Below are 276445 nucleotides of genomic sequence, written 5' to 3'. Positions count from 1 at the left end.
GAGTGAGGTGATACTGTCCACTTGCAGAGCCCTGCAGCCAGCAGCCAGGTGTACAGGGAAGGTGGAGTGTGACCAGCACAGCTGAGAGAGCTGGCCACAGCTGGCATCCTCAGCAAGGACACAGCAGCACCCCATTCCCCAGGAATTGAGGTGGAGAGGAGGAGTGCTAGCAAAACCTTAGTGACCGGGGTTTCTGTATCAAATACCTCCTTCATGACCCAGACTGCTGCAGCTAGGCCTGTTTGTGTGCATGTCTCTTCCTGGACTCTGCTAAAGGAGATGTCTTCCTGATCTCCTCCGAGGAGCTGAGTGACAGCAACCTGGCAGTGAGGGGACACATGCTCCGGGGATGGGATCTGTGGGGATTGCTGTAACACAGTAGTGACAGCTGAGACCCTAGAGCTCAAGCAGTGCTAATGAAGATGCCCCTCCTTGAGTATCAAGAAGAGCTGGCAAAAAGTGCCAGAATCCCTACAGGAAAGGAGGGACTGCTCAAGGGGCCAGTTCTGAGCCAAAAGCAGCAGGCATTGTGCTAACGCAGCTGTCTGAAACAACAAAGGCTGGAAGTATCTGACCACATCCTCCCCGGGTTCCTTTTGCTGTCCAAACACAGCCCCATGCTCCCAGCAGGGCTCACAAATAGAACGTTTCTGCTGCCCACAGCCTCTGCAACCCACTGTCTGGTACGACAGTAGCTCTGCTTATCCCCTCCTCCTTTTTTCAATATAGGGGACCTCGGCACTTGTCCTACACAAGAGAAGCTTTCTAAGCCTTCAGATCTTCCGACCTGTAACTACCTTTGCAGGCAGTTACCCAGTGTTGGTGAGCAACCCTGGATGAACAAGAAATTTTCCAACAAGTAAGGAAGGAAGCAGGGCCAGGGGAGAATGGAGGAAACAGTGGCTGCACTTGTGTCCTCAGCATTGCTTGTTAATTATAGCAGAGAGCTGCGCACAGGGGAGAGCTTCAGAGTTGCTCCTCTTTTCTCTGGCACCCCTTGGTCTGGGGTACTTTCAGTACCTCCCATTCAGTCCCACTGCAACTGGAGCTGAAGGCTGGGGAAGTTGGCACAAACATGGTAGCCTGAAATCTGGCAGTGCTGGTTCTCTGTCTGTTTTCTGTAGATTGAAGGGTGGAGAGAAAGGGAGGGGAGCCTGGCACAGCTCCTTCCCGAGCCTAGAGTGCCATCTGGCACTTGGATGCAACACAAGGGGCTGAGTGGGAGTCAGTAGAGGGACCTGAATCTTCTGGTCTGACGTTGGAGAGATCCTGGAGAGAGGGAAAGAGAGAAGACTCCAGCAGCAAGGAGACAGGGGTTTTTCAAACAGGAGCCAGGAGGTCCCTGGGCACAGATCCTTCCCAGAAGAAGGTTTTCTAGAATCAGTTAAGAAAACATATGATCTGGGGAAAAAAGAAATTAAAAACTAAGAGGAGGCAAATAAACTGCCTTGCCTAGGGAGGTTCAGCTTGGTAGGATGGGATAGTGCATCTGCCCTTTTGCTCTCACCCTGCTGCAAGCAGCAAGGATCAGTGACAGCAAGGGGTTCCTGTGGTGGAAGGTGTTACTAGCTATTAAGCTGAACCAAGCAGGGAAAAGGCCAAGTTTTGGGGAACAGCAAGGATTCATTAAGACATTGTGGCTGTTCAGGTGGACTGAGCAGGGTTAGTGAAGTGCAACCTTACTAAACATCTTGGGCAAACACTGGTGCAGAGGGTGTCCTGCCCCAGAGCCAGAGTCTGGGATGTTCACGAAAGATTTAACAGCCACCCACATTTTCCTCCATCTTCTTGGGATGTGATTCCTGGGAGGCATATTCTCAGTGGATGAAGAAAACCTCGTGCACTATTTTTGCAGTATTTTTGAAGTAAACTGACTGAACGAAACCTTCCTACTTCAGAGCTCAGGCCAGAGGTGCAGTGGCACAAGATCAAAAACATCCCTCCCTTGGGCAGGTCATATCCTGACTAACCCCATGGCATCTAGGCTGTGCCCTGTGGGAGATGGGGGCCAAATCCAGGTGTATTTTGCTGTTTTGCACCAGCAGTGGAGGAAGGATGCCCCATTTCACAGACCTTGGTGCAATTCATTATGATGGGGATGCCAACAATAACAACAGGTCAGATTCCCTGATTATTTCTTCCCCTGTTTTGTTTTTTAAATTAATCTCAAAGAGAGAGCACACCCACACCCTCAGGGTTAGATGGGATCATTTATCTGCCTCCCCACAGGGCTCCTGTGTGCCATTGGAAAGACCAGGCTGAGATGAGCTGCTGCAGCCTGTCATCTGGTAGGCTTTGCCTCTGCTCCTGTGCCCATCATCCATGGGCAAGGCCTGCAGGATGTCCTGGGGAGATAAGCCTCCACTCCTGCTGCCAAGCCCTGCTCCCCACAGAGCCAGTGCAGGCAGCAGATGAGCTGGTGTCTCCCTGCCACAGCAGGCAAGGGGGCTGGAAGGTAGGAGGTAGAACCAGTCTCATTAAGGGTAATTACCATTCATCCCAGAAAGCAGTAGGAAAAAGAGCCCACATTCTCCCCATCTATTAATAGCTGTCAGCAGCTGCATGGCTCCTGCTGGGACCTAGGGAGACCAGAAAGCTTTGGGAGAGTGACAGCACACAGAGCATCCTGCTCCCCATTCCTTGAGCACTGGCTGTGCAGGGGCCTTTTTCCTCCTTCCACGATGTCATTTGTTTTGCTGCTTCCCCCAGGACTCCAGGAGCTGCTGGCTGCTTGAAAGCAGTGTTTTCCAGCAAGAGCTGCAGGGAGCCAGCAGAGAAGGGCCTGGAGACAGGGCTTTGGAGCCAGTCCCTGCTCCTCAGTATCCTCAATTTGCTGAGTCCCTTCCAGTTTTGGCAATTTTCTGTGCTCTTCATTGAAAGAGTAGAAGCCATTCATGAAAGAGGACTCCACCAGTGCCAAGGACAAACCTTGCTGGCTCCTGCCCTAACAAATCCCTTTAGTGTCAGGCAGAAATCAAACACCAACAGCCTCCTCTCAAACCTGACCTTCAGCTGTTCCTGTGGTTCTTCCCCATGGAGAGATGAACCACATCTGACAGATGGGTGTAGCCTTGCTCTGGGCAGCAGCTAGAGAAGCTGCCCCACGTGGAGTAAAGGACTCAAATAAATGATATCATGGACTGGTATGGTGACTTCTGGCAACACAAGAGGACTTCTGTCTGTCATGGTGGGGTATGAGGACACAGGGTGCTGCAGAATATGTACCAGCAGAGCTGAATAGGAGGACACCTGCACAGAGGGGTTTTCTTTTCCTCTCCTGCTACCTCCAGCTGCCAGAGTAAACAAACAGCCTTCCACTTGCCATGGGCAGAAGCCTCACCAGATGTGTTCCTGCAGTCCCCGAGGAGACAGCTGGTCCTGGTACCAGAGGAGAGGAGAGGAGAGAGGAGAGAGAAGCGGAGGGGATGGGAGGGGAAAGGAGGGAAGCTGCTTGGCTGCAAGGTGTTTTGGTGGCTGAGCAAAGCCAGGGAGGATAACATGTTACTTTTCCATCATGCCTAGGACGCTAAAAAAGGTTGTCACCCTACAGCCATATCTCTGTTTCCAGAACAGCACCTGAATCTTCATATTAGCAGCAGAAGATGCCTTGTGGGATATGTTCCTCCCACACAAGGCACTGCAGGACCTGGCTCCTGTCCTATTTATTTGTTGTGATATGAGTTTTGACTACTGTTACGCTGTCCTCCAACTCCAGGTAAAGCTGGCAGATAATGCACAATGCCGACACAGGTGCTGTCTGGGAGAAATCTGAGACCTGGCAGCTGCAAGGATACAGAAGGCATCTGTGGTCTGCTGGTAGGACAGTGCTCTAGTCACTAAGGCCAGGAAGCAGCACCTTCCCTCATCCTCACCCTCACATGTGAACAGGGAGAATGGGAATGGATATGGGTATTTTACCCTCCACAGCACTTGAGAAAGAACTGCCACTGCTCACCCCACTGGGAACAGGTGCTGACGCCTACAGAGATGGAAATAAATGCTAAGGCAGATAAAGAGTTAACACAGCTATTTTTTTTTACTACCATTCCTTGTTTTCAGCATATGATTCAACACCAGATTGCATCCAGTTCAACTGACTGCAATACTTGGGCACCGTTTCTCTGCGAATCAATGACTGGACAGACACAGCTGGACTCCATGGGACCGTGAAGTCCAAAATATGACATTTGCATTATGCTAGCCATGAGGTGGGCTAAAAATGTCAGTTGATGGCTTGTTGAAGGCTCAGCTCAGAAATCAATCACTGTTGTGGAGGCAACTAAGGGAGGCTATTTCTTTGTTTCCCGTTTGGCTATCTCCTTTGCTATTCGGGAGTCTGACTGAATGCATGCATGGGAATCAGTGCAAGAGAAAATATTTCTGGTCTTATATTGCTCTCATTTCTCCTTTTCAAGGTCTCAAAAGCCCTGAAGATGTGTTCCCGGGAATAACATGGTCAGTGTGGGGTCAGTGTTTTTGAAGGGCTTTGCAAGGCTTATGACACCCCCACTGTGTTAAACACCAGCTTGACTCACAGGCAGTGTCACTGTCTTCTGCGGAGTTGAGTGACAGAATCAGGCCACACCTAGAAAAAGAAGTACATTGCTGCCAAAGCCTAACTTCCCATCTTTGAAACTCACAAAGGAGGCCTCAAAATCTTGATCCCTTTTTTAATCTATGCCTCTTTGCATTTATTGTTATGTTGCTGGGCCTTTTGGGTATTCTCAGATCATGCTTGTAACATCTTTTTCATGACCAGGAGGTATATTTTATACGAAAGTCAGCACAGCTTCCTAAAAATGCCAGCTATTATGGGACTTGCAGGACAATCATGAGAGCTGGCACCAGTGTTATTTATGCTCCCACAGGGCACAGGCTGGCTGTGCTCCTCATGTGCCCACTACTGAGTGTATCAGCATTCTGATGAAGAGAAAGAAAGACACATTTCAGTTTGAAAATCCCCTGGGAAATACTAAAATGCTTAGATCTGAGGAATGGAAAGAGGAAGTGAATGTTTTTATCCCTTTGTTTACTCTTTATATTCCACAGCATTACGTGTGTGTAGTCACTGCCTTGATGAGAATTCTGGTCTTTCCCCTCCTCTACAGAGGATGCTTAACAGCAGAATGAAAAAAGAGCAAATCAAGGAGGAGAGATGGGCACACAGCAGATGGACCAAGATCTTGCCTTCAGTGGAGTTCTCAAGTTTGCTTTTCCCCCCCTCGGACCTGCCTGTGATCTGCCGTTCAGGGGTAACAGCCCCAAAATATGAGACCTTGAAGCAAGCCTGTTTCACGCACTGACAGCATACTTTCAGCATTACAATAAAAAACAGCATTCGCCCTTTGTATATTGTTACTGAACCGTTCACACGCCTTGCTCCGTTCTTTCCATGATGCCGTGATGCCACAGCACCTGTCGCTGCAGGAGTGTCCGGGACCTCGGCCCCTCCCGCCCCACTCCAGCACCGCCGGAGCGTCCCCGTGAGGGACGTGGCGGTGAGTTCACACATTTCCTCCGCTCTCGCAGAGAAGCGCTCCCGTTCACCGCCACCTCCTCGGCCTGACGCGGGACCAGCCGCCCCTCGAGCCGCGCGTGCCCGGTCGGGTGTCGCTCCCGCCCCGCGGGGGCCCCGCCCGGCAACGGCCGCGTCCGCAGTGACGGCGGCGGCGGGAGAGGGCGGCGGGGCCGGGGCGACCGCCGGGTGGTTCCTGCCCCCCCGCCCCGCAGCAAGGGACGCAGCGGCAGCCGGAGCCCCCCGGGCCGAGGGGCCTTGAGGGACCCCGCGCGTTTCACGCCCGGGCGCGTCCACCTGGCGTGACCGGACACTTCCACCCTCCTGCGGTTTGCAGGTCTGATTCTTAACGAAGCGGCCGGGCTAATGACTTTTCTTCCCTCTCGGGGTCTCTGGAGAGGAGCTTGGCCGGGAGGGGGTAGCGCAAGGCCGTGCCGCCGGCACCTCATGGAGCTGTGCTGGCGGGGGCCGCGGAGCTGAGCAGCAGCCAGGCGTTGTCCTTGCCCGCGGGGAAGGGACCCCTCTCCGAGTGTCCGGGGGCTGGCACGGCAGAGCCAGCTGCGCGCAGGGGCCGGGCTGCGGTGTGCGATGCTCAGGTCCGAAAGGGCTTTCGTGTTTCTGACATCCCTTTGGGGCACAGGCCCTTTCCGCGTCATGCCGGCAGAGGTCCAGGACCATAGTGTTGGCCCTTCGCACCGCCTGGATTACAGTGTGACATTAACCATATTCCCAAAAGGCTGGCTGGCCTCGTTCTGCTCAATCTTCCATTACAGACAAATTTCATTATATCTGAAGCTAAATAGATTCCTCATTTGACACGCCTTTTTTGTTTTTTTTTTTTTTTTTTAACACTCATAAAGCCCATTGCAGACACTGAGCCTCTTGATTAGCCTGTCTTAATGCACACTTAGCATCAGCCTTTGGAAGTGCAAGGGAGTGTGGCAAGTCCTCGCATGTGGCAGCAGGATCAGCAGTGTTAGCCAGCACTTGGGATTGCTTGTCTGGACTACAGGTTACAGCACAAAGGCCAGGACATGTGCAGAATAACTGGTGTACTGCTGCAGTGGTGTAAGAGCTTCCTTGATTCATGGATAGACAGAGATTCAATGTGAATGTGATCCTGGCTGGGGCAAAACCAGAAAGAATTTCTCCCACACTTGCAAACTTTCCAGTAAATGCAGTGTTTACAATTGTTCCGTATCTTGGATCTTCATAATGCTGGTAAGAAGCATCAGCCAAAGGTCACCAGTTTCCAGACAGCTTTTCTTTTTTGTTCTCTATGGGCTTTGATGTGAAGCAGAAGAGCAAAAATTTTTATTTCCAGATCAAAACAGGCTCAACTGGAGAAGCTTTGTTAGGCACATTAGTAGCAGCATAAGTTGGCTGTGCGAGTGGACTTCTGTCAGCTTCCTCCTGGGAAGGGAAGTGTGATTTTTTTTTTTTTTTAAGAATTTTAGCATTATTTACCTTTCAGTCTAACCTGGGTGTTAAATGACACAGTGGGAGTTTACTACATGACCCCATTCATTATATATCATTTAATAAAGCCTTTTTAGCATAGGTGACTGCTGTGCATGTAGAGTGTGTCCTAAGGAGCGTGCATTAATGCTGTTGACTTGGTTTATTGATAGTGAATTACAATGCTTCTCCATTTTTAAATATACACTTAACAAAACCAGGTATGGAAACTGGCTTGGCGTGTCAGCTCTGGATGGGTGAGACTTCTGCAGCCGAGTCACAGGGGATGTGGGCTGAACAAGGTCCTTCCCCTGGTGGTAAGCACACCTGGCAGGGTATGCTCACTGTGTTGGCATGGTGGGAATGGGATTGGGAGTGGTGACTCAGCATGAGACCTGGCACTGGGGTTGATTCAGAGGCCTTGCAGCCTTGCTCTTGTTGGCTTCATAGTGAGTGACAAGTGGGGATGGCGGAGTCAACTGAGCTACTTGCTCTGGGACTCAAGGGAAAGCTTCTTAGCAGCCCAGACACAGACACCTCAAGCTGTCTGCCTCTCCTTTGTGGCCACCTGACATTGGGGCTGGCCCACAGCTGAGCACTGCACAATGAATGACCTCTCACTGCAGGCATGCTTCGCTCAGAGAGCTTCATCCAGTGCATGGAGGCAGCTGCACTGTTTCTAGAGATGGGTTTCAGCTCTGCCTGTGTCTCCTGCTTCCTCTCCAGCAGTCCTGCATGTGCCATGGTTTACCTACCCTTCAAAAAGCAATCTGCCATTGGTAAACTGGCAGTTGGATCATTTGCTGGAACACAGACAGGAAATAATCCTAGGCCACCAATGCTGCACTGGCTCTCCCCAACATCTGGCCTTTAATGATTGCTTCCAAAAGGTCAGGAAAGCCATCAGAAGCTCCAATTAGCTGTGACTGGCCTGGGGGACAGAGTGATACAGATGGTTTTTGAATAGGACAAAGGACTGAGCAGGGAGAAAACATTTTTCCCAGTCACTTCTCTTCTATTAATGCCCCCTCACTGCCTTCCAACTGTGCTTTGCCCTTCTGCTGAAGTCCATCAAGCACCAAGAGCTGAATTTCAGTGGGGTAAGTATGCTGTGGAGAACCAGGCCTCTTCTCTTCCCCTTGAAAGGTGGCCCACCATCAAAGCACCTTCTTTTGGGGGTGAGAAGCTTTGCAAGAAAGCAACTCCCAGTCCATCCTCACAGCTGCCTGTCGCTCATGCTTTCTTCCACATCCACCCTTCTTCAGACCAGGCTCCCTTTTTCTACAGCCTTTGTCTTTGCCATCTGTACACCAGTGCCTCCCAGGAAATACAGCTTCATCCTCCTGCTTTCTCGTTGAACCCAGAACTCAAGTGGAAGATTCTTTCCTGGTGTCTTCTCTGCCTCTTTCAGACTGGTAGTGCTGGTAAGAGAACCATTAAGACTTCCAGGCAATAACCATACATGTGGGATTCTGATGGCGTAAAGCACTGGCCCTGAGGTTGGGATAGGAAACAGCAAATGGAAAACTTTGGTCTGGGAGAGCTCTGCAGAGCTAATAGGATTGGGCATACTTCCTCCTGTTCCAGGCTGGGGTTTTAGTTCATATTTGCTTAGGCTCAGTGCAGTCTGAATAGGTCTCACCCATCTCATCTGTTAATGGATGTTTGGAAGGAGTTCAGCTGGACAGTAATTGAGAAATGCAGGAAAAAAACCCACTTATAATGTATTCATCTGTAAAGCATCTCTCCTTAAAGAGTCATAAGAACAGGCATACTGGATCAAATCGGGGGATAGCTGGCCCAACAACCCATCTCTGACAGTGGCTAGAAGCAGACACTTGGAGAAGAGTAGAAAAACAATGCAAGTATGTGTTGTTCTTTCCTCCAGCAGCCTCCCCACCTCCACCTGTGTTCAGCTCACACTGAGCCACATGATTTCTGTGCATTTAATCATTCTCAAGGGGTTTCTCTTCCATGGACTTGTCCTGGAACCTGCACAGTCTCTTAGCATCCACAACATCCCATGGCAAGGAATTCCCCAGTTCAACTGCAGACCATGTAAAGAACCATCATTTCCCTTTGCTTTAAACCCAGCTCCTGTCAGCTTCGCCTGTTCCTTTTATTGGAAAAGACAGTAAACAATCAATTCCCGTCCATCCTCTTCAACAGCACTCTGAATTAACACCACATTATTATCTGCTTATTACATGTAGTGCCTAGAGACCTCTTTGCACAGAGCAGGATATAAAGATAAGGCTGAGTAATAGTTGTTTGGCTGCAGTGCTTCCAGTCCAAAGCAGAGGAGGCAGGCAAAGGGCAGGGGCCACGTGCATTACGGGAGAGCAGTGTGAGCAGACCATTCTTATCACTGGCCTCTTTCTGAAGTTGCCTCTTTCTTTTGCAGGCAGTCCAGCTGGGAAATGTGGTGCTGACTCTTAAGCACTTCTCCTGAAGGCGAAGTGGGTCCTGAGCAGGATGCAGCAGCCAGCGACTGGTGATAGGAGCACAGCCATTCCCTCACCACGTCCATCTCAGGCCAGCTTTGATGCTGACTCATACTATGCACGCCGCTGCATCACTGAGGACCCCAACTGGTCCCTTGTCACTGTCCCTCACCTCACTGAGCTCTGCCTCCAGCACATTGTTCACAATTTTGAAAGTAAGTGGGAGTGCATTTACCCTGGGGCACAGGGAGAGAGAGCATCAGTCCCAGGGAGCAGAGGGTCAACAAGGCAGGCAGATGCATCTGAAAGGCAGAGTGTGGTACCCAGCCCTGCCAAAGGGACAGGTGGGGAGAAATATCCCTTTGGGCAGCCAGTTAAACAAACTGTTTAGTTGCTAAGTATGTACCTGTACACTCCAGGGATGGCTGTAGTCCTCTGGGCTGCTGTTCAGGATGTGACTCTGCCCTGACCTCGTTCAATCATATCTCCTTCCATCCGTGCTCTTCTGGACTCACCTCAACCATGGCTGGGGCTGTAGAGTTGCTGTTTCCTCCTCTTGATTAATATACGTGTTATGCTAGCGCTTGAGGATGGAGCCCTGTTATACTGAGTGCTGTACAAGGAGATGGAGAATTGCTCCCTGCCTGGAGGAGCTGCCATCTCAGAATACGTACTGTACTCACAGACTCAGCCCTCCTCCACGGCTTCCGGTGGTGATGTGACAAGGTATATCCTTGGGCAGAGAATGTGCTTTTGAAGCAGGTGGACTGAGGAAACAGCAAAACAGAAAAAGCATGTTTCATCTGAGAACTGACTGGCAGGGGGAAAAGAAAGGCCTACCTGTCTTCTTGGCTGACTCAGTGAAGTGGCAGCAAAGACTAAAGATAGCTCTAAGGCTGTCTCGACATTGGGACTGTAAGACAGTACAGAGGAGCTCAGTGCTGCCTTATGCCAGGAGCTGATGGTACTTGAGGGTCTGAGCTGGGACACCCTTGCAGTCCTACCAGCCAGTAGGATTTGATGCCAAATGAATTGGGCCTACATTGTGTGTGCATAAAAGCAGTGTGCTTGGTGTCATGGGGACCCTCATGCCATTACTTGAGCTGTGCAACTGCGCCTTGCCCACTGCTGTGGCCTGAGTGAACCCAAGTGAAACTATCCCAGTCCTGCCCATATTGTGTCCCACCTCTGCTGGTGTTGTGGGACTTAGCAGAGAAGGTCACTGCAGTGTCAGCTGTAGGACGCTGGAAAATAGACTCCGGGAAGAGACCATGGTAAAACTCTGGGTGTCCTTATGAAGGAAATGCCACAGCAACAGAGGAAATATAAAGCTAACCCCACTCAAAATCTGGTTTCCCATGTGCAGATAGGTCTCTCCACTGATGATTTCTGTTACTCAACACGACTCTACATGTCACCAAACAGTCACGATGTGGGTACACATGACTTTTCTCTGGCATTTCCTACCACAAAGAACTTTCACCAGACAAAAGCCAGCTCAGGCCTAGGGTGAGAACTGGGAAAGAGACTGAGGGGAGAGAGTTCCTGGAAAAAAACAAACTTTTATTTAAACAACGTGGACCTAAAAGCTAAGAGTGTGTCTCAGTGCAAAGGAAGAGGAATCAGTTTGGGGTAAGACAGAGACTTGACTTAAGATAAATAGGCACAAGGACCTGCATGTAGAGCACACACAAGACAGTGGTTCTCAAATACTGTTCTTCAATATGCTTAGAAACCAAAAGGGAGAAAGTTCAGCAAATGGCAAGCCAAGCTCTCCCATCGCTGTAAGGCTGAATTAGCTCTCTTGAGAGCAGAATTCCTGCTCTGAATATAAACTCCATTCAAACTAAATTTAAATGGGGATCTAAGTTTCTGATGCAGTACTCAAATATTATGAGAGTAAACCCAATTACACTGATATTTATTGTAAAAGTTAGAAATCCTACACAGAAATGTAGGAGGTGAATCCTTCATATTTTCTGCCAGCTTAGCTATGTGCACCAGCCTCTGGCAACTGAGAAGAGAGGCAGTATCAGTAGAAGGGAGGGCCTGGGCACACAGCTGTGGGGCTGGGCAGAACCATAGAGCTAGCCCTGGTTCTTACAGCCCAGACCAACCTCTCTTTCTTTTTATTCCTTCCAGAGAACCCTATTTTGAACTATCTTCTGCCTGAACACCAAAGGAAGGTACTGGACAGACTCTCCACTGGCCTTCCACTCGCTGTGACTGCCAACCTAGTAAGCGATGAGGAGTACTGGAAGAGGTGCTGTACTGAGCGGTGGCAACTGTGTGATGTCTCCAACTATGGAGACAGCTGGAAACGGATGTTCTTTGAACGTCACCTGGAGAACATCCTGAAATGTTTCATCCCTAACACCACAGACCCCAACCAGGTCCTAGAGCTCATCCCGCTCTGCAAAGGCTATGTGCGGAAACTGGAGATCGATCAGTTCCTGCCACCAGTGAAGGTGGATCAAAAAGAGGAGAGGGATGACCTCTCTGATACAGGGAGTGACTTTGAATCTGGTGAGGTCTCCGTGCAACATTACGACCTGAAAGATCTCATTACTGCTCTCCCTCACCTTGAAGAGCTTCATCTTACTTATGGCGTGAAGGACTGTGGCATGAACTTTGAGTGGAACCTCTTTAACTTCACCAACCAGGACTGCTCCAATTTGGCTGCTGCCGTGAAGATGTGCCACAACCTGAAAGTAATGTACCCCAAACTGAACCTTCCCCTTCCTCAGATAGATCTTCAAATCACCTGGGGATAGAAGTGCAGGGACCAGTTTTTGCTCGCTGGCAGCACCCTTCCTTTTGCAAGTTACAGAGTCTGGCAGAGTGCAGTGATGTAACTTGCTGGCCTAGTGCTGAGTATCTCATTCTGCAATGTCCTTGTTAGAATGGGTTGTCAGAGGATCAGTGAGAAAAATACTTGCTCCCACAAAACATGTTGCCTGTAGCATAAGGGACAGCAGCACTCTTGTTTCAACTCCTCACACGGTTCTGGGAGGGAAGGAGAAGTCCAGAGAGAGTTTTTCGTAAGGAGTTTTAGTAGTTATGCTGAGTAAATACATGTTAACCTGCCCCAGAGGAGCAAAGACATGGGGAAATACTCGCACTTCTCTTAGAATGATGAAAAGTTTTCCTCCTGGGCATTAGGAACATCTTCAGTTTTGGTAACTGCAGTGAAGATAGCCCCTCCAAAACATCAGTAGGCATTGCTATCTATAGCAGAGACAGGGCAAGCTGTCTGAACACTCTCCCCATAGATCAGCATGCTTTGGGAAATATTTGTCTACTTGGCTTCCAAAAGAGAAATGACCTCTCTTGTGGCTGTTAAGGTGCCTTGGCAGCACAGGACATTGCACTGTGGTTACCACTGGTGTGCATGTTCATTCAGACAATGTTGGACTGTGATCTGAGGTGGGCTCTGCTGTCACTTGCTGCAGACGTTTGGACAGCTTTATCTTGCTTTAATTCAGCCCCCAGTTAAAAATCTTGTGCAGTCAGAGGAGAGGAACAGGAAATTTTCAGAAGACAAACCATGTTTCCCTAGAATAGGCATGGGACACCAGTGGCATGCCCTGCCTGCTGGAAGTATCTACCCACTATGAAAGCAACTACTCAAACCTACTTGCTAAAGGTATTGGAAGTGAAGGGAGATGAAACCTGTCTGGAGGACCACAGGCTTAACTCCCTTGAGATCTTGTAAAAGTTCAGTCCAAAGCACTGGCTGTTTTAGTGACCTTGCTTTTTATCCCCACAGGTTTTCAAGCTGACACGAAGCAATGTGGATGATGAAAAAACCAAGCTGCTGGCCCGTAGCTTGGTGGATCACCCCTGCTTGGTGGAGCTGAATTTGTCCCATAATCTCATCAGGGACAAGGGGGCACAAGCTCTTGGCAAGCTGATCAGTCGCAGCAGATTAGAAATCCTTGATCTGTGTAACAACCAGATCCATCACCTGGGGGCTCAGGCTCTTGCTCAAGCCCTGGCTGAGAAGTCCACCCTGACCTCACTGAATCTGCGCCTCAACTGCGTGGAGGACAAAGGCGGGGAGGCGATTGGCCGTGCCCTGTTGACCAACACCACCCTGAAGTCCATCCATCTGGGAAGTAATAACCTGTCAGAGCCAACTGCTACACTTTTCTCCCAGGTCCTGGCTCAGAACACCACCCTGAGGAGCATCAACTTTTCATGCAACCACCTGGGGCTGGTAAGAAAACCCACTTCTCCCTGCAGTCTGTGAGCCTGTGTGGTGGATTTGAAAAGCAGATGCTGAGCCTGCCCTTCCTCAAAGCCACAGAGGCAAATGAATCCCTCATTTTGGAATCTCTCTGTGATAACAATCTGTTGCGAGCAGGAAAGAGCCTCTAGCAGAGGGCAGGAAGAAGAAGGACACGTTCTGTGCATGCACACATATTTATCTCACTTGTTACATCTAGCTCCATTCGCAGGGCTGAATCTGGCTTTGAGGGTTTGGGCTTTTGGGCAGGGAGGGATTCCCACTCTCAGGAAACTGAACACCAGGGAGTATGTCTGGGAAAAATCACAGCCACTTTGCACATGTGAGAATAGTTAATAATGATAGGTGACGTGAGATGAGGGCCTCATGCATATCTTCTATGCTTTGGATCTGCTGTGCCATCTGTCACTCAACAGCACACAGATAGTGTCACCCTTCCCAGAATTTCTCCCATCCATCACATGCTCAGAGGAGACTGTTAGAAAATTGGCTCAGTTGCTGAGCTTCTTTAACTCACTCTGCAGCCCTGGAGCAGTGCTCTGGGTCAGAAGTGTCACGTCTGGGTGCTTATAAGTGGCTCCTAAAACACAGGCTTACATTTTCTAGACAGAAGAGCATCCACAGATCTTACGACATCCCAAAGAGCTGCAGTATGCAACATGCCCACAAACCAGACCGCTTCTCCACTGCTGATTAAAAAGAGCTTTAGAAATTCGAAACTAGGCAGCCAAAAGCAATCATGCTGGCTTTTAAACTTTCTGCACTGCCTCAGTTATTCTCTCTGTCAAATAAAGAGACAGCAAGACCAGCTGTCCCTGCTGGCAAGAATATTGGCATCAATGTGTTTGACAACGGTTTTAAAAGGATTTGATGGCAGAAAACCTTTTGTGAGTTCTGAGTTTTATGGTCCCGGATGTGGAAAACCATTTGAGTTTAATGATACAAGCGGGCAAAGATTGGAAAGGATAGAAGGATTTTTGTTTAGTAAATAATAATCTCTATGCTTAGCATCTTCCTTCTGTTGAGCTCTCCTGTTACCCATTTGTGAAGCCTCAGAGCAGCCCAAAACTCAGCTGGTGATATTATCTTTGGGAAAATTGGGGGTTTTGCTACAGATGCACTAAATTCTGACCTCTGTACCTCATTAAAAAGAGACTTCTTCCCAGTCCTTTTTGCTCTGCCCTTTTTGGCAAAAGGGCTAAGAGAGAGGGTGGTGGGATGAGAGGACCAACTGGATGGAGGAGATGGGGCAGGAGGAGTATTTGGTACCCGAAAGAGAATAGCTAAGATGGTAAAAAGTTCAATTTGTCACATGCCTAAATACAGTGCTTTGGGTAACAAAGAGAAATGCCCCAGAGTGAGTTGCCTCCCTAAGGCTATCTACACCACATTTTCTGTACCAAGCAGGCTGGACTTCAGTTGTGTGAGATGTTCCCCTCAGGAAAGCCAACCCAGTCTGGGAAATGGCATCCAGGCAGGAAACTGCCAGTACTGGGGCTCACACCACTGATGAGAGGAGGAGCAGAATGAGGAGCAGTACACTAATCACACTGCCATTTGTCCCCAGCCAGCAGTGAGCTGGGGACTGAGGGACAGGGGGGAGCAGACTCCTCTCAGGTTATCACTGCCAGACAGACGTGTTATTAACCAGTCTGAGCTTGAGAACTCCTGACATGGTACCCAGAGGGAGTCATTAGCATGTGTCATATCACTGAGAGCTGCATAAGGTTACACTCCTTCCCTGCACTTCTCCTGTGAGCAACATTTCAGGCTTGGGGGAAGGCCTTCACCCCTTGTGGCACCATCTCACGGACTTTCCACTGCCAGCAGCAGAAGTTGCCCTGGGGAGGAGAGAAAAGGAGCAATACACCTCCCTTTTGGATCTCCTCCCTTAACCACTCTTTCTCATCCTTTTGCAGGATGGTGGGAAGCAGCTGCTTGCAGGGCTGGCAGACAACAAGACTTTGACTGAGCTTGACCTCCGCCGGGCAGAGGTGGACCAGGAGGCTGAGTACTTCATTCACCAAATTGTGTGGGCCAATAGGGAAGCAGTGAGGCTGCAGCACCCCATCGCCAAGCCCCCCTGAATAAAATGCTCCAGCACAAGGAGCTTGGGAGGTACAGTGTTGGAGATACTTTTCTTTAGAGTCTTGGTTTTATTTGTATTTCTGAGAAACACTTATCTTGTGGCTGTCATCGCAGCCTTTCCCAGACCCCCATCATCCAACCTGTGGCTTAATAGGAGACAGACGTTAGACCTGAAGGGACTGTAGTGGCACCACAGAGCAATCTGCCTCCTGAGCCCCTCTCTCATTGCACACCAGACTATATTCCACCTCCTGTGGTGCTTCTAAAGTGCCCCAGCAGTAAGCTGAGTTCAGGTAACTGTTCCACCTGTAAAGCAGCTAAGGTGAAGCCTCTGCCATCTAAATAGTTTAGTCCAGAGCTAACTTTCAGGGCAGGCAGCTTTTTTAAGCATTTTGCTGAGGAGGATGTGAGATGCATAGGGGATTGAGGGAATGTTGTTTCTAGTTCCTTGGCAGCTTTTTCTGGATACTGCTCTACTCAAGAATTTATTTGTATTTATAGCAAAAACTGTCTGGAGTCTGATATGGATGGTGAAAAGCACTAAGAAATAAATTCAATAAATCATAGGTCTCGCCATTGTGGTTTCCTGCTTTGGGTTGCTATGCCTTTGATCAGTGCTAGCCTGCTTTGCAAACAGGTGAATTCTTTATAACCAGATGCTTACCTTGCCTAATAGTGATCTTCTGTGCAAATCCGTAAAAAAAAAATTCTGTATTCAAGCTAGAGGGGTCCCTGCAGGACTGCTAGCCCACACATTCCACAATGTTGAAAATGGAGGAGTTTCTTTGGAGTTGGAGCAAAATGGAGCAGCTTCCTTTTGCTCAACAAGCTGTGGCCACCTGAGGAAAGGACAGGGCACATACTTGACTGCCTTGGTCCTTTGACCACCCTGCTCAGGAGATGTCATCAGGGAATTCAGCAAGTGGGCTGACTTCCATCCCCTCTTGCCCTCTGAGCAATGGTAAGGAGGCTTCACATTCCTCTAAACCTGTCCAGCACCAGTACTCACAGACCCACCGCTGGCAACCACCTCAGTGAATCATCTGAAACTTTTATTACACCGATTTGGTTTACAATCTTTGTACTTTGATATTTCCAACAAAAAAGGCAACATTGTGATATACTGTTTGTACATATATAGAGAGACAGACAGAGCTAGATCATATTGACAGAGTTGAAAAGTAAAAACTGTTTCCCAGTGTTCACAAAAGAATTTATCCACCATGTACCCGCTTCTGCCTTGCCCTGCCTGATGGATACAGACACCTGTGGTGCCGCCAGCCCCCGGCTGACGGGACCTTTACCTGCACCGTGTCACACCCGTACAGATCAGAAGGATGGAGTGTGAGGCTGTCCCCAGTGGCACTGGCCACACAAGGGGCGCTGACAAGGCTCAGCCCCGAGCCCTCACAAGTTTGCGTAGCTCCCTTCCCAACTATTGATGGAAGCTTCAGGGGCTACATCCACAAGAATTCCTAGCCAGAACCAGCAGCTGTGAAACCTCCCTATCTGGGCATCTCCCACTACTTGTTTCCCATCCTCGAGACCGAGGTATTGAATATACTTATTTATTTTTATTTGCATTTACAAAATATTTCCACTGGATGACCAAACCTCAATGAGATGAGAACTCATGTTCAGAAACAGCAGAAAAGACTCAGATCAGCATCAGGCTGATGAAGCAACAGCTCCAGCAGCGAGGGTGTTGGCTTAATGGGACTGGCCTGGTCCTGGGCAAGCTTGCCTCTAGCTCCAAGGACAGGGCTGCAGCTGGTCAGCCAGTTGTGCAATGAAAGCTCATGCTGGGAGGGCAGCGATGAGATCCTGCAGACATGCTCGCAGACACAAGAGGAGGAATTGACTGCCAGAGCCAGTGAGGACAAAGGAAGGAAAGAAAAGGCTTGGGAAAACATGTCATCACCAGAAAAACTGCTGACTTGGTTTCCAGGATATTCACTGCTCCTTTTCCTGCAAACAGTCCTGAGACTGTTAATACCACCTAAGTACCCCCCAAACCCACTCCTGGGCTGCCACAGGCAGGAATGCCTGGACAGTTAGCTGGTGCCTGGAGAACCCTTTGCCCTCCCTCCCATCAATCTCTTGGCCAAAGAGCAAAGTCCACACCAAGCTGCCTGCACCACTTGCCCACACCCAAGACTAACAATCAACTATCCGCCAGTCTGCAAGGGCTGTAACCGTGTCAAACACCACACATGTTGGCTAAAAAAAAGGTCTGCCAGCAACAGCAGATTGTATGAATGTAAACATTTCTGCTGTAGGTGAGTCACTTGTCAGCTCCAGGTCCAGTTACAGTACGGTGGGACTGCCTTCCAGAGTGGTAACTAGCTGGTCACTCTGTGCTGGGAAAGGAATGTGCCAGCACAGGGCCAGGACAGACCCCTTAGCTCTCCTTTGAGATCTATCCCCAAGGAGTACTGTCAGGCTTTGAGGAGGGGGGTCATCTGTGGGCCTCTGTCTGAAGGAGGGAATGACCTCCAGCACCGCCACCACCCACCAATGCTGCATGAGTGGCACTCAGCAGCAGAGGAACCCCAGCCAAGCTGGGAACATCCCCCCGCCCATGGATCTGTGCCAGAGAGATGGGGAGAGATGAGGGTGGCCGGAAAGTAAAAGAGGGGGAATGACACAAGGGCTTGCACTTGGGCTATGCTAGCGGGTGCCCCATCAGGCCGGAGCAGGGGTGCCCAGCTCACTCCCTCATGGAGCAGATGGTGAGCCCGGCTTCCACTGCTCTGAGCAGAGTGCACGCGGCAGCAGGAGAAGGTGGCCAGCTTCCCAAGCCTGGCGGCTTTTGCTCACAGCGACCCAGGCACTGATTTGCAAGGTGTCACACTGGCATATGTCGCAAACAGGATGGCAGGCTGATTTTGAGCACCGAGTGGGGGAGGAGAAGCAGACTGCCACGGCGATGGGCAGAGGCTGTGCACTGAAATGGTTGCTGTTCAGCCTCCCTTTGCTCCCATGGAGCTGGATTTGTCCACACTGAGCTTCTGTCCCTGCCTGCTTGGGTACCTGCCGGCCCTCTGCACAGTTAAGATGAAGTGCTGGTGGCTGGGGTTCAACAGCACGGGGGAAAATGGGTGTCCTGTGCATTGCCTCTGGGACAGCACAGTGAAGCCACCTCTGGATGGGGGGAGAACTTGGGCTGGGGCAGGCTCAGAGAATTTCCAGGTTGTCTCTTATAGAGGCAAACTACGAAACTGAACTGGGGAGGAAACAGCATGCTTGTAAAACATGGCACCAAGCACTACTGGCTTGAAATGCACAGCCCAGCCCATGCAACTCTACAACCCAGACAACTCACACAAGCTCTCCTGATTGCTGGGGACCCACCAATTTATGCCACCAGCCCCTACGTCACCCCTGTCCTCTGTGCAGCAGTCTCCCTCCAAACTCCTTTACCAGCTAGCCCCATGCACCACCCTGCTGACAGGGAACTTTTGGCTAACCTAGATCCTTTACTGCTTCTTCCTTCTATTGCAGTGAAAAGGGACAAAGCCTGAGCTCATGCGACTGGGAAGCTGAGGGGTGGCACAGAGCCAAACCCTGCACTGGTTTCCCTAGGTGGAGGGGATGGCTCAGAAAAGAAGCATTCCTCCTCCCCACAGGGTAGGCCTGAAATAGCCAAGCCTGTCAGATCCCTGTCTCTGGCCGTGATGGATTAGCCTCTCCAAGGCACAGGGCAATTTATTCATTAGTGACACTTACACCTTGTGGCTGCATTAGCCATCACGGTTGGTGACACGTGCTCAAGCTGTCAGTGCTGGGCTTAGAGGCAACACCACTGTTCCAGCAGTGCAGCGAGACATGGCCTGGGCACTTCAGCTTGGGAATACCTCCTGCCTGTCTTCTCAGCTGGAGCATGCACAGACTGCTTTGAAAGACCCCTCTGTTCCCAAGCTTCTCCATCAAACGCCCTGCTCCCTCTGTTCCCCCCCCTTGCCTTGCAGCACCGCTGCTCCAGCACCACAGCCTCCTGCCTCGTCTTGTCTTCTGTCTCCTGTAAAAACCACCGCACCTGTAAACCTTTTCACAGCTGTTCTCCTACCAACCCTCCTCTCCACATCTTGCTGACCATTCACATGCTATTCTGCCCTCCATCAGTGCACTTAGTGCAGCCCACAGCAAAGCTGCTCTCAGCCCCAGCAGAGAAGCACAGAGCACACGTTTGGAGACTCCAGCAGATATGCTGCTTTCACTACGATGCTGTTCCCTGCCCCCACACTGCCACAACAGCTGACCTACCTCTCCTCCCCAGGGGCAGCACCAAAGATTTGGGGACCAGGACCACCAAAATGCCAAGGCCTTCTGTTTTCTAACTTTGGTCTGTTGAACTTACCCTGATTACGGAGGCTCAGACAAGTGCTGTGAAATTCTCTGGAAAAGCACAAGATGATGCCAGGACGTGCGCGGTTGCTCTCCACCAAGCAAGGAGGAGGCATGGCAGGGCAGGGAGCACTGTTGGAATGCTGTGCACCAGCAGGGTATTGTGAGTTCTGCCCACAAGCATGCCTGCGGTCATCATGTGTCTGCTGGCATTTCATGGCTGGCCCACAACACACAGCAGGGACAGGACCCAAATGATGTGAACACACAGCCTCAGAGGAGTTCAGGGGAGAGGGGTCCTTTGGCTACCTCATAGGAATGACAGTTTTCCTATCAGGTTTGGAGAGGGTGGGAAGAGACGGAAAACATTGTCCAAGGAGCAGATCCAGCAGCTCTCCTGTTTCAGGCAGCCAGCAATGGATTAGCTTGTTCTTAAACACAGCTTGCTCCATGCTTTTATCCCTGCTCCTTGGCACTCACTGCAGCAAATGTGACACTTCACACCATCTTCTCACAGAAACCAGGTCAGGATTTTCCTCTCACAAGGAACAAGGCTGTCACCCTGAAAAGCCCTTGCCGCAAAGGTAGATGGGTGTCACCAGCCCAGAGCCACAAACACACCAACCCTCTGCAGGGCCACGGGTCCCAGCTGTGCACACAAGCATGCAGAAGCCCACCCTACCACGCGTGCATGTGTAGGTGGATGGCCAGGTCACACCTCAGAGGAAGACTTTAAACTCCAGCCTCTGTTCCAGCCTACCCCACTGGGAAGCCACAGGGACACCATCCCAATCCGCCTTGAGCACTTCTTCTCCACCACCACAACAAGGGCTGGAACGAGTGGAGAGTTTAAACCCACTTCATCACCAAAAATTATTTTTTTTTAAGCAAGGAACAGCAACATGAAACACTTCTCACAACTGTTAAGGCCTCCTAGTCTCATTTCAGTTCAAAAAAGATGTTGGCATTTCCAAAGTGAAATCCTGTTATTTTGGGGTCTAGTTGTCACTGCTGTTTCCCATTGGCTGAGCTGTGCTGTGCATCATGCTCCATCAGACATGTCACTACTCTCATTCTCCTCTGCTTGGCCCCTGGGAGCAGGCTCTTCCTGGGGGACAGGTGCAGCACAGAGTCCACCAGCTCCTGGCACAGCCGAGCCGGAGGTGATGCCTGCTTTCAGCTGCTCCTCCCACTGCATCTGCTTCTGGAGATGCACTAGACTCAGGCTTGTGTTTTTCCAAACTTTTACCCTGACTGGTTCATGGGCTGTCATCCAAAGTCCGAATTCATGGCACAGCAGCCGACAGCGCTGCTAATGGACATTGGGACTGTGGGACTGATACAAAGTACTACGTCATCTCACCACATTCTAGCTAGGCTTTTTCTTCCACTAATGTGAGTAGCTAAGATCGCAGAAGCAGCTTGTGCTGATGGAGAGTGAAAGAACCTCATGTGTCTGTGTGTGAAGTTATTTTGTTCTACAAAATCCGTTAAATTATAATCACAGTAGGTGATCCATCCATTCACGAAGTTCAAAAGACTGGGGAGGGTTCAGGATGGGCACCAATTTCTCACAAGCTTCATTTCCCCCAAATGAAGTTTACAAAAACGGAACAAACAAAATGGCCCAACAAAAACAGTTGTCCTTGGGAATGGGGGGAGGAATAAAACCCACTTAGCTTTCCAGCAGCCTCTGTGCTTATTCTCAGTGCCGGATGGCCATGCTGCACATTGTAATGAGCTCCTGAAAACCTGGCAGCTTCTGGAAGATTTGCATAGGTGGATGATATACTTGTGGTAGAGCCTGTGTATAAGCCTGTGTATGAGGAAGAGGAGCTTGCTGAACTCCACAGGGAAACTGTCCCTCCCCCAAGACAGACATATGAGGTAAGGAGGGAAGGAGGAAGGGCAGGCCATGAGGCCATGGGTCTTGCCAGTTCAGTTCTGTCCTTGGGACCTCTTTTCCCTCAGGTGCAGAAAGGCTATGGTCCTGTGGGAGAAGGCTCCTCTCCCAGTGCTGTGGAGGTCAGTTTGCTTGTTAGCTTGCTTTTGAGAGAGTTGACAGATCACATCCATGGGCACAACGTTCCCCTTGGTGGAGCAGCTGTGATGGAGGCAGTAGAGCAAAACAATTCAACCCACTGCTTGCAGAAACAGTAGATATTCAACATTCATTTATGTTGGTCAAATCCCAACGCAAATTCTATACATCAAAGCAACACTGTGACAAATCAATTTGTCTGGACTCAAAGACAGACCCCCTCTGAGGAGTTGCTAAGCCAAGCTCACATTAGTACGGTACCACTGGCTTCAATAAAATTACACTAGGAATGAGCATAGCCCATTAATTTCTACCTGAAAAGTGACTATGCTTGTTTCCACTTTTTCCAGAATGCCCACAGGGGAAACAGCCCTAGGTGGGCTCAGCCCCAATTCCTCACTGGGCTCCCAGGTCCTATGAACCAGCCTTTGGCCCCCATGCATATCTGGCTCGGTGGAGACTCTAGGCCCAAGTGCATCACTGGAGGCAGCAGCATCAAACAGAGCTACACTTAAACCATGTCTCATTTCTGAGATCACCTGGATACAGATCATATTCACACAGACCTTATTCTAATATGCACATGAATGAAACATGATCAGAAGCACATATCCCAACTTAAGACTTACAGCTCTTTGGTAACACAACATCTTGGTGGTGGTATAGTATTTCAGACTCAGACCCTACAGCTACGGTGGCAGAGTAGGAGCACATTGCAGCAAGGTTGTACCCTGCTCATGTAAGGCAGCATCCTGGTGATATAAGACAGCTGTACTGAAGCTGTGGTTGGAAAGGCTGGAAAAAGAGCTTAAAAGGTGTTATTTGTCCCACTGGCTAATCAGCAGGAACTGTTCCGCTGACATCGGATGCTACCTAACTCTCTCCAACTTCCACTAAATAAACATTTTCCTGCAGTCCTCTCCCCATGGGCATCCATCAGTTATTAAACATCTCTCCAGCCTTTTGAGTGAAAAGACAACAAAGAGGGCAGGGACTGGCTGGATCTCTAAGGTGCATTTTATGGGGAGCAGAAAGGGAGGGGGGATGCATAGCAACTTCCCCAGTCCTAATACTGCACATTTGCCTGGTGTGTGATTCTGGAAGGCCTGGGCTTCGCCATAAGCTGAGATTCCCTCTTCCCATCCTAACAAATGTCCCTACAGCTGCTCACTCTGACAGCCCTCTCTGAAACCTCCTTCCTTGGTGTAGAGTGAGACACGACATGCAGTGGGCTCAGGAAGTACCACCAGGCTGGCTGGTGTTGCCGACCAGTTCTGCGCAAGCAAAGTGCCAGGCGCTACCTGGGAAGCTTCCAGTGTGCTGAAAGACAGATAAATGGGTGGTCATGTGTCTGGAAGATCAGCTAATTCAGAGCTTCTTAAGTATCTGACAAGTATACTGACAGCAACAGCAAACATCAAATAACCCAAACTTATTGTCCAGCTTTGCAGCAGTAAGGACTAGCCCTCTTCTAGGATGCATTAGCACCATGAAGGGCCAGGAAGAGGAGCTGGTAGCATTCCTGTCTCAATCCTTCTAGTATGTGAGGAAAGCTTGCTGGTAAGTGCAATGCTGAGCCTGACTCTCAGCCCATGGAAAGCTGCAATGGGTGAACGATGTATGGAGAAAACCTAAGCCATCTGACTGTGGAGATCCTTTAGTTATTGCCCCCATCATACTGACAAGCACACAGCTTTCACCTTCCCAGAGGGTGATGTGCACTATCTGGCTTTCCTTGCGTAAGGGGCCAGCAGCTCTGTGTACTCCACTCGCTTTGAAGAGATCTGCTCTGGAAGTGAGGACAAAGCCTTCCTGACAGACCAAGGCATTGCTTGCACCTTTGGCCCTCTCCTCTTGCCCAGGCTGGGCTCAGAGCAGGAGTGACATACTCACTACACAGAGAAAACTTCTGCACCACCACTCAAACCAGGGTTTGGCAAGTGAGATCAAGACCCTAGGATTGGTAAAGGGAAGGCTATAGAGACTAGATAACGCCTGCTTGTGTCGGGAAGGCCATGGGGAAAAGGAGCAGAGCCAATTAGACTCACCAGTCAATGAAGGAGGAGTAATGGGATTAAGATACAGCAGGGAGAATTCAGGTTAGATATAAGGGAGAAGGCTATCACGAGAGGAGCAGACTGGGCCATCGAATGAGCTGCCAAAGGAATCGTCATCACCAACACAGACACGGCAGAGAGCAGACACAAGTCTGCAGGAGGAGCAGATGCCTGACTGCTGCTCAGCCCAGAGCTGTGGTAGGTGGGTGTCTGTGTGCCGGGGAGATAGGACGGCTCCACTATGGAGAGGCTGTGCTGCCACAGCAGGGACAGACCATCTCTGGGTATCTGTGCTAGTAACCTGTGTCATAAGAATTGCTTTTGCCCAGGGCACTACAGTTCCTCACCAACACTCAGGAGGAAACTTATACACAAACTTTGCTGGTGGTGTCCAATGCCAGGAAGGGAGAGCCCAGTTTTCTGCTCTGAACTTCCCTGCCTAGCTAGACATGCCAGGAAGAACCCCAATTTCAGACTGTCCTCTTCAGCTCTACCACCTCTCTGCCAAGCCAGCAGGCAGCTCCTGTTCCTCCTGCCCAGTCCTGCTCCTTTACCACGTCCATGTGTGTCATCCCCCTTTCCTGAGCCTGAGGCAGGGCACGAATATCTTTACCCATGCGAGAATGGAGTAGTTGGACCAGAGGGGCAGTTCCACCAGCAGTAGTGGGGTAGCAGGGCCAAGAATATGAGGAAGGGGATCTCCAAGAAATCCTAGCGTCCAGCAGGAAGCACCAGCTAGAGAGGTCCCACTTCTCAGGGTACTGAGGGTCTGGGACAGCCACAGACAGTGGCACTGGGACTATGCCTGGGACCTGGCTGCAGCTGGCACCAGGTACAACGGGGAAGGTGTTCAGTAACAGGAAGACTGTATGGATCCTGCTGGTCAGAGCAGCAGCCATGCCTTGAAGACCCATGTGTTCACCTGGACAGACCACCTCCGGAATAAGATTTCACAGGAGAAAATGGGGCAGAGGAACGAGGTGAGGCATTCTCATGGAAAGCCCCAGAAAGAGCCAAGGACACGGTGCCTGCAACTCTGCTGCACAGTGCTAAAGGATGGGGAGCCCAGAGACCCTGCTAATCTGTCCCTATTCTGAGGACTGTCTTTGCCCCAGGGAGCTAAAAGTCCTGCCAAATCTTAGATAAATCCATCTGTCCAAGGCACCTTGGATGCTGGAGATTGAAAGAGGAACCATCACAGCCTAATTTAAGCAATGTGTAGGAGATTTCAAAGAGAATATGTCAGCAAGGACAAGGTGACCACATTCCTCACTAATGACCCATTGCAGCTCCACTGTCTCAATTCACTGGGACATACAAGAACACACCATTATCTCCCCAGAGTCACGTGGACACTCATCATTGGCCTTGGCTTACATTAAGCCCTTGGAGAGAGAAGCACAAATGCACAGCAAGCCAAATGTCATTACTGAGCAAGGAAATCCCAGGGTTGCTTTCACCCAGTTTGAAACTGTGCCAAAAATGATGAGAACAAAACGCAGAGAGGGATGTGCCCACACCAGAGATCTTATGCTTCTCTGGCCTCCCAGGGACTCTCTTTTAGCCAACATCTAAGTCTAGGGCAAGAAAGGGCAGATGACAAGACAGAATCGTAACAAAGTGAGATTTTAAGGGACTTTCTGTTCAAACTGCTGTTCTCCAAACTCCTGTCTGGAGTCTAGCACTTGGGATCAAGGAGGACAAGCTGACTTGAAGGGCAAGAGACACTGACCAGGATACACAGGGCACACAAAGAGCAGAACAGACTGCTCTGGGGGAAAAGACAAACAGAGCCCTACAACACCCGCAGGTGCTGACCGCTCCAGGCTTGCCAGCAAGAGGACTGATGTGGTGCATGGGTGCATCTGCAGCCTCCTCAAGACCTGGGAGGCAAAGTAATAAAGCAGCGTGATGAGAGAAACAGAGCCCTCATTAATAGCTGGCAGGAGGAAGACAGGCTGGACTAAATACAATGCCTCACTGTTTGCTGTTACATCTCGCCTTTCTGCGATGGATGTGGAGGCAGACATCAAGTTCAAATGCCCAGGTGCTAAAGGACTTACCCTTGTCACCCAAGACCTGCTGCTTTTAGCTGTTTGCCCCAGCTGATGAGGGAAGTGTGGTGAGGCTGAAAAGCAGTGCTGTTTGGAGAAATCACTGGCTGATTTGGCATGTGCTCCCCCAAAGAGCTGACTGAAAAGGAGACAGCTTTTCTGAGAAAAAGCCGGGTGTCTGCATGCTGCAGCCACTGATGAAGCTTCAGTGACATGAATGCTCCTTGCCCAACGTCACCAAGATCCCTTCCGACAGGATAGAAGGGGTAGCACAAAGCTCAGAGCAACCTGCGCTGACAAGAGCAAGGCAGAAAAACCCAGGGGCTAATGGGCTACACAGAAGTCACCTCACTTCTCACAGCCTGACACCTCCCTGCAAAAACCTCTGTAGTGCAAACTGCTCAGTTTTAAGCAGGTTCCCCTCTAACACATCCCTTGCCTCTGTTCCAGAAAGCATCACTCATGGAAGATGCCTCCTGCATGGGTCCTGCACCCATAATGGGGTCCCACAGAAAGGGAATCCTTTTGCTCCTCATTTCCCCAGCCCAGGTTCTCAATGCTCCTGCACGCTTTTGCATTTCTCTCTCCTAGCCCCTCAGAGCTCTCTCCCAAAACCAGGCTGTCAGGATCCTGCAGCTCAGAGTCCAAAGCCAGAGCCCAGCTGGATCTCATGCAAAATTCACTCATGCAGAGATGCACCAACCTGCTGCTCCATTATCAATAGGTGAACTGCAGCTGAACCTACCAGAGCCTTCCTTGATGCTTGTCTGAACCAATTAGGACTCAATTCAAAGCCAGGAAGGGTCCCCAGCTACTTGACGTGCCACCTGATACCATGATGCCTGTCCCAGTGCCATCCTCTTCCCCTTCCTCAGCTCACCAGGGGCCTACTGTTTTCTCTTTCCAGCTGAGCCCTCCTCCAGCAAACACATCAGTAGCGCTGCAGATCTCTGCTCCATCTGGGTTTGCACATTCATCCCTTCCCCGGTGCTGCGTGCCCAAACAGAAAACCCTTTACCTAAGGGATGCTGACTCAGAGCTGATATGCCGAACCTTCCTGAGGAGCCTGGGATCCTCTGGAGGTGATGCCATTCCCAGCAGTGAGAACAGAGTAACAGTCGGAGCGTGGTCTAAAAAAAAAAATGGGGAGGGTGGGGAACAGTTGGGGGGAAGGGGAAGAGCTGGATTCATGGCTTTCAGCCTTTGCTTTAACCTGCGGCTCCATCCACGTGCCTGGATGCCCCAGACCTTCCGTTACAGGCAGTTACACCCTGCTCCCAAGGGGCCCATTCCCCTCCACACTGCAAGGGGTCTTGCTCCAGCATGGGAAGCAGAGTGGGCAGAGGTGCAGCAAGGTGCTTTCTGATGGCTGCTGGTTCCTCGGAGCATGAGCCAGCCTGGAGCCAGGGCCGGGAGCCAAAAACCACCCCCTCCCTGCATCAGGCCTATCTTTTTATTCTCCCCTTTGGATCTTGATGCCATGAATTACGGTTTTGGGGTTGGTTTGGTTGAATTATTTATTTTTTTTTTGCATGTGGTGGTTGGTCTAGAGTTCTGTGCCATGTCAGGGGAGCATCAGCACCCACCCCTCTGGGAGGTCAGAGCCACACTGTGGGGAGCTTTCGCTGGCTGATGGAGCAAGATGCCATGTCCACTCCATCCTGATGTCCTCTTAGGCTGTCCCCCCTGTGCTCCTCTCCCCAAATCCTGTGCTGGCTTGGGCCAGGCAACGGACAATGAGATCTCACCACCCTCTGCTTTCACAGTGAGGTCTCCACACAGGACCCGTTGCGATGGAGGTGACGGTGGTCGTGGTTCAGGCAGCCTTCGTTGCGGTGTACAATGAGAACGGGGAAGTAGAGGGCATCCTGGTAAGGAGGGGGGTCTTCCTCCTCCACAGTCACCTGGCTGGAGAGGCGTGTCTGCTCAGTGGGGCAGCTCTGCTCATTCAGGCTCCCACTCCGGCTCTGCCAGAGGCAGCTGCGTCGTGAGCCGTACAGGCGGCCCAGAGAAAAGCGGCTGCTGCTGAAGGGAATCCTGGGACTGCCATTGCAGATGCTCAGAGCACTGCGGGAGAAGATGGAGGAGCTGCTTATAGTCCTGTGGCATCGCTCGCAGTTCTGCCGGTAGCCCCCGTACCGGCAAGCAGAGTAGCTGGTGCAGCCAGAGAGCCCCACCAAGTCCATCAGGACCGCTTCCGAATAGCTGGGCACCAGCTGCTGGTTGGATCGTATGTGCCACTCCAGCTCAGTGCTGTCCACCGTGTTGACGCGGGGCATCCTCCGGCAGAAGGTGCGCTCCTCGGCCGGCGTCACTGCCACGTAGTCGAACCCAAAGAGTTTCTCCACGTGGTAATGGACATAGGAGGTGCGGTACTCATTTAGCACCCTCAGGGGCCAGGACAGGGTCAGCAGAGCTGCCACCCAGAAGACATAGTGAGATACATACCAAGGCAGGTTGTCTGGGTCGGAAAAGGCCACCATGTATTCCTTGAAGTCCACATTTTTGAGGTGCATCCCCTCCCTGGCCTCCATGTAGTCATCTAGGCCCTCATTCTCCGTGAAGAAGCGGGCCCGCTGGGTCAGATAGGAGTTCTCTGACTCCACATTGGCAAAGCTGAAACACTTGGTGAAGCGGAGCCGCGTGGCGGGGTAGCTCTCCAGGTCAATGAGGTCCTTGGAGATATCCTTAACTCCACAATTGGAATAATCAAATTCAGCCTCTGCCACGTGGGTGTTGACCCGCTCATGATACACTTGGGTGGTGGTGTAGGCATCCCCGTTGCGGTAGCGGGTAACCTGCCGGGTCCTGCGGACATAGTGGTAGCTGATGGCCTTCCACCAGATGCAGGGAGTCGCCTGCTGCATCCGCTGCACACGCTCGTGCACACTCTCCACGTCTACTTTGTATTGCAGCTCGTTGCGGGTGTAGCAGTGCCAGCACTCCACCAGGTACACCACGTAGAGCATCACCAGGAAAGCCAAGGGGATGTAGACGTAGCCGTTGGAACAGGGGCTGTCGTGGTACATCATGGACTTGCCTTTGTAAGCGCTGTCAAAGGTCAGTCGGGTCACCTTGGTGACATGGCACCATGTCATGGCTCCCATGCAGCCGTACATGAGGAGGGACAGCAGCAGGCATTTCCAGTGGGACTCTCGGCACAGAGACTTGCTGAGAGACTGCTTCACTGGCCGCTGCTGCTCCGGTGGACCGGGAAGAAGGGGAGAGAAAACAAGAGAGGAGTCAGTAGACTGCAGGAGCAGAGGGAAGGGGAGAAGGCAGAAGGGTGCTATGGTAGCACCTATAGCTCTGTGGAGACAAAACAGCAGATGCCTGGGGCTCCCAGCCTCAGCGGGCAGGCCAGAGGCCGGGATCTCTCCCAGGATGACAATCACACAGTGTGGGCAACTGTCACCCCCACTTCCCTTCACGGTGCTCTGCCCCTCCTTGGGAGACATCCCAGCTGGATGTGAAGAAGAGTGGCAGAGGACAACTCTGCCAGCCACACCCCGAGCATTCCCCTTCTTCAGGGGAGAGTAATCCCTACCACTGCCACATCCTGGGGAGGGGTAATGAAGCACAATAAGACAGAGGCTGGTGGATCTCCCCCACATACCTCAGCTTCTGCACCTATCCCACCAGTGCAGGCAGCTCTAACTGATGGGTCGCCCCACCTGAACCCCTCCCCACAGCTCATCCCAGTGCACCTCTCACTGCTCACACATCAGTCGCTCCCCTCTTCCAAGTAACGAGCACCAGCAATATTCCAATTTCTCCCACCAGGGCAGCACAAGCTGCTTGGGGTGCCTGTAAGGTGGAGAAACAGACCTTCTGCAGCTGGGAATGTCTCTGTTTGGTAATGGTAATGGCAATTCCCACCACAACACTTGGCAGCCTAAGGGGCTCTGAAATGCTTTTTAAGTATAAATCACAACAACGGGAAAGTACTTTTCCACAACTGAAATGTAGCCACCTCTGGCAGGAGAGAAAGCAAATATGGAATAACATCCTAAGAAGTGTTCAGGCTGGAAGAGCATCCCACCAATCTGCAGCAGCAGGGAGGGCAAGAGGCCACTCATAGCTGCTAGCAAATGTCCCTGCTTGCACTGGGATTCAGCTGTGACAGCCCACACTTCCAGAAAAAAACTGCTCTCAGGTCTTTCATGGTGAGGAAAGGGCAGAACTTCAAAAACAGGACTTTTTAAAGGGACTGCACTGGTGCTTTTACCAGAGGAACAGTGCAGGGTTTCACAGAGATCCATGAAAAAAACCCTGGTTAAGGAAACTTCTGTCACTCTGCAACACTCTGCAGTCTCAAGTATTGATTCACCTTGGTCTGTGAGACCTAACATTATCCCACCCAAAGAAAGATTATTTGCTTTCTTACACTTCATCCAGCAGTCTCCAAATGTGCAACCTGAGAGAGGGAGGCAAGAACCCCATCACTGTGCAGATGCCATGAAACTCGCTAAGAGGCTTCCAGCTTTGTTCTCCCTCCCCACCTGCACGGAGCACTGCTCTTGAGCTCACCTCTGCCATGGCAGGGTCTAATGCCAGCTGTAATGACACCACTCATGGCACTGAAGTCCAAGCCTGGTTCCATTTTTCTCCATTCCTGAGCACACTGGGCTGGACAGGTTTCTCACCCAGGGATCTCAAAGAGCTGAATGGGCTCACACTGCTAGAAAGCAGGAGGGGCACTTCCACTCTGGCATGAAAAGGAAAATTAAAGCAAGAACCAGAGATCACAAGGCCACTGGCAGGTCTAGGGACAGATTTGCACCTCTTCTTTCCTTTAAGAAATGTGTCGTGCTCTCCTGAAGAGTCCCTCAGTGCTGGCTTGGCCCCCTAGAGTCCCAGAGGCTTACCTTTCCTCCCTACACCTTGTCAAACCCTGGTCCACCCCATGCCAGTGGGTCTTCTGCCACCGCACACAGCAGGGCTGGATCCAGCCCAAATCTCCAACAGAAGTTTCTCTCCCAGAAGCAGGGAACTTCCCTGCCTGCCCACCACAGCAGCCAGCCTGCACATCCAGAGGGACCACTGGTGGCAAGGGGAATGGTGGTACATCCCACTGGCAGTCCCAAGCATCAGCAGCACTGAGCTCCCCTCTCTGGAGTCACCGGCTGACAGGAAGAGCTGGAGACAGACACCAAGCCCAGGGCTGGCAGGTGGGGCAGTGCCAGCCTTCAGCCAACACGGAGAGGTGCAGGGTGGCTCTGCTCGGCAGCGCCAGCATGGACACACGTGCAGCCAAGTCTTCACATTGCAACCCACCACTGCAGCAGCCTCATGGTCACGGGACAAGAAGGGAACCCTAGGTAAGAGAAAAGGGAGCGAGGAGAGGAAGGGGGAGCCATTCAGGAGGCTAAGCCTCCTGAGCTGTGCCCTCCCTCCTGAGGTCCACACTGCAGTTTTAAGAGCCTGCTCAGATCCCTCTTCTTTGCTCAGCTGCAGCATGACTCTCCCATGCTGGAATGCTGTACCACTACCCAGGCAGATGAAGGTTTCCTCTCCCACTGCTGCCTTCCACGTTGCAGATCTTCCCTGGCAGCAGCAGCACTGATTGTGAGGATCTAAGGGAGCTGCTCAGCCAAAGGAGGAGCATGGGGAGGGTCTGAACAGGAGCCCTGGGGAGATGCAAGGTACATACTAAACTCAGGGTGTCTGTGGGGTAAGAAGGCTGAGAAACAGCACCTTGTTCAGGAGGCAGATCTGCAAACAGAGCACAGGGAAAAAAGCAAAGCATCCAGCTCACTCATTTGCCAAGCTGGGGAATGGGCACAAACAAAAAAGTCTTCGGAGATGTCTGCCTCAGAAAAGCAAATTTCACCTCCCAGTCACTCCCCAGACCTTCATATTCCGCACTGCCTGTGTCGCAGGAGAAGGGAGATGCTGGCTGTCACCCTGAGGAGATGCAGGCAAGCCCCACTGCGGTTACCTATCCAGGGCAGGGAGCACGATGCAGCCCAGGCTTGGTTCCAGGAACTGTGTTAGCAGGGCTCTAGTCCATGCATTAGTCTCCTCCTAGGACTACGCAGCATTTAGATACTGCAGCGCTTTTACAGGGTCACAGTAACCCCTGCTGTAAACTGTTTACAATCCAGTTTTGTCTTAGGTTTTTGAGGTAAAACACATACACCTCAGCAGCACTGGTGGGGTTTCCGAAAGCTGATCAAGTGCCTATGACGGGATACAACCACAGCAGAGACGGAGGAGGAGCCAGCTGCAGAGTCTAATCCCAGTAGGAACTGCAGCATCCCTGCTCCTCTCCCAGGCTGCAAAGGGCTCACAGGAGCAAACAACTGGCTCCACGGCTTCCCCCCGCAGAAGTAGCTGAATAAGGTTGTCTCCTTGAGCTATTAACCAGCCTTGGATAAGTCCAGCATAGCAAACAAGCAGATGAAAAAGCTGGGGAAAGGGAAATCTGTCCCAGAACAGTGTCACTGGGAGGAGAGCAGTCTCTGATATAAATGCCATCGTCATCTGCCCGCTGCAGTCTGATGGAATGAGGCAAAATACTTGCCCTACTTCACTGCAAACAGGGTTTCCCTCCATCACCAGGAGCCTCCCTCATGGCTCAGGCTCAAGCGCTGGAGAACGGTAAGCAAATCCGTTATTGCAGGTGCACAGAAACATCTCTGCAGTGCTAGAGGGCAGAACTGGTCTGGCCAAGGCTTGGTTGACCCCTTTGGGGGATCCCAGTGCCTCAATTCACCACACAGAACAGACAAGGCGACTCTTACCAGGCACCTGGGTGCTGACTGTAACACACGTTGGAAAAGGCAAGAGGTGGGCTGCTGCTACAGCCTCCCCTGCCTCGTACATGGCATTTGTCTCTGAGGTGGCAATGTCTCCCTGACATTGCCCCTGAGATGAACAGAGATGGAGTCCCACAGCTGACGTTGCTGCTCTGGGATGCATGGGGAGGGATGGAGGGGATGACTTACAACCAGCCTTTTGTGAAACAAAAGGAGATTCCCACAACGTACAGGGCAGAGGCAATAGAAACTGGGGGGGGAGGGATCATCTTCTAAAAAAAGCCTTGAGGAGACAAACATGCCCAGCACCCCAGTGGCTAAGCAAATGGGCCAAAAAACCTTAATCACCCCTGCAACCTTGACCCTGCAACTTTGAACACTAAACAACTTCAGAAATCCTTCAAGCTCTTCAAGCTCCTCTCTGTAACAGTTCAGCCCTGGCCCCATCCACTGTCTCCCTGTTTAACAAGTGTTTTCATGTCATCACCTCCCATCCTCTTACCTGTCTCTCCCTGTAAAGACCTGCCTTAAATCTCTGATTCACCTCCAGAGCTAAACTGTCACTTTACAAGACCCCCTGGGGTTCAGAGGGTTAGGTGTTCTAGAGACAGCCCTCTACAGGACTCAAAAAAAACCAATCAAAAAAGCCCCAGAGCAGTAGCCTGAAGGCCCAGGTAGCTCCTGAGTGCCAGGCAGTGGCAGCAGCTTGCAGGTGGCTCCAGTGGGACTCTTGAGCATCAGTTTCCATGGCTCTTCCCCACCATTCACTTACGTCATGCAAGAAATTAATAAGATCCCTTTGACTTCAAATCCCCAGAATAAGAGAGGCAGGGGAAATCCAGTCATTTCTAGGAATTGCCACTGTCTTCCAAGGCCCTGGACAGACATTGGCAACTCCTGGCCAGGATGGTCCAAGCAAACACTCACATCACACGCCCTATGCCTACAGCCCAGATTCTGGAGCTACCTGAGGTGGCTCAAGACGAGGCTGGCAGCATTGCCAGCTGCAGAGGAAGGAGGAAGGTTGAGCATCTAGGAGCCAGGGAACTCTGCCAGCAGTCAGATCCTGCAGCGATACCAAGTCCTCCATTTTACACAGCAACTTGGAGGAGGACTGGTCCCTTCCATCAGATCCCACCTGAGCAGCAGGACGAGGACATTTTTTTGCTTGTTCCCAGGCTGAAGAACTTTTCCCTTGGTATTCCCTACCCTCCAAGTATGCATTGCTGATTGAAATTCAGCTAACCACCATTAAGTGTATGTGTAGGCATGTAATGCCAAGTGGAAACATGGGTTCAGTCAGCTCTGGCCAGTAGTTCTTGCTACTTGCCTTTCTGGGACAGAGAAGCACCCGAAGCCCTGCCTGGCTTCTAGACACAGCAACCTGAGATATGTTAACACGAGGTACCTTCAAAGAGGACAGAGCACATTTCCCATTTTCCAGTCCCCAGACATCTCCTCTGGTTCCCCACCTGCCCTGGTCAACAGATCCTGACATGTGGGATTCAGCTACATTGCTGGGATGCTCAGCGATATTGGCACCAACGGTTGGCTCTGATGGAAATGAGGACATCACTACAGCCTGTCCTTCTCCCCTCCCGATATTTCTGAAGACAAGACGATTGCCCTAGGTCAGTCCACGAATCCAGGCTCCCCTTCCCACTAAAGTGATTCATTGCATCACAAGACACCAGTAAGCACGGCACCATGAGGAGAGACTGCAGCTCTCCTGTCCTGCACCAGCTGCTTCATGCAAGTCTGTGACAGCTTCTGGCCACAGGAAGGATGCCCTTAGCCTAAAAAGTGCAGGTCATGGCCTGTACCCCTTCTGCCTACTCTCATGGTGTAAGATTACACTGACACCCTAGTTGGCAGCCACAGCAGAGCAATCAAAGCCAAGACAATCTTCTTGTAATCCCTGCGAACAAGGGGACACCACAGGTGAGGGAAACTCACCTGGATGCTACCCCTGCTACACTTCTTTCATCCAAAGTGGCTCTTGAACTGGCACCTCTGAAAAGCCACTGTGCTGTCTTGAAAGTAGCACCAGCACTGGCAGAGCACTGGCAGTAAGAGACCATGTCACAGCATGGCACAAGCATGTCCTCATGCTAAAAAAGGACCTCATAGTTTAGCTACCTTGGTCAGGATCTGTTTGGAGAGCTGGGCTGAGGGCATCAGGAGTTGTTTAATGGAAGCAGGAAGAGAGGAACAGACACAGAGCAGAGTACACAGTATTTGTACAGCTTCCTAGTCCTTGAACTTCAGCATTCCTCTCCTGCAATTATTTATATCTAAATATAAGCTGTATATATAGAATAACAGTGCATGAGCATGCATGTTCTGCCTAAGCCAAGGAGACAGAGAATACCAGGATTATGCAGCACTCACTAACTGCAGCTCCTCAGCAGCAGAGGACAAGTGATGCACCAGCTCCTGAGCACCCAACAAGCTGTCCTTTGAGCTGTGGTCTCACCAGAGAGGACAACCCACCACACCAGGAGAACCCTGTCCTTCCTACACTGCCCAGTGGACTTCCATGGGTCACCAGCCCCATGGCATAAGGTGCTTCTCACTAGTCGGTGCAGTTGCTTTCTCTCCTCTTGGGAAGCCCAAGCTGCAAGCAGGATCTGTGGAGGCAGACAAAGGGGCTGGCACACCTGCCTATTGGTACTGCTCCCTAGGCACAGGGCACCCTGCTCTTGAGCATTTCTGGCATCTGCTGCCTGGACTCCAGAAAAGTCTCTCCAAAAAGGGAAGACTGCAGTACACGTGGAGGCAAAGCTGTGCTGGTACCTGGCCTGCCCCAGTCTGCACCTTCCACTCTCCTCAGCCAACCTCCAGCTGGGAGCAGCGACCAGCAACAGTCTCTGGCGCTGGGTCCCCAATCCCTCTCCCGTGCTATCCACCGCGTCTTCCCTCGCAGTGACCTAGGCAGCTGTGCCATCTCCTGGATGCCCCCAGAAGCCAGAGCGCAGCAAGGCGGGGGTCTCCACTTCCATTCCTCCCAGGCATAACAACCTCTGCCCGTGGCAGTAAGACCAAGCGGCGCCCCGCGCCTCTCTTTTGTGATTTTCTCCCTTCCTCCTCCACCCTGGCCACTCCGGCTCCGGCCCCGCTGCGGACGGCGTTGGCTGCTGCGTCCCTTCCAGCCCCGGCGGCTCCGCGGCGATCCCCAGGTGACAGGCGAGCGATGGAGAAGCGAAGCGCCAGGGCAGTCCACGGGCGGCGGGGACCGACGGGTGGGTTTCCTGGCCTACCCACCGCCCCCCCCGCCGGCCCGCACCGCAGCCCCGAGGCCGGAGTGGGGCGAGGGGCTCCCGGAGAGGGGGTCCGTACCTGTGCGGGCAAAGCCCGGCCCGGCCCGCGGCGGAGCGGTCAATGAACGCGCCATGCAAAGCGGGCGGGGAGAGAGGGTGGTTGGGGTCAGCCCCGGGCGGGGGGCGGCCGCTCTCCTCACCTCCTCTCGGGCCCCCTCCGCCTCCTCCTCCGGAGGCACCGGCGTGCTGCTGCCTCCCTCGCTGGCGGCGGCCGCCGAGGCCGGGGGGGACATGGCGGCGGGGGCGCCCCGCTGGCGGTGCCTGCGGGCTGGGCAGCCGCATTATCCCGCCCGCCGCCGGGCGCTGCCTCGCCGGTCGCCGGGCGGGCGGCGGGGCGGCGCGGCGGGCGGGCGGCGCGGCGGCATCGCCCCCAGCCGCGGCTCGGCGGCAGCGCTGGCCGCCCGCCGGCCCCGGCCCCGCTGCAGCGCAGCGCCGCTACACGCGGCGGAGGGCGGGCAGAGCCGCGGTGGGAGGGCCGCGGCGGAGGCGGGGGGGCCGGGACGAGAATGGGATGGGATGGGATGGGATGGGATGGGATGGGATGGGATGGGATGGGATGGGATGGGATGGGATGGGATGGGATGGGATGGGATGGGATGGGATGGGGTCGGGGCGCGGCGGGACCCGCACCCGCCCGAGCGGGGCGGCGGATGACCTTGAGCCGCCGGCCGGCAGCAGAGAGGGAGGCAGGCAGGGAGGCAGGCAGGGAGGCAGGCAAGGAGCAGGCAGGTAGGGAGGGAGCCCAGCGCAGCCTCCCCTCCCGAGCGTCACCGAGAGTGGAGCCGCCGCCGGGCGCGGCCGGGGAGGGCTCCCGCTCCCGGCCCTGCCGAGGGGGCGTCAGGCGGTCCAGGCGGGCTTCGGTCCCAGTCGGGCTGCTGATGGGGAGGTGAGGGGTCCCGTGGGTTTTCCTCCCTTCGGGACGAAGCAGGAGAACCAAGAGCACTTTGCGTGAACTCCGTCTGTTTTTCTAATATATGGGCATCCCTACTGGTCGGGGGAGGGGGGTAGGGGTGACCATCAGTGCTAATGTTAGCACTCAGGGAAAACCTTAGGTTGGGCAGCATCTTCGCTGCTATGATCTCCATCGGGCCCAAGGATACTCAGCTAGCTATTGCAGAGCCAACTGCAGTGTATTTCACACACAGAGCTAACTCGCTTGGTTGCAGGGATGAGTGTGAAAGTCACTTTAGACCTTCAATCTAAACACACAGGGGACACACATACAGAGCTCGGGAAGGGTTCCGACTTGTTCAAGTCCAGATATTGCAAGTAGAGTCCAGCTTCCTTGACAGTCAGGAAATAGGTGTCTCTGCCAGTGCTTCCCCAGTTCCAAACTGGGGAGAAGCATAAGCTGCAGAATTTGCTGGAAACTGCTTCACTTTTTCTGAGCTCTGAGGCTCAGCCTTGGCAATGGGATGATTGGCATTCTCTTGCCCACTGTTGTCTGGGGTGAGGAAGGAACAGTCCATAGGCTTGATAGTCTCACTCAAGGAGATGCATCTGAGGGGAATTGCCAAACCCTGCTTCTTATGGGAATAGGTGCGATGGCCGGGGGTGCTGCTGAAGGAGCTCATCTTCAAAAGAGGCTGGGGATGCATTTCCTCTCGCCTTTCCCCTGTTTCCATGGGAACAGCAGCAAGCAGGAGCAGCTTGCTTGGAATTTCACTGCCTACCGCTCAGACACCCCCTGCCCAATCTTCCCAGCAGACTTTGGCTCTGGAGGGTTTCAGACCCATCCTCACGTGATGGATCCCATGCCTCCAAGGAGAGCTCACCGGTGCGTTTCTGTTGTGGCAGCGCAAAGCAAAGAGGCACGAGCCCAGAGCTGTCAGAGTTCCTGTAGCAGCACTGAATGCTATTCCACGCACACTAATAGACAGTTGTAAATAATATGCATTCCTATATGCATTTCTGCTTTTTATAGTGCTAGGGACTTCTGTAGCACGTGACCTCAGCTAGACCAAAAGGCGCCTGGGGGATGATCACTCTCCAGCAACAGCACAGATTTTCTCTCAAAAATGTGAATATTGCACAAAAAGAGCAAAGCAGGAGGTTGAGGGAGAGAAAAGGTAATACGAGTTTATGTCTTTGCTTTTAATAGTCCATGGTGTCTTTTTCTTCAGGGAATTCATCTATTCACTTTTGAATCTGTTTTGATTTTAGACTTGTAGATGCTCCATGCATTCTGTGGCAAGGAATATCACAGCACACCCACAGACTCAAGGAGCAGCTTCCTTTGGTGTGCTTGTTATCCACTAGGATTAACTCTTGGGAAGTGGGCTGCCGCCACCCTTATGGAGCCACACATACAGAGCCCTGCAATTTGTCCTCCACTGGTGGAGTCAGTGGCTACCAGTTATTCAGAGGTAGAGTTTTTTGTATCAGGCATCTTTGATACTGATCCAGGCAGCATGTCTTGGAGACAACACTGTCAAGCACATCACCAGCTATGCTATTTTTGAGCTGAGGTGTCACGAAGAGGTCGTGTGCCCTGCTCTATCTGAAGTTGTACAAGCCACTTCAGCCACTTTCTATGGGAAACAGGCAGGTTTCAACCCTCATATAGGAACCCAAAGGCATGGCTGATAATGTGTTACAAAGGGCACAAAACCCCCCAGGAATGGGAGAAATAAGGGTACATGATGCTTAGGCCTTTGGGAAACTGAAACAAGACAGCCAACATCCAAGTTTGTGTTCTGTGTTACCAGCACAGGGAGAACCCAGCAGTCCTAATTGCAACACACTGCCCTATCCATTCAACCCTCCTTCTCTTGGGGGCAAGAGAGAAAAATAAGGCAGATTTCTCTCCAGTTATTCTTGTAGGGTTCAGGATGCTCTACTGGAAAATCATGTTGGAGAGTGGGACATTTCTGGGAGGGAGGCATTTCTGATGTAACAAAATGGTTGAAAGAAGCATGGAGCCTTTTAAGAAGACACAGCAACTGAAGTAGAGGTGGTGCCCTTACCACAATATCAATAGGTTTGTTCTCCAGATACCCTGTAACTACCACCCTGCAGAGACATTCATATCTGTTCCAAGCAGACATGAAAGCATGATGTCATATTAGCAGTATTTGTTCACTTTCCATAATGCATCAAACCAGAAAAGGTCTCACTCTTCTGTCTCTGGTAGCTACAGAAAATAGCCTTTTAGTTTCCGCTTAAATATGTTATTAGTTTGTACCCATGCAGCAAATTTGCATGTAATTTCTAGAAAAATTTTGACAGAGGCTGCATTTTAAACCAGATGGCCACAGACACCTATTCTTATGCTGGTATTTGTAGCTTAAATATAAAAATGAATTTTGCAGCATCATATATATTGTATTTAGCTTTATTTTGTCCAATAGGCCAAGAGTGATCAAAACTCAGTCTTTTGTTCCAAAGCAATCAATCATTCCTAGTGGTGTGCTGCTTTTTGTCTCTTAGGAAGATACGTTGCAGAGAATCCCCTTGTGTTAGGATGCAGGATTTTCTAATGCCTGTTTGATTTAAAAATTTCATGGATACTTTGCACTGGCTGCCTGAGCCTTCCAGAATGTGTCACTCCAATTAAATTGCTTCTTATTAATGCAACAAGGTGAGTGTTGATGAATGAACATGCTTCTTGCTCCAGTTAACGTCCCTTTGCCACTTCTGGTCAGTGGTGTTGACTGTGTGGGTGCCATCCACCTCTGCAATCTTTGTCCTCAAGAAAATATGTACCATTAGTTATGTTTTCGTCTGCTACACTCAGACTTCATGTCTGCTGGGAGGAGATCCAGGTGTGCCTTTTTTGTTGTGGGAAGGAAACCCGCAAGGGTCATTAATTTGCGACTGGGGAGCTAGTTTCTGTTTATATCACTAACAGGGGTACACATCACGACTGCGGTCCACAAACACTCAAAGTCTTAAACCTCATGAAGTACGTGGGTTTATAGCTGCTGCTCTGAGGTGCATTTCACAGCATAGAATTGCTGTCATTGAAAACTCTTTGATCCCTGCTCTGATTCTTCCTGTTCCAACAGGCTGCCTGTGTGCAGTTTCCTTATTTTCCATCCAGCCCTATGAGAGTCTATTTTGTCATCATCACAATTATTTGTGAGGCTCTGCAGAGGTTTCTGGGTCAGGTTAAATCACTTTCCTCTCTGCAGTAGCCCAGCAGGATACCCAGGGCCCTCCCTCACATTCCCCCTAGAAATGAAAAGCGGATTCAGTGCTGCCCAGATGCTATTTGACAGTCCTCAGGACATTTTGTCCAATATAACTCCAGAGCAGTAGCAACCACCCCAAGTTCCTGAAAACTGAGCCAAATCCTCCCCTGGCAAATGTTTTGTTCTGACTTAGATTTTTGGCCCATTACCCCCAGAAAGGAGTGAACCACAGAAACTAGTGGCTCAGAGAATCTAGTCTATCCCTAGTTACGGGCTGGGAGTCACCTACCTAAAAGTAGAAAGCAGGTTTCTGTTGCAATTCACTTTCTCCACACTGAGCAGTTGGAGTTGACATACCCTGATCTGGAGAAGCATTTCTTCTCCATCCAGCTCTCCCCATGGACCTAGGCAGGCAGGGGAGATGAGGCTGTCCTAGGGAAGGGGCTAAAAGCCCTATGCATGACTGTCTGCACTGCTTAAGGGCCACTGCTTAGGCCAGGTCTGTTAGTGAGGCCCAGGTCCTGGGGAGTGGCTGCAATCCCATTTTCTGTGTGCCCATCACCTGGGCAACACAGATTTGTTCATCACTTATTCATGGTGTCAGAGCTTCTCTGTCCCATGGGATAGCCACCTGCTCCTGCTGAGCACCTGAATATTTCAAACAGCTTGCTCACCCCTCCCTCCCCTCTCTGCCACCCTGAGCCAGCCACCCTGCTCACTCCTCTCTCCTAGCTCCTGCCTGGGCTCCTCACTTGCTTTCAGTAGTGTGGCTCCACCAGGCCTGTTCCCAAATCACTCTGATGCAAGTGTGGAGAGACACAAGCTCTAATTCAGTCTGGCAGCCAGGAGATTTAACTCTCCCGAGAGCAGAGCCGAGCTTGCATGAGTAATACCTCTGGCAGCATCGTGCAGCTTGCTAGGGACCAGCAGAGCTGGAGCACTGTTAAGAGGCAAGGACTAGGCTAGTGGGGGTGCAGGGCTGTCATGAGGGACTGAGGTGAAGCAGAAAGCAACTCGAGCAGAATCAGTTCAAAAAATGAAAGTTAACCTATCCTCCCTTCTCACGGCCATCAGGTCCAGTGTGTCGATGCTGAAGGCCAGGATGCAGCATTGGCAGCATCTGTCCTATGCTCTCTGGCAAGGTGAGCTGAGGGATGGTTGGGTGAGTTGAGGTTTGTGTTTTGTCTTGGATAGTCTCTGCCAGATGAACTGTGCTTAGAGAGTCATGAATAAATGATAGCCCAGCAATGGAGCACTGCCTTCCACGGCTATTCCATGGGGAGGGAGGAGCATTCTTCGTTAAAGTGGTGTGGCCAGACAGAGGTTATCAGAGCTTCTGGAAGCGAGTCTGTCCCTTCGCTAGCTATAAAGAGAGCCCCAGGTGACAAGATTTCTCACCTAGGGCACAGTTTCACCATCTATTTAAGCGTGGTTTTATTATCAGTTCTCCAAGACCATCTGCCATCCCCTTCCCATTCACAACTACATCTGCCATGTCCTTTGGGAGAGCTCCAAGCACACACACACACATAAATACATAGTAAGGCCTTATCAGCCATGCATTTGCCCAGATGCAAGCACAGAGCATTGCTGCTGCAGCCGCCGAGCTGATAGGAGTTACACAAGAGGGATATAATTTAGAATGAAGTTTTGTTAAATATCTGGGGGGTTTGTAAGGTCAAGGATTTTTAGTGCATCTTTATATCAATCACATTCTGTTTGTGGAAGTGAATGCTGTGGCTGAGAGCAGAGTGAGTTGTGTGATCCCCATTCAAAGAATTAATTAATCTTCCTTGTCTATCCTCTTGACATCCTACACATCATACACACATATACACAAAACAGAAGGAGGTAGAAACTGCCCTGTCTGCTGTGGGACTCTGAGCAACAGTGGGAATCTTCCCAGGAAGGGCATTAGCTGGGCAACTTGCCAACCACCCACCATGTGCAGACAAACCTGATCTGCTCTGGGTTGTGTCACCATATTGGCATGATGGCTTCCATACCTTACAGGAGTGCACAGCGGAAGGACAAGAGGCATCCAACATGGACTGCAAGGAGAAAATAATCCCTTACTGAAGAAGCAACCAGGTGCCTGGAGCAACATCCCTGGAGAGATTCAAAGTGACCCTGTGACTTCAGCCAGACTTACCAGGAGAGAGCAGCCAGCTCTTTCTGGACTGACTACCCCAGCAAATGAGTATCTGAGGAGGACCTGCTTTGCACTGCTCTGTTGGAAAGCTTGGTCTCGCTTCTGGGCATTTAATCTATATAAGTCATGTTCCCCCATTGTTAGGCCAGAAAGTGAAGTGACCCAGTTTGGTGCACTACAGAGCTGATTTGCTGCCAGATGTATGGAACCACAGTCAGAGCAAAGAGTCTGTTGTCTTTTCTGCAGCTTCACTTGGGCTTCTCCTTCCATTGAAGAGCCCAGCTTTCAGGACTGAGCCCTCTCGGCTGGAGCCAGAGCCCGAGGCAGAGGTCCAGGTTGCTGCTTGGGGTGTCCTGTGACATCTCTGATGTGGAAGAGTGCAGTGGGAGCTTCCTCAGGTGGGGATCTAGCACACTTTTTATGGGCTCAGCATTTCTGATTCTGGGGACAAGGGAAAAGGGCTGCATCCTCAGAGAACACGGCAGCCCAGTGCTCACATGGGGCCAAAGCTGAGCAGTGGACAGCACCAGTAGCACCAGTTGTGTTACCTGGTGTAAATTATTGTGGCAAGAACTGCTAACAATTTCAGGTAACCTATGTTGCTTAAACGTGACAGAGGACCACAGCTGAAAACTAAGTATTATTTTCCCTCAGAGCAGACTGGGCATAACCTCCCTTTCTCCATCTCTTGCAGCTGCATTTCACATCACCCAGTTAACAGCTCAAAGAATAGAGAAGATGCTGGTGCCAGGCCAGGCTGCTACTGAGGTGGGTAGAGCTTGGGGTCATGAAGCCAAGTGCAGAGACCTGGGTTTCACTTCATAAATCAGAGGGCTGTGCTTGGGAACAGGACATTATTAGGGACAGTACCGGGTTGCCTGGTGATTCCTTCCCATATCCAGGCTCTGGCAGTGCAGTGTGATGGGAAAGCCTTTCTGAGCCGAGTTGCTTGCCAGAGAGGTTATTTTGAGTAGCGCTGGGTGCCTTGAGCAGTGTGTGTTGACACTGACCTCTAGTGGGAATAGATGCCCTTCTCTTTAGTTTTTCCCTGCAGTTTTAACCATTTTAAGTGACACATCTTAAGGGGGACTGGAGACAGCCCAGAATTAGAGCTCTGGCTTTAAAACCCTCAAAAGCAAATCAGAACATCAAGATTGGCCTCATATTTTATTTAAATATTTTTATCCCACTACTATTTCCTGCCAATACATTATATATAGATATTATATATATGCATGTGCATTTGTAGATGTATATCCTTCTGTATTTAAAGCCTCTGAAAATAATGAAAGTCCAAAACCCACATGGCCAGGCAGAAAAGCTTTTTTTTTAGGAAGACAGTATGAAAATGAGCCCAAGCCTTGCTGAATGAGAGACAGAAGGCAAATAATAGGGCAAAGTGGCCAAGTTCCTCTTTCAGGCTTTCCAGTCAAATTGTCTGAAGGGTTAATAGAAGCATGCCCAGCCAGAGGAGGGGTGTCAGGAGATGGTACCTGAGCTGGGTGTTAGTGGGCGTAGTCGAAAGAGTAGAGAGTGGCTGGCCATGGATGCCTGGGTGGCATAGCTGATGTAAATGGGGAGCGCCTGGTCTTCACAGCTCAGCTGCAGGAGACCATTGCAACATAGTCCCAGGAGAGCACTAGCCAGCTCAAGAAAGGTCAAGGCTCCCCTTAAGGAAGCTGCAAGATCACTACCTCCAGCTGAACTCACATCAGCAGCAGAGGAAGGCCACTTCCAAGGGCTGCTTGGTAGCCAGAGGTGAAGAAAGTTTGCAGTGGACTGGACTGTAGAGTCTGCAGTGGTGTATCTTGAATTGCCTCCCTGTAGAACTGGTCCAGGGTTTATTAGTTTGGGCTTTGTGCTTTGGCTTTGGCTGAATCACTTCTGGACATGTTCTAGTCCTGGAATCAGGATCCACACCTATGCCCCAACTGGAACACGACATCGCTAGATAAACAAGTGTGACTGCCACTTGATGCAAAGGTAAGCAGAAACTAGTTCACAGAGAAACGAGATCTTTGTGCATCACCACACAGGTCTGTGCTGATTTAACCAAAGTGGATTTCTCCTAATGCCTCATTTTACCCATACAAAAGTGTACAAGGAACCGTTCCATGATGGAGCTGCATCTCTAACAACATCTAGTATGTTATTAGAAAAAATGACAAAGGCATTTTAGAAGATAGTTGATGGGTAACCTAGGAGCAGTTGGGTATGGAAAGGTGGAAGAATAGAGATTCTGTGTGGGTGTCAGGAACGACAGCTACAGGTAGAGCTGGGATGCAGCCACCACCAGGGTGTGAGAGGCAGTGGCATGGATATATGGCCCAGAACCCCACCCTGCATTGGACAGATAGATGTGGGAGAAGCTCTTTTCCCTCAGTAATTGTAGTCTTGCAGCTAGGCAGTGCCAGGGACACAACTGGAGACACTGAAACAGAACCTGAGCGTGGGAGGAAAACTTATGACTGGAAGTTATTGATGCCAAAAGAGACATACCTGCCTCCTTCCTGCTGTCCTCACACCCCAAAACCTTTCTCCCTGCCTGGTCAGAGGCACTTTTCATGGACAGCTCTCCTGCAGCAGTCTGTGCTCACAGACCCAGCAGCCATGGGGCAATGATGCAAACCCAAAGCAGCAGCTGCAGTGTGGGAAAGGGAAATCATTGGTGCTTTGCATGTGGTTTGTGCGAGCCCAACCAGTACCCATCACCAAGTTCTTCCCAGGTGAGCTTTCCTGCAGGAGATTGTTCCCCTCCTGCTGGGATGAACTGGAAAGATGGGCACCCTGCAGAGACGGAAAGTCACCTCAAGCAATAAAAGCAAAAAGTGAAATTGATTTTTAAAGTATCAGCTGTGTTCAGAGCTATCTAGATTGTCCTTTGAGGAAAGCCCACTGCTTGAGACACGGGAAGGTAACTAGATGATGTCTATGCAGATCCATGATGAACACTACTGGATAGTTTTGGCTTTAGAAGGAGAGCACTGAAATGCAGGCAGGTCAACCATTCACAGGCAGTGAGCTGGGCCTTCATTTGACTTCTATTTTCAGCTTTTATTTCTGTGTCTTGGCTGCTCTTGCGTGAGCGCTGGCAGCCACTCTGGGCTTTGGGCTTTCTATTTGCAATACAGAAAGGTGGTGGGAAGGGGCTGGACCAAAAGGCTTGTATAGCCAACTGCAGTGACCTCCCTTTGCCTCTACAGGCAGGACAGATGAGAAAGTGTCTTGGTGGGTGAAACGGTTTAATCCGTGCACGTGGGAAAAGCAAACTTCTTATTCACACCTATCTCTGCTACCAGTAAGTGACATCCACCATAGTTTCCCACAGAGCCTGCGGCTTCAGTCAGCACCTGCACATGCAACAGCATCCTCACCCGCACACCGCCTGGTTTGACAAGGTCCCTCTTCCACCCCTGGCAAACCTGCCTGCTATTTAAAGAACCCAAGCCAACAGGGCAGGGGCAGGAGGCAGGCCCAGGACACACCGGCACGTACTGCCCGGCTTCGGGAAGTGCAGCGTGGCCGCCTCCCTCTCCCGCGCCCCGGCCCGCCCTTCCGTGCCCACGCGTTCCGTGCCCACGGGTGGGTTTCTCCCTCCTGCTGCCTCTGCGCCCTCCCTGGACAAAGCGGGCGGGGCGAGACAGCCTCTCGTTGTGCCGGGAGGTGACGGGGCGGCGCGGCGGGGCGGCGGCGAGGGGAATCCCGGGCAGGCGGGGCCGGGCGCGGCTGAGTCAGTGCGGGCAGGGGAAGGAGGAGGAGAAGGAGGAGGAGGAGGTGGAGCTACGGCGCCTTGGACTGTGCGCCGGCCGCCACTCGATGGTTTTCCGGCCATGAGCCCCCCGGCGCCAGGAGCGGGGCCGGGATCGGGACCCGGGCCGGGGCAGGCGGACGGCGGGCACTGAGCCATGTCGCGGGCGGCGGGCGGCGAGTGCCGCAAGGAAGCGGCGGCCTGGGAGGGAGAGGACGGGCAGTGCGACTCGGGCATCGAGTCGCTGCGCTCGCTGCCAGGCGGCAAGGAGACCCCCGCCGCCCCCGAGGCCGCCCCTGAGACCCTCACCGAGACCCTCGCCGAGACCGCCGCCGCCGCCGAGGAGCGGCTGGACTCCAGCTACGGCTCCGGCGCCCTTCCTGAGGCTCTGCCCGGGCTGCCGGGCGTTCCGGGGAGCCGTCCCGAGGAGCCGTCGCCGCCGGCCGAGGGGCTCAGCCGGCAGCAGCTGGACGCGCTCACCTACCTTTCGGAGGACGGAGACACGTGAGTGACCCCCGGGGGAGCTACGAGTGCCGGCTCCCCCCAGCCCCGCGGCCTGGCCCCTCGCAGCGGCTGGCGGCGGGGAGCCGGTGCCTAGAGATAAGCCAGGCAGAGTCTGCCGTGCTCCTCATCCCTCCCCCGAGGAGCATCCGTTCAGCCGGGCTGTGGGTGACTCCCCAAATCCCTGTCCTGAGAGCCTCCCGCCTTGCCTTGCTATGCATGGATGCTTGGCACCCCGCTGTAGGTTTGCGTTGGTGATCCCCTCACCCGCCTGAGGGGCATCTGAGCCGAGTCCTACAGAGTGAGCAGAGAAAGATGTACCCCAGGTTACATGGCACAGAATGGACCCACCTTAGGAAGCTAGCTTCCGCTTGCTGTGGGGCTGCTGGCAACTAGAAGAGCAGAGGGAGCAAATCAAGCCCCTCACTGGCTCTTACCCAGAGAATTCAATGTTTCCTCCCCAGTAAGGCTTGGCTGCATGAGATGGCATGTAAGCAAGATCTGAAACAAGGTTGGCTATGCAAGGCAAGACCTTGGGATGGCTGTGTTAGATACTGCTCAACCCAGCAACCCAAGAACAGTTTGTTCTCAGGTGGGAATTGCCTTGCTTTGCCAACCTGCTGCCAGAGCCGCAGCTTTTGGCACAGTTGAGATGCACATCCCAGTATGAGGCTGCCCTCGTGAGCCTCTGTGACGGAGACAAGTGTTTCTCTTAATGAGGGGGGGCTTCCCATATCCGTAATGCCCTCTCAAGTGCAAAGGCATCATGCCAGAGTTATTTGGTTTAGCTTCTGGTAATTGCCTTCACCTAAACACAGCGTTTTTTCCCGTTGTACATTCCCTCGACGGAAGGTTGTCATCATGAGTGTACACACAGAGTATGAGTGAAAGTTCTCACAGTTGAGGGCAAAGCTTTGCCCCAAACCCAGGCTGGAGTTTAATACTGAGTAATGGTGCAAGAGGAAGAGAAACTAAGAGGCACTGATAAGAGCAAGGAAATGTCTTCAGTAGTGGCAGCAAGAAGGCTCTGTCCTTGCCTGGCAGACCACATCTGGATTGAAGCTGAAGATGGACTGGGAGACAGCTTGTGTGTTTACTTCCCAGTTAGGAAGGAGTCTGTGCTTTTGCTAATTAGTTCATTTATGCTTACTGTGGGATCTGCTCTGAGGATTGGCTGGAAGTCTCATGGCACGCAAGGTTAGACTAAACCCAACCTCCCACATTCCCCAGCCAGACTTTCTAGTCCTGTCCTATCTATGGGCTCGTTCTGGGGCTCCTCAGCATAGAGCAGCTGCACTAGTTTTCCCAGCTCTGACGCTAGAGCCAAGGTGCCCACTGAGAGAGCCACGGGTCTTTTCATCAGAGCTGTGGAAGTAAGGCTTCAGAAAGCCCCCCGGGCTTGTCTGTCATGGTGTGCCCAGGGCTCCTCACTCACTGTTTTTTTAGTGAGCCCCGTAGATGCAGCTGCAATGCACATGGAGATGCTTTTACTGCTTGGGGCTATCTTGTTTGGGAGCTGAGCCCTTTGCCTGTCAGACTTGCTTGGAGAGACCTAATGCAAATATCTTATTAGCTAGGGAAACATTAATCAGTGGTGTCTTGGTTTCTGTAGGCAGGAGAGGCTCTCGGAGAGGTCCCCAAACGGTTGCCGTTACTCTTCTGTTTTCTCTCACTCACAGAGCAGTTCAGAACAGGAAATCTGTAAAAAGTGAGGGTGGGAGTAAAACATCTGCTGGTGGTACAGCTCCTACAGCTCCGGACTGGCCGTGTCCACACAGGGGATTGCTTTCCTGGGATCTGCTTCCATTGCTGGGGAAAAAAACAAACCTATTCTTGTGGTTAGAATGGTGAGGCTGTGGTGAGGCTCTGCTATTCTTGTCTCTCCTTCTGACCCTGTGGTAGTGGTAGGTGGCATTTATATTTAGAAGTGCTGAACATCCTCAACTCAGGTCGATGCAACTGGGAACTGTGAGCACCCAGCAACTCATTGAACTGCCACTGTTATTGTATGTGAAAACAGTCAGGGCTGATAGTAAAGTCTATGGAGCAATTGCTCATCCAGTGACAGAAGGTCCCCAGAGGGAAGGGATCGGATGGGCACAGGTTACATCCCTTTCATCTGGCCAGACAAACCCATCGACTTATTTTCTTCTTTTCATCTCTGTCAGCAGCACATTTCCTTGTGTGCTTTTTTTTGTCTGCCACAAAACAGCTCCAGGCAGAGAATTAAAATCACGCTGTCATTATATTTCAGAAGACTTAGGCAACAACACTTTAGTGTAATTGTAATTCTGAAAATACAAAAACTTCAGGGGTTTTGGCTAAGTAGTTCCTGTTTCCCCAGATGCCCTGGCTTGTACCAAGGGGAGAGGAGCACTGGGGTTGCACAAAGGGAGCTGGCAGAAGTCTTGGCTCTCCATCTGACAGAAATCTTCACTATCCATAGCTCACTCAGGCTCACCCATCTGTGCCATCCTGAGGTGTACCTGTGTTTGTCTGTCTGGCCCTTGTGGGGGAAGTACAGGAGGTGGAAGCAGAGGCGAGGAACGTGTGCTTGGGTGGTTGGAGCATCAGCAGGATCCTCCCTGGCTGCCTCCCTGCCCGCCTTCACGGGAGAGGAGCGTCAACCCAGATGGGATGAAGCAATGAGCCTAAAACTGGCTCTTTCTGTGCTCAGAATTAGGAGTCTAGCTTTGGCAAGAAGGAAGTGGCCAAGAGGGAAGGAGGGGGTGTGATGGCCAGTGAAATATGTGGGTGCTGTCTTCCAAGAATTATTTGCCCAGATGTTGTCCCCCCCATGACTCCTCAGTACCACTGGCAGCCCCTCCACCTCCGGGAAGTCAGAGCTGCAGTAATCGGTCACAGGGACATCAGTCCTCGAGAGAGAGTGGCTGAGCTGACAGGGCAGCAGAGGTCAAGGATGAGGAATGGGGCAGAAGATGGTAGGAGCACTTAGGGCAGTGATATGTATCTTGCTTATTCCGTGGCCAGATAGAGAACAAACCCTGTGCACTCAAGCTCAAATGGTCTCCTCCAAGCATCCGTCTTTTCCTTGTGACCCAATACTCCTCCAGGTATCCATCTCTTCCATGTAAACAAGCTCTTTTTCTGCTGAATTGGGTCCCAATGGGACTGCTCTACATGGAAGTGAAGAGAGGGGCTTTCCAGCTGTAGACATGGCTAGCTCTGAGCAGGCTTCAGGCAGCTCCAACCTCTGAACCACCTCAACCTTTTTTAGGATTCACTAAGGAAACGCCCTCTTTCCCAGCCTCAGCAGGCAGATGCACAAGTCCAGCATCCTGGAAAAGGGCTGCCTGTTGGACCAGCACCTTCAAGGTGAAATGGGGTGTGATGGGATCACCTGTTGTGTTCCAGCACAAGGGAAAACCTCCCTGGTTGGGCTTATGTCAGCCTCTGCCAGCTCTGGAGTGGCAGAGTTGATTCATCGGTGTGTGAAATTAAGCGGAGTTTCCTCTCTCTAGGACTATCTTAAACTTAAAAATGTGTTTTCCTTGGTGCCCATGCTGGTCCTTGGGCCACACGCCAATTTATGCCATTGGTACCTGATGCCGCGGTGATGGAAAGGCTGGGGGCTGCGCCCCCGCAGGAGGGTGACTCTCTTCTGCACGGGGCTCTGTATGCAAAGCAGCGCAGTACCTCTGTGGGGGTGAAGGTCAGGGGACCCCAGCTCAATCACAGGAGAGAGACCAGAGCCTCCTTCAGATGGAAAATGGGACCGAGTGGTTTTGGTCGGGCACATGTTTCTTGGAGGGAGGGGAGCAGAGGAAGCTTGACTTCCTCCTTCCACCAGAGACAAGTGCTGCTCTGTCTGCTGATAAGAAATCACGTGCCAGTGACTCGTGGGCTCAGATGCCTTAACAAGGGCTTGGGGACGGTTAATTAAGTAAAATTGGGTCCCCATGGGAGGTTCTGAGCTCTTCTCCACATGATGGTAGCGAAGGGGCCTTCTCTGCTGAGCCCTTGCCTGCTTGGGTAGCCATTGAGCACGAAGGCTCATCTTGAGGGGCCCCTTCTAACCATACACCAGCGTGTGCCAGTCTTAACCCTCCCAACTCTTGGAGCCCTGTGCCAGAGATCTTCCCTGAGCAGGGGAATAGAGGTTGTCCCCATTCAGGCTGTCTGCTCCAGTGTGGCTGCTTGCTCGGTGCTTCCCCTGCCGAGCAGGGTTGTTGCTGAACCCCTGTAGCCCTGGATCCCAGTGTGTGTAAGTGGGGGAATGCTCAGTGTGTGACAACAAGGGGTAATTACTGTAAAAGATGGAAAAAGAAGCAGAGGACTGGAGAGACTCAGGATTAAAGAAGTCCAATGCAGAGAGCGCACCTGGTTGCTGGTCAGGCTGGGAGTCCCCCTGTTTGTCTGGGCTGGGCTGTTGCTGGCTGCCCAGCAGTGAGGTGGCCATAGTTAATGGGAAGTGGGGATGCTCTTGGTTTTACCAGAGGGGCTTTGGAAAGAAACCTCCTTCCTTGATCGTCAGGATTCAAGTCCATTCAAGTCCATCCCTAGTTGCTTCCTAGCATGCTACCATTGTGGAGCAGAAAAGAGAGTGAGTCCTAACATGGGTCTGGCAGGAGGGACAAGAGAACTTCCTGTGTCCAGCTCCCTGTCCCTGGATTCTTGGCTCTTCCTCTGTGTGTGCTCAGGAGTTTGGTAGACAGGGGAGGGCTTGATGTTCCTCCAAGCAAGGGCAGAAAGCTCTGGAGCATCCCACAGGATGCCCCAGAAGTTGCTGGCTGCTGCAGGGGTCACACACATACAGCCTTGGCGTAAAGTGGGTAAGTCCTGGCAGCCTTCTGAGACTGTGCATGCAAGAAGAGGTTTTTTCTCTGTTTGGATGACTTCAGCCTGGCCTGGAGGAAGTTTCTTCAGACTTTCCACCTGCCTAGGTTTGCCTTGGAGCTAAGGGGAGACACAGCACAGGGGAAGGGAAAGAATGGCTGGAAATTTCCATGTCCCGGGATGCAGAAGCCTGATGCCTGGCTGTAACAGATCAGCCGAGGTGGGAAGGACTTCAAGTCCTTGCACTTTGGAGGCAGCTTGGCCGCTGTTGGGAAAGGGTTGAGCTCAGCTAAATTAACAAAGAAATTTTCATTTTTTTGTTGGTTTGGGTTTGGGTGTTTTTTTAGTATAATGTGGATAAACGAGGAGTCAGATGTGACTGTGTAGGAGGAGAGGCTGTGGGGTCCGAGCTCTGAGAGTGGTTACAGGGTGTCTCTCAGTGAGCTGCGTGGGATGCTCTCTGTGTCACAGAGTTGGGAAGCCCCTCTGACTGGGGCAGATACAGGGCTGAAGGGGGGCTCTGGGGTATCCTAGACTCCTGGCTCATGCCTCATTAAGAGAAAATCCTGAGGCAATAAGGATACGTGCAGGGCTGTAAATGATTGCTAGGGTGTGTTGTGCAGGCTCTGGCAAAGTCCAGGCACTGTCCTCTTGTAAGAGGCTGTTCTGACCTCGAGATATCTCTGTGTATACAGTAACTGTAGAACGTATTTGCCTCCTAATGAGTGAGAGTGGGAGTTTGTTCCATTTGAAATGGTCAATGGACCTTTTGGGATGTTTGCTGCTTTCATTACAATTGTTGATCTTGCTTCTTGGACCTTGACTGGCCCCTGCTAGTATGAGCTGACCTGCTTCCTGGCTTGGCCCATCCATGCACTGATGGTAGTGCGGGACAGACCCCTTGTTTTGAAGGGAACAATCCACATGCATCTGATGTTTAGTGCTTCTGGAATACCAGACCCACCATCTGCTCAGAAATGGAGCAAAATTCTCAAATGTGTTGGTGCAGTCTAGAGGGTGTGAGGCCAGGGGTGCTGTCGGAGCACCTTCATCTCCCCATCTTCCTCCCTTTCCTCCCCCCCTCACTGAAAAAAATGAGGTGCTCACAGCCCTCTCACAATGCCTCTCCTGCCAGTCAGCCTCCAGCACCCTTCATCTGCAAGCACCCAGACCAAACCCTCTGCAGAGCACCCCAGGGAAGGTGAGGCTATCTCCTCTGCTCACCTCTCCCTCTGGCCCCAGGAGCAGCAGTCTGGGAAGCAGCTGCTGCCCAGACTGAAGATCAGGAATGCTGAACCCACTGTGGCTGAAGGGGCTTTGCATCCCCCTAGCCACAACCTCCTTCAAGTCCCATCCCATCCCCCCTCCACTCAAATTCAAGGTGTGCCCTTCCCAGGGAAGGGGAGAAGAAACCTGCAGAACAAGAGACCCAGGGCAGGAACACAGGATATGCCAATGAGTCCACAGCCAGCTGGGATCCACTGGTCCTTTGGAGCTGCCAGAGGGAAGATGGAACAGCTTTATGGAGCAGGGCAGCATCGCTCTGGGTATGTGGGGAGGAAGGGAGCCAGGCTGGGCTGGCTCAGGGCTGCAGGGCAGGATGGAGCTGTGCTTGCTGAGCCTGCTGGCAGAGGTTCATGCTGATGGCTGAGGAAGCGGTTAGCAGTGCAGGTTACAGGCCTGGAACAGGAGAGCAGGGTAAGCATGGAATTCCCCTGCTGTTTTCCTCCCCTCTATTGCTGCTGGGGCCATTTCCTCTACTGAACAAGTTTCTCTTGTGTGAATTGTTTGCATGATTTCCTAATGCTCCACTCAGCCAAAATAAGGAGCTGGGAGCGAACTGTTCCTGCAGACCAGGAGAGAGGGAGAAAAATTTGTCAAAGCAAATTCAACTGAATACTGGATCCTGTGTCTTAGGTGGTTCTGGAGTGAGATGGTGAAGGGAGAGGCTGCTTTGAGAATGAGGTGTCTTACTCTACAGATGGGGGGATCTGCATTGTCAGACCCTTTCCTAGAGAGATGGAAAAGGATAGTCAGAGAACTGGTGGGACTTTATCAGTTCTGCTTATGTGTCAGAGCTGGGTATCACCCTTACCCTGTTCTCCTGCCTCCAGTCTTCATCTGGAAACTTTCCTGCCTGACACTTGAGGTCACTCAGAAGCTGGAGATGGACAGCACTGTGGAAATGGATGCTCTCCTGTGCCTAAACTAGGACCAGTTTGGGCGTGGTGTGTTCAGACCAAGGGACATCCCCAGGGATAGCCCCAACCTCTCTGCTCCAGGGTTGTTATCTCTCTGATGACAGCTAGATCACTTTGTGCCAGGAATGTCCTGTGCCCATGGAACCTTTGTGATTCAGAGTGCTGAATCCTTTTGTGCCAGGATGGAGCTGGTGAGCAAGTGGAAAAGCTGAGAATGAACCCAGCAGTCTCTTCTGCTGCCACGTTTCCCCTACCCACAGCTCTTCCATCCCTTGCTGTTTCTAAAACTCCCTATTGCCCTTCCTGAAAGTTCCCGCTGGGCACCCACCCCCCTAGCTGCAGCCAGGAGAATGCAGGGAGGAGCGTGGGGAGAAAGGGAGCAGTCAAACAGAGGGAGGCAGAGGAGAGGCGTGCAGGCAGGCCAGGGAAGGGCAAGGGTCTGAGCATGGCAGGGTGTAGGGCTTGTTCTGGCAAAAGGACGCGGCCGTGGCTGGGTGAGGAGCGGTGTCTGGCAGCGAGCAGGTATCTCCATCGCCATGCCCTGGCTCTGGGGCTCAGCACGGAGCAGCAGCCTGTCAGTGGCTGCCGTGGCACAGAGAGTTGTCCTTGTTGCCTTGGCCAGAAGAAATGGAGACTGGAACGATGCCTGTGCCTCAGGTCTCCTCAGTGTAGGAGGTTTCCTGGGTTAGCAGGAGACAATCCCAATTGCTGGTTGGCATCACAGCCCATGGCACAGGGTGCCTCAGTGCACACGTGCTCTTGGTGGGCTCATCCCAGCCCGCTGGCCTTGCCATGATTAATCCGGGTAGCTCAAGGTTCTTGCAGCCATTTCAGGAAGTTGAGGGCTGGCAATGAGGAAAGGCGGGAACGAATGCAGAAATGAGAGTGCAGGAGGAGGCTGCACACGGGTGGAGAAGGACGGGGGAGGGGAGAAAACAATCCTTCAAAGCAGGCGCATCTCAGCTGCAAGATGAAAGCTTGAGCTCTGACCAGGTGGGGATGGTCACCCCCATCACCTCTGCACCATGGATGCCCAAACTTGCTTGGTGTCAGCTCAGACCCGAGCGACTGCACCGCCTTGTTGAGCTGCGGAGGCATCCAAGCTGGGAAGAGTGAGGTGCCGGCAGTGACAGAGGGCTGCTGGGGGTTTCCACCACCTCCCCAGGGTGACTGCCCCACTTGTCCCCACGTGACAGTGTGGTGTGGCGTGGGTAGTGGCAGAGGGGCTAGGGGGATTCCTGGGGTACAAGGGCTGGCTGATGTGGAACACAACCCTGGGCACTGCTTTCTCCCCTGGGAGCCCAGAGTAGCTCTGGAAAGTGAAAGCAGCAGCGGTTTAAAGTTCAAGCTGAATTGCCTCGGAAAGTCCCCTGTCTGAACAGTCTTATCTCTGCCATACCTGTAAAAGGCAGATCCTGTGGCCTCCTTCTGCATGTGGTGCCTGGGAGCGGGTTTGGAGAAACAGGGGCTGTCCCTGCAAGTGGGTGAAGGACACCTCAGCACAGGTGCTGCCACAGGGACTGAGGACCTGATGCAAAACCAAGCAGGGAATCTCCCTGTTGGATCATACCCAGGCTAGGGTCAGTGAAAGCCTGATGAGGGGAGGAGTATTCTTGCAGCTGGTCCCCTTGCTCCTGGCCTGGGCCCCTTGGCTGTACCTCTGCCTCACAGTCCCCCATGGGTGGTCAGACCTTGTCCGTGGGGCTGCATGGCCCCTGCTCGAAGCCCCCTCCTCTGCTCTGGGAGTGCTGCTGGTGAGGGGGCACCCCATGGCTGTGCAGAGGCAAATGTGGGTGGGTGGCCTCTCCTTCCAGTAAGGAATTCCCTGCTGCAGCATGACCTGGGGCTTCCCCAGGGACAAAGCCTCTCCTGTTGGATACAGCCTCTCTCCTGGCAGCAAGGTGGAGAGAAACTTGTTTTGCCGTCAAAACTGGGGCTTAGCTGAAGGTCCCTGGGGTTCCAGGTGCTGGCTTGGCCTTTGAGCAGCACTTGGAAGGAGGTGAATAAAGGACATTTTTGGGTACTGGCCTCTGAGCTTCTCAGCACAATCAAATCCTCACTGCAACTGGCGAGAAGGCAGCCCCAACCCTTCTTTTTTTCTGCAATGTTTAAGGTGTTGCTCTCCTGTCTATAGAGAGATGCTCTCTGTCCCCCACAACGCAGGTAACATCGCAAAGCTGGGCTGTCCAGCAAGCAGATTGTCTTGCCAAGACTGGCACAGCTCTCACCCTCCATCCCTTGGCCCTGCCTGCCTCAAACAAAGCTGCTTAGAGCCCAGCCTTTAGTTTGGAGCTGATCCCTGCCACAGACAGGCTACCCAGGGCCCCCAGCATAGCAGTGAGGAGGTGGCAGGAGGCTCAGCTCATGCCTGCTGTGCTCTTCAAAGTGGGAGCTGTTGCCTGCTCCTTGCTGCTGCCCACCATGGCTAGGGTCAGCCCAAAGGGGCTGCCCTGTGGTGGGAGGATGCCTGATGCCAGGGGGCCCGGAAGTGCATCAGGTTGGCGGAGGAGACTGGAAATTCCCTCTTGCCTCTGCCTCCATTGTGCTCTCACTTCTGTTCTGACTGTGAAGGGGCCGGCTGGAAATAAAACTTCTCCTTGGACCGTGGGACTCCGGGCTGCCCAACCACCCCGTGGCTGTGGGGGCCATGGTCCTGAGGACTAGGGCTCCCTGCTGGCCACCAAGCTCTGACAGCTGCACCTCTGGTGTCCCTCTAAGCTGGCAGCTGCGTGCCAGCCCTGCCACAACTGTGCTGGAAGGAAAGGATGTGGGGGAGAGAAGAGGAAATCGGTGTGGACCAGCAGATCAGGTGGTGTGGGGGCTGTGCCACAGAGGTGATCTTGGACTAGCACCAGGCTCCTGCCCAGCTATGGCTGCTTGCCTTCAGGGAGGGGAAAGCAGAAGTACAGTGCACAGCTGGAAGTAGGGAACTGGAATTCCCCGGGCAGCTGCCAGAGCCTAGACCTTCCTCCACAGCTGCCAAACCTGTCCCGTGGGCTCTGGGAAACACATCCCAGGCTCTGGACCTGCACCAGTTGGAGGCCTGGCTTTGCATAGTGGCAGGTCCAAGCCCCATGCGTGCTGTGAGGTCCCAGGGAGGACTCTGCATTGCTTAGCAGGGTCAGGAGGGTCTGTTCCCTGTGGGGATCAGAGTGAAGGACTGCCCTGGAGAGCCTCAGGCCATATTCCTGCCTTGGCCTTCTGCTGAGCTTCCCCAGGGAGAGGGCAGAATGGAGGAGCTCCGAGCTGGTGGGAACGGGATTGGAGGAGGCAGAGAGATTATTCCTTCATGCAGCAGTGAAGGATCTCCACTCCTGAGCATGGCACTCGGGACTCATTTTTCGTTTTTGTTTTCTCCTGTCCCCTTTATCCTTCCATAGGTTGGTTCATCTGGCCATTATCCACTGTGTCCCAGCTGTAGCACTCTGCTGCATTGCTCAGCTACCCAGGGAGGTGCTGGAGATACAAAATGATCTTTTCCAGGTATGCAGTTGTGATAGGCAGAAGATGGGAGGAAGGGAGATGCCGCAGGCAGTTCCCTGGGTAGACACTCAATCCATCTACCCTTTCCCCCAGACACCCCACCTGCTCCCACATGAGCAGCTCCTTTGCAGGGAGGGGAAGAAGGGTGGTGGAGACACCCTGAGAGAGAGGTGTGACAGCTCCCAGCACTGTGGGATGAAGGGTCTTTTGCAAAGCCTCAGGACATTGCGGACAACCCCAGAGGGTGGGAGCAGGCACAGCTTGAATGTGGATGGCAGTGTAGATGGGAGAGTGAGATGTGTCCCCATGGGTGATCCCTGATCTGAGGTGCAGGGGACAGCAAACCATTGGCACGCCCCCCAGTGTCCGCCACGCATAACCTCAGGACAGGGATGGGGCTCTCCTGCATGGCAGCCTGTGCCGCCAGGCTGGCTCCTATAGACTGGTGTGGCTCATCACATGTGGTGTCCTGTGGGGCATCCTTCCCTTTCCTAATTTCTCTCCAGACCCCGCTCCATCTTGCTGTGTACCTGGAGCAGCCCCACGTGATCCAGGCACTGATCCACAAGGGAGTGAACCCCGGGCTGCAGGACCGCAATGGCAACACCCCGCTGCACCTGGCCTGTGAGCAGCAGCACCTGCAGTGCGCCCAGCAGCTGCTGGGGAGCACAGCCCCACCGGAGGGCACAGCTCAGCCCCACAGGCACCACCAGGACCTGCAGCTCCAGAACTGGCAAGGTGAGACCTGGGGTCAACCCAGTGCCGAGCTGGCGGCCAGGTTGGGGCAGAGACCGTGACTTGTGTATTCAGGGATCCTGGAGCACAGCAGAGCGAGCATGCAGCCATGATTGGTGTGCCATGGGGTGGTCCGGGCTGACTGTGGCTTTCTCTTCTGCCTCTCCATCACAGGCTTGGCCTGTCTCCACATCAGCACCTTGAAGGGGAACATCCCAATGATGTCTCTGCTGCTGGAAAGTGGTGCCAACATCGATGTTCGGGTAAGACTGGGTATGGTGTGATGCTTTGGCAAGGCTGGGCCAGTGTGTCTCTCCCTTGGGCACTCCCTTCAGCCTTGGGGCAAGCACTGCTGTGAGGCTTGAAGGCACTGAATTTTGAGAGAACAGAGAGTAAAGGTCCTTAAGGGACTCGTGGGTGCTATAACAGCAGTCAGGGTGGGGACTGCCCCCTCTGCACCTTGTCAATGGGGTGTCGGGTGGGTGCTGTGGGGCCCAACTGAGGGGCCCAACTGAGGGGCCCCGCACCCACACCCTTGTGATCTGCGGGTTGCAGGAGGGCACGAGTGGGAAGACCCCCTTGCACCTGGCTGTGGAGTGCCACAACCGCAAGGCTGTCCAGTTCCTGCTGCGCAACGGGGCGTATGTGGATGCCCAGATGTATAATGGTTGCACCCCGCTCCACCTGGCTGTGGGCCGCAAGGATGCTGCCATTGCCGCCATCCTCTCACACTCTGGGGCTGACACTCTGCTGAGGAACATGGAGAATGAGACAGCCCAGGACCTGGCTGATGGCAATGATGATGTGAGTCTCTGTGGGGGGAGGCCTGTGGCTCTGACAGCTGGTCACGGGGTGCAGGAGTTGGATGATTTGGGGGAGCTCCTAGGAGGAGTTTGCTGCTGTCTCCATCCTTCCCTGGGGGTGTGTGGGAAAACTGCCTTTTGCCTCAAGACTTAGGGAAAGCCCAGACAGGGTTTCTCTGCACTTCCCTAGGGAGGTGGGCGACCGCAGTACTGGGTGGGGGAAAGGTTTGGGCCCCTACCCCAACTCGCTAGAGACACAACCCCCGATCCTTACATGTCCATACCCTTGGCTTCTGCAGCTCCTCGCCTTGCTGCCCTTCGATGACCTGAAGATCTCAGGGAAGCCTGTTGTGTGCTCTGAATGAGCAGCTGGACTCCTTTGGCCCATTGGGCTGCCTCCTTGCTCCGTGCTGCTGCCTGCTGGAACCTTGCCTGCCTGCAGTTCCATAGGAGCAGAGTCACTCTGGGAGACTTATTCCCCCGCCCCTCTGCTCTTTGGAGAAGTTTTGTTGGCCTCAGGCTGCCTTCCCAGACAGAAGAAAGTGGCATTTTGAGCACTACACAGGGGAGGCTTTTCTTTCAGTATCTGTACACTGCAGCAGGACTGAATTTCCCCTCCTGGCCATGGGCCTGACTTGTGGGGGGGTCTCCAGCATAAACAGGGAAGGAGCAGGAGAGGACTCGTTTTCACACTGTTCGGTGGATGGAGCATCCTCTGGCACCCCCAAACGCCATCAGAATAAATGTGGGGTGAGGAGAGTCTACACTCACTCTAATAAATGTTTGTTGTTGCTGTGGGCACCAGAGGTCTCATGTGATCTAACCCATCCTGCACCCCCACAGCATCAGGAGGCTGAGCATTACACCAAGGGCCACGGACATGAGGGCTGCAGGGGTTTCCCCCGTCTGCCCACTCCCTCGGGTCCTTTGCACCACAGAAGGTGAGTAGGAGCGCAGGGGCTTCCCCACTTGCAGAGCCTTTCTAGTGCTCTCCCAGGGCCAAGACTGGGAGATCCCAGCCTGGTGCTCTCTTCTCATGCTGTGCTGTCAGGCTGCAGGGCTGAAGAAAGATTGTAGGAAATGCCGAAGACCAGGTTATGGATCCCTGCTTCTGCTGTTGTGCCTGACATCTTGCTGCTTTACCATGCTGTGGTTTCCTCTTTCGCAAAGAGGACAAAAGATCCTGCCCAATCTCCTGGCTTGAAAGGGTATTAAAAACTTACGGCATGGGTCTTCCCTGGGTTTTAGATTCCCCCAGGCTGAAAGTGGACGAGATGGCAGTATTATCTTCATGCAACATCCTTTCTATTGTTCAGCTCACCACCCTTCCTTGCCCCCTCTCCAGCCAGAGGAGCACGTGTGATGCACATGCGATGCGTTACGAAACCAGCAGCCAAAGGTGCTGTGGGAATGGAGGCATGGAGCCTGCCTGACCCCACCTCAGCCAGGGAAATTCCCCTCTTGTTGCCTGGGAGCAGCTGCTGTTGTTTTGGACAAATCCTGGATGACGCAATTGCCCGAGATGCTCTGGAGTGAGCCTTTGTCTTCTTCCTCCCTTCGTGTGAGGGAATGCTGTCACAAAAGTAGGCGGGCACCCCCCAGGCTTCTCTGGAGGGTCTGGTCTCTTCAGCAGCCCTGGGCTGGATTGCGTTTGTTTTGAATCTTTGCCTCTCACCTTCTGGCAGGGCCTCAACCCTGCTGCAAACCCGTGCGGCTGCTTCAATGCCACCTTCACAGGGGACATGAGGCACTCCTGGGTTGCCCAAAGCAGGAATGACAGGTGCTGCAGGGCAGAGTGGGATAGTGGGGCCAGGGCTGCAGCTGGGAGCGAAGGAAAAAGGCAGAAACAAGTGATGTGCACCTTTTGTTATTATAAAATAAAACCATTTGTTTTAAAAAGATGTCTTGTGAACCATTACTGGGTGGCCATCTGACGGCTGCAGCCGGCCCTGTAGCCATGCCCGGGGCCGGGATGGGGGTGCAGGGCTGCAGGGACCGGGTGGACATGGCCCCCATCCTGCCCCACAGTGCCCAGACAGTGCCTGCCACTGGAAGCAGCTGTGGCGTGTGCCTGGGGCAGGGCTGGGAGGGGGAGCCTGGTAGGGTTCAGTTTCAAGGGCTTCTGGCTTGAATCAGGAATAGTATGGCCATCAGGACTAGGGCAGTGATCGTCCCCCTGCATGTGTGAGGCCACACCTTTGAGTCCTGTGTCCACTTCTGGGCCACTCACTTCAAGAAGGACACTGAGGTGCTGGAGCATGTCCAGAGAAGGGCAATGGAGCTGATATAGGGTCTGGAGCACAAGTCCTATGAGGAGCGGCTGAGGGAGCTGGGGTTGTTTACTCTGGAGAAAAGGAGGCTCAGGGCTGACCTTATCACACTCTACAACTACCTGAAAGGAAGTCAGCATCTTCTCCCAGGTAACCAGCAGGACAAGAGACACAGCCTCAAGCTGTGCCAGGGAAGGTTTAGGTTGGACATTGGAAAGAATTCCCCTTCAGAAAGGGTGATGTGAGATTGGCTCTTGTCCATTGTGATGGACTGCCCAGGGAGGTGGTGGAGTCACTGTTCCTGAACATGTTCAAGGAAAGACTGGATGTGGCACTTACTGCCATGGTGTGCTGGTTTAAAGGTAAACCAGCAGGGGAAATGAACTCAACTCAAAAGAGAGATTATAAATCAGAATAACAATTTAATAAAATAATACAATAAGTACGATTATACAGACAAACAATTGGTTTTAACCCACAAAACCCAAACGTATAACCCAGCACCCTGGGGCATGAACAGAGTGGTGTTCTTTGGGCCCCCTGAGTCCAAAGGAAAAGGAGAGGGGAAAACCTGTTGGTGAGAGTGCTGTTGCAGTCTGGTCAAGAGTGGTGGTGATTGCAGTCTGGTTGAAAAGTGGTGTTTTGCAGTCTGGTTGAAAAGTGGTGGTTGCAGTCCAGTCGAGAGCAGTGGTCTGCAGTCTGAGAGCGGTGATCTGCAGTCTTCCTCTGGATCCCACGAGTGGTTAAAAAGGTCCCAAGACTCCAAGATTATATATCTTCTAGTTCAGGCAGGAATGCTCAGTACCTCCCTCAGGGCAGTAGGGGGTTCCTTAAATGGGTGTGAGGACAAGAGCAACTCCTATCTCGAAGGCCTCTTAACACCTAGTTTATAGCCTGAGGAGTCAGGCTCTATGTGCAGATAGTGTAAATGGTTCATTGATAACAGTTTCTGGGAAATGGCATGGAAGGCTATAGAATACACAGTTTTGGGTTACACCCATACAGTGATGAACTGGTCTCAGCTGTCCTAACTAGGACACATGGTCTGTTTGACATGGTGATGTTCGGCCACAGGTTGGACTGGATGATCTCAGTGGTCTTTTCCAACCTAAATGACTCTGTGACTCCGTGATCCCGTCATCCCGGCCACCTCTCCGCCCGCTCCCGCCCGCCCCGCTCCTCTCGCCGCGGCCCCTCCAGGGCGGCAGGGGCCGCTGTGGGGCGGGAGCGCACCCGCCGGGCGGGGGTTCCGCCGCCGCCGGGAGCAGAGCCGAGGGGAGCCGGCCGGGACCGGGGCCAGGCCGGAGCCGGGGCCGGCCTGCAGGTGGGTTGGCGAGGCCGCTCCGGCGTGGGCGCGGAGGGTGAGCCGGGCCGCGGGCGGCAGCTGCCCCGCTCGGCGGGCGCGGGCGAGGGCGAGGGCCGCCGCCGCGCTGCCGGGCCGCTCGCTGCGAACGTGGCCGCCGGGCGGGGAGGCGACCCTGGGGCAACGATCGCCCCGCACCCGGGCGGGCGCTGCGCTGCCTCTCCCGCGGGGCTGGTCCCTGGGCAGAAGCCGCCGGAGCCTTGGGGCAGAGAAGCCCTGGAGCGGCAAGCGGGGTCCCCGCTGGGCTCTCTCCTCCCGGGATCCCCGGTGTCGCCGGGGGCGGGGGGCGCGGACGGTGCCCCGGGGCGGCAGGGAGCCGGAGCCCGGTGCCCCGTTCGTGGCCCCTGGGTAGAGGCGGCGGTCGGCCCTGGGAGGACAATGGCAGGCGCTCCCTGCGGCATGGCTGCGGGCAGGGGCAGGGACAGAGAGCAGACACGAGACCTCGAGCTCTTAGCAGGGGCCGTGGACTTGTCAGCTCCGGGCTTGGATTTGACCTCAGCCCTTCCAGGCGCTGGAGACGCGCTCAAGAGTAGCAGGGCTGTAGGCAGGGATCCTTTTCATTCCCTGGGACCCAAATTTTGCATCCCAGGCAGGGGGCTGGGTGCCAGCCCGGCTCCGAAGCGGTGCCTTTCAGAGCTGTCCTGCCTGTGCCCAGGCGAGCAGCGGCCGGGTCTGTTGTCTCGCCTCCCAGGCTGTTCCCCAGGCCCCAGACTAAGGCTCCTTTCATGCCTCGCACGCCGCCTGCTCGCCCCCCCGCCTTCTACCTGTAACACTGGCGTCCCTGTTCCTTCCCAGCCTCGTCGGGGAGGGCAGGGCCTGCTGCACTGAGTCAGCTCTCGGAGCCTGGGAATTGCTAGCGCAGGCATAGAGAGAGCCATTGTCCCTCCATAGCCTCCTCTTCACAGTCGCTGTGGGAGAGCGGAGCTGGTTCCCCTCCCATGGCAGCGCTGCGGGGGCCGGTGGGATAACAGCAGGAGCAGTCGTGCTGATGGAGCTTACGGTCCCTGTCAAGTTGGAGACGTGGCCCTTGAGTGTAGCAACCGACCCTGTCCTTTATATCTGACTTCTGCAAAAGCGAATGGCATTTCTGCACCCTGCCATCAGCCAGGACTACTTAATACAGGCAAGCCCAGGAGCACGTGGGCAGCTTCAACTCCAGGTGCCAGTACCAAGCGGTGTTCTTGCATCCCACAGCACCTGTACAGCCTGCAGTGGTGCCCCTGCAGCAGGAGAGTTGGGGTGGAGGTGTCAAACTGTCTTTTCTTGGGGGGAGAACAGGAAGGAAATAGAAAGCAGGCACAGAAATCCACCTCCATGCACTTCTTCCTGGGCTGGGAATTTCTATGTCCTTTAAGTCACAGGAGGGAGATTTCTAGGTGAAACACAGCCTTGGCTTAGATCAGGTTGTTGGACTCCAAGGGCCTGGCTGCAGCAGCTGAGGATAAGAAAAGCCCCCGAGGCCTTTCCCAAGGGGAGAAGAAGTTGGAGGGGAGGGCTTGCACATGAAATGGCAGGGGACTTACTCGCCTTTAAAGCTCTTAAGTTTGTAAATCTCTGAGTTTTGTGGGAGGGCTACCAAAGGTCACGGCTATACAATATTTAAACCAGGTACACCCCTAAACAGGGCCTAAATTCCTCTGACTCACTTGTTTCTGGGGGAGGAGGAATTAACATCTCTAGCCCTTTCAGTCACAGGAGCTTAGAGTTTTTCTGGTGTGCATTTATGTAGCCAGCCCACAGCACACTTACCTGACCCCCAAGGCAATTAAGATGCTTTCTCCACTGGGGAAATTGGGCATGGATGGAGCATGGACCAGGGAGACCTTCTACCCTGATGCAGGAAGTTGCAGCTTGGTGTGTGACAGGAGGATGCAGGTGGCCTTGGGTATAGGAAGTTCTTGCCTGGTTGCTCATTCTGTTGAGTACCTGGTGCCCCTGAATATTGCAGGTTTGCCTCTGTGGAGGGAAGAACTCCTTCAAGGACTATTCAAGCTGTTTTAAAGCTAGCTCGGTCACTTCCTGTAGCTTTATCGGAAGAATATCGGCTATACCTTGTTAGATAGTCCTGGTAAAATTCTAACCAGCTAGCTGCCAGGAAAGTTCCTTTCCAGCCTTCCTTTCTGGCTGTGTTTTGTTAAGTGGGTGAACTTTCATAATTTCCTCTGAGCTGTGGGGAATGCCTTGGTATGCTGCCTTCCAGGGCTGCATGGAGAAGTGGGGGAGGTTGGCAGCCCAAACCTCTGCTTCTCCTCCACTCACCTGGTGCAGCTGGAGGGGAAAGCTCTGAACTATTTGCTCCCAGGCAAAGGTTGCTCATGGCCACAGGCTTGAAACATGAGCTGCTAGGTAGGAATTGATTTTTCCATTCAGTGACCTTTTCTTTTACCACCCAAGAGCTGTGCTAAAGTTTAACCTATAAAGGTGAGGTGTGAGGTATGAGGTGCTCCTTGCATTTGAAGTAAGAGTGTTGTCAAAAGGAGATGGTTACAGCAGTGTTCTCTCTAAGCCTGAGAATCCAACGTTCTAAGTCCATGTGTTCCGGAGCAAACTCCTTTAACAGAAGCGAATATAGATGCCTGGCCTGTGCTTTTTAACTCCTGAGGGCTTTTGCTACTCCACATGCTGCCAGCATCACTGTTGTCGCTGAGGTGGGGTCTGGGTACTGCCTGCTGGTGGGGAGGTATTAGAAGCATGCAGAGTGGAGCTGCCCATGTACCAGTAGCCCGCCACCTGCCTCTTCCTCTCTCCACAGATTTTGCCTTCCCCTCGTGCTGGCTTCCCTCCCTGCAATGGCTACTGGTGAAGAGATCGCCCCTGCCCTGCAGGACTCGTGGGGGGACTTCTGGCTCTTCCGCTTCTTTGTTAATGCTGCTGGCTACGCGAGTATTGTGGTGCCGGGATTCCTTCTCATCCAGTACTTCAAGAGAAGGAACTATTTGGAGACAGGTAAGGACAGGAGCTTCCCTTCCACATCCTGCCTCCCTCTGAGCTTTCTGCACCTCCTTGGTCTGCCCCGCTCAGTTTGTTTCCGTAACCTGCTTTGTCAGACCAGGCTTGAGCCGCTCACAGAGCTGCATCCCAGTGCTGTCTAGGTGCTACTCTGAAACAAATTTCTCTGAGGCCCGTGTGCCAGCAGATCTGGAGGCTAGTAAGGAGGGAGGCTTCACCTCTTAAGCTGGTGCAGCTGGTGATGCCCAGGCTGTGGTTAATTACAGAATTGTGGAATATGCTGAGTTGGAAGGGACCCAAGCATCATTGTGTCTCTGTGTTCTCTTACTCTGTTCAGGCCGAGGCATTTGCTTCCCTGTCATCAAATCGTGTGTGTTTGGCTCTGAGGTGAAGTCTGTACACCAGGAGGATGGGTCTCTGCCACCGCGGGCAGAGCCCACAGAGTCCTCCACAGCCCGACAGGTCTTCAAGCTGCTCTTCTGTGCTGCTGGTCTACAGGTAAGGGCCCTGTGCATGTGTGTGTGGCTGTCCCACTCTGGAAGGAGGAGGTGGCTGGTGAGTTTGTGACTGTCAGTTCCTTGAAGACCAAGGGCAGGGTTGGAGACTGGAACACAGCCTCTCAATCAGGATAGTCCACATCTAAGGGCTGTGGAGGTCCATTTAGCTTGTGTCATCTGGGCTGGGGCATCCTGTCTATCTGATTGCAGTACTCTACAGCCATGGATAGGAAAAACTGCGAAAATTCTGTGATTCAGCAGATTGTTAGGCCTGCTTTTGTTCCTGATGTCAAATCAGCAGATAGTTTGAACTCTCTTATCTCCCAGGCTCTCCTCTGGGTCACTCTCTGGGGCTGATGCATCCTGCCTTGATGGATTGAATTTGAATACTGGAGAGAATATACTGATTTCAGCTACAGATAAACAGGAATTTTAAATCTTAGTTTCCCTAAGTCTCAGTTACAGCCTGAGCATCATTAGGAAGGGCAGCTTTTTGGGTCTGTGAGAACTGAAAATAGTAATGCGGGCATTAAGATAGAAAAATCCAGGTGTCCCACAGCCAGCAGAAGGTACTCTCTGGCCTACTCTCCTGCCCCATTCAGACTTGCTGCAGGTCACCATTAAGGCATCTCTGTGCCTTAATTTCTCAGGAAATGCGTGATGAAAGAAAGTCTGTGTTACTTTTGTGAGGGGCTCAGTATTGTACCAGAAGTAGTGGAGGTGACGGCCAGAACAGTGGTCATCCCTAGCTGACAATTACATCTGCTGGGTTTGAAATTAGAATTGATTTGGATGGAAAAACCAGGCCTAGGGAGCTGGAAGTGAAAACCAATGCAGAGGCCACTGGGAAAACTGCCAGGACCTGCCGCAGGGAGCTGGCACCAAAACCACAGCTGTGTATCGGTAACGCTCCCTGATTCTGTCAGTCTGGTTCCACAGGCTTTAAAGCAGCTTAAAGCATAACTGCTCACTCTCCACCAGGATGTTTGCATTGTGGGCTTCTCCCCCCTGTACACTGTGCTGGTTTAAAGGTAAACCAGCAGGGGAAATGAACTCAACTCAAAAGAGAGATTATAAATCAGAATAACAATTTAATAAAATAATACAGTAAGTACAATTATACAGACAAACAATTGGTTTTAACCCACAAAACCCAAACGTATAACCCAGCACCCTGGGGCATGAACAGAGTGGTGTTCCTTGGGCCCCCTGAGTCCAAAGTAAAAGGAGAGGGGAAAACCTGTTGGTGAGAGTGCTGTTGCAGTCTGTTTGAAAAGTGGTGTTTGCAGTCTGGTTGAGAGCGGTGATTTGCAGTCTTCCTCTGGATCCCACGAGTGGTTAAAAAAGTCCCAAGACTCCAAGATTATATATCTTCCAGTTCAGGCAGGAATGCTCAGTACCTCCCTCAGGGCGGTGGGGGGGTTCCTCAATGGGCATGAGGACAAGAGCACTCCTTTATCCCGCAGGCCTCTTAACACCCAGTTTATAGCCTGAGGAGTCAGGCTCTATGGGCAGATAGTGTAACTGGTTCATGGATAACAGTTTCTGGGAAATGGCATGGAAGGCTATAGAATACAGTTTTGGATTACACCCATACAATGATGAACTAGTCCCAGCTGTTCTAAGTAGGACAACACTGAGCAGGTTTTTTTTGGAACAGGATATTCCTGGTTGTAACCACATGGACAGTGGGTTCCCTCAGACAGGTGGAATGGAGGGTGGCCCCATTTCCCAGTGTCTCAGGGAAGTATTGCTGTGCAGACGATGAGGCAATGAGGCAACACTGGGGAAAGCAAGGATCTCCTGGGGTCTGTTCTTCATGTGGTTGCTGGCAGCTGCTGTTGTGGATCCTGACTCTCCTTCTGCTCCCCCCATTTTGCAGGTCTCCTACCTCACATGGGGTGTCCTCCAGGAACGTGTGATGACGAGAACATATGGTGCCACTGAAACGGACCCTGGTGAGAAGTTCACGGACTCTCAGTTCCTAGTGTTCATGAACCGCATCCTGGCCTTCACAGTGGCCGGTCTGTACTGCGCCCTGACCAAGCAGCCACGCCATGGGGCTCCCATGTACAAATACTCCTTTGCTTCCCTCTCCAACATCCTCAGCAGCTGGTGCCAGTATGAGGCACTGAAATACATCAGCTTCCCCACCCAAGTGCTGGCCAAGGCCTCCAAAGTGATCCCAGTGATGATGATGGGCAAACTGGTGTCGCGCAAGAGTTATGAGTACTGGGAGTACCTGACTGCTGCCCTCATCTCCGTGGGGGTCAGCATGTTCCTGCTCTCCAGTGCTCCCAACAGGCACGTGTCCACTGTCACTACTTTCTCTGGCGTAGTCCTCCTGGCTGGCTACATAATCTTCGACAGCTTCACCTCCAACTGGCAGGATGCTCTCTTCACCTACAAGATGTCTCCCGTGCAGATGATGTTTGGCGTCAACGTGTTCTCCTGCCTTTTCACAGTGGGCTCACTCCTGGAGCAGGGTGCCTTGCTGGAGTCGGTACGTTTCATGGCCCGCCACTCAGAGTTCACAGCCCATGCCGTGTTGCTCTCCGTGTGCTCTGCCTGCGGCCAGCTCTTCATCTTCTACACCATCAACCAGTTTGGGGCAGCTGTCTTCACCATCATCATGACACTCCGACAGGCCTTTGCCATCCTCCTCTCCTGCCTCATCTATGGGCACACTGTCACCGTGGTGGGTGGGCTGGGCATAGCTGTTGTCTTCATGGCCCTCTTTCTCCGTGTCTACGCCCGCAGCCGCATGAAGAAGCGCAGTAAGAAGCTCCCCCCAGGCGAGACCCCTGTACAAAAGGTCTAAGGAAGCTGAGGCCATGGCATTTAAGCCATAGCCACTGTCCTGCCTCTGGTCGAGGGTACTTGCTTGATTTCTCAGAATCTGCTGAGGAGCACAGTGGGGTATGGATAGGCAGGACTGGTGACTCAGTTTTCCTCCTGCTTTTCTTGGAGAAGGGGCTGGAACAAGCCCAGGAAATGCTCTGGGCTGCTGCAGCTCTAAACCTTTCCATTTGCCTTAATAGGGTCAAAGACTTACAGCCAAGGCACAGGCCTAGGGGCATACCAGCATGGAGCTGCTGGTACACCTGCCCCACCTCTGCCTTGTGGCTTCTCCCCAAAGTCACTGATGAACAAGGGAACTCTTTTCCCTGGTACTGTCTTGCCTCTGGCTAATGCTCCTCAATTTCTGTAAGTACTACAAAGCTCGGCAGGAGGAAAGGGCAGACAAAACACTAGGTTTCTTTTTGAAACACCTCCGGGTGAGGCAAGTCCCTAGTTGAGCCCATCCCAAGGGTGGGAAGCTCTCAGCCTCCATCCCAGAAGGGACTCCAGGTAGTACAGGCACAGCTAAGGGAGTGATTCCCAGCCTGTCCTACCCCAGGCCTGGGATCTGCTCTGGGAGGGCACTCTGCAGTGAAAGCCAGTACCTCCCAGTTTAATTTTATCAGCTCTTTGCCCTTGCTCCAAGACACTTTTTCTTTGCTCCCTTCAGCCCTGACTTTTATGCAGAGCCTGAAGCTGGCCAGTATGGTTTCCAAGGTTTGCCGAGTTCTTCTAGGTTGCTTTTTGGTTACATCCACTGCTGTTTCAGGCCAAAGGCTGCGCTGCCTGGAAGCCCCAGCACTGCCTCGGGGTGCCTCAGTGCCACAGTTTCTGGGCTTTGCAGTTGCCATTCAGAGAAGCACAAACAGCCCCTCTTTTTCCTGCCAACTGGAGGCATTGGCCCTAGTTTTCCCAGGACCTGGCCAGAGCCCTGCTGTGCCTGGAGGGCTGGGATATGGGGCAGAGCCTGCTTGCGGTGCCTTGTTCCTGCTCCACAGGCAGCAGGGGATGGAATGAGTGGGCACCTGCTCCCCATGGAGCTGGGGATGGAGCAGTGAAAGCTGTTCTTCCCCAGGAGCCTGGGTTTTACCGGTCAATCCTTTTCTCCTCAACACAACCTGGCTGACAAACCAGCAGGTTTTGGTACTTTTGCAAGGCAACTTTTTTCTCTTTTTATTTTATTAAATTAAAAATATGCTGCATATAGTGCCATGGGCACAAATGTGGGGTTTTTTTATTTGTTTGGTGTTTTTTTCCCATATACCTGGAAGGAGGGGAGAGACTTCCAACCTTTCTTGTGTCCTGTGTCTCTCAGGGACAGCAAAGCTGTGTTTCCAAACACAGGTGCCTCTCTCTGCCTTTGCTAAGGCAAGTATCAACCAGGGTTGGACCCAAAGCTGCAAGGCCTGACAGGAGATCCTTGCACACATGACTGGGAAGCACAGCCAGGTTTGGAATGCTGCTTATGCTGGTGGGCAGGTGGAGGAGCTGTTAGCCTAAGTCTGGTTTGGCTCCTGGGTTCCCTGCATGGTGCAGCTTGGGCAGTCCCAGTGGGTGTGGCTACAGAAGTGGTGCAGAGCCTGCTGAGTACCTGCCAGCTGGGGCCACCAGCGCTGTAGCACTTTGTGCTGTGCAGTGGCACCAATACAAGGCCCCACAGCAGAGCCAGGAGAGACTTGAGGTGTGGATGGTCTATCCTACTGGTACCTATGGGAAGTCTGGTGAAAAACCCCAGCTGTAGGCTTACAGGGTTCAGAAACAGGCCTAACAGGGCTAGGGAAAGGGTGAGGAGACTCAGGTGAGGGTTACAAGAGAAACAGAGGAGACTAGGGACAGCGGTGAGTTAGCTGAGCCTGCAGGGCTGACTTCAGAGCACTTGGCTTTCCAGCAGTTTTACCTGTGCTCCTTTCCTAGCTTTGAGCTTTTGGAAGTGCCTGAGCAACCTCACAGCTTTTCATCCTGCCCTACAAATTCCCCCAAATGTGTGCTGCCACCATCTGCTGACAGACTGGAAATTGAAAGTGGTGTGTTTTTTTTTCCTTGGTAAAAACAAACAAATAAACAAACCCAAATAACAACAAAACAAACAAAAAAACCCAGCCAAAAAACCCATATTGTCTGCCAGGTTAGGAATGGGATGCAATAGGATAACTTTTCTAATTTAAATTTAAAGAAAACATTAGTGGGAAAAAAAAAACCCCAAAACATTCACTTTAATAGAAATCACTTGAATGATTCATTATTTGTCAGAACCTTCCTTTCCAGAGAGAAATCTTACTTTTAAACAATTTGCTAGCTCAGCTCCAGCACTGTCCTAGAAGGCTGCACCCACACAGCTGCCACACTGGCAGCACAGTGTTATACAGTGTCTTGGTGTGCAGCAAGGGATTCTAGTAGGCTCTGCCTCCCTGGTGAAGATGGATACTGGCTAAAATCCACTCCATTTTGTGCCTGTGGCAGCTGGCATGCAGGCAGCAAGAGAACTTGATGTTGGTGTCATTTTTCCCTGACAAACCCCAAGGGCCATTGTGGCCAAGGGTGACAAACCCTGCTCACACATCGTGAGCTCAGTGCAAGGGACAGCTCAATCAGAGGTGATGCCCCAGGCTCCTTTGTCATCTGGAACACGACAGAAGCCAAGGGATGGCCTGATACTGTCAAACACCCAAGGGCTGCAGAAGACCAAAAAGGGCAGGCTGGAGGTGGGAAGAAAGGCATCTAGAATCTTTTGGCCTAAGAGTTAATGGGAGGCAGCTTGAGTACAGTTCTGAGTTGTCACTCCACCCCCTGCTCCACATTGCAGTGGAACAGGCAGATGCCACAGCTCCTGCCCCAGGGGTGCTCAGATCAGAGCAGCCAAGAGCAGCCCAGGCTCAGGCCTTGGCACAGCTCATCCAGCTGACCCGTGCAGACTGGAAAGGTTTGCTCCCAGGCTGTGGGGACATGCAGCACTCTAGGCAGAGAACTACTGCCCATTGGAGATGATCCCACCTGCACAGCAGGTCATGTGTTCCTCCCACCCACTTTATTTTCCCTGGGCATGGAAGGGGTAGCAATCACCTAAAGCAGGGTTCTGAAAAGCAGTCAGGGCACAGGAGAGACCAGCAGCCTGATACCCTCAGGCACAAGCTGAGACCTTTTCCTCCACAGAGTAGGCATGAAACACAAAGGACCCCACCATGTAAATCATCAGTTCTTTAATTGCAGTAGAACAAATAACAGAAAAATAATCAAACAAAAACCAACCGAAGTACAATATTCTACCCCAGGGGTTCAGGGAGGCAGCAGCTCAGAGGAAACGCTCTCCCAACCCAATGGAACAAGGGCAGTGTTTGATGCCTACTGGTAACATGGGATACCCCATGAGGGGCTAAAAAAGGAAGCCTGATGCTTCCTTACCTCCACTCCCCATCAGCAGCTGTTCCTACACAAGCAGAAAGACAGAGGACAGGCTCGGGCTACCTGAATCACGCACTACAAACAAACAGGAAATCATACCCTCCTGCACCCTGCCAAAAACAACCCCAACCAAACATAGCCAAAAAAACAGACACCACCATGGAGTCAGTAGCAGCTGGTGGGAGCAGACCCCCTTCTAAGCAGACATGATATAGGGCAGAGGTCTGGCAGATGAGGGAAGAGCCTTTCTCCTTCTTTAGTCTACCTCTTCCATGCGGGATGCATCTTCATCTCCCTCCAGAGGGGGGATTTCCTCAGGGACAGCTGCACTGGGCTCCTCTACAGTCACCTCATCTTCATCAATGCCTGGGAGAACGGAAAGAAAGGAAGAGATGAGGCCTCCAAGTGCTACCTGATCCCAGAAGAACAGCCTCTCCCAGAGCAAACCTGTCTCCTGCCCACAGCCTGAAGAACAGGGCTATTACCATCCAGTAGTTCACAGAAATCACAGAATGTCCTGAGTTGGAAGGGACCCACAAGGATCATCCTGGCCCTGCACAGGACCATCTCCAGGAGTCACACTATGTGCCTAAGAGTATTGTCCAAATGCTTCCTGAACTCTGTCAGGCTTGCTGCTGTGTCCGCTTCCCTGGGGAACCTGTTCCAGTGCCAAACCATACTCAGGGTGAAAAACCTTTTCCTCCCATCTAACCTAAATCTGCTATGACACAGCTTCATGACACTCCCTCAGGTCCTATCATGGGTCACCAGAGAAGAGATCAGTGCCTGCCCCTCTTCTTCCCCTTGTGAGGAAGCTGCAGCCTGCAATGAGATCTTCCCTCAGTCTCCTCCAGACTGAAAACTAATAGAACACAAGTCAGTATTATTAGGAGTTATTGTCAACTACAGCACTAATCCTATATCATGTTCCCAGTAACATCTGCACTAATATATGGATATATATGCCATTGGAGGGTACTCCTTAGCCAGTAGAGGTTAACGACAAAAGACTTGTCACCCAGCGCCACAAAACCCTGAAGTGAATGTGGTTTAAGACATGAGCATTTCTCTCAAGACAAACACAGTAAATCCAGTAGTCACAAGTAAAGCAGTTGCAAGACTCTAAAGCTACTTAGTTTCCAACACTGCAGGTATTTCAGTTTACTCTGAACAGAAAGTTGTACTACCATACAGACTTCCTAGCTGCAGTTTGAGTAATACAAGACCCTACTCCTGCTGAGAACAGGCAGCAAAGAGTTAACACCTTAGCTGTGCCAAGGCACAGCACTTCTGATTTACATTTTTAGCTAAATAGCAAACTTGGAGAAAAAGGCTGGGTACAAGCACAAACTGTTTTACCAGATGGGTTACGTCATCCATGACAGACTTTTGACATTCGTTCTAAAGAAATAAAAAGGCTCAGCTTGTGATCTGAACAGCCTGGTGGTGGGTCCTGGCCTTGTGGAAGACAGGACAGTCCACTCAGTGCCCTGAGTTGTCCTGAATTACCTTGTTTAATGCTTCCACTTACCCCTGGCCACCTTAGGTACACAGCCAGTTCTGCACATCACACCAGCATGGCTCACTTATGGGCCTCCCCCGGCCCCAAGACAGTTACAACTAGCCCGATCAGTTAGCCTGCCTTCAGGGCCTGCTCCAGACCTGAGAAGCTGCATGGATATTTACCAAGGCCCAGTTTGATCATCCTGTAGATGCGGTTGGAGTGGGTCTGGGGATCTTCCAGGGAGAAACCAGAGGACAGCAGAGCAGTCTCGAAGAGTAGCACCACCAGATCTTTGACAGCTTTGTCGTTCTTGTCAGCATCAGCCTTCTGGCGGAGGGTTTCCACAATCGGATGGTCAGGGTTGATCTCCAGGTGCTTCTTGGCCATCATATATCCCATAGTAGAGTTGTCCCGCAGCGCCTGAGCCTTCATGATGCGCTCCATGTTGGCTGTCCAGCCGTAGGTGCTGGTGACGATGCAGCAGGGAGAGGAGACCAACCGGTTTGAGACCGTGACCTGTCAACATAGTTGAGGGTTAGCCAAGCAAGGTCTCCGTATGGCCTGGACTAGGCCCAGCCACGGCACACATGATAGCTTAAAGTCCTTGTCCCAAGTTCACCTGGGGACACCCCAAAGCAAGCAGAGATCTTCCAAGCAGTTCCAGGACTGCTGCACAGACTAGTTTGGACAGCTCGGCCAGGATTTTGAGCACCCACTGCATGTTTCCCACACTTACCCTCTCCTATCAATGCACGTATTTGGGTCAGTGCCCCTCACCTGCAGCCTGGCTGCTTAGAGCAAGACGGTGCATGCTGGGACCTCCAGACTCCTTTAGCGGCTCCTCTGCAGGAGATGAGAGGCATGCATTGAGCTGGGGCCCTTGCCTGCAGCACGGAGGACCCCCTCCCTCCAGCCCAGGGCTGAGCTCCCTGCCCATCTCACCTTCTCCACCTTCTTGTCCAGGATCTCCTTCATCAGTTTGCAGAGGTTCTCGAACTTGGCCTTGCTCTCCTCCATCTTCTTTTTCTCCTCCTCATCCTCAGGCAGCTCCAGCCCCTCTTTGGTTACTGATACCAGGGTTTTGCCATCAAACTCCTTGAGCTGCTGCACACAGTACTCGTCAATGGGCTCTGTCATGTACACCACCTCAAAGCCACGCTTCCGCACACGCTCCACAAAGGCTGAGTTGGCAACCTGCTCCTTACTCTCCCCTGTGTTTGTGGAGGGTAGAAATGAAACATCACCAAGACATAAGAGTTGGTTACAGCAGAACAAAGAGCACCAGTCACTTGGAACCCCTAACGTAAAACGGGCAGCATCCAGGGCTCTAGGCCTGCTGGCCTTTCCCCAGCTCTTAGGGATAGGCTGCTGAAGGCAGCAGGAAAAGTTTGAAGTTAGGCTAGTAGGCAGGTAGCCTCCCTTCACCTCACTAGGGCTCAGAGGAGCTCTGGCTCACCTGTGATGTAGTAGATACTCTTCTGGTTTTCCTTCATACGGGACACGTACTCTGAAAGCGAAGTCACCTCATCACCTGACTGGGACGTGTGGTAACGCAGCAGCTCCGAAAGGCGCTTTCGGTTTGTTGAGTCCTCATGGATGCCCAGCTGGTGGCAGAAAAGATGCATGAAGCCTCCAGAATGAGACTTGGATGCAGTTGGCACCACCCCCGAGGCATAGCCATCTCTGCCCACCTCTTGATCATTTGAGTGTTTGGGGCAGCCAGAAGGGATGGCTGCCCACAAAGGCTCTCTGGAGCACTCATAAGACCCCCTTTCCCTTCATCCTAACATCCATGCAGAGGAGACAGGGTACAGGGACAAGACTGCTTCTCAGCCAGATGGGTCATGGGCCCCTCCCTCCTCCAGGTGCAGTGTGTCCAGCTCACCTTCAGATTCTTGGAAAAGGCCTCATAAAACTTCTTGTAGTTCTCTTTGTCCTCTGCCAGCTCGGAGAAGAGCTCCAAGCATTTCTTCACAATGTTTTTGCGGATCACCTTGAGGATTTTGCTCTGTTGGAGCATCTCACGGGAGATGTTCAGAGGCAGGTCCTCCGAGTCCACAACACCCCGGATGAAGTCTGAGTAAGGGAAATTAAAACGTGCATCAAATTAAGGATTCTGAGCTTCAACACAGGAGGAAGAGTGCTAAAACACCGACTGCTGTGCACCCACACCTCATCCAGCCCCCTTTGTACTGGGAGCAGTATCACAGGCTGTGGGGGTCCCAGCTCCACACCAGGAGGCTGAGGCAGGGGGCTCTTACTCAGGTACTCAGGGATGAGGTCGTCACAGCTGTCCATGATGAAGACACGTCTCACATACAGCTTAATATTATTCTTTTTCTTCTTGTTCTCGAAGAGGTCAAAAGGGGCACGGCGCGGGATGAAAAGCAGGGCCCTGAACTCCAGCTGCCCTTCCACGGAGAAGTGCTGTGGAACCAGGAAAGAAATAGTTGCTGGGGTGCTTCACTTCTATCCCTTTCCCCAATACCCACTGTAGGGAGGCTCCTCAGCACTGGGGCTGGCACAGGTGCACAGCAGGGTCTCCAGCATCCAAGCAACCTGGATTTCCCCCTCCTCAGCCTCACTGTCCCCTAGGTGCCAAGATTCTCTGGCATCCAGCAGGCTTGGACAGAGGAGTCATGCTTCTGAGGCCCAACACCCTCCTGTCCTGCTTACAAATGGGCACTGCCAACCCCTCCACCTTCATGGGAGTCACAGTGCAGGCTGCCACACCACCAAGTGGCCTGGGATCCCTCAGTCCCAATGAGGCACAACCACATGCGGCACATGAGGCTCTCGATATGGGCTAGAAAGGGACTCTCTGTCTTTCCCCAGAAGGCAGGGTAGTCAAGCCCCCACCTTGACAGCCAAGTGGTCCTCCCAGTCATTGGTGAGGCTTTTGTAGAACTCGCCATACTCCTCCTGGGTGATGTCATCAGGGTTGCGGGTCCAAATTGGTTTGGTCTTGTTCAGCTCCTCCTGGTCAATATACTTCTCCTTGATTTTCTTGGTCTTCTTCTTCTTGCCTTTGTCTCTCTCCTCATCATCAGAGCCCACATCCTCAATTTTGGGTTTCTCCTCATCTTTGGACACTGACTCCTCCTCTTCCTTCTTGTCTTTCTCCTCCTCTGCCTCATCATCACTGATCTCTTTCTCGCGCTCCTTCTCCAGCTGTGGAGAAAGGTACAAGAAATAGGTTAGGCCCAAGCAACTCTTACCAGAATTCATTTTTCTCCAGATGAGAAAAATGGGTGTCCTCCAAAGCTTAACAACGGCAACATGTAGCCAAAGCTTCTATTGGAACCAGCCCTCAGAATCCCTCCTCATACAACCAAAAGCTGTGCCTGAGAGAATGAGACAAGCAGCAGGAAACCCTCCTTCCTCTGTGGCTGGTTTAGATGACCTCCAGCTGTACAGCTCAAAGGCCAAAATCGTAGCTGGATACCCTTCATGTCCAATAACCCCCAGCCTCAAAAGAAACTGGGAGCACCACTGCTCAGTACCCAGCAGCCAAGAACTATGGAAAGGAATGGAAGAGATCATGCTCTGGGCCTTCTCTGTGTTCCTGCTCTTAACATCACCCACCCCCGCCTCCAGCTTTCCAGTGGGTCCCCACTGTCCTTTCCTTACGTACATAGAGTGTGATGGGGTAGCCAATGAACTGGGAGTGCTTCTTCACCACTTCTTTGACACGACGCTCCTCCAAGTACTCGGTCTGGTCCTCCTTCAAGTACAGGATCACTTTGGTGCCACGTCCAATGGGTTCACCTGAAGGGAGAAGAGAGAAACATCAGGATTTCAGGGCATAGCATTAAAGGGCAGAGAGCAACTGCGACCAGCTCCTCAGGCCTAAACACTACAGGATACCCAGGATTAACTAGTGTGACTGACAATGGAGCACAACTCTATGGAGCACCGGGAAAAGGGGCGCTTCTAGCAGAAAAATGTATTTGTTTTTTTGTACAATACGTACCGTGGTCAGTTCGGACAGTGAAGGAGCCCCCAGCTGACGACTCCCAAGCATACTGCTCATCATCATTGTGCTTGGTAATGACTACCACCTTCTCTGCCACCAGATAGGCAGAATAGAAGCCCACACCGAACTGCCCAATCATGGAGATGTCTGCACCAGCCTGTGAAAGTAGAGCAATTGATAAGACCAGCGAAGAGATGGAAAATGTCCACAACTGATTCACAGCAGCAAAGAACTGGGTCAGCACACAGAGAAAAACAGGCAAGCGCCAACAGGTAGCCAGCCCTACCCTTAGCTCCTCCCTGCTGCTGGAAAGGTGGGGAAGCATACTGGGGCAGGCAAACAGCTCCCACAGCAAACAAGGCAGCAAAGACTTTTTATTATTTATTTATTAATTAGTATTTGTACACCAGTGCAAGCCTGTGTCCCAGGCCCCAGGAAACCCATGCAGTCAAACGCAACCCACCTGCAGGGCTTCCATGAAGGCTTTGGTCCCGGATTTGGCAATAGTGCCCAAGTTGTTGATCAGATCCGCTTTTGTCATCCCAATGCCAGTGTCCACCAGGGTGAGCGTTCGGTCCCGGGGATTGGGGATGATGTCAATCTTAAGATCCTTCCCGCTGTCCAGCTTTGAGGGGTCGGTCAGGCTCTCATAGCGAATCTTATCCAGGGCCTAGGGGAGAGGGAGATCATCACCACGGCCCCCCAGGACACCCAGGCCACGGCCTCTCTCTGGGCGCCCCCAGCAGGACACCAGTCCGCAACCCGGGCCTCCCCGCAGAGGAAGGAGCCCACCCCCCGCCTGGGCTCACGTCAGAGGCGTTAGAGATGAGTTCCCGCAGGAAGATCTCCTTGTTGGAATAGAAGGTGTTGATGATAAGCGACATGAGCTGGGCGATCTCCGCCTGGAAGGCGAAGGTCTCCGCATCCTCCTCATCGTGCTGCACTTTTTCGGGCATCTACAAGGCAAACACAGCCCGTGTTCAGGCCATCAGCACTGGGGGTAGGGCGGCGGGGGCCCCGGGCCCACCCCGCCCGCCGCTCTACCCTTACCGTCTGAGGCCTGAGGGATGGGTGAAAGACCTGCCCCTCCACCGGCCGTCTTTTATAGCCACGGAGAAGAATGCCTCACCGCACGCCATATCTTTCCGCCTTAAAGGGGCCTTGGTCAGCGCGCCGCAGATAAATGGTGTATCGGAGGCATTGGCGTTGCCGTTTAGCGGCGGCCATGGTGGGGGCGGGAGCGCAGTGCTCAGCTTCATACTGCCGTCATGCTGCCTCCTGTTCGCAGCACCCCGCTGTCTCTCTCCGCGGCGCTCGGAGGGTCCCGGTGCCGCGGTCCTCGGCCCTCCGAGCGCCCCGGCGAGGGACTATTTTCCGCGCCCCGCCGCGGAGGAACGCAGTGTTCGGTGCTAAGTGGTGCGAGGCGGTTCCAGAGCGTTCCGCAGAGGTCACGGAGGTGTTGGCGGCGGCGCCTTCCCGGATCCGGGCCTGGGGCAGGGAACCGGGGGGCTGCAGCGCCCCAGCTGCTTCCTGCAGCCCCCCGTGAGGCCGCGGGCCGTGTAGCTCAGCTGTCCTAAAGCGGGATGCACTGGAGCCCAGAGGATGAGAAGGGAGGGGACAAGAGGGACGGGACGGGAAGTGTCAGGGATGGAGCGCCTGGCAGGTCCGTGTTCCCATTCCAAACCAGTTTGGATAGGCTGTATTTCCAGGGTCTAAGGGAAGCAGTAAGATAAGTCTTATCATCCCTGTATCTGGAGTGCTGTATTCAGTTCTGGGCTTCTTGGTAAAAGAGAGACGTGGAGTTGCTGGAGCAGGCCCAGTGGAGGGCAACAAAGATGATGAGGGGACTGGAACATCTCTTGTGAGGAAAGGCCGAGTGAGATGGGCCTGCTCAGTTCGAGAAGAAATGAGTGACAGGGGACCTCATCAATGTGTGTATAAATATCTGAAAGGAGGGTGCCAAGAGGAGGGATCCAGGCTCTGCTCGGTGGTACAGAGCAATAGGACAAGGGGCAATGGGCAGAAACTGATGCACAGAAAGTTGCACCGAACATGAGGAGGAACTTCTTTACTGTGCAGGTGACTGAGCAAGGGCACAGATTACCCAGAGGGTTGTGGGGTCTCCCTCACTGGAAATATTCAAGAACCATCTCAGCGCAATCCTGTGCCATGTGCTCTAGGATGACCCTGCTTGAGCAGGGAGGTTGGACCAGGTGACCCACTGTGTTCCCTTCCAACCTGACCCAACCTGTTACCTTCCAGTCCTGTGATTCTATGTTGAGGCTATGGGCACACAGGCCTGATTAGCAAAGGAAGCTGGAAGTGGGATCAGGGTGCCCAAGCCCCAGTTTCTGATGCCTGGGGATGCTGAGGAGGTGATGGCTGTGAATGATGTGGGCCAGAGGGAGGGGGGAGTCCCGCTGGCAGGCTCTTGTAGTTCCCCACCAGGATCAGGAGGTGGCACTCTGGCTGTTCCCAGGCACAAGGAAAGCTCCCAGGTGGGTGTGCTGCAGGTCATAGCACCCCAAAATGTGCAGGTGAATCTCCTCCATATCAGAGGTGCTGGTGGTCCCTCGGTGTACCCTGAGGGCAGCATCCCTGGGGATAAGAGGCTGGACATAAGCTAGCAATGCGCACTTGCAGCCCAGAAACCCAATTGTGTCCTGGGCTGCATCAAAAGCAGTGTGGCCAGCAGGTTGAGGAAGGTGATGCTGCCCCTCTATTCTCTCATGAGACCCTACTTGGAGTGCTGCATTCATCTCTGGGGTCCCTGCACAGTAAGGACATGGACCTGTTGGAGTGAGTCCAGAGGAGGGCCACCAATATGATTAGAGGGATGGAGCACCTCTCCTACAAGGAAAGGCTGAGAGAACTGGAATTGTTCAGCCTGGAGAAGAGGTGGCTTCAGGGTGACCTAATTGTGGCATTCCAATAGTTGAAGGAAACCTACAAGAAAGATGGAGAAGGACTTTTTATAAGGACATGAAGTGACAGGACAAGGGGGAATGGATTAAAACTAAAAGAGAGTAGGTTTATATTAAATATTGAGAAAAAAATTCTTTACTGAGTGTGGCGAGGCGCTGGAACAGGTTGCTCAGGGAAGCTGTGCATGCCTCATTCCTTGAGGTGTTGAAGGTCAGGCTGGATGGAGCTCTGAGCAACCTGGCCTTGTGAAAGGTGTCCCTGCCCAAGGCAGGGGGTTGGAACTTCATGCTCTTTTTAAGGTCCCTTCCAACCCAAACTGTTCTATGATTCCATGGTTCAATGATTCTCCACACTGTCTGTGTCCTTGCAGCTGGTCCTGACTGTGCAAGGGATGCACACAACACTTCCACATCTGATTCTGGCTACACAGCACCCTAGGATGCCCAGGAAATGCTGGTGCCTGCTCCCTTCAGCCCTTGCACCTCCACAGCCCGTCTCCCCTGTGGCAATGGAGACACACACACACACCCAAAGGAACGTTTTGGTCTTTTTATAGAAAACGGCAACTGTACAGACACATTTACACAGACAAGGGACAGGAAAGCCAAGGGAGAGGTGAGGCCCCCCCCTGCAGCCTTGGTGGGAAGGGAATTGCTGCCTCTTCTTGCAGCCCACAGTGGGACCTCCTGTCATACAACCAGGAGGCTGAAAAACAATGGCAGAATCACAAAAAAACCCCAAACAAACCACAAAAGGGAATAGAGGCAAGGAGAGTGGGAGAAGGTGGGGTGTGGAGACCTCCTCCTCCCTCAGCCTGGCCACAGTATTGGGTCTTTATGTGGGCAGGACACAGATGTCTATGCCCCTGGGATACCACTTCACAGAGGGATGTGCGTCTAGCAGAGAGCAGGGGTAGTGAGGCTGGCTGGGGGTCTCCTCCCTATTCGCAAGTCTTACCAGCAGGAGAAGGGGTGTGGGATATTTGCAGGCCCCCTGGAAGAGAGGAGAGCAAGTCTCTAGCTGCACTGGGGACAGGGGCAAGAGAAGGAATAACACTGGATACCAGCCTTCCATTCTGTCAGAGAGGAAGAGGCTGAAAATGGCTTCTGGCCTTGAGCTGGGGAAGTTATGCAGTGTGGGAGGCAGCTGGACCTCTGTGAGATCCTGGGGGTCTTACGACACACACAGCATGGGGAAGGAGAAGGCACGTAGGCCTGAAGGCGTCACACAGCCGAGCGTGGCAGGAGCCAGGCCAACCCTGCAGGAGTGGAACCATCCCTGGTGTAACGTCTGCTGTGGCAGTGTGATTTGGCAGGGACAGGCATGAGGTGTTATTTTCCCACAGTGCTGAGGTGTCTAGGGCCTCGGAGGAGGATGCGGAGCCATCTCTTGGTGTCCCTGCACCCTCTGTGTGCCTCTGCTAGATGAGAATTCGAAACAGAAAGGAGACTGCGGCTCCTAGGGCCAAGCCCAGCGACAGGAAAAAGGCCATGACAGCTCCAGCTGTCTCTGCTTCGTGCACAAGCACTTTCCTAGGGGAGAAACAGGTGTCAGATCCATCCTCAGGATGCGTGCCCCATGCCCTGCTGTTCAGTGGAGATGGGAGGCTCCTCTGCAGTAGAGGAACACCAAAAGCAAATCCACCTTGGCTCCAAGAGTCTGTCTCTACACTGCAGACTCATACAGAAAAAGTGCATCAGGCAGGCAACCCTGAAGCTCCCAGCACCAGGGATAACCTCTCCAACTCCTGCCACTGTGCACTGCATCCTGCCTGGCTGAGCCCCAGCTGGGCTCCTCATGCCACCTGTGCTGGGCAAGGCTGCTCACCCTGCTGTGGGTGCTGTGCCACACTTTGCTCCCCTCCAGATCCCTGCTGCATCCAGTCCCTTCCCCTGCATGGCAAGTGGGGAAAATGGAGAGCCCAAATAGCTTCCTCATCCCTAGAATACAGAGGCACAAGCCTGGGAGATGGGACACTGGGGGTAGTGCCAATTCCCTTCTGTGCCTGTGGCCCCTTCTCCAGATGCCAGAGCTGGGCAGAGCTAGACTCCAGGAGTCATGCCGGACTGTCATCTAGGGGTGTAACCAACCCTTCCCTCATCCCAGCACCTACTCACTTGGGCCCGAAGCACATGCAGAGGCTGGCCAGGTAGCCATTGGAGATGGAGAAGAAGATCATGAAGATGATGTACCAGGCGTCATGAGAGAACACCACAGGCAGGTAGTAACGGGGTTGCACGTTGCACAGCATGAAAAGAGGGACAAAGATGACACGGAGGACCACCATCGCTGGCAGGAGGCAGCTGTCCTTCCCGGGCTGGGAGAAAAACACAGGTAGCTGAGCAGCTGAGGAGTGGGCATTCCCCATACCATGGCATGCTGGCAGGAGCTATACAGAGGCTGTCCCTACTGTGCCAAGGCTGCAAAGGAGCCACTGAGATGGAAAAGTTGCTGAGAGACTTTCTCCGCTACAAGAAGTCTGAGCATCACCACCTGCTGTGGTAAGGAGGTCCTGCCTGGTCTGAAAGCCCTGTCCCAGACAACTTGGAGAGCAGCAGCACTAGGGCTAAAATACTGAGCTGGGTCTGTGGGTGACTGCTAAGCCCTTGCTGGCAATGGGCACACAGGCAGGAGAGCCTTGTGCACGCTCATGCAGTGAACCACCATGCAGGACAAGGCTGGCTGAGGTAAGTCCCTTCTGGCACCTTAGTGCCTGCAAACTGGGCTTCAACCAGCTCTTCAGCCTCCTACGCCATCCCCCAGCCAAGCGGGGCAAGATCCAGCAATCTGGGAAAGGGATTATGCTGGGGCTGTTTTGGAATGTGGTGGGAAACTCATGGACCAAGTTAGTCTCCTTGGATCCTACCAGAGTTCCTGGACAACTGAGACTGGGACAAATAAGGAGACACCATCCCGCTGTGTTGTCCCTGCAGCTGGGACCAAGGCAGCCCCTGGCACGAGACAGGCTCACTGGTCGCAGGGCTCACTGGTCTGAGGTCAGGAGAGACCCTCCAGCTGCTTTGGAAGCTGCTGGGCTGGCGTGGCCACAGGACACTTCATGAGCACAGGAGGAAGCTGAGGTTAGGCCAGCTGCCATGCCTATGGGGCAAAATGGTGACAACAGCTGCCTCTCCTGTTTGAGGAGGAGAAAAGGAGCGAGCGGGGCCCCAACCAGGGAAATGAGGCCCGAACCACATGCAGTCAGACTTTCCACACACTTGTTTTGGAAACATCTCCTGCTGGATCATCCCACCACAGAGACTGCGGCCTGGACACCAGGCAAGGCGGCTCATGGCCAAGGCCAAGGGCAGCCAGCAATGATGGCCAGGGGAGAAGCAGCTCCAGGCTGCAGGGAAGTCAGGCCTGGGCAGACCCTATGGCACATGGTCCTGAAGACCTTCTCTAAACAAACAGCCTGAACAATACGGGGGAAACGGTGCTTGGAGAGTGGGTGAAGGGGCAGGAAAAGACCCAGACAGGACAGCCCCCTTCCTCACCCAGCCTGGGGAGATGAAAGCAAGGGGATGTGGCAGGGGACAGCCCTGTGACCCATATGGCATGGCTCTGCCCTGCTCCGAGGACAAGGGTCTTTGAAGCAGCTGTGTCCTATGCTGAGGCCAGAGGTTTTATTTTGGGCTGCCCTGTCTTTCACCCTCTTCCCCGTCGCCGTCCTGTCTCGCTGTTTGCATAGCTGGAGTGAAGGTTTGTTTACAAAGAGGCTGAAATAGAGAAGGCAGCTTCATCCAAGCCATGCTGAAAGAGAGGTGGGAGGACAGAACAACACTGTGGTTGTCAGCTCTGACCCATAAATCTCTGCTTAGGACTTAAGGCGGGAGTCAGCTCTGCACCTCCTTCCTGCTCCAAGGCACAGGTGGCAGCCCCAGTGAGGGCCCTGGCTGAGGGACTTGGGGATGAAGACTGCCTGGGCATTTGCTCCCTGCCCCACACTTACCCACGTGAAGAGGGCAGTGAGACTCCGTCCCGTCCAGTCAAAGACATTAAAGAGAAGGAAGCAGGAGACAGGAATGAAGTAGAGACCTGCAGAAAGGGGAGAAGGGCAGTAATGAGTCCAGCATGCCCCAGCCCCGCATGCCAATTGCACAGAGACTGTCTTTCACGTCTAGGTTCTCCCAGTTTCCCACTAAAGTCTGCAATCGTCTCGCAGCTAGGCTGGTGTCTGCACCCAAACCATCATGCACAGTGGTTTCCTCTTCCCTTCAGGCATACTGTATTGGGTTTGTGTGGCAAGGTTTTGGTAGCAGTGGAGCTACAAGGGCAACTTCTGTGAGAAGCTGCCAGAAACTTCCCCCATGTCTCACAGAGCCAATGCCAGCTGGCTCCAAAATGGATCCACTGCTGGCCAAGGCCAAGCCCATCAGTAACAGTGGTAGTGCCTGTGGGGTAACATACTTAAGAAGGGGAAAAAAACCTCAACATGTGCAATTGCAGCTTGAGAGAGAAGTGAGAATATGTGAGCGAAACAGCTCTGCAGACACCAAGGCCCATGGAAAAGGAGGGGGAGAAGCCAGACATCGGAGCAGAAACTTCCATGCAGCCCTTGGTGAAGACCACGGTGAGGCAGGCTGTCCCCCTGCAGTCCATGGAGGTCCATAGTGGAGCAGATATCCACCTACAGCCTGTGGAAGACCCCATGCTGAAGCAGATTTGCTGGCAGGACTTGTGGCCCTACAGGGGACCCACACTGGAGCGGTCTGTTCCTGAAGGACTGCACCCCATGGAAAGGACTCAAGCTGGAACAGTTCATGAAGAACTGTGGCCCATGGGAAAGACTCACATTGGAGTTCATGAAGGACTGTCTCCCATGGGAGGGTCCCCACAGTGGAGCAGGGAAAGAGTGGGAGGTGTCCTTCCCCTGAGTAGGAAGCAGCAGCAGAGAAAATGTGTGGTGAACTGACCACAATCCTCATTCCCTGTTTCCCTGCACTGTTGTAGGGGCAAAAAGCAAAGAAATTGTGCATATAGTTAAGCCTGGGAAGAAGGGAGGGATGGGTAGAAGGCATTTTAAGATTTAGGTTTTATTTTTCATTATCCCGCTCTGATTTGATTGGTAATAAATTAAATTAATTTTCCCCAAGGTGAATCTGTTTTTCCTGTGACAGTAATCGGTGAGTGATCTCTCACTGTCCTTATCTTGACACAGGAGCCTTTCGTCATATTTTCTCTACCTGTCCAGCTGTGAAGGGGAGTGTTGGAGTGGCTTCGGTGGGCACCTGGCATCCAGCCAGGGTCACCCCAGCACACATACCTGCTACTTCAAGCCCCACTTTCTTTTCTCCCATTTAGCTTGTTTCCAGCTTTCTCCTATCTCACCCCATCTCTGGCACACTTACCCCATGTGTTTCCCTTTCCGAGGACAGTGGACACCTTAGCTGTGATGGCAGGAAAGATGCCGATGGTGACAGTGAAGACGAAGCAGACAGACAGAGCCATGACCCAGAGCTGGGCAGATAAAAGAAAGATGCTGGTACCAAACACAGGGCAAGGGACCAGTGCTGGGCTGGTCTCCTATCCCCATGCTCTCCTACACCTTTGCCCATTCTGAAAAGAAGGGCAGGGCAAGGCTTGCTGGCAACACACAGACCTTCTTAAAAATAGCAATGACAGAGGGCTTCTCATCAGGGTTGTGGATAGGGATGACCTTTGAGTTATTCTGCTCCATCCCATTCTCATCTGCAGGGAGAGACACAAATAGCGCTTAGCAGACTGAGATCTAATTCAGTCCTTCTGTCTCATTCTTTCTTTCAGCTCTTCCTCTTTTTCCTTTCTCTTCCTCCTCTCAGCCCCTCACCTTTCTTAATCAGGTCTCTCTTGGTCTCCAGCTCTGCATTGTACACACGGTACTCTGTCTTGTCCTTCATGGAGTAGTATCGGAAGAAATCCTGGAGAGAGACAGCATGGAGGACTCATTCATGCATGCGGAAACAAGGCTGCCAGGGGCTGCCAGCCTCTACAGGAGGTAGAGGCTGGTAGGAGCCACGGTTGGGGTACTAGCGGGCCACAGTTCTTGTGCTGGGATGTGCAAAGGTCCCATGTCCCCACATCCTTCCCCACCAGGACAACAGTCTCACCATGCGAGGCAGAATGACGTAGGAGAAGATTGCCAGCACGATCGCCACACAGGCCGTGGTGAAGTAACCGATGAAGCTCTCGGGTTGCTGGGCACCAACTGAAGGCACGGGAAGAGAGGGATGAGAAAAAAAGGAAAAAGATGATGAGGGCTGAGAGGAGCAAGGCCCTGCTGTCATCTCCCACGAAATCCTGCAGCATGACCTCAGCAAATCCTGTGAGAGCAGTCCTCTGGGAAGGCCCTGTCACCTGCAGGGCAGGGATTACTCACTGGCAATACTGAAGATCATCGCCAAAGCAGCAAAGGTGCCCGCCAAGCCCTGCCCACTCATGATGGGGGCTGTGTAGCTGGCAGGCAGGAGCCCTGCCAGTCCAAAGAGGCTGCCCTGGAGAATAGCGCCAAAGGCTGTGAAGGGAAACGATAAGCAGAAATGAGAAACCAATGGCAAGGATGGGCCACATCTCTGTGGGGAGCCAAGGCCCCTGCCCTGTGAGGCAAGGCAAGCCCCCCTTCTCCTTGGCTCTCCCACACTGAGGTTCATACTTTCCTCCCAGAGGGATCAACCCTAGCCATGGGGCTGTGCCCCCTTCCTTCCCCCCTGCTCCACTCACAGTTGATGAAGACGATGCAGATCATGGTAAAGACAAAGAAGGGAAGAGGGTCCATGGGGACCTTCACCATGATTGCTGTGACTAAAAACACCAGCCCAATGGCCACCAGGCTGCCCGAGATGCGAATCTGCTGGGGAATCCTGCAAAAGAGGGTATCAGTCAGGAAAACCCACCCCTGCAAAAGCCTGTGAGGCCAAGCTCTCCTGTAGGAATTGCAGCCAAACCTTACGACAGGAGATGGGTGTTTTGCCTTTGACCTGACTGAACAGGCTGCGGCTTGGCTCAGTGCTAGGGCAGGAGGACAGGCCAGGGCTGGGAAGCCCTATGGGGGCTGGCAGGGGCAAGGGCAGGGCAAGGCTCACCGCTGGTGGATGAAGGAGTTGAGGCAGGTGAAGATGAGGAGGGGCACCATGGCGCAGAGAGTCATGAAGTTGTCAAACATGGACTCCAGGTAGGAGGGTTGGGAGGTCTGGTTCCTGACATGGCTCATCTCCTCCTGGTCCTTAAGGCGGCCGATGAAGTACTGCAAGGGAAGGAGCCTGGTGAGGCTGAGGTTGTGCGAGGCCTCCCCCTAGCACACGCAGACCACCCTTATCCTTCCTCCGGACCCACGCTCATCCCTTCTGCCGCCTCAGTGCCACCTGTCCCACCCAGGTCACACATGCTTGTATCCCCTGCATGCCAACACAGAAGCTCTACACTGTGCCTTGTTGACACACCTATAGCATGGTCCTTCAACATGACAGGGGACAATTAGTATCATGGACAACAGAGGGAAGCCCTCACCTCCCTGGCGGTCATAAAGAAATTCCATGGCAGCAGTGTTCCCAGGCCGAGGATGAAGAAGATCAGCCAGACAGCCTTGTACCTGTGGAGGGGACAGAGCAGTTTGGAGGGAAATGCTGGGCAGGGTAGTGGACAGGCATCACTTCTGACTGCCCCTAGCCCCACAGCGGGAGTCATCAGGAGGAGGAGGGAGGATGATATTTATTCCCCTGCCCCACAGCTCCTGCTAGCCTGGGCTGCTGGAGGAGATGTAGCACTGCAGAGGGGCTGTGGGAGGCCCTTCCCAACATGGTACAAAGGCAGAGGGAGGCTGGCTGCTCCTTAGCATGTGGCACCCAGATACACAGCAGACGTCACCAGATGTGGGAGGGAATCAGGCTCCCCAGGCGTGTCCCCGCACAAGGGACTGTTTACAAGCTATTTGCTATGGAAAAGCTGAGAGGGTAGGGACAGCTTGGTAGCCCAGTGAGCATGCAGGAGTGGTTGTCCCCCCAGATGCTGGGTCTCCTTGTCCTCCCTCGCCTCCTAGTATCCTGGATGTGCCCCCACACCTTACATCAGAACCCGGCATTACCTATCTTGGGGCCCGTCCCTTGCTGTCATCTTGTGTGGCAAGAGTCAGCACAGGTCCCAGCAAGTCTTGTTGCTGCTCTCCGTCTGGAAAGCAAACAGAAGATTTTATGGGAGAGTGAGGGACACGAGCCAGGTAGGGGCAGTACTGGTTTTGACCCCAATCCATCTTGCCAGCTAAGTGCTCCACAGTACTGGGAGCCAAACACCAACCTAGCAAATGATGAGAGCACAGCACAGGAGTTTTGGAAACCTGTGGCTCAGAGTCCTTCAGCCAAGGGGCTGTGATACATAGCCTTAGTCTGCTGGCTGGGCACATCAAGCCTTCCCTCCAAAAGGAAACTGCTTTCCTGAGGTGCCCAGGCTGCTCATGCCGGCTGCTCACAGCAGGCTCTTAAAGGATTTGTGAGCCTGCAGCTCTGTGTCCCCAATCCTGGAGCTGTGAGTGAAACATGTGCACAGTGGGCTGTGTCTGCCCCCCCTGCCCTGCCCTCCTCACCTCCCTCCAATGCCTGGGGCTTGGCAGCACAAAAGACACATTTAATTCAGCAGCCTCTCAGTCCAGAACCACGCAAATCCCCCATTTCCATTCAATTCCACTTCCCTGGGGCTCTCACAGCCCTTTCCTGGGTCACCTTGAAAAGCCAAGGGTGTTCCTGGCACTGCTGTCCCCTCCCAGGCACCCACCACTCCTTTTTCCCATCACCATCACCACCTGCCGAGCCCCTGCACCGCTCAGGCATCACTCTCCCGGCAAACAACCCCAGAGATGCAGTCTCCGGAGCCCAGAGAAGGGACCTTCCCTCCCTAGACCCGCCTTTCCCAGGGCAAAGCAGGATTAACCGCCCTGGAGGAGCCGCAGGCCTGCCTTGTTCTTTTCCAGTCCGGGCTGCGCCGCATGGGGTGCTCCAGCACTTCTCCCAGGGCTTCACCTGCAGTGGGGCTGCCGGTGCTGTGTCCCCGGCCCTCCCGGGACATGCCCGCCGGCCGCCTGCTCTGCCGCCGCCCGCAGCATCCCTGCCTGCGCCCTGCCAGGTGGGGCGGAGGAGGAGGCAGGCAGCCAGCAGCATGCTGGGATCTGTAGTTCGTGCCAGCCCCTGCATGCGCTGAAGGCAGCGCAGCCCGTCCCCTGGCACAGGTGCCCGTGTGGTACTGGAGACAGATCGCCTCCTCCCGCGGTGCGGTCCTGCAGGCTGGGGAGCCTGAGCTAGGATGGAGCCAAAACATAGCCGGCAGGATGTGGAGAGGCATTTGGGAAGCCCCTTGGCTGCTTGGGAAAGCCAGAGCAGGACGACAGTACGCCTGCACAGGATTGAGAGCCCTGCCAACCCGACAGGTGCCACCCTGTTGATGTCAGAGCCATCTGCAGCACCACTCCCCTCCCTTCTCATGCAGACAGCTTGGGAGCATGACAGCTCCTGCCTTGCCCTTGTGAGCCATCCGGGCTTCCAGAGAAAACATCCCAAAATCCCCTCGCGGCAGCCTGCCAGTGCCTCTGGGGAAGAGACACCCCAAGCCCTAGCCCGGGATTAGCAGAGGAATCTGCAAGCAAAACTGCTACCACATCGCACATGGAAACCCTACCAGGGCCACTGCTTGTCTCCAAGCAAACAGATCTCAACCCAAAAGAGGCAGAAGAACCCCAGCTCCCCCAGCTGGTTCCCAGCAAGCCCTCAACATGCTGCTCCTTGCCTGTACAAGCCCCTTGCCCCTCTTCCAGCCCCCACCAGGTCACATCAGTGTCCCAGGAAACAGGGACAGGGACTGACCCCACAGACATACCTGGGGAGAGAGGACAGAGACAGCGCAAGCCCCGTGTTCAGAGTATTTGAAGGCAGCGTGTTCCCCTGCTTCCACACTCCCCTGTTCTTAGAATGTCAGGTCCTGGCTCAAGTCACACGGGCTGGAGCCCTATGGGTCTAGTGGCATCCGTGGAAGAGGAGAAGAGGTATCAGGTACCACAGCTGGCACACAGCCCAAGTGTGTGGTACCACACACTGCCCAGGCGTCCAGGGAAGGGAGGAAGGGAAGAGTGCCATGGAAGAGATGGCAGGAGCTGGGGGCGTTGAGGAGGTGGGGGGGGGACCAGAGTAGGACTCTGGAGGGTGCTGGGGCAGAGCATTCCCACATGCTGCTTTCCCACCGCCTCCTGCTTCCGCCTGGAGAGTGCCCACATCCCCATGTCAGGAGCCCAGCCTCCTTGGCAGGCACTGCCCAGCCGCACTCTCCTGCCTGCTATGTTTGTTTTCTATCTCACTTTGCTAAGTGCCTCCTAATTTTTTCCACAAAGAGACAGTGCCTGCCAAAGGGTTCACGGGTCAGCAGTCATTACAGCAGGAAACACTTCCAGCCGCTGGCTGTTACAAACAACCCTAAAACAGAAAAGGTCACATGAACCAACACCAGCAACAGGTGGCAGCCCTGCTCCCACGGGGGGGGGGAGCAGCCCTACCCTATGGGACATGGGAATAGATGCCAACTCTCCAGCCGGCGCAGCACAGCTCTAACCACCTCCCAGAGGAGTCTGTTGGTGTTTAGCTGAGCCACCAGCTTGGTGGCTGCACATCCTAAGGGACAGGAAAAAGGAGGAGCGATGTGGGGCCTTGGCATAAGGACATCTCTTTTGATCCTGGGCACAGAGCAGTCTGTCTTATCCCCACAAAAGTGATGTGTAAGCGGAAGGAGCAAGATCACAAGGAGTGGCTTTAACAAATCACAGGCTCGCACCTCTGAGTAGGTACAAAAAAGAGATGGCACAATTTTAATTGCCAATTCATGCCAAGCAAAGGCCATGACAGATGCTAAGTGACGCCTGTGGTATTGGGCCACACACAGTCCCACTGCCAGCCAAGCCCTGGGAGCTGACAGCAGGGCCAGCTGTCACCAAAATTGCCTAACCTCTGTGGAAAAACCCGCACTGCAGGACAGCCACACCTGCAGGGAGACATTTGTCAGCTGGCTTCAGACACTTCCCCATCTCTCCCATTCCATGCAGTGCCTTTTCCCATGCTCCTGATGCCTTCACTGAAGGCAAGCACAGTGCATGCTTGGCTTCCCACTCCAGAGCAATTCCATGGTGCCATGTAGGCATGCTATGGGTTTATATCCAGAAACACCAGCTCTTTCAAGAAAAGCCCTTTACACAACACCAAGTGTAGCAGTGTCCTTGTTGTCCCTAGCCAAGAGGTTGCCAGCAGACTCAGTGGCAAGCACCTCATGTCCTCCTGACACCACTTGTATGGGGATCACTTTGCAGGCATAAGGTCAGTACTTCCTCCAAATACGTCCAAGATGGGACAGGGCCAGTTGCCTCACCAACCTACACCCCATCCCCTACGTCTGCCTGTCCACTGGGCACACCGAAGTCCTCCTGGCAGGAAGGGTGATCTGGAGGCCCATCAAGGTTTACCTGAAGGGACAGAACAACCCTGCACAGGGATGTAAATCACATGAAGCTCTGATGCCCATTATGCTGCTGGAGGATGGGAAACACTCCAAGACTGCCCATTTAATGAGATTTCAAGTGCGTGCCTGAACTCTGACCACGCTGCCCACGGATCCTCCTACCTTGTGTCAGGGGTCCAGGGAACCAGCCTTCTGGGCAGCGTCCTGCCCACCTCCACCTTCAGCCACCAGTTGTGAGGCACACGCTTGTATTTCACAAGAAGTATGAGTGTGTGCAGTTGTGCACCATTACCGCGGTGCTGAGATAAAGGCAAACCCTCCCAAAATAAGGGCAGGCAGGTACCGGGGGTCAAAGCAGAGGCTGATCTGGCTCAAAGGCTGGTCTTCTCCATCAAAGGAAAAAGCAGATGCCAGGAAAAGGTAAAAGTGGCACACTTATATCCCTACTCCCCAACTGTTCCCCAGCCTCCAAGCTGCAAGGGACATGCAGTCCATGGCGGGTTTCGCTTCTGTGAAATACGACTTCCCCCTTTAACTCGGGAGCTTCTGAGAGGGGGCAGCAGCTCCCCTTGGACGCAGGGCCTCAGCCAAGGCTCCCTCACCCTCGACATCAAAGGGTGGATGAACATTGGAGTGGCGGCTTTACAGACCTGGATTGTATCCACCCAACAGCACATTTTCCAAACAGAAATTCTAGCTCACTTAGTCATTCAGGCATGGCTCCACGCCTTCAGTCCTCCTTGTTGCTTTTCTCTAAACTTTCCCCAGCTCCCCTCGACTCTTCCAGAGATGCTGGTGCCAGGGCACACAGGGACTGTGCAGGGGTGAGACACCAATTTGAAGAGTGGCACAAGGCTTTCCTGCTTTCTTTCTGCTTTATCATTCACAAAGATGATTCGATTTGTGTTTTTGCGCACACCAAGCCATCTGAAATAGCTCCAGGCCTTGCTGCGAGTGGCCAGCTGAGAGCACAGTCTTGTTTGTGGATTTGGGGCCTTTTCTCTCCCTCCCTCGTCTATCACTTGATATTTATCTATACCGAATTTCATCTGCCTACTGCCTGGTGTTGTAATTGTTGTCAGTACTCTTTCCTAGCTGGCACTTGTCCCCATGAACCTGAGTAATCCAATCACCTCATCAAAGCCCTGACATCTCATTGCTCATTCCCTTTTTCAGGTCACGAGCGTGTTGAAAAAACATGGGACCGATGCAGAGATCTCCTTTTACTGCAAAAATTGACTGCTGACTCCTACACCGTCCTTCCTGTTTTCATACTAATTACAGAGCCATGTAAGGACCTCCTCTCTTGACCAGCAAGTTCCCTTAAAAATGGGGCTGAAAGCTGGCTGGCATTCTTTTTGGGAAGCAGCATGGGCACTATGAGCCCAGAGTCCCTATGAAGTGTTGCTCCAATCTTGGGGGCCCTTTGGCAGGAGCTTCCCTTGCCCACAGACGCTGCCCTGCACAGACACTCAGGACACACAGCAGATCCAGCAGTCAGCTTTTCTCTGAAGTTCCCCTCTAGCCCTTCTTAGAAACAAACGTCACATCGTTCCCCCCTCCCAGTCCCTGGGGGCTGGAGCAGTTGTGAATGACCAGAGGCCACACGTGATGGACAGCTGCTTCACCCTCCCTTTCCTTCAGGGGAACACTGCTTGGCCCGAGCCACTTGTTGCTGTTTCCCTTTGCTTTCTAACTTTTCCTCTGCAGATGCTCTGAGAAGCCCCTCAAAAGAAGGTGGAAGAAACTGCTCAGGCTCTTGTGGAGCAAACAGAGAGGCAAAAGCTTCAACTGGCTTTTCTGCTATGGAGTCTCTTCCTCCAATCCCCCATCCCTCAAATGGCCTGCAGCAGGTTTCCTACTCTTGGAGTGTTTTGTGAGCAGTTTACATCAGTGAGCTGATAGCACTTCCTATTATTCTACTCCTTTCTGCCTCTCAGGAAACAGCCTTGCGGTGCCATCTGCTCCCCCAGCACTGCCCCACGCCTGCATCCTGAGGGGGCTTAGCAGGGGAGCAGGAAGGGGGTATTTCTGCCTTCTCCCTTCCCTTGCTGTTTACAGACAAACTCCTCTGCATTGCCAGAGCTTGGCCAATGAAAAACAAACCTCCTGCAAGGCACCCTGTGCCGCACCCTCACCCCACACAGTGAGGGTCCCTGGACAACATTTCTGACCTGCTTCACCTGGTTCTCTTCAGTTCTCCACAGGCAAAAGGAGAGACAGCTCTAGACCCCCTCTGCCTTCAGGCTTGCAGCGCTAGCAGCCACCACACAAACACCTCACAGAGCAGAAGCTGCAGATACTGACCCCACTCCCAGCACCCGCTGTTATCTCGGCTGCCGGCTGGCAGGGGGGGAGCATTGAGCCCTGCGGTGTGTTTTGAACTGCACACACCAGCCGGCTGCAAAGTCCCTTATCTAGAGAGTTCAAGGAGCCCTGAGAGGCTCCCTGGGGGCCCTTGCCCCCAGCAGGTAAAGCGATCTGGCTGGGCAGCAAATTCCCTAGGGCCTGCTGAGACTCCAGTACTGTCCCGAAGGGCATCCCACCAGGGAAAGGGCAGTGGTGGGGCAGAGCCAGTCCTAAAACTACCCCAGGTGACACAGCTGGGACTCTTCCAACCACTACTGAGCCCCATGAAGCCCTGGGTATCCACATCCCCAGCGGGGCTGCTGAGTGGGTTTCCAGCCTTGACAAATCACTGGCGAAACACCATTGAGAGGTCCTTAGCAATGGTAGGCCCACAATGAACCCACACACCTCTCTCCTCACCACATGGCGAGTGCCCAAGCCCAGGTACAACTTCGTACTTGGCCAGAGAAAACCCCTCCAGGCACCCACACAATCTCCCTGGAGCAGAGATGGGTTCTCCTGCCCAGTGTCCCATCAAACGCTTGCAGGGGGACATTGTAATGTAACAGCAAGAAGCTTACCAGAAGGGCAGGGTGATCCCAACCCCTTGCTCCTGGTCACTTCAGGCCACAGGACTACAGGGATGATGCATCCTTGGGAGAGGCAGGAAAAGCCCTGCAAGCTGCCTGTTCCAAGGCCAGTGGTTTGGAGGTACAGGAGGAGATACAGTGCCTGGGGCAGGAAGCAGGGGGGCAGGAGCTAAGGGAGGGACATCATTTCTGAGCAGGCGTCAGAGGAGGAGAGATAAGTTAATCTCAGGAGACTGTTTGCAGAGACAGGATTCACAGGGGCTCTTCTGAGAAGCTGTTTTCCTTGATGGCACCCACTCAGGCCACTCTTCCCAGGGAAGAAGACTGTCCCCTCCAAGCCACAACCCTGAGCTGCTTCTTGGGAGGCATATTTTTCTAGGGCTAGGTTCAGACTCAGTTTGTTGGAAATTTAGAAAAATGAAAACCCTTTCTCCCAAGGGCAGAGGGAGGGATTTGCTCAGGCCAGTGCAGCTGCAAAACCTCCAAACCCAGACACAAACTACCTCCAGGACCTGGACAGTGCTTCCAGACAGCTTTCAGCACCTCCAGGAGCTGCAGGGAGATGGGGAGGGGCAGAGGGTGATGCACTTCGGGCATGCACAGAAGCTCACACCAAGCTCTCAACACCTGGCCATGGCTTCCCGTGGGACCACCATGGACCTGGGGAGAGCCCAGGGATGCCTCACTCCAGACCTTCATGCTCTCCCGGCATCCTCTGCAGCAGGCAGAGCCTCACAGCCCATGTCCACAGGACTGGTCCAAGCCCCCCAGGGGTCCAGTGGCCAGTGGAGGTGCTGCCCAGGGGCCACAGGGAGGGGAGTGCTGCAGAAAGGGGTGCTCCCCTGGGATTGACCTGGGGGCTGCAGTGGGAAGGACAATGGCAGGAAGCTATGTTTCCGCTTCCAAATGGAGAAAACCTTACAGGACCCCTGTGGAGAACAACTGGACAGCTTTAATGTAAAAATCAGCTGGGAGCACAAGGAGCAGCCAGAGGCAGCCTCAAGTTGGGAGCGGGTCCTCCTTGCACAGAGGAATCTGGGGCTTGATGCAGTGGTGGCACAGGCCCACCAAATGCCAGGACAGCCATGCACAGAAGATAAAAGCAATCCCAATCATGCCACAGCAGAAGGCGCAGTTCTGGCTCCTGCCTGCCTGCCTGCAGCCTGCCTCTCCAACAGGCAGGTGACATGCCTTATTTTCACCCATTCAGGTGGGAAGAGGGATGCTCTCTGATGGGCTGGGGCAGAGTTCAGGTAAGACCCCCAGGGGCATGGCTGTCTGATGCACCTCTTTTGCTTTAGTACTTTCGCCCAGTCAATTCAAGCTTGCTCAAGAGGAATCCCTGCCTATGTCTGTACAGATGGTATCTCAGTCGGCCACACCTTGGGCAGCAGCTAAAGCACGTCAGAGGGATGAGCTGAGCCTACAGGACCATGTCCCCATTTCCCCCTCATGTCTGCAGCTGAGGAGTGAAGGTGAGACACCTAAAGAGAAAGCACACAACAAAACAGGATGAGAGCAAAACAGCTCATAGCCAGACAAGTCTGAAGATAAGGACTCGGTGAATGCATGTGAAAAAAACCCAGCAGATAGAGAACCATGGCCAAGGAATGAAAGAGGAGTAATATATGTTTCTCCATACCCTGCCTTCTCCTGGGCTTGGGAGGGAAGGGCTTTATCTATCAGCAACACATGACTACCCCAAGGTCACTGCTTGGGGAGCAGTACTGCAGGGGGAGAGCAGGGCTGCAGGAGGACACCTGCCACTGGTGGCCACTAGGGTGCTGGGATGTAGAGTGAAGATGATTCCTCCATCATTGCTTTGTGTTCTCGGCCCCAGGACTGACCTCAGAGCTGGCAGACCCAGGAAGGAGTCACGCCAGGAACGACATAAGGGAGCTGAGCATGAAGAAACCTGCAGTTGAGGGTCTGAAGGAGAAGGATGGGGACAGCTTACATTCCAGCCAGGAGGTCCTCAAAACAGTCCTGCAGTGAGAGGCAAGACAGGAGGGGCTGTGAAATTATTGGTAAGTTCAAAAGTCCCTGTAAATTCTTCCCCAAACTATGCAGGGAGGCCCTCCATGCAGAGCCCTTGACAGAGAAGGCTTAGAGGGCTCAGTTTAACCACTCTCCAACCCCAAATGCCACTCTTTTCCTCAGGAGAATCTGAGTCCAGGACTCACTCACTCATCCCCAAACAGTGATGCTTTCTGGAAGGGCAGGAAAAGCTGGTTGCCAACCAGCAGTAAGAATACCTGCTTGTAGCATCCCCCTGGCTACTGCCACCCAGCCACCTCCTGCACCTCACAGCATCTTCACCTCCCAGGAGAGAGGCTGTCCTTCCAGCTCCAGCTCCTTCCTATATGGAGCCAGATGCAAAGGCACGGAGCTGCCAGCTGGCAGGACCCTCAGCAGGCAAGAGCTACCCAAACCCAGTGGGAGCTGTTGAACTGCTGACCCCCAAGGGGGTGAGAGAGCATCCCCAGGGCTGGATGGAGTGAGCCTTGTCCCTGCACCCAGACGACCCAGCAGAGAAGGTCTACAGCAGGCTGCCAGCCCTGCTGGGGGACTGGCTCAAGGGCAGAGGTCATTTTGCCCCCCCCAGCTGTTTTTCAGAGGCTGGTCCAGGCTGCACAGCTGCTTCCAATTTAGTGGACGACAGAGCCAGAACAACACAATCTTCCCCTGGTGTCACCACCTCCCCAGCTCCCACAATTTGGAGGGGGAATTCCTCCCAGCTGAGCAGCAGCCCCTGGGCAGAAGCTGGGACAGGCACACTGGGACCAACCACCACCAGCCTGCGGCAAGTCAAGGTTGTCTCCATCCTCTGCACGTCAGCTGTGCCTGGTGGCCAGGACAGAAATACATGGGCTATTTTGGGTCTCCGGAAACCAAAGTGGCCTTTCGCCTGTAGGCCAGCTCAGAACAGGGGCCCTGGCTGACCACTGCTTTTGCCATGAAATGTCTGCAGCCCTACTGAGAAAGGGGATGGTGAGCACAGAAGCAGGTTTTGGGACCCATCGCCGTCCAACGTGGTCTCTGCCAGCTGCCTGTCCTGCCAAGATCCTGCTCACTGCCTGGACAGCCACAGCATCTCGCAAACTCCAAACAGACTTCAGCTGTTAAATGCAGCTATTTCACAATGGATACGATAGCTCTGCTCCAGGAAACAGGAGTGTCTGTCACCCCCACACCTCAAACACCCTCTTTATCCCAGCCAGGGGGCACTCCACAATCCCCAGAAACAAATGGAGGCAGAAGGGACGGATGCCCTATCTGGGTTTGCTTGTGCCACATGCCCAATTCCAGTCACTTCCAAAGCTACAGCCAACTCCTAACAGTGGGGTAAAGCTGTCCCTAGAAGTCCCAGGAGTTGGAGGGACTTGAGGAGCCACGCACACTTGTACGTTTCCCAGCTGATTTTAAATTGGGCTAAGGGGAAGATGCTGCCTGCTGAGAGCTGGGTTTGCCATATCCCTGCTCTATGCAGACACAGAAGAGCTGTGTGGGCAGCACACTGTCTGTGGTCCAAGGAATGGAAAGCCAAGGAGGCAGCATGCCGTCAGTGGCATAGATCAAGCAAAGGACTTGGAGTAAACACCCAGGGCGTAAGCACCATCTCTGGCACCCTCTTCCCTCCTCCCTGAATAACTCAGCTTTCCCAAACAGCCTGGCAGAACTAAAGTCTCACATGTGGAGTCAAAGCAAGACTTGAGGCGGACACTTCCTTTGGAGCAAATAAGTCAGAACCTAAACCTCCCACCCTTGGCATTGGCCTTGGCTAAACCATGGCAAACAGGAAAATCTTTATGTGAGTAGGATCAGGCAGAGAAAGCAAACAGGAGGTGGGGAGCTCACCGCTGTGTCTGCCCAAATCCCGTCAAAACAGAGTCTCCCACACAACCAACAATTATGAGCTAAACCACAAGTCAGGAAAGAGCAAGTCACATTCCCCCCAAATCCCAGCCTGTGCTGCTACATCTGCGCAACCAGCCACCGCCCAGTGTGCCCCAGCTATGATATCCCAGCCTGCCTGGGACTGTGACCATCCTCAGGGATGCCTCAGGGAAGCACAGAGAACTCTGAATGAGAGCCACCGAGTGCTCTGCTCATGTGGAAATAGCGCTTTGCAGCCACCGACATTGGCTAGCAGACTCCCCCAGCCTCCCAGCCTCTCCCAGGGTAGTGTGGGGAGCAGAGGAGATGAGGGCAGCTCTAGATGCCCTGCTGGGAGACTTGAGGTTACCGTACCCCTGTTGAGATGGGCTGGCCATCCGGCAAGATGTCCTGTCAGGGCTTACCTGTGTGTCTTACCACACTGGGATGCTGATGCACTCTCACAGTGATGCTGGGCAACAGGGAGCCCAGAGGCTGAGCCCTGCTGAAGCAATCCCTTCTGACACATTGCATCCCCCTAACAGCCACAAGGAAGAACGGGAGGGACTGCTGGTAGCAGAAAATCTGCATTTGTATATCGATGGTCAGGCTATTTACTGATGTTGGGTTTTGTCTCAGGTTGAAGGCTCCACTTTTGAAGCAAGTCCAGCTGCAGAAGCCAGGCAGGGGGAGTGTGGTGCTCTTCAGCCGCTCTCTCACCGCCCTCCCCTCAAGGCATGGATTCTGCCTTGCATCACCTGGGCACCCCACACCCGCTGCCTCCAGGAATGCACTGGCAGATCAATGTCCTGATGTGGTTCACCACGCAGACACACCTGCCTTGTGTTGCCATGAGTAGTGGGTGTGAAGACGGGAAGGAGAAGCTGAAGGGTAGGGTGGATCACTTCATAATAGCTTCATTGTGCTGCCGTTGGTCTGCCTCCTCCTGTGGTTAATGGATAACCTTCCCACTCTCTTCAGACCGCCACGGAGACCCACCCAATCCTGCCATCCTGAGCCACAGCCCGACACCTACAAACTCTGATGGGCTGAAAGCACCCCATGTCCTGTGTGCATCCTGCAGCAGTGGGCTCCCTGTGGGGCAGAGATCCAGTCCATCAGGGAATTGCCTCCAGTTTGGTCCTGAGACCAGGCAAAGACAAGGCCTACTGCAGGTAGAGCAGGCAAGGCAGATAAGGCTGGCATCTCCTTCAACCCTGAGCCTTGGCCAGGACTCAGAAGTGAGACATGCCACCAGTCCCTCCTACCTTCCTGAACTGTTCTCCAGGGGTTATCCCCAAGCCTAGAACAGGGGAGCTCCTCTCATGAGGGTTTCCCAAGACCATGAGCAAACCTGTAGCAAAACTCCAAAGCCCTCACTGTCTTGAGCCAGGTGAGCTAGGCCTCAGCTGCAGGTATAAATTGTCTCCCTGTCCCTGCATGGTATCAGTGGGTGGCTGTGCTAGGCATGATGAACCAGGCAGGAGTGAGAACCATGTTGGGAGCCACAGCTTGGGCAGCAGCGGGAGAAGCCAAGCAGGGTGGCCCAGGCAGGATGCCCCTCTTCCCAGCAGCCTTGCAAGAGACTGGTGCCATTTCAGTGTCAGTCTGGGGGTGCAGGTACACATTCAGGTTGATGGCTTGCCCTCATCACAGCAAGGCTGATGACACAGCCCTGCTGCTGTGACTGAGCCTCAGTATGTGGCAGGAGCAGGCTGCTCACTGGGTAGGAGGCTGATTGCGTGTCCCTCTGGTCCTGCCGCTCCACTCCACCCAGCCACATCACTCCCTGCTCTTCACCTCCAGCCCCTGCCTGCCTCCTCCCTCTGCAGCTTCCTGGTCTGCTCACTCCATGAATTTCCAGCTGGAAATTTCACAGTGAGGTGCCTTCCTATCAGACAAGTCCTAAGTGAACTGAACTAAAGCAAATCTCACTGGCAGTCCTGTGGTGGGAAGAAGGCAAGAAGGCTCTGTGGAAATCTGCCTGATTTCCTGTTGACTTCTTCTGCATGAGCCAGCAGGCAGGCAAAAGGTCTCTGCTCCCCTTTGGCCTCAAGGAAAGCCAGTCTCCTGGAGATGAAGCCTCACCATCCTTACCCACATCTTAACCAAGAGACTGAAAAAGAACCTTGAGCACTGCACCCAGAATGCCAGGCTCACCAATTTGTGTCACAGTCAGCGCATGACAGCTACATATACCCAGAGATCTGAGCCTCCCCTTTCTTGGGGATCAGTGAGACCTGGGAAAGCCTGCTTCAAGCCAGAGCAGGACCAAAAGGTCAAAACAGTGATGTTCTTCACACCACCACCATTACCAATGAAGTTATAAAGGACTATTGGTGTTATTCCTACACAACAGTTTCCCTTGTCTCATGGGAGCGACAACCCTTCAACATATTCCTCATGCAGCATCACAGCTCCGCTCCCATATGGGGACCCCAGAGCCAATCTACAGCCTCCAAACCAGGTCTGCAGAATCTAGAGTGGAAGATGGGGTGCAGTATTGTGCTGCAGCCTCAGCTGAGGCACCGTAGTTCCTCCAGACTACACATCCTGATGTAACCAAACCCACCCAGGGCCTGCCCCTCTGCACACTTCTTTCCCCATCCCATATCTTGCATACTGTTAACCTAAGAAACAATTAGTCTGTATCACACTGCTTAATCAAATCCTAATAGCTGTGTGGCTGGTAAAAGTCTGACTCCTGCCCACCTGCAAATGTGTGTCGCTCACTCTGCATAGTGCTTTGTGCCTCAGCTTGCTGGCAGCTGAGTACGAGTTAGCAGGGAGATATGACTCCAAGAGCTGGCAGTCCTGCAGCCCCAACAGTGCAGTGCTGGGCTGGCAGATGCCTCAAGACATAGGTTGGTGCTGGGGAGGCTCAGGAAGGTGCAGGCAAGTAAGCAAGGTTTACACCATGGAGTCAGTATGGAGCTGGCAAGGACCACAGGTAAATAGCACTCTGCTGATGAGAGCAGGGGTTGCAGCTTCTTTAACACTTGCCAAAGGCCTGGATGTTACATTGAACAAAACCAACTAAGATCTGCCTGTGTTCCAGAGAAAGCACCAGAAGCTGTTTGCTGGCTTCCTAAAGCTGGTGCCTTCCCATCTGGACAGGGCATGCAGGTGGTCCTGGGCTTCCTCTGTCCCAGTGAGCTGGTCCCCAAGCCCTGTCTCTGCAAGGGGAGCTGGGAATTAAGCCAGGCAGAGTAAGGAAGGTGTAGCACGGGAGTGGGTGAACGGGTGCCTTGTCCTCCGCACCCTGGCTTACCCCCAGACCACACCAAGGAAAGAGACAGGTCATGCCAGGGCAAGAACAAAGCCCATGGCTCATCTTCAAAGAGGAAGAGGTTCAATAATACCTCCCAGCCCAAGATAATGAGAGGAGGGATGCCATGCTGGAGAATTGATGGCAGTAGTTAATTACACAGCTTGGTGAGGAATGGAGAAAAGGAACTGCAGGATGGAGGTGCCATACTGCCCTATGTGCTGGCACTACATTTGCTGACTCAAGCTGAAGTGAATTTCTTCAGCCTCTTCACTCCAGGTACCTGGCATAGTGTAGGCTCCCACCTCTCGTCTGCACTAGCTGCAGAAGGAACAGCCACGCAGCAAACCATCCTCTGAGGCCAATGCTACAGCCCTCAGTACTGAACAGAAAGTGCCTTTGCTCTGTGGAGACCTTTTCGGTGAGCCAAGAGCAAGCCTATCTGTCTTTTCCAGCAAAAGGCAATGGCTGGAGCAGGAGTGCTTTGGAGGGCACACTGGACTGACACTATCAATGACCCATGAGCTGCACTCAGACAACCAGTGTACCCAAGAGAAAAGCATCCCTGCATAGTCACATCCTGAGATAGCTTTGTAGCGAAGGCAGGCTTGAAGGAGCCTAAGGCTGCCCAGCCGGGGCTGGTGAAAGGAAACAATGCCACCAAGCTGGGATGAGGTGCAGAAGGGGAGTGGGATTTCCCGTGTCGGCATTCATAGAAGTCCCTCAATTGTGTCTGCTCACAACAGGCAACTGAGGGGCCGGTTGACTGCTTCCTGCTTTGGAGCAGCCGGGAAGCACATCCAGCTGTGGCCAACAGCTGCACAAATTCCTCCTGCAGCCCCTAGCCTTGGGGATCAAGGATACAGTCTTACTTGTCTGCGATCCCACAGCTCTAGGGCTTGGCCGCTGTTGCCTTCCCACACAGCCCACAGTTCCACAGCCCATTCCCAAGAGGCAGATGGGAATGCAGTGAGTATAGGCACGGATGGCGTTAGTTTGCCAGTATTAGCACCTAACACGGGTGTGACGCTCAGATTTAACTATGGGGTGGGGAGGACAGCACAAAAGGGCTCTACAGGAGTTCTTGGCACTCGTGCCTGGACCAGGCTTTCCATCAGCGTTGATGGTTTGCTCAGAAATGGAAAGAAACTCATTCACTGAAATCTTCCATAGCATCCCAGAGCTAACGGGAGCATTTTCTTGAGCAGGACCTGGAGCAACCCTAGGCCAGCAGTTTTTCTGCCAGACAAGGAGGCTCTGCCCCGCTTCTCGCACAACAGCACATGGTACCCTGCCCCCGCACCTGCCAGCGGGTCCTCACAATATCTGCCGACTGCGGCATGCTGGCAGACACCGTCGTGCACATGGGCGAGAGCTCGGCAGGGATGTGCATTTCTGCAGCCGGAGGACCGCCGCACACACCCCTTGGAAAAGCCCAGCGTCCCAGGTATCAAAGCATCACTGCACTTGGCATCCCCAGAGCCCCATGCTGGACGCTCCACTTCGCATCCCCAAAACCACATGCTCTCCCTGCAGCAGTAACTATGAAAGGGGATTTGGAGTTGCCGTTCAAGGTAGCAAGGAAGAAAATCCTCCGTCCCAAAAAGCAGCATCTAAGCATCATACCCGCACACCCCCACTCCGAGCCGCGAATTGCCCGCCGCCTCTCCCCACGCTCTGGCGCCGGGTCCTGAGACTGGAACACCCGCCCGCTCCCTCCGAGGCGTCCCGGAGAGGAACCCACGCACCCGGCAGCTTCGAAAATCCGCGAGGAGCCTCGGAGGGAGTCGGGATGGCCAAAAGCTCGGCGACTTTGAGCCAATACCTTGAACGCGGGCGCCTACCGCTGCCCCCCGCTGCCTGCCGGCTCCGGCGCCTTCTGTCCCCGGTGCGGATGGAAAACCACCGCCTCCCTCCCGCTCCGTAAACTCCTCCTCCGCTTTTTTGCCGCCTTCAGTGCCACGCGGTCCCCGCGTGGGAGAGGCGGCGGATTTTCCGACTCCCGCCCCCTCCCCGTTCCCCCTCGCCCCTGGGAGAGAAAGGGTAAGAGGAACCGCGACCCCTGCACGGGCAGCCGTGCGCGCCTCAGGCTGAACCCACCTGCGCCGCGCTCTCTGCACCGCCCCGCGTTCTGCTGCCGTCCCTTCTCCCGGCTTTGCCCGCCCCTGGCTCCCCCCCTTTCCGCGCCTACCGTGTCTCCACGCCCCGCAGCTGGCGGGAAACCCCCCGGCAGCTACCGAACCCTCCCCTCCGTAACTCCGGAGCTGCACCCAGGGACGGATTTGCGTTAATATCTTAGGCATTAGTAAATATTAAAGCTCTAAAGGAGCTATGCATTAAATCATGGCTCTAACTGGAGTGTGAACTGGCCCTATTTGCCAGGTCCCTCGCTTGTCCCCCATGCTGCGTTCTAATCCAGACAAAAACCCTCTGCTGGCAATCACCACTTAAGGGTGTAGTATGTATACATATATATATGTATACGTATATGTGTATGGATGTGTGTATATATACACACATATGCATACACACGCGTATATAAATATATATGTGTACACACACCTATACACACATACGTACATGTGTGTATATACATATGTATATACGTAAAACTGTCTTGAATTAGCGATCTAGTGGATGACATCCTTGCCCATGGCAGGCGGATTGGAACTAGATGATCTTTAAGGTCCCTTCCAACCCAAACCATTCTGTGATTCTATGAGTAGGATTACAGACAGCCTTTTGCGATGTGTATTCGGGGCACTACGATGTGTAGAGCCCTCTGATACTTAGCAATTCCCCTATATTCAGAGGATATAAATACCATGTGTATGCAATATCCAAAGGGCAGGCACGAATTCTAAGATATGCTTTTTAAAGCTGCCGTCTCCAGGCTCCTATCAGTCTGGAATAGATATCTACTCTCCGCTGTGATAAAAACCTGTTGTTTCGCTTAAGTGTGGACGTGCAGGAGTCCTTTGTCCAGGGTACTTTGTCCCCCAGCAAAGGGAAGTGCACCGAGTGCACCTGAATTCAAGTTCATATCTGTGCAGTTAAAACAGCCACAGAAACATTTTTTTTATAAAGCTGGATGTTTAAAGGTTCCTCCACCAGGAACACAGGGCCCTCCTGGCTCTCTCCATTCACCTCTGCTGTGCGGCCACAGGCAGCAACACCAGGAAGTCCCTGCAGCAGCTTTGACCATGAAAACACTTGTTCCATTAATAAACAATCTCGGAAAATTCTCTGCAGATGGCGATCAGTTTGGGTTAGAAATTAAAACCAGAAGTTAAAACACTCCCGAAAGCTCTGGCAGATTCCCATCCTCACGATCTTTCAGCGCAATGATCTCTAACACACGTCTCCCTGCAGAATCCAAGCACCAAGCTTGTATTTTAAGACAGACCTACAAAACATTGCCACGTAAGCAAAAAGTCCTTAAGGTCCAAGAAAAAGGCAATGGGAACAGGGCTGAGACAGCTACCAATGCTTTCTGAGCTGCAACCATGACACTGCAGAGTGTCACCCTCAGGAAGAGACCTCTTCACTGCTCTGCTTGGTAACAGACTGCAGCTGGATCTCTCCCACTGTGCTTCTGGTAGATATTTGTCGTGGGCTTCTGGAATCAGCAGGGTGCATTAAAAACATGAAGTGAGCACCAGAAATGTTGTCAGACAGTAAGACAGGAGGCTCTTTTCTTAAATGTAAGATTCATATCAGATAAAATTAAATTTAAAAGCTCTCATCTCCAATTAAAGCTCCTTCTGAGTCCCCCAGGCAATGATGGATGCAAGCCCTGGGCCTGCCTTTCCTCAGCCCATTTTTCCTAAGCCATTCTGATCTGGAAGGTCTTCTAGTTAAGCTGCAACAGAGACAAAACCTCTCCTCTGTCCACTCGCCTCACCTTGTCTCTACTCTCCCACCTCCTATCTCCTCTCTCCTCTGCAAAAACCAAATAGAAAAGCAAGGTTGCCTGCTTCAGCATGTCTCACGTCACCTCCTCTCTAGCTTTGACATGTACCACACTGTCACCCACAGAGGCCCTCAAGCCCCCTTGGCAGTCCCTGGGACATGGATGCCATGGCACCTTGGGCCCCATGTTTCTCCTCGGGATGTCCACACTTGCTGCTTAGCAGCATGAGCTAAAATTTGAGCATCTCTATAATTTTATTTTTCTACATAAGTTCCAACTTTAGAACAGGCTAAAAGCTATGAGAACAAATTACCCCAGGAACTTGAGCACAGGGTCCAGAGTGGTGGTGCCCAGCCAAAGTGCCACTGTGCTTTCAGAAACCAGGACAAGGCTCTCTGCATCATTATAGCCTCAGATCCTATCCCTGGGAGGAGAAACACCACAAAATTTACCTTTGAGTAGATAATTCCAGGAAGTCTCCACTTCAGGACAGGGTGGGTGTAGCCACTGCCTCACCCCAGGCTTTCAGCAGCAGGGTGCATAGCACTTACCATCACCAAAGTACGGGATTAAATGTTCTCTAATTCACAGCTCTGGTCCTGTCTGCACAGCCGTTCCCCCAAGCACTGGAATCAACATCCCTCAATAGAGATGTCTCTCACTGGAGACAGGGGGTTTGAAATCCATTAGCACTGAACAGTCTCAGCCACCGGTGACCGCAGGCAGACAGGAGGCCAGCAGATGGACCCGAGGGGAGGCGTGGAGAAAGGCAGCTTCCAGCTCTTAAGTACAGCACGGGCTGCCAGCTGCTTCTCTGCACAGACCTGCGTGCCCACCCACCACTGACTTGCAGGACAGGGTTTAATGATGTCTTCTTTCAGGCAAGCAGGAGACCAGGAGTGAGCAAGACACTGTGGGGTGAGGAAGGCTAAGGCTGGAAGAGCGTGAGTGTCCTTTGAAATCCAACCCTGGCTGGTGCAGGACAGTAGACATCTCGCTCAAGGTTCTCTTCTCAGGAGAGGCACTTCAGCCCCTCGGGGAGCATGTCTGCTCTCAAGAGCAATGCAGGTCCTTGGGCTGTGTAATGCCAATGGCAGCATGCAGTCGCAGGGGGGTGACACCTCCTCTGCAAGGGAAGGTAACAAATCGCACAGCCAGTGACAACTCATTTATTGCCCCACTAACACAAGCCCTTGCTGCAGGGCCAAGCTGCCTTGCTTCATCTTGATGAAGTGTGTTGCCTTTGCAAAGCCCTCTGCTCCCAAGTGACTCTCATGTTATCATCTTCACCTCTGTGTGTACAAAAACAAACCTCCTAGAAGAAACAAACAGCTACAAAAACAGTTTCTGCTCCGAAACTGGAAACAGCTGTGCTTTGCCCAGCACTGGTACTGGGCCCACCACTGTACAGGACACACAGCTAGATGTTTCTCCCCTGTGTAATTTGGGCAAGGAGAAAAGGCAGCCTTGAGTGGGGCCCGGGGACTTGCTGCATTCCCACCCTCTCCATCTCCAAAACAGCAACATGGTGCCAAAACGCTGCTGCTGTTGGCAGATTGCTGTGCTCCCCAGAGTAAAGGGAGAAGGCAAAGCCCTGCTTTCCGGGAGGACGGCAGCCAGCAAAGCCTCTCCCTTACATAAGACTGGGAGTCCCACGGACATGCTTCCCAGGACATGTTGATGGGGCTCAAGCTGCCCAGCCCTTTGAGTCTTCTTTGAAGACCTCAAACGTGCGCTGCAGGAACTGCGTTGCTGTCACCTGGAGCCCACAGCTAGTTTGTAACTGGCAGAACAAACAGGCCAAGTGCTAAAGTGCTCTCCCTTCAAAGACACTTGCTGCCAAACCTTTCACAAAAGCTGCTTCCCCCCCTCCCCCTTGTAGCAATTGCTTGCTTTAACTAAGCTATGAAATCCAAAAGGGGAAAACAAACAAACAGCTGGTTTTGAAAGCAAGAGCAAAAAGGGAGATTTATTCCAGGCAGTGGATAATGCATCACATGAGCTAAAGGAATATTTTCGGTGCCTCTTGGGCAATATTTGAGTTTTAGACCCTGAGGAGCTAGCCAGCATTTGCAGGCACTTAGTGTTTCCAGAATCCTTTACACTTGGCACCCACGTCGACCGTTTTCCTTGGAGATTTGCAAGCACTTTGCAACCATACATTAATTAACCCACCATCCCTCCTCTGCAGTGAAATTTCCTTTTCCCTCTAATGTGCCTGTGCCAGAGGCAAGGGAAACTGAGGCACGGCTAGGCCATCGACCTGCAGCAGGGCTTAGGTCAGGGGCTACATGCTGTCCAGTTCTCCTTTGCATTGCAAAACATCCTTCCCTTTGCATGCATGACCCACAGAAGCAGCATTTCCCTACATCGGGTGCTGCCCACACCATTTCGGAGGAAGGCATGGACAACTCAGCTCAGAGAGCCTCTGCACCACGGAGCAGAGAAACAGAGAGCCAGTGTGTTTAAAAGGCAGGGCAGGCAGGCAGGAGTGGAGTGGCAAGCAGATTAGCAGCTGTGTCTGATTCTCTGCACGTGTGACAAGGCAGCAGGGCACAGCCATATTGGGAAAGGGGGAGAAGGGGGCATTTTAATCGGTCACACAGAAGATGCTGGACCTCTGTCAAGTGCCAGCAGGTTATTAACCTATTAGCCAATGGGGTAAAAAACCACTACAGGCTCCTGTGAATCCAGTTATAATGAGACTACAATGATCCTGGATTCTTTGATAGTCAAAAAAAGCATCTCAGCCTGTTGCCAAGATCAGCGAATGGCTCAGGGACCATTCTAGTTTGGCTGTTTCCTTGCTGGTCCTGGCTGAAGAGCTGCTGGCAGACCCTTTTTGAGGGTGGGTGTTCTCTGGCTGCTGCTTGCAGGACTCCTGATAGTTACCCCCCAGGATTTTGGTGCCCTGCCCTGCGTTTCAGGATGATGTGGCAGGGCAGAGGTGATTCTCACCTGATGGCCTGAGCCTGGCTGGGGAAGGAGTGGGCTGCAATACCCTCCTGAGCTCTGCCTGTGGCACAGATATCCAGCTGGCACCTCACCGCTCGCAGGGAGCCACGCAGACCTTCAGCACCCCATCGTCCCTCTGCTTCCTCACGCAACCCGACCTGCCGGGATAAAGTTAGGCAGCTGCCTGTGATTTCTTTATTACTGGGCTGAGGGCAGCAGGAGCTTGCTGCCAGTAGAGGAGCAGCCCCGAGTGAAAACCTGTAAGGAGAGGCAGGGGAGAGGGAGGCACCTGTTGCCAATCAGCCCCCCCACCTCCCCATGCTAAGCATCCTCCCCATGCTGGTAGCACTGAGATGCAATGGGGTGACACTGCTACTCCTGAAGCACTCACAGCTCCAGTGAGCAAACAGCCTGGAGACATGATAAGGAAGGGCCTCCATTGAGCGCGCCTCCAGCCCGGTGGCAGTGGCAGGGCCACGGGTGTTTTCCAGCTGGGCAGGCAGAAACAAAACCCATTGTCCCCTGATTCGACACAGCTCAGCAAGGGGCCGGGGTGCCCAGAGGGCTCCTGGGGCCTGGCATGGGCAATGGGGTCCAGTTAAATTCCAGTCCCCTCTCAGGCTGCTGAAGGAGGTGGTGGGAGTTCCTGGTGCCCAATGGAGCAGCATCATCTTTGGGACATGGGGCATCTCCCAGCTGGCAGGCTAGGGAGACACAAGCCACCCTGCCCAAGCCACTGCTGAGGGTCTCCCACTCCCACCACCTCCTGGGTGCAATCCTCCCCAGAGCAATCCCTCTCTCCTTCATCCCCACCCCTCTGTCTCCCTCCCTGTACTGCTGCTGCCCTCTCCTGAGCCCCAGCTACCCATTTGCTGACTCCTACAAGCATGAAAGCAGTAAATACTGCCTAATGACACCAATTAGCCGCGAAGTTGCTTTGTGGCTAGTTATTGAGTGACAGCCACCAGCCAAAGGTAAAATGTTACCCTATAGCACACAGTTTCCACCTGCCAGGGCCCGAGCTGAGGCCTGAGTAAACTCAAAACACACAGGCCAGGCTCCCAATCGTACCAGAGGAGACAGGCAGGAACACTCTGTGGCATTCAGAAATGGTAGTCCTGGGGCACAGGCCACTCCAAGCACCAGTGTCACTCTGTCATGGTGTCACACCAGGTCTCCTTGGCAGAGGATGGAACTGGTGTGGGCAGAGGGACCCACATTATAGTCAAGGTCATCTGGCCCATTGAAGCAGTGCCGGGGGCACATCCTGCTCCTTAGCTGGCAGCACCAGTCTCCCACGACAGAGCACAGCCATTAAGGAAGGAGCTGGCTGGCACTCAGCCACACTCGTAAAACACCACAGGGGAGCTGTGGGCTGCTGGGAATGAGGGAACCTGGCCAGAGGAAGAGGGATAGCAGCCACTGTGTGGTCCTGTTACCCCAGTCTGCAAAGCCCATCCACACCCCAGTGGAGCACGGTGCCCAGCAGCTCCCTGGATCTCATCTAAAAGGCAGAAGATTACTTTCTGGAGGATGGGTGAATCCCAGGCTCAAAGGATAGCCTGAAGCCATGGCTCCCCATCAGCCTTCCCAGGGCACCTTGGTGGCAGCAGGCAGAGCCATGCTCCGGCTGTCAGAGAGTGCTGCTGCAGCTGGTGGCTGCCCATCCCACGTGGCAGTGCAGGGCCAAGGCACCTGCCTGTTCTCCCATCCAGCCTGCTCCCTGGGCAGGCTCTGTGGCCACTGGCACCACGGGGACTATGGCACATGGCCACCTGCAGAGACAAGGGCTCCAAACACAGGCCCAGGAACTCTCACAGCCATGCCAGCCCCGTGTCTGTCCCTGGCCCGACAGTTGCTGGCTGGAGTGGAGGAATTCCGCTCTGTGCAAACGTCTGGCAGGGCTGACTAAATCCTGTCTGGAGACTAAGCCCATCCTGTCATGCTTTCCCCCTTGGGCAAATCAGCAGCAGAGCTGTGGCTGAATGCTCCCAAACATCCTACAGAGAGGTCTCCAGGAAGGCCCTTTCCCACAGCTTCCAACAGTACCAGCCGTTCATCATTTCCTCTCCTTGCTAGTCATACTTCCACGGATTCCCAAGCCGAGACATGGCCCCCAGGCCATCCGGCAGAACACAGCCATGGGACATCAAAAGAAGAGCGGGCCGAACCCAAGACAAGCGGCCCATCTGTAGCGGATCATCCAAGTACCACTGGGACCGCCCTCTCTCCCTTCCTCAGCCCCTCTGCAAAGCTGAGTGTCCACCCGTGGGCAGAGGATGCTCTAACACGGACCAGGAAGGAGGGAACCCCCGGGGGGTCCTGCACTCCTCAGGCGTGAGGCTGGGAAACACTGCCGGGAGCCTGCAGTGCCCCGTGCTCACGCTGCAGGGGGAGCCCGTCAGAGTTCGGCTGTCCCCTGAGGGGGGGAGGTTCTGGCTCCTGGCCCCCTCCCGTTCTCGCTGCAGAGCTGCCCGACCCCCGAGGGCTCTGCGGGGACCCCCGAGGGCTCTGCGGGGACCCCCGCACCCACCGTGCCCCTGCTGCCCCCTGCCGGCGGCGCGGGGCAGCCGTGGGCCCCCTCCCCTCCCGTGACCGGCCAGCACGGGGAGCCCACGGGGAAGGAATTAGCCGGCCCGCGGGCTTAAGCGGCTCCGCGGAATGCGGGAGGGAGTGTGGGAAAGCGGAGGGGGGCGGGGTGAAGGGCAGCAGTGGTGTTCTCCCAGCTGTGGGGAGCGGATGGCTGCTGGGAGAGGGTCCGGCATTCTGGGTAGGGAAGCATCCCACGCGACCCCTCGGGCTAGGGAAGGACGGGCACAGGCCCGAGCGCTGGGTTCACTGTGAGGATAAGGAGGCAGTGAGCTGCAGCAGGGGGATGGGGGCATCACCAGCACTGGGAGCCAAGTGAGCAAAGTGGGACAAGGCAACCCAAAGTATGAGCTTGTTGTGTGTGCTGTGCTAACTTATGGGAGTGGGGATGAGCGGGAGCCAGGAAATCTGGGAGTAAGCAGGGAAGTCTGAGGGCAGAAGCTCAAGCTGTTTGTTTGAAGGCGGTTTAAAGGAGCAAGGCAGAGTTTGCTTGTAGGTAACTGTGCAGAAGGGCGTGGATAATGTTAAGAAGCAGATTTCAGGGTGGATCACATGAAGATACAACACAGTGACAGTCACCCTGAACACAATACCTGTCCTGTAGGGCTGTGCTTGCTGCTCAGCTGTGGGCCACAGAGAAAGGGGTCCTGGCTACTCCTCTGAGAACTCTGAATTTTATAGGGATGGAATGGGATGGGGAAAGGCATGAGGTGCACCTCCTCAGCATAGCTTAGTTCTCAAAAGGCAGCTTACCAGCTTCTTCCCTTGTCCTGGACTATAAGGCATCCAGGAGCGCCTTTGTACCACTGGCCAAGTGCTTCAGGGACAAGAGGGGTTCCTGTCACTACCTTTCCAGGGGCTCATGGCCTCAGCCTGACTCCATACTCAGCTGATAAGGACTCAGTCTCTGGGGAAACAGCTTGTTCTTCTAAGGCTGCTGCCTAGACACTGTAAATCTTTCTGGCAAGCCAGAAGACAAAAGTCAGCCCTGACTACAGTGGTGGCTGGCTTCCTAAAAAGACCCCCCTCTGAGGAGAAGCTGCAGACAACCTACTCCCTGTCTTCTGTACTCTCCCCACAGAATCTGCCACCTCCAGAGGGTGCAAGCAGATGGAAAAGTCTCACCTGGTTTTTGCTAGTGCTGTGTCCCGGGATTGAAGAGCTGGGAAGCTTCACAGCAGAGCTGAGCTGCTGTGCAGTGCCCAGCAGTACTGCTGCTGGTCCTGCTTTGTATCTGCAGTCATGATGGTGCTGGGTTCCCTGCAAAAAGCCAGGCTTCTCAAGAAGAAAAAGAGCTCCACAAAAGCCTAGCTTCCCAGAGAGCCCTGGAGTGGCTTGTTGCTGATCGTAGCTCAAGGGCTGCCTGCTCTGATGCAGGACAGGCTGCTCTGCCACTGCTGCCTGCATCTGCCATCCTGCTGCTCCCAGTGCCATCCAGCTTGCCTTCAGGGATGCTCCAGCCACTCCTGGCAGGGAGTGGGGGGCTTCTTGTATGTCTGTACGTGAGATAGCTGCTGCAGCGCAAGCGGGCCATCAGCAGCACGTGGCTGTGCTCCTCCACCACATCCTCCATCATCTTCCTGCACAAGCCTGAGGACCATGACAGATGAGTTTCACTATCGCCTATCAGCCAGCTATGCCAGTTTCCCTCACTTTCTGCATTTCCCCATCCATTGCGGCCCCTACAGCACCCAGTTCCCCTCCAAGATAGCACCGGGGCAGTGAAGGGATAAGGACAACGAGCAGCAATGGGGGCACTGTTTTCTCACCTCTTGCATTAAGACCTTTACTGGGACAGCAGAGCAGCGCCCTGACCTGGAGAGGCACCACAGATGTGGGGTCAAGGGCCATGCCACAAATCCTACTCTGCCTGCACCTTCATCTCTCTCTCCCCTGCACATGAGGTCAGGGTCCTACAAACAAGCCTGAGGCCATGCCTCAGACTCTGAGGGCAGCCAGGACCTCTGCACTGGGCCAAATCACGCTGAGGGCAGCCAGGAATGGTGCCTGGGGAGAAAGGAGCTGCATGGGGAAAGGTGCAAGGGCAGAGGGCAAGCTCCCAGCGGTCAGCCTACAAATAGAAAGGGTCATGGGAGAGTGCCCAGCTACTGGGACAAAGGGCCTGTGAGAGGCGAATGGGGCTGCAGAAGAAGCTCTGGCAGGGAGGCAAGCGGTGGCACAGCCCCAGGGCCTCCAGGAACGTGGAAGGCTCGCTGGCTGTGTTCCCTGTGGTTGCAGGCACCCCCGGGGCCATACAGGAACATACGTGACTGTCGGGGCAGGGAGGAAGCCAGCGCTCACGGAAGGCTGGGACTGACACAGGAAGGCGATGAGGCCATAAGCAGTGGCCGTGTCAGCCCTGGAGTGACATCCCCACGGGCAGAGTAACCAAACACCACTCCCAGCTGCCTGTGCTGGGGGATGGATGGGGGGAGGCCTTTACTGCCCCGTGGCACTGTGCTCTTGGGACGAGCCCCCTGCCCAGCCCCGCGGGCGTCCCGCAGAGGGAGGGGAAGGGAAAGCAGCAGCACCCAGCACCAGCAGGAGCGGGGCCGAGCGTGCCGAGGTCGGAGACCCAGTGGGATAGCCCGCCACCCCCTTAGCCCCGGCTACCCCACATGGCCGCGGGACGGCTGCCAGGGCTTCCCCGAGCGCTGCCGCCGCCGCTGCCGGGCTCCCCGGTCCGCCCCAGCACCCACCCGCTCCCGTGGCAGCCTGGGCTCCGCCGTGTCGCTTACATGTTCTCCCGAGCGTTGCCGGCTCCTTCCCGCGGCGCCGCCGCCGGCAGGGTCCCGTCCCGCAATGCCCGGTGCCAGCAGCGCCGGCCGCGGCACGCCGGGTCCTAGCGCTGCCCGCCGCGCCAAGGGCACCTCGTGGGCGGGCTGGGACAGCCTGCAGCTTCGGGGCCGCCGGCACTGCAGCCCGGTGTTCTTACCCCTCACACCCCGCTCTGCCCCTCTGCCCGCAGCTGCAGCGTCCGCACCAGCGAGAGGGATGCTGCAGCGGTCGCCACGCTGCCGCAGCCCCGGCACAGGGATGGCCCGTGCTACGGCTTTTCCCAGTGCTTTCCCACCTGCTGGAGCAGGCAGCTGGCCCTCCTGCCACGGGGGTCCCTGCCCCGGGAGGGGGGCATCGACGTGCTGCCAGTTTGCCCAGGCAAGGAGGGCAAGTGCTGGCAGCCAGTCCCGCCAATTCTGCTTCCCCTTTCGCTACCCCCTGCACCGGCGCCAGGCTCCGAACCCTCCTTGCAGCTATGGGACTGGAAGGCACCAATCTCAGACTGGAGGCAGTGTGAGATGGCTACAGAGCTCAGCACAGGCCCCCAGCTGCAGGGTGACCTTGCAGCAGGACTGCTGAGCAGCCAAAATGCAGGACAAGACCTTGGCTCAGTGGAGGGGACTGGAGCCAGACCCCCTTCCTGGTACCCAGGGAAATGAGGCACAGTAGGGACAGTGCATGCTCTGCTCACCTCCCTGCCTGCACCCTGCCCTTACCTCGATGGCTCAGCTCTCCTGGTGCCAGATGATGCAGCCTGCAATCTCCTCGCTGCCTGGTGCCAAGCGGGGTTGGGGTTTCCCAGAACAGCAGCAGAACCAGGGTGCGGAGGCTTTGCCACCCCACAGGCTCTGCAGCTGGAGTGGGTTTCAGAGCCCTGGGGCTGGCTGGGGCTGGCTGAGCGCGGCTTCCGCTGGCTTAGCAGGTGGAGGCTGCATGCACGGGCAGATTAGTGGGAGGGGGGGAATTGGCTTCTGCCATAGAACTTCAAGCGGGATTCGTCAGAGCGTTGCAGTGGGGCCAAGTGCCAGCAAAGGGAAGGAGAGAGGGACGCCTGTGGGTAGACAGCCACCTTGGGGGGACAATGCAGGCTGTACAAGGGGAGCACTGAGAGCAGTGCTGCAGATGCCAACATCATCCCCGGGATGGGGTCATCTCTCTGGTGGCCCATGTCACTCCATGCTGCTGTGTGGACTCGGGCCATGGCAGGACACTTGCTGAGCTCCCACCCCATCATTGGTCAGCATCGACCCCCTGGGGCCAGCAGGGGGGCCTTCAGTAGAGCACCCTGCACCCACTGCCCCCTCTGCTGGGCCCCTCAGCTGCTCAGGAATGAACTGGCACCAGCCCACCAGCTGCTCTCCTGGTATGTGCGGCCGGAGCCGGAATGCTGTGTCTTGGCCTCCTCCCTGGCCTGGCCAGGCCTGGCTCCTGCCCAGACCTCCCATCCCACTCATCTCTTCCCATTAAGGAAGTGCAGGCAGCTGAGCTTTGGTGTTGGAGGAAAACAGGTGTCAGAGCCAAGAGTGATGGAGCCAAGTGGAGGGTGGGAAGGCACAGGGGAAGCACAGAAAGCATACTCCTGCCCACACAGCAGCACTCTCACCAGCATTTCTTCCCACACCTCACTGGGAATATGGAGACAGCCCCTCTGCTGGTGATACTGGTGTGCCCACCTCCACCTTGCTGCCTGTCTCCAGGCCCAGGAACACTGCATGAGGGAGATGGAGTGGCGGGAGCATTTCTCCTCTCCCAGCCCTTACTGCAGAGCTGGGCTGCAGCCAGCACTTCTATTTTAAGCCCCACAATGTGTTTGAGGAGGCGAGCGGTGTGCATGGCCGAACTTTGCAGCCTGCCAGGGAGAGGCCCTGCTACCCACATCCCTGGAAACTTCCTCTTCTCCCCTCAGGGCTGGTACATGCTCAAGGCAGGTTGTACCAGCTGCTCTTTCCCCTTCCTAGTACAGGCAGGAACTGGGGCAGCCGAAACCAGCATGGCCTGGTGCAATTACTTCAAAAATATCTGGGCTGAAGGAAGCCCTGAAGGTCCAGCCACACTCCCCTGGTTCCCTCCATGGCACAGAGCATTCACCTGCTGTGACCTGGGCTGGCAGCCATTCTGCGAGAGGAAGGCTGGACAGGCCTGGCAGGGCTGTGCAGGCAGCAGGATTTACTCTGTAGGTAGTGATTTCCCTGCCGAGCTCCCATAACAGGGAAAAGGGGCCTAGGTGCCCTGTAGGATTAGCTGGGCTGGGTGCAGGTACAGAGGAATCACAGGTCAAAGCATCTTTGTGAGAGGCACCAGACAGCTCAGGCTTCTTCCCAAGCAAAACTAAAGCCCACTGCAGGGCCCTTCTGATCTGAAGTTCCCCCCCTTCGTCAGCAAGGACCACCTTGCAGAGCCCCTTTCCTCCTGTGCAGAGGGGTGCTGCTGGATGAACGAGCTCCCAGACTAAGCAGCTGTTTATTTTTTAATAAAAACAATCATCCCTCCACTTGTGCTGTGTGTCGTCAGGATGCCTGGGGAGCCAGTGGCACTCAGAGAGAGCACTGGGCAGGAGAGGTGCTCAGCACCAGGCTGAGGTCAGGGGTTGTGGTGGCTGGGGCACAGTGCAGCCCTGGGGCTGGCTGAAGTGGAGCTGCTTGACACAGCCTCTCTCCTGTGGGGAGGCAGTGAGCTGTGAACTGGTGCTGGGAGCAGAGACCATGCCAGGATGGTACCCAGAGAAGGATAAAAGGCAGGCTAGGACCTTTTTCCCTGTGGCTGGGGCTCACTCTTTCTTCCCAAAGAACTTCTTGAAAACAGATTTGTTCTTGGGGCGAAGGGGGCTGGTGGTCTTCTCCCCTAGCGTGTCCCGGGGGCTCCCTGTTTGGGCCACAAAGGAATGACAGCGTGCCCGGGGCATGGCTGGCACTTGCTCCCCTATGTACAGGGTGACTGAGTAGCTGCTCCCGGCCTCCACTGGCTCCTTGGGCATGACCACTGGGGTGATCTTCTGGTAGGTCGCTGCAAGAAGGAGCAGTCAGTGGGGAGGGCAGGGTGCCAGCAGGCCCTGTCAGCCCCTCAGAGCCCTCCCCAGGTGAGGGGCTGCAGCCCAGGGCACAGGTATGTAGGACTGGGTGGGTGCTGAGCAGCATCGCATCTGCCCTTCGCTGTCTGTGAGGACAGAGGCAGTGGTGCCATCTCCTGGCAGTGACAGTGAAACCAGAGCCATACCTGAGGTGAAGGAATAGGACCTCCTCTTGTTGGTCACCAGCCCATAGTCATCTTCTTGGCAGATGTTGTCCCACAGCCTGGGTGACCCCCTGGGTGACCACTGCTGCTCCTTGTGCCCAGCCCCCTGAGCATCCTCTGAAGCAGAATGGAGACATGTCACAAGGCAAGGCCTCCACAGGACACCACTGTGTCAGCCCCAAAGAGGACAGGGAAATGTATTATTATCTCATCCCAGGAAGCGAAGGGAAGTAACTGATCCTTTCCCCAAGCCCTACACCCTGAGACTGCTAGCCCAGATACCACTGAGTTCAAGACTGACCGACAGCCTTCAGCCTCCACCAGTTGGCTACCTCCTCCCCTGGGCTGGGGAGAGGAGTTGGGGGACAGTGGCAACCCAGCCAGACAGGAAAGTCACCTGCTGCTGCCACAGTCCCCTTGGCTGGGCCATCCTGGCTGCCCAGAGACCTCTGCAGCTGGGTGTTTGAGCAGGGTAACATCACGATCTCCTGGCTCCTGGTGGTCATGACCTGATTATGTCCCTGGAGGTGGGAGCTCCCAGGGCTGGGGACCTTGCTGAAACTGAAAGTAGCAGAGATTTAGCTAAACCAGTTTGGCTCACCAATGTCCTGCTGGAGCAGCACACACCAGCAAATGTGGGAGTTGTAGTGAGAGCTGGCTAACCAGCTCCTGGCTACTCACCCCCCAGTACCACCAGTGCCCTCGACACACTGTGCCACCGCCTGGAAGTAATCCACTTCAGGGAAACCTGGGGGCACAGCAAACATCCTGCTGGGTGCTGGCAGTGCACAGGGCTGTCCCATAGAGCCAGTCCCTGCTCCAGGTGCCCATGCTTCATGGCTGGCTTCTCCAACCTCCTCCTGTAGGTCCTGCCAATGAGCCTTGGATTTCATGGCAGGGCTTGAACCTTCTCAGGTGTGGGTACAGCAGTAGGAAAACTTCAGTATTACAGGTCTCCTTGCCTGAAGGGCAAGCAAGGCATTTCCAGGCCCCACAGAGTAGATGGAGGAAGACCAAGGCGCAGTTATAATTTTACTGACACAGATTTTTTGCTGCTGAGGCACCACTGACGTCAGTTGAGCTATTCCTGATTTATAACTGTGTATGTGGTATGAAAACAAAGCCTCCAAATCCTGCCTAGCAGAGAACTGCTGTTCCTGAGGCAGGTTAGGAGGATGCATAAATCAGAGACAACGTTTCGTTGCTTCTCTTCTGACCCCCTCTGCAGGGGCTGCACCAACATGGTAACCACATAGAACTGGGCCTCTGCTCTGCCAGCAAGGGTTGCTCACCTGAGTTTTGCTGCAGCTTTGAGACCCATTCGTTCATGAGGGGCTGGGAGGGGGCCCTCAGGAGGTACTCAGAGCCATCCTGCAGCCTTCAGAGACAGGGGACAACAAGTCAGCAATGAGACAGATGTGGGGTGCAGATACCACAGCCCCCACCAGACTGGGAGAGAAGCAGGTGTGAAAGAAAGAAGAAGATGCTCATCTAAGCACTAGACTGAGCTGGCCCTGGCTGGGGATATTGGTAAGTGTCTGCCCCAGAAGGGACACATTGAGGAGGGTTGTGGCTATAAGACCCCACTGCCGTGGGTCAGGAACTCACTGAAGCCTGAAGCAGTTGGTCTTCTTGGTGTACTCAGCATCTGGGGTGCAGATTGCTCCAGAGAGGTTCAGGGGAAGGGCCACCACGGAGCTCTGCAGCATAAAGGAAAGAAAGAGCAACAGTGGGGTTGGATGGCTCTGCCTTTCCTGGCCATGGGGGCAATGGCATGCTGCTGCCAACTCCCTCTCATGTTGCCCAAATCTCCCCCAGTGCACCTTGAGGCTGTCCCTGCGGTCCTGGTAGAAGCACAGTGTCTGCCTCATCAGCACAGCATGGAAGAGGCCCCAGGCTCGGCAGCTGGCCTGTGGGACACAAACAGGGGACAGCTGTGATACCAACAGGTTTGGGAGGAGACAGGTGGTCTCCTGCCACTCAAAATGCAACCCAGCCCCTCTGGGGCTCTGCCCTCCCAGCATGGCCAGGAGCACTGCTGTGGTAGTTCCAGGAGCATCCCTGGCTTCACTCCTGCCCCAAAACCTGGACATTTCCTGCCATGTCCCAGCACCCCTGTCCCAAAGAAGCCCCACAGCCATGCCTGTACCTTTCTCCCTCCTGTCTGCAATACGTGCTTCCTTTCCAGTGTCCCCTCCATCATCTGAAACTCCATTTTACCCGGAAGAACCTGGAATGGGACAGAGGGTGAGCGAAGCTACATTGAGGACAATGGTGCCAGCTCAGCCTCCAGGCACATGGAGTCTATCTGACCCATTCCTGATGGGCAATGCCAAGGTGGGAGTGGGATGACAGGAACAATTTCCTGGCATGGGCAGAGGCTGGGTTGTCAGTCAGCTTTTTGGGTGAAGTGCTGCCTTGCTAAGGCTAAGGGCTGGCAGTGGGGTGTGTGCTGCAGAGACCTCAAATTCAGCACCTAGCTCTTCCCCACCAGCTGGAGCAAAGGGGCCACTGGAGTCAGGGAGTCCCCAAACACGGGTCACATTTGCTGACGTGGGTAACCCAGCTGCTGCCTGGGGTGTTCCCCAACCCCCTACCAGACCCTGAGGGAGAGTCCCCAGCTTGTGGCTCTTACATTGCTGCTCTCTCTTTCTTCTTGCCCATGCTTCCGCCGATCCCAGGCACTGGAGCCATCCAAGGGGACTGCAGACACCAGCTCCTCCAAGTGGGGGGAAACCTTGAGCCCACTGGGACTGCCGCTGCCACTGTGCACCACTTTGGGGCTCTTCTCTCCTGACGGGCTGTGGAGCAGCCGGGCAGTGGTGGGAAGGGTGAATTGGGCCACTAGCACGTTGTTGGCTGATGAGAGGATGAGGGGCCCACCAACAGTGGTGTTGGGGCTGGGCAAGCTGCCTGTCCTGCTCCCTGCTGTCCGCTGGCTGGCACAGCTGCCTCCTGGTGGGCTCTGTGTCTGTTGCTCATCTGCCCCATCCCAGATGGCCTGCAGCTCCTCCTCCTCTTCCTCAAACTGGCCATGGGCAGGATGGCAAACTTCCTCAGTGCCCAGCACAGGGCTGTGAGGCTGTGGAGAGGCCAGCGCCCACTCAAAGACAGAGAGCTGGGTAGGGGCAGTGGGGGAAGCCGAGGACCTTCTGGGCTGGCTGCTGCTGGCTGGCCGTGGTGTGGAGGCAGGGCCAGGGATGGCTCCTGCCCTGCCTGGGGTTCTCACAGGGGATGATCCAAGCTCCAGCCGAGTGGCTTTGCGATGCCTGGCCCTGCCAGTGGCACTGGGGCTGCCATCCTGGCCAAGCTGGGTGGCCAGCTCATCCCCTTCTCGACTGACCCACTCATGCTGCATGCTGACGTGGGATGGCTGGCTTGGCCTCAAGTCCGGGAGGTCTTTACCAATGCTGCTGGAGTGCTGCAGGATCTGGTGCTCCTCCCCAGCACGGTATGCCCTGTGCTGGCTGTAGCTGGGGTTGAAGCTCACCTCCTCAAACCACGTTCCTCGCTCACTCTTGGGGGTTGTCCCCAGACTCTTGCTGGGTCCCTGGGGACTGCACCCATCCATATCTACCTCCTCCTGCCATCCAACCCCATGTGTGCCTGTGGGCTCCCTTGGCCTCATCCCCCCACTCTGCCTGTGCTCTTGCCCCTCTGCCTTCTGCTGCCATGCTGTAGCCCTTCGGTGGCACCCCAGGACCATTGCATCCCGGGGAAGCTCCAGGCTGAGAACTGAGCCCAGGGAAAGGCGGGGACATGTGGTTTTTGGGTCAGAGAGGCAGGGGTCCTGGGGGGCTGCCCCGCATTCGGCATCAATGTCCTGCACCAGTGGGTTCCTGACATAGAGCAGCAGCTCTCCAAGCTGGGGTCCGGCAGCAGCTGCCCCCAGACCCCCCTTTCTCCGACCACACTTCTGAGGCCACGTGTTGCTGGGGCCATGGTGCTCCTCGGGTGTGGGCCGCAGGGAGCTTTCGCCCATGATGCCCTGGAGCGTCAGCAGCTGGGCCTGCTCTGCCCTTGCCTGCTCCCGCCGCTGCAGGCTGTTGAAGAGGGAGCCAGCCCCAGCCTTAGGCATGGTGTGGGAGACAGCTGGCACCCCACTGCCGGATGCTGGAGGGCGGTGGACGACAGCAGGTGGCTGCTTTGCGGTGGAGGTTTTCCTGGCCTCCACCTGCACCTAGGGAAACAGAGAAGGGAGAGGTGATCCCCACTGCTGGAGCCTCTACCACCCTGTGCCAACTGCTCCCTTTCCATGCTGCACCTGGAAAAGCAAGGAGCTGGGGGAGCAGGCAGATGAAAATGCTCACCAGCAGCACATGCAGAGCTGGGAGCAGCTTCACCTCAACCCCCTGAGGGCTGCTCCCACCTTGGTGCCGGCAGGTTAGAGGCAGGCAGGGGAAGCTCTGCCTGTTATGGAGTCCCTCAGATATGGTACAGTTGGAGCTGACTGTGCCATACGGCTTTTCCCTGGCACTGCTGATCTCCAAGCCATCACTTTTGGGTGGCTACTGAGACAGCAGTCACTGCTGCCCATCCCTGCCACCCTTACATGCCACAGGCAGCAGAGCAGCAAATGCAAGGGCAAGGGCTGAGTGCAGACTCTTTCCTCCCTTCCCCACAGCCCCTCTCCTGTGTTTCTACAGCTGCAAGAGTCTGCAGGAGCTGGAGCAGTGTCTCCTCATACCCCTTAGGCTGGCAGCCCATTGCCCTGCCTCAATGCCCTCTGTCCTCCTGCCCTCTTTCTCAGGCTACCCAGCCTGGCTGCCCTTGGGGTTCCTCACACACAGACCTTTACACAGGCTCTGGAGCAACAAACCAATGCAAGCCTGAACAAATCACCAGGCTCCCAGCTCCAGCATTGCAAGCCATGCAAGCTGGAGTGAAACCCGCCCCCAGCAAAAGGTGCATGTCACACGGCCCCATCCACCCTTGCCCCCTCTTCAGTCGTCTGCACAAGGAACTGCTGCTGCCCCATAGCAATGGAGCCGGGAGGCTCTCCCACTGGCCACCAGCATGCTGTGCCTTCCACAGCCACCAAAACCACTTACACAGGGGGCCAAACTGCAGCCAGCCCTGTCTGAACCCCATTCTCACATGCCTCAGCACCCACACTCTGGAGCCCACAGCACCGTGAGAGTTTTCCCTCTCCTGAGGGACCACTGCCAACAGGGCACAGTGGCATGGCCAGGAGGGTTGGTAGCAGACAGGTTCATGCCATGCAGCCACTCTCCCCAGCATGCAGCCTTCGAACATTACCTCTTCCATTGGCTGGTGAGGTGGCTTTCTCTTTCGCTTTAAACTACCCCAAGTGTTTCCTAAAAGCCCCTGGCAACGCTTCCAAAAGGTTTTACAGCCTGAGAGTTTAGTGGCGGGGAGCTGAGCAGGGGGAGAGAGAGAGACACAGAGAGTTGAGGGCAGTGAGGGCAAGGAGCTGCAGCAGGAGAGCACAGGCAAAGTGGGTGGCACAAGCTGGTCCGCAGCCCTCAGGCATCGCTCAGCATTGGCATGGTCAAAGGCCCTTCTCCTGAGACTAACACAGCCCCAATAGCTCACTTAGAAATAGCCTGAAGCATGGGGGCTACACCACAGCCCTCACAGCCTCCCAGTCTGCATGGGGGCACAGCCCTGGAGAGCTGCCCTGGCTGCGTGGCAGAGCTGGGTGCTCACCCATGGTTCTGCCAAAGCCGCCTACCATCCTGCACATACCGTCCGCAGTGCCTCCTCCCCTGGCCGCTCGCCGCCGGCCAGCGGCTGTGCCTTCTTCTTCTCACCCTTCTTGCCAACGCTGAGGATGAGGTTGACCGTCCCCCCGAGACCACTGGGGCCCCGTGGTGGCAGCAGCAGCGTGGAGGTCTCAGCAGGATCCCAGGTGACAGGCTCCTTGGGGGATCCTGCACCACGAGGTGTTTTGCTGCTGGGTGTCCCCCAGCTCTGCTCCACTCCCGATGGGGCTTCTGAGAGGGGTGATGCCAGTGCGGAGATGGCTGTTTCCCCTGGCAGCCATGGCTCTGAACTTTGCACAGGCTCAAGGAGGGAGCAGGGCATGAACTCCACTGGGCTGTGGACGCTTTCCAGATGGGACAGTGCACATGAGATGTGCTGCTCCTGGGGAGCAAGGTAAGAGAAGGAATGTGAAGGAAGGCACTTTCTCACGACAGCCTTTGCCCTGCCTGAACCTCAGAGACTCTCAGAGATATTGGCACACATCCATCCTCTACTTCTGCACCACCCATTCCATCCCGTGCCTCTGCTACCCTCAGCCTCGAGACTGGTCATGCTCCCTGACAGTCTCGACATGTCTGGGTACTCACTTGGCTGGTAAGGGATGTGCTTGAGGAGCTCTCTGGGTCCCTCCTGTCCTCCTTGCTCTCCAGGTCCTGCTGGTGCCTCTGTGCTCGCCAGCGTACCAGCACCCAGCCCAGCATGCTCTGCAGCTCCTCCAAGCGCTCCTTTATCTGAGGGGAGAAGAGATGCTGGGCAGCCTGCAAGGACCCCGGTGCAGGGACACTGGCCCTACCAGGACACTTCACTATAGAGCAGTTTAAGAGGGTTTGAGAAGTGGGATACAGTCACAGTTACATCAGCTCAGGTTTCAGCATCCACTGCTGGATGAAACTCCTTCCTGCCCTGAGCAGGCCCGGGGATGCTTAGCTGGCCCTATCCCTCTTGCTGGGGCTTTGCACCCATAACTTGTTCTTTCCTTCAGGGACTGTCTCCAGAGGATTTGGAGGGTACACTGAGAGTTTGCCCTGACCCTATTTCCCCTGTCCTTACTGTTGCACTCAGGTAGTGCTCCTCAGACACCAGCTGCTGCCCTGATGCTGCCAGTGCCTCAAACTCCTTGAGCTTCTCTTCGATCCTCCTCTCCAGTTCTTCACATGGAGTTTTTGGGAGGCTGGGGCTGCTTGGGCTTTCAGAGAAGATCTGAGCCCGTGTGTCCTCTGTCCAGGAGCTGTGGGCACATGAAAGACAGACTGAGGAACAACCCAGCCCCTCCTCAGCCCTACAGGCCCCAGAGAAGTCATTCCCATGCTCAGAAATGGGTGGAAGCAGCTTGCTGGGGTAGTGGCAAGGCTGTTGGGGCAGGGCAAGATGCTGTAGGGCTGCCCCACAGCAGGCAGGCCCAGTGCAGACCTTCATTCTGTGCTCCCCACAGTCATGCCTGGCCACAGCTCCAGCACTGCCAGCAGCCCATGCTCCAGCAATGCCATGCTCTCACCAGCTCCTCCTCAACCACCACAGAAGCAACCCCGATGGCTCACTGCCACTTACATCATGGCTAAATAATCCTTGAAGAAGTGCCACAGCCGGCTGGCCTGTTGCACTCGGGTCCGAGTCTCCCACAGCAGCTCTCGCAGCCCTGCCCATGCCCACAGCGTCTCCTGCACCTGCCGGCTGGTGGGGCACTGCTGAGTGGGGCACAACTCTTGCAAGCGGGCAGCTGCCCTCTCCAGCTCCTCCAACTGTCCCTGCAGGGTCTCTGACACTGCATGCTGAGGATCACAAGGCAGAAAAGGTTCAGGATGCACCCAACTCCTCTGCACCCAGGCTGGACTCCCCTGCATTATGGGATGTAGGGACAGAGGGGAGGATGTAGGGACAGAGGGGAGGATGCTGGTGCACAGGCTGCAGAGAGTGGGAAGAGCTACCCTCAGTGGGGAGAACAGGCAGAGCACAGAACTGCCTGGCTTCCCTGCCCTGCTTTCAAGAATTGCTTCCCCACCAGTGGGAAGATGAGCAAGGTGCTGGCAGCTGGGGGCTGGTACATGGCAGCTGATGCAAGCTCTCTCCCCTTGCCAGGCCCTCGCTAGCAGAGGGGAATGGAGCAGGGCAGGGCTTGGCTCCACTGGAAAATTCCAGCCTGGCCTGCCACAGTGTGCCAAGGCTTACGACACCTGGCCCCCCAGGGGCCAGTGCCTCACTGGGACGGCCCCAGTCAGCCAGGACACCACCCTGCCACAGCGCTCCCCTGACTCACCTCCATCTCCTGCTGGCGGCTCAGCAAGCCCTGCAGCCCTTGGAGGTCCTTCTCGCTCTTCACCGTGGTGAAGCTGCTCTCTGCTCGAGCAATGTCTTGAGCCAACACCTTGGCTCTGCATCGAAGGGCCTCCAGCTGAGGGGATACCTCTGCCACCTGGATGAGCAGGAGGGGACACAGAGGGAGATTAGCCATGTTGTGGGACCCACTGTGTCACTAGTTGCCCCACAGCCCTGGTCCACCCCAGCCTGGGGGCACCCTGCCATGCACCTGCAAAAGGTGCCAGCCATGGGAGAGACAGGGATACCAGCCTCACACGGAGCAGTTCCCATGCATCCCACTTGGAACAGCTGAGGTGCATGCCCTGTCCCAACTAGCTGGCATGTCCAGCTCCAGGTGGACCCCCCAGTTGCATCCCCAGACGCCCCGCCTCCACTCTCTACCAGATGCTCCAGGCTCTCCATCTCCGCTGCCACCTCCATGACTCGCTCCCGCTCCTTCGCTGCATCATTCAGCATCTCCACAGCCTCCTGCAACTCTCCCAAGGGGCTGCTCATGTCCTTACTGCTCGGAGGCTGCTCAGCCTGGGCTGACAGTAGGGGAAAAGACCCCTGCAAGCTGCAACACCTGCTCCCTGGCTGAAGCCAGCAGAAACACCAAGCATAAGAGAGATGGGGAGTGACACCCCAGGCAGCTGGGCCGGAGGGGAGCACCCAATAGGGTCCCCTTGCCAGCCACAGACCAACCCTTGGTCCAGTCCCAGGTGCTGTGTGATCCCAAGGGATGCCTGGCTGTGCTGCTCACCGCTGCAGATCCCTGCTGGTTCTGTGCGTCCTCTTCTTGTAGGTCCTGCAGAAACTCAGACAGCACCAGGGAGTCCCGCAGATCTGCTGCCCGGCGCCGCAGGGCTGCCTGCACATGTGCCAACCTGTGGGGAGAGGTGCCCATCAGAGGTGCTGGTGGCCTTTGCACCTCATCAGGGAGAGCATCCTCCTCCTCACATCTCATCAGGTGCCTCCTTGCACCTCCTCGAGGTGAGCAGCCTCCTCCCCACCCAACCTAGGGACCGGGGAAGTGGCACTTTCCCCCATGACTCACTTCTCCTCCACCATCTCCACTTTCCTCTGCATCTTCCTCGCCCCCTCGTGCTCAGTGGGCGACTCGCCTGCTGCTTCCTCCCGCAGTGCCTGTAGCTTGAGGCCACACGTCAGGAGCTGCTTCTCCAGCTGGCCCATCTCTTCCAGGTCCTGGCGCAGCTCCGCCGGGCTTCTCATGGTGGCTGGTTCTGAGAGCGACCCTGACACAGCTTGCAGCCACCGCTCAGCCTGGTCCAGCTCCCCCACCAGCCTCAGTGCCTTCAGGGAGAGCAGGGAGCCCATCAGCCTGGCTCTGAGCCACCCAGGGGAGGCAGGAGCCATGCTGGCACCCTGTTGCGGGTACCTGGGGCACTGGCAGCTTGGGCAGCACAACTGGAGCAGCGTGCAGGCTGCAAGGCCCGCCGGAGCTGCAGCTCTGGTCCCCACAGGCACCAGCCTCACTTGCTGATCCCAAGCAAGCTGCTGCAATTGGAGCACACCCCATGCCCACTCCAGCCCTGCCTCCATGTACCTTATCGATTTCTCGCAGCACAACGCCGTTCTCCTGGTGCTTCCTCTGCAGGTCCTCCCACAACTCCCCCAGTTCTCGCAGCATGGCCTTCACCTTTGGGCTCCCCGGGGGCCTCCCTGGCATTGGCCCCTCCTGGGAGGCAGGGAGGGCAGTTAGGATGGGCCCCACCTGGTGTCACCACCCCACCTTACACCCGGGGTGGGCTCACCAGGAGCACAGCCCTGACACTGGAGCTGTGGTCCAGGGGCTTCTGCTGTATCCGTGCTGCCTTCAGGCTCTCCACAGGACATGGGGAGACTCCAGGACCCACACTCTCATTGTATAGGGACAGAGTCTGCTGAGGAGCAGGGAGACATGCTGGGTTAGTACCCAGACCAGGGATAGGAAGGCGTCAGGGAAGTGAGTCCTCCCCCAACACTGTTTCCCCTGATAGGGGAGGGGGATGCAGAGGGAGCAAAGGGAATTCTTGGGGAGACATTACTGTGTTCACTGCCTGGCAGACATCCTGCACTTGGACCTCCAGCTGCTGCATTCCCCACTCAGTCTCTGCCTCTCTCCTCCTCCTGCAGAGAGAGAAGAGGGACAGTCAGGACTGCAAGGTCCCCCCTTGCACAGGGGACCCCCATCCCTGTTCCCTCTGACTCCATGCCACTTTCACAAGCTGGTACCTTTTGTTGTCCCCTCCATGAGGGGGCTGTCCCACTGGGGAGCAAGGGCTGCTCTCCTCCCCTCTCTTGTGCTCTGCCATCTTCCCCAGCACATCTGTTGCCACCTGTGACACAAAGGCTCACATTTCTTCTTGTCCAGCCCAAAGCATGCACTGCTTTGCTCTGGGCCTAGCACTTATCACCTCCCATAAGCAGTGGCACCAGATCCAGGCATGTTCAGCTTTTTCCCAACACCTGAACCCCTTTCCCACAGGCTTCCTTGTCTTCTTGAAGTGGAGGCACAGGAGATGTCTGGAGGAAGACAATGCTTACCATGCTCCCGAGTCCTCTTGTCCATTTGGCTCCTGCTTCCTTTCCCACAGTCCCATGGCTGCTATTATCTCCTTGGGGCTCAACATTCAGAGCCACAGTTTTGCTCCCTGGGGAAATGTTTGCCAGGGCTGGAGCCTTCTCTGACCTGGGAAAGGGAGGCAAGGGAGGACCAGTGGAGCAGAGGATGAATAGACACCTTAAGTAGAGCTGGTGCCCCAGAGACAGCCTGCCAGGGGCTAATCCAGGTCTTTCCCAAGCCTCTGGCTCCAGTGCTGGGGGGTTGGGGTTGCAGTCACGGGGCTCCTGCCTGGCTGTGCTCTACCTCAGTGCCTGCTGGAGCTGTGCCCAGCTCTCCTTGACATCTTGGTGCTTTGAGGTGACCTGGGCTGCCAGGCTGGGCTGCAGGTTTAGGAGCTGGGACACGGTCACATCCAGCATCTGGAGAAGAGAGAGCAGCTGGGAAGTGATGGAGGCAGGGCTCATTAGGGATGAACTACCACTGGTCCTGTGGATGCAGGAGAGGCAGTGAGTGCCAAGCCCAGTCCTCTGCTGTCCCTGTGGAGGCTCTCCCATTTGTCACGCAACCTCAGCCACCCACACAGCTGTGGGGTGTCCACAGCATCCCCAGCTCTGCTGGTGGCAGAGCTGACCTGGGAAGGCACACATCTCCCCTCCGTTGGGATGCTCCCCAGGGCTCATAGGATGAAGCAGAGTCTTGCACTCACCATCACCTGGCTGGCTATGTCCCTGACATCCCGATCCTGGCATGGCACACCCTCCACTGACTTCCCTGTGCTGCAGATGCTGCTCTGCTGTAAGAATAGGCTGCAGTCAGTAGTGGGAGGAGGATGGGGCCCTGCTTTCAGCTCCAGCAGAAAGGAACAGTGCAAAGCTGCACTTGCCACTCTGGCTCCCCTTCTTATATCAGGCCCCATCCCCCAGCTCCCTTTCCAAGCCTCAGGCTGAGAGTGCTGGGACCGCAGCAGCCCCCACTCAGGGGACAAGGGCAAGGTGCTGCCCATCAAGTTTCCTTCAGGCCACGCAACAGCCCTGCACAGCAGGGTGCACCTGGCTCCAGTGTGGGTACCTTCGCATGAATGGCCCCGAGCAGGATATCCGCTTGCTGGAAGAAGGCGGACACCTCCAGGGCCAGCTGCAGAGTCTCGTGGTGCTCCTTCAGAGTCCCCTGCAGCCGCAGCCACCTGCGCAGGTGGAAGAGGAAAGGTGAAGGGCAGTCCGTGCCTATCTGGGGAGCTGTGCAGAGCTGGGCCAGCAGGTTTGGGGAATCCTGCTTCCCAGCCTGTCAGCTCCTGGTGCTTGGCTTGGTCCTGCTAAGCCTATGTGTCCTCTGCTCACGTTTTGTTGAGGTGCTTGCGCCGGGCTGAGATGTTCCTGCTCTCACTTTTGCCTTGCTTCTCCAGCTTCTGGGCCAGGCTGTTCACCTCCTTGTGCAGACTCTGGAATTGCTGCTCCTCCTGGCCCAAGGAGAGAGAAAGACATCAGCATCCCTCCTCAGGGATCTGTGCTATGCCCCAGCCTTATGAGCTTCAGGGTCCCCCACATGCTGGCAGCTCTCCAGCAGCCTCTCACCTGCTTCAAGTCAAGGATGCGGCGGGTGAGCTGGATCTTGTCTGGGCTTTCCTGTAGAAGGGCTGCCAGAGATGGCTTCTCCTCCTGGGCCAGGGGAAGGTGTGAGAAGGTGGGGAGACAGCCAAACTGTCCCCTTCCCCAGACCATGCTTCCCACCCCCCCCACCTTGTGCTTGATCCATGCCTCCAGCCGCTCAGCTTTCCTGTTGAAGTCCTGCAGACTCTGTAGCCCACCCAGGGCTTTGCTCTGGCTGGCAGCTGTCTGCTTCAGGAGCTGCCACTGACCCTGCAGGGCCAGCAGCTGCCTCCGCACTGCCTCAGCACTGGGGCTTGCCTGCCACATCAGCTGCTCACCCATCTGTGGGGCCAAGCATCAGGGGTTCCCAGGGACCCTCCACTCCAGAGGATGCAACAGGGACACAGGTGCTGTGGGGAATGGGAGCCATGCCACAGCCTGGCCTCACCTGGTTGAGCTTTATCAGAGTGTTCTCAAAATCCTTCATGTCCCGCTGCAAGGTCTGAGCCACCTCCTCCCAGTCCTGGAGATCGCAGCCGTCCTTTAGGTCCCGCAACTTGCCTCGCACCCAGCCCTCCGCCTGCAATGTAGGAAGAGCCACATGGCACCAGAGCCTCAAGGACATGGCTTTAGGTACCCAAGCCCAAACCCTCCCTAACTGTGACAGGGACAGGAGTGCACCCTTTCAGCTAACAACCCGTTTGCTCTGAGAACCAACAGACCAGCAAAGGTGCTCAGGACAGCATCCACAGCAATGGGGGTCTGAATGTAAGCAGCATCTCATTTCTTTCCAGCATCTGCATCAGCCCAGCAGGAGAAGCTGGGCCCCCTTCGAGCAGGCCAGTCTGTGCAGAATATCCCTGCACAAAGCATCTCTTTCCCCTGCACCTTGCTCCCGACTGCAAACCTCCATGCACTCTTCCCACCATGGCATGGAAGCAGCCCGCCCCACTATCTTGGTTCCCACGCTGCTGGGGAGGGACATGATCTGAGAGGAGGAGGAGGATGGGGGTTGGGAGGAGCATGTGCACATGAAGAGGAAGCAGGGCCCTGGTGTGGGCTGACCCCCTCTCCCTGGGGCTGACAGCCAGGGAGAGGCAGCCAAACATGATCTCATGCCACAACCATGGCTTCGCTCGGGGCCGGGAGTTCAACCCTCCCTGCTGAGCACCCCACCCCACAGCTCACATGAAAGGCTGCCGGTGGCCCCCCCATCCCACATCCCATGCAGCCCCTTGGGCGAGGGCCCAGGCTGGCCTCACCTGCAGCATCTCCCGGTTGAACTGGGCTACCAGAGGACTTGGGTCGAGGAGGAGGGCTGCTCCCACTGTGCTTCGTCCACTGCATCTTGGTGCTGCAGTGGATTCCTTGCCCTTAGGACTCTCTTTCTGGGGTGATGACACTGGGGATCCTGCCAGCTGGGGAGAGCAGAGGTGGTGGGGCATGGGGGGTTTCAGTGTGATGCCCCAGGAAGCCCTCCCCATCACGTCCCAGGAGCATTTTGGAAACAAAGTACTTAAGCATGCCTTGTCCTTGATCCCACTCCTTTAACAACATATTTGGGGTTCTCCCCCAGCAAAGCAAGGCACTGTTCCCCTCTACCAAGGCCACACTGGTAGCTTTTGGAACCCAAGCAGGAGTTGCTGGGCTGTTCCTCAGCCCTGGGTCAATCCAGCACTTAGGCTGGTCCCCACACCAACACTGGAGGTGGATGTAGTGCTTGCTGTCTCTCCAGCCTGAGGCTGCACATCTCTGCAAGGAGCATTCATGTCTGCAGCTTCCATTTGGTGTCACCCTGGGGGATGCTGCCCAGGATGGGATGGGGAGGCCATGGGGCAGGTCCCTGGTAAGACTCATCACTCCTTTGGGGGCATCCAAGATCCCCATCCCCAGTGAGTGGTTGGAGGGGGCAGAGAGCACAGTGTCTCCCTTGGGACTTGGCCTTGTGGGCAGCTGACACCGATGAAACCCTCTGTCAGGGTTCCAGCTCTGCCAGGGGTGACATCAAAGGTCAGCCAGTGAAAGTGCTGGCCCTCATCCAAGCTCAGCCCCAGCTGCACACAGCCCAGGGGGCAGCACCATCACCCGCGCACTCACTTCCCACCCTTCTGCCCAGGGATGGGGATCTAACTGCACACTAACTGGTGGCAAACAGGAAACTGAGCATCTTCAGGAGGAACCAAAAGGTGCAGGGCTTGCTGCCTCCTCTCACCAGGCAGAAATTGCCCCTGGGGTCAGCCTAGGACAGCTCTCCCACCCTGAGAGGACTGGGTGTGAGCTGCCCCACAGTGTCCCACCTGCCTCCAAGCCCATCAGGGTGCAATTTCCCAGGAGCCTGCGGAGCAGTGGGGTTCAGGCAACTGTTTCAGGCTCTCTAAGCACTCTGGCATGTGCTGCCCTGCTGACAGCATGCGAGTCACTTTTCAAAGCCTGCTCTGCCTAACCACAAGAACTACAGAAATCCTCTGTCTTTTTTTTTTTTTTTTAATAGCAACACAGATTCTCAGGCCCTCCTGCGACTCTGGGATCTTTAGTCTCTTGACTTGTCCAGGAGCCCATAATCTGGCTCCCTTGGAAGCAATAAAACCTGTGAATGCTGGCCAGGGGGCTGACCCCTTGCCCCATAATGCCCAGGTTGTCCCCTCACTCACTCAAAGAGGTGAGGCTCCATCCACACCTGGGCACACCACCAGCAACCAGCATCATTGCTCAGCTCCAAGTTGTACATCAGACCCCCCTAAACAGTGAGGGCAGAGGGACATACCGCATAATAGGGAGAACATCTGTCCACTGGAGAGCGGAAAACACTGGTCTGAAGATTTCCAGGCTCCTGCTGCTCATCCTCTGCATCCACGTCCTTCCTGAGAAAGACCTAGAGGCAGGAAGGCACAGCTGTGAGCCTGGCAGTGCTCAACCATCCCAGCAGCTGCAGGGGACAGAGGACCACGCACCCACCTCCCCCTGTCCTGGGCCAGAGGAGGCTGCTGGCAGTACCCAGACACTACTTGGCTGGGCTCTTGCCCACCCCTCCTTAGGCATCTAGGCCAGGCTCCTCTGAATGGCTCCACAGCTCCTGCTACAGGTTCAGCAAGTGGCAAGGGCTCCTAAGCTTGCTTCATCCAGTATCTTCTCTGTTTTAGCTCCCACTGTCCCCCTTGAATTGACTCCAAAGCCTGCAGAAACCCATTTAGTCAGCATCACTGGTCCCTGGTCATCTAAGGATGGTCAGAGTGAGACTCCCCTGGCCTCCTCCAGGACAGGAGGGCAGAGGCACAAGGGCACAGGAGGACATTAACTCCATCATCATGAACCTGAATCCTCTCAGCTGCCAATCCCTGACCTCAGCCTAGCTGGGAGACAAGAGTTAAGGGGGCAGCTGGCTTGTAGGGAAGGGCTCCCACAGGACAGGAGTGAGGATGGAAGCAGGAGAGGCAGGAGGAAGGAAGTCCAGGAACTGCAGCCAGACAAAGAGAGGAGGTCCAGGATGAACTCCACATTACCTTATCCTTAATGGAGCCCAGCCCCAGCAGGAGAGGTGTGTGGGATTGTTTGGATCATGCCCAAGGGCATTAAGTCTCATCCTCTACAGATGGATCTTTTCTTGGGCTGTTGGATATAGCAGGCCAACTTAGGAATCTCCTTCCACTCTCTCCCTGGGACCATCTTGCTGTCTTAACAGCCTACCAAGCACGCAGAGGGCAACACAAATAGGGTGGTGGGCAATGTGTGCTGCTCCAACACCCCCTCCTCTGAGATGGCAGCAAATGGGGTGCTGCATCAGCCAGAGCCAGAGCCAACCTACCATCGCTCAGGCCACTGCAAACTGGAGACACTGTCCGAAGGGGAACCAACCCAGGCAAATCAGAACTCCCTGCTTGCACAGAATGTGGCTTCCTACCATCTCTGCAGGACTGCAGAAGAGTCCCAACACGGATGGCAGCCCCCAACATTAGAGCTGCTGCCTCCAGAAAGGCTCAGAGCCCCACAGACATCCCAACAGCCCTATAACCCCTTGGAGAACAGCACCACTGGACCTTTCCAGGGGCCTGCAAAGCCTAGCTGGTGGCTGCAGAGGACAGACCATTGCACCACGCCACATCATCCCATCCCAGGCAGGAAGAGCAGGCAGGGCATGAGGCTGAATCATGGCTCAGCAGGCACAGTGAGAACTCAGAAGGAGGGTACCAGAAGGGGAAGGCACACCCCTGCTTGAACCGCGGGGCTGAGAGGTTTGGATGCACATTTAGGGAACGACAGGGAGCTAAAAGTGAAGTGCTTGTGCAGCATAAGACCCTAGGAAGCCCCTCTTCTAGGAAGTAGCGTCCCACACCAGCCACTATGGCTCAGCCGTGGGAGACAACCCTGCAGGTGACACAGGAGCTTTATTTAAAGTCCCTGTCTCACGATCCTCAGCCGCAGGAAAACAGGGCTGCCAGCAAAAGGATGACTTCATCCTTCCTGCAGAGCTGCTCCACCGGGACCGCCCCCCCTCCTTGGTCCCTCTGGCTGGAGCTGGGTCCTCGTTCCAGCAAAACAACAAACTCTCTCAGCAACTGAAGGCTGGGAGAAGGAGCTGTGCCTGCCTCAGCATCCATGAGGTGCTGTGCTAAATGCTCCCCAGCAGGACCCCTGGCTTCACAATATGAGCAAAGCCACATGTGAAACGAGTGCAGCAGCCTCAGCTGCCTCCTCTGCAAATGCTTCTTTTCCTTTCTAAAAGTAAAATTAACACAGCACATATGCTTGCTGTGAGAAGGTGCCAGTGACGTCCCACAAGCAAGAAGAGTGGGGCCAGACCCTCCTGGGTTGCACTGTGCTTATCCTGGAGGAGCCCCTTATTCCTACAGGGCAGGAGTGAAGGGCAGAGCCACAGGTTGGGGGGCACACTTGGGAAAGCACTACTGTGCCCTGTGTGGGAGACAGCATCCTTCTCTCCTCTGGCTGTCATCTCACATGTTTTCCCCTGAGCTCTGGCTCCCTCTCTCCCTCCCAAAGCTCCATCTTGTAGCCTGCCCCCCTCTTCCAGCTCCACACGCCCATGCTGGACAGGGAGGAGGCGCTGATCCTGGCAGCCTCCTGGGAGTCCCACAGCACCCAGCACATGTCCCTACCTTATATGAAAGAGGGGAGCCCTCATGCCGATGCCCCCTGGGCTGCGCAGACTCCGGCCGCCCAGCGAGGAGCTGCTTGCGTGCTGGAGGAAGCGGCAGCTCTTGCGAGGCTGTGCCTGGCCTTTATTGGCAATGAAGACGAGGGCTTTGGCAGTGGGCTGTGTAGCTCTCCCTAGTGCTATCCTGCCGGGAAACCAGCTGTTGCAGGTCAGGGTTGAAGCCCAAGGAGTTCCTGCTTGCTCTTGCCAGCAACGCTGAGGTCTCCAAGCTGTCTTCCACTCCATCCCAGCCACACAGGGGGTCTGCCGGGCTCTGGCACTGATGGATTTGTACCTCTGTGCTTGCTAGCACTCAGACCTGGAGTGGGTGCCGGGAGCCCTGGGTCCTATTCCTTGCCTTGTCCCAGATTTGCCTGGCTGTGTGGCCCTTCATGAGTCACTTCCCTTCTCCTAGCCTCCGTTTCCCCTCTGGTAAACGGGAGAACTAGTTCCCAGCTCCCCACACACAACTGCATCATCACAGGCATTCCAAGAGCTGAGCCCTCCGTAGCCAGGCTCTGGGGCAAGGCTTTTCCGGCTCATCTTAGCCCTGGGGAAAGCTCATCTCCACTCACCCGCAAAGACCTCCAGCCTGATGGTACAGAGAAGTGCATGGGGGGCACATGGGAGGGAAAAACAACTACCCCAGGAGCCCTGCAACGATTGCTGCCTTGACAACGTGGGGACAAGGAAGCACGGATGGCCGCAGACTCTCCAGGACGTACCCATCCCTTGGCAGCCAGGAATAGGGAACCGCAGGGAAGACGGGGAGAGAGCAGGGTACAGGTACTGGGATCGCTTACCTTGAACTGAGCTTTCCCTGTCCTGCTGTTGTTGTTGTTGTGGTTCCTCTCGCTGCCGACCCGGGCAGGGTCCCCGGGTCTCCCCGCGTTCCCCGCACCAGCCTCCCCATAACGGTTGGACAGCGTGATCTTCTTAATGGAGCGGGCTAGGGAGTTGCGGTTCAGCCGGTCCTCGTCGGTGCCCCGGTCCTCGCCAGGGCCGGGGCTGCGGGGCTGCTCCGCGGGAGCGGCGGGGCCGGCCCGGGCGTGGGCCAGGTAGAGAGAGATGCGCTCGTTGATGCTGCGGCGGAGGCCGCGGTGGCTGTCCAGGGCGGAGGCGAGGGCGATGCCGGGGCAGGCGGCCCCGGGAAAGTCGGCGGCACACTTGGGCAGCGAGAGCCTGGTGCTGATGGTGAAGGGTTGTACCTTCCTCGCCGTGCTGCCCGACATCCTCGCCCTCCCCGCTGCCGCCTGCGGGCAGTGGGAGCCCCGGCCCGGGCACTGTGGGGCTAAGCGGCAGTGCGGGGCCCCCTCCGCCCGGGAGAGCGGGTGATGGAGATGGCCCGGGCGGCGCCGGCTCCTTCGCCGGGGCGGGCGGCTGCGGCGGCGCTTAGCAGCGGGGCAGCCCCGTGGTGGGGGGCAGCGGGGCGGGGGGCGGCCCAGCTCCCATGGCCGGAGCGGCGAGGCTCGGGCGGCCGTCCCGCCTCGGCTGCCTGGGGCGGACCCTCCGCCCCCACCGGGGCGCGTCCCCTCCCCTGCCCGGTCCCTCCTCCCGCGGCGGGCCGGGGAGGCGGGGGGAGGCGCCGCGCCCTGTCCTGCCCTGCCCGGGGGATGCCGTTCCTTCCCGTCCCGTCCCTGCTCGTGCCCGGCAGGTTTCAGTCGTCCGCCTTCCTGCGCAGGTTGAGGAGGCAGAGCAGGCAGGTGAGCAGGGCCTGGCGGCTCTCCCGGGAGCGCAGCCGGCGCCCCAGGCGGCGGAGAGGCGGCAGCAGGCGCCGGCGGGCCAGTGGCAGCAGGCGGGCGAGCAGGGCGCGCAGCAGCGGGGCGGCCAGCGGCGGGGCGGGCATGCTGCCCCCCGGGCCTGCGGGCGCACCGTCAGACCCCTGAGCTAACCTGGCGGAGCGGGGGGTGCCCGGCAGCTCCTCACGTTTTTGAACTTCTGAGCCGAGCGGGATCCTGGGGGGTCTGCACCCTCCTGAGAGTGGGGCGCTGCTTGGGGCAGGCTCGAGGGTGAAACGCTGGAGGGAACTGCTGCCCACCTCTTGCCCTGGTGACTCTTACCCTCCTTGAGATCCTTCCTGCTTCCACCGCTCAGGCGTTTGTCCCAGAGGAGCCTGGACTGCTCAGCTGCCTCAACGTGGACCTGCCACCAGCCCAAATGGCCAGAACAGCTCCAGAGCAAGGGGCAACAACAAAAAAACCCCAGCTGTTCATTTAAATGCCCCCTCCTCCCCTGCTAGACACATGCTCCCTGTAAGTGATACTGCTTAGCAGCCAAGACCCCATTTGTCGCGGTGGCAGCGCTGGGGAAAGAAGGGGGGCGAAGGAGGATCAACATCTGCCCACCACAGAAATGTGGGCCGGCAGGATGGAATTCTATTTCACTACAGGTCTTTGCTGAAGCCCTTGGGCAGGCAGCTGAGTCCAAAATATTCTTACCTGTCATTCCCTGACAGTGCAAGCAATTGCCACCCTGCTGCCACAAGGGCCGGGAATGTGGGCCAGGAATGCAGGCCAGGTGGGCCAACAAGAGAGTGGGCAAGGGATGGCCTAAGGCACAACATCCTGAGGAGCAAATGGGTACTCTCCTGAGAAAGAGCATTGATCTGGCTCCATGTGGGGCTCCAGAGCAGGATGGTAAGCACTGTCCCATGATTTCCAGCTGTGTTCCCAAGCTGAGTTAGCTTGCGGCAAGCAGCCAGGGTGAGGGTACAGGCAGGAAGGTCCATGGTCACGTCTGTGCCCTTCCACTTCCCTCCTGCTCCTAACCTTTGTTTTGTTCCTGGTGGCTGTCTGTCTTCATTTCCTTCCCTTGTTGTTCCCTTCAAAAACCCTGCCAAGTCCCTACCCTTGGCTCTCGCTCAAGAAGAATTTAGGAGAATGAACAGACACGGGGGACTGACTGAAAGCTACTGCTCTGTTTCCCTGCCCGCCTGCTGTAATCTGTCCTGTGCCCAGTGCGTCCCATCCAAGGCTGGTTGGTTCAGCCAGGGTGACCTTTCCCAGCCCCATAGATTGCTCTCAGGGAGCCAGCCATGGATGAGGAAAGCAGGCTGGCTGTGCCTCACAGGGACACCATGTGCTGCTGAAACAGCCCCAGAGCTTCAAGGACCAGGGCTGACGTCAGCCCCTTGGGATTGGCCTCCCGGAGGCTCCCAGGCTCCTGGTCTGCCATGGTCAGAAGGCCCTGGAGCAGGCGCACTGCTCTGCCGTGTGCTGCCACCCTCCCCATGCCGGTGGTGGTTCGGGGAGTGGGAAGAGCTCAGACGAAGGAAGCAGGAGCCAAAGCTTTGCTGCAGCTGTGTCAGGGTTTATGTTTCCCTGGGAGGGAGCTTCTCCCCTTTGATCAGGGAGGCAGTGGGTGCAATGCTTGGCCTCCTCTTCAGACTCTTGGGTTCGCTATGCTGCAGCTGATCTGGGGCAAGTCAGTGCCTCGCTTGGTGCCTCGATTTTCCCCAGCTGGACAACTCCCTGTGCAGTGGGCCCTCGCAGTGTCTTACTCTCTGTGCAGGCTAGGGACCACTGGGGTGAAAAGTGCAGCACCCCAGGTCAGTGTTAGTGACCACAGTGATGGAGAAGAGTGGAGATCTTATTCGCCTGGGAGCATCTTACTAGGAAAAGCCCTGCCTGAGCTGGGGGAACTGACCATCCTACCATCCCTGCTGGGGGAATCCTGTCCTGCAGTCCCACGGGGGAAAGGGAGGTGCTGGCCAAGTGCAGAGATGTTGCAGCAGAGGTGTTGCAGCACATTGCTGGGGGCATTGCCTCTGAGTGTTATGTTGCATGTGAGTGTAATGTTGCAGAGGTGCACAACGGATGGGACGGCAAATCCCTTGGGAACAAAGGGACTCCAGTGTGTGGCCTCTGCAGAACCCTGTTTCTTCCCAGGGAGGGAGCGCATGAGGCTCTCACCCTGCTTTGAGAGCCAGATGCTTGCAACATTCCAGCACTGGGCAAAAGGTGGGGCAGGGCTTAATTGCTCTTGGGACTTGTAAAAGGCAGATTTTTGTCTCTTGCCAAAAATGCAGAGACCTTACTGAGTCTGGAAAGTCAGGGTCTTTAGCCTCCATTCACAGTTGGGCAAAAGTACAGCCCAGGGAGTTGAAGGGACATAAACCTGCTTCTCTGTCAAGTCAGGCACAGAGCTGGGAAAAGAATACAACCTTAAAAGAAAATGAAATCACACCAGTATCTACTTCAAAACACAACATTTAGGGCAGCAGATTCCTGTGCCTGTGCATTTCCTGGGCCAAGGCACTTAGAGCCTTGCTGTAACTTCTCTGATCCCCAGAAGACTTTCTGGTCCTGCAGTCACTGCTCTGTCTCTCAACACTTTTTCTTGTCTATCCTTTATCCCTCTCCATGGGGAGGGCTCAAAATTATTCACCAGGTGGTTGGCTTCTGTTTTGCTGGGTACCTGTCAAGGCTGCTTCCTTGGAGGCATCCATTTTCTTTATCAACTAATGGCACAACCAATTATCTGCTATTAATTGCTGGGAAGGGCTGAGATCCACTTCCTGAGTCCAAACAGGGACTGTATACTCCTCCATAGCACGCACTTCTCTTAGATGATCAGCTAGCAGCTGGACATCAGCAAACAAGGAGCAGATTTCCCTGGGCAGCGCAAGGGCCGTGTGGGTTTCTGGGAAGCCTGTGGATGGAGCAGCACTGGCAATGAGAGAGCAGGGCTGGAAGCAGCCACATAGGGGTCTGCGCTCAGAGTGGTGGCAGGACTGTGTAGAGCTGTCCTCTCTTCTCCCTGCCATCCCAAAGCCCCGGAGATTCGACTTATTCAAAGCTTCCTTCTAAGCTGCTGAGCAGGGGTGAGTTCACAGCCCACACATCCTCTGGACAGATCTCAGACAACCAATGTCTCTGTCTCCTCTGGGAGAGGATGACCCACTGGGAGACCACCTCGTAGGAGGCACAGCTGGAGGGTCATGGGTGTGGGACATGCCAGCCTTTGGGCTGGACACAGCTGTGCTTCCTCCTGGTACAACTCCTCTTGGTTAGTGCTGCCTGTTGGTGGAGGGAGTGTCTTCTGAGCAGTCCTATGCCCCATCAGACAACAGGCAAAGCTGGCACAGGCTTTGGGAGTGGGCTGGGTCCCTGGCCGTTGTCCCATGAGCAACCTGCCAGCACTCAGCCTGCTCCCAGAACAGCATCTCTGCTTCATGGGACGGCAAGACCCTAGTGCTGTCTCAGAGGCAGGCACAGGGGACAGAGCAGCCATTGGCACTTGTTCGTGCTCAAAGAGGCTGTTGCATGATTAAGGCTCCAAAGGATTTGGCAGAGAGCAGGAATGCTGGGAAGAAGAGCATAGCCCTCTGGTACCTCTTCACAAGGTGTACGAGATTTGCTGCAAATCTTGCTCTGGGCATAGCACTGGGAGCTTACAGAAATGGTAGGGAAGCGAGAGGAGAGGTGGCCAGAGTCTTTTCTTTGAGGAGACCTTACCCTTCTGGCAGGGACCCCAGAGGGTGCTGGTGGTGGGGACACTGGTGGCACCCAAGCACCCAACCCCCGCGCAGGAGGAACGCAGGCCATTCCTGCCAAGGAGGGACGTGAGCACTATAAATAGTTTGTTTAATGCACTGCGGCCAGGCCCTGGAAAGCCCCAGCCCATGCACGTTCCCTGCTGTTGGCGCTGAGACAGCAGCTGTTGGAAAAGACCAAATCCAGCAGCTGCTGCCTGGTACTGCTGGCCCCTGCCCCATGCTCGAGTCCTCCCAATCCCCCTGTAGGGTGACTGAGCCCATAGCATCCTTTGGCACAGGTGCCGAGGCTTGCTAAGATGATTCCAGCTCTGTACTGGTGTTGGTGCTGCTTCCTGGGCTGGTGGTGGCTGCAGGATGCTGCTGGTGTCAGAGGGACAAGGAGGATGGGGAGAGGGCTTTCCTCCCTGACAGCCCTTGCAGTAGTGGACACGCCACCGAGCCTGGTGGGAGCTGTGGGGCCATGCCGGTGTCAGCTGCTGCCCACCCGCATGTCCTCAGCTGTGGCTCTACCCAGCCCTGGCTTGGGATGCTGGGCTGGGCCCCCCACACCCTGTCTCCACTTGCACAAAGGCCCCTTGTGCCGACGGGAATGACATTCCTGCAGCCGTGGGCCCAGTGCAGAGTGAAGCATAGCCAAGGGGGAGACGGGGCCAGAGCCCAGCTGCCAGGGCAGCTGGTGGGGCCAGGTGGGGATGGGCTGCGGTCCTGGCCCCCATTCCATGCCTGGGGGATGGACATGAGCAGCTGGTGGGAGAAGGGGAAACCCCAGGATGAGCAGGCAGCTCTGGGCTATGGGAGGCAGGGGAATGGGGTGCAGAAAAGACTGTGATGTTGGGGAGCCGAAGCAACAGTGCTGTGCACCCATGGGTGCTGCTGGCCCACCTTATGCACTCCCACCCAAAGCAGATCTATAGGATACGTGTGGGAAAGGCAGGAGTGGACTGGGCTGGCTCTCACTGGCTAGTGCCCGTCACAGGACAACCCCAAAGCTAAGAGCAGTTTTGGTCACATCTGGCCTCCTTGCTCCTCACCTCACACCACCGTTTAAGGACTCTGCTGGGCATCCTCCTTGTCCCATTTGCAAGGAGGAGGATGAGCCAGGCCACTTCTTGCAGCATTAGCTGGCAGCTGGGGAAGCCCCCCCTGCGATCCTGGGCCTGCCAGATGCCAGGCTGCAAGGGAAGGGATCTGCCAGCTGACACCCAGAGGGAGGGAGGGGACTTCTGGTAAGGCTATGCCAGGCACACCTGTCATCCCAAAGCCAGGATGTCACCATGCCCTACAATGGGGCCTGTGTGTGTGTGATAAGGCCCTGCAGATGGGACAGCAGTGACAGCTCTGCATGCCTGCTCCTGTGCTCCATCCCCACCTGAGCCCTTGTTTCACAAGGGCTTTGGGGCTGCATGGAGGAGCAGGAAGACTGGGCTGGTAAGCCCTACGGTACTCCCACCCCACAAGGGGCAGCTCAGCTCACAGGCAGTCAAGAGACAAGTGCAAGTAGCCCACCTCTATCCAGCCCTAGGGAGCCTCTGGAGGAGAGGGCAGCCCTGGAGGGCAGCTGAGGGGTCATTTCTTCCTGCTGTCACACCTCTGCCATCTGTGCTCTGAGCCAGGTTGGCTTGTCCCAGGGCTGGGTGCTGCTATGCAGCGGGGAGACTGGTCCCAGAGAGCTGGGCTGGTCCAAAGGGCACCTATGTAAGGGATATTGATGTTGGGATGGATAAGGTATGCAAGGTCACTCTTCTTCCAAGTGCTGAGCACCCCTGGGGCCATCTGGGCTTCAATGCCCTTCTGGGGTGTGAGCAAGGGGCAGGACACACTGACAAGTCCTGCTCTGAGCCATGCTATGAAAAGTCTCACCCCACAGCACTCCACTGTCATTTTTGTGGAAGGCTTTTGCTTCCAACTATAACTGGCATGGCCTCAAAGGAAGCAGGGGAAAACATCCACCTCCCACAGACTCGACCCAGGGTTACATTACCGCTTTCAGTCCTTTTCCAGGGTCCAGAGTTCCTGGATGCCCTCCATTCCCAGATCCATGGTTAACTCCATCCTATCCAAGTGGATCCTCTTTTCCCTCAGCTTCCCCAAGACACTTTCCTTTAAGAGCTGTGCTCCCTTCCATCCCTCTTACGTGGTGCTGCTCCATGTGTCAGTATTAAGACACCCATGCAAAGGAAGAGGTGACTTTTCTAAAGTCCTAGGAGATGTGGATCCTCTCCATCCCCACAGCAAGACCCACACCTGGCAGTGCTCCTCCACCTGTGCCCCAGGCTGGGCAAGCAGCATGACCTGGGCTTGGCTCTGCATCTCATCCCCCCTAGCCCAGACCATGGTGAGCAAAGGGAGGATGTGATCCCCAAGTCACTGCCTGGACCACACATCTAACAGATCTGTTTATTTCTGGAGTACACAGTGAGCAGGGTGAGGAAGCAGAGCTGCCGGGCAGGCAGCAGTGGTTATTGCTGCAGGCGCATCCTCCAGTGACAACAGGGGTCTGGGGAAGCTATAACTGCCTGCCTGCCTCTACAGGGCAAAGGATGGGCCCTCGCCCACCGCCAAGCTGGAGCCACCCCATTGCCCCAGAAGGTGAGGGGAGTGAGGAGCACAGAGAAGTGCAAATATGTTGGCACTGGAGTCCACCTACACTGGGCAAAGGAGCGCAAGGGAAGAGGAGAGTGTAACAATGTGGGAGGATGATGGATTGGGAGAAAAAACCCAACTGTGTGCAGAAGAAGATTCCCCCCCCCCCCCCGCAAACCACCATCCCTCCTCTCTGGAGGAAGGCATTTCTTCTTGGGTGCTGTGCCCCCCAGCCCTGCTGTGGGCCATGACCAAGGGCAGCAGATGTCCCAGGAGCTCTCAGGGATGGGAGGGGAGGCCAGGCTGCTGTAACCATGTAGAAAAGAGGAGCTTCTGCTGCGGCACTACAAGGTGGTATGTGTTCATATGGTGGGGGAGCCCCAAAACATTCAGTGCTTGAGTTGTAGGATTTGATCCAATGGTGGGCATGGGCAGGGGCATGGAGATGGGAGGGATGTGTTGAAGGCCACGCAGAAAGAGCCTGTGGGCTCCACGCTTTGGTCGCGCTTAGTGGTGATAAGTACAGTGCAAGGGCTTCAAGAAATAGAGCATGGCCACTCCTCCTACCAGAAGGCCATGACAGCTCCCCCAGGAACCTGCTGCCTGAGCAAGGCAGTATCTGCTGATGCTCCCAGGTGTGGGTGCAGGGATAGACAAGAGAGGATGGGACAGCACTAGAGCAAGCAATATGAGTGTCCTCCCCCTCATCTTCGTGCAATTCCTGCCTCTCCCTGCTCCGCAGCTGGCCCCCAGCCTGCTACTGTGCAAGGATTCACAGGTACCACATGATGCTTGCACTCCTCCTGTTCTGGGGTGGGAGAGAGGAGGGGGGAGTGGAAAGAAACCCAGCCCAGAAGAGGAGAAGGGAATCCTCTGCCTGCCTTGACCCCTGGTCCACTGGAGAAGGTGGAGTGAGGCTTCCTGGGAGGCAGGGCTGGTGGCTCAGCATGGAATGGAGCAAAGGGAAGAGTATCCTGTGTCCACGGATCCAAGGGGAGGCACTTGGAGGGGGCCTGGCCCGTTGGGGTGTCCCAGCTGCAGCAGGTCTGTCATGGCTCCTAGCCACACATTGTCAGCAGCAGCCACTGTGAAGGAGAGGGAGAAGGGATAAGCAGGGGCTGGTGCATTTTTGGCATGCCCTCAAGTGCCAGCTTTAAAAGCTCTCCAAGAAACATAGGGCCTGCAGCAATCCCCTTTTCTTATCTTGATCTTTTATGGGTTCTTGCCCTACCCAGGGGGCTGGAGGGTTTTCTACCACCCACCCCAGGTGCCCCATTCACCCTAATGCCTTGTCCCCTTGTTTCCCACCCCACCTTCCACTGGGCTGAGCTCTCACCTCAGCGAGGTTCATGACAGCGGTCCCAGTGCCGTCAGGGTCCATACTGCGGAAGAACCCTGCAGGGACACAAGAGCAAGGTGAGCAACACATCCCTCTGTTCCTGCCCTCCCTGCCCCAGGGCCATCACTCACTGAACATGGCCTCCAGCTTCACAAGGCAGCAGACAAAGTTGTCAAAGTCCACACCCATGTTGTCATCTGCATAGCGGGCCACCACCACCTGATGCAGCTTGTTGTTCAGTTTAAAACCTGCAAGGCAGAGAGAAATCAGGACCCCCACAGGAGAGGAGGGTGTAATTGTTAAAGTCCACGCACCCACACAAAGGGTCTACCAACCCACCCAAGGAAAGGCACCGTGTACAGCCTCAACAGGAAGAGGGGATGCTCCCCCTGCAGCCATATGACTGGTTAGCTCACTGATCCACCCCAGGCCTCTTCTTCACCAGGATGGGATTCTGCAGGTCAGAGGAGGACAGAGGCTGGGACCACCTTGCATGCGTCCCTAACTCTGAGTCTCCAGCACTTGGCACAACTGGGATGGAGAGAGCCTGGTGTATACATGGGCCGCATCTCACTACAGCAGGTTGGTTCCAAGCATGCAGTATAGGCTGGTTACACTCTTCTCCAGTTACTTAGGACAGGACTCTGACAGCAGGAGCCCCTTACCCAGCCCTCATCCCAGCCCATCCGTCCCCAGACCTACCCGCAGACTCCAGAGCCATGCGCATCTCATAGGAGCTCATGGTGCCAGACTTATCCAGGTCGTGCTGGCGGAAGATTGTCTGCAAAAGCATCACAGAGGACATGAAGGACAGGCTCTCCTGTGGCCTCCAGCCTGGCTGTCCCCTCACCCTGCTACCCCAGGAGGGGAGCTACCCCTGTGCAGTGCACCATGCCCCCTCTCCTTCTCACCAGCCAGCTCCGGATCTTGTTCCACAGGATCTGGAATTCCACCAGCCCGAGGCGGGCACTGCCATCTTTCTGGGGAGCAGAGGGTCAAGGAGAAAGCAGCCAGCAAAGGGAGCGGTGCAAAGACAAAGCCATCAGATTCCAGCCACTTGAGGCAAGAAAAGCCTGGCCACACTTGGCCTGCCCAATTTTCCCTCCAGCTTCCCCTCTCTGTCCTGCAGCACTGGCACAATCAGAGCCTGCAACCCAACAGGGAAAGGGCAGTGCTTGCACTACCTGTCATACCACTCCCTGGGAGCAACTGTGCTGCTGCTATAGGAAGCAAATCACTATGCTGTCCTAGAAGCAAAACTGGGTTGGCCTGCAGCAAAAAGGGCTGTTGTAGGGCCAGGCGGGAGAAGGGCTTGGAGGTGCTCCTCTGTCCTTGCCTGACCCCTCAGCTGCATGTCCTTGTGCAAGCACGACACAGGCCATGGCTCCTGTCACTTTACATCTCTCATCTTCAACAGCTGGACAGGATGGTTTAGGGGAAAGAAGCCCAAGAGTCCTCATTCCCTTCCAGGAGTGCCTCAAAGGCTGGGTGGTATGGTAACATGTCAGGCGGGGGAGCCCGTGTGAAGGGAAGCACAGGGAGCTTCCTCCTAGCAGGGAAAGTAGAAGGCATGAGTGGGACTGGGCTGGGCTTCTGGTGGTGGCAGAGCCAGGACCCAAGCAAACAGGGGCACTCATGGCCCTTTTTTTTTTCCAAAAAAACCTGCTGCTAAAGCCAAGGGGTGGGGTGGTGGCCCTGAAGGACCCTTTCCTGTCTTCCCCCCGTTGAACAGCCTCAGCATGGCTGGAGAGCCAAGCCTCAGCTCCCACAGAGAAGACTTGCTGCTGGCAAGCAGCAGGCTGAGCACCAGAGAAGTTGGCCCCTGCCCACAGCACCAAGAGAATACATCCATCAGGTTGACCATGTTGCGGCAGGAGTCCACACTAAACCCATCTGTCTTCAGATCTTTGTCTGAGGAGGAAGGAGGAGGTTGAGCACATGAACCAAAACCCCACCTGCTGAGCAGGCCCGGGGCACAGGGAGCAGGGGGTGGGAAGGGCAATGCTTACGTCTAGCAATGACTCTGTTCAGAATAGTCCGGAGCTCAAAGACGCTGATTTCCATGTCCTGTAACAGGAGCAGAATTAGCATCACCCCTTGCTTGCTCTCCACCCCACTTGTGGCCATTCCCCCCCTCCTGTCTAAACATCTCTGCCTTAATCACAAAACGTCAAGGTGCAATTACATTTCTTGAGTGCCTAGAAGAGTTTGGGTCACAGCTGGATGCCTCTTCCCCAAATCTGCCCCTGTCACACCACCCCTGAGGGCAGCTGGGCTGAGCTGTGGCAGAAATGGACCTGTCTGCAGGATGGGACTGAGTGACCGTGGACTGGGCTGGAACTCCCATGGCTAGGGAATCCCATCTCATCCCCTCCCCAGGCCAGGGCCTCCAAGAGCTTCGCACAGCCATACCCACCTCCCCTGCCAGCTGCTGGAACATGTTCTTGAAGCCATCTTCTATGTCATCCTCAGTTATTTCCTCCTGGGGTGACACAGGCCAGAAGGAAGAGGTTAGTGGTCAAACCCAGGCTCTGCCCTGCCTCCCAAGCTCAGTAAACCTCAACTGGAAAAAGGAAACTCTTCCTTGTTCTTCTCATCTTTGTTAATCCTCACATCCCTGTTGTCCTGACCCTGCCAGCCCCTCTCTAGTCACAATGATATCCCAAACTCAGACAGCCACCTCCTGCCTGCAGCTCCCCCTCCCAAGCCCCAGAGCCTCAGCACCAGCTGAACCAAAGTGGCAGCTCCTACCTCATCTGCCAGGTCTGCTGAGATCTCCTCATCCAGCTCCCTGGGGCAGAAAGGAGAAAAACAAAGCAATGAGCAGGGTCCCCAGGCAGCAGGCTGCCTGCAGTGGGGAAACACCCCCCCCCCCAGACACAGGGTGTCCCCTCCCAGGCAGGGACTCACTCTGTGTCAGACTGCTTCTCGGTGAAGACCCGCAGGACGAAGTCGGCCTCCTTGTGTGGCTCGAAGGTGGAGGGCACGATGATGTACTCGCCGGGGGGCAGACGGATCTGGTTGCTCACCTCCCGCAGGTTGATGAAGGTCTCAGAGCGTGCCCGTGACTGGTTTCGCAGGAAGAAGTCCTTCTTCAAGTGCACGTTCTGAGTGCCCTGGGCCTGGGGGAAGGAATGCGCTTGTGGATCACAGCCCCACAATGGGGAGCACCCATGGGGAGTGGTGGGACCAATGCCAGCCCCCATCAGGCAGGACATCTCTGTCCTGCCCATCCCAGTAGGAGCCATTCCTCCCTCCCACATGGAGGTGCCCAGCACCCACTAGCACCCTAGCCACTGCCCATGACAGTGGGTGCATCCACCCATTCTTGTCCACTCTTGGGGTCCCCTCCAAGAGGGGGTAGGCTCCAGCAGCTCAGGACATACCTCCTCAGGAACCTGCAGAGGAGAGAAAAGGAGGAAAAAATCAGAGTCCCAGTATCTGCCCCATCCCTTACAGCTGCAGGGAGCACAGGATAGGGAATATTAACTGATAGACTGGTCAAGGCAGGTGGAAAAGGTTTCCTGGAGGACTGGGGTTGAGGCAGGACTGGCAGGCCTGAGCCTGTCCCAGGGAAGTGGCATCAGGACTGGCAGGGGTTACCTCATAGACAGCAAAGCCGATGGTGTGCATGTCGCCTCCCACCCGCCGCTCCCGCCGCCGGTGCTTCTGCATCAGAGCCACCAGGAAGCTGCAGGCCACCTCATCATCCCCAGGGTCGTCATCTTCTTCCAGCAACTTGATCTTGAACTGGGGGTTGATCCAGAATGTGGCTGACAGGAAGAGGATGTGTGGATGAGACACTTGGCTTCATCACACTGCCAAGAGCAGAGACGTGGAGGCCAGAGGTACCTGGGTGATTCCTGCAGCCCCCAGCAGTGCTTCCCCGGCGCCACGTGCCCTCGAACACCTGTGTGTGCCATCTGCTGAGCTCGTCCTTGGTGAGGGCATCGGGGGTCAGGTTGCAGATCTCCAGCCTGGAGAACTCCCTCATGAAGTCCCGGAAAGACATCCTGCAGGAGGTGGGTAGGGGATGAGGCCAGGGCACTGCTGTGGGGAGGGAGGACAGCACAAGCAGCCCTGGGCCCAGCCAAGATTTTGGGAGAATTAAGTGACAGTAAGATCTTTTACCCTAAACAGTGATAGCTTATTTAAAGCCTTCTGCTGGGTTTGGGAAAGAAGGGATGTTTACCCTTCCTAGGTGTTTATTTTGCATTTAGTTGGGCTGAATTTCCTTGAAAGGAGGAAAATTATTAACTAGATCAGATGAGAAAACACTGGCAAGCTCTCCAGTGCTGGAAAGCCAGCTCATAAAGGCAGGTCATGCGCTTCAGGTGAAGCATGACTGCAGGATCTCTCCCCAGCTCCTCTGCTCCTTCCCAGGCTGGCTGCTGAAATAGAGAAGCACTTTGCCCTGGCACTCACCAGAACTCTCCATCCTCCATCTTCAGCTGCAGCTCTTCCCTTTCATCAGGGTCAATGTTGTTCCATTCAGAGGAGCTGGAATAGCAGGAGAGAGACAATTAGATGAGGACTCCTCAAGGTGAATTGAGCACTTTGGAGCTGACCCTTAACTTCTCCCCTTTCCAATATGAAGGGTACTGCACACTGCCAGCTTCCCCTCAGCAGTGCCACGCGCTCAATTGCTCTGTGCACAGGGCTTGCTGGCCTGCCAATGGAAGATTGGCACCCCTTCTGTCCTGCTTACCCATCACTCCAGGCTCCAGTCCACTCCACCTGACCCCAGGGATTCCTGATGCGGATGAGTTGTTCCTGCTGACCTCGGTAGTTCACCTGCCAGACACCAGACACAGGAGGTTGAGCCCATTCCACTGTCCAGGCTATGTTATCACTATTAAAGTCTAATCTAGCTAACTCACGTCTCTGAAGGCTGTGACAGAATAGGCATGGCCCTTCACCAGCTTCTTGAAGGTCACTGCTTCCATATCAAAGGCACTTGTGATCTGAGGAGAATGTGCAAGCTCAAGTCAACACGATTAAATAATGTAGTCCTATCCCTACCCCTTCCCTCCACTGTGTGGAGAATTCCCCTTGCAAAGAGAAGTAGCAGGTAGCAGCTCCCTGTACTCAAGGACTTCTGGCTGAGGACAATTTAAAGAAGTTTCCCTGCCAGAGGATCCTGAAGATCCATCAGGGAACCACCCAAGGAGCCTGTTCACAGCAACCAGGCTGTGGCACCACATGCTGTGCCCCAGGGCTGCCACACTGGCTCTGGAAAGGGTGCTCTGCTAAGATGGGGAAGAAGTAACCTCCCAGCGAGGGGACTGCTGATACAACCTTGGGCTGTGAGGCCTCACTTTGGCCACTGCAGTGGCAGAACCCCAGCTCATCCCAGCGCACCACTTACGTCGATGGAGCAGCCCAGCAGGGACCCCCTCTCCAGCGCCTTGCGGATGATGTGGCCCATGTTGCGCGGCGGTCGCTTCAGGTCGTACATCTCTGCCACGCCGCCCGTGAAGTCCTCAAAGCCTTCGGTGGTGCTGCCCCCCGAGAGTGACTCGTAGCAGCCGTTCAGCCTGAGCGGTGACAGGGGCACGTGAGGAGACAAGGAGGTAGCACACTGCTGCTCCCCAGGCACCCAGCACAAGAAGGGCCAGCAACAGAAGAGACTCCCTTCCCTCTGCCCCGCACAGTGAGGTGCCCTGTCCCCCACCTGCCCACGTGCCCACCACAGGGGTACCCACTTGGCATAGGCCTTCTCCAGCAGAGCACTCCAGAACTCGGTGCACTCCGCTGAGTGGACAAACAGGAGCTCCCCATCCTTGGTGGGCAGCTGGTCATCCACCACCACATCCACCCACTCACCAAATTGCCAGATCTGGAGGATGAGGAGAGAGTGGGGTGAGCTCAGAGCATCACATGGTTTGCTCATCCCTATCCCAGAGGGATGCCCTCAACCCACCACCCTCTCTTCCACCCCAGCCCACCAGCTGTGGAGGGCCAGGAGCCCCCAGCCCACCTGGAAGTGGAAGATGCCAGCATAGTCCTCCTGGAAGCTCTGTCCATGGGGCACCACGCGGTGCAGAAGCTCCTCATTGAGCGTGAGGGAGCCAATGGCAGCCAGCAGCCAGCAGTCACCTGGGGAAGGAGAGGAAGCCAGTGTGAGCACCCATCACCTCTCTATCTGGGAGAGTAGGCAATGGATGTTTAGGAGCCCACGTTGTGCTCTCCTTGCAAATGTTTGGAGTTCCCCAGATCAAAAAGTACATGGGAAAACCAGAGAGGGTCCAGCAAACAGAGCACAGAGAGGCACGCTTGCTCATCCTGCCCTCAGAGAGTACTAGCTCAAGGCAACATGGAACAATCTTCCCTGACCTGTAGCCTGTGTCCAGAACACCACATAGTCAGCCCCAACAGCCCCTTCCTGCGGCCATATATCTAGACCCTCCTGAAACTCATTCATATGACTGTCCTCCATATCTCAGACAGCAAATTCTGCAGTGGAATTACACTTTGCATTTAAAAAGCCATTTTATCAAGCAAGAGGGTTAATGCTGCTGTCTCAGCTTCTCAATTGCAAGCAACGCCACCGCCCTTTTCCTTCCAAGTGCTCTTAACCACAAGTGCTGCTCCAGGCCAGCACTACGCTTTAAATTCTTTCCCTTGATTCCTATTTCTCTTTTGCCTTTGAAGCCTTTCACACCTTAGCCTTGAGCCTGGATAACCTGTAACTGGGCTGTGGTTTGACAAAATGGAGTTTCAGATTTTTTAATGACCAGTTGAACACTACCACAGTGCTCTGGGCTGTTATGTGCTCCAGTTACCACCTCAAATTTGTCCTAATTACTGTATACATTAAAAGGTCAGCCCTGAAACCAGCATGCTATGTGTGCTTAGGTATATGATACTGCCAATCAAGTGATCCCAATCAGGACAACACTCTTGGTGGTACCAAGATCTGTTTCCAATGACCACTCTGCCAGCCTACACAGCCCATTAACATTTCTCTCCTTGTCTCAGTGCCTTTGCCTTGAGAGACACCCCTGGAGTCCACCCCCGGAGTGTGGACAAATCATCACTTGTACTCAATGGCTCTCAATTCCCTTCTGCCAGACTGCATTGCTTTGCAACCATTTTGTCACAACCAGCACATCCTCACCTCAATTTGTTACTGCCATCCAGCTGCCATCCCTCATCATTTACCAAAGCAGGGAGCTCTTTGGAGCAGCTCCTGGCATTGTTGTCAGCACGTGTCAGGCATGGATCCACCCATCATCTTGCCTGACCTCAGCATGGTCAAGCTGTGCAGACATCAACCCATTTTCATGGAGCCTTAACCTGGAGCCACCAGGAGACACAGGATGTCCCACACCTTCCATTTTCCAGTGCACTAAATGGAAAGTTGGGCCAGCCATTCAACCCTCCCCAGTCACTACTCTCCTAGACCAAGGTCCAGGGACAGAGCTCAAACACTCACCCAGAGCCCCCTGGCAGATGTCCGTCCGCGTTGCACCACCAACGATGAACTGAGGGTCATCCACTAATTCCTGCAGAAGAACAGGATCAGATGCTGGTGCTGGAGTTTGGCAGGGTCTGGGCTTCAGCAGGGCTGGCACCCACTGCAGCTCTGACTCAGGAGAAATGGTATATGGTCCCTGCCATATACCATGGCACCCCATATGCCCTCTACTAGGGCAGGTTGCTTGACTGTAATTCCAAGGCCATCATGGTAAGGCAAGGCAAGATCTGCTGTAGCCATGGGAAGACAAGGCTGGATAAACAAATGACGTTCCCCTTGCACTCGTGGCACCAGGGGATATATGCTCTCAAAAGCCCCAGTCACTGAGGGTGACACATCCATGCCATGACACCTAGAAGCAACAACAGAGCCCACCTATTTTGGAGCCCACAGTCTGCTGTCCAGAGGAAGCTGGGCCTGCTAGGCACAATGCTTTTCTGAGCAGACACCCACAGGGCATTGCTCCGGGAGCTTGGGAAGGGTAGCTATGCAGCACTCCAGGCACTTTGAGCACTAAGGGGAGCCAGCCAGGGCCAGGCTGCAGATCAGCACACCCTGTCAGTGCAGACATGCAGGGCAGAGATGCCAGCCCAGCCTGAGAAGCAAGCCCAGAACTTACCGATGGACGCTTCCACTCCACCCCCCGTGTCTTGCTGGAATGAGGCCCCAGCTCCTTGAATCCAAGGGCAGTGGGGCCAGCTGGGAACTGGGGATCCCTGAAGAGGGTGCCACTCTCAATGCATTGCTGCTTGAGGGCCTCATAGTCCTGGTTGAGGTACTTGATGGCGTTGTTGTGCTGGCCAAGGCCCTCGGCTCTCAGGCGGTCTCTCTGTAGACGGGCAGCCATCCCTCCAAAGGGCATCATGGCCAGGCACCAGCAGCGCTGCCTTCAGCTCCACTCCCTGCAACAGAACAGGCATGGCCAGGCTGAGGCAGAGCCCGGTACCTTGCACTCCCCTGGGGACATCAGCCATCTCACAGAGCCAGGCTTGTGGGGATCCCCAGTTCCCCACCAGCCTCACAGCAGGGACCTTCTCCATCACCAGTGCCCTGGGTCAGTGAGCCCAGCGGCACACAGAGCACCCCAGGGTGGGCACACGCACCAGGGAAACCTCCCCCGACCCCATTCCCTAAAGCAGCCCTGTTTTGAGCCCTGTCCTCCAGCCCGGCCATCACAGTCCTGCTGTCTTTAGGGGACGCCAAGGAAGCAGAGCGGTGTTGAGGGCTGGCTAGGAGGAAGTAGCCCACCAGCAGCTAGGTCACGGATCTCCCGTCCTGTCCCGTGCCTGCTGCTGAGCCCAGAAAGCTGAGCCCGGAGGAATTTCAGGCTCTTCCCGCCCCCGTCAGCCTCTCCTCCCGGCGCAGCTTTCCGGGTCCTTCTCTAGTCCCGGCTCCTCCTCACCCGGGAGGGCGTAAGCAGCCGCCCGCAGCTTCTCCCAGCCCCGGGCGCCTCTCCCTCTCCTTCGAAACCCGCCCCAGCTGCCTGAGCACTGAGTCAATAGGGACGGCTAGGGAGGAGCCCAGCGGGGCGCAGATAGCTCTATCTATGGGGCCGGAGGAGAACAGGGAAGGAAGAGGCGGGACGACCCTTCCCGGCACACACACACGCAGGCAGGATGATTCAAGGCTCGTCGAGGGCCAGTGGAGCAGCCTGCTGGGAGACACTGGGAAGGGATGTGGGATGCAGCGGGGCACCCCGGCAGCAGGAGACTGGGGCAGGGCATACACCGCAGACCCTCCCCACCGCACCGGTCCCTGCCCTGGCCTTCCTCCCTGGAGGTTCAACCAGTAGCTCACGGCCAGGCGCTTCAAAACAGCAATGACACAGCTGCCAGGCATGTCTGGCCCTGCAGCCCTGCCCCACCGCTGTGGCGGCAAGTCCCAACTCCCCTCCCAGCGCCCAGCTGCCATCAGCCCGTCCAGGCACCATGACAGCAGCCGGCGTTCCACCCACTGCACCGCCCAGGCTGGAAGGGGCCTCCAGGGGCCGTCTGGTCCAAGCCCCCATGCAAGCAGTGTCACCTGCAGCAGGGCCATGGGGAAGGTGCCACCACCATCAGCCCACCTGTATCTGCAGCTCAATATGCCACACTCCCCAGCCATCTCAGCTCCTGCTTGGCAGGGCTGGTGCCGAATACTTCAGAGGTTTCTCCCTGTGAGGGAGTGGAACAGTCCTTGGGTAAATAACCCACTCAGAGCAGCCAGCTCAGATGCCAGCACTGGCCAGCAGCCTCCCTAGCACCCAGTCCCAGGGGAGTGGGGCACAGCCTTGCTCTGAAGAGGTGGTTTTCCTCGTCCTGAAGTGCTATGATAGCTAAGGGAAGGCAGGGAACAGTGAAAAGCTCTTGGCACATGCACAGGGCATAAATCTGGCTGCAAACTCATGGGGCTGCCCTAGCCAGAAGCTTTTCAGAAGAAAAAACTAGTCTTCCCCATCATTCCGCCTGCCCTGGGATGCTCTAAACCCACTATCCTTCTCCAAGGCAGCGCCAGCCCTTCTCTCCTCTACAGTGGCCCCAAATCAATGGAGCTCCTCCCTCCAGCTCCTGCTCCGCAGCCAAACACCCTGGCAGTCTCTCCAGCAGCAAGGCACTCATTGCCTGCAGAGCTGGTGGAATAGCTTCTCCAGTCCTGGGTGCTGCCCAAAGCCCAGGGATGGCTGCAGGAGGAGGAAACCCAAGTGCAGGCACCCGCACTGCCTCCAGTTCCCACCTCGCCACCTCCCCAGCACTCACAACACAGCCTGCTGAGGGCCAGGGAACTTCCCCTGCCCGCAGCCCCTGACAGACTCCCTGCACCCTCTCCCACCCTACCTACCAGGACGGGCCATGGCTGCGGACATAGGGAGCTGTGTGCTGACACGGGTGCTGTACGAGTTATTCTTAGATCTGTGGCTCAAAATACTCGGAAGGCTGTGCTCAGCGGCAGACGGAGGTCACGCAAGCGCAGAGCAAGGAAAAGCATTTCAGAACCCAGAATGGGAGAGGAACCACATGGGTCCTCAAACGACAGGACTGGCTGCTGACACCTCCCCAGGATGATGCTGATGGACAATGCAGGGTCCTCCATGGAGGAGGAAGGGGTGTGATGAGACAAGCCAAGCCCCCAGGGCAGTTTTCCACAGCAGGTGACATCCAACTACAATAGGATGCTTTCCTATTGGAGGTACTTCTGATCCCTCCCAGCTGGGAGCAGAAAGATACGCTGGTACCTGCAGGGTCTCAATACCTCATGCACCTTAGCGCATAATGCAAAACCCCTGCGCAAAACCACTGCTGAAGTCCAGCCAAAAATCTCTGCAGATCTCTATTTTGTCAGCTGCTCTTGCAGATCAAAGAAAGCAGGAAGTTCCCTTCCTCGAAGCCAGCCCTGACACACAGTATCCTGCCGCATACTCAGCTCGGGGCAAGAAGCCACTGCGGCCCATAGGGTCCCACACGGCTCAAGCAGCTCTCAGGCCCTTGCCAGCCCTCCGGAAGACAAAGATCCTAATTTCCCACAAGCTTCCCTTTATGTTCCTGCACCCCTTCAAAGAGATGCGGCGTTGGCTTTGGGGTCGGCAGCACATCCTGGGTGGCCGCGGTACCCAGTTTACTCGCCGCCCTGACTGGGAAGCCACTGGGTCTCTGCGGATGCGTCATCTAATGTAAAAATCCCCACGGACAGAAAGGGGATGGGATAGGCAAGCCTGGAGAAGCTTAGAGAACAGAGGAAGCAGCCGGGGGAGGGGGGAGAGGCCAGTCGTCGGGCGGGCAGAGTTCCACCGCCGCAGGGGCGTTCGGAGGAGCCCCACCAGCCCGGCCGTGGGGAGGGCCCCGGGTACTTAACCCCGGGCCGGGGTCGGATAAGGGTGAGGATGGGGGGGATGGACTTACGGAAGCTGCTGCCGCCGCCACCGCCCTGCCCGCTTCGGCCCGGCCCGGCCCAGCCCAGCCCAGCCCAGCCCAGCCTGGCTCGGTACGGCCCCGCAGAAGGTGGAGTTTCGGTGGGCAGGATGTGCGAGCAAAGCCGGGAGGGCGGTGGGAGGGGGAATTAAAGGAGCAGTGACAGCTCACAGACACTAGAAGGGGATTTATCGGGGCCGCTGGTGCGGTTCTGTCTGTTGTCACCCTCTCCCAGCTCCCGGGGATGGAAGGGTACCGCCGGGATGGGCCCGCTTCTTCCACCATTCAAAGTGTTCGGTGCACACGGAAACCGCGCCTGGAAGGAGAATAGGAAGCAACTTTCCCGTAGGAATGGGTTTGGGGGTGACTGCCCCACACTGCTGGCAACTCAGCTTAGTTGGGTGAGCTCTGTACTGCACCTTGTCCCAGGGCTTATTGACCTTCTGGTGCCATGGCTGACTATGGTGGTCCCAATGGGTTTCACACACTGTGGGGTCCCTTCTTCTTCCCTTATGTCTGGGAAGGCTGTGCCTGCACCACCTCACTCTTACAAGCCCAGGGACTCATGGCTGGCAACCCTGACACCAGCTGCCCTGGCTTCCCCACCAGCCATGGTAGTCATGGCTGGTACCCATCCCACCAGCTGCTCTCTGTTGCCGGGTGCCAGCAGGGAGGTCCCCCTGCCCTGTGGCTTCCCGCAGAGGGGTTGCCCCTGCGTGCCCTCTGTGACTCATGGTGCAGCAATGCTGGGTGGTGCTGTTACCAGTGGGCATGGCCACAGCAGGGCTTGGCACAGCACTTTGCAGCCCTGTGTGGTGCAACATGGCTTTCTCTGGCATGGCATGGCACAGCTCGGCCTGGTGTGGCTCAGCACAGCATGTCTAGCATGGCCTGGCCTGGCATGACTAGCTCAGCTCAGCCTCGTTCCAAGGAAAGAAGCTCTGCACTGCCATCCTTCTGCTGCCAGGGCTGGACAGGATGATCCCAGCAACCATGGGACTCCTTCTCTTCCCTTGGTGCCTGCTTGCAGCTGGGGAGGCTGTGCCCGTACAGCCTCACTGCAGCAGCTGGCATTGAGCCTGTGGGAGCCCAGGCTTCACACAGCACCTGCTTCCTAACTCACTGTACCTTGCTCCGGGGATAAATCCTTGCTAAGCAGGGAGCAGGTTGCATATGGGTATAGGAGCTGTGTCCCTTGCCTGTGGGAAAGGCAACCAGGACATATAAAACTGGCTGTAGCGTGGTCCTGCTGCCACATCCAAAAGGGACCACTGCGGCCCTGGCCAGCACCCACCAGAGCTGCCCTGTCCCATCCCTACCTAAGGGGAGCCTGTCACAGGCAGGTTATTCTGCCCACCCTGGTGTAAAGGAGGCTCTGGGGTGCCCTGCTCTGGGTTGTTGCAGGGGCTGCTCCCTCTCCTCCTCAGCCAAAGGCAGCTGTGTCAGTGCCTGCAGGCTGGAGACATAGGGGGTTCCCTGCTGGGGTCACCCTCCAGCTCTGCATGGAGCTGCAGGCAGCACCGTGCTTTCAGACAAGGAGCAAGAGGCTGGAGCAGGAACAAGCACATTGCCTGTGCTTGTTCCTCCTTTGGACTTGTGCCCAAACAGTTCTTCCAGCTTTTTCTCTGGCCTGGACCACCACTGACCGCTGAGCCTGCTCAGCTCCACCCAGGACAGTGCCCCTCCTTGTTGTGACTGTTCTCCTGTTTATCTCCTGCCCTTATTACCCCTCAGTGGCCTCCAAAGCTGCTTTCACAGCTGATTCCTGGAGCAGGAGACAGCTCCTACATAATCCTGCCACAAAGGCTGTCCTGCATCCTGCCCTCTGTGCTTGGGAGCAGTTTCCGTAAAACACCTGCACAAATACCTGTTCAATTTCATTGTTTCCTTCCCTCAAACTTCCCTTTGCAGCAATGGCTGCAGGGACTTGGCAGCAGGCACAGTCTGTCTTTCAGTCTTCAGTTCTCTTTGTTCTTAGGCATTGCCTCTTCCCTATCCTTTGGCTGTGGGCTGCCAGGAGGAGAGTCTTTTGTCCCCTGCTGATGCTGCGCCACTGGCACACGAAGCTACAGGGCTTGAACACAGCAAGGTGAGAACAGAGCTGGGGTCACTTGTCCATCTCTCAGCAGCCCGCCCCAGGCCTCGCCTCTCCATTGTGCTGTCCTCCGAGCAACGGCCACTGTACACAATGTAATGAGCATGCAGCAGTTGCCCGGGAAGCATGCTGGATCCAGCCTGCACAGAGAGCAGCAGGGAGCATTCTGGGGGCTGGCCCAGCACTTGGGATGGCTGACCTACAAGCAGCATCACATGTCAGGAAAGTGCTCCCAGCCAAGCTGTGCTGCAGAGGTCTAGCACCCCTCATCTTTTCCCAAAGGCCTTAGCTGTCCACCCAAACCAGGCGTCTAAGTTTCTGAACGGATATGGCAGGAGTGGACACGGAACTTGCCACTGGGACTGTAGAGGTGGGCTGACATTTGCTATTGAGGCTACCAGCAAAACTCCCCTACCACACCATTCCCAAATCATCTTCCCCCATCCCAGCCTCAGTGCATGCAGCTCCCCATCTACCTGCTTTTCGCAGTGGCGCCTCTGCAAGCCAGAGGAAAAGCTCACTTGTGCCAGGAGTGCCTGTGATCCAGGGCTGGATTCTTGGCAGCAGGGCAGCGCTTGTGCTCACACATGATCCCCCACTCCTTTTGCACCACACATGCTCCTGCAGCCCTGCTGCAGCTGGGGTCCTCTCCTCCCAGGTCCCAGCCCCCAACCCGTTCCACAAAGAAAAGACTTCAAGAACAATAGCTCCTTTTTTTCCTTTTTTCTTTTGTACACAAATATATACAGGGTATTATACACATCTCTACACAGACAGTGCCACTCAGAACACACAGCTCTGCACGGGCAGAGCCCCGACAGGTGCAGAGGCAGCCCCGGGCCATAGCCGTACCTACAGAGACCAGAGCATCCCAGCCCACCTGCTGGAGACAAGGGCAGTAGGTAGGTGCAAGAAAGGGAAGCAGGATCAACATCCCCCCTGCCCCAGCCTGAGAGTGGACCGCGAGTAATCAGCTCACATGCTCATTTCATTCCTAGCCAATAGCTGGAGGGGATGGGCGACTCTCACCATGCTCCTTCGCACCCACGTCTGCTCCAGCCCCAGCTGAGCCCTGGGAGCTGGGGTGGCCTGCCCTCCCCATGCACTGAAGACCCACATCTCCTCCCCTCCATCCCCTTTCCTCTGGGCCTGGGATTCTTATAGAGGAGGCATACAGGAAAGTCAGCTACATCGTCCTTGTAACAGCCCCCACATGCTCTCTGTGTCTCTGGCTCCCTTCCTCCAGTGGGGAGCAAGGAGGGAAAAAAGCCATGGGATGTGACCACCCTTCCCGGCAGCTGAGGTGGGCAGGGCTGACATTTCACTTGTTCAGGCCTATTAAAGTGCTTGGAGCTCCAGGGCCAGCATGGGTGATAGAAAAAGTATGACTGTCCACTTTCACTCAGCCCCATGAAGCCCTGGAGGGCACTGCCCCAGTGAGCTGGTGCAGCACCCACAGATGACAGGCAAAGGGAGGGTGATAGTGTCTGCAATGAGCACCAAACAGGATGGTGGCAGGGTTGAGGGAAATAAATATAGCTAAATAGCAGGGGGATTTATTATTTTCCTTTACATTTTACACAAGGGGAAGGGGGAAGCAATTGAGGGCAACTGATCCTGACCACAAAAGACCTCACGAAGAGCCTTTAAACAGGGTCAGTCCTCCCTGCAGGTGCCAGGGGCTCCAGTCCACCTCTCCCATCCATCCTGTTCTTTGCCTGCCTCTGGGACAAAGCTATCAACAGGGAGGGGGCAAGGGCAGAGGTAGGAGAAGAACAGCCCCCCTCTCTGGCTGGGCGATGGCAGGGGAGCCTACACCAGTCAGGGCAGGTGAAGAAAGTCAGCACAGCCCAATGAGGCTTTTGTGCTCCTGAAGATGGTGGTCTTGGTTGGAGAGGGCTCCCAAGGGCTGCTTTCCCAGGGCTCCCTCCCTCTTGGACCACCTCAGCTGGGGGAAGACCCTGCAGCAGCTCAGGGAAGGCAGCCTATGGGGCCCTATGACAACCAGGCAGTGCTGACCTCACAGCGTGTTGAGGGTCTGCAGTCTGAGACCCTTTCTCCCCTCTCCCTAGCACCCAGGAGACCCCCATTACAGCCCCTCCACCCCAAGCCTGACCCTGCTGTGCAGACACAGGGCAGCAAAGGGAGGCTGCAGTACCACATGGGGGTCAGGTTGATTTCTTTGAAAGAGGAGTAAAATGTGCAAAGAAAAATGCCATTTAACATGATGCTGCAATCCCCTGTCTCTGCACCTGGGGGAGGAGGAGACAGGACCTGGGGAAGAGGCTGCCTGCGCCTCCTGCTGCCCATAAGAAATGCCCTCAGCACCCCTCATCCTGTGGGGCGATGCCTAACTCATGCCAACCCTGCATCCCTTACCTGGGATGATGTCACCCTTGACCATGAAGCCAGGCTTTACCGTCCCTGTGGTGAGGGAGAAGTCTGTAACAACCCCATGCCTGGACCAGCTCCTGGCATGCCCCACCAAGTGGATACTGCAAGGGGTTGAGAAAGGGCACACGCAAGCACAGGGAGAAGGTGCAACAAAAGCCACCCCCTTCCCTAGGTGGGGTTTCCAATACACTGATTAAAGTTTTTTGTTTATCACTTTCCTGCAAATCTAATACATTATTAGTGTTTCTCACCAGGATGACAGGCGACAAAGTGGCCTGCTAAGAAGACCCCAAATGTTCCCCTTATGCCCCTTCCCACAAAGCACCCAGCCTTCCAGGTCCAGGGCAGCACTGTAGGGGTCTCATTCCCCTTCCTCTCAAGCCCCTAGGATTCTGGGGTCCAGGGACATGTTGAAGAAGGTAGCTAGTAAAGAGCATGCCTGCTGAGCAGCCGGGCTGGCACAGGGGTGGAGGGGTAGGGAGATGGAGAGCTCGCAGCAGGGCCCCTGCCCTCACTGAAGGCAGCGTCCCTGGGGGGCGGGCGGGCAAGGGCAGCGGCCAGCACCCTCGGGTGCCTCTCCCCAAGTCTCCATGTGCACAGCCTGCCCTGCTCCTGGGCCTCCTTCCCCTCCCACCCTTTGAGGTCCCTACTGGTGGATCTCATTCTCTATCAGGCTGTCCTCACACGACTGGAAATCTGTGTCGTTCATGCCATCGGCATTGATGAGCTCCTCATCCTGCGATCCCTGCTCTGATCCCTGCTCCTCCGACTCTGTTGCTTCACCTTCTGGCGAGGAGTCCTGCAGCACTTGGGCGATGTACTTCTGTCAGGGTCCGGCATGGAGCAGGAGAAGGGTGGGGAGAGAGCAGAAACACAGGTCAGTCTGGGGAGCTCCTCCTGGCAGCAGAGCACAACACACAAAGCACCATGCACGAGGCTGAGCTTGGTGATACGCTGGGGGAGTGAGGAAGGGTCCAGACTCCATGGGATGTACCAGGAGAGGGGGTAAGAATGGGGCTGGCTTGGCTCTGCAACACTGGATGTGCCAAACCCCAGCATTCTGGGACAGGGAACCTGGGCTGGGCTCTTTGGAGCCCACATGGAAAACTGTACTGCCTTTTCTGCCGGTAGATATGTTCTTCTGAGGCTCTGCCTCAGAATCCCTCCTATAGGGATTCTCCTTTTGGTGATATGTTGCTGCCCTTAGGTATATGGAGATTAGGAAGAAGCCTGGATTACGTGTGCACACCCTAGCCCTGCTCTCCCGAGGAAGCAGGAGGGTCTGCTTTACCCCATCTCTGCAGCTCTGTATAGACCCCAACCGCAAAAACCTCGTGGAAGGAAGCAGTTGGAATGAGCCAGTGAGCCAAGGAGAAGTTCAGAAAACTCCTCTGGGATCTTGGAGAGTTGGGCAGGGGAGAGGAGAGTCCCCAAAGCACTTCCACGGCCTTCAAGGCAATGCCCATGGAGACGCCTTTGCGTTGGCACTAGGACCAGCCTGGTGGGTGACGGCCGGTGCTGGCGAGCAAGCGTGCAAAGATGCAGAATGAGAAGGGAGACTGACCCAGCTGGATTCACTGTCACAGCCGAGAGAGAGGCAGAAAGTAAACGCACAGCATCTGAGGAGCAGTGGGAAAGGGGTGTGTGTGTGGGGTTACACTTCATCACCCAGAGTAGGTGAGGGGCACAATGCCCAACACTTGCCTCCCACCCTCACTGGGAGGATCCAAGTGCTGATTCAGAAAAATGAGAAGTGAGGAGTGAGGTACCTGGACAGGGAGTTACCTCCCCCTTTCCAAACCCAGGTAAGGAATATGCCAGGGCATGGAGATGGGGACAGTGACTCACAGCTGACTTAGGAGCTGGCAGATTGGTAGCAGGTCTCCCGTTCTGCCTGTTGTCCATGGCATCCACCTCTGTGTGGTCAATCTGGAGAGGAAAGAAGAAACTGAGAGACTGCCAGGGCAACACGCTTGCTGTCCCACCTCAGGAGCAGCACACAGGCAGCAGGGACAGCCTTGTGACTGTGTCCTCTGTGATGCCAGGGTTGAAAGGCTCTGCTGAAGGGTAGGCTGGGACACCCTCAGAGCCCCTGCTGTTTTAAGGCTGAGCTGCCCTCTCAAGAAGGAGAGTCCCATGCCCAGCATTCTGCCTCACCTTGTAGTTGTGAGCGCTGAGGTATTTGAAGTGCCCAAAGCAGACGTGACACAGACAGATCACAATGGTGATCACGAGGACCACAAAGGTGAACATGGAAGTGGGGGCCAGGAACCCTGGGACAAAGGAAAACCGAAGTGGTGGTGTCAGAGGGATTGTGACTGTGCTCCGTGGCTGGGGGCTGCCAGGACCAGAGCCTGGCCAGGGAAGTGGCTCTTTAGGAGGCCAAGGGCTGGCATCCCAGCCCAGTGCTCACCTATGCGCACGGTGGAGAAGAAAAGAAGCCAGAAGAGGCAGAGGATGGGGGCTGCCACTACCTGATTCACAGCCCCTGAATGGATCTTCTTGTCTAGCTTGGCAGGCAGGTAAGCATAGTACAGGTTGTATCGGTCCACCAGGTGCTTAAGCAGCATGTACATGAGCCCTAGGAGAAAGGGAAGGATGCCAGCAGAGTGGGGAATCAGCTTCTTTCCTAGACTGAGAGAGACTATCTCCCCCACATCAGCCTTCCTGCCTCCTCTCTGTCTCTGACACAGGGAGGCAGAGTGGTATCATTTACCAAAAGGGACGATAATGGGGCAGGTGATGCTGTATGTCATGACCACAGTGAAGACGCACATCATCCAGGCGTAAGCAGCTCCAAACTGGAACTCATAGGCTTGGTGCTGCAAGAGGGAACGGAGACCCATCAGCAGGACCCTGGGAGCTGAGTGGGTATGTGTAATATGCCCAGTTCTACACACACCACTGGGCAAGCCCCATCAGGGTCCACTGCAGCAGTCCCATCCCTGGGTGCAGGCCACACCCCATCCCCTCATCCCCGTACATACTCGTTTGACGTTCCTCCGCTCGGCCGCCGAGCGGGCCAGGCAGAGGCGTATCATGTACATGAGCAAACCAGGGATGCGCAGCAGATCCATGGCATTCCCGATGAAGGCAGAGGCGATGACATAGTTGACAAAGAAAGCCCCATTGTCCGGCAGGAACACACACCTGGGGAGGTGCAGCAAGAGCAGGCTACAAGAGGAGCTCCCTCCTTGCAGGGTAGCAGCTGGGAGCCCCCAGTACCTTCGGGTGCCAACAAGAACCATTCCCCACTGTAAAGAAAGTCTTTCTGCTCAACTCCACTTACTCAAATCGCACGGCGGCTTCAGCGAGGAACTTTTTGTCAAACAACCAGCGGAAAAACACATCCAAGCTGTGGGATAGGAGGGCAAAAAGAAAAGAGGGACCATCAGAAGCAGCAATGGACAGACACGTACATGGCAAACATGTGGAAGCTGCTCTAGAAGGATCGAAAGCTCTGACCATAAACTATTTTGTTCCCTCTTGGGACGTGTCACCAGCAATTATGTAAATCAGACACTGGAAAACAAAACAAAGCAAAACAGTGTAGCACTCAAAAAGGGATGTAAAGCTTCCCGCTTGCGTGTTCTTATCCCTTTGCCCTGATCCTATCAGTATTTTCCTCTCTCCTCTGTTTGGGCACAACATCCATGCAAGGAACAGGTGACTGACTCTACAGAAGAATGTGATTAGGTACAAAATACCCTCCAATAAGAGATTAAAGAAATCCCTTAGGAGAAACAAATCCCATTTTCCTAAATTCTGATTTTTCGATATAAAACCATCCCATCCTCTGGCACTGGTGGAATATAGAGTTCCAGAGGCAACAGCAGGGGGATTGACTCCTCAGAAGGGTGGACAGTCTCTTTAATGGTCAAAATGCAAATCTTCCAAGAGCATTTACCTGCCTAAGTTAGAAGGTTACATGCAACTTGAAACTGGTGGGTTATATTTTACTTAAGTTGTGGTTGTAGTGTGCTGGGTGCTTGAGTGAAATTCTTCTCCTTGGTTGTATGCTACTCCTGTAAACCTTTTGCCAAAATGCCTATTTTCTCACTAAATTAAAAGAAGTCTCTCAGGAAATGCATGTAGTGTATTCTCTTTATGTGAATTCAAGGTGTTAAAGAACTAAAGGCTCTGCAAGAGTTCTGTTGAGTGTAATCTCCTGGAATCTAAATGTAAGTAAGTCACCTGGGAAGAGTGTGGCTTGACCTGGGGCTTTACACCCACAGTGTGTAAGGAACAAACTATCACAGTGAGAGTTTCCTGTCCCGCATCCACTCCCCAGTTTTTTCTTCCTCGTGCTGTTCCCCTACTTGGCCCCTGTTCAGTGCTCCAAGCCCACACCAATGGCTGGCAGGTGATGCAATTTCCCACACGGCAATTCTATAAACTGTGCAGGAGATTTGGGGCCCACATCCAAACAGATGAGCAGTGCTGCACACCCACTATCCCACCCAGCCAAGCAGTGCAACCTACTCAAGTTCTGGCTCAAATAGAGAAATCACTAGCTTTGTGCAAAATTCAGAGTGCACACTGAGCACAGAAGTGGGGAGCGCCTCCTTCACCAGCAGACCCTGATTGACTTTTCATATGCATCCACCAGCCACGCCAACTTTTGCTGTATTATTTGTAACACCATGGCACACGTCACTGCATCTGCAGATTGAGTCAGTAAGGTCCTGGAGACCCAGACATGTATGGTCTGGCCTGTGCCCCCCAGCCAGAACTAAACACATTTTCCCAAGGGGATGGTGGCCAGGGCACCAGTGCAGTGAGGAAGGAATGTAATGCATATAACAGGAAAACAAGCAAGGGTGCATCTCAATCCTCCCCATGCTCCAGGTCTCTGCACTTGCCTTCCCAGCACCCCTACCTGCTCAGGCCCAGCGATGGCAACAGCAAGACCATGAAGATGAGGAAGGTGTAACACTTGTGCATGGTTGTCCTATTCTCTCCAGACCTGAGGGTAGAGAGAAAGCCATTAGCCTTTCACTGTCACCCCACCAGCCCCATGAGCTGTGCTCCTATGGGATTTTCATCAGTACTTCCCAATCTCTAATCTGATTCCCATCCTGTCCACTATTGGTACATGAGTATGTCCCTTTTCCCTACAGTATGTTTGCAACAGAGGTCAGAAAACAAAGCTTACATTGCATGTCCTGTGGGGAATATGCTTCACAAGCAGCTCATTTCTAAGTGATCTGCACTTTGAATACCTTCCCTGTAGCCAGAAGCTGGAGCAGTTGAAACAATTTTTCCTTGGAAAAGCTATGACTTACACATGAGTACAGGCACGCCACCCCTGCCTGCTCACTTGAGCCAAGACTTCCTTCTCTACTAGCATTTCTCACAGTGACCAGCCCCAACTCTTCCCAGCTTTTTCTTCTTGTACACCTATGTAAAGCTCTGCTCAGACAACCATGCTGCACAACAGCAGCTAAAGACTGGCAGAATAGCTGTCCACAGCAGTCCCCAGGTGTGGAAGACAGAATCACAGAAGAGAGGTTCAAGCAGAAGGATGCACCAAGGAGCTTTACATCAGTGAGAAGTGTCTAGCAGCCAGGTAGCTTGCTGGTATGACTAAAAACAGGTGCTGGCTGTCCTTACCTGGTCCAGTGTGCTTCAAAGAAGGCAGAGTAGTATACAATGGTGGGCAGAAGAGCAGAGAAACACCACAGCAGCAGGGTGGGGAAGAACTGGGTGATGATTGGATTCTGCAACAAGGCAGAGAAGAAATCAGTGTTACATGGTGCTGCAGCTCTTGTGCCAGCCACAGGTACACCTGCCTTTGCTGATGTCAAGTCCCCAGCACTGCGGCTGCCACTGCACCCTGGGCAGGCTCAGCACCTCCCTCATGGTCAGGCCAACAGAATATGGGGAATGCTGACAATCTCTCTGCCTATCAGCGCTGCAGGGGATGTTGTGCCTTGAGGTGGTTCCTATGCTACCCATCCTGTACACATTTCCAAAGTCCTTACATTGAGGTACTCCACGGGCTTGGTGACATTGAATTTGTCCATAGTGGTGATGATGATAGCAGGGGTGGTGAGGAAGAAGAGTAGGATGAAGAGGATCACATTAATCACAAAGCAGCGGATCCACCATACGAAGCCCTGGACGGAGAGGTGTTCCCTGGGAAGGAGAAGGAGGGCATCAGGATGGCTGCACAGGGTAGAATACCATGCCACAGCCCAGCCTGTATGAACAGCACTTGGGGTGCCAGCCCAAGGCTTTCCCCCTCCCAGTCAGACCTACAGAGTTGCTCACCAGTAGATGTTCTGTGGGTCAGGGGCATAGCTGACAGTCCAGTTGGAGACATGGAGGGACTCACTGCAGGAGGAGGCCCTGGGCTCCCCACGGCACGCACACCCCTGGCACTTACAAGCATTGAAATCTTTGAGGATTCTGAAGAAGAGAAAGAAGGACATGCTGATGCAAATGGCTGGCAGGCACAGGCTGAGGGGGTGCCTTAGTGCTGGCATTCTTCTGATTTAAGGCAATGGCTGGGAAAGGTCACCTTCTTGGCGAGGGCAGCACCCTTTGCACTCACATGGCTGTGATAGTCTCATTGTGGAAGGTGACAAAGGCCATCCCCAGAGGTTTTTCATTCACTTTCTCCTTCTCCCGCTTGTAATCGTCTTTGAGCTTCTCCTCCAGTTTGGTATAGTACTCGATGGCCTCCACCTGAGCAGGAGGACAGAGGTCAGAGGGGAGATGATCCGGGCAACAAAAGCCACCATGTGCTCCACCTGCTCAATACCTCCAGCTTTCCCCTACCTCCTCGCAGCCCCTAATGACACAGCAGCACAGGTGGCCGCAGGGTTTGGGGTTGATCATGCTTGTGTGGCTGGTCTTGCTCTTCAGATTGGTGAAGTAGATTCGCCCACGCTCAGCTTTCTTCCTGAAACAGGAGAGCGGAAGGGAGGGAAGGTCCAGAAAAGCTCTGTGGCACCAGACTTGTGAGTGAGCCAGCAACATTAGCCCACTCTGCCTTCTTTCACAAACTAGGAGTTACCTCTCTGCGTCCAGGAACATCAGCCGGGCCACATCGTAGCAGGGACGGGCCTCCAGGACAGTGCAGTTGGCATAGGCCTCCCTGTGGATGAGAAGCACCAGTTCATCACACCTGGCTCCAAAGGCCGTACTCTCAAGCAAATCCAGGACTTCTCTCCTGCCCCAAGAAGAGTGTCCTGGGCTGAGTGTCATGACACATATCAAGAGTTTGCAGGAGAGCCTGCAGGCTCTCTGCCCTTATAGCAGAAGCAACACATGGGGTAAACGCTATATCCTCTGGCCTTTGGCACAAGGAGCCTCTCTGGACTTCTGCTCTGTAGCAGCACGGAGCCTCTCTGATTCTACACTCCCTCTCTGCTTTCACAGGCTTGGGGTCAGAAAAAGGCAGAATGGTTCACAAAGGTTAAAGGCATTTCTACCCATGGTGCTTCTAAACACGGCCTCGAGAGTTCATTGAGATTCTGACAGAAGAGGAACTTAATTTTTTTGTTAAAATTATATACCTTCTACAGGGACTGTGATCATGGCAGCAGCACAACATCCCATAGGAACTGCTTGAGCGCCTCCTGCCTGTATCTCATCTCTGAACTTGGCCACACCTCAGGACATGCCCTGTCCACTGCTTACTACACTGACCCCCTATGGCTCCGCAAGAGATAGCTGGGCATATCCCAAGGCACAAAACCAAGGATACTGCACATTCAGGTAAAAATTTAGCACAAAAATAACAGCAAGAGGCCCAAAATAAAGGCATTTGCCAATTTTGCCTAGCGTTCTCTATTACTGCTATTCCAGGTAAAACTAGCACTACCCTACTCCCTGTTATGGAGCAGTCTTTGGGGACACAGTGAAACTCACTCAAAATGCTTCTTGATCTTCTCTGGCTCAGCATATTTTGAGATCCCATTGATGAAGAGAGTTCGCTTAACCTGGAAGTAAGAAAAGAAAGGAAGGAAAGAAAAGAAAAAAAGAAAGAAAAAAAGGAGGCAGGTAGGTGTGGCTGGTGTAAAAGACCAGACTGCAGCAAACCCCCTCCCAAGACCTGAGTGAGTGATGAAAAAGGGCAGCCTCATCACTTCTGGCAACCAGGACTCCCCCTCTTCTATGCTTCCCTTAGCTGTAGTCATCCTCTATCCTGGTGCAGTGCAGATTGAGAGGCTAGGGACTTACACTGCAGCTGCCTGAACAGAAACAGGGCTACCCTTAAGAAATGAAGAAGGCAAAAGCCACTGCAGCACTCTTGAGGAAGACTGGGGTCCTTCCATATATTTACCCAGAGCAGGCCTCTCCTGTTTCCCCACAGGCAGTCAGAGCTGCTTCTCTGGAGGCAGAGCTGCTTCTCTGCCTTTGGCCCGGCAGAATAAAAGAACAGCCAAAACATGACAGTCCCAAATTACTGTGGGAAGTGAGGTGCTCAGCACTCTCTCCAAGGCTACCTGACTTGACCAGAGGGCATAGGAAAATGTGCCTGAGAGAGTGGCCAGGTCCTGCTCACCAAGTCATCCTCTTTGTAGCGCATCTTGGAGGTGTGCCGGCGCATGCTGATCACTGTCAGCAGCAGGTACAGGAAGGCAAAGATGGTGTGCAACCACAGCAGGTGATTCCTGTTACAAGGGAGACCACAAAGGTAAATGTAGGGTTGCCACTACAAGTCTGTGTGTGGCTGGTCAGGCCCTGAAGGCACTGGAGCCACGAGCACACACATGCCTTACAACCATATTCCAGGAGCTCAGCTTAGAAAGTGGAGCAGGGATAGTAGCCTCACGGCAAGGGCAGAAATGCAGCCTTCAAGGAGGTGAGGCTCTGCAGCACATGAACCTTTACAAAACACCCCTTGACAACCTCAGTTATCCATCCTACCCCTGCCTATACATACCTAGAATTCAGGTTAGCAATTGTTGTCCTCCCAAAGCTGTAGGCGTTGTTTTCTAGGGAAAAAGAGCCAGACACAAGCACGTTCAGTTATACGGAATGGCACAGAACACCCCTGGGGTGAGCTATGGCAGGAATCTCACCTGCAGAACACTTCAAAACCAAAGCTGCCTGGGATGACCCTGTGGCTGCTCTACACTCAAAGTGAGGCAGCAGTCACGGTTTGTCTGTGTTAGTCCTATCCTGCCCTCCACTGCTACTCAGCAGTCTGGAACGTGGTGTTGAAAGCAGCTCCCCCAGCCAAGCCAAAGGCTCTTTGCTCTCACCTAGCAGGTCCCCTGAGAAGTTGACAGGTAACACGATGCCCACAGAGAGCACACCCACGACCACCAGCAGCCCGATGATGTGCCTCTGGAAGGACAGGTAGTGCACTGCATCAACCCCGCATTTGTCCCGGATCTCATCATCCCTGCCAGGGAGAGAAAGGCTGTCAAGCAATTTTCTACATTCCCTCAAGTGCTGGGGAAAAGGACTGCTCCCCTCCTGATTTAAGCCCACACAGCACCCGTGGTTCTGCCTTACAGAGCTGTAACTAGGCTCCAGGGTAGGGAACCCAGCACTCAGTCTTGGACCAGCCTGGGCAGAAACCTGCCTGTGCAATGCTTACTCAGGCCCATACCCCATGGTCCTGCCCTCTGTTCCCCAGGACAGGTAGCTGGACACACACAAACCCCACCTTATCCTCTGAGGTGGGCCTTGTCTTCTCTGCTAAGATACAGGATGGCTGATGCTATCCCACAGCACTCTGAAGCCAGGAAGTGCTTAGGAGACTACTTCTGAGCATTATTATGCTGAGGGCACCTCCCTGCATTCTCCAGTCCCCTCCTCATAGCCATTCCCCAGAGGAGTGCCCCTAGCAGGAGTCCCAGGGAGAGGAGAATCTCTGCAGAGCAGTGAACAGTGTTTCTGAGATGGGACTGAGGTGGAGAAGCCCTCGGCTGGGTGCTCTTCTGCCATTCACTGTGTGACCTCATTTTGCCTTTAAGACTCCTCATCTAGTCCCATCTTTGCTTGTCCTCTTCAGAGAGGGGGCTGCAGGAAGGGCAGTGACTTCACTCAGCTGTACTGCACTGGGTGACCCAACAATCCCACAATGCCCCTCCTTCCCCACGTGGGTTCCTCAGGGCACTTACTTTATCCTGAAGATGGCTGTTAGCCAGGAGCAGAAACCCTGTGCAAAAAGAAGATAGGACAGTCTCACATCACTCTGTGTTCCCTTATCCCAGGTCCCTCCTTCAAAGGCTCTGGTGACTAGGCTGGTGTCCTTGCACCTTCACTGACTTGGCTCAAGGGGACAGACCATGAGCACACAGATGTGCAGAGCCACAGATGGGCCAAGGTGAAGGAGGTGACAGTGCTACTCCATGGAGCACAGCACAGGTTGGACTATGCCATGTGGCTGTCCCCTACCAACTGGCAGTTCAACCTCCCAGGCAACCCATATGCTCCTGGCTATCATGGGAGCTCTTCACTGCCTAGGGACACCAGAAAATTTACCATACAGGTACTTTAGCCATCATCCTGGACAAGAGAAGCTCTGCAGGGACTGGTAAGGCAGGCTGGGCCAAGGCAGTGCTCCTCAAAGGACACCTAAGGGAGCTTTACCTCCCATCCATCACACCCCTGTTATCCTACTGAACTGTGCCTCCCTTTTAGCAAGGAGGGCTGCAGTAGAGGTAGACTGCAGTGTGAGAAGAAGATGGCAAGTAAGTATTGTTTGTAATGCTGAGATTATAGGCTGGACAGGTGTCTGTTAAGTCACAGGGATGTACAGCCTATTTATTTAAGCAAACATCTAGAAGCTGCATAGTTATGTAGTCTTGAGCTGCACACCATACTCACACACTACAAGGTGTGGGACTTAAGGCCCAGGAATGGGCAAAAAGTGTTTCTTCTGAAGAGCCCTTTGTTCAGCCAAGCTGTGGGCTCCTGGCCACTCAAAGGTAAAGCGTCTGACTCTTGCTGCTACTCACGTTGTCCCTCTGGTCGAATTCCACAGAGCTGGAGACGGAGGTGAGGCGCTCGTAGCGGTCATGGTTGTCAGAATGCAGGGCGGAAGCTACGCTAAAATGACAAGTGGGAGGCGAGGGAGAAAGTTAGAAGATGTGAGGAGGCAGCCTGGCCAGGAACCAAGAGCACCCAGCAGACGAGAGGTTAAATTCAGATCAGTTTGCACCAGGTGAGATGGAGAGACAAGATCAGAGAGCAGAGGTATCGGTAAACAGAGACCCCTCCTCAGATGGCATGAGGAGACTGACAAACCCCATGGGCTTGGCCATGGATCTATTTTTTCAGCACCTTCTGAGAGGCACCCATGTTATGTGGCAGCCCCTGCAAGGAGAAGCTGGCAGAGGGTGCCACAGAGGAGAGATGAGGTCTGTTTAGCACAGGGTTTAGACAAAGGAGAGGAAGGGAGAACCAGAGGGTGCCGCAGCCCTCTGGCTCTGGCATGGCCAGAGAGGCACTGGTGGTGGCTCCTGTCCTGGAGGGCCTCACTTGCCTTCAGGAAGCAGAAGGGTGGGGAGTCTGGTGGGCTGCATCCTGCTACATCAGTCCTCCTCACCCTTAGTGCTTCAGTGCAGGAGGAAGAATGCAGCTGCCTGGAGCCAGGCTCAGCACAACCTGCTCCACAGCTTCAGCTGAGCCTCCTGCCTGGAAATCCTTTGAGTAGGAGCAGGGCAGACAGCTAGAAGTGAATGCCCACATGCTAAAGGACAGGAAGGCAAAAGGGGTGAATATCCCAGACCACTTTACTGTGGGCAGAGGCAGAGACCTAGATGAAGAACCTGCAGCGGAAGCATCCAAGACTGACAATAGCCCCCTCTACAAATGGAGGCAGAGGGAAGCTGGCAAAGGAGGCAAGAAAATGGTCCAGAGACCTAAATTAAATAGCACTCGCAAAATGACAAGAGCAGGCTGGGACCTCAGAGGTGCCAGAAGAGATATGGCTGACCTGAAGGCTAGAAACAAAGCAAAACAATCAAATGAAGACATGGTCTCCCTGTAATCAGTACAGGCTCAAGGAGGATCAGATGGACAAGAACACCAAGAAGCAGCTGCTGAGAGACAAGTGCTAGATATGAGGTAGATGATACTAAGGGAAGGAGAACAAGCAGAGACCCTTGTGAATCTGCTGAAGGAAAGAGGATGGGACGTGGCCTCCCTCAGAGCAGAGCAGTGCAGCACCTGCTGAGTCCCTAGCTGGAAGTAACAGAGAGAGGGGAAAGGAGATTAGCTGAAGGTCAGGGGACTACAGCAGTGCAGACTAGACAGCAGTGTGCAACCTTGCGACTGCGGAGCCCAACACCCTGCTCTGCTGGAGGGGCAGAGTGAGCTTCAACCCAGCTCTCAGACCTTCAGCCCTTTAAAATCAAAGGCCTTGCAGCTGGGCATATGGAGTGAGGGTGAATTGCTGCTGTGCACAGCCCTGAGGAGAGCCCAGCAAGATGACACTGTGGATGACACTGTGTGCTTTTGGCTTCTCAGTACTGAAAAGGCAAAGGGCAGAGCAGAAGCCACACTGGAGGGAACAACTGAGAGGAGTGCAATGTTATGAAATGACCAGGATAACTCAGCTCTGTGCAGGGGGATGCTGAGACAATAATCACAATGACCTGCAGTGCTGAGGATGCAGAACCTTCCCAAGGATGGAATGCTGAAGAGGGAGCTCCTGCATCTGAATGAAGACTTTTTAACATGAGTGGGTGGAAACAAGACTGCCCTAAATCACAAGATAAGGGTGGGACCCTGCACGACGTCCTGAGTTTGGTGCAGACCCTGCCCAGGGAAGGAGAAGTACAGGGTCTGAGGCATGAACAGCCTCAGGCCAAGGGACTCAGAGGCTCTGAGAGGGGAGGTCAGGCATGCCATGGAAAGAGTTTGCTGCAGTGTGAGGCTGAAGGTGGCTGCATGGATGGCAAGCCCCTCAGGGCTCTGTGATCACTTCCCTCACACACAGAGGTGCGGGTAGTTTGCTACAACCTCCCAGTGCAGACTGAGTCACCACTTAAGACTGTTGATGGCTACTGCAAGCTCTGGCAAGTGGCAGGACAAGGGTACTTGCTAGTTCTCATGAAAAGGGAACATCAGAGGAGGATGCCCTTCCCCACAAAGAGCGATGTACATTCAAGGCCTGGGAGCATCAGGTGACATATGTGTGTTCCTAACCACCTGTCACTGCACCCCAGTGACAAAACAGCTGGGATGGGAAGGTGCCATCAGCCTTGGAGGAGCACAGCCACAATGAGCCTTCCTCCCTGAGCTCCACAGGTTTTTGAAAGCTTCTGGCTACCAACACTATCCCAACTCAAGCAATAGGTTTGGGGGTGGTATGTATGGTGTGTGTGTGTCAGCAGATTGTTCCAGCAAGCTCAGATGAAGAAGAGGAGCAGGAAGAAGCAGTCCCCTGGAAAGAGACAAGCACTCATGATGATAACTGAAGTGGGCCCCCGAAAAGCCTCAATGCATGATGGCTCTGCCATCTCCCCTCACAATTTGTTAGCAGTAAAAAGTTGCCAGACACACCTGATGCAGGGTCAACCACTAAGTTAAGCACTCAAGCATGAGCGAGATGTCCCCTCTGTGCCATGTACCACAGCTACCATCAGTTCCACTTTCACAATTTCAGTTGCTCTGCTACCAAGTGCAAGGAGCACCTACAAAAATAAGAGCATTCTTATATCCTCTTAAGGCAGTAGCAGGCCCCTGCTTTGCAAGTGGTGAGGCTTTGCAAGTGAGAAGTGAGGCTGCAGCTTGCTGCCTTGGCCTCAAACACAAATCAGCGTGGCTGGAGCAACCACTGCAGGCTCTGCACTGCCAGCTGGTCACCTCCTCTGCAGCATGTACCATCCAGCCAGTAAGCAAGGCATGGATGATGCTCTTTTCTCAGGTATAAAAGCAGCAAGAAAGAGATAAAAGCAGGGAGGGACAGTCCATGGCAGGGCTTGATGGGCAATGACGGGCCAAGGTGCTGAAGGATGTTCTCAGGAAGTTTATTCTGCAGGGGAAGAGAGAAAATCAAAGGTGCTGCCTTGCTGGGCACAGGGGTAGGTGGCAAGGGACAAGGGCCAACAATTGCCCTGGTCCCAGGAGCCTCATGGGTTAAAAAGACAGAGAAGTCTTGCCAGATCCTCTCTGTGTACCCAGCTACCCTTGCAGCTGGCATGGGAACAGCCCTTGTGGCACCCTGGTACAAGAGAGACCAGGCAAAGGAGCCCCCCCTGCACCTGGGTGAGCTGAGCATGCTGTGGGCTCAGGCAGTCAGGTTTGTTTTCTTCCATCATAAGGCAGGATAGCTGGACACAGGCAGATAGAGCAGGGTGTACGATATGGCACCCTCTGCCCAGGCCAGGACTAGGAGCTCGTTGGTACTGCTGCCCTCAGGGAGCATTTAAGGGCTACTAGGGGAAAACCAGGGTGCATTCAGCTGTGGCAGTGGATGACACAAAGGGGAGGGAAAGAGAAAAGCACAAATCCACCAAGAGGCACAAATCCATGCCCAAACTCCCAGCCATTTAGATTAGTTCAGAAGCAAGACAGAAAACTGCAAGAGAAAAGGAGAGAGGTTGTGAGCAAGAAAGAGAGAAGAAATGAGACCCTGAAAAAACAACATACTATTCCCGCTCCTCTCTTTCCGTCTCCCAGCGTCGGCGCCTGGGGGCACAGAAACAGAAAGGGAGAGGTTACAACCATGGGAGTAGGTGCTGGGTTTCCTTTTGGGAGCTATGCACCCAACACGGCTCCATATCATCCTGAAGAAGAGAAACCTGCCAGTGGTCAGGCTGGAGAAGATCCTCCTTCCAGAGCCCAGCAATGCCTCCGGATCCAGAGCCCCCACTGGCCCAGGGGCAGAATGGTTTGCTGCTAGCTAAGGGGAAGCTGGCTTCACTGGGAAGGTGGCCTGGCTCCACACCATGGACATCGCAGGGAGCTCCTGAGGGGCATAGGAGAGACTGTCTGGACTGCCTGGCTGCTGTCTGAGTTCCCCATCCATGTCTCCTTCCCATCCAGGCAACCAACACACTTGCGTCCCACTCTCCCAAAATTCTCATCCTACCCCATGGATGGGCCAAGCCGCAGGGGCTTCTCCCTGGGATCCCGGTCCTGTTGATCCACAGCCCTTACCATGGTCATGCTGTCCCTCCCCCTGTGCTTATCGGCTCTCCCTCTCCAAACAGCTGGCACCCCTCTGCCTTTCTGCCTACAGCCACTGCTCCCATTCCCTTACACCCAAGGTGCTCAAGCATTGCCTCCAAGAAAATCCAGCCCTCTCTCCTCACTGGAGGCCAGAGCTGTGCAGCCCCTGTAGCTACCAGTCAGCACTTGGGTCCAGATTGCTTAACCCTGAGAAGCTGCTGCCCTCTGCCCATGTGAGGTCTTATATGGCTATCCCTTTCTCCTCATTTTCCCTGCATTGCCTCTGCAAGGCTGATTTCCCCAACCAGGCCAGGAGAGGAAGGACAGAAGAGCCACAAGGAGACAGCTACAGCTGCTTATCTAACCCTATTGAGGACCACTCATCTAAACCAGGAGAGTTCCTGGTTCAATGGCAGAAGAAAATTACTCTTACTCTTTGCACTGCTGTGCAGGGAGTGCTGAAGAGCAGCTAACTTGACCTTGTATTGTCAAAGGAACCAAAGTGGCTAGAGCTCAGCCCCATCCGAGCCTTTGGGCAAAATGAGTTCATGGAGCTGATTAAGATGAAGGAAAACCTACCACAGCCAGCCTTCAGAAGCCACACTTTGCCTCCAGCATGTCACAAAGCACCACAGACACAGCAAATCTCTCCCCTGGAGAAAGCTGGACTACATGCACAACCCCTCTAGCTCAATCAAGGAAAGTTCCTTATTTCTGCACTGGAACAAAATAATCACTGTCCTTCCTGCTGCTGATGGCAAAGACTAGAACTGCATCTCACTGTGCTGTGGAGCTGCCATCCACAATGTGCCCTGGCTTTTCCTGACAGATACTGGAGCCCACAAATGCACCAGGCGGGAAGGATCCACATCCAAACCCATTCCTCAGCACTTGGGATGCGAGCTAAACTCATGTCAGCACAGCAATACTGCACTTGGAAATGCAGCATTACCACTTTCAAGTGCTCTTAACAAGAACTGCCCGCAGCAGAGTCACAAAGACACCTTCAGAGGCTTAACAAAGCCTTCACTGTGGCAGCCCTCACCCTTCCTGTGACTTCGTGTTCCTCTATCCTCCTTCCATCTGCTCTTCTTCTGTAAGGGGCCCTGCACACTTCTGTTACTGTAGGGACATAGGTGATATGGAGCCAGTGGGGACCACTCCATGTGTTGGGAGAAGGATGCTGTAAGAAAAAAAGCCAGTAAGCAGGGAATTTTTTCCTGTTGCAGTAGCTCAGGGGATGCAACCGGTACGTTTGCCTTTCCTCCTCAGCTGCACAGGCACACACAACGGGATTTCTCTCTTCTGCCTTGTAAAAAAGAAGGGTACCACTCATACCTTATTTCCCTGCCCCTTTCCCATGCATACCTGTCAGCATCTGTCACCAGGGCCAGGCGTCCGTAGTCCCAAGCAACTTTACGCAAAATTGAAAAGACAAACAACAGTACCTGGAAGAGACCAAAAGAGAAGCTGTGAGAAAAGGCATTGTCCAACTCTGTCCTTGTCCTCTGCATGTAGAGCCACGGGAACAGGGAGGGGACAGAGTCCTCAGCTAATAGCACACTGAGACTGCAGGACAGCACAAGTTCCCCAGGACTGTTAAATCAGACTATCTGGATGGTTGTAGGAGGCAAAGGTACAGGATGCAACACACAGTAACTAAGGTAGCCTCACAGGATCAAAAGGCCCTGAGGTCTCTAGGAGTTGAAATTATGGCTACAGCATCTTTGGTCCCACAGTTTCTAAGGAGGAACAAGCAAAGCCTTTGGGTGGGTAAAGTTGCAGGAATTTGGCACCATAAGTGGGAGTTTTGGGATGCGGGACTGGCCCACTTCCTTAGGGTTGCAACACCCTTCCATGAGGCTCAGTGTGGTTGCACTGGAGTTATGCCAATAGTGGCTAAGCCCGCAGTGGCTAGGGTACACGATCAGGGCCAGAAAGTTATCCAGCAGCAAAGTCAGAGATGGTATTTGAGGCCCTCAATTCTAACCATCTGACCACAGTCATCCATTCTTGGTTAATTAAGGGAGAAGCTGCTGAAGAAACAGCAGGCAGACTTACAAGAAAGCACATAAAGTCAAGGGCTAGGACGGTGGGCACCCCGCCGAAGGGCAGTCCCTGCAGGACAGTGCTGCGGATGCGCGCACTGTAGCAATAGTCCTTGGTGCTGTTGTTGTTGTTGCATGTGGAGGCTTTGCAGGTGGCCCCTGTTGAGCCCAGGGTGGCAATGACGTAGGGAAGCATCTCTACAGCTTCATCGTCTTCCCTGAGAAAAGGAGAGAAACAGTTGGTTAGACGCACCATCCACTGCCAGCTGGATGACAATGTAGCCCTGCTGGAATTAGGGGCCAACCTTGCCCACTAGCTCAGGCTTCTCTGAGCTACAGGATTTTCCTGGGACCGGTGTCCAGGGACAAGGTCATCTGGAGAAGCCTGCTGAGTCTGGGAGCATGAGAAGAACCCAATTTCTTCAGCAGCTGTGGTCCCACCACGCACAGTCACAGAGCTCCCTTCCTTGTTTGCCCACTCTCATGCCATATAGGTGCACCTCTTTCCCCAAAGACTACTCTTCTTCCTGAGAACAGAGTGTCTCATCTCCCACTCCTCAGCAGGGAGAATATTTAGGTACAGGAAAGAACGAAAGGGTGGGGTGGTGGGAGCATGAAGTCACGTCTGAATGATGGAAACAAACTGCTATGGGACAGCTGCAGCATGATCCCACAATTTCCTTTGCCTGTCTGCATAAAGCCATTAGCTTTATTAGGCTGAATCATTCACCCTCCGCTTACTGAGGGCCTCAGCCTCAAGCTCCCAGGGTACCCATCAGAGGTTGGTCACACCCCCTGCTAGGTTTCTTTCCATCCTCTGATTTGGATGCATTTAGATGGAACCACACAGGGCAGAGAGGAGGCTTAGGCTCCACTATTTAGCTGGTCAAATATTTTATTTATTTCAGTGCCCTCCCCAAACTGTTACAAGGACATGGGGAGATCCTCCTCCTGTACAGAGCAATTCCATGGGAAACACAGAGAAGATCATGCTAGGAATGGATAAATGCAAATTGAACATCACTGAGATGGTCTCATAAAAGGACACTAATAGCAGAAACACAACCACTCTGTGGAACAGGGGAAAGAAAATCCCATCAGCTGCAAAAGGAACAGTGATAACAGGAAGATCTACTCAGGCTGCTGATCCCTAAGCCATTCCTCTTATCTAGCATGCACAAACCACCCCAAATCTTTCACTACTACTATGAACAGTGCAGAAAGGCTGGATAGCACAGTATCATTTCTGGGCAATGTTCAGGGGTTTCTTGCCCAGAAATGTCATCCTGGTGGGCTAGGCAAAAGAGCCATCACTTGCCCAAAGGATAAGAAAGCTACCACCATCACTGCCCTGTGCTGGTTTCAGCCTCTCATCCCACCAGCCCTGCCCTTCAAGCTCTGCATTGGATGGTGACATTAGCAGAGAGGGTGCAGCTCCAGCTCACGGGTATATCCTGGCAATCTCCTGCCTGGCTGCAGAGATTTATCAGCATCACAGCACAATGCTAGCTGGATAATGACCACAAAACTATTTGCTGCGGTGACCTAGAGAGCTTGGCTTCAAAGTGATCCCTCCCAGCTCAGCTGGTATGGATGCACAGCTACAAACCAGCTGAAGCACTGATGACAAAGGGCAGACTGAGGAGCAAAAGCCCATCTCTGGGTACAGGCATTGAGAGGGGGGTGGCCAAACTGGAAAAGCTACAAAGCAGCCTGTTAAGAGATAATTCACAGGTACAGAGCTGGAGCAGGGCTGCCAAGAGCAAAACAAGGGTGTAGAAAAGCAGGAGAAAAAACCCAAGCCATGATATCACAGTTGGGAAAAAAAACGGGAAGCCAGGGAGGATAATTGTCTGAATTAACTTGGAAGCTCCAGGGGAGGGATGGGAAAAAATGGTGGGATAAGACTCAAAGGAAAGTCACTCATTTTGGAGCATGAATGGTTACACTCCTCTGTAAGTACAGCCTAGATGGACTTACTGAAAAGAGAAATACCTCTCAATCCTCTTTTGGGGAATCTTGTAAACTTCCAGGCTGGAAATAGTATTTTGCAGTAATGAATTTCAGACGTTGAATAAAAGACTATAGTCCCACTACAACACCACAGCCTTCAGTTCTCCTTGCATAGTGAGAAAAGGCAAAGAAGAAAAGTATTTGCTTTTTCTAGACCTACTCACTCTAAGTGCCTTCTCCTTCCCAGGAGACAAGATGTCTTCTAGCTCTAACCACTCTCACCACATATCCTCAATATACCCTCTCTTCTGACCCTACAGAAAGGTGACCAGAACCACATATAACATCCCGGGTACAGAAACGACCTTGACTGCCTGAACAGCATCCTGATGCTCTCAGCATCTCTCCTTATGCGCTACTCCTCGTGTGGCTGAGCATGATTTACTTCTCTGATGGCATCTTTGCATACTGAGGAAAAGCATCTTTGTAACCAGCCTGCAATCCTGCTGCCCTGAGTAGCCACAGTAAATTAGAAGCCAGCCATGTTCCAGAGCAAATCATTCCTTCCAATACACCTGGTTGCATTGCTTGTCATCTTCTCACACCACTTTGCTTCACATGATGTCACTCTGGAGTTGCTTCATTTTGACAAATCTGAATGACTCCAGGGTATCAGCAGATTTTTGGGTATCTTGCTGCAGATTACCTCTTCTGAATCATTAATAGTGAAGGACCTCATCCCTCTGCTCTTGTCATACTGAAATTGCTCATTCACTCCTTGGCTTTGTTTCTTGGGACCTCAGCCAGGTTTTGATCCAGAACTCTACATCTCCTCCAGTGGACAGTTTTCTTAACAGTCTTTTGTGAGAAATTTCAGAGGTTTTCTGAACATCCAAGCAAGTTACACAAGTTTGCTGAATACTACCTATTATTTTACCACAGTATGAAAGACTTGCAATAGATCAGGGAACTATGATTTTCTTCTGCAGACACCCAACTATTTACCTCATTTCTGCATGTTTTATAGCCCCGTTTTCTGGTTGTCTTTCTTAAAAGAAACCAGGCTCATATGCTCACATTGCCCACAACCCTATCATAAACATTATTTATACAAACCATTACACGTTGAAGATAAATTTCACAAGCCTATGGGTAATTTAAGCCACATTTCACAGAGGCAGGTCCCAGAGACATATTTTTCCCTGAAGCCTGGAGGAATGGACTGGAGGTAAACCTTCCTAGCCTCTCCAGTAACCCAGCCAGAACACCCAGTAATGGGAAAGATGTGGCATATGCCCTTCCATCAGCCCAGTCAGGTGGCACAGCAGCAGTCAAGCACCATCCTTAGGTATGCAACCTCCCACCTAGCTGGTAAGCACAAGGGGCTCCCCATGGAGACTGGAAAAGCTCCCAGGAAATGTTCAGAACACTTCTGCTCTTCCAGCTCCATCAGCTGCAGTAACATCTGGCAACAGGCTAGAGGTGACCTGCCATCACATCACTTTAGGTCAGACCCCACCAGGGTTATTCTGTGACTGCAACACCAATTAGACAACCAAGAAAGATACTTTGGTAACAAACTCTGAAGTCTTGATCAACAGTGCCTACCTATCATACTTCACCAAAGGCCTTTACCAAGAGCCTTTCAGCTGAGCAGGAGACTGGCTGCTTTTCCCAGGCACAGTGCAACCCATGGGCCTGGCAATACCTCCGTCCTTGCACTTGGTTTGCACTTTGGTCTCAGATACTCACTCCAGGAGACGCTCTGCCTCCACCCTCAACCAGGCAGGGCACGCTGCAATGTGTCCTGTGCTGCAAGGTGCAGGGCTAGTCCTGGAGGCAGCTGATGTTGGGTGCAGTGTTTTAGGCAAAACACAGGCAGGGAGGAAGGGCGGCACTTGCAGCAAGCACAGTCTTGTGGTGCAGCAGCATACTTCCCAGTTACAAAAGGAAATCTCTCTGCAGCGCAGAGGAGATGGGGATTTCTCAAGCAACAGCTACTCCCCTCCCCAAATACACACCTGATTCCCTGCCTCCACCAAAGGCAGGTTTTGCAAAGCTTTCTGTTCAGATCCCACTGCCTGCTTCTAGGGAAGGTCCCTGCATGTTTCCTTACACTTCATGCTGCCACCACAGGTAAGGAAGCCCCTGTGACAACACAAACAGTGCTGCACTGGGACATGGTTAAAGGTGCCTTTCCTGGTCCCTCCTTCCCCTCAAAGGCTGTAGAGGTCAGGGCAAGCTTGGATCAGCTTGGGCTGAGATGCTAACATCAGCATGAGCTCCTAAGCATTCAGAGCCACGGCACAGGGAGCTGGTGGGAAGCTGCTGTGAGGCTTCTGCAGTGGGAACCAGCTCAAGGTGTCCAAGCCCTTTCCTGACCATAAGTGCAGCTTCTCACCACAGCAGATATTGGAGCCAAAGAGGCAGCAATAGCAGGACATCAAACTAAGTCCCATGTGAGCCTAAGTCTTCCCTTCCTGCACTCTGAACATTTAATGCTGACTTCCTCAAAACAGCATGAACAGCAAAGACAAATTTGCCAAAAGGCATTTTCAGCTCTTATTCAGCAATATTGGACTCCATCCCCTTCTCATCCCTAGAGAAGCCTGCTCCCTGCCCTGCACCATAGCCTCTACATCCCCAACAGGACCAGCATGTCCTCACTGTCCCATGTTTTTACCCACACTTGTCAGGAGCAGAGGCATCCTGCTTCCTAGGTGAAGTACCTAGAGCACATCCCACCAGGTGCTGCAGCTCCAGCTCCTGCCTGCTAAGCCCTGTGCAAACAAAGCCCTGGGAACCACTGCTCTCGAGGGCTTGGTGGCCTCAGCAGGGCAGGGCAGGGCAGGGCAGGGCCTCTGCTCCTCGCCTTTGTCCTTGGCTTGCAGGTCAGCACATATCACTGGGTTTTCCTCTTGGATGAGCACCCATCCAAGCAGCCAAGCAAGCCTCCACACTCCCATCCATCCACTGCAAAGAGAAAGAGGGAAGAAGGCAGAGTGAGGCTGGGAAGACCAGGATTACATGCCTTGGTCCTTTACTGCTGTGACTCAGCCTGCAGAGTGGGTATCAGGATGCTTACGGAGTCATCCCGCAGTCTGGGCAGAAGGTGACACGCAGCAGAGGTCTGAGGGGCTCTTGCAGGGCAGGAGATCAGCCTGTTGAGGAGGCTGCCTCACTTAACTCTGCTGTGTCACAGTGTAGCCGGGGCACACATAAAAACAGCACTGCAGGGCCCCCTGAACGGAGATTTCCAACTCTCCTCACCAGCTCACCCTGGAGTCTCTGCCTCTCGCACTCAGCACTCCAGTCCTCTGCCAAATCCCTGGCACCAGGGGGAAAGAAGAAAAAGAAAGCACATCTCTTGATGCAGAAGCTGGGCAGCCAGCTCACTGGCAGACAGATGCACTGACATGGGCAGGTGTCTATCTGTGTTCTTCCAGCCACACGACTGATGTCAGCCAGACGTGAGGAGGTGACCCGAGAGACACTTGCAGGAAAATATAAATCAATAAAGCATATGCCTGAGCTTGCAGCCGGAATGATGTAAGCACAAAAGCTACGTTCCTGTGTTTTCTCACCAGTAAATGTTAATAATTCCATCTGTAATTAGAAAAGCGAGATTGTGCTCTGGTAGAGACCCATTTCTTTATCAGAATGTGACAGTCTCACAGCAGGCTGGAGGTGCAGAGAGGGGCAACCAGATACCAGCAGGTCTGAGGTTACAATACCAGAGATTTCCAGATTTAAAAAAAGCAACTCAAAATTGCTAAATCTCTGGGGCATGGCATTCAGGGACGTAAGGTGTGTTTTGGTTCTCAATCCCAGAGGGTGCTGCAGGCATGGCCAGTACCTTGCAGACATGCTCCTCTAGGGTCCTCTTGGTCTCCCAAGCACCATAGGTAACCCCTACTGTGACCCAGGGGACCTGAGCCCAGAGGATGCGGCACCCTGAGCCCCTACCCGCCAAGGCAGCACAGACCTGTCTGCACTGGGCACTTGGGGACCCTCATGTAGCAGCTGACACCCAAGGTTGATGGAGCCTTTTCAACCCCCAAAAAGCCACCTCAGTTACCTGCCCCTCGATGGCAGAACTCTGTACAAACTGCTTGCAGCCACAAACAGACCATAGGAAGACTGACTCTTCACAAGCAAGCAGGGAATGGCCTCTGGAGAGATGGGGAGAAGGGGGCTTGCAAATTAGCTGAAAGCCTTTCTAAGAGTACAGCAGTTTAAAAAAGAGGAAAATAGCACTCTTGCTGCAGACACAGCAGTGGGAAAACTGTTCTGTGCCATGCTTCAGACCTGGCATGGGGCTTCCAAGCAGCTGAGGGCTGGAGAAGTGCTGATGTGATGGGTGCAGCAAGGAGGAACACCATCTGCAGGCCAAGGGAAGAAGCAAATGTGCTACCGGTGCATTTCCAACAAGCCTGGGCAAAGCACTGACAAGCATACAATAAGGATCAGTCCTGTGTGACCGGGAAGGAAGAGGGCCCGCCAAAGTCTTATGTCTCTCTGCTTCCTTTCCATCTCCTCCAGTCAACATGCAAAGCTCCCTGCATACTTTACTGTCTGTATGAGCTAGCCAACCAGACACTAGGCCTCCAAAGCTTTGATCTGGCAGGCTTGGCTTCTTCAAAGCAAAAATTAAGTGCACCCTTGCCCTGGGTACAAAGTCCTTCCATCTGGCTTTGCACCAGGTCTCAAATATCTACAAGCAAAGAGCATTACACCTTTCTTTTGTGCATATCAGCTCCCAGCCCTGGTGTTGGCAGGCACTGTCACTATCACGGCCAGCCGGCCCCGCGCTGCTCGGAGCACCGCCTCACGGCAGTCCTGCACTGCTGGTCGTGTACATCCCGCAGCTTGGGAACCCCTGGTCCTGCTCCCAGCACAACTGCAAGCACTGCAGACCACACAAGTGACTCTGCTGGGATGGTCCCTGGCAGGGATGCTAGTAGACTGTAATAGCAGGGAGCATTTGGATCCATGAGAAATCTGGGCTTTAGTTTCTCCTAAATTCAGAGACCTCCACAGAAAACTTCAAGAGTAAAACAGGACCAAAGCATGGCTTCCCTACCTGAAAGGAGGAAGAGAACTTCTCTTTACATTTCATCCTGAACCTGATAAGAGGGTGATCCTGGAGGGACACATACTTTGGAGACTCTTGCTTACTTCCTGGGGCTCAGTACAGGGATGTTCCTTTGTTTGAAGAACTCCCCTCCCTGGGAAAAACCAATCCACAAGCTGGGGAATCCAAGCATCAGGTAAATCTTCAAGTTTCAGGTGAAACCAAGCCATTTTATTTCCACAACTTCATCTTGACAGTCCTCCTTTGACCAGGCCATGTAACACTTCTTATCCCTTGGAAGTTTATTTTCTCATTCATGCTTTTCATTAAGAAGAACTTTTGAACGCTAAGTTTTATAAAGGTCAGGGAATCATTGATTTCACAACTCTGTCCCTTTTAAAATCACTCAGGATAATCAATCACAAAGCCTTGCCTTTGAACATCAGCAAAACCCTTCATGCTGCCTTCACCCACTGGAGACTGTCTACCTTGCCAAGTGATACGGATTTAGCTCCAAATAGCTACTTTTTTTATGCCTGTTTTTTACAGGAACTCCCTCCAATCTGCTGGTAGTGCTTTCAAGTCGTATGGTGCCCTGAACATAATGTACCATGCCAAGAAGGGCTGTACCATGGCATGAACACTGTGGTTCATACTCTTCTCATCTCAGCTGGCTAATTTGTCCTCAGCCTAAGGGCAATTTGGTGTTTTGCTCCCACATTGCACACTGCTGCCCTCCTGCCTCAATTTTCAAATCCCTTTGGACTGGGTGCTCCTGGGCAAGGGGTCTCTGCCCCTGTCTGGCCATCAGGGAAGGGCTGATGGCGTCCCCTTCCCCTCCAGGGAGGTTTGGTGGAACAGCGGCACCCACACAACACCATGCTGCAGCTCTGCTGCAGGGAAGGCAGCCCAACTGTCTCCACCAGGCTGCAAGGAACCAACACAGCCATGGCATTTCTGCACCATGAAGGAGAGGTTCCTGGTCCCATGTTGTCTGCCTACCACTAGGGAGTCTTGATGCCACATGGACATCCCCAGTGATGTCCCACAGGGACTTATCCATGTGTCCCATCCTAGTTCATGGTAAGGACTCATCTCTTCCTCTGCCATCAAGAGAAAAACCCAAACCTATCAAACAGTTCTCCACATCAATCAGCTCTCTGCCTGCATGGCAGAGTCACAGTCACTGTGATTTACATTGAATTTTGAGTGTTAGATTTCATGAGTCACCAAATCAAACACTTTAGTTCCAAATATATCTACCTGTCACTTTCCCTTCAAGCTCCTGGGCTGCAAATCTTTCAGAAAGAAACCAAGATTGTCTGCCAGCTTGTACTTTATAAAGAAATACTGCTTACTGTTTGGCTTCCCTTGTTTCCTGTAGGTATATGCTGACAGTGATCCAGCAAATGCAATAAATAATTTGAGCGGTAAGACTGACGTGCTGGACTTCATGTTGTATATTCTGCAGAGCAGTGGATATATGGCGACCAAGTCACATGGTTGGGAGTAAGCCCCAGAAAACAGGGCTTCCTCACTTATCACCCAACACCCCAGCAGCAGCAACTCCACCAACTCCCAATGGACTTTTAGCAAACTCAAGGATGGAGACTTCACCATCTCTCTACACCAGTGGTTTTCAGCTTCTAGTTTATGGATTCCAGTAGCACAAGGGCTGTTCCTCAGAGGTTGCCTTCTTAGTTGTCTCCTGCATGTCTATTATTATCACTTACACTACCTGCACATGGTTTGCACTTTCCCTACAAAATATCTGCGGGCCTGCCCCAGGCTGGCTCTCTCATACTTCACATTTTAGGTGAGAGTGAGTATTTATACCGGATCTTTACTGCACAAATATCACTTTGGCTTTCAAGCACTGTTAAGGAGAGGCTGTTCAGGTGCATGACACCTGGCTTGGCTGAAACATGAACCAATCTCCCTGGTGATCTTATTTACTCTGAATTTTTTCATGCCTCCTCCATTTCTCAAGTGAACAAATGCCATCTTGTCCCTTTTGCACAGGCACATATTTTTAGCAGGAGCTCTGCACCTCTTATTCCTTTTCCTTTTGTTTATCAATAAGCTACCTCATCTTAAGGCTTCTTGTTTATCTCTGATTGTAATCTTATTGTGCATAGGGGAGTATTAACATACTTGTCTTCCCTTAGGCCTTATATCTGTCCCCTACCAGTCACAGACTGGGTATTCTCATCTGCACCCAGCTTTTCCTCTTGACTGAAACATATGTGTGTGTCTCTCATAAAACCAGGTTTTTAGCTAGTCTCTCAAGGTCACATTGACTGTTTTCTCCTCCTCACTTCTACATGACAGAAGTCTTTACCTCCTTGCAGCACAACATTCAAAACCAGAAGAATTTTGTTCACTTGGCAAAATTACAATCACTTACCTATGCAGTATGATCATCACTTCCCACCAAGGAAATCGTTTGGTGATGCAAGTCACCGAGCAGTGGCAAGGAGCATCTCTCAGGGTAGTCCAAGTCACCTCTCAGGGCTCCATAGCTGGTTCCCCCCCAGGAGTAGCAATGCATCAGCCCTGGAAGCATCCCTACTCCTCACTCTGCAGCATGCAAACTGCTTGAGCATTCTGCGGTTATTGGGGGTAAGCTTCTTTCTTGCCTAGTCCTTCTGGCCCAAGCACCGGCAACACCACACGGGATTAGGGCATTACCTCTCTTGGATGCTACTTCAGAAAAGCTTCATCTCTTCTTTTAGCAAGTGCTCCGTATGGACATGCAAAAATTGAAACCCTGCATCAATTCAGGAACAGTGGCAAAAAGTGGGTGCATGTGCTTAAAAGTAGCATCTCTGGAGACGGTGTTTAGTGGCACACACAAAAACCCTCCTACGCATCAGGTGAGGAAGCTTGGCACTAGCAAGGAAGGGCCCACCAGGCTGGCTCTCTCATCCAGCAGCAACATCCAGGATGCAAACCAGGAAGCCTAGAGGGAAACCCCTTCCCTTTTGGGCACTGAGGGACAAGCTGCCAGGGTGTTGCCAGGGTGCTACCAGGGTGCTGCACCCTTCCTATAACAAATAAAGGCTGACTCTTTTCCAAGGTCCTTAAGCAGATTGCAGCCTCAAGTGTTTGCAATTTGCAGGCTGGAGATGTTCTCACCTTTTCTCACCATCCTTATAGCATTCCTAAGGTAGTGCTTGCATTGCAACCCCGATCTACAAAGGACCCACAGCACAGCCAAGCACCAAAGGTCAAGGTAATCACAGCCCTGCGGCAAGCAGAATTGAGCTCCCTTTACAACATCATGCTGAGTTGTAAAGAGATTTGGCAGCCACAGCAGGAGGAGGAAAGTCTTCAATTGTTCCTCAAGAACAGCAGACATCAGCAAAGCATGCTCACAGCGAGAGGTCTGGATACAGCCAGCAAACCAGGACAGTTATGGGAGAACATCTAGGAATTTGCTTTCTGCATCTGCTGGGGAAATCACAACAGCAGTCAGAGCTCCAGCAACAACAGTACAGCCCAACCCATGGCACAGCACCAGGGCAGTACATACAAGGTTGGCACGGCACCCAGTACAACAAAGTGCAGCACGGCAACCTTGGCCACAAGCATGTCCAAACTAGGACACTGTGACACTGGAAAAACCTTGAGGCTCTACAGCACAGAGTTCCCCTAATGCACTTTGTTCCAGCACCTACTGAATGCCATTAAGAGACAGATGTTGCTGGAGACCAATGTTGAGCTCCTGCTGGGTCCTGAATAAATAACAAAGGTCACAGGAGAGTGAGATGGAGGTTAAACAGTCCTTGCCCTGAAGCCCCATGCTGCAGAGAGATCTGCTGGACTTCACTGCCACATCAAGGCCCAGAGATGTCCCAGTTCTTCTTCTGCAGGATATTTGCTCTGATGCTGCCAGAGAGATCTAATCTAGAGACATCTGCTCAATAACTTTTGCCTGCTGGGAAAAATGAGAGTTGAACATCTACCTCTGAGTTTTCAGGGCAGCTCTGCCTGCTTCTGACTGACGGGGCTGGGGTCCGCAGGCAGGAGGCACTGGCACACACCAGGTTGGGGATGCCAGGCTCTCAGCCAGCCACTAGCACTTGAGAGATGCTGACCGAGCTCTTCTTTTCAATGGTTTCTCTCCACTCCATGGGGCTTGGCAAGAGGAGCTGGGCCTGGCTTGGGAACACAGGGAACAAAGCGCCGGTTTGACGCTGGGCACAGAGACGATGGCATTCAGCAGAGACCAGGAACACTGAAGTGGTACTTCAAGGCAAGCAGGCCGGCTCCCAGACCCACAGATAAAGGTGTGCGAGATAAAGTGGCTGCTTGGGCTTGGAGGAGGACACTGAATTTTTGGCAAGACACGGCAGTGTGAGCCTCAAGTCATCCAGACTCTATCTCAACATTAGGACAAACAAAGAAAGAGTACTTTAACTGGATGAAGCTGCTCTGAGTCACTGTTTATCCATGGAGCACAGCTCTACAAGAGCAAACATCAAGCCTATGAGAGTCTACTGAAGACCTACAGTTAGTAACCTGGGTTCCTCTTGCCTGCAGCCCCAGCTCAAACCAGGATGCTCATGTCTACTAAGACCACCAAAATTCTAACTTGATATGAAGCAGATGGCTGGGAGGTCACCTTGGAGCACACCAAACACTGTGTACCAAGGGCTTCCGGAGGTGAGGCCATGAATGGCCCTCCAGACCAGACACACCAGCATCACACAGAAGACCAGATAGATAGCCACCTGACGGCCCCCTCAGGCATGCCTGCCAGGTGGCTACAGCATTTCCTGGGCTCTGCTGCTCCAGGCTGTTGTGCTGAAAGGAAAACAGAAGCAGGTGCTTTCTATGGGCTTGAGTCTAGAGAACACTCAGGAGCAGCTAAACATCGTGGCCTGGAGCTACTGTAAAGCAGCCTGCACATCTGAAGGCTGCTTTCCATGGAAAGCACTGCCCTAAACAGAGTGCAAATCAGTGGGGAACAGCCTGCTGGGAGCCATAGCAGCAGCCCTGAGAGGGACATGCTCAGAAAAGCTGTGCTATTCCCATCCTGCCACTTCTGCTGCCAGGCTAAACCTTCAGCCTCAATCCTCATGTATCAGTGAGAGCCAAGACCCATCCCTTATTCTGGCCATGTTTCCTGAGACCACCTTTCCTTCCTAAAGCCCTCTCTGTGCTTCCAGATGTCTTCTAATGCTGAAAGAAAACAGCGTGGTGGGTTCAGGTTCCCCAAGCCTGATGGCAATCTCTTCTCTGACCTCGCGTGAAGCCTTGAAGGTCACCTTGTACAACCCTGAACCTTCTCCGGGTACCAGCAGACAGCAAAACATAGGCAGGATGCACTGAAGCATGCCATAGATTTCTACCAAGGAACCACATTCCTGGCTGTTCATCTTCTACGGAAGGGAAATCTGCCTGTATGGACTGATTTGAAGTGCAGTACCACAGAGATAGGCAGGAGGGGCAGTACATCCAAAAAAAAAAGGAGCCAGCAGACCCCAAAGGCAATCAGGGTACCTTGAAACAACAAAACTGATTTTTGGTGCTTCACATGAGTGAACATGCTGCTCCATACCTCATTTGATGATCAAGACAACATAGCACATGTATAGCATAAAAAGACAAGCCACCCAAAGCTGTGGCTGAGGCCTCTGATACAACACAACAGAACAACAAGCAGTTCCTCCAGAATTTTCCTTATAGGCATGAAGTTTGCCTGGCCTTCCCAAACACACCACAGGAGCAAGAGCATAAAAACAATTAGTAGATTATGGCAGTCTGAGATAAATTACTAATTAATATCCCAGATGAGGTTAACACTTCTCCCAGTATTTCTCCCAGTGCAAATCTATCTTTGGCAGCTTTTTAAGATATTCCTTGAAGAATCTTCATATAAAAGAAATGACCCCTGCTCAGGAAAGCTCCTAAGTACATACTTTTATTGGAACACCTTCACTGAACCCATTGCAACATAAGTACATGGCTAAATTAAAGTGTTTACCCAAAAAGGGACAGACTTGAGCACTGTGCTCTACTTCAAGCACCAGCTCTTTTTCAAGACTGTTCTCTGAACTCTGGCTATGTGCACCAGTTACCAACCCAGCCCCAGCTGAGTGTCTCAGGGTAGGGGCAGCAAAGACCAAGTATCTTAATCAAAACTTTTCTTTGATGATGAGAAATAGGTTCCTGCCATACACATCACAGCAACTGGTTAAATAAATGATCCTAGACCAGAAAGCTTTCTTCCCTTCCTGGGGAAATGATTTTGGTAGGCTGGAAAGGCACACCATTCCTCCCAGTTCTGCTTCCAAATTTCATTATTTCTTCTTCTTGCTGCTCCTCCAAAAATACTTCTCCTTTCTCATGAAGGGGATGGAAGATTCCTTGCTTCTGCCTCCACTCTCCTCAAGCTAAACCCTGTACACCTGTAACTTTTCCAAGCACACCTCTACAGCCTCTGTTTCCACAGCTGATGTCTGTGTGCTCAGCATCTTTCTAGCCATATTTTGCCCAAACATCTAAAGCATAGATACGGTTGGAGCCAGAGGGACAATGGTACTGTGGTCTCCTTGCTCTGCAGCACAACCTCTTTGCATTCTGAGCCCGAGAGGCCAAAGGGTTCTCTTTCAGTCACATCGTGGCCAAATATCTAAAACCCAGCACCCTGTCATCCTATCTCATCCTCTTGCTTCCCATTTCCTTCCAGCACAGCTGCTTCCCATGGTGCCCAAACTGTCCACAGAGAGAGGAGAAAGCTAGCTTTTTTTTTAATTTTCAAATAAACATAGTAGTTTGACAAGTGTCAACTGTTACATGGTGAACTTCAGTTTTCCCATTTATATCAACAAACATTAAAACATCACACTTGTCTCATTTTTTACAGAGAAGGACACACCTGAATCTTGTTGCCAGACTTGCAACTGATCATCAGCATCAGGGCTTGCCTGGCTCTTGGGAAACAAATACAATCAACAAAGCCTTTGTGTCTCCATTTTTGTTACAGGGTATTTTGAAAAGGTCTCCTGCACTAAAGCACTCAAGTTCCCTCAGAGTTACCCAAGCAGCTGTATGATCCAGAGTCTCCTGCACTTCTAATGAAGCAGGGAATCTACAGATACCAAAGGCAGAGGCAAACTCCATTAATGTATTATGGAGGAGAGACTTCCTAACATTCACTTTTCAGATCAGGGCACGGAAAGATGTTCTACGCACTACAGATGAGGCAGAAGTCTCTCACATGGCATTTTGCTTTTTATCAATGGATAAAGTGCAGTGATACTGCCTCATTTCACATGCCAGTCAGGCTATTCCTGGGATGCCTTTTGCCTGGCTCTTCCAACATGTCCCAGTCAGCTCAGAAGAGGCAGATCAATACTTCACAAGAAAGCCCTAGGCAGATTTAGGTGTACATGGCTTAAAACACAACCCAGATAATGCAGACAACACCGCTTACTTAAGCAGCAGGCTCCACTCCTCAAACTGGGGAGCTTTTAGATTCAGTCTGCCCTGAATCTAAAAGCCACCACCATCACCCTCCGAGAGCTCCCTGGAAAGCCCAGCTGTTCTTTTCCCCAGTCACCCTCCTGTTTAATAGGGGGGAAGGCTGCAAAGTCAGCTGTCCTTTGCCTAAAATCACCCAGGCATACCAACTCACAGCTGCTCCTTGAAACACAGCCTCCTGCAGTGGGTACATCCTGCCTGCACCCTACATTGCTGGGGCTTTGAACATACCTCCCAGACCAGCATCCAGAGGGGAAGGCACGTGGCTGCCCCCAGAACAAACCTGACAGCCACACTTAGTCCTCCAGGGCCTGAAAGTGGAAAGTACAGGTATGCAGGAGAGCAGCACCTCTTCAAACCTCTCCTCCCGGGCAGCCAGCACCACTGCTGCTGCCCTGCCCACCTGTTTATGCCCAAGGCTTGCCACAGCAATCCTGCTACAGCCCTGTGAGTGAGGAGGCTGGAATTTCACAACTGGCACCCTGCCCTCTGCTTACGCCACTTGACTGGCATCCCAGTTAAAGACTCCGAGAATCCCTACATACGGAAATCAGGTCTCCATTGAAGCAGTGGTGCCAGCCACCAGGCATGGCTGCTGAGTCTGGTGGCAGGGACACACGTCCTGTCAGAGTCAGTGACGAGAGCTCTGAGATCAGCTCTGCCACATGCAGCTCTGCTGGGCTCCACCTCATGCACATACACAGGGCGTGTGTGTGTGACTCATTTACTGCAGCTCATCAGAAATCCACAGCCCCAGCAGTGTTTTAGGGTCAGCACTTGCTCTCCAAGTGGCACAGGCATAGGGATGTGTGTGTGTGACTTGACAGCAATGGAAGAGAGATCCTTTGCTTGGTGCCCTCCACCCAGCAGCCTGGTGGGCACTGGAAAGCATCCCAGGGCAGTTACCTGCTCATCTTGAGAGAGTCACACAGATGCTGGCTATTACACCTTCTCCCAAGTCAGGGACCATCTCAACAGGAGGAAGATGACATCTATCAAGCCCCAAGTTTTACCCCAGTGCTTGCCAGTGGCAGTACATTTGTCACTACATGAAACACCTGCAGACCCTCAGGGATAACTGTAGCCCAATACAGCCATGTGCTGTATTCCTTCCTCCTGAATCCTACCTGCTTTCTAGACTCTTCCAATACCCCATCCACACATCATAGATTCATAGAATCATTAATGTTGGAAAACACCTGTAAGGTCATCAGGTCCACCCATTAACCCAGCACTGCTGTGTTCACCATTAAACCTGGTGCCACATTCACACGTTTTTTGAATACTTCTAGGGACAGTGATTTCACCTATGGGCAGCTTGTTCCAATGTCTGGCCACTCTTTTAACAAAGAAATTCTTCCTAATATCTAACCTAAACCTCCTCTGGTACAACTTAAAGACAATTCCTCTTGTCCTATCACTTGTTACTTGGGAGAAGAGACTGACCCCTACCTGGCTACAAACTTCTTTCAGGAAGGTTCAGGTGTCTTGAGCCTCTGTTTCTCCAGTCTAAACACCATCAGCTCCCTCAGCCACTCTGCAAAAGATCCGTGCTCTGGACCCTTCACCAGTTCCATTGCCCTTCTCTAGACATGCTCCAACACCTCAACATCCTTGTAGTGAGAGGCCCAGCAGGGCTGGTAGGGGTGGGAAGCTGTGGACGGTTTCCCAGGGCCAGGGAAACAAAGCTGGAGCTCAGGAAGCATCCCCTCAGCCATACGCACAGCAGTCCCTTGATGAGGGGTCACCAGTGCCCCTGCATGCCTCAGCTGAGTTCACAGCTTCCAGGCACAGTCCTTCTAAGCCTGTGCTCACCAGCAGAGAAAACTCCTTCCAATATAGCATCAGCTGCCTATTTATAACATGCTGTTTACCAACACCAAGCACTCTCTCCTTGGAAGCGGAGGATGAGATGACTCAATGGAGCATGAGCAAGGGAACTTTCTTCTGTCATAGGAAGATGATGGGACCATGGGAGGGTCACTAAGGGCTGGGTGCTGCAGCATGGCTGATTACCTGTAGCTCTCTCACCAATGCAAGGAAACTCAAGGGCACACTTAACCTTTTTTAACATTAGATTCTTAAGCTCTGGGACTATCTTCCTGTGAAAGGATGAGATCAGATCCAGCACAAATGACTGTGCCAACATCCCCTTGCTGCCTGCTCTGTGCTTGGGAAGCACCAAGTGCCAGCAGGTGTTGGAAATATCAATTCAACATGAAGTCTCTGAAAACCTCTTGACAGCTCCTGTGCCCCTCTTCCAGCAGCTCAAAGCACTGCTGGTTGCTAAAGTGCTTTGACAGAGCTTCTTCAGGCAATACGCATCTCCAGGGGAACCATGACCCTACCAGCCAGCTGTCTTCTGGCAGGTGGGTGGGAAGGCAGCCCCCACTGCTTACCCTCACCCACCTCAGCTCTGGATGGTCACTCTGTCATTCCATTTGCTCAGTGCCCCTCGGAAGAGTTAGATTAGCAGGGCTGTATAAAGCAAGGACACCTAACCACTGAGGCATTAGTGATGCCAGCCTTCAGCAGTTGGCAGAGATGAGCACTACAAAGTTTGCTATGTGTCTCAAAGTGGGGTAGGGGGAGGAGAGGGATTACAACTCCAGCTCCCCAAGGCACTGTCTCATGTTTGGGATACTGTCCAAGAATACACTCCTGAGCAACAGCAGGCAAGAAACAAGTGCCTCCTAGGGCTCCTTAAATTTTGCAGACTTTCTCCCGTGTCCAAGCTATACCCCTTCCTGGGTGGCTAGGAAGAGACCCCACCAGATGTTATTGAACTGCACAACCATATGGTGGCAGATCAGTCTTGAAGTCCTTCCAGGTGAAACAAACGGTACCAATCCTGGCTCCTCCCAGAGCCATCACCGCATTTTCCATTTTTCCCTCACGGCTGCATCCAGACATCTCCTGATGCCAGGAAAATTTTTAGTGTCTCACATTTTCCCCTCCATCTTTAAGAAAGTTATTGCCTTCCTGTCCTCAAATAGCCAACACCTCTTCCATCCTACCAAACTGGTAATGGACCTCCTGGCTCCATTCCCCTCTGTCATTTCCCAGATCTATCTCCTATGCCATTGCACTTACCAGCCCCAAATGGGCTGACTAGGATGCACATTTACATTAAGGGGCTGGATCAATTTCTGAGTTTTTAACCTTTCCTAACGGACAAGGGAGGGTTGGTGTCAGGGACTTTACCAGAAAGCCTCAGCTGAGCTCTGGTGCATGTTCAGCCAAGGCCTGGAGTCCAGAGGCATGCCTGGAGCACACCACCTCAGCTGCAGGAGCACGGGGCATTGTCACACATAGGGCCCAGGAACTGCTGGTCAATTGCATAACAAGTTTTGGCTATAAGCCATTCACTCAGCTTGCCCTCATATGCCATCATCCCTTCAGCATGGCTCCTCCTCACCAACAAGCCATGGGCTCAGTGGGGGTACAGGTTTCTGTACTCCATCCACTGCCAGAGGTGAAGGCACCAGCAGCATTGCCCATGCCTAGGATAATGCTTTGCTCTTATTCATCCTCCTGGGTCACCTCACTACCTGCTGCTGGGTCCCCACTCTCTGCCAGCTTCCCACACATCCATGTGGCAGCTCCCGGCCATCCCCACCCATGCCCCAGCCCACTCACTCCTCCCAGCACCGATTCACCCACCCCCAGCACTGAGTCACTCCCCACTGCTCATGACCACGCATTCAGCCTGCCTCTGGCATCCCCACCACCCCGAGACAGAGGGTGAGGTGTCAGCACTCTGCTTTAGAGAGCAGCAGTGAAGCAGAGTGGATCCATGACACAGGAGAACCTGGCTGTGTTCTGCATCCCACACAGCTGCATGACTGTGGGCATGCTGGTCCATGCCCCTGTCCATCAGAACCACACACAACCTCTCCCAGGGAGATCACGTACTTATTTTCCAGGCATTGGAAAGACACTCCACTTTCCAGATGAGATATACTAGCAGCACACAAGTATTTCTTGCTGCTTGCACCCCTACCTACAGTCAGCCGAAATCTCTGTTGAGTTTCGAGGAGTTAAGGGTACATCCTGGAGCTATAGACTTCTGTTCCCACTGGTAAGGTCCAGGAAAGTGGCAGGGGACTCTCGCTATCCTGCTACCACTTCTTCTGCAGCGGCTTCTGGACTTACCAAACTCCTAGATAAGCAACACCTGTCTTGTAAGTAGCCACAGGATCATAACCAAAGATGGTTTGGGATTGTTTCCCAGTTGCTTGCCAGGGTAATTGCAAGAGTACAAGCTTCACGCTGCCTCCGCCAGCTCGGTCATCTCCAAGCACCCAGGGAGGTGCCAGGCAGGCAGCAGCACACCTTACAAAGTTTTGCCATTGTTAGTTTAATCTTCCATCCAAGGTCAGCACTTAAGACTCTTCAGGACCAGGTAAACTCACTGCCTTCAGGGAGGGGGCAGTGGCACCAAGCAGCAAGTTTGACTTAAAGAATGAGAAGAATAAAACACTCCCTGTCCACCTCTGGCCTGAGTCACAGGACTCCCTGCCAGCCCTGGCACAGCCCCTCCTGCCTGCAGGCAGCATTCACCTTTGAGTATCTGCAAGGAGCAGTGGGGCTGCAGGGTGCTCAGTGCACCCAGCTGCTGCTCCCCATCCATGGACTTTTCATTGTACACAGGGTACAGCTATTACATGTCTCCTCCTGCTACCTGTTGCTTGTCTCCACTGTCACACCTTCTCCCTTAGTTCTTTCCCACCTGGAGAGGTAGGGTTCAAGTTCACACTAGGGCCAAGCCAGTACCCAGCCCTCTGGGGGATCCCAACATGGGTAGCACATATACCTGACAATTTTTCTTTTCCCCCTATATCCACAACCATCAGATTAGGAGAGTAGAAACCACATCTTGGTTAGTCCCTCTGGTATTTGCTTTAGCACCACAGTGCTGGGGAAGGAGCAGGAGGTTCTTCCCACATACCACCAAGCCTGTCTGAGTTCAAGTTTGGACAACACTCTCAAACACAGTGTGATTCTTGGGGTGTCCTGCGTAGGGCCAGGAGTTGGACTCTATGATCCTGATGGGTCTCTCAGCATATTCTATGATTTTATGCACCAGCAGGCCCTCCTCCTAGACCTTTTTGCCTGCCTGCTTAGCAAGGGATGGGACAGCTGTTCCTGTCCCACCCCATCCTCTACCTTAAGAAGAAAGGGCAGATAAAAAAAAACAAGCCAAGAAACCAAAAAAAACCCAAACTCAAACCACCCCCCTCCAACCATATTTGAGTTTCAAACCCTGTTTGATACTGAAATCTGCCTGGCACATGGCTCCTGCAGGCAAAAAGGGTATGAAAATGTACACCTACCTAAGCAGGTAGGCAGAGCAGGAATATCAAGGCTGCCAAGCCCTGGCACTGGGGTAGGAAGAGAGAGTGTTGCCCCAGAGCTCTGCTTGGAGTGTCCAGAGCCAGCTCAGCAAGGAGGAGCTCATAGGAAGGGAAGGAGGAGCTCGTAGGAAGGGCGGGCTTCACTATCAGAAATGTACATTCCAAGTGAAGGGATGCTCTGAAATGTTGGAGTGGGCTGGGAGGCAATTAGAGGTTGATCAGGATGACTGACAGGATGGAAACAGCCAGGAGGCTCTATTTACCAGCCACACATTTCCAGCAGTGCTTTTCTATCCAGACATCAGTCGCTCCTATGTATTTTGAAAACAGGCTCAATAAAACCACATACCTCCTCTACTTTGACTGCCCCATCTCTTGTCTTCCCTAGATTTCCAAGCTCCATCTAGAGATCCTGTTTGATCTTTTGTACCCAGCCAACCCCAGAGACATCTGCAAGCACAGCTGTGTCAGACACAGAGACAAAGACCCAAGCAATCAACATGTCTCCACAGGCATAAGTCTGCTGATGGAGGTGCAGTTATACTGGCAAAACTGCTTCTCAGTGTTTTGAGGTGGTGGAATAAAACCAGACATTAGAAGCAGGAGCATTTTTTGCTAAAATAATGTATCAGCAGAGCAATCAAAACAGGTAGTCCTACGCATCAAACAGGCCAGAAGCTGCAGGTGTTGTAAAGGAGGCACCTAAAGCACCTTAGAGACAAGACCCAGCCCATGCTCAAGTACTGCCACCACACCACGTTTTTTATGCCTTTTACTTGCGAAGGTGCATTCCTCACCCCTTACCCATCAGAGGAAAGCTGAGCTACGGCTCCTACTCCACAAGACCCTTCTGGAACAATGCCAGCTGTTCCACCCTGTAGCATTCGACTCCCCAGAGGAAAACACAAAGGCTTACTGGGGTTATTCCCTGCAAACCAAAGCTCTGCTCTCATCAAACTGAACACAGCATTAAAGAAAACAAAATAAAGAAGTGAAACGCTGGGTTCCCCCCCCACCTTCTTCTTTAAAGCACATCAAAGCATTTGCTTTCCCCGACTTGAAACCATAGTCAGGAGCTATCTACTAGCTTTGAAATTCCCCTTCTACCCCAGGCGGTAATAAAACATGAAGACAGAGAGTGTAAGATTCCAGGAGCACTAGGCAGCAGGAGAGATACATCCTGTCAGGCACACTGGATCATTTTTATTTTTAACAGCATTACAACGTTAGTGGGTGAAAGGGAAATCATGGATGTAGCAAGATTTTAGTGAGCCATCTGCTCCGGCATCTCACCCAGTCTCCCTCTTGAGGTCTCTTCACTGGACTACGGAAGAAATGTCATCTCATGGACTGCAAACAGGCATAATGACCCTAAATAAACCAGCAGCTCTATGTGACAGAGCACTGCAATACAGGCTGGCAGGAACCAGAGGCAAGGGTGACGTTTGGTTTCATTCATCATTTTCACCAGACAGGGTGCTGAGTTTGGATGGGTGTTAGGTGCTGGCTGCTCCCAGGTACCGGTTTGGCAAAGAAGCCACGCACCACAGAAGAAGGGATGCTATCAATCATTTGGAAGCAGATGACAGGTTGGGGCGAGGAGAGGCAGGGAACAATTCCAGAGGCACATACACAGAGAGCAGGCATACGTTTGTCAGGGTGGCACCCTACATTAGCTGGGGCCAAGTGAGCGCTTTCTTTTACTGGAGATGTCTCCTCATAAGGTAGAAGGGTCTCAAAGAAAGACTTTAGACACATACTATGACAGGAACAACAAGCAAGAAGAACAAGAAGCCCAGAGAACAGAGGTGCACTAAAAAATTAACAGGCAAAGACAGGGATCTCCACATGTGCAAAGGGAGAAGGCAGAGCTGGCTGCATGGCTCTGAAGGTGACTGCAGTTCTAGCATCTCACCACGGGTTTTTTTTGCCACTGTTCACGGTCTGTCATTTCTACCCTACCAAGCTATGATACACAGTCATAAGGTATGTTATGCTTATGTAGGATAACCAAGTCTCACCTTAATCTTTTCCTTGATTAGATAAACAGATTGATCTCCTTATGATTCCCATGATAAAGCTATCTCTCCAGCCTCAGATTATCTTGTAACTCCTTTCTGCATTCTCTTCAATTTTTCAGCAGCCTATTCTGAGCACTGACACTGGATTTAGACAGCATATTTTAGTATCAGTCTCCCCAGCATTACCTATAGCAGTAAAGTCTCATTCTTAGGGCTACTCACTGCTGCCTTTCCAGATGTAAAACATTTCATACAACTGCCAGGCTTGAAGGGTCCTTAATAGGTCATCTGACAAGATTCTTTGTTTGAGGCACAGTCAGTTGCAAGTCATCCATATCTACAAACTTTTAGCTAATTTGTCCCAAAACAAACACACCCCCTCAACTCCACTAAACACCCTTCAAGATAGTCTCAATTTCTGCTTCAGTATCCCAACTGATATTACAGGAAACCATTAAGTTTGAACTCCTTCATTACAGGTAAAGTGAATTCCTACCCTGTCTTCATCACAACTACAGACTTCTACAAAAGTACACTGCTGTACGTTCTTCAAGACCATGAAGTTCCCTCTTTCACCTTTTCTTCCTCAGGCTACACAGCCCTAGTTATTCTCATCCGTCCTCCCACTACATACTTCTAAAGACCTTAATAATTTGTTGCTTTGCTGGATACTCTGTTGTTTGCACACATCCTTCTCCAAGAGTTGCACTACTTCTGAGTCTGGCCCTTCAGCAATACCTCATCTGTGTAAAGGAGAGCACTAATTGCTTCCTGCACCTTAGAGGTCACTCCTCACATGGCCTGGCACAAGGCTTTCCTCGTGTTTTTCTGCTCCCCAGAAAAGCACTAATTCACCCTACTCCCAAACTTTGGCAATAACAACATCTTCCCCTGCCCTGCCTAGCCAGGGTCTCATCAGATAGGAACCTTTCTGAGTACAGCTTTGCAAGTAGATGAAGGCCTACATAAGGGATGCTTCTCACCTCCTACCCCTTCCTCCTTTGTTTATAAGGCTGACACTTGGGGCAGTGACACAGACTGACTTAATTCAAGATCTATTACATCCATCGCCCCCGCTCAGCTATGAGGCAGGCCATCCTCTCAGGCAAGGGCGTTGACCGACCTGATACAGTACGTTCCAGACAAATGCATGCTGGTGGATTTTTAAGCAGCATATTCTCCCACCTCCTTAACAGAAGAAACACTAACTACTTAACTGTTTATGCTAGATTATTTAGACAGGCTGGATGTAGTCCAATTCTTTTCCCCTGCACTTCAAGGGATCAAACCTCAGAACCTCTCTTTACTAAATGGTGTCTCAGGTGGCTGCTCACCGTGTAAAAGTTGCCTTAGTCTATAAATACTTTCAGGGAAATTTCATAAGGTTTTGCCCACATGACCACATCTAATTTACCAAAATGGTCTCGTCACCTGTTCTGATTTGTGTTTGGATTTACTTTTAAAATTAACACGTTACCCCGATCTTCTTTGCAAGGTGAAGACAGAGTTCTCACATTTTATTTGTTCCTCTTTTCCATGTAGCCAGGAGCTAATTCCTTCTTCTACCCAATAGTTGCATAAGCTCCTTCTGCCCTAGCTGGGAGTTCACACTGAGTTTTGCATCCACTGCAAACCCAGTTCCTTCCTCTCAGATTTATAACTTTGTGACTAACGCCAACTCAAGATTGCCTTTTCTGCATTGTGAGTAATAGCAAGTCCCTGGGCAGCTATCGCAGTTCAGCAGACACACAATAATTCACTTCCAGGTCTATGCCTCAAACGTAGACTTAAACCCCAGCAAAATCACCAACTTGCATACACAGTCATCCTGGAGAAGATGTCAGCTTTACCAGCATCACCTGAGAGCCTCGAGAGCTCAATGGCTTCACACAGAGGCAGTATAGACCATTAGCACACAGAGCAGAGGGATGAATCCCTTTTAAGATCTTCCTTGGGACCCCCAAAGGCACTAAATTTTTGGCTCAAGGGCCCAAGTATCCTGAGGCCATCTGCAGAGACCATCCCCAGTCTGGTTCACTGCCAAGTACTCTCTACCCTCCAGCAGAAGACATCAGATGTTGATAATCATTTCAAGCAGAAGACAAGGCCTGCTGCCATCTGAGTTTCCTCTAAGTACAAGATCATGCCAAGATTCATCCCCCCACTTTGAAGGGACTTGCAACAGTCTACTAAAAGCCACTGTTTAATTGGCAAAAGCAGGGCCAGGCCAACACACAACTCTCCTACTAAATGCACTCTCACGCGAAACTGCACTTGTAAGAGTAGCATTCTTCCCCCTGACCCATGTCAGCAACACATCAGGAGACAGCTGGATGATTTAAGGGAGCCTGTCAGAGCAGTTCTTCCATGCTGGTCAACAGGAGAGAGCACAACATCTCCCCACAGGCAATACCACATGATCTCCTTGTTGGCGTGACAGAGCCAGAGGCCACATCACTGGTGGCAGCTGGGTGTCTGCAGGGTGATGCTCTGCACTGAGCTGGGAACAGAGACCTGCACAGAAACCAGTGATGACATCCCTAGGGGAAAGGGAAGAGGGTGTCAGAGCAAGCAACTGCTCTGCACACAGAATTACAGGGGTGCAGAGGGGATGAGCACATCCAAGGAAGGGATACAAGTAGCTCTGGCAGCATACAGTCCTTCTAGGAGGTGAGAGGGAACAGAAGGACAGGAAAGGTCTGCAGTAGCCACTCTTCCAGACAGAAAAAGGCAGGGAGGTTTTTCAGCTTGCTGCTCAGAGGTATGACAGCTGTGGTGGTTCAGGAAATCAACTGCAGAACATACTGAAAACAGGCAGCATGAATCCTGCCTGTGACTGCTTTCTCTTGTGCTGATGCAATGTGTCACCTTTCAAACACAGTCCCTTAAGAGATCCAGCCCTTTTCTTTAATGCAATAGCACAAACAGCCAACACAAACGGGAATCTTCGAAACCTTGCTTTAAGCCAGACCTGTACTACCAACTGCTAATTTCTCTGGGGAAAAACAGCATGCATAAAACAAGACCTCTCTCTCTTCCCAGCACAATAACCATGAGGGCAAAGGCTGCTGGCATCAACAATTACACCAAAGTACATCAAGAACAGGAGACTTTGCTCAAAAGATGCAGTGGGCTATGCCAGCATAGCCCTATCTTGCTCATATAAGCTGCGTAGCCACTCTAAGAGTTTGGCCTGAGAAGAGCACTGAGATACTGGGAAAGCTTTTCCACTCCCTGGCCTGGCTTTATGAAGGAGGGGAGGAAGGGACTTGAAAACAAGAGGAAGAATGGCAGGCAGGCAACACCAACATGCAAGAGCCATGGGGAGAACAGAAGCCTTTCCAGCACTGCTTAGCACTGTGCTGGGAACACACAGGGAGCATGCAAAGATAACCCTGTAATGGTCAGCAAGCACTGTGCAGAAAAACATGGAGGAAAGGGTTCTGCATCTCACAAGCAAGTCTCACAAGCATCTCACAAGCAAGCGAGTCCTAGGCTTCCTGCAGCTAATCTGTATTTGGAGCAGAGGGCAGACACCCAGCTCCATGCTGGAAGGACATGAAGAGAGAAGGCAGTGCCAACCACAGGCCTGCAGACTCAGAGAAAAGCCATTTCATACTGTAAGCCTTTGCTCTACAAGCTCGGCACTGACTTCACGCATCTCACCCTCTCTCTGTTGCAGAGTGCGTACGCGCATGCATTTCTTTTTCCTTTCTTGATTTTCATTTTTCTCCTTTTAACCAACTTTCTAGGCAATGCATCAGGCCTGCCCCCTAACTCATTACCCTGAACAAACCAGAGGGCTGCTGACAGGATGAAGGCTGCAGGCAGAGAGCTGACTTCCAAGAAGGCCATGCTTGAGGCAGGTCCCTGCACAAATCAAGTCCCCATATGGATAGAGAGGTGAGTAGTCCTTCCCAGCAACAGCCTGAGCTGCACAAGGCACAGGAGACAGGGCGAGGGCTGCAGTTCCAGGCAGCAGGCGCTCCCACAATGAACATAAAGCTACCTTCAGAGAGGCCAGCTGCCCCACAGTGTGGTCCTTCAGAGCTAGAGCATCAGAACTTGCTAAGATCAAAGTGGCCGAGGGATGCAGGGACTCCCTCCCACCCCTCTCCCTTCCTGGAAATCTGCATTTCAGTTTGCAGTTCAGCCTACAAGCAAGCTCCAAGCTCCCCAGGTTCATTTCCAGAATAAGGAGGAACAGCAGACAGCTGTGTTGAGACCAGACATAGGCAAATCTTCCTCTGACTCACGCAGCATCTCAGAAGCCATGGCCCATTCGGGGCTCTGCCGCTCCCCGTCCCCCTTCAATGCCTCTTGAGCCATCAGGCAAGGCCTGGGACCCTGCAGAGCCAGTTCAGCCAGTAACAAACCTGCTCCTTTGCTTCAAAGCTCCAAGCTGGGCCTCTGCCTCCTTGTGTGAAAGGCAGCATGGAGAAGAGGCAGCGGGCTTGGCACACTGGCCAGTTGCTGCAGGACCCACCAGGAGAGGGGACGGCTCCCAGGCTCAACACTGTGGGCTGCCCAGCAAGCTCTCAGTGGCAGGAGCAGCAGGAAGCAGAGTACCCTGCCACCAAGAACTGCTTGGTTCCCAACCCCTGAAAAGGAGCACCTAGATTAAAAAAGCCTTTACGGTGCTGTCACTCAAGGACATGGAGACAAACTCCATTTTCCAAACATTCCGTTCATCTTCAGCCTACCACGAAAAGCCTCGAGGAAGATCTGGCCCCAGCTTCCAGCAATCCTTATCATCCTTGCCCATCCCTACCCATGGCAGAGCTCTCAGATGCTTTGATATGCAAATCATGCACAGTATCCATAACCAGCACTGCCTGCAATTAGCAGCGCACACGGAATATCCTACATGCAGGGCCTCCTCCCTCACGAAGCCGGCACCCCACGGCTGCGCACGATTCACGTCAGACACAACGCAGGTCGCAGCTGCCTTTCCTGGGAGCGGGAGGTGCTGCCTGCGGAGTCCTTGGGACTTCAGCATACAGCCTCACCCTGGCTGCCAGGATGGGGCACTTATAGGAAGGATGCAGGCTGGCACTGCCCCTCAGTATGGACAGGAGGGTGTCAGAGGAGCCGCTGGCAGGACGCTGCAAGGCTCACCATGACAGGAGGCTCAGGGAAAGTGCAACTAGCAACAGACAAAAAGCAGGGCCTTGGCACTGCCAGCTCTCAGGCTTTTATTGCAAACCTCATGCTACCTGGGATTTTCTGACAGTTCTAGTTCCAAGAATGAAATAATTTCATGAAGATTTTTTTTTTTTACAAAAACAGTATTAGAAAACCCTCAGAGCAAGTTCCTAACCCACTCTGTTGCTGAAGAAAGCTAAAAAATATAACCAAGGATATTTTAAAAACCCAGAAAGAAAAAAAATTTTAGAAACTCAAACAAACAAGAAGCAAAGCACACTCGGTATTTTTCTTTTCTTGGCTCAACTCATGGCTCCAGGACAGTTCAGGATAGTCGCACTGCACTCTGGTCAAAGGGCAAAAAAATGGAACATTGCAAAGCCTCACGGCAACGTCTTCTTGAGAAGAAAACCGACACCCTCAGAAAATACAGTAGCTTCAGTTCCTTCCAAGGTTATTGAAGACAGGAACAGACAAAAATAGAGCAAACTTAGAGCAACAAAACATACTTATGAGCCAAACCAGAGCCTCTTCCCAACCCCCTCAAAGGCATCTTCTTTCATGTTTATTTTGCTCTTATGGTATCCAGGCGAAGACTGTAGAATGGACTTCTCTCCCCATAAAGATAGTGTATTCCTACTACTAAAAGGCTCGAGAGGAAAAAAGCCTTTCCTAGGTAGACACCAGCTAATTGCAGTCATTAGAAGTAGTCCTTAATGCTTTGCTATTTCTGGCCTGAACAGAGTCCTCCTGGAGTCAGTTAGGAGCTGAGTGGTTGGCTTTCCACTCTCTCAGAAGCGTTAAGAGAATACAAAGCTATTAGGGACCATACAGCACGAGTGTTTGGAGGGGAAGGGTACTGGTTCCTGCAATACACCTGCAAAGGCTCTGTCCCACACTCAGGTGGGGCGTCTGCAAGATCATCCAAGGAGCACTTGTGCCATGCAACCATTCAGTGGCTTTGCTAATGGGACTGCTGCTAACGGGATGCTCCTGCCCTGCAACCCCTGGCTTTCCATGTGTGCTTACTCCAGAGCATGACGTGATGGAGAAGGACACTTTCATAGTAACAGACAAATCCAGAGGAGACGGGAGTCCTCGAGGACTATGCACAACTAAATTAGCCACCCTGAACACACACTGATAGGCCTTTTGCTTCTAACTACTTTCATGGGGAGAGCAAGGGAGGGAGGTGCTCAGAACCCCAAAACACATGGTCTCCATCCAGCTGAGAGCTACCAAACCTTCTATGGACACCAGGTTGACTGCAGCCACCTTGCAGATTTTGATGCTTTCTCCAGCAGGTAGCTATACAGGGCGCACTCCAGGACAGGAGATAAAAACATGGTTTGCTGATGTGGAGGGGCTGGCAATCGAGACAAGAGCAGAAAGGGGCTGCTTGGCTACCTGGCCAGGGACACGAACCCCATCCGACAGCCCTTCGCCAAGTATTCCAGGGTAGAAGAAGCAGGGCGGTATCAGAAACCTGCTCGACACTCCAACCCTCGAAACATCCCTGCTGCCTCGCTGCTGCTCGCCATGGCAGCGGCGCCCGGACGAGCGGCAGGGAGGGGGGGGCGGCAGCAGCTCCCCGAGCACGCACAAAAGCGGTGAGAGCAGGCGAGACGGGGCCGGTGCCGCCCCGCGGGAAGGGGGCCGGTGACCCCCGGGGTGCTCAAACCACGGTACCCAGCAGCCGCGGAGCAGAGGGACGGCAAAGGACGGGCGCCTGCGAGGCGGAAAGAAGCCCCAGCGGGCCCTGGGGCACGGGTGGGGGAGGCCAGGCCGCCGCACGGGCGCCGCACCGGGCGCGCCCCCCGCCCCGCTCCGCCCCAAGATGGCAGCGGCGCCCCCCGCCCCGCCGCCCCCGACAAGGGCTCCGCGCATCGGCTCTGGGGCCCGGCCCGGCCCGGCCTCGGCGCCACGACCGCCCCCACCCCGTCCCCCGCCGGCAAGCCCCCGCCAGGCCTAGAGGCTCCGCGGCAGCCGCGCCCCCCAGCCGTGCCGCAGGTCCCCACTCGCTTACCGGCGGCCGTGTCAGGCGCGGACGGGCCCCCCCTGGGCCGGGCGCTGCGGTACCGCGCTGCCCCCCGCCGCGCTCGGCAGCGAGCGGCGACCGCCCGACTGCGCTAGGCTGGGTCCGACGGGGCTCGCTCGGCTCGGTCCGGCGGGGCTCGGCTGCGCTCGGCTGCGCTCGGCGGGGGCGGGGCCCCGGCGGGGGCGGGACCCACAGCCGCCGGCCCTGCAGCGCCGCGGGGGGCGGTGCCGCGCGTGCGCGCGGCGGGCTGCGGTGGGCGGCAGGGCGCGTGTTCCCGCCGGAGGTGCGCGCGGTGACCCCGGGAACGACGGGACGGGACGGGACGGGACGGGACGGGACGGGACGGGACGGGACGGGACGGGACGGTGGGAGCGAAGCGCAGCGTAGCGCGCTGCGGTGCTGTAGCGCCTGGCAGGGCCGGTACCCGGGAGAAGGGAGGGCCCAGCGACGGGGCAGTGCTGGGCCCGCCTGGCCCGGCGCGCTGGCCTTCCTCCGGCGCTGGCGCCAGGCCCTCACCCGGCCCTGCGGTCGCGCCTCTCGGGGCGCGGACAGCCCCTCTCAGCCCCCGGGCGCTGGGGCTGTGCCGTGGCCATGCTCGCCTGTATGCTCTGCGGCGCCGGGGCTGGCCTGGCCCTGCCTGCCCCCGCGTCCCGGCCCTGCCGCCCGCCCCTCGTAGGGAGCCTCTTGCGGGCTGTCCCTGATGCTGTGTGCACAGGGCCTGGAACGTGTAAACCCTAAGCGTGGGCTGCTGCTCTGAAGGGATTGAGAAACTCTGTCCCCTAAGATGCACGGGGCAAGTTTGAGTGGCACGTGACGCAGCAGAGTGGTGACACCGCGACAAAGCAGCTGGGAGCCGGAGCCTGGGGTGTGCCGAGCCTGGAGCCCTTGTGTCGCTTGCACTCTGCAGATGGCATGACTGAGAGCAGCACCTTGTGCTCCCTTGGGCTGCAGTCCACGCCCCAGCAGTATGGCCTGGGGGAGGGAGGAGGAAAACCCAATTCTGAAACTCCTGCTCGTTTGTCCTTCAGAGAGTAGAGTTTCTTTGCTCAGAATTCATGTGGGGCTGCACTGCTGGAGTTAGGCTTATGTGGGTATGAGTAGTCATGCAGCAAAGTTAGGACCAAAATTCCTGTGTCCTGACAAGTGTGGCATTTACTCACGTTGTGTCATGGGGACTCGGGAAGTGTGGGCACTACTCTGTGCTTTGCTGGTTGTTCTCCCAAAAGCTCCTTTGGGGGTCCTGTGAGTAAGGGGAGGCAATTTGAGGGAGAAGAATGTGTGACAGATTTCTTAAAAGTGTGAATAATTCTGTAGTAAAGGCAGGTGGGCAGCCAGCCTTTTTAACAGCAGTAGAGAGATGCTCATCTGAGCTGTCTTCACTTACCTGGTTCGAGAGTTCTCCAGGCTTACCTGGCAGGGTCTTGTTTGGAAGGAGAGAAACCGAGTTTAGGGAAGTTTCTCACGTTTTGGGAAATCTCTGAGTGAGAAACGAGGCTTGTGCCAGCAAAGCTGCAGGTAGCTCTGTGCTGCCTTGTGATGCAAACATGCCTTTGTCTCCAGGTCAGATTTCTCTTAAGCCTGAACTCTGTCATTATTAGACATGCTTTTCTGGTGTAGCTTTATCAGGAAGGCCCAGAGCCACTGCTGCTCTTTGTTCTGTGAACAACTAGCCTAGGTCAGTGGTTCTTGACTTTTTTTTTATGGTTGAGCCACAGCTGCCCACCTTCTCTTCCTTCTTGTTTGTGTCATTCTTCCTGCCCCAGCTTCCCCCAGCATGGTTACTGCTATCTGGGCACCTTGCTGGTTGGTTCCTGGTCACGCAGGTCAGGGCCAGAAACAGAATCTGAGCTTGTGGCTTTCCACCATTGTCCTGTTCTTGAGACCTCAGTACTTCTAAAACTAGTAAAGATACATTTGTGGGCAGCATTAAGGTATGGGAGTGTGGCTAGTTCTCTGAATTCATATGTAATTCCAAAGGCAGAGAGGGACCTTTCTGGGCTTCACCTTGAGCCCCACAGATCACACCTGAGCAGAGCCTCTGGGGTTAACCCAGCACCTGCTCTGCAGCTCATTTCCTTTGACTTCACACAGGCATTGTCCTCTCCGTAGCTTAATTTTGTGGTGGTGCACTGGGAATAATCCCTCCCTATTTTAGTACAGTGCTGTGAATATGAACATATAGAATGGCTTTAGGTGTTTGAATACTAAAACAGTAAGTGCCATAATTACTTTACAAAAGTTGGGACTTCTGAATACTTAAAATATCAAAAGTAAGTTTTCTTTTAAAGGTATTCAGATCTCTTTTTATCTGCCATTCCTGATTGTGGTCTGGAAAATGAGGTTTGTTTTGCTTCCAAATTGTTAACACATGTACCTATAATGAGTTTCTGATGGTAGCTTGGATCAATAAATATCCTGTTTAATAGCTAATCCTATTCATAAACAGAGTTAAAAAAGACTTAATTCCTCTTTGTGAATCCTGGCCTATTTGTGTGTCATTAATGTAAAGCCAGTTATGTCTTGGTAATGAATAGCTTGTGTATTTTTAACACACAGCCCTTAATCACATTGTTTCCTTTATGAGGAGAGCTGTGAATGGATTGAGTCCCATAGTTCACATTTGTAGTTCACCCTGGCAGCTGGTCTATAAATAAACCTGCAGTGGTAGAGTAGGGGTTTAGGTATTTGCATTGCATGTACTGTCTTGGGTTTATTTCCTGTGTTTTAATGATGGATGACAGATGCAGTTCAAATCTTTATGGTGCCTGGAGCATGTCTGTTTTGGTCTTTTAGAAGGATAAAGGTGATGTTGGTCCCCACTGTTTGTGCAGATCAGGCTACTGCTATTAAAGTGAAGAATATTTTTCCCTGGTTTATTTTGTGTATTTGACAGCAGTCTTTTGGGTAGTAGGCCTCAGCATTTGCTTTGCAACATCCATTGGTTTTCCATGGGGCCTGTTTTTGTGGATGAGTAACTAGCAGAAAGAAGGAAAAAAAATAGCCGAATGGTTATGGAACTACAGGTCTTGGGAATATAGGGAGCAGGTGTCAGTTTCCAAACTTGTGATTAAAAAGGAAAGTAATACTCGATTGCTAGGCAACAGCACTCTTTAAAATTGCCTTCACCCTAGGATGCAGGCAGGGTAGGAATGGTTTTTAGGATATGCACCACTGATAAGACCTTGGTCAGAGCTGTTGCACTGGCCTCTTGAGTGCTCAGACACAGACTTTTTCAGTGCTCCCATGGCCGTGTTAGTAGTGCAGATTCATGCAGACCATTCTTGTGAAGCCTATTGGTGTTTGTGCTGTAATGAAAGAGATCCTTTTCTTGTCCAAATCTCTTTGGAGATACTGTCACCACATAAGCCTGGGTTGGCAGTGAAAGGAGAAGTCCCAGTCTTGTGTTTTGCCACCAACATTCACATGGCCACAGGTTGAGTTGGATCAGGGAACTGATCTAGCTGAAAACTGTCTGATTTACATAAGTGCTAAAGCATAAGGGAGGTGCTGGAAATGTGTGATGGGGGGACACAGGTCTTCCTTTCTTCGTACTGTGTGCCCCGATGTTCATTCAAAGTGAGTACATAATCCTGCTCTCCTTATCTGGAAGATGCCCTTGCTTTATATCAGTTCCCTGGGGTGATCTACTCATGTGTTTGCACACATTTGACGAAAATACTGTATGCAACCCAATTCTGTTAGCTAGGATGAAGTTTTCCATAATTTCTCCATTCAAAACCAACTAAAAAATGCAGTAAATATAAGTTAGCTCTTTAATATCAAGAAAAAATAGTGAAGGTGATAGCTTTAGCGCTTCAAAATGGTGCAGTGGATAAATAACTTCCAGAGGTTTATAACTGGTGAAGAGTTCTTTGTTGTGCAGTATTGGAATTTGATGTCAGTCTGTTGCATTTAATGTGGTAAGACTGAAGGGCCCTTGAGAAGAGAGTGTTTACCGCAGCAGGTTATTGTGTACTCAGACTTATTCAATGAAGTAGAAATTGGGTCATTTTAGTGAATATTTGATTGACAAATTCTTCACCCCTTTCTGAATCTTACTCTGAGCTCTTGTCTGAGGTCTGTGCTAACTTTTAACAAATATATGGAGAGGGACCAAGTGTCTCTGTGATGCTGATTTAAAAAAATTAGTCTAACTGTGAGACAGAGCCACTGCAGCAGGGTAGGAACTGGGAGAGAGGTTTCTCTGCACAGTTCTTTATCACTGCTTTGGTGCAGCTATGAGTGGTCAATGTTGTATCAATCTTTGTGTTAGGCCTCTCATTTGAGGATAGTGTCCATTTAAATACTGCCTTTGTCTAGCATGAACAACTTGGGAATTAATCCTGCTTGAGCAGGAGATTGGACTAGGTGACCTCCAAAAGTCTCTTCCAAGATAAATCCTTGGTCTGGGATGTATTAGTGACTAAGTACTAAGCAGTGGTGGTGTTTTGCCTGTCCCAGGGTGTTGTGGGCTGCACTCCTGTATCACTTGGGCAATACTGGCAGGGGAAATACTCCCAGGCAAGACTACTGGGAATTCTTGCAAATTTTGCTGTGCTTGAAGGTTAAGGTGTTACTCTTCCCATACACCCCTGAGCACTGAAACCTGATGACCTGGGGAGAGCCACCTTCAGAAGCATACTCGAGTCACATGCATTCCCTGTGCCTGTGCTAAGTGCAGCCTCTGAGCCTTTTTAAGGCCTACTGGTGTGAGGCAACATGTGCACTGGGAAGGAGAAAAGTGCCAGGAGCGCTGGGGCCGATGGCTGTCATCAATTTATAGAGGCTCTTTAATTTTGGCACCACCTCAGAGTGTTCGTGTGGCAGCACCGAGTGTGACAGAGTGAAGGGCCTCTGTGCCCTTTGGAGTTTAGTTATTTAGTAATTAGCCACTTCACAGAGGGGAAAACTGAGGGCAGGGGAGATCAAGGTCACAGCCACAAGACGGAGCAAGTTGGGACTGGGTCTGGTTGAGGAGCACCTGGAGACAGACCCGAACTATTGGCTGTTCGGTTCTAGAAAGGAAACTGGCATGTTATGATAGCTGAAGTTATGACTCATTCTTTGTGAACCCACTTGCACCTTTGAATACTGCACTCCATGCCACAGATGCATTTTTCTCTTCCCTCCACCCTGAACCTTCCTGCTAATTGGAAGCATCCCCCCTGTTTACTAAGTTCCTAACAGGATGCTTCATACCAAATAATCAATCATGTGAAGTTTCTTAGCTTGTGACACATCCTAACGTGCTGAGAAATAATTCTTAGCTAAGAAAGGGGTACTGAGTCATCTGGAAAAATAAACAGTCCTTAGACATTTAATGCTCTTGATGCTTCTGCTGGTAGTTTTGTAACTTCAAACCTTCACTGCTGCCATAGGGTAGAAAAAACCAGTGACTCCACCCAGGAGCGAGGAGAGAGTTCAGAGTTTTAGCAGCACTTTAGGACATTTTAGATGTGCCTTTAGCATATCTGGCTATGCTGGTCCTGATGTTGCTGTCCCTTTGACAGCATGTGCCTGTGCGTGCCTTGCCATGAGCCAGCAGACCTCTCCTATTGGTCTTATATAGTGGAGAGGATGAGCAGACCCATCCTCTCCAGCCACTAAGGCCACCTTGCCTGCCAGGAAAATAGAGACAGGTGACAGTAGTAGCTGGACTCCCCAAGAAGCATCCATCAAGGACACCAGAGAGGCTGACTTGCTGCTGCTTGTTTGGGTTTTGTATGGGGATGCAAATACTCAGTGTGATTCTCGAGGAAGTAGGAGCAGTATTACCTTCTGGATTTGAATTTCATATGGGGAGACAGTACACCCAAGAGCAGAACAAGACAAAGGCAGACTGTGGGCTTAAGCAAGTCAACAGAGTTGAATTTACTCAGAAATCCAAGCAGCAGCAAGGCCCAGGTATTGGACCTTGGTTGGCAGAAGAGCTCTAAATGCCCCAGGGCCTTGCTGTCATTAGGATCATGCAGCTAGGTAAAGGAACTGTGGCATAAACACAGCCTTCTTGGAGTCTCATTTCAGAGAGGGGACAGTGTGGGAAAGCTCTGAACTCATTTGGTGATCTACCCCACAGAAAAGTGGCTTTGTTTAGTAAATAAATCTAAGCTTTGGCTGTTGCTGTTCTCTTCCAAACCCGCCTGCATGACAGGCGAGATGGTTTGCCACATGTCGTGTGCTTTGCTCAGGAAATGCTGCTCAGAGCTGCTGTGGTGCACATCTCTCATGCTTCTCATCTTGCTCTCAGGTAACACTCGCTCTGTAGAAAAGCTGCCAAGTAAGCAAATGCACTGGAGGAAAAAACAATGAAAGAGGGAGTGAAGATTTAGGCTGGACTTGGTTGTAATAAGAAGAGCTGTGGCATCGTCTGTCACAAGGCTCTGGTTAGTTTCTTCTCTCTAAAGAAGCTAAGCTTTGTTTTTAAAATAAAAGTCAAGAAAGTGGTTTTATGATGTATTCCTATAGTTTGGCCCAAAACTCATCAGAACTGGCAAAGAGAGATATGAGGTCAATGGATTTTTAATGTTTTCTTTAGAAAGGAGAGAAGCAAAGTCTGTGTTGGTTACACTGCCAAGGTCACAGCAGTACTGTCACATGACAGTAGTTACAGTCAGGTGGAAAGTCTTAGCTGTACCTGAGCTGGCCTGAAAGAGGACTGGATTTAGATCTATGTTTTCTCCATTCACTTGCATCTGCCAGCATAACCACCTGGGTCACTGCTTCCTAATGATGTCTGGGAAAGTGATCCAGGTTCAGATAAGCCTTTGTGACTGTGCATGCAAGCTGGTCCCCATCAGTCTGACAGAATGAGGTTAGGGAACTGCTGTAGATGTAGTCAGGTGTAGTCAGGGTGTGGTACTCAGTCGGAGGTTACCCCTGTAACCCAACTCAGCTGCATTCGGGGGTGGTGTTTCACTCTGGGTTGAGTGAGCACTATAAAATTACAGGAAACTGTTCCCCCAGGCAGCCTGAACAGGGCAAGATTGGCAGCAGTGACGCTGTGGTCTGCAAAGACAGCCTGCTAAACACCTTTATATGCTAAGAGGGAGCATGCCCTCACCAGCAGAGCTCTGACTTGCTTCTTGTCTGGCAAATGTTTTTTTAAAGCTCTGATACCAGTCTACAGAGTATCTCAGGATTTTTGCTTGGTTTTGTAGGTAACCCTGGTAGCATTTACAAGTAATCTTGATGGCTTTTACTGGACACCACAGCCACTAAACTAGTTTACATCTGAAATTCTAAACCTGCTTCTTACATGATTCACAGTGCACACAGAAGGGCCCTTACCTTTGTGCATAGGAAACTGCAATGCAGTAATACTGAATCCAGCTTTGTAGTATACATGTCTGAATTACACTGCCTCCTGAACTCAGGCAGAGGTTGTAGATCTGCTTTGTAGCATGCTGTGAGCGCTGCTACCACTCTCTGCTGTGGATTGCAGCCTTTAAATAAGTGCTGAGGCTCTGGTGTGTGATCCACATAAAGGAAAGGAAGCAAACCAAATTCCATCCATTTTCCAGAGTTCATAATTCTCTTCTTTCTTATGCAGGTTTGTTACCAGAATCCACATGGCTCTCTTGAATAGACGATTGGTTTTATCCTTAACCCATCTAAGCAGTGCGGTGCTCCAACGACAGTTCAGGTAATCTTCAGATTTTGCTTTTGTTTTCTTCAGAGCATTTCCTGTTTGAAAGAGATGCTATTAAGTAGGTCAAGCATAAGATACAGTGTTTGTAATTCAAATGAATAATATAATAAATAAACAAAAAAATCTCAGAGTTGTCCCTTCACTTGAAGGTTGAAAAGTAGGCCCAAACACTACTTTTACAGATTCTTGGCAGTCTGAACTGTGCATTTTCATATGTAGGGAGGCTTTTAAGCATTTGAGAGCAATGCATGGGCCTGCAAGCAGAAGTTGAAAGTGTCTGTGTTTCTGATGGACATGCAAAAAAGCCAGCTCCTGCTGATGCAGACCCAATTACATCCTTAAAATTATTCAAGAGTTTATCATTACAGTTATTTAGAACAAAAATAATCAGAAAAATTACTTTCTCATACTTTAACAGTGTCTATTTTGTTATTTTTCTTTAGTTTCTTGTTCCAGGCCCAAGGCATTTAAAGCTTCTTAAATTTATGGACTTCATATTTTACAATACCTTGTACAAAGCTTAGAGCCTAATCCCACAATACACTCATCTCTAGCATGTAACTCTTTGAAGGATGAGGACTTCAGTTTAAAGGATGAGCATAGTAATTCCTGTGACTGTGGTCTAGAGAGGGGATTAAGACAATGCTCAGGGCTAGGTTATGTGATAGTCCCAGGAACTAACTCGAGGAGGTGACCAAGTCTTCCTGGCTTTCTCTGTAAGTGGGCTGCATGAGAGCATTGGCCAGTAGACATTTAAAACATATATAAAAGACAGCAAGACTGAGGCGAAGTCCAGTCCATAGAGATAAGCAGGACTTCAACATTCTTAATGGGGTAGCCTTTCTTTTGGGGTGGAGTTTTGCTCCAAAACCATGGCAAAGATGAAGAAAGAAGAAAAAGAAAAAGTACTCCTAGTGCAGGTACTCTGCATAGCTCTTTGCTACTTCTGTGTAGCAAAGTGTGACACTCAGTCCCATCTAGGTTTTCCCTTCTCCTTCCTGTGACAACACTTCTCCCTTTACAGCCTCCTCCCTTCTGTCTCCCCTGCTGTGCAGCCACAGACAGCAGGCAGAGGAGAGTGTGGTATACCACAGTCCCTGCCAGTGGTTGGAATGGGAGGGAGTGGCTGCTTGCAGAGGTGAGTGACTTTTGAGAGAGACAGGAAAGCAGGGGTATGCCTCTGCTGCAGAAAACAGATCTTGTAAAGGCAGCGCTTGACCTCTGGAGCAGTTAGACTAACACAAACTGACTCAGCTGGCCTTCCCTCACTGTGTGTAAAAATATCTGCTTCAACTCATGTCCATCCACACTAGGTTTGGTGCTTGTCTTCTAGGCAACTTTGCAAATACAGGCCCTTCATCTTGCGGAAGGGATGATGGTCCCTATTAGTCTTTATTTACTGTACAAGCTTCTGCTCTGAAAAACAAGGTGAATGATTAGGTTGATTCCATATGCTGTCTCCTGAGTAGTTCAGTTGACAGCAGTTTGGCATTCCTGCAGCTCTGGCCAGCATGTTTCTATACCTTAATGCAAAGCAGTTGTTTAGCAGTAGAAAGGATTTTTCTGCTTTTCCAATGGTCTGTGTTTGGGTGTCCTTTGAAAAGAAGCAACAAATCACTTAAGTTTGAGCTCACTGAATAAAAGAATAGTGGTTTCTGTAAGGGAGTTTATTCCTGCTGTTCTCAAGCATATTCTGAGTCAGATCTAACTATTTAATATTGTGCAGTTTATTTCTGTTGTTCCTTGCTTCTGATAATCCCACAGAGCAAACAGATACAGAAGAGACTGTATCTTTCTGGATTCCTCCCACATGGGGAAGGTGATGATCTCTTAGATTCTAGTTGGTGACAGCTTAGCTCAGCCACAGCAGGTCCTCAGAGATCTTACTGAGAGCAGAATAAAATGGGAGACCCTCACAGACTTCACTGAAAAGAAGATTGGTCATAAAAGTCCTTATTGCTGGGGAATGTGTACAAGATTGAAAGAGCCTGACTTGAGTCTTAGCTTCTTGCAGGCTGTTTGTAACAGAAGCAAGCACATTTTTTTGCTTGTAAATTGAAGTTGAATCATCTGCAGTTGCTAAAGAGCCCATGAAATGCAAGCCACTCTTCACGCCATCTTTTAGTCGTGTTTCAGAGGAGAACGGTCGTTTTATGTTTGACATTTAGTGACGAGTGTGCAAAGCCCAAAGTAGCATCTGGCTTTCAAAGAGCACATTGAATGCAGTCAATGTGTCAGCCATATGGTATGTATTTATTGCTGGCGCCTTCCGAGTGGCTTGTGTAATGACAAGATTCTGTGCCGAGTTTGCCCTTTCTCCTCAAGGATTATTGAGGAGATCTGTCTCTCATTCTTTCCTGTCTTATGCTAGTACCACTGGAGCATGCCGAGCAATACAGAAACTCACCCGCGTGCGAGTGGTGGACAACAGCGCCTTGGGGAACACGTCCTACCACCGGCCACCAAAATGTATCCACGTGTATAACAAGACTGGAGTTGGCAAAGTAGGAGATAAAATCCTCCTGGCTATCAAAGGAGAAAAGAAGAAAGCTTTAATTGTAGGGCACAAGATGCCTGGCCCCACCATGACGCCTAGATTTGATTCCAACAATGTGGTACTCATAGAAGATAACGGAAATCCAATCGGGACTAGGATAAAAACACCAATACCCTATATCCTGCGACGGAAGGAAGGCGAGTTCTCCAAAGTATTGGCCATTGCCCGCAACTTTGTGTGAAAGCTAAGAGAGTTCTTTAGCAATCCTGTTATATCCTTTCATACAGTAGATGTTATTTGGTCCTTCTTTACAAACTGATGAAACATGAAAAAGTTGAGGTTCATCAAGAGTCTCTCCTTCTATTTAAGAATTACAAGCAACTAGTTTAAATGTTGAAACAGTTTCTTTTTCTCCAAAAGAAGGTTGATTTATTTCACAGAACATCTGCAGTTTGTTTGGGAAATGGTCCTTCACCTTTACTGTTCCTGTGGTGTTAATTTGCTCTGTCATCATTAAAATGAGAACATGAAAATCCTTGTTCTGTACTGCTTATGCTCTCTTTTCCCTATTTTTGCCTTTCGCAGTTCCCCACGAGCAAGACACAAAGTTCAGTCCCTGGTCCAGTGACACTGGGGTCTACAAAATGGATTCACAAGTAATAGAGTAGGAGAGATACAAAATGAACTATTGGTGCCTTGGGGACATTCAATAAGATTAGTTTCTCTGTTTTTTCCTAAGAAAAGTATTTAGGAGGAATCAGAATCAGGAGAACATGGTGGCCTACAACTTCAGCAGCGTGTGGCTGAACAGGGCATGCAGAGCTAGGAAGGGGAGCTGAATGGGGTGGGTTTGAGATGCAGCCTGTGCTCTCCACCTGACCAGCCTCTGAAAATTGTGTTCTCCAATTAATGCAAGGGCTGAGTTCAGATTGAAAGGTCCACAGAAAGAACCTTCCTTTTGTATTCCTTTTTGGGACAGTTGTCAGACATTGTCTGTGATGTTATTTGGTGAGACTGGCTGTTGTCCAGCTTCTTAAGCTCAGGTACAACAGCAGGCAAATGCTAGTGTTGCTTTCAGGGCCAGCTGTGATCCAGGAGCCAAACAGCTATGTTACTGTGGAGCTGAGCAGAGAAACTTCGTGCTCATGGCCGGTAAAGGGACATTGGGGCAGAGCAGTCCTTGATAGAGCAGTGCTGGGGAAGAGGGTGCAGGGGGTGCAGTCAGCAGGAGTCTGGCCAGCTTCAGGCCATCGAGCTGACTCCTCACAGGTCTGGTGGCTGTGGTGGCTGGCTCTGCCTTGCCCTTCTCTTCTGCTGGGAAAACTCCTTACCTTGGCACTATGTTGCCCCCAGTGTGAAGATCTGAAGAGTGCAGTGCTGAGCTATTCCACACTCCACACCAGTTACTCCTTGCAGATGTATCTGCCCCATGCTTCCCAGTGTGAAATCCACATCACTCATGGAAAAGGCAAGTCCTGGATCCCTTTGAACTCCATTATTCCAGGTAATGCACAAAAGATGATACTATAATTTCAGTGTTAACCTTTAAGTTATGGCACTGTCCCACTCAGTAAAACTTCTCTGTGAACTCAGTTCTGTGGGAAAACAGAATTATCTGTAGCACGTTCCTTGTTCGCTGTTGTCCATGGGCCAGGGAACATTGGGTCTGCTGCTCTGAGTCCTCTGAGCCCTGTGGGCATTGCCTTTAAGCCCTCAGCCTGCCTCCTCCATAGGTGTCTGCCCACTGGCATAGCAGCAGAGCAGATGCTCACCTGAAGTCAGTGTTTCCAGCCTATCTGAGTGCAGTCAACTTCCAGAACTGTCCATGCTCAGAGGAGGTGTTTATGCTACTTTTCTAAGTGGGACAGCAAACAAACTCTGCGTGCCAGTCACCACGATAAGCATGACTGGCCTCCCTCCCTTGGGTGGAGTTTGCTTCTGTGTCACAGGGGCATGGCACAGCCTGATGTCTCAGACATTATCCATTGCCTTTTTCCCTGGTTAAATTTGTTCCTGGGTCAGCATGGGATGCTCCTGGTGCTCTTTTTTATTTTTTTGGGATAAACGCTGGCACCAGCAAGGGCTGCAGGGTACTGAATCTTTCTGAGTTTGGCTAAGAGGTGGGAAAGGCAGCATTGTGCCCTACCATCAGTGGATAAATCTTCACAGCCCACTTCAGGTGTGGTTTTTAGCTTTTTCAAAGCTCATCCCAGTAGTAGACTAAAGTATTTTGAGTAGAAAAAGAGTACATGATTTTATGCATTTTTAGGGGAAGTGTTTATGCCACTCAACAGCTCTGCAGTCTTGCTTTAGAAAACCTTCTACAACCTTTGAAACTCCTCCAGCCTTGATAAACACATAAACAAATACTTCTATAGTTTATTAATAAACAAATCATAAGCAAATTGAAAGGTCTGTCATGGCCTTCCTGCCTATGACAGATAGAAGGAGCTCAGCCTTCCTCAATGTAAATCCTTTTGAGAACAGAAGAAGAAGATGGCTTCCACTAGCACAGCGCTGGAAAGTAGAGTTTCAAATGGCACTTGTATGGGGTATTTGTTTCTGTGCAAAGTCTGTTAGCAGAGTGGAAGTGGGGTCTATCCTAAGCTGGAATACCTCGGTCCCAGCTAGCCTGGTTTATAACACATGTAAAGGGATGCTTTACTGTGAGATTTTTGCTTGGCAATAACTCCACTTTCAAAGCATCTACCAGTAGGACCTGGGGGCCTGTAAACAATCCTTGTTTTTCTTGTCCTGATCATAAGGGCTATGAATCTCTCATGGGATGCACAGATCCTGCTGTTTGGATATTAAACAATTCACAGAATATTTGCTAATAACTTTCCAGCATTTTTCTGAGGAAGAGGTCATGGGGAGAGGGCATGAGAGGAAGTGGGCAAGACAATGCAGCATACTTGAGACTGAAATGTGAAGTGATGCTTTAGTTCTAAGTAAACTGATATGTGGAACTAAATCCTTAATCTCAGAGCTTAATAAGCAGACATGCAGACAGCTAAGCTAAGCATATCCTGTAGCGCGTCTCCTGCAGTTTTTACCTGTCTTGCCTCATGAGGAACATAACCTCAGCAGAAATCCCTGGCCTGTGCTTGGCACAGAGCCACAGCTCTGTGCTTGGAAAATTCCAGGCGCTGCCTGTGGCAGTATCTCTCTGAGGGGAAAGGGTCAGTCTTGTGGATGAGCCCTTAGCCTGCTCCCACCCGTCCCACTGACTTTGGCTCCACCAGGGCTGTGAGACAGTCAAGCCCCTGACTGTTCCAGTACTGCTCCAGTGCTGCTCTTACTGCAGAGCCTGTGCAGGCAGGAGCAGGTGGATGGGGCCTTGCCAGCAGCCCAGGCTGATGTGGGTTTTCCAGGCTCTCTCTCTTTTTCTTTGAGCAGGTCCTGCTCAAGACTCCTCAGTTCCAGATTCTCTCTTTTGTTTAGGCCTAGGGGATGATAACCATTTGCTCTCAACTTCCAGGCTACCCTCTGCTCTTCTCCAGATGTGCCCTTGCTGCCTTCTGAGCAGTGAGGCAGTGATGCAGCTGCTGGGTTTCCTGGGCTTTGGCTTGTGGCATCCTTCTTTGGGATCTGCCTGAAGCCCAAATAGGAGGTTTTTCCTTGTGCATCCATCCTACCAGGAAAGCAGATGTGATTTCCTCTGCATAGCAGTTCTTCCTGCAGGTCCTTTTATTAAAGGATGGCTGCAGGCAGGTGGGATGGTTCCCTCAGAAGAGGGAAAACAAACCAAAACAGTACCTGTCTCAGCTGCTGCCAGAATGTCATTCTCTCCCCTGTTCCCTGTTTATGTTTATTATTCTGCCATTAACATGATTTTATATGTTAAATGGAAACATTTCTCTGTGTGAGACACGGTTAGGGGGAATTCCCTCATCTGAGCAGCCTCTGGGGGAGCTGCCACCCACTGCAGAGGGATGGGGAAGCCAAAGGCAGAGTCCTCCTAGGCTCTTCTTGCCCCACTGCAAATGTGCCTCCCTGGTCAGCTTTGACTGGGTCCCTGGGTTAGTGTCTATTCGGATATGGGGTTTGCATCAGCTGAAGCTCCCCAGAGGGTGCCTGTTCATCTGGTGATGGTGGGGACTTTGTGTCCAGACATTCTTCCATGGGGGTTGGGGAAGAGGGGTCTTTTCTTAGAGCATCCTGCATGGGTAGGGAGAGATAGCCTTTGGGGACATGCTTGCCCAGAAAAGAGTTGTGATGAGGCTCTCTGGTGAGGACTGGGGTCTGGAAAGAGACAGGCAAGCACTGGGGATTAACTGGCTGTGAGAAGGGGTGTCCCTGAAAGGAAGTGGGTGAGACAGATTATCGTGGAAGGATGCAGCAGGGAGCTGATGTCTTCCATCTGCTTGGAGACCATGACTGGGAGACAGGCAGCCCTGTCTCATGGCCCTGTGCCAGCTGTGTGGATCGACCCCACAGCTGGGGGAGGCAACCAGTGACTTTGGGGGCTGGGAAAAAGGGGAGATAGCTGAAACCCCAGCCGAAGTGGGGGTGATGCAGCCAGAAACAGGGCTTTGGTTTAAAGCGAGCATCACTGGGTTGGCAACGGCGAGGGCAGCGAGCTGCACATCCCAGAACAGGAGGCTAGATGGCAATGTGGGTGTGATGGTGTACCCAGCAGCCTACCCTCATGGCCCCCGCCGCTCGGTGGGCCCCTAAGCCTGACTGACGCGCCGAGACAAAATCTCCCTTCGTCAGCATGTTCCCCAGCCTCCGACCCACAGCAGGGCAGCGGAGCCACGGCTGGAGAGGAGGAAGATGGAGACTTTGGGGTGTCTGAGCCTGACCTCATCCCTTGGGAAAGCCAGGGGCTCTGACTGAGGTTGAACCTTGTCTCTGGAGGGTTGTTGAGCTACCGGCGGTGTCAGGGTCACATCTGGGTCACTGTTTTAGTGAGGGTAAGCTGGGCTAGGAAAATTACTGGTAAGATGGGTCTGCAAGCAGCACTGTGACTCCTATGGGGCTGGTAGCTGCCTGTGTTGGGTAGAGGAGGGACATGATACCCTGCCCAGCTGGCTCATGGATTGCTGCAAAATAGGGGGCAGAGATGGGCAGCAGGGAGGCACAACCTGGCTCTCCTGGGAGCCCCGAGCTGGGCCACTCTTCTGATGCAAAGCAACCCCTCAAAATGCATTGTCACCCCTTGCCAGGGCCTTTCACCTAGAGCAGATGCCAAATCCCCTTCCCTGAGGGAAAGGCATGCCAAGCCTCAGGTATGCAGGCTGAGCAGCATTTTCCAGCTGCTAACAGAGGCAGCAGCAGGACCCTGCCAAGCCCTTCTGATAGACAACTGAGGGCTGTCATTTTTTTAGCTGTCTGCTTCTCATCTGGACTTGGCTGTGCTGTTTAAGATCAGCATGAACCAGGGAGAGCAAAGAGGACAGGGAAACAGCTGGACCTGGGGTCTTGCTTGTTTATATCTTGCAGCTACTGTTCAAGATAGACAAGGGCAGGGGAAGAGTGTCCATCAGGGAGACTGTATGGGCTAGACACTTGTACCGGGAAACCCAGAGGGGCTAGAGGGGGCAAAGAGCTGCTAGTGAGGGAACGGGGCTGGGTCTGGCACCACTGCCAGGGCAGAGCCCCAAGGTTGAAACTTGTGCAGTCGCTGCTCAAAGGGCTCTCCCCTGTGTAAGTCAGCACTGACTGCAGCCTTGTCAACTTGTTTTCTGAGTAGTTTCTCCCATTCTCCAACATAAGAAATGGGGAGGTGAATGACACTGAATCGAGACTTAATGCTGTTGCAGTGGTGAAGCCTCAAGTGAGCATGCTGGGCTGGTCAGCTTATCTCAGAAGCTGTCAGGGGTAGAGGATGGAAATTTTCCTAGGCTTGTTGCAGATAGACCCTCTAACAAAAAAATAGAATTGGAAAGCTCAGGAGTGTCTAGCCTGGAGAGAAGGAAGAGTAATGAGGGCTCATGACAGAAGGATGAAAAGAAGGATGTGGAGAAAGGACATCAGGCACATCCATTCACCCTCTCTGAGAGTGCAAAAGCAACATTCAATCAGAAGGGCTGTTGGAGGAAATAAAATTAGCTTTTTTCCATTTCCCCTTTTACCCAAAGCACAAGTTGCTCCACAGAATTCATTGCTCCAGGGCTTCAGTGCTTAACAGAGCTCAAAATGAACCTGGACTCTCACCTCCATGCTGGCTAAAGTGAGTGTGCTCAGTATGAATAGTAAACATGCCCTCACCAAGACACTGGGAAGTGATGTGCCCAGCTATTGTGGTGTAGACACCAGAAACAGGCTGTCACTTGGGCCTCTGAAATATGAGCTTGATTTGAAAATTTCTGAGGGCTGTAAACTCTATGAACCTAATGTGGTTCTTTAAAAGTAAACATGCAAGCGTGAAGGTACAACATGGACTAAGGCAGAGGCTGTGAAGCACATCTGAGGTCTTTTGGTATAAGGCCTTACCCCAGACCCTGCTCGTTCTGTAGCTCAAATGAGCTGCTCTTCATAGCTATGGCTGTGGTGTGGCAGGGCAGGCACTGGTGAGTATTCCTCAGGGCCAAGGCCAGAATGTGGTGGTCCCACAGCTCCTTAATAGTGAGACTAGCCCTCTGTTTGCCTGGAGGCGTGGAGGGGTGAGCTCTGCCAGCGTCCTAGCTGATGGAGTGCAGCTCTGGGAAGGGCTCAGCAGACATCCTGTCCTGGGTACCGGGGGTACTTCCAGTGGTGACCTACAGCAGCTGTAGCCCAGACTGCCCATGGACTGTGGGGAATTGGGAAGCTGCATTCAGGGCCTACCTGCCGTGAAGCTGCTCTTTCTGCCAGGATCTACCAGGGCAGGGCAGGAAAATGAATGAGCTAGGGTTGGGCTATCACAAGAAAATTCTAATCTTGGGCAATGCTTTGTTGGACTTCCTTACTTCTGCTCTAACTCTCCAGTATGAATGTGAATGGTGGCTGACCTTCTGCCCTTGAGAGCTGGAACCTCCCTGGTATGGTAACTTCATCCTGTGATGTCCACCCCTGGCCAAATAGGGCCATCACGTAGCTCACAACCGTGGCCATGTGGCCCAGTCTCTGAACCAAATCTCTTCCCCTGATGGACCCCAGTTGTGACCATGGAATCCCAATGTAGTTTCCCATATTATAGGATTAAAGGATTTGTCGCTCTAGCTTTTAAGACTGCAAGCTGACCCTGGATAAGGAAAAAATAAATCTTCTTCACATTTCTGGGACAATATGGCACAGTAATTGAAAATCATGGTGGTCCCTTGGCTCTGAAATGAGGAATGTTCTGTGAATTGAGAGAGCAGCAGTCAAGCATTTGGGGTGGCATGTACTGCTGGCGAAGGTGTTCCACCTCCTGCATTCAGAAGGTGAGAAGAGCTCAGGTGTTCCCTGACATTCTGGTCCTGCCAGGCCTGGTCCTGCTCACTCAAACAGGCACCATGTGCTGGGACAGGATAGGGGAGGTACAGTGGGGTGAGTGATGCCTAACCCATGCTGATGGCCCAGTAGAAGCTCCCTAGAGGCACTGACAACAGCAGACCACTCATTATTGTTTCACCAGGGGTAGCAAAAGCTGAACAGGCCAGAGTGTGTTTCTTATCATCATGCTTCAAGCTGCTGTTTTGTCCTGACTTTCACACTTTTCCCCATGATCTGGTCCAAGCTGTCTGGGATGCACAGGAGGCTTGAGAAGGTGGTACCCATCTCCAATGCAGGAGGGGCTATTACTTCTGCAGGATGAGCTTTTGGGCTTTTGCATTCACACATGACTGGAGCAAAGAAAATGGTTGTGTGCTGCCCAGCCACCTGAGCTTTGCTCCTAATTACATTTACTTCTCTCTTCAAAACAAGGCCTAAGATCCCCTCTCTGCATCTGGAAAGGCTCCAGTTCACTGGAGGCACAAAACTCATCGCTTGGAGGGGTAGATAAAGTAAAGAGATGGTAGGATGGTAGATGTTATCTTTGCCCTTGTTTTCTGAGCCTTATGTTTGGCTCTTAGCCCTTCTTCAGGAGGCCCTAGACAGCTCTAGAAAGCCTCCAATCTGTGTTTCATAATGTTAACAGCAGTAAATAGCTGGTTTAACTGGCTTCACAAGTCCAACACTTTGCCACAGCTCTGCCTTGTGGAGGAAAGATGGGTCCCCAGGAGGCCTCACCTGCAGTGGGGTGAGCTGAGGACATGGGGACCTCCCTGGCGGGGAGAGGGAAATCGGGCTGGCCTCCTGCCTGTGGAAGAGGGTCTACAAGCATCTGTCGGGCTCTGCAGGGCAGGATCTGTCCTTTCCCTAGTCCCCAAGGTCCTTCACTGCTGGTGTCTCCACTTTGCCAGCCTGTGTTGCTTGTGGGCAAACTCAATGGCAAAACACTCTGCCAATGCAGAGTGGTGGTGGTAGGTAGTATCTTCTGTTTCTGCAGAAATTTGAGCAAACCTTAAGGCCTTAAGAATGAGGAAGTATAGAGTTCATGGGCTGTCCCATGCAAATTTTGGGCTACCTGAGGCTGGACTGAACTTCATTCTACAACCTCCAGCTTCTCCTGCATGTGGTGGTTGAACAGCCCTGAGAGATCCTTGGCAGATGGCATCACACCGGAGGGAGCGGGACTGTAGGGACAGGGGTTCAAGTCAAAAGCAAAGGGGCTGCATAACCTCGGAGGCACATGCTGTGGTTTTAGGGCAGGTATAGGCTGCTCTGGCAGTGTGCAAATGCCAGGTTCTGCTAAGAAGTAAATGGACTACTACCCCAAGGAACTTGTGAGCTGGTGTGAGAGGTTTGTATTTCCTGCACTTCAGCAGCCAGACTTTTACTGACTGAGGACAACAGATCCCACCTGAATTCTGCCATAGCTCTGCTTTTTCTTACAGGGACAAGATGGGGTGGATAGGGACTGTTTATAGTGTCTGGGGATTATAGTTATGTAGTTTATGGTAGGGATGCTACTGTGACCCTTTAAACTGTGCAGAACTGGACACAAGGGTTTGTGTGGTCCTTGGGGAATGTCTGAAGTACAGGAATGTTAAAAGAGTTTTAGATCGAAATCAGGCTGCATTTATGGCTCCAGAATCTGCCACTTTGTTACAGGGTGGTCAGTGGATTTTAGCATGTAAGTGAGGCCTGGTGTTTGCCTTTCTTTCTCCATCCCTCAGCCCACCCCTTACCCTCGGTGCTTTCTTCTGCCCATCCCATTCAGCAATGAACACACTCAAACCAGGCTCAGGCACTGGTGGGACAAGCCCGTGTGATTAACCAGTCCTTCCTGTGCATCCCTCTGACCTCTACTTTCCCTAGGCTGTGCCTTAAGCCCACCCCATTCTCTCCCCCTCTAAATCACCTGTATCTAAGGGACCATTCAGGCAATAAGTCAAGTCTGATGGTTCCTGTACCCGTCTCTGGAGATGCACCAAATTTCAAGACAAGGTGAGGAAGGGTTACATTGCAGAGCACATTAAAGCATATACTTTAGCCTTGGGCTTTCTGGTCCCAGGGAGGGCAGCAGAAGTGCTGTGCTGTAGTTGTGTCCCCGCTGGTGTCGCAAACCTGGAGCAAGGCTCCTGGGGCTTAGCTGACTCAGTTTCACACACACCTGACACTGAATGTGAGGGGTGGATAACTTAGCTAGGGCTGACAATATCCTCAGCCTGGGGGCTGAGTTTGTTGACCCAATATCTGTAAGGTCAAGTGCTTACCTGGGGGTGTAATGTAGCACCACTCGCTGACAACACAGCTGACAACACAGCCCTGCCCAGGCTCTGCCTCTGAGCACTACTCACTGGCCTGCCTTTTTAGTTAAGAGAATCTAGGCATTTGAATGGGCTTTGTATTGACTTTCTGTAAGGTCTCAGCCTGGCTTGGGTGCTGGACTCATAGGTGCTGGCATCTGGTGGGGCTGTGGCAGCCTATGGCTCAGCTGCATTGAGACATCAAACCCAAGCCAAAAGCCCCTGGTGCCATGCAGAAGGGTTAACAGTCCACTCGCTGCCTCGCCACTTCAGAGAGCTTTGTTCATTGGAGTATTAAATTCCACAGCTGTAAATAATCTGCAGCAGGAGAGATTATCAAGGCCTTGGGAAGAAGCAGCTTTTATTAATAAGATCAGTTCTCCCTGCAAAGCATCACGTAGTTGCTCTCGACCCTTTCCTTGCTGTCTCACCAGGCATTGCCAGGGTCCAGCAGCATAACTTTCCCACCTCCATCCTGTGCCACCCATCCTCCCGCCATGCTCCCTCAGTCTTGCTGCTGCTGATTGGCAAATACGGCTCTTCACAGCGACCAGCAGTGCAAGCTAGAAATACTCTCTGCTTCACCTGAAATGAATTGTGGCTGACATGACCAGGCTGCTGCCAGCCAAGGCGGGGAGGTGGAAGGACACATCCTTGCTGGGACAGGAATTTAGTGCTGCTTGCAGTCATGGCACCTGGCTCTGTGCTGGGCTGGGGGCTGCTCTGCCTATGACTGCTCCAGAGGTATGGCTTCGGGCAGGCACAGCATGCAGGGCCTGGATGTTGTTTTCCACAGCTGTCCCAGGAGCAGAAAACAGGCCTGGCAGGTATTTAAATGGAAACACATTCCTCGTGATTTAGAATCATGTTGTTTGGTGTCTGGGAGCTTTTTTCCAGAGCATCCTCTGATAAAGGCAGGAGGCTCACAACTGCCCAGAGTGGATTAGACTCTAGCCAGGAGGCCAGCCTGAGAGAGGCTTTTTAGGATGTACACCGGGGCTTGGCTTTCTTTCAAGCCTCCCAGTCCCTGGGGATTCCTCACTTCTATATGAGGAAGAATCCCATTGCCTAATTCTTCCTCAAACCCTACTCTCCCTCATAAGTCTTTTCTGGTCTTCTTAGCACATTCCCAGCAGTGATGGATCCCCTCTGCCACCAGAGCTGAGAACACAGCACAGTTAGCGGCTCAACTGGAGGGACATCAGACCTCGTTGTCATTCCCACCTCCAGAAGCTTACTGTGGCTGTGGTGGCTCCCTACCGTGCTGCACTAACCCACCTGGTGCAAGGCCCTGCTGAGCTTTTATCTTTCCTTTTCGGCAGAGTCAGAGAGCCAACATGAGGCCCCTGTGCCCCTAAACATCCATAAGCAGTGCACAGACATCCTCCTTCTCTGCTGGGAGAGGGATTGGTATCAGGGAACAGTAAATGCTTTGAGTTTGGGGGAGGGAGTCCCCTAGTTTGCACTGGGCTTTCAAGACACTGTAGTCATTGCTAGGAGCACCAGCCCCATGGTAAAGGCCGCTGAGAAGTGAGCACCAGCTCGTTCTGTCACTTCCCACTTTCCTGGCAAAGCTGTTGAGTCCAGAGCTATAACCGTGACCAGGCATGTCTTCCCTCCTGCATCACTCACCCAGCTCACTCCTCCTCCCTATATCCCCAAAGAAGCTTCTGCCCTGCTGACCAAAGCATCACTTTTAATTAAAATGGTCCCCCTGTGATGTGCTGTCTCAATGTCTCCGGCTCTCCCCGCTGGGCTCTGGCCAGAGGGACGTGCGGGGGCAGAGTATCACGTCAGAGCCTCACCGAACTGCAGCCAGGGAAAGTCAGAGCAGAGAAAGCAGCTGATGGCCTCACTGCCCTGCTGCCAATGGGCTCTCAGCAAGGGCCAGCTCTGCCCTAAGAAAGCCTGGGAATGAGACACAGACTTTCTCCCTGCAGAGGCATGCAGAACTGTGGATACCCAGGGGAGGCCGTGAATAAATGCTATGAGCAGTACAGTAGGGTTAGGGGTCACCAGCTCCCTGGGCATGTCTGATGTACCTGCAGGAGAACCAAGCTGGTGGCCATATGCAGTGCTTGGTGGGGTGTAAGGGTGGAACATCCATAACGGTTTGTCAACTGGAGAAGAACAGAGGCAAGTCAGTGAGAGTATTCAAAGGATCCCCTCCTAAATGGAGACACGCTTTTCTGTCAAGGTTACAGGGCTTCACTTGGGTACCTAGGTGATCACCTGGAGCAAGAGCTGCCTGCTCCAAGGTAGTGTAGCTCTTGCGCAAAGTGCCTTCACCTCCCACTACTCCTGGAGTCCTGGCAGCTTTTCCAGGGATGAGGGCAGACCTCAGGAGTCTGTAACTCCCCTGGGGCCCCACATGGAGCAATTCCTCCCACTTCCCTGGTAAGGGTGAGTGCCAGCTCCATCCCCAGCTGTTACTGGAACTTTCCTGGTCTGTGGTCCTGCAGTGTCACAGTTGCTGGTGGTGCCTCAGATATGCTGCAGGGTTAGCCGTGAGCACCTGAACTGCCAGGGTGTTTCAACTCCTACACGAGCATGTCCCCATCCTAAACTGTGTGGGACATCTGCCACATGTGGCCATTCTGACCCTCACACCTCACAGGTCAGTGCAACAAGTGGGCACCCCTTAGGGTTGGTGGGGTGCTGATGACCAAGTTTTACTCCAGCCCCTATAGAGACCCCAACCCTTGTGCTTTGGGAACTGGAAATTCAGCCTTCTTGCAAGAAGTGAGCAAAACCAAGGAGGCGCAGGGAAAAGGCCTTGCTGTACATTGGGGAGGACTCTCTGAGGGGCTCAAAACCCATATGGAGGTTCTTAGGGGATGTGGGATCCCATCCTGTATTGGATGTTCTTAGGGGCCTCTCATCTGATGAGGCATTATAACAGCAGCCCCCCACTGTCACATGCTGCCATAGAGCAAGAGGTCTTGTGCACATATAAGCCTGTGGCATCAGTTAGCAGTAAATTGAAATTCTTTTCCTCCTGGACATGCTAGGCTGAATCCATGGGCACTAATAGAAACTGCCAGGACACGTGCATGCTGCTTTATGAAAGTATGTAGCATTTTATCCCTGGATGGCAGGTGGCAGGAGTCAGGTATGCGCCCGGTCTGTGGTTTCTCCCCGCTTCTGTCAGCTTTGTTCTGCCAACAGACCATGTGTGCCCCCTCCCATGCAGTCTCCTCACGGACTCGGTCTCCCCATCGCGCTCCACGCCGTGTCCCTGCAAGGCGGGCGGTGGCCACAGGGTGTCAGGCGGGTGCCGGGCTGGCTTCCCACGGAGCCAGGCTGCGGGACCGCCGGCTGCCGCCCGAGGGACCAGCGATCCCGGCGGCCCTGGGGAGCACGCCTCGTAAAACTGCAAATAGGGGCACGGCTTGCTATAACAGACACCCCTGAGCGCGCCTCTCTCCAGTGGAAGGATGGCTTCTTTTCCTTTTCCCGCCTAGGGAAGGACATAATTTTTTTCCAGGTGCTGTGTGAATTTTGCCTTTCAGAGTGGGGGGAGGAGGGCTGGTGGTCTTCAGTCTGGAGCACCCCAGGTGCGATGAGTTGTGCTGGGCCTCAGGCTCTGGCTGCGAAATGCAAAGGAAGACTTCCCAGCGAGGGGAACAAAGGGCCTTGGATAGCAGCACTAACGAGGAGGGAGTGTTGGCAAACAGGGCTGCCATTGCTTGGGGAGGAAAGCGCCTGAGCAGGAGCACGGGGAAACGCTGAGCTAAAGGGAGTGTGGGTCCCCAGCAGGAAAATGGGATCAGGAGGTTTGTGCTGCTGAATACCCCCTGGAACCCGGGCAGGCACCAGCTGGACCTTGAATCAAGTTCAGTTGTGCCTCTCCCGGCTCTCTGCTTTGTGGCTGCACCGGGTGTGGGGGGAACCCATTTTTCCCATTGCTTTTTTGTGGCGGAGGCGGGGGAGCTGGTGCAGAGAGAGCAGGCTGGGGAGGATGCATCAGTGAGTGACGTGTGATGCTGGAGCGAGCAGTGGCCCAGCCTCACTCAGGTGCAGCTCTCCGTGCTGCGCCTCACGTACAGAGACACTGCCTATCCTCCAGCTATTTACCACCAGCTCATTTTGCAAACACTGCACTCACAAGATTTTTTTTCCCTCTCTCCCTTCTTCCCTCCCTCCCTCCCTCCCTCTCTCTCTTCTATGTAGAGATGCTCAGTGTTTCCCATTCAGCTTCAAGCACAAGATCTCCCACCTATACAGGCATTGCACACGCTGACCCACCTGCAAGTTGTTCTATTTGGCCTGTCCAAATTCAGCCCCTTCCCCTTGGGAGTCTGGGCTTTAATCCTGGCAAGGGAGACTGGTGAACAAAGAGGGAGGGTGGTAGGAGCTGAGATGCTGCAAGGGAGAGAGTGGGTGACGGAGCCTGCTGCTCCTGCTCACCCACCCATGAGCCTGGAGGTCCAGCCCCTGCTGCCCTGCAGGGATGCTTTCTTCCCACTGGGGCGTGGGGTTGCCATCTTTGTTACCATTTGCTAAGGAGGGGGGGAGGAAAGAAAGGTATGAGTGACTGAGGGAAGTCCCCTGATGTGGGAAGGCACAAGACTTTATTCCTATGGTGCTAGTAAGGGATGTGGAATATGACCCAACCAGGGATTGCCCCATTGTGTGCTGGGGAGGGAGAATAGAACCCTGTAAGGAGAGGGCGGTGGGAATCTAGGCCCTCCCCAGCAAGGAACTGGAAAGTGATTGCCGAGGGAAAGAGGCTGCCCCTCAGTGTCTCCTCCTGAAGCGGGTTTCTTGGCCCTGGGAGGGTTTCTTCCTGACCAGGGACTATGGCTGACGGCTAACTCACTCTTCTCCTGGCGGGTAGGTGCTGCTTTCATCTCTTTTTTAAAGCCTCATGCCCATGACTTGTTACAGGAGAAGCCGTAACAATATCTCCCCTATCTCCCCAGTGCCTAGAGAGGGCTTTGTGGTTTTAAGGAGGTGCTTGAAAACAGGAGCTGGGGGTTTCCCTAAGAGTGGGAAACAGATAACGTTGGTAGAAGACTGCTGTGTCTGCCACCTCCCGATTTCCAGCAGCTTGGTCGATGGCAGTGGGGCTGACTGCTCAGCTCTCGGCTGTGCTCACCCCGGGAGTGGTGAGGAGAGCCCCCCAAATACATCTGGGCACACCTGAGGGTGGGGTGAGGGGCTAGACAGAGAGACTGCAATTTGGCTTTAAGGGCAAGGACAGGATTGCCGTTCTGCCCCGTGGGAAGTCTTGTGTGGGCTTTGGAGGCGCTGCTGGGACGAGGGCTCGCGATGGGGCCGGGATCCGGGGGCAGGGGTCAGAGGTGCGGGCTGGGGGCCAGAGGGGCAGGGGGGGCTGCGGTGGAGGGCTGCCCGCGGGCCGAGCGGGGCGGCGGACCGGCCGTCACACGATACAGTAGGTGGCAGTGCCGCCCGGATTTTATGAATGGAAGAGGAGGAGGAGGAGGGAGGCAGATGGATGCAGGGAGGTGGTGATGGAGAAGCGCGGGGGGGGGGCGCGGAATTTTCTGGCTGTGCTCCGGCCTCCACCTCCGTCCCCCTCGCCCCTGCGCCAGGCGCCCTCCCCCCGCCATTAGCATAGGCCTGCCCGGGTTTACATGTCGGGCTGCACGTTGCCGCGGCCGGATCCAGCAGCCAGCAGCGCTGGCAGCCGCCCCGAGTCAGCTGCTTCCCCGCGAGGAGCGGCGGGAGCCGAGCGGGGCGGGCGGCGGGGAGGCGCCCGCGGGCACCGCCGTTAAGGTGTCCTCGAGGAGATGGATCCCGGCCCGCCGCCCCGGGGTCCCCGGCCGCCCCCCGAGCTGCGCCCGCCTCAGCCTGTAGGTTTTACGCCGGGCTGCCACCGTGACTTCGGTGCCCGCAGTGCCCCAGTGGTGCTCTCCACGCGCCCCTCGGAATGTTTCCGGCAGTCCCAGGGCCGGGGTGCTGGGGGCAGGCTGGGCTTTGGGGGGCACAGCCGCCTCGTGCTGTCAACAAACTCCCTTCTCCCTGCTGCCCATTTCTGTGCCCGGCCTCGCAGGGCAGTGCCGGAGCATCCTATTCTGCAGCTTCTTTGTGCCCTGGGGGATGTTCACAGCGCCCCGTCCTTGCTTTCCAATGACCTGCCACTTGCATCAGAGGTGCCCTTTGGTGGGGAGAGCCGGGGGAAGAAGCTGAGAACTCTGCCATTTTCTGGCAGAGAAGGTGGGAGCAAGGTCTCCTTGGTGCTTTGAGATAAGGAGAGGAAAAGCCCCCCCTTTTTTTTCTTTTTTTTGTTTTGTTTTGTTTTGTTTTGTTTTGTTTTGTTTTGTTTCTGGGGCCTCTAAGGCTCACCTGGGACTGCATGTGTTGGTCGTTTCCAGATGGATCCGGGATTTCCCACTGTAGGAACCAGGACAATAGCATCTCTGGCACAGCTGTGGGACGGATGACTGAGCAGCTAAAGTGACTGTGCACAGCCCCAAAGCCTTCCTTCTTCCTTCCCACCCTGAGCAGGTGTGGGTCACGCCTGCATTGCAGCACGGAACAGCCCTTGCTGTTCCCAGGAGGCAGTGGGCTGGGGGGATTGCTGCTTTCCTATCCACTGCCCATTCTGCCACATGGGGAATAAAATTTCCCCTGGAGGTAACTTTGTCTGCCTGCATTGGTGAAGTGTCTTTCTGGGGAGCATTGGATATTCAGAGATACTCAGGGAGAGCTTTGGAGGAGACTCCCAGGAGTGGTGCTTCTCCAGGAGTGAAGGTCTAACCTGGCTTTTCCAAATAGCACACTGACCCAGTTCCTGGTGGAGGTACCTACCCATATGCTACCCCCATGCCACTGTGCAGGAGCAGAGCTGTCCTGCAGTGTGGACCAGTGATCCCGCAGAAAGCCGCAGCACAGTGCTGGACTCCATGTTTCAGCAGTGCCCACATTATTTATGGGATAGACAAGGATGGTGCTGCAGCACTGATCCCCCCCAGCAAGGTCAGCTGTGTCCCAGGGGTGGTATTGTGCAGATCTGGTGTTGGCTTTGGAACTGTTTGGGCACCAGTTGAGGCCCACTGGTCCCACTCCAGCCTGGATGCTCCCACCTGCCTGACCTAAATCCCACAGTGGTTTCAGCAGGACACAGGGTTTTTCATCACCCCTTGCCTGAACCAGTTAGGTAGGATTGCTGTGTGCTGGGAGGTGGTTACTGTGTGACACTCTAAAGGAGTCCATGCTTCAGTGGCATCCTGGATCCTGCAGGACCCTTCATCCAGAGGACAGGCAAGAGGAGGACTCTCCAGCCAGTGGAGTGAGGTGCCCCTGGGGCTGGGAGGAGATGCAGGGGGAAGACAGGAGAGCCTGCAGTGACATGGGTGCTTCTACCTCGTGGTTGGCAGGAGGTCCTGCCTGGTTTTGCACTTTGCGGCACCTCCAAGGCAGCACAGGCCTTGATGGAGCTCAAGCCCAGAGACAACTAAGGCACACCTTACTACCACCCATATTAGCCTGGCTTGAGCAAAGAAGAGCATCTAAACTCCAGAGCAGGCATGGAGCAGAGCCCAGCTGCTCGGCTGGGCCTGCAGTTTCTCACCTCCACCCTGTGACTAGCATTAGCTCTCGTTGCTTGGCTGCCAGGCACTCGAGTGGTCCCTTGCTTGGACATGCTGTCAGTCCAGGGATTTTTGTTTTCATTTTAAACCAGCTAAGTATTCAAAATCGGTTCCAGCTACCGCCACGGGGAAAGCAACTCCAAGATACATAAATCCCTGCCAAACCTGCCTGCGCTACCTCTGAGACAGCAGTGCCGCTGCCCTCTGGTGCTACCAGGAGCGGGTGTGTGGCAGGTCTCTGACACACTCCGGCACCCACACAGTGTCCGACTGAGCTCACGGGGAGAGCACCTCCCTGCAAACCTGCCAGCCAGTGCACAGGAGCTCACCCTGATACTACTATGTTGAGGGGCTTCCAAAGGCATGCCCAGATCTCTGTCCTCAGCAAGCGGTCGGGAAGAAGTCGGTCATGCCTGCCTACAGCCCAGATGCAGGGGAGCAGGATGGGACAGCCCACCTGCTGGTGTGCATGCCACCATCCTGTGGCCAGGTCTCTACGGATAAGAGAGACTCAGTTCACATCCATACATGGGGCAGTATGAGAAATCACCATGTAGGACAGTCACACTCAGGCTATTTGCTGCATGCCAGGCACTTTGTCTTGCTGGTTTTCCCCCATGTGGTTTGAGGGACCTGGAGCTGGTTGGCCTGCCGGGCACACCACACAGCATGTCCCTTTTCCAGGGTGAGCTAGTCTGGCTCTCCCAGTCCCATTTTGGGAAGCAGGGATCAGGGGAGTACGCCCTGCCTGGCACGTAGGCCATCCTTGGGTGATGACTGAGTGTTTGGCCGTCTGATGCAATGAACTTATTAGGAATTTGCTGCCACCACAGCTGGATTCACCTGGCTTGTACACTGCAGCCGGGTGATTCTCACTCCGTGTGACAGTCCTCCAGCCTTGTCAGGCACCAGGAATAGCAGTGAGGGGATCACATGGCCACTCTGGCTGTCCTCCCCTGCACTGTGCCAGCCTCCTGGAAGCCACACATGCAAGTGTCATGAGGTGGCTTCAATGACCATGGAGGAACGTGCTCCTCCTTACCAGCCCTGCGGACAGGCAGGTGACACGTCTCCTGATGTGCCGGCAGCACATATGTCTGGGGTGCAGCCCTGGCACCAGGGAATGGTGCCTGTGGCACCCCTCCTTTCTGGGATTTAACCAAGATAGCCAAGGGCACTGTGTGACCCGACGCCTTTGGAAATGTCTCCTTGGTGGTTTGCCTGCCAGGCAAAGAGCTGAGCAGGGCAGACCTGTGCTCCTTGCAGCAGGGGAACATCCTGCTGCCTTTTTAGGCACGGCACTCCACTTGTGCTGGCCCCATAGTGGATGCCTAGCAGTTGTGAGGTGGGAGCACAACATACAAGGATTGCACTTCCTGAGTAACACACAACACAGAGAATCCTTTGATGCCAGTGAATAATTTGCATACCTACCAAGGTGGCACAGGTTGCATACTGGGCCTTCAGTGCTTATGCTAACTCAGGGCATGCCAGCATCACTGGGTTTTCCCACAGGGAACCCCTGGAAAGAGCTCACTCCCAGCATGTACCAAGGGCTGGCATCTGTGAGCGGACATGCTGAGAACCACCGTCGTGACTGTGAAGGTGGGGGGTCCTGGGGAGGACATGCTGGGCATGAGCAGAAATCAGCCACAGCTGCTGGAAGAGCCTTGGAGAGGAAAAGTGTTCAGCCCACAGAAAATGAATTAGTGTTGATGTTCACTGAACATTTGTTTAGATTAAGCAATATGGCTCAGAGTTGCTCAGCTGTGGTGAGCCAGTCACCACAGCACTTACTGGATGTCTTTTGGTGTTGCTGTTCATGGCAATGACCAAGTGACTGGGTAGTGGTGGGGAGGGCTGGCCCCATTCTCGTGAACCTCCTCCTCCACACCACACCTTCTCTCCCTGGTTTCTCCTCAGCCAGAGAGCTGAGCCAATGGTGGTTTTCCTTCCCAGAAGTGGATGCTCTGGGTGATGTCCTCTCCCAAAAGGCATTTGCAGCATTTGCAAGGAGGCTGCAGTGATGGCATCTGGTGCAAGGACCTGCTGAACTTTCCTGTGGATACTGGAGATCAGGAGGTGACAGGCAGCCTTGCCCCAGCTCTGTCTGGGCTAGTGATGCTGGGGTCCCTCAGTCATCAGGGCATCAACTCTTCCACATGCAGAGTTTAGAAAAAGCTGTGGCTGGGGAGCATGGGCTGCTCTCTGCTGGCACCAATGCCTTGTAGCTGCTTGTGTGTGTGGCTCTGCCAGCTGGTGATAGGCATGCACAAAATACCTCAGAGGAATGGAATAAAACATATTTATTTCCTAGAAATCTATATAAATTGGAACCATCTCCCAGCAAGAAATGCTGAGTTTGGTTTCCCGATGTAAGGTGGCAGCTACAATGAAGGAAAGAAAAAACAAGGTTGGACCACCCACTGTCTGAGGAGAGAGTGCCCTGGGCCCCCAGGGTGTTTGGAGGGGGAACCATCCAGGCCCTGGGGTCTCTGCAGGTGGGACGCTTGCTGCCTGCAAATGCGGGGAAGCCTTCCTGCAATCCTCCCCAAACCCAAGAGAGCCACCTTAAGAGCTCTCCCTCCATAGGACCAAACGGGATCCGCCAGGCGTTTCATATACCATATTCTATAGCCAAGGAGACCTTAACAAAGAGCCGTACGCTCTCACGTTTCGCTTCAGGCTTCTCCCTGCTGCAGCTGGAGCTGAGTTTTTTAAAATCTTTGTGTCATTATTTCTTTCCTCTTTTGATTCAGCCATCGAGGGACAAGGAGATGCCAAATGAAAAGAATGGGCATTTAAACAGAACTAGATTGAAGAGGCAGTGTGTGTGCTGAACAACAAGTCTTTTTACATTTCATATGATCTTATACATGGGCTCCATTCAGTATATTTCCCCTCTGTTTCATTTGAATGTACAGAATTAGCCATTCACATCCTCTGGAATTACGGCTCTTTAACATTTCCATTCTGAGCTGCCTCCATATTTTGGGGGTTGGGACTGTTATTAGCTCAGCTGGGGAAGCTCAGGCTGAGGTCAGAGTCAGTCTTGCAGGCTGGAAATGAGCTTTTTCTTTTTTTGGAAAGTTCAAGATTTGATGCTTGATGCCTCTGGTCAGAAAAATATATGAGCATACACAAATATGTATATGTGCTGGAGCATGCATGGATCTGGTTTCGGTGGAGGGGGGTCTTTTTCATATTAATCCCAGTGAAGTTATTTCTTTAGATAGAAAAGCAAGCCTCAGTTTTTGGATGTGTGATGTGCTTTGTGATTGCCTAAAGTCGTACGCGCGGCCGTGTCCTTGTGCGTGGCTGCTGCCTCATTGTCTTTTTAAAAGACAAATATCGAAAACAAATATTTACTGTGCTATTTACTAAAGCTCCCTGGATACTGGTACAAATTTAGAAGAGTTGGCCCAGAAAACTCAGTTGAATTGAGCTTAGAGTCACAAGAGAAAAACCATGAGGGATGTGTGCGTGCAGTCAGTCCCGCTGAAAAGCTCAGAAGCTGGCACCACTGCCTTGAGCAAAGATGGGACTGTGCAGTGGCATTGGTGTATCCTGCAGCCGCACTGCCTTCCCTTAGAGTGCTGCAGCATACCTGTTCTGTTACTTCTTGCATATATCACCACAAGGAAGAAGGCTGGCTTTGGAATGTTTCTCTTGTGAATCTGGCTTTTTTCTAGCTTTACATGTCTGCTGGCACTCCTAAGTCAGTGTCCTCTTTGGGGGTGTCCCCCCTTTCCCCAGCATCTGCAAGCAGGAGGGTTTCTTGCCAGACAGCTGGGATGTGAACGTGATAACAACCTGCAGAGACAAGAGAGCAGGACCCACCATGTCTCTGCGGGCTGCTTTGCAATGCCTGAGTGCTGCAGGGAGGTGTTTCCCTTGGAGGACCCCCAGGGTGTGGACCAAGTGGTCCACAGGAACCAACATCTCAGAAAGAAGTCTCTACCTTCTCTGCCACTCTTTCTTTGCTATATTTTTAACCTTTTCTATCTGTGTCTTCTGCATCAACATCTCCTCAGGCCACTTAATCTGATTGTTGTGGAAATGAGGACAAGGTGGCAAACAACAAACAGGGGCCTCCAACAGGGCAAATAAACCCAGCAAGGTGAGTGTGGCTCAGAAGGCAGCAAGGTTCCTATTTCCCCCCTTACCCTCAGGGTTTAGCTTGCCTTACAGAAAGGAGCTTGCCTTATAGAAAGGAGCTTGCCTCAAGGGCAGGAGCACAGACCTGGGGGCTGGCACATCACGCTCTGCAGGTGATCGTGGCCAGCTGACTTTGCTTTATTACATAGCATCTGCTAGAGAGGGCTTACCTGAGTCAGGCACAAATCCCAAGTCCCCAGTCGACCACCCCTGAACCAGTCAGACAAAACCAGGCTGCAGGCTTTCCCGGAGATTCCTTCAATCACAGCCCCCTGCCTTAATTTAACCTGGTTATTTATACCTTTTCCTGTGTGTGTTTAATTATAGTAAAACCTGGCAATACTGCTGTGCTTAACGGTCTGTTGGCATTTCCATTATGAGCCCAGACTGGAAGGGATTATATAGCCTGAGTGTTTGAACTGAGCCTCAGACAGAGACTTGGCATAGATTTGCAGCCCAAATCCAAAGATTTTCAATTGGCTAATGGCAGTTTTGAAAAGGGAACATTTTTCACATGCTTAGGCCCTTCCGTTTGCTTAAGCTGCCTTCCTCTGTTTTAAACTCAGCAAGCAAGGAGTTGTAATTCAGCCTGTTACGGCAGTGACTCACGTTTATTGCATAGTGATGCCATAACCAGCCAGGGCAAGGCCTTCTGCCTTAAGAGAAATTATGCACAGAAAGATGACTGGGGAAAGTCAGCTCTTTCACTGGAGTCACACCATCTGTACATCCAAACTGCAGCTGCCATGGCCAGCACGTGTTGTCTGACCACATCCCAGGCTCTGACCGAGATGTCCTGGGCTTCATGAGCAGCCAGAAGCACTTACAGAGCATCAGTTGTTTCATCCTCAAGTAGAAAAATGAACCAGGATAGCTTGATCAAGTCCTAAAGATGCTTTTTCTCCCCATCATCTATATGAGAAGCCTGGGGTAATTGGCTCAGGCAGTGGCATACACACCGGGTATAGTCTGGTGGGACCAGTCACACTTGGAGGGAGTCTAGAGTAGCTCCCATGATGGGATGTGGTCCATACATCTATCTCCAGAAGATTTTTCTCTAGCATGGAAGGCAGAGCAAGAGCAGGGGAAAAGGTATGTCTTTTTTTAATGCACGGGAGTCTTTTGCTCAGAAGAAGTAATTTGCCCATGGTCTCACAGAAGGTCAAAGGGAAGCCTTCCCTGGGAGCAAACCTAGATCTGCACTGCACACTCATGCCTCTGCAGTGGGCCTTTCCCCATCTGAATGCATTGAGTAAGCAAGTTGATAAAACAAGCAAGAGAATATCATGTGCTGGGAAGAGTTGTAAGTTAAGTTGGCCAGGCACCAGCAAAGAAGACTAGCTAGTGAATTGAAGAGGAGCTTATAGCAACGACTCTGTGTTGCAAACAGCTTTTATCCCCAAAAAGTTTGCTTTTGACATCAGTGGAAGATGCTCTGAGCCTGTGTCCCCTGGAGAACAGGTCTATCCATTGCTGTCTCCAATCTTTTGCCTTCTGGAGCCTGAATGGAAGGAGGTGAATACGAAAACTTATACTCAGCTGAAGGAGAAGCATCAAGCCCCAAAGCTGCTGCATTTGCAGCCTGGCCCTGGAGGAATGCTATGCAAGGTGCCCTGGCTGCTGCTCCCCTGGAGTTGGGGCCACACTTTGTTCCTCATCTCAGGGATACTGGAGCTGGGTGAGCTCACCCAGGCTGCACCGGGCAGCTGCACATACTGACCTGGGAAGGGCTGGTGGGCACTAGGCAGAGGAGACATCTCTGTTCCCACCAGGACTGTCACCATGGGAACTTTAGGGATGGAGGCCATTTACGGCTGGTTGTAAACCCTGACTCTGACAGCAAAGCCTTTCTTTGCCTTTTTCTCTGGACTTGGCCCTGGCTTCTTAGAGAAAGCAGGCTCACATTCTACCTCCGGCTGGCTCTGCACACACATCCCCTGGCACTGAGCGCTGGCCCGCTGCGTGGGAGCTGCTCAAGCCCAGGGAAGTGTCCTGGCTCTCTCTCCCACAGAAAGTGGAGCAGACGCCCGAGGTTGCTGAACACTACAGGTCTGATATCTCTGCAGACACCTGCAGATGCAGGGGGAGAGAAATAGTGGGTTCGCTTTTCTTCTGTGGTGCCATTACCCCTTGGAGGAGCTCTCAGATCATTTGTGAAGCAAAGGATCTCTTCTAAGGTCTAGCTCCCTTCATCAGGCTCCCAGCTTTGAGGCTGGAAAGGCTCATCTTTTGCCTTGGCCAAAGCTGAAAATGCTGCGGACAGAGGAACAGCTGGCAGGAACCAGCCTGTGGAGGAGAAGTTGAGGGCAGAAGGACTTCAGCAGTCAGATCTCATCTGGTCCTTATTCCAATGCCAAATGCTTCTTTGAAGACACTTGTGCCGTACAGTTTCTGAGGTCCACCCCAGTTTGGATGCCTGCCTGGCCTTCCTCTAGAGAGAGAGGTTAAAACACAAAGCTGATCAAGAATTGCTCCTTCTCCAGCTGATCAACTCCTGTCAAGAAAAAAGTCACACTCACAACTTCTTGATGCTGCTCCGTCTCCTGGGAGCTGCAGTCCAGGTAGCTCATGACCCTCTTGTCCTGTTGCAGGGCCAACACCCTAGTTGGACCTCTGATCTCACCATGAGCCACAATGCCCTGCTAACAAAATGTGGTGGCGTGACCATGGTGCTGAATGGGAGCCTCCATGGCTGGGGGGCAGTCTGGCAGGGCAGGGCAGAGCCTGGCAGGGCAGGACTTGGGGACCAGCCCCTGTTCTTCAGGGTGAAGGCCTGGGGAAGGGAGAGTGTTTGGCCAGACTACCTGGCTTTCAGGAGTTCAGGTTTGTGTTAAAAAGTAAAGAGTTAGAAGTTCTGCTCCCTGCAGAATCCAGAACCTGGTGTTACAACAGGATAAAAGATTCAATACTTCAGTATTACAATTTGGACTCAATGATCCCTGTGGGTCCCTTTCAACTCAGGATATTCTAATAGGAAGAGAAAGCTCCAAGAGATATCCTCCAGCCACTCTGCAGAGGAAGCCTTTCAGTGGAGAGCTGCCCACTGATGCTCCCTTTCTCAATGGCCCTCGCATGCACAAACACTCTCCATCTCAGTTTTCCTCACACCTTGAGGTCCAACTCTGCCTGTCGTGCTTGCCAGGACCTGTGACCCCACCTGCACAGGAAGACATCTCCTGGCGAAGTGATGCACTTGGAATAACACGGACCGCTGCTTTCTCCATTCTTCTTATGCTTCACGTGCCCTGAGTTCCGTGGCAGATGAGCCACTGGCTGGTACCCTGGCTGGAAGATGGATGAGCCACCCCCATGCTCCTGACACAGCCTGAATGCAGACTTTCTGCTTTCACCTAGGTTTGAGACCAGGAAGAAGAGATGTATTTCCTGAGAAAAAGTGACAGGGTTTGTCCTGGTCTTCCTGTTGGATTCTGGGAGAAAAATCAAAAGGCTTGGCTGCTTTGTGAGGGTAAGCGTGTTTGGTTTTTTTTTTTCCCTTTGTATATTGTTTTGGCATTTTTTTTATTTTTAAGACAGTGATAGGAAAATTTTCCTCCTTAAGAGAAAAAGAAAGCAAAAGCAGAGACTGGTAGTGTTGACCACTTGTCCATGGACAACAGTGGTCCCATGAAAGGCTAATGTCCACATGGAGACTGTTTGCAGTGGTGCCTAGAGCTAATGAAGTATGACTTCGAAGGGGGCTCCCAATGCTAGTGCAAAACAAGGCTCACAAGTTTCAAATGTTTGCCTGGATAGTCTCCAGACCTTCTACCCTCCTTTGGGCTACAGCTGAGGTTGGAGACCTTGGAGCTGCAAAGACTTCAGTGTGGCTGCTTCCAAGCAAAACCAGAGCATCACAATGAAAATAAATAAACAAATGGTGCTATTCTGAGCTTCAAACACATTGGAGGGTTTCATTTGCACCACACCAAGCAGGATGAGTCCCTCTCTGTTTGGAACCAGTGTCTTGATTTACAGTTTATTACTTTTTGATGAATTCCCTCCTCTGTCTTCTGAGCGTGGAGCCTGCACACCATTAGGACACTCTCAGCTCACACTTAAAGGGCTCTGCTGATTTCCACTAGCATGGTGCAGGACTGATTCACCCCCTATCAGGATGAGCATTCACAGTATATTTCCATGACATGCAGCTACCTCTCCATGCCTCATGTTAAAGAAACCTCTTTGCAGACATGGTCTTGTCCTGACACCTCCAAAGTCACCTCTTAACACTCCCTGCACACCTTTTGGCTGTCACCTCTGCCTGCAATGCCGGTCCAAGACCTCTTGGTTTAGCCGGGGCACTTGCCTCATTTATTGCTGGTAATACTCAGCAGCTGGTGGCCCCCCTCCTCCCGCCCAACTCCTCATTTCTTCTGGTTTCTGGGATGCTCCAGCTTTGTCCAGGGCTGCAGCCTTGCAGGATTTTCTGCATCATTGTGCTGCACTCTCAGCTGGTTGCAGTTCTTCATGCAGAGTCCTCATGGAGATTCACCTTTCTTTCCCCTCCTGGATCCAGTCCAGTCAAATTCTCATCCCAAATCCTCCCTCCTCCCAGCAGTTCCTGTGTTTATGTCTCTTGGTCTGGTCAGCCCCCTTCCCCACCTGCCTGTACATGCATTGCTCACTCTGCCTGAACCAGGATGGGAAGTGTGAGGGGGCGGGAGCTGCCTAATCTCAGGGATAGACTGGACTTGTGATTTGGATCCACAGCTTCGCTTATCTGGAAATCCTGCTCAGTCTCTGGCTGGAGCGCATCCTGAAAGGGGAAAAGTTTCAGGGAATTCAGGCGGTAAGCACTATAAGACTGCCTTAAGGGAGCACATGTGAAATGGAATATTTCAAAGACTTGGCTAAGTTTGGCGGCAGCAAAGGGCACATCTGGACTAAACCAAAGGCCTTCCCTGCTTCTCCTTTTGCCAAACTTCAAGTCCACATGCCAAAGACATGCAGCTTCAAGAGCTCTTTAAAGCAAAGGTCATCAGATTTCTCTGTAACAAAAACAAGAGAAACCAAAGCATTTCCCCTTACAATGTTCTTGGAAGTAGATGAATCATTTTGGCTGAAAATATATATTTTATATTTACTTAGATACTTCATCATTAGGCAGCTAACCAGCAAGATGAAGTTCAACCCAAACAGTTTTAGCATAGCTGAGTTAAAACCAGCTGAATAACGACACTTGGCATGGGAAGAGTGACCTCAGGCTCACAGTGCTGGGCAGGAGCAGACTTACCTGCAATGCCTTGTGCCTCTGCTTTCATAGAGCTGCTGGAGTGGAGGTCATGTTTGGTCAGGGTGAAGGAAACTAAAATTTCCAACCTTTTTTGCCTTTACTTTCTTTCTCCCTCAAGCCAAAATAGCATTGCCCAATCTTTAACCTGCAAGTGGTACCCAGGCTCCAAACTCGGTTTGGAGATGGAGCTCAGGGTGGACAGGGTATGGTTGCTTATGTACAGGAGAGTTGGTCAGCTTATACCAGTGCTTTTCAGCTACCTCAGGCTTATACCTCATGAGAGCTATGAATGGTGGTGTATGCTGCAACATACCCTGCATCAGCAGGAGGCTTTGTGGTCCTCACAGCAGGGCAAGAAGGAGAAGGGAGAGGGGAGCCAGGCATCACAGATCAGTGTGCTGGGAAGTGTGGCTGTGCAAGAGGAAATGGCAGAAAATGAGGGCTCCAGGGGCAGGCAGGACTGGACAAAGCTGTACCATTGCTCAGGGCTATACAGTATCTTCTCCCATTTTTCTGCAGTGCAATGCAATGGTGCTTCACTAGCCACCCTCCTGGTGCTCTGTGGCATGTCTATGTTCTGCCAAGCTGGGGAATCAGCATCCAAAACAGAACTGATGCTGCCAGGGTCTGGGAGGAACTTGTACTGCAAGGAGACCAGCACTGGGATGTATAGCTGGGCCATAGCAAATGGCATAGGGCTGCATTGCAGCAGTGGAGTTGTTGCAGAGGATGGAAGAAGCTTGAAGTCCCTGGCTAGCACCAGCCACTGCAACACCATGCACTGAGAGGTGGGTATGGATGTTGCATCAGTGCAGGATCTTTTTCCCTCCTTTCTCTCCTGCCCCACCGCTGTGCCCTGGCATGGGCCACTGCTGCCACAGACAAGGAAGCTGACCCTGCCATGGTGGTGCTGCTGTGGGTGTAGCAAGGGCTGGGAAGCAGGACTGCCCTTTGCAAAGGTGCTCCATGTCTTCAGAGGTGCTGGTTTTGCTCTGCTGACAGTTTCCTGTGAGCATTCTATTTCCTCTCTGGGAGACTAAATAGCCTCTAAGCAAGGAGAATCTGGCAGCCATCCCAGGCCCTGCTGTGCCGCTGGGGTGTTTAGGGAGGGGAGAGCATACCCTGAGAACAGGGGCTCATGGTGTAGCTGCAGTTTTCACAACAGCCTCCTTGCTCTCCACCTCTGCCATGGGAAGGGCTCTCCACATCTTGTTGGTACTCAGCTAGGAGCAAACTGTACTTTCCATTCTGCCTGTCTGCTGGGTCTGTGGCACCAAACAGTGTCTCCCATTTAAGTACTTCTTGACACTGGTGATATGGACACTTTTGACAAAGGAAGAAGGAAGGAGGGACATGTCAGGACCTGGATAAGGAAATAAATATTTAGACTCAGACCCACAGAAGATAATGTGATGCTTTACATCTGTCACCAAGATGTGTTAAGCAGCCTCTGAGGTCAGGAGAGTTTGCCCATCCTGTGCTCAGGTGGCTTGTGGGTGCTCAGCATAGCTCCAGCATTGTGGTATCTCCTGCCAGCCTCAGTCATCTACTGATGTTCCTTGGTCTGAAGCTGATGGAGGCCAGGGATGTGAGTCACTGGCCTCTGCTGGACTTCTTCCATGTGCTCCATTTGGTGCTGCTTTGTGTGTGTGAGAGTGTGCTCCCCTCTCCCAGCTGTGCGTGTCTGCCTGCCAGCGCGCTGCTGATTGAATTTGCAGCTGTGCTGGTTTTCTCCTCTCTTCTAGCTTTGAGAGTCTCGTTCATGGGTTAGGGGGAAAGAAGGAGGAGGAGGGAAAATGAAAAATAAATTAATAAAGTAACACAGGGAGAGATGCCTAGTAGAAGTGGGTGTTTTCCCCCCAGGCGGCATAGTGTGTCATCATCCCCGCTGTGCCTTCACTATTAGCAAGGAGAAAATGCCACCTCCCCTTCTACCTCCTAGAAGACGAATTGGGGTCCCTGTTGGAAGTCCCCCCACTTTGCTGGGGGACTGCTAGCTCCTTTGGGCACCACGTTCATTCCCAGGAAAAGCCAAGCCACTATCTGATGGCTTTGCACCTTGTTCTGCTGGGGCTGCTTCCAAGCTCTCCACAAGGTGAGGGGTCACCCATCCTGCAGGAGGTACATGGACTGGACCTTCCTCAATAGGCACCATCAGCTCTTCATCACATTGTACAGCCCATATAGTACAGAGGTGGTGAATACAGAGCTGGACAGCCCCTGCAGCGGGAGCTGGCTGGCAGCTGCAGAGCAGGACACACAGCCTCACGACCCTGCGGCTGACAGCCTTCTTCATTGCAGAAGCTGCACAAGAAGTCTCCAGCTGTGACACTTTGCAGAGGAACCATCAGACATCCCAGTGGGGAGAGCACCACATGTCAGGAGGAGTTTGGAGGTAAGTTCTGCTCTTTGCAAATGATCAGGGTGGGCCTTGGGGTGGATTGGGCCCAAGATCCTGATTCCTGTGGCATCCTACAGCATAATTGCCAGAGGGTCTTGTGGGTCAGGAGGTGAACCAAGAGACACTTCTGAGAGCTCGAGAGGCATCCTCCTCTCTCTAGTGGAGTGCTGGAGACTTGGGTACATCAGTCTGAAGCTTTCCTCTGCATATCACAGAAAGGTTTGCCAAATGATCTGTACCCCAGTGTGCCCCACAAAAATCTGCAATGGGTGATGGCACCCATTGCATAGGGTCTTCCAAGGATGAGCAGGACTGTGGGAAAGGGGTCGACCAGCCAAAGTGGTATGGGTTGTACTACACACTGTCTTGCTTCTCTATGTTTTATGGTTGATGGATATGACAAAGACCCCACAGCCATCAAAATATTGTCCCGTATCCTGAGCCTTTCCTTTAGCAGACAGTTTCTGAAAGGGTTAATTTGGATTCCCTGTTGCTTGGCCCTGTTAATCCTGTCTTTTCGAAGGGAAGAGCAATGGCCTAAAGCTTGATTGTGCTTTAGCTGGCATGGATGCAGATCTGTTGACTCCGAGGGTTCCTCACCTGTGCAAACGAGATTAGGCAAGGCCTCAGGGACACGAGTCAAATCAGGACAGAGTAGTGGCTTCCCAGAGAGGGGCTGGGAGGGCTGTAGCTTCCTCAGCAGCTGTGAACCTGCAGATATGATGGGGAAGGCACTCAAAGGGTCTGGGCTGGTGTTTAAGCAGCCTGGAGCAGACCCAGGCTGACTTTACAGTTTACAGCTGAGGTGTTTCCTGCAGGCAGCAGAAGGTATTTTCCCAGCTTTTCTGGCGGTCCCCACTCACAGCTGGAGAAACGCTTTGGATTTGAGTTTCCCAATGAGATATCATGCCCATGTGCTCTGTGGCAGACAGGTGCTTGGGCATGAAAGAAGTGTGGCCACAGCAAAGACCTCCTTGCTTTTCACTAAGGTGCCCAGGTCTGTGAGGGAAAGACATCTTGTGCTCTGGTCCCAAGGCTAAACCCTGCCCTCAACCTGACCTTGCTCATCTTATAGCCTATGGACTTTCCCTGGCTTGCCAAGCCCAGGTGTGATTGTGGCACACCTCTGATCAGGGACTTTGCCTCCTGATCCAAGTGCTTGAGGTAGCATGGTGCCATCCCTCAACCCAAGGCTCTCCCTGCCCCGGCAAGGCTGGCACAAGGAGTGACCCCTCCTTGGGTTTAGGGGCTGGCAAGGGTGGGTGGGCTTCAGTTGCTTGCAGCATGTCTATCAGTGCCGTGGGGCAGGGTGAAGACCTCATGGCACCAGGCCAGAAACAAGTTTGTGGGTAAAGAAGGGGTATCTGCTGTGTTGGGGAGGGTGAAAGTGAGGAAGGAGTGGTTGGAGAGAGGGGACCCCTATCTTCTGAGGTGCTCAGCATCTCACAGGATAAGCCCTCAAAATTCCAGGGGGGCTTCAGTTTCCCTCAAATTCTGCATCCTCTGCCAAGCAGCAATCTGGGCGCGCCTCAGATAGGGATCTTGGGCAGGAGCATCCTTCCCCATCTCTTGCCCCACAGCAGAGATGGCTGCCACCTGGGACGAAGGACAGGGGCAGCAGCACCCAAAGGTGGCTGGGCTGGGCAGCAGGCCTAGGGAGGGCACAGCAGCAGGCAGCTGCCCCGGCAGGCTAGCAGCACTCCGGTGGGCGCAGAGGCCAGAGAGGCAGACACGGCAAGGGAGGCAGACGTTGTAGCCTTCGTCCCACCCACCACACTGTTCGAAGGAAAGTAGAGGGTTGGGAAATTTGTCTTCACCTCCCCTGTCCCTCGTTCTGAGCGGTGAGAAAGCACACATGGTACCTCACGGGGAGGGGGTCACAGCTGGCACCCCAGCTCAAGCAGCAAGACTGGATGCTGGGTGAGGAGCCGGTCTCCCGCAGCCCCCGGCGCTGGGAGGGCGAACAGGAGCGGGACCTCCGGGTAACCACTGCAGCTCTGCCCCCGGGCCGCCTTCCCGTTCGGAACAGCGCTGAAGAGGAGCGGTGCAGCGGGAATCCCCGGGCAGCGCCTGACTCGGCGCTCCTCCGAGGCACCCCTGCAGCACAGCCTCCACCGCCGGCGGGACCCCCGCCACCTGCAGCTCGCCCCGCCGCCCCCATCCCGCGTGGATGCGGGCGGCACCTTCCTCCCGCCTGCAGCTCCTCCGGCAGCCCCTCCTCCCCACCTGGGAAACAGGCTCCCTTCTCTTCCCGGCCGCTGTGCAGACACCCGGCTCTGCACGTAGCAAATGGTGGCGATTTCCTCCTTAGAGGCACCACATGGAAAGTATTGAGCCGTCTGTGGTTTGCTTTTGTGGTTTATTTTTTTCTCTCTCTTTTTTTCCTTCCTTCTCTCCTTTTCTTCTCTCTCTTCCCCCCCCCCCCCTTCCCTTGCCTGACACGCTCTCTGTGTCCTATTGGATGCAGTGTTAGATCTCCCACACTTCACTGATTGCTCATATACATCTGCTCCCAGTCACCCTGCACAGTGCTGAATGTCAGGAAATGACTGACTCGCACAGTGAGCACAGCTGGGCTGACCCCGCAGGGGCAGGGAGCAAGGGATAAGGAGCAGTGGTAGGGGCATTGGGAAGCAGGGGGGAAGAAGGTTTTTGGAAGCCATGGCATGGCCAAGATCTTCTCTGCTGCTGGTCTCCCAGAAGGAAGAGCTGTGAGGGTCCCCTGTGTCTCGCCACTCCAGTCTGCTTGGTGTCTTTGGGGTTAGTTTGCTAACAGAGGGGACACATGGGTACTTATTCTTTCACTTTTCCAATGGATTATTATTTCCCAGTGACCAAGGAGAGTGAAACCACCAAGCAAACCCTGCAGAAGAGCCCTTTGCTCACCCTGCTCAGGACCTGGGGCCAGACACAAATACACCGTGTGTGTTGCTTGTGTGAGGTGCCCACCAGCCAGTGGGACTGGGGTGGCCAAGGAAAACTTGTACTGACTGGGAGTGAGTCTTTTTAAATACCCAATGCTTGGCATAGTCTGCCCTGACAAGGAAAGCAAAATGCCAGGGACCTAGAAAGGAGAGGTGCTATGGGCCATGAACTGAGGGTGGCAACCAGCATCACTACTTGTACATAATGCATTATAAGGACTTCTGCCATCATTGTTGTCTTGGGATAGAGTCATAGTTCCCACAGACTACAATCCTATGATTCTATAACTGGCCACGGCACCAGGGAAGGGAGAACTGCAGCCCAGTGATGCTGCCCGTCAGCCAAAGCAAGGGCAGGCAACAGAGGTCAGGACTTGTGCAGGACAGCACTAGTGGCTATTTGTGTGTGGGATGACTTTTCTCTTGGAAAGGTTGGAAGCTGGGTAGGTATAGAACATATATAGGCACCTCAGAACTAACAGTGCCAATAGTTAGTCATCACAGGGACATGGTCCAGGCTCCATGCTGGGGGTAAATGACTCATTGAAGTCTGTGGGACTAGAGTTTTGTTGCCCTTGGCACTCAAGCCAGCTGGATTTAATGCTACATTGGGTACATCCTCCGTGACTGGTAGAGTGTCCTTTGCAGCATGCTGTGCCATTTGCAAGGACAGCACATATGCTCTCTGGGACAAACACCCTATTAGCCCAAGAGCCCCTCCTCTCCATCCGTACTCTGTTGTGTGTTTGAGGGAGATGCCAATGGAGTCAAGAAATTTGCCATAAATTCTTACAGGGAATTTTTGCACTGGGCAGCTCACTGGCTTGTCTCAGTCGCTGCGCCTCGTCTCCACACCTAGTACTGCACTGTCAGGGCTGCCCCTGTGAATGTTCTGAGTACACACACAGATGTCACGGGAGGGCAAGGGGCGTGTGGTGGGCAGGGTATTTTAGAACATGTTCACAAGCTGAGTATCTAGGCTGCTATGTTCTGTTAAACAGCATGCTAAGGAGCTCCCCCATTTCTGTTGATCTGAGCTGGGCAGGTGGAGTGAATCCCTTCCTCTAGGCAATGCTGCTGATTCCTCTTGCAGGAACCCATAGTGTGTGAGAGCCACAGCAGTGGTTCAGGAGAGGAGGTGGTTGCTCTTCTCTCCATCTACCTGCTTGATTTGTCCTCTGGACCATTTCCTTCCTCTAAGTAACCATCCACCTGACTCATGTTTGAAACCCTTTCCTGCTGCTGCTCCTAGAGCTCACTGCACACTGCATACAGGAACTGCTGTGTCTGTGCAGACCTTGCACCATGACATCCCTTGGAGCACGTTCCCTGTCCTCCCACCAGCTGCTTACCCTGAGTTGGTTACAAACTTTCTCTCTTCCTTACGTCTAAGACTGGTCTTTTGTCTCCCAAGATTTTAACACTGTTCAAGTTCTCCTTAAGATCCAAGCCCTCTTCTGCAAGCTGCAGTCCCAGCATGGCTGGTGCTTGCACAAGTTTGCAGGCATGCAGAGCATGAGGGGTTTCAGAAGGCTGTGGGGCTCTTTAGACGTTGGTGATGTACTACCTTCTCATTGTTTGGTACCAACCTAACCCCTTGGTGGGGTGCTGGGAGGGTGAACACAGGGTGCTATCTGCTGAACAAGCTCAAAAGTGGCTGCATCTTGCTTGCAAACCAGAAGGATTTTGCTCTTGGAGCATGTGGAGAATCTTTGGGCAGTGATAGGGGGTTTCCTTTGTTACCAGTTCCTCAGTAGCATCCCTGGGTGGATCAACCTGAAACGGGCTGATCCAAACAACACCAATAGACTCGACTCTTGGTGGCCAGTGGTTGAGGAGGTGACTGTGGGGTGACAACAGATGCAGCCCATCAGGAGCCAGGGGAGGGCCCAGGAGATGGGGCTGCCTGGGGGAGGTACCCTGCAGAGGGGAGGTCTAGATTCCCCTACCCCTCACCATCTCCACTTTTTCAGGAGCTCAGGCCTGTTAGTTCAGGCAGACAACTCTACTGTGAGCTCAGGGATGTACTGAAGTGGGACTAAAGGCTTTGGAAGGAGGAAGCTTCCCTCAATGTGGCCCTGGCAGTCGGAACAGAGCAAACACATCCCTATTTACAAGCACTCCTGTGCCTCAGGATGCAACTGCAGGCCTGTCCCAAAACCCGCATGTGATGCCTCAACTCGGTCCTTGATGTCCCTCCTTGTTTTACTCTCCATCTGAGAAGAGCTGATCTGGGTCCTCTCTCCTCCACATCACCTGCCAAGACCCACCATCACTCAGGCCCTCCACAAATACCATTCTGCTCCTGGAAGCTATACAGCACTGCCTCAGCACCTCAGCATCCTCCAGCTCTGCTTGGCCTCATTAACCAGTGAGCTGCATCACACAGGTCACCTGCAAGGAGCTGGCACCAATTCAGAGCGGGTCCTATGGGTGCAGGTAAAAGGCACAAATGGGCTGCTGCCACCCTCCTGCTCTGCCTGGCTTGGGAGGGGGCACCGAGCCTGGTGAAGCAGCCAGGGTATGGAGATGGGAGTGCACTGCCTGGGATCCCTAGCCAAGCCTTCATCAGAGCCCTTCTTCTGTACGTGCAGCCTGGCACTGAGACAGGAAGTGCACCTCCCTGAGAGGCAGGGACGGAGAGTGGTGATAAGTGAGACTGTGGAATTAATTCCCACTCTTGATACATGTTTGTTCTCCCAAATGTGTGTGTTGGCGTGGTCCCGGGCAGGGCTGGGCCTGGCATCCAACTGACTCCTCCTTTTATCTTGGTTACTGCATGAAACCTGTTAATTGTATCTATCTCCAGCCCTGAGCTCTGGATGGAGATTTCACATCAAACAGCAGTGCTCATGAAGTGGATCCGAGGAGGGCACTGAGCTCGACTCTGAGGCTGCAAAGAGGAATAAGAGACTTCCAAGACTTTGAGTTCACCCCAGGCTCTCTGCAAACATCCTCCTCGCCCGGCTGGGGCAGATGGGGTCTGCAGAAGGTTGTCAAACCCAGCCTTTGGCAGGCTATGCAGGGGAGGTGTTTCCTGTGCTGATGAGCTCTGCTAAAGGATGTCCCAACCCTGCCGGTGGCAGCTGGGGGAAAAGTGGCCACCTGAAGCTTGGAAACATGTTACATCTACAGTGTTTTGAAATTAGGAGCAAGTAATCTCTGTAAATCCTTATCTGGAAGTCAGGCATTGGGGCTCATCCCAAAATACATGGGCTTGCTGCCAAAGCTCTGTGTGTAGCACTGACACGAGGGTATATGAGGTCCCTCTTGTGGGAGCTGACCACCGCCTTTCAGGAGGCTCCCAAGGCTTCCAGCCTGTCCTGCACATGCTCTGCAGACAGCTCAATTTCTATTCCACAGCCCAATCTCTTCTTCCTCTGACACAATTATTTAAAAGTTTCTTTGCAGCCTCCAGGCATCCCACCCTCTTGCTGGCTTCCCTTTCCACAGCTCTCTCCAGCTTGTCTCCACAGGACTTTGCCTTCAGAAGAGCTTCACAGCTGGGGCCCAGGATGGGGGTATATGGTAAGACCATGGGGGTTTTCCCTACTGTATAGACCAGACCTGTATCTTCAGACAAAGATGTGAGAAGCCCCTAAAAGGAGCATGGGAGAAAATTTGGGCAATGCCTTGTTCCCAAGGGAAAACAGTTCTGGTCTCTTCTTACGAAGGGCAGCATCCCAGAAGGCCTCTTGGGGCTGCTTTTGGATGAGGGACTTCAAGCCAATGAGCCAGGTCAGCAAGCACAGCCTTGTTTCTCTTCTGGAGGGTTTGTCTCATGGTGAAATAAGTAATAATAAAAGACTTTTTGCCTTTGGTGTCCTGCACCACAGGGCCATGCCTAGTGTCTGGAGTGCAGGAGCTGATTTCTGACCAAGTAGAAGCATCTTTGACCAAGTACACTTTGTGCAAGCAGAGTTCCTTGTGTGCTTCTGTGTCCTGCTGAGATGCAAAACCACAAAAGATGGCTCCTTCCAAGGATGTACATCCCCCAGAGCAGGCAGCCAAGCAACAACCAGGGATCTGGAGAACACCAAGGAATTCAGTGAGGCAAGTTTACAGCTGGGATAAAGCAAGTGACCAGTCTCCCTATGCTCTAAATCACCACGGTGGAGAAAGAGGTTTGGAGGAGGTATGTGGGAAGCCTCTCCCAGGCACAAGTAGGTGAGAAGGGAAGGAGCGTGCAGTCACTTGGGAAAGCAGGCGAGCAGGCGGCATTGATCGCCTGGTAGGGCTGGCAGAGTGGAGGCAGGACCTGCTTTCTCCCAAGAGCTTAAGAAGCTGGGAAGGAACATGTGGATGCTGGAAGTGGAGATGCTGTGTGTGATGGGTGGGAGGGAAGACTGGTGTCTGGCAAAGCTGTAACTGCTCACTATCATAAGATGTCCCACAGGACATCTGTGGCTGTCCCATAAGCTCATAAATCATCTCTCAGCTGGTCAGTGCTTGAATCACTGCAGTGGCACAGCAATACTCTGCAAAGCTTTGCCTTTTCCCTATTCAAACAGGGGCCGCTCCCTTCCCCCAGCTACCCTGCCCACATTCACCGAAGGAAAACCCAGCCCTTTAATTCCAGTCACAAATTCTGGAAATGATTAGTGGGCTGTCATCACTCAGCCCCACCGGATATGGGGCACGGGGCATTTCCGTCCCCTGTAATTGATCGTGTGCAGGGCTGCCTGGCTCTGCAGCGGGCAGGGGAGAAGTGACTGAGAGCTGGGTGTAGTGTTTCCCTCTGCTTGCCTTGCTCAGTGCTCAGCTGGGAAAACCGCTGGACCAAAAAGCAGGGCAAAGAATAAAATCATTCATAGCTAAAGGTAAGGACAAGGCAAAAGCATTCCCCAAAGAATTGGGCTGATCCTGTCTAGGAAAAAAAATGGAAAATAGTGCAGTTTGGGGCAGGGGGGCAACGCTGGGGCAGCTCCTTCACTGATGCGCAAAACTGCACTTTGGGAAAGTGCTGTCGCATCCCTCAAGGAGCCTGGGAACTCGGTGGCCTGTTTGTCCAGGGTACCAAAGGCAGCTGCCAGCTCCTGCCTGATGGAGAGGATGCTGATCAGCATCACACCCGCAGCCACCCAGCAGCCTTTGTTCCCTGCTCTGCCTGCCCCTTTCCCAGGGCGCTCTCTGGCTCCTGGGAGCTGCCCGTTTGCCAGCTGCCTAGCGAGACCTGCTATCTGCCCCGTGTGAATGTCTTGCTTCCATCCAGCAGGCTCCCAGTCTTCCACTGAAATGCCTCATTGTGCAGCTGGCTGGACTACGTGAGCCTGACTACGTGGAGCCTGCTTTGCTTTGAAGCTAACTCTTCCTTTTGAGTCAACAGAGCTCTGTGGTGTAATTGTAAAATTTCCCTTCATTGGCCAACCTCTTGATGTTAACAAAAGCTCCCTGCTATGTAAACAGGCCAGATGCTGCAGGATGCTGTCTGCAGGCTCACGTATGCTCCTCAGCCTGCAGGAGGTGCTGGACTCGCACCTGTGGGCTCCCTGAGCCAGGCAGAGTGGTTGGAGCCATGTGCCCCCCAAATGGGGCAGAGTCACTGGTTCCCTCATCCTTTTCTCAGTGACCTCAGATGTGTGTCTCCCTTCCTTTTAGATTATCTGGCTCTGCAGAAATCCTGGCTGAAGCTGTCTTAAATGTGGTAGTAATTATTTTAAGAAGGGGTGACGTTCTAGCTGACTAGGGAAAAAAGGCAGAAGGATAGTACCTGTTTTTAAACAAGTAAAGGAAATGGAGTCACTGGACATCGGAACTGTCAGGCTGCTTTCATCACCAACAAGGGTCCTAGAGCAGACACCCTATTTGTAGGGCTGACCAAGATAGCAAGGTAAAGGGGAAGAGGATTGGATTTGGCAACAGCCTAATTTCCTTCTACAACAGGGTTGGAGGAGACGAGGGAGATGTGTCCTGACTCTAATGCTGTGATGTACTTCTGTGATCAGCCTGGGTGTTGGTTTCAAAGATGCATATTACATTTCATAGAATCATAGAATGTTAAGGGGTTGGAATGGATATAAAGATCATGTAGGCCCAACCTCCCTGGCATGGGCAGGGACACCTCCCCCTAGACCAGGTTGCTCAAGGCCTTGTCCAACCTGGCTTTGAACACTGCCAAGTTGGGGTATCCACAATGGACCTGGGCAACCTGTTCTAGTGTCTCACCACTCTCACAGTAAAGAATCTCTTCATAATATCTAACATAAATTTCCACTCTTTCAATTTGTACCCATTATTCCTCATCCTCATCACTACAGTTCCCAATGAAGAGTCCCTCTTTGGCTTTCCTGTAGGCCCTATTCAAATACTGGAAGGTTGCTACATTGTCTCCATGCAACCTTCTCTTCTCTGAGTGGAAGAGCCCCAACTTTTTCAGTCTGTATTCATAGGGGAGGTGCTTCAGTCCTCTCATCGACTTTGTGGCCCTTCTCTGTACTTGCTTCAACAGTTCCATGTCCTTCTTACCTTGGGAACACCAGAATGGTACACAGTACTGCAGGTAGGGTCTCACAAGAGCAGAGTAGAGGGGGAGAATCACCTCCTTCAATCTGTTGGCCACCCTGCATTTAATGCAGCCCAGGATTTGATTAGCTTTCTGGGTTGCGAGTGCACACTGCCAGCTCATGTTGATTGGTCACTGATTGGCCATGTGGTGGTTGCAGGCACTTTGGAGCTCAGGAGGGAGTTCAGGCAGAGTGTGACACTGGCGAAATGGATTTAAACAGGATGCAATTCGTAAGGGCAAATGCGAGCGACACACAGCAGGATAATTTGCTGTATGGATATACAAGCGGGCAGCAAGGCCTTCGGAAAACGCATTGGTGTCATTGAGGTCATGTGTGTCATTACCGAGGGACTCAGTGACACATAGATATGAAGAAAAACAAACATTGCTACTAGGCTATATAAACAAAAGTGCCATAAGCACCATGTGTGCTGCAATCATTCCACTTTACGCAGTATTAGGAAAGCCTTATACTTTCTGGATATATCCAGTTTGGGCAATACAGTTCGAGAAAAGCTTACACCTATTAGAGTCCATGAAAGATGATCAGCAGACCAGTAACCACAGCCTATGAGTAAAGGTTGAAAGAACTTCATTTGTTTAGTCTGCTTATGAGAGGAGGAAAGGAAAAATGTGACAACCTTCAGATTTGTAAAATGTGACTGAAAAAGAAACTGGATGTGTTGTTCCCCATCTACAGGAGACATAATATTAGACATCCAGAAAACCTTTTCAGCTCCTTAAGCCCTTAAGGGCTCCTGTCCTCTTAAGACAGAATGTCTTGGCAGGGACCACACAATCACAGAATCAGAATGGGTCAGGTTGGAAGGGACCACAGTGGGTCATCCGGTCCAACCTCCCTGCTCAAGCAGGGTCATCCTAGAGCACATGGCACAGGATTGCATCTAGATGGTTCTTGAATATCTCCAGTGAGGGTGACCCCACAACCTGTCTGAGCAATCTGTTCCAGTGTGTGGTCACCCATACATTAAAGTTCTTCCTCATGTTCAGTGGAATTTTCTGTGCATCAGTTTCTGCCCATTGCCTCTTGTCCTATTGCTCAGCACCACGAAGAAGAGCCTGGATCCATCCTCTTGGCACCCTCCCTTCAGATATTTACAAACATTGATGAGGTGCCCTTTTAGTCATCTCTTCTCAAGGCTGAACAGGTCCAACTGCTTCAGCCTGTCTTCATAAGAGAGATGCTCCAGTCCCCTCTTCATCTTTTTAGCCTTCCTACTGGACCTGCTCCAGGAGCTCCATGTCTCTCTTGCACTGAGGAGCCCAGAACTGGACAAGGCATTGCAGATGTGGCCTCACCACGGCTGAGTAGAGGGGCAGGATCACCTCCCTTGACCTGCTTGAAATGCTCTTCCTAATGCACCTCACAATACCACTGGCCTTCTTGTCCATAAGGGCACACTGCTGGCACATGGACAGCTTGTTGTCCACCAGATCCCCCAGGTCCTTCTCTGCAGAGCTGCTTTCCAGCAGGTCAGTGCCCGGCCTGTACTGGTACATGGGGTTATTTTTACCCAGGTGCAGGGGACCCTGCATTTGCCTTTGTGGAATTTTAGACAGGCTCCTATCACTTCCTGATGGGAAATGCAGTTGTTTAGTTGCGCCATGGAGGCTCCTAACTTTGCAGAACTGGGAGTCAATCAGAAAGGTGGATTACATCATTCCTGCCTATGAGAATCAGATGGGAAGACTTCTTGAATGGGTCTCTTATTCTGGTGCTGGATAGATAACAAGTGAAGATTTAGAGAAGAGGTGGAGGATGCCTACCCTTTTTTGTGGCTGAAGTTAAACCACGAATTGAGGGTAAGCTACAAGCACAGAGTAAACATCAGTCCTTGAATGAGCTTTCATGACAGCAGGAGAAAGAGGACCCAGTCTCCACCAGACCTCACAGCTGCTCTTCAGGAGGAGAGCACACTGAAGCTGGCAAGTCCTCCAGGAGATCAATGGGAAGGTGCCCACAGGAGTCCTTCAGGGCCGTGCCAGACCTCTGCAGAAGGCTGTCAAGAGCAGAACTGAGCTACCTTCCTTTTCATGCAGACTTGGTGCCATTTTCTACATGGGGAATCCTCTCATGGCTGTGCTGGTTGAGCCTGGTGCTGAAGCGTACAAACCACCCCTTCAAACTCAAATGCGCTTTGAGAGCTGGCTCAAGCAATGGGTGCCTCTGCCAGAGGGTAAGCGTGTTCACAGAAGCTGGATGGAGTTTGCATGGAAAAACTAGACCCTAAGCCTCACTAACACAGAAAAGCCAACCCACCACACACACTAATGGAGGCATTTTGCAATGAACGGGCTGGTCATTGTCTGGATTACAGTACTGAGATGAGAGAGGTCACTGGGGTATAAACATCTGTCAAGAGCAGATGAGTTCTGGAGCAGAGACATTCCCCACAGGTTTATATGATTTTCAAGGACCTGAGGGCAATGATCTGTTTTCTGCTTCTTGATGATTTCACAGATGAGTGACCTCAGTGATCTCATGACCCATTAATAAATAATTCTTCCAAACGCCTTGGCTGAATTGCCTTTATGTAACATGCAGGATGAAACCAAGGGGAATAGCTTCCTCCAAGACTTCATATTGCAGCTCAAGTGTGTTTGATAAGGCCATCCTGCAGAGATTACAAACTCCCCTGTGCTTGGAAAGGAGGAGAAAGGGGTCACAGTGGATAACACAACTCAGATCTTGGAATACTTTCTCTGGATGTCCTGCCCGGCCAAGATGAAGCTTCCCTGGCAGTTGGTTCAGTTCTGCTGGATGAAGAGTTACATGGCCCTCCAATCAACCCTCAGAAGCTACAACTGGCCCTCCAAATGTTCCCAGCTTTCATTGGAAACCAAGTAGGTTGCGTCTACACTACTGTTTTCTACTAGCCAGCAGAGCTTTGCTGTTTGAGGGCATGAAGCAGGGAAACCAGCCACACCAGCCAAACATCTCGTAACATCTCATTTTTGTATCTGGCAAATTTGTTCTGAGGGCTGAGCTTGGAGGAATACCACAGCCTCCTCCCCTCCCTGTCTGACTGTGGTGCTCAAGAGAGTGAGTCATCCATTTTTCATGTGGAGCTCCCCGTCATTCCAAGGAAAAAGGCCGTGCTTCCGGCATCCCTTGGTGTGTGGGTTTCCATTCATCTGTGGATGGCCAGGCAACATGCCATCCCCAGGAAAAAATGGCTGCTGCTTAGTTCCTCTGCTATTAGTTCATCCCTTAGGATTTTGCTAAATTTCTCCATGTCTTTTGGACGGTCTGTCTGAGCAGAAAGTGCTCAGCATCTGGAAGTTTTGCACTGTGTTCAAGTCAGAAAGGCTGCCTGTTCTTTTTCCTTGATTCCTGCAAGTCCTGCGTGAGACAGGAGTGAATCAGACCCTTTGCTGCTGCATCTCCACTGTTCTAAGGCAGCAGAAGCTTATCTGTTCCCATGACTTGTCAACGGGCTCTGTTAGCATGAGACCCTTAGCAAAAGGTTAGGGAACACCCCTCTTGCCTTCTGGTGGGGAGATTATTAGATGAATAAATATCTCAAGGCAGGCCAGACAAATCAGGGCCTCCGGATTTGGAGAAGTCAACCAAAGCAGACTGGGTGGTCATCAAGTGGTCCCCTCACTCTGGGGAGCATGTAATGCACCCATTCATGGTGGGATCTGCTGGCGTTCTCCTTGGTGTGGAAACACCCCCCCCCCCCCATTTCACAGAAGGTGGTAAACAAGCCCTGGACCTCATCCCTTGGCTCCAGGGCATACAGTTGCAAAGCTCCTCTGATCAGTGTGGGAGGAAGTGTCTCCACCCTCCTTATGGCTGCCCGATAATGATCCCCAGCTGTAAGCCTCTCCCTTCCATGCCTGGAAGCCCAGGCTGGCTGCAAGGGGTGGGGCACAGGCTGTTTAACCCATTCTCTGGACAGATGGACAGATAGATGGATGGATAGACAGACAGACAGATGCTCTCGAGCTGCTGCTGAAGCACTGGAAGCCTCTCTCTGCTAGACTGCCTGGTTGGGTTGCCAGACAGGTGCTGAAAGGCTGGGGGTGCAGAGGTGTGTGGGTTCATGTGCCAGGGGGAGTAATGATGGTTGTGCTTGGCATCAGGGAGCGATATCTTCTTAGGACTAACAGCTCTACTGGCACTGGAGCGTGACCAGGAGATATGTGGCTTGGAAGGGTGATGGGTTCTCCCCAAGACCTTCTTCACAGGGCTGTTTCCAGTGGCTCCTGCCAACACCACTGGGCCAGGGATGTCCATCCGGCAGACATGCAGGTCTGTGGGTTACTGCAGGGGGCCCTCTCCTCCCACAGCCTGGCATCCCGGCTGCACCTGGGGCTTTGGCTCTGTTTTTTAAGCAGCTTTTGTCCCTTAGAGAAAGTCGGCGGCAAGGAACCATCTCCAGCTGGCTCCTCCATGCAGACTGAGGTGAGTGGCCAGACAGCTGCTGGTGTGATGCCTACGTAGCACCAGACCACAGACATGGGGCAGGGTATTTCTGAGGTGACGGGACTGAAGTGCGAGAGCAGCGAGGCTGGATGGTGAGAGACTTTCTCTGCTCATACAGCTAATAGACTAATTAACAAGAGGCTCGAAACTTGGCCATGTTTGTTGTCAAATGCAGGCCCCTTTCCAAGTGGTGTTAACAGCCTTCCCTTTTCACTCTGGGCACATTGTACAGCCAGGGCTTTTCTGCTGCTTCACAGAGGATTCTTCATTTAGTGATGGATATAGGCTGAATAGCTGTTGCAGCTATAGGTGACACCAGGGTCAGGAGAAAGGAGTGGCAGGGAAGGGGCAGTAAGGGGGCAGGTTCCTGGGGCTGGGAGGACAGTGAGAGGCTGGGAGATGGAATGGAGGGGACACTGACCCAGCGGTGTGTAACACACAGCTGGGCTGAGGGCAGCGGGGGGCTGCGGGCATGCTCCAGGCATCCAGGGTGGATCGAGGAACTCAGCCAGCTGAGCTTCCCAGGGACCTGTGATAGGAGGGGGGTGTGTCTATAGGTGAGAGAGGAGTGCATGGGCAAAGATGTGTTTCTAAGCCAAAGGTATGGCTCCTTGTGCCATTTGCCCACTTCTAATTAAGATGCGTTTAAATTGTTTAAATGATTCCTTTGAAAAACACTCCCCTTTCACACAAGAGACAAAAAGTTCACAGAGGCGAAAGGCTGCCGGCACTGGCAGGACGCTGGCACCATACGGGCAAGGGGCGGGTGAGCTTCCCCGCCACCCTGCTGCCAATGCAAATCTCCCAGCGCAGCTGAGCCGAGACCGGGGGAAACCGGGAGGGTTTCCGCCAGGTTCCCACAAGCACAGGAGCCGAGGCTGTGCCTGCAATCACGTCTGCCCACAGGCAATGGCCTGTGTAGGCGGCCTGGCTAATGGTTATTCACTGCCGACCGGAGCAGGGACTCTTGTCACCCTTCCGTCAGGACACCTGGCATTTCAGCTCACTCCAGTGTCCCAAAAATGATGTGCCCCTCGCCCTCCAAATTCAGCCCCTCCTCAGAAGCATTGTCCCTTGGTTCTCCCTGGGGTGCCCGAGACCGAGGCTCCTGGGGCTGCCCTGTCCCCCCAGACCAATGTTTTTTGCAGGGAAGGCAAGGGAGGGAGATGAGGGCTTTGCAGGAGCTTGCCTGCAACCCCAGCTGGAGGCAGGGCAGATGCCTGCATCCTTAGCTATCCCTCAATGCTCCACAGTGCCTGAAACGGTGTAATTCACACCTTCACCACACACTCAAATTCTGCCCTAGCCAAAGTGAGATGAGCACCTGCCAGCCACACACAAATATTATCTGGGTGTCACGGCAAATATTAGGCACAAGGCCTGAAGCACGCCCAGCTTTCCCCTGAGCTCCATGAAGACTGCTTGCCTGCGGCAGGCCTGGCTTTCCCACAGGCACTTGCAAAGACATGGCACCGCTGCTGCTGTTTTCTTTGGATTTGGGCCAACTGCTTATGAAAAAGCAGCTGAAGCAGCATGGACAGCAGGTAATGCAGAGCTAGGTTGAGGGCCCTGCCAATGCAATGGCTGACATCCCTGGCAAGGCTTGGTGGAAGTTGCCTAAAACCTCAGATGAATGATGTTGGTTTGGCAAAATCATGACTTCGTGACAAAAGCCATGACTGAAAGTGTTTGACATATCCACACTCAATCATGTGATGCTTGCAGCCAGAAAAGTCTCCTAAAAACATGTCTTCTCCTGCTGCCAGAGATCAAGGAGGAATTAACTCCCTTTAATAGCAGCTGGGGGACCTAATATTAGACCAGATGTTTGAGCCCTCTTACACCCTTGCCACTTACTGTCAGGCTTTTTCCCCTGTAAAATCTCTTTAAAGACCATCCAGTGAGCACTCCATGCCAACCCAAAGTTAGCCAGTCCATGCCTGCCTGGGAGCTGGTGAAGTGTGTGGAGTGGGACTCGCCACCACGTCTTGCTGGCTGTGCTTGTCTTCCCCAACTGAGCCACTGACCCAGCTGCAACATGGCCAGAGACACTTCTGAGAGGGCTGTGTAGCCTGACAGAGTGCTGAGCACTGGCACTGACAAGCTCAGAATCTGTATTTGGACTTCGGGGCCAAAGTTTTCCATGAACATCAGCTTCTAGACTGGAAAATAAGTTTGGCAACAGGGTAAGGTTTCCTGCTAAGAAGAAGGAAGTAGACTGGAAGTCTACTAGACCAATTAGAATATTTCCAGTGCGACATTTCTCAAATGGAGTACTCCAGTACTAAGCTCCTCTGAAGCAGCACCAGTGGTAAATAGCAGGGCCAGGCTGTTTTCCCATGTGCCAGCTCCGCTTCGTAATTTCATTTGCTTTTCCTGCATATGTTAGGGATTTCAGTGCAGAGACCTGGCTGCTTTTGCACTTCCAGCTTCTCTGTATATTTGCCTCTTTGGGTCCGGATGTCTCCTCAATTTTCTGAATGTTGGTAATGCCCACCCTTTCATCTGCCTTCTAAGATCTGTTTTGAATTCACACATCTATTAATTTGTTGCTCATTTGGGACCCAGGCCTAGAGGTTGGGCAACCATGGAAGCAGTCTCTGTCTCAGGTAGTTCTCAGTTTAAACAAGCCCTGGTAATACCCTTTAAGCAACATCTTCCCTTCTAGTCCCTTCTGTTTATTCCTTAACTTGTCTTTTCCTTTCTGCCCCTTCCCTTATCTGACCCCATCACTTCTTTCACTTTTCATACCTGCTTTCTACTCATCCCAGCTTCCCCCCTGCTACTTCTTGGTCCCTCTTCTTCCTCTCCCCTAGTGACCTGTTTGCTTCCTTGGTGGCAGTGACGTTGTCAGGTCACCCCAGCATCATGTCCAGTGGTCTGAAATGAAGTCCAATGGGCTTTTGTTGGACCTTGTCATGCCTTGACCAACAGGCCAAGGTGCCTTTCCGCTAGAAGTACAGCACTGAACAGCTCCCCCATTTTTAGAGTTCTCCAGAGTTGGCTTGGACCCAGGAGCTTGGTCTTTGTTCGCATCTCTACCCATCTTAGTTGGTCTGCTCAGGCTACCTGGATTGAAGGCTCACCCTCCTCATGAACACCGTAAAGGCAGTTTGCGGGATGCAGGGAATGAAGACTGTGATTAGATCTGCCTCCTCTGCCTCTGTTCAAGGGAATATGATGGCAGCCTATCGCCAATCTAGCTTTTTCCAGTTTTATGTCAGTGTCATCATGGCTGGGCTTCACGAACGAAGATTTGGGGAAGGTTCTACCCACGTTTGTCACAAGCGCGTTGGTGGCTGAAAAGGCCAATACGAGACAGGCACGTCCGGTTGCAAAAGGCACAGCAGAAAGACTCCTTAGGTGGTATATTCTGCAAGACACGATTCTTTCTGCCTTGTCTTTTCTCCTCAAGGGTGATCCTGTGTGCTTTCTCAAAGGCATCGGCAGTGTAATAGATGGTGTGTCTCCAGGTCTCCAGGTCTCCCGATTGGAGGCCAGAGTGGACCAGTTATGTTGATCAATATGGCCAAGGCTGAGATGTTGTTTCAGGGAGTCCTTGTATCTCCTCTTCGGGGCTCCTCTCTTGTGGCATTCCGGTTTTATAGATGTGTGATTATTCATCTGCTTCAAGAAACCTGGATTTGGCACCTCCTAATTTGCTGGGACTGGAAGTATAAATTACAAATCTGCTGTGTACACGATGTATTAGGAGGCTGTCAGGCATGCTGCAGGTCTGGGGTGAGGGGCAGGGGCAGAGCCAGGGCCTCAGGGCTGGGCTGGCAACCTGCAGTAAGACCACGAAGATGAAAAGTGCTGCCTCACACAGCAGTTGTTATGTGTCAGGCCTGCTTATACACTTAATGCTCTTAAATGCTTTTGCTCTCTGTTAGCCAGAGGCTGGATAATGGCCTGCTACAGTGAATAAATGAGAAATGAATAAAATATTTACAAGCACAACTGATGCGAGCTCAGAAGCTGGTGTTTCTGCCTTCACATGACATTTGCCTCTTCCTGCCTGCAGCCTTTTACATGTTTCCCATGAAAAGAGCTGGGGCTCTGCAGCAATGGCCCACTGGTCTGGTCTGCAAGTGACACCCAGCAAGGGAGGTATCCTGCTGCCCAGGAGCATCTCAGTACCCTGAAAAGGCACCAGTCATCCCTCCACCCCAAAACCCATACTCTACCACTTCTGATTGGGTTTGTCTGCTGCAGGATGATACCTTCCTCAGAGGATCTCAGCTGTTGAAATCCCTCCCCTCTGAGGAGCAGTTGTTTGGGTTGGCTGTACCAAAAATGTGCAAATGCATATATGAATGGCAGAGAAACACAGGTGACAGCCATTGGCAGGAGAGTTGTGACCCACAGAAGCTGCTGCGGGTCTATCCCTGCAAAGCTACACTGCTGCTGCCTCCCCAGAGAGCAGAAGTACTACATGCTCCCTGGGACACAGGAACACCTTGGCTGTGGTGCTGGTATATTCTTAGTTGTGCCAAGGATGGGTTTGAGTAACCAAGTCACTACGTGCCTGTTGTCTGGTGTGTGATATTATAGGGACTTTCCCACCCCAGCAGTGTCACCCACGTATATGTAACTGTTACTGACAGCTGCTGACTCATGGGTTCAGCACAACTCTGGTCTCCAAAATATCTGGAAACCTCATTCATTTTCAGGAGAGGAGGAGGAGAAGGAGACTAAGACTTAGCTAACTCCCAGCTGGCCCATGACTTAATGCACAGAGGTGCACAGGAAGAAGCCATGTCTTATAAAATACTCCACTGTGTCAGCCCCTTCCCTTCCCTTCCCTTCCCTTCCCTTCCCTTCCCTTCCCTTCCCTTCCCTTCCCTTCCCTTCCCTTCCCTTCCCTTCCCTTCCCTTCCCTTCCCTTCCCTTCCCTTCCCTTCCCTTCCCTTCCCTTCCCTTCCCTTCCCTTCCCTTCCCTTCCCTTCCCTTCCCTTCCCTTCCCTTCCCTTCCCTTCCCTGCCCTGCCCTGCCCTGCCCTGCCCTGCCCTGCCCTTCCCTGCCCTTCCCTTCCCTGCCCTGCCCTGCCCTGCCCTCCCCTTCCCTCCCCTTCCCTCCCCTTCCTTTGATATGAATGTAGGGGAAACTGTGTCTGAGCATGGAATATGAATTTTGGGTGCATTTGGGGAGGCATTTTTTGAGTGGGGAATGCAAGTGAGAGCTCTTTTTGCTCCCAGGTTGGTGGGTGAGAAGTGGGAGCAGAGCAGGATACTCCCAACTAGGGGTGCAAGATGTGGTCAGGATACAGCTAGTTGAACTTCAGTGCTCTATGGGAGCCATGCCAGGCTGGGAACCACTATGAAACTGCTGACCCAGGAAGAAGGGAGGAGCAGCAGCGTGATCCCCAGCATGGCTTCGGACATGGGCCAGTGGGAGTAGGCATGTGGCCTTGGGACAGTGGAGGTCACAGTTTCTCTCTCTTAGGTAAAAATTGGCAAACAGGCTGGTGAGATAGAAATGCACACCTGCCTGCTTGGAAACGTGCGATCACCTGGATGGCAGAGGCCAGGGATGTGCTTGGTGGCACGTGCTGCCCTTGGGGCAGGTGCAGTCCTCTCCAGGGCCGGCTGGGGACAAGCAGTCCGTCACCCACCAGCTGCCCTGCTGCCTGCCAGCTGATGGGGGCTGTGTGCAGGGAGCCCCAGTGCCCCAGCTGAGGGGCATGGCGTCTGCCAGCCCGGGCGCTTGGCACAGCCGTGCGTGTGCCCTGCCGGCACACACCAGCTCGCACGTTGCTGGCCGCACGTACATGCCCACAGCCCTGAAGGCCCTGGCAGCAGCCGCGTGTCCCGGGCTCCCAGCCGCCCCTGCCGTGCTCCTTGTCTGCCTGCCAGCCAGTGCCCTGATCAGCTTCCTCCCTCACTCACTCTTTCTTTCTTTTTGCTTCTTTTTTTCCCTCTTGCCCTGTTGCATAAGGAGAGGCAGGGGCGAAGAAAGAGGGGATGCCAGCAGTGAATGGGAGGCAATAGGGAATGGGAGAAGGGATGGGGGCATCACTGCTCTGTCTGTCTGGAAAGAGATGGGTGCTCATCCCACCACACAATCGCTTCCAGAGAAGTCACTTCCTTCCCTCCCTCTGCTCTTTGTTTCGTGCCACAAAGGAGGAATGGACGGTCTCCGTCTCCGTGCCAGGCAGGGAGCATGTCCCCCATGGGGAGGCAGCGCACTCCAAGCAGCTGCTGTGCCTAGGACTGTGTCTTTGTCCTGGCTCCTGCTGCCCAAAGCAGACAAGTTCTGCTGCCAGATGAGGCTGGGACCCCTGGGCCTCTCCCAACTTAGACTAAATCATTACTTCCCCTCCTTCCCTGTGTCACCTCGGGGTCCTGCTTTGACACATAGGGATGAATGGCCTGGCTGAGCTTTTGGGGTAGATGGTGAGCCTGTCAGGAGATCGTACAAAACACAGTAATGGCTGGTGACGAGGAGCTCTGCAGCAGAAACACTATCAGATGAAGCTTGCAGGGCCTATATGCTGTCTACTGGGGACAGCTTAAAGGGTGGATGGAGGATTAAAAGGGAAACACCAGGACCCTTCTGGACATTAGCAGTATGCAGCAGTTGCTTGCATTCATGTTTGTTAGTGTTCCCTGTGATGTCCAAAATTATGTTCCCCTCCCCACTGTTCCTTCAAATCCCTGGCTCTTTTCCACCTTGTGCCAAGTCTTTTCCCCCCAGCTTTCTAATTCACAGCTTGTCCAGCCTGAGCTCTTTGCACTGAAATCAGCAAAACCTACTCCTGTATTGTTGTGATCCCAGAAAGGCAAAGAGACTAGGGCAGACTCTTAGCCTTGGTGCTGTGCAAAGCCCTCTGATGCATTTTTCTCCATCTCTCTTTTGTATGTGGCCCAGGGCAGAAGGCAACCAGGTAGGCTCTGACTGCAGGTTTGAGGGGGATCTATGAGTTTTGCTTTCATTAACCTGTGAATACTGCTCACAGCAACAGAACATTTGGTACTCTATTTCTTTTTTTCTTGCTTTCTTGCTTGCTTTTTCTTGACTTCCATTTATTTCCTTTCAAAAAGTCTGTCCTATTCCCTATCTCTGACTGGGAACAGTGAACTCATCCCTCATCCAGGCAGGCTCCAAGTTCTCATGGTCACTGCCCTATACTTCCCAATCATCCTACTGTTCATAGTGACTGTCTACCCATTACTAAGAGAAAGGCCCAAGGGCATGATTTTCTCTTTGGACCCTCTCATGGTGAATGTGCATTTCTGACTGTACCATATGGTATTGCCTCTACTTACCACAGGAATGTCTGCTTACATCCAACATGCCTACAGATGCTGGGGGCAACTTGCCTCAGTGACACCTCATGCCAGCAGCACATGTTGTGCCAGCAGCCTCAGTGCACTAGTGGGGCTCACTCCACAAGCATGTCCTCCCCATCAAGTCTGCCCTGGCCACGCTTACAGCACTGGCCCCCGCAGCCAGACACATCTTGCTGTCACCTTCCCTGGTGTGTGTCTGCAGGAGATTTTTTCTTGCCCATTTTATTCCTGACTTGTTTAGAAATCAGAATGACTGTATTTCCCCAGACATACTTCCTTGTGCTGGCTTAGCAGACTTCATGCACACAAGCACTCGTGGGTACTGTTGGATATAGCTCTGTGTCCTCAGCGTGGAGGTGCATCTCCTTTCCCTCACCCATGTTTCTCCTTTGGTGTTTGCCCCTTGGTTCTTTACCCCATGGAATTCCTCCCTGAGCTCCTTGCTCTTGATCTGTCACCCTCCAGCATTATCAGCTCCCTCTGATTATCTCATCTATGGAGGTGGTGAACCGTGAGGCCACAGGGCTGATTCGGTGATGATTGTCACACATCACAATGTGCTGCACCTCGTTTTCTCCTGAGGCTTCCTAACCAGCCCAAGTAAGTGGTTTTCACCTTTTCATTCAGTTGCTTTCTGTAAGAAAAGACACATCTGTCCTCTTTGACTCCAAATCTCACAAATGGTTCTAAATGTCACACATGTCACCACTGGTTTTCTTCTGTCTGCATTCCTAGAGGAGAATTTCCTGGCCTGCATTCGCCTTTGGCTCTCCAAAATCATATTTAAGTGTAGAAAATCTTCCTTCAGGAGAAGGTTTGTGCTTTGTTAACAGAAGGAAATCCCTGAATTTGTTGATGTTCTTGGGAAACTTCTGCAAGACCTTTTCTCTGGTACTGCAAGGACATTTTGGACAGTGCTGATTTCTTTATGTGAACCCAGCGTGTCTCAAGCCATGCTTGAGGCTGTGGGTCGGTAATGAGGTCAGTCATTTGTTCGGGCTCCTGTGGATAATTCTGTCAGGGCCAAGCACTGTGCCAAGTGAGCTTCTTTTGCAAACTGATTTTCTTCTTCACAGTCGAGATTCAGACAGCCTATTATTAACCTCAAAGCCGATGGCTTGCTTTGCATTGCCATTTCAGTTTGTGCTTTCACTGATTCCAACACGCAGCTGCTGTACTTCCATGCACTCCTGTTGGTCTCCATGCACTTCCTTTGAGCCCCACCTAACCAGACCGCCTTTGCCAATGTTGCATCTCAGTGAAACTTGTCATGTCCTTCACTCATCCACAGAGAAGAGGCCCTGTGAGGACAGTATTGAGTTTTCGGTCATCCTGTCCCAATTACTTGTCCCAGCAACCCCACGGAGGAGGGAAATATGGCCTTGCTCTTCTAGATGGGCAAAGGGACAAGACAAGCAGGAAGCCAGTAGCAGAGACAAAACTTGAACACAAAGAATGTCAGCTAAGGTCAAGACAAATGTCACCATCCTGAAGGAGAATAGCAGGCAGAGTGTGTATTTTGCCCACACCCAAGCAGCTGTGTCACCACTGATAGAAGGAAAGGGTGAGAAGAGTTTTTTTAATAAGGACTAATAATGAGGCTGTGCCTGAGCTCAGACCTTCTGCTTAAAAAGTCCCTCCACATCTGAGGAAGCATACAGTGGTGGACTTAGTAGGGCAAACCTCAGAGAACATGGGAGGTCTGAGGGTGCCAGGGAAAAAAAGCGACAAGCCTATGCCAGCCCATCTCTGTGGAGAGGTGAAGCAGGCATCCAAAAATAGCCCACCACCCTGCTGCCAAGAGCAGTGAGCCTTTGATAAACAGATTAAAAATAACCTCAGTGGGAAAGACATCGCAGCTCCCTCCATCAGAATCGTATTTGTGTTGTGTTTGCCTTTCCGTGCCCCTGCCAGCTTTCTGTGGAGCGCGTTGCTCACGTGATACCTGCTGCCTACGGAGGCTGGCCCAGGCTGGGACGTGCGTAACCATGAGGGACTGGGGAGATGCTTGGCTATATTTTTCTGCTGCAGCCAAGGGTTTGTCCTGGCTGGGAGCAGGAGTGGGGAGGCAGTCTGATGGGGACGTGCCTGGTCAGGGCTACAAGGTCCTTTTCGTGTTGTGGCTTCCCACCCTCCTGTTGACACAAGAGAATGGTTTGTGCGGGTATCAGGCGGAGAGGGGAAAGCTCAGGGAGGTCTGCCACAGGAAACTGGATCCAGACATGCCAAGGCCCAGCGTGTCCTGGAGAACCCTTCCTGGGAAAGGGGGGCAGTGGGGGCCCTCTGCATCATGTGTCCTCACACAGCACTGGGACACGGAGCAGGGACAGAGAGGAGCCCTCTGTGCTGCTTCTGCACACTCCCAGGATAGGGCCCCAGCGCAGGCCATAGCCAGGAGATCACACTGGGATACAGCCCTGTTCCCACGTGGCTGCTCCAGGACAGGGGCACCTCTCCCTAGGGAAAGTGGGATTTTGTGGGCTTAATCCCTTGGTATGCTGGTTCTGCATAGGGGATCTCAAAGCTCTGGTCACCTGCACAGGCAGCCCTGGCACACAGCAGAGCAGCAGGGCCCACTGCACCCACACATGCTCTTGGGCAAAAAGGTCGCAGTGCTATATGAAGGGACAATGCTCATATCCCTCATCAGCTAAGGGCCACCACACCCCTCCCTCTGAGTTCAGGACACAGATCCTGCTCTGCTTCCCTGCCCTGGCTGCCTAGCAAAGTCCCCTCCAGAGCAGGGCCTGGAAAGAAAAAGTCATGTACAGACAGAAAAATCTCATACTTAGAAAAGTTACTGTATTGCTCTGGTGGGTGTGGGAGAGTGGGAGGGAGGTGGGGCAAGGCAGGGGCCGCCAATCCTTCTCCAAACGTTGTCACGCTGGTGCAGTGATCCTTGGAGAGCCCTGGCCGTTCTGCTGCCAGCAGGCAGGAGCCAATTAAGGGCAATTAGGGTGGAAGCAGAGAAGGCGCCCCTTTAGCTGCCGCCAGAGCAGCCACTGGGAGCGCTGGCAGGGCTCCACACTGTAAGGTTATTAGAGTTCTCCCCCATATTGTCCTTGGAAGAGATGCTTCGGAGCCGTCTGCTCAGAGCAGTGAGATGAAAGGGAGACATCCTTTGATGTGTTCAACCAGTGCCTCTGCTGTGGCACGGGTAATCAACACTAGCACTTCTCCAGCACCTTCCTCTGCCGTTAAACACCCAGGCTGATTGCCCTGATATCTGAAGTCTCCAAGGCAGAGCAGGAGGCCCCAGGGCACAGTCGTGGCCTATGCCCCACATGAGGGGTGGGGGTGAATCCTTTTCCGTGAAACAAGATGCAGCAAGCAAGCACAGAGAGCAGTAACAAGGAGAGAGGATCTGGGGCAGAGGGCTAGCTCATCTCCGCAAGGAGAGGAAGAGAGGCACAGCTGACAATGAGTGGGCTTGATCACAGCCACACAGATCATAGCATGGACCCAGGCTCTTCCTGGGGGCCTGCATGCTCCACAGCTGGGTAAAGGTGATCTCAGAGCCTTTCTGCTATCTGCACGTGCTGCCACAGGGCACCAACCATATGGAATTATAATGGCTGAGCTTGCAGCAGCCTTGTTACTGATTTTGTCCCTACATTTACAAAATCTCCTTTCTTGGCCACTCCTTCCTCCCCTACAGGTCCGGCAGCTGAGGAACAGCAGAGGCAGGAGAGGGGAAGCCCTGTGATGTGTCATGAAGACATCTACTTGGCTTGCTGGAGAGATGGTTCCTCCAATCCTGCTCTGCAAGCCTGAGTACTCAGTGCCTCTGGGCACCAGTGTCCTGCCAACACAGAGATCCCACCACGGCACAGAGTTTCCTAATATGTTGCCCACAGTACCCTTTTTCCTTTACCCTTTCCTAATCTGTTCTTGAACAGTCCCTCTCCCTCCCTAGGGGTCATACCTCCCCATCCTTTTTTTCTCAGACTTTACCGCTACCAATGTCACCATGTCCATCTTGTGTTGCTCCCTGCATTATTCTCACTGCCAGAGGACCACAGAGGGGGTGAAGCCAGAAGAGGAAAGAGGTGCAGCTTTTACTACTAGGCATGGGCTGTGATGGGATGAGAAGAAGGTCCATGGCACCTCACTATCTTTCCAGAATTGGTATTTTTCCTGCATCCAGGAGCTGTTGCTGGATGGACTTCAACTTTGTCTTGATGTGGAGGAGAGCAGGAATGCTTTCAATGCCAGACATCAGTCTTTCTGTCTCCTGACTGGGCATTGTTGGTTTGGACCAGTTCCCCACAGTCTTTTGCAAACTAAGTGGTTCTACCTAGGTGAACTTTAGGGCAGGTCTGTTGTCCTGCCGTTCTCCCTCTTTGGCTGGATGGCTCCTTGCATTTCCCAACCAGCCAAGCCTGCTGCCTAAAGCTACTGTCTCCAGCATTGTACACAGCAGCACAGTGGGAACAACAGGCTCTGAGCATGCTGCTTCACGGCTTCCAAAGCAAAGGTGGCCCCAGGGCACTTCCCATGGATTTTCCACTCACAGGTGCCACTACCCTTCCAGAAGGAAGCAGTCAGCCTTGTTTTAGCAGCTGCCTTGCAAGTGTGCCCTCTCTAAGCAGCACACAGCTGTCTGACCTAGCACAAAGAAACCTGTGGCCTCAAGGAGTGAAACACAGCATGGAAAACTGGCAGTGCTGCACACAGCCAGAGATAGTGATGCTCTCCACCAGCTTCTGTGACAACCACCCTTCTGCTTTTCAGTCTCTGTCAGGAACAGGAATGATCTCTGTAGTTTCTTTTCCTGCGTGGTGCTGACCTTCTGCTGCAGAACAGAAATTCAAGGATATGGATGCAGACCTTGGCCTGCTTTGTGAAAATACTTCTAGTGTCATCAGGTTTGGTAACAGTCTTTCATTTACAAATCCTACCTGCTGACCCCAAAGCATCTGAGATCCTTTCAGAATTTTTGCCAGCAACCCTGACACTTTTGTGTAGCTCCACATGTGTAGCTCCACAATGCTCTTGGAAAAGCTTTTAGTAGCTCCAGAATGGGTCCCTGGAAACTTGATGTGCTAGTTACAATGCAGAGCTCAGAAGTTCTCTTCCCACATGTGCTACCTCTTGGAAGCCAAGGAGGGATTCCTAGGGCCAGGCAGAGAGAGTGTATGCCACCATGTGGCAGCAGATTCCCAAGTGTGGAGCTCAGTAGAGCTTCAGGCAGGCCCAGATCATTGCTCAGGCTGGAGGATGGCCTGGCCCTCATATGCAGAAATTCAGCAAAGAATTATGACCTTCTGCAGACTGACAGGGAGGTGGTCTACTGGCACCTTGTACTATCTCCAAAGGCACCAGCCACCCCACTCCATGAAGGTAAGATTTATTCTGTAATTCAGCAGCCCTGGAATTTACCACAGAAGACAGTATTCATCTCAGAATTGTGTTCCAGCACCAAAGACCTATTAATCACAGTGACAGCCTGAAGAACTGAAAACAAACAAAGAACAAAGTCAAATCAAGTAGCTTTGGATAGAAACCATTCCGCCTCAAGGCAGAAGACAACTTCTGAGCAAGAGAGACAATTCTAAGGGAGAAACTCTTTTGGCAAGCACGTTATCCCACTGCTGCAAAGCTTCTTGCCTTTCTCTCAGAAGCAACTGAAAACTGGCCCGCCAGAAAACATTGGGCGAGACGCAGGCTTAATTTGATCCAGGCTGCTCTTATCTTTTACATTTCCACTGTAAATGGAAGAAAAAAAGAAGAAGAGAAGTTTTGCATCTTTCTGGCAATGAAGAAAGCCCTAAATATTTCAAGTTAATCTGAAAAGATGCCGCTGCATTGTTTGTGGTCTGAATTATGCTGCAACGAGGACTCTGAGCTGTCATTCATATCAATACGCTCTTAACTCTAAACTCAGCAGTGGCCAGTCAAGCCATAGCTTCCCTCACTATTGCATGTTGCCTGAGAATGTTCTTATCCCCTAGGCTCTGTACTGCCCTCCTAGACATCAAAATGCCTATTTCTGCCTCCTCAACAGCTCTTCCAGGGCGTTGTGGGTAACTGCTACACTGTATTCTATAAATACAACACTGTTAGCTTAAAACACATTTGAATATCAAAAGGAGTAGCACGGGGACAACGACCTAGTTGGGTTACTTACTTGAGTATTTCATTCTCTCCGGTGCTACACTTTAATTTGAAGGTGTGAATGAAGCTATTGACAAGTGTGAGGTCTTTTGCCCTAGAAATCCAGATAGTCTAAAGGGCCCTGTTCCTAAAAAACTTGGAGTAACCTGTCTTGAGCAGCTGGATCACTGTAAGTTACTGGTATATCAAGGTTTAGCTGACTTTGGTTGCTGGGCCCTGACCACTGTTTTCTCAATTCTCCAATTGTTTGCTCTTCAGAGCAAATGTGTCTAAGTGGATAGACTGTGCTGCAGACCTCCAAGACCCTGTGCTGATTTGCCCTGGTGGAGGCTCCAACCTGTTGTTTCCGTCTGGGAAAAACAGGTCCATGTGATCTTTAAAAGAGCACATAGAAGGTTACAGTGTGGAGTGGGGCAAAATGGAGCAGATCTACCACTTCTGCTTCCCTCTGTGTTTGCACAGGGTAGAGCAAAGCATCAATACAGGAGGCAGGATGAGCCTGTGGAAACCAGCTGCAGCACAGAGGAGGAAGAAGGACCTGAAGTACCATGGGATGGGAATAGGGGACCCCAATTTGCAGACGTCACCCAGTTGGGCTCACACCAAGGATGTGAAAGGCAGCTATAACCATGCTAGAGTGCTGGCTGGAGAAACAGGTCTTGATATACAGCAGCAAACACTCAAAACAAAGAAAAAGCATTTAAAAATGTTGCACTGCCTGGCTGCTCCAGCTGAGTTTTGTAGTAAGTCTGTTGCCTGGTGTGCTGCGCTCCCACTGTGCTGCCTACTGCATGGGAGCACAGCTTGTCACTGTAGGTCACCAGGGACAGTCACCTTAATTGGCTTAAACCACAGATTAACTCAGGCCTCCAGCTGTGCCACCCATCCCAAGGGAAGGTCTCTGAAACAGTGACCGCCCTGAAAATTCCTCCTGTGGTCACTTCTGTAAAGCCCTGCTCAGCTCGGAGAGGGATGGGGAAAGCAGTTAGTGGCATTCTGCTTCTAAAAAGCAGTCATGTTTCAGCTGTGATTCATGTGTCTGGGGATTCAGCCTGTTTTGGTAATTTGCGGAAAGCCAGTTCAGCAGAATTGCTAACCAGCTATTTACTGATGCCGCCAGTGTGATGGAAGGTTGTTACCTCCCCACCTGGAAGACATGGGGGATACTATTGCCAACACAGATTGGGGCACAGCATCATATCCTTCATAATGTTGTAGGAGATGTGCAGAGATGGGGACCACTTGTGACTGTGGGGCTAGTCTGGGTTGGTGTTTTTTGAACTTGATTTCTTTGAAAGAGCAATAAACACCTTTGGACCTCCCCGCAGAGGACTGAGTTGTAACACATTGTCCTCAATTTGCCTTCTCCTCCAACTGCCTCTTGTCTTTGCTCCTTTTTTTTTTTTGGCATGCGTGAGGATGGATATGTCTATCCCCAGGAATTGTCTGCAGTCATTTTGCAGTCTGTTTGACATCTGACAGACCACTTGTGGCCCACAGACCACAGGATGAGAAACACTGTGTGGGGTGATGTCTATTGACCTCAGGTTCTCTGAAACACATAGGAAACATTCCCTGTCCTGGAAAAAACATTGCCTTGGGCAGACAAGCATGGGGGAAGCAAGGACAGGAACACCCCCACCACCCAGCTAGGCTGAAGGCTGTCAGTGTCCTGCAGGCCAGGGACCTGACACACCAGAGGTGGTGTCTGAGCAGCCCAGATGAAGAATTACAGGATCCCACTTGCAGTTGTGGTGTGACATGGGACCAGGATGCTGGCAAAAGGCAGTCAGGAGAGGAGGTGCAGTGTGGGTTTGCAGTGGGAGGGAGCGGAGGGGGAGGAGAGAGCTCTCACCAGTCCCACCACACTCCAGCAATCAAAGCCCAGCCTCTGTAATTAATACTATTTAGCCCACGTTAGTGGCAGAGGAAAATGTCTCTTGTCAGCCTGGCTTTGCCCACTGGCCCTGATTTAGCAACATGAAAGCATTTTTTCTGATTAACTGTTCACTGAAGGAGATAAAAGAGATGACCATGAAATGTTTTCTTTAATGTGATGAATGTAAAGGGACTGGTAGAGCTGGGAAGGGTGAGAGGAGAGAAGAGAGAATGCTCCAATAGCAGATGGGGCTGGAGTTGGAAAGGAGTGTAGGACAGTGCTGGGGGGCTGGGGTGGAGTGGCCTGTGGGGTAGGGGCAGAACTGGGGGGGGTGTCCAGGACTAGGCTGGTAGGGACTGCAGGACAGGAATGAGTGGGCATCCAGGATGAAGGTTGGTAATTGAAACATTTCTGAGAACTATTTGAGCAATTGTAACTGTTTCAGATGTATATAGATAGATAGATAGATATGTATATATGTATGAGGGTTTTTTAAGGCGTTTATGAATTTGCAGTCTGAATGCCAAATTTCACTGATTATCTCTACTACTAAGATAAAAAATTGTTGGTAGCTAGGAAACAAAAGGAAGTAGTAAAGCTCCATTTCTAGCATGATGTGGTTAGGATATTTTGGGGAACAGTGATGCTGCTCCTACTTTGTAAAACCATACCAGGGTGTTGAAAAGCTATATTTAAAAGCTAAACACAGTTTTCTACCAGCACTTAAAAGACATTTCACTGTCACGTAGTCCAAACTGGCCTTCAGTGGCTTCCAGTGTGCTTTTATACATTGTTGAGAGCTTAGATTTTAGACATTTCACAAGCTGGACAATGAAATTGGGCTGACATTCTTAAGATTAATTTCTGGTTCTCACATAGTATCAAATAGCTATTAGGGAATTGCATGGGTTCTTGCCAAAATAAAAAAGTACTGATGTGGAAGAGAGAGGGAGAAAAGCCAATGATCATCCCCAGTCAAGCTAGTTTTTGCAGGTTTTTGCAAAAAAATATTTTGCCCTGATGTTTTTATGTATCCCAGGGAAGAAAGAGAGAGTGTATAAAATAAAAGGGTTTCAGTTAAGAGTATCCTACAGAAAGGTAATTTGGCACAAGGTAGAAAAGGAAAGTCCTTATAGATAAATACCAAGTCACGCACACTGATGTGTCTTGGATAAGCTCATCATGCCAAAGGGGATGTAACTTTACAGGCAAGTAAGTAATCATGTTATCTTCCCAGGATGCGCAGTAAGAAGCTCAGACATGCACAAAGGCATTGGCCATGTTCAACATCAGCTCGTCTGGTCTGTCAGAAGATCGGATGTCCTCACACCAAGCTCTCCTTTTGAGTCAGCTCTTCTCCTTTCTCATAGGTCAGAGGAGACATAGGAAAGGTCCCTGAACAGGCAATGGAAACCCTGAAAGGGAGGTGAGGCTTGAATGCAGATAAGAAGGGTGAAAACTAATTGATCTGAAAAAGCACTGTGATTGTGGGGTATAAAATAATGACTGGGAAGTCCCTTTTATTTACTGTGAGGCAATAATAGCAGAGGGCAGATGATAACACTGAAAGGGTGACATTTTAGTGCTCTTTAATCTAGGAGAGAGAGACATAACAAGCAGCAGGGATTGCAATTTAAAGCCGGGCA

The 276445-nt window shown here is 53.1% G+C and overlaps 10 protein-coding genes across 35 annotated transcripts; 4 read left to right on the top strand and 6 right to left on the bottom strand.

Moving 5' to 3' along the window:
* Nucleotides 1–5678: 5678 nt before the first annotated feature.
* On the top strand, nt 5679–15809 carry TCTE1 (t-complex-associated-testis-expressed 1). 4 transcript variants are annotated; one of them, XM_051783263.1, is made up of 6 exons: nt 5679–5852; nt 6376–6527; nt 9378–9632; nt 11560–12128; nt 13187–13636; nt 15586–15809. In XM_051783263.1, exons 3-6 carry the CDS (start codon nt 9449–9451, stop codon nt 15751–15753), a joined length of 1371 nt encoding a protein of 456 aa, XP_051639223.1. In that variant the 5' UTR covers nt 5679–5852; nt 6376–6527; nt 9378–9448; the 3' UTR covers nt 15754–15809. The 4 variants fall into 4 exon arrangements, with proteins under 4 accessions (XP_051639223.1, XP_051639224.1, XP_051639225.1 ...); XM_051783264.1 differs by lacking the exons at nt 5679–5852; nt 6376–6527 and adding exons at nt 7617–8073; nt 8261–8397; XM_051783265.1 differs by lacking the exons at nt 5679–5852; nt 6376–6527 and adding an exon at nt 7617–8073.
* Nucleotides 15810–16785: 976 nt separating this feature from the next.
* On the bottom strand, nt 16786–36589 carry TMEM151B (transmembrane protein 151B). 3 transcript variants are annotated; one of them, XR_007903898.1, is made up of 3 exons: nt 36475–36589; nt 26999–29450; nt 16786–22205 (listed from the first exon to the last, which is right to left on the bottom strand). XR_007903898.1 is itself a non-coding variant. In XM_051783256.1 (2 exons), the coding sequence occupies exons 1-2, from the start codon at nt 36565–36567 to the stop codon at nt 28014–28016; spliced, it is 1530 nt and encodes a 509-aa protein (XP_051639216.1). In that variant the 5' UTR covers nt 36568–36589; the 3' UTR covers nt 16786–28013. The 3 variants fall into 3 exon arrangements, 1 of the variants encoding a protein (XP_051639216.1); XR_007903897.1 differs by having other exon boundaries at nt 27145–29450; XM_051783256.1 differs by having other exon boundaries at nt 16786–29450.
* Nucleotides 36590–46408: 9819 nt separating this feature from the next.
* NFKBIE (NFKB inhibitor epsilon) lies at nt 46409–60786 on the top strand. Of its 2 annotated transcripts, XR_007903900.1 has the most exons (7): nt 46409–46871; nt 57247–57349; nt 57856–58087; nt 58259–58347; nt 58640–58888; nt 59187–59637; nt 59731–60786. XR_007903900.1 is itself a non-coding variant. In XM_051783287.1 (6 exons), exons 1-6 carry the CDS (start codon nt 46525–46527, stop codon nt 59250–59252), a joined length of 1086 nt encoding a protein of 361 aa, XP_051639247.1. In that variant the 5' UTR covers nt 46409–46524; the 3' UTR covers nt 59253–60786. The 2 variants fall into 2 exon arrangements, 1 of the variants encoding a protein (XP_051639247.1); XM_051783287.1 differs by having other exon boundaries at nt 59187–60786.
* A 1576-nt stretch (nt 60787–62362) lies between these two features.
* Nucleotides 62363–70029, top strand: SLC35B2 (solute carrier family 35 member B2). The gene is made up of 4 exons (XM_051783280.1): nt 62363–62481; nt 65273–65466; nt 65807–65967; nt 67849–70029. Exons 2-4 carry the CDS (start codon nt 65310–65312, stop codon nt 68785–68787), a joined length of 1257 nt encoding a protein of 418 aa, XP_051639240.1. The 5' UTR covers nt 62363–62481; nt 65273–65309; the 3' UTR covers nt 68788–70029.
* Nucleotides 70030–71872: 1843 nt separating this feature from the next.
* On the bottom strand, nt 71873–78873 carry HSP90AB1 (heat shock protein 90 alpha family class B member 1). 2 transcript variants are annotated; one of them, XM_051783249.1, is made up of 12 exons: nt 78737–78871; nt 78496–78642; nt 78150–78356; nt 77684–77843; nt 77345–77478; nt 76570–76881; nt 75972–76137; nt 75596–75786; nt 75167–75314; nt 74653–74921; nt 73893–74226; nt 71873–72572 (listed from the first exon to the last, which is right to left on the bottom strand). In XM_051783249.1, the coding sequence occupies exons 2-12, from the start codon at nt 78640–78642 to the stop codon at nt 72463–72465; spliced, it is 2178 nt and encodes a 725-aa protein (XP_051639209.1). In that variant the 5' UTR covers nt 78737–78871; the 3' UTR covers nt 71873–72462. The 2 variants fall into 2 exon arrangements, 1 of the variants encoding a protein (XP_051639209.1); XR_007903896.1 differs by lacking the exon at nt 71873–72572 and adding an exon at nt 74488–74553 and having other exon boundaries at nt 74011–74226; nt 78737–78873.
* A 2272-nt stretch (nt 78874–81145) lies between these two features.
* SLC29A1 (solute carrier family 29 member 1 (Augustine blood group)) lies at nt 81146–115222 on the bottom strand. 11 transcript variants are annotated; one of them, XM_051783272.1, is made up of 15 exons: nt 114350–114460; nt 109026–109180; nt 106520–107193; nt 88671–88753; nt 88097–88178; nt 87673–87833; nt 87311–87450; nt 86970–87104; nt 86701–86798; nt 86421–86511; nt 86214–86302; nt 85963–86071; nt 84564–84649; nt 82729–82928; nt 81146–82143 (listed from the first exon to the last, which is right to left on the bottom strand). In XM_051783272.1, the coding sequence occupies exons 4-15, from the start codon at nt 88697–88699 to the stop codon at nt 82032–82034; spliced, it is 1332 nt and encodes a 443-aa protein (XP_051639232.1). In that variant the 5' UTR covers nt 88700–88753; nt 106520–107193; nt 109026–109180; nt 114350–114460; the 3' UTR covers nt 81146–82031. The 11 variants fall into 11 exon arrangements, with proteins under 11 accessions (XP_051639232.1, XP_051639230.1, XP_051639235.1 ...); XM_051783270.1 differs by lacking the exon at nt 106520–107193; XM_051783275.1 differs by lacking the exons at nt 106520–107193; nt 109026–109180; nt 114350–114460 and adding an exon at nt 115106–115222.
* A 1631-nt stretch (nt 115223–116853) lies between these two features.
* Nucleotides 116854–136474, bottom strand: LOC127469200 (spectrin beta chain, non-erythrocytic 2-like). Of its 4 annotated transcripts, none has more exons than XM_051783241.1 (33): nt 135747–136474; nt 132559–132666; nt 131057–131212; nt 130243–130374; nt 129945–130136; nt 129780–129863; nt 129546–129664; nt 129277–129391; nt 128915–129001; nt 128512–128627; nt 128190–128334; nt 127878–127981; nt 127691–127772; nt 127418–127546; nt 127210–127341; nt 126700–126956; nt 126406–126529; nt 126045–126239; nt 125602–125757; nt 124896–125116; nt 124398–124575; nt 123935–124078; nt 123330–123728; nt 122880–122999; nt 120256–121800; nt 119770–119850; nt 119444–119530; nt 119229–119320; nt 118913–118998; nt 118302–118368; nt 118018–118181; nt 117603–117737; nt 116854–117392 (listed from the first exon to the last, which is right to left on the bottom strand). In XM_051783241.1, the coding sequence occupies exons 1-33, from the start codon at nt 136173–136175 to the stop codon at nt 117157–117159; spliced, it is 6417 nt and encodes a 2138-aa protein (XP_051639201.1). In that variant the 5' UTR covers nt 136176–136474; the 3' UTR covers nt 116854–117156. The 4 variants fall into 4 exon arrangements, with proteins under 4 accessions (XP_051639201.1, XP_051639199.1, XP_051639198.1 ...); XM_051783239.1 differs by having other exon boundaries at nt 128915–128998; nt 135747–136462; XM_051783238.1 differs by having other exon boundaries at nt 127418–127543; nt 135747–136461.
* A 6349-nt stretch (nt 136475–142823) lies between these two features.
* On the bottom strand, nt 142824–154799 carry CAPN11 (calpain 11). 2 transcript variants are annotated; one of them, XM_051783250.1, is made up of 22 exons: nt 154660–154799; nt 152462–152744; nt 151801–151870; nt 150343–150461; nt 150068–150201; nt 149731–149899; nt 149243–149326; nt 149071–149156; nt 148788–148862; nt 148215–148375; nt 147966–148135; nt 147749–147760; nt 147273–147484; nt 147114–147153; nt 146779–146844; nt 146372–146429; nt 146209–146273; nt 145274–145342; nt 145065–145143; nt 144494–144610; nt 144360–144418; nt 142824–144108 (listed from the first exon to the last, which is right to left on the bottom strand). In XM_051783250.1, exons 2-22 carry the CDS (start codon nt 152705–152707, stop codon nt 144082–144084), a joined length of 2118 nt encoding a protein of 705 aa, XP_051639210.1. In that variant the 5' UTR covers nt 152708–152744; nt 154660–154799; the 3' UTR covers nt 142824–144081. The 2 variants fall into 2 exon arrangements, with proteins under 2 accessions (XP_051639210.1, XP_051639211.1); XM_051783251.1 differs by lacking the exon at nt 154660–154799 and adding an exon at nt 153908–153929.
* A 3730-nt stretch (nt 154800–158529) lies between these two features.
* On the bottom strand, nt 158530–206570 carry TMEM63B (transmembrane protein 63B). Of its 4 annotated transcripts, XM_051783248.1 has the most exons (25): nt 206418–206570; nt 177364–177568; nt 176671–176750; nt 174781–174819; nt 171141–171231; nt 170301–170338; nt 169434–169576; nt 169112–169163; nt 168731–168839; nt 168094–168164; nt 167237–167317; nt 166999–167122; nt 166772–166905; nt 166489–166626; nt 166200–166353; nt 165829–165935; nt 165095–165181; nt 163505–163570; nt 163203–163365; nt 162932–163037; nt 162629–162796; nt 162373–162488; nt 162064–162144; nt 161780–161834; nt 160937–161038 (listed from the first exon to the last, which is right to left on the bottom strand). In XM_051783248.1, exons 2-24 carry the CDS (start codon nt 177544–177546, stop codon nt 161796–161798), a joined length of 2370 nt encoding a protein of 789 aa, XP_051639208.1. In that variant the 5' UTR covers nt 177547–177568; nt 206418–206570; the 3' UTR covers nt 160937–161038; nt 161780–161795. The 4 variants fall into 4 exon arrangements, with proteins under 4 accessions (XP_051639205.1, XP_051639207.1, XP_051639206.1 ...); XM_051783245.1 differs by lacking the exon at nt 161780–161834 and having other exon boundaries at nt 158530–161038; XM_051783247.1 differs by lacking the exons at nt 161780–161834; nt 174781–174819 and having other exon boundaries at nt 158530–161038.
* Nucleotides 206571–206621: 51 nt separating this feature from the next.
* On the top strand, nt 206622–217107 carry MRPL14 (mitochondrial ribosomal protein L14). Of its 2 annotated transcripts, none has more exons than XM_051783296.1 (3): nt 206622–206712; nt 213979–214071; nt 216449–217107. In XM_051783296.1, the coding sequence occupies exons 2-3, from the start codon at nt 213998–214000 to the stop codon at nt 216813–216815; spliced, it is 441 nt and encodes a 146-aa protein (XP_051639256.1). In that variant the 5' UTR covers nt 206622–206712; nt 213979–213997; the 3' UTR covers nt 216816–217107. The 2 variants fall into 2 exon arrangements, with proteins under 2 accessions (XP_051639256.1, XP_051639255.1); XM_051783295.1 differs by lacking the exon at nt 206622–206712 and adding an exon at nt 207068–212812.
* The last annotated feature ends 59338 nt before the right edge of the window (nt 217108–276445 follow it).

The sequence above is a fragment of the Manacus candei genome, unplaced genomic scaffold (genome assembly GCF_025592945.1).
Source record: "Manacus candei isolate 608988 ecotype Guabito, Panama unplaced genomic scaffold, ASM2559294v1 h1tg000017l, whole genome shotgun sequence".
NCBI lineage: Eukaryota > Metazoa > Chordata > Aves > Passeriformes > Pipridae > Manacus > Manacus candei.
Note: the sequence above shows the minus strand (reverse complement) of the source record. Positions and strands in the feature narration are given on the sequence as shown.

Excerpts from the sequence above, each read along its gene's own strand:
- TMEM63B (XM_051783245.1), bottom strand. The coding sequence starts at position 177,546 with ATGCTTCCCTACGTCATTGCCACCCTGGGCTCAACAGGGGCCACCTGC. Across the intron at positions 174,820-176,670 it reads CTGGTGACAGATGCTGACAG|GCGCCGACGCTGGGAGACGG; the intron begins GTATGCATGGGA and ends CTGTGCCCCCAG. Across the intron at positions 162,145-162,372 it reads TCAGCGCTCACAACTACAAG|ATTGACCACACAGAGGTGGA; the intron begins GTGAGGCAGAAT and ends TTTCCTCTCCAG.
- MRPL14 (XM_051783296.1), top strand. The coding sequence starts at position 213,998 with ATGGCTCTCTTGAATAGACGATTGGTTTTATCCTTAACCCATCTAAGC. Across the intron at positions 214,072-216,448 it reads GTGCTCCAACGACAGTTCAG|TACCACTGGAGCATGCCGAG; the intron begins GTAATCTTCAGA and ends GTCTTATGCTAG.
- SLC29A1 (XM_051783275.1), bottom strand. The coding sequence starts at position 88,699 with ATGACAGCAAGGGACGGGCCCCAAGATAG. Across the intron at positions 87,834-88,096 it reads TCTTTATGACCGCCAGGGAG|TACTTCATCGGCCGCCTTAA; the intron begins GTGAGGGCTTCC and ends CTTCCCTTGCAG. Across the intron at positions 86,072-86,213 it reads TCATTGCTATTTTTAAGAAG|CTCTGGGTCATGGCTCTGTC; the intron begins GTCTGTGTGTTG and ends TTATCTGCCCAG.
- CAPN11 (XM_051783250.1), bottom strand. The coding sequence starts at position 152,707 with ATGATGCCCTTTGGAGGGATGGCTGCCCGTCTACAGAGAGACCGCCTG. Across the intron at positions 148,863-149,070 it reads ACTGGAGCCTGGAGTGATGG|CTCCTCTGAATGGAACAACA; the intron begins GTAAGCAGGACA and ends CTGCTATTCCAG. Across the intron at positions 147,154-147,272 it reads GAGAAGCAGTCTGACACAGA|GGAGCTGGATGAGGAGATCT; the intron begins GTGAGTCCCTGC and ends TTTCTGCCCCAG.
- TCTE1 (XM_051783263.1), top strand. The coding sequence starts at position 9,449 with ATGCAGCAGCCAGCGACTGGTGATAGGAGCACAGCCATTCCCTCACCA. Across the intron at positions 9,633-11,559 it reads CATTGTTCACAATTTTGAAA|AGAACCCTATTTTGAACTAT; the intron begins GTAAGTGGGAGT and ends TATTCCTTCCAG. Across the intron at positions 12,129-13,186 it reads AGATGTGCCACAACCTGAAA|GTTTTCAAGCTGACACGAAG; the intron begins GTAATGTACCCC and ends TTATCCCCACAG.
- TMEM151B (XM_051783256.1), bottom strand. The coding sequence starts at position 36,567 with ATGTCCCCCCCGGCCTCGGCGGCCGCCGCCAGCGAGGGAGGCAGCAGC. Across the intron at positions 29,451-36,474 it reads CGGAGGGGGCCCGAGAGGAG|CAGCGGCCAGTGAAGCAGTC; the intron begins GTGAGGAGAGCG and ends CCACCGGAGCAG.
- SLC35B2 (XM_051783280.1), top strand. The coding sequence starts at position 65,310 with ATGGCTACTGGTGAAGAGATCGCCCCTGCCCTGCAGGACTCGTGGGGG. Across the intron at positions 65,467-65,806 it reads AAGGAACTATTTGGAGACAG|GCCGAGGCATTTGCTTCCCT; the intron begins GTAAGGACAGGA and ends TACTCTGTTCAG. Across the intron at positions 65,968-67,848 it reads TCTGTGCTGCTGGTCTACAG|GTCTCCTACCTCACATGGGG; the intron begins GTAAGGGCCCTG and ends CCCATTTTGCAG.
- HSP90AB1 (XM_051783249.1), bottom strand. The coding sequence starts at position 78,642 with ATGCCCGAAAAAGTGCAGCACGATGAGGAGGATGCGGAGACCTTCGCC. Across the intron at positions 74,922-75,166 it reads GAGTATCTACTACATCACAG|GGGAGAGTAAGGAGCAGGTT; the intron begins GTGAGCCAGAGC and ends CCACAAACACAG. Across the intron at positions 74,227-74,652 it reads TGGACAAGAAGGTGGAGAAG|GTCACGGTCTCAAACCGGTT; the intron begins GTGAGATGGGCA and ends CTATGTTGACAG.
- LOC127469200 (XM_051783241.1), bottom strand. The coding sequence starts at position 136,175 with ATGTCGGGCAGCACGGCGAGGAAGGTACAACCCTTCACCATCAGCACC. Across the intron at positions 132,667-135,746 it reads CAGGGAAAGCTCAGTTCAAG|GTCTTTCTCAGGAAGGACGT; the intron begins GTAAGCGATCCC and ends TCCTGCCTCTAG. Across the intron at positions 127,982-128,189 it reads CAAGAGGACTCGGGAGCATG|GTGGCAACAGATGTGCTGGG; the intron begins GTAAGCATTGTC and ends TTTGTGTCACAG.
- NFKBIE (XM_051783287.1), top strand. The coding sequence starts at position 46,525 with ATGTCGCGGGCGGCGGGCGGCGAGTGCCGCAAGGAAGCGGCGGCCTGG. Across the intron at positions 46,872-57,246 it reads CTTTCGGAGGACGGAGACAC|GTTGGTTCATCTGGCCATTA; the intron begins GTGAGTGACCCC and ends ATCCTTCCATAG. Across the intron at positions 57,350-57,855 it reads TACAAAATGATCTTTTCCAG|ACCCCGCTCCATCTTGCTGT; the intron begins GTATGCAGTTGT and ends ATTTCTCTCCAG.